At 43.4% G+C, this 266,021-nt stretch overlaps 1 protein-coding gene across 1 annotated transcript; it reads right to left on the bottom strand.

The window, feature by feature from the left end:
* Positions 1–28,882: 28,882 nt before the first annotated feature.
* Positions 28,883–205,718, bottom strand: STAT3 (signal transducer and activator of transcription 3). The gene is made up of 24 exons (XM_073608396.1): positions 205,586–205,718; positions 138,507–138,650; positions 121,725–121,869; positions 117,885–117,983; positions 116,368–116,463; positions 116,200–116,281; positions 103,758–103,852; positions 102,326–102,477; positions 91,643–91,801; positions 88,135–88,227; positions 83,204–83,263; positions 81,978–82,007; positions 80,247–80,340; positions 78,816–78,863; positions 74,625–74,708; positions 60,431–60,529; positions 59,060–59,195; positions 58,918–58,970; positions 51,975–52,069; positions 37,191–37,330; positions 36,890–37,105; positions 36,125–36,167; positions 33,226–33,332; positions 28,883–32,131 (listed from the first exon to the last, which is right to left on the bottom strand). The coding sequence occupies exons 2-24, from the start codon at positions 138,632–138,634 to the stop codon at positions 32,076–32,078; spliced, it is 2,310 nt and encodes a 769-aa protein (XP_073464497.1). The 5' UTR covers positions 138,635–138,650; positions 205,586–205,718; the 3' UTR covers positions 28,883–32,075.
* Positions 205,719–266,021: the final 60,303 nt, after the last annotated feature.

Genomic DNA, 266,021 nt, shown 5'->3' with positions numbered 1-266,021 from the left:
AGAGGAACACCGATCGGTCTCCTCTCTTTGTGAAGCCCCTCCCCCCACAGTTAGAATCACTCCCTAGCAACACATTAACCCCTACAGCGCCCCCTCCTGGTTAACCCCTTCATTGCCAGTCACATTTATACAGTAATCAATGCATTTTTATAGCACAGATCGCTGTATAAATGTGAATGGTCCCAAAAATGTGTCAAAATTGTCCGATGTGTCTGCCGCAATATCGCAGTCACGATAAAAATCGCAGATCGCCGCCATTACTAGTAAAAAAAAATAATAATAATAAAAATGCTATAAATCTATCCCCTTATTTTGTAGACGCTATAACTTTTGCGCAAACCAATAAATATATGCTTATTGCGATATTTTTTACCAAAAATATGTAGAAGAATACGTATCGGCCTAAAATGAGGAAAAGATTTGTTTAAAAAAAAAAATATTTGGATACTTATTATAGCAAAAAGTAAAAAATAATGTTTTTTCAAACTTGTCACTCTTGTTTTGTTTATAGCACAAGAAATAAAAAACGCAGGAGTGATCAAATACCACCAAAAGAAAGCTCTATTAGTGGGGAAAAAATTATAAAAATTTCATTTGGGTACAGTGTTGTATGACCGCGCAATTGTTATTCAAAATGTGACAGCGCTGAAAGCTGAAAATTGGCTTGGGCAGGAAGGGGGTGAAAATGCCCTGTATGGAAGTAGTTAAAAAACGTTGTAAATGAGTACGTTTTCTCTTTCACTGATGGGCACTGATAAGGCGGCACCGTTGAGGTGGCACCAATGAGCGGGCACTGAAGGGCACTGATGATGGCCACTGATATGCGGCACTAATGGGCACTGGTAGGCGGCACTGATGAGCACTCATGGGTGGCACTGATAGGCGACACTGATGGGCACTGAAAGGCTGCAAAGATGGCTTCTTATGGGTGGCACTGATGGGCATCCCTGGTGGCACTGGCAGTGGAAGGCATTGTGAGTGGGCACTGATTGGCAGCTGCCTGGGCATTGATTGGCAGCTGCTTGGGCACACATTAGTATTTCCCTGGGGGTCTAGGGGGCATACCTGGTGGTCAAGTGTGAATGGCTTGCCTGGTGGTCCTGGGCGGCTTCCCTGGTGGTCCTGGGTGGGATCCAGGGGGGGGGGGGGCTGTGCTGATAAACAATAAGCACAGACCCCCCTGTCAGGAAAGCAGCCGATCAGCTCTCCTCTACTCACGTCTGTCAGACTTGAGTGAGGAAAAGCCGATCACCGCCTCTTCCTATTTACATCGTGATCAGCTGTGATTGGACATGGCTGATCACGTGGTAAAGAGTCTCCGTCAGAGACTCTTTACCTAGATCGGTGTTGGGAGGTATCAGACTGACCCTGGGGACGCGCATCGGCTCAATACCCTGCGGACATCATATGACGCCCAGTCGGGATATTGAAACCACTTTGCCGCCGTCATTCTGCTATATGGCGGGTAGCAAGTGGTTAATGAACTTTAAAGCAGAACTCCGGACAAAATGTTTTCCCATGCCCTTGTTACTGATCTCATACCTTCACCAACTTTGCCGCCCATGTTCTTCTGAGCTCTGTAGTTTCTCTGTAATAGGATGCTGAACTTGCTGAAAAACCTTTATTGCCTGGTGCCTTCCTGCTTGTAAGACCGCTGGCTTCTATCCCTCTCCTCAGCTCAGCCAGCGGTCTGACACGTCCCCTTGTAGTCCTATGTAAGCCGAGCAGGGAGGAGGCAGACATATTGTGGGCTGAGGAGGTCTCCCAGCCCCCAGTCTGTGCCAACCATGGAGAAGGTGTCCTCCTCCTCTCTCCTCCTCCTTCTCCTCCGCTCCTTCTAGTCACCGCCACTCTACTCTGTCCCCCCGCCTGCTATCTCCGTGCAGAGCGGGGATTATCATCAATAATTACTTGTATGATGTCCTTCTGTGTCAGGTATTGTTATATGAGAACACCCACCAATGTTACAGGAACAGCGTGCTTTCAATCATAATAATGACGGGGGGAGGCGGGACATTAGCGATCAGTGTTCTCACATACAATACCTGACACAGAGGGATATCCCCACTGTGTCATACAAGTGATTACTGATAATAATCCCCGCTTTACACTGGTGGTCCATGACAAGCGGCACTGGGTGGTCACTGAAATGGTGGCCCTTGACATGCTGCACTGGTGGTCCCTGACATGATGGTCCCTGACAAGCAGCACTGGTGGTCCCTAACATGGTGGTCCCTGACAAGCAGCACTGGTGGTCCCTGACATGATGGTTCCTGACAAGCAGCATTTGTGGTTCCTTAAATGGTGGTCCCTGACAAGCGGCACTGGTGGTCCCTGACATGCTGCACTGGTGGCCCCTAACATGGTAGTCCCTGAAAAGCGGCACTGGTGGTCCCTAACATGATGGTCCCTGATAAGCGGCACTGGTGGTCCCTGACATGGTGGTCCCTGACTGGTAGTCCCTGAGATTATGGTTCCTGACAAGCAGCACTGGTGGTCCCTGACATGGTGGTCCCTGACAAGCGGCACTGGTGGTCCCTGACAAGCGGCACTGGTGGTCACTGAAATGGTGGTCCCTGACATGCTGCACTGGTGGTCCCTAACATGATGGTCCCTGACAAGCGGCACTGGTGGTCCCTGACATGGTGGTCTCTGACATGATGGTTCCTGACAAGCAGCACTGGTGGTCCCTGACATGGTGGCACTGGTGGTCCCCGACATGCTGCACTGGTGGTCCCTGACATGGTGGTCCCTGACAGTGTTGCCAACCGCCCGTAGATTTACGGGCAGCCCGTAAATTTGAACCCTTTTTCGGGGGACCCGTGAAAGTCCGTTACGGGCACCGATGCCCGTAAAAACGATGGCCGCGAGCCGACCACGCAACTGCGCATGCGCCGTTCCGAAGCCGGCCGGGCTCAGGAAAGCTTGTACGTGCTCGGCCGGACGGCGCATACGCAGTAACGTAATTACGCCGCCTGGCGCCATTTTCGCACAGTGCTGCCCTGACCTGTGGAGAGGTGAAAGGGGTACAGGAGGAGGACACAGCACACTGATGATGTGGAGAAGTAATATGATGGTGGGCAGGGGAGGAGGCTACTGTGAGGATGTATCATGTCCGCAGCCTCTGTCCACCTCCTGTGGTATGTCCACAGCCTCTGTCCACCTCCTGTAGTATGTCTGCAGCCTCTGTCCCCCTCCTGTAGTATGTCAGCAGCCTCTGTCCACCTCCTGTAGTATGCCCGCAGCCTCTGTCCACCTCCTGTAGTATGTCCGCAGCCTCTGTCCACCTCCTGTAGTATGTCCGCAGCCTCTGTCCACCTCCTGTAGTATGTCCACAGCCTCTGTCCACCTCCTGTAGTATGTCCGCAGCCTCTGTCCACCTCCTGTAGTATGTCTGCAGCCTCTGTCCACCTTCTGTAGTATGCCCGCAGCCTCTGTCCACCTCCTGTAGTATGTCTGCAGTCTCTGTCCACCTCCTGTAGTATGTCCGCAGCCTCTGTCCACCTCCTGTAGTATGCCCGCAGCCTCTGTCCACCTCATGTAGTATGTCCGCAGCCTCTGTCCACCTCATGTAGTATGTCTGCAGCCTCTGTCCACCTCATGTAGTATGTCCGCAGCCTCTGTCCACCTCATGTAGTATGTCTGCAGTCTCTATCTACCTCCTGTAGTATGTCTGCAGTCTCTATCTACCTCCTGTAGTATGTCTGCAGCCTCTGTCCACCTCATGTAGTATGTCCGCAGCCTCTGTCCACCTCCTGTAGTATGTCTGCAGTCTCTGTCCTCCTCCTGTAGTATGTCCGCAGCCTCTGTCCACCTCCTGTAGTATGTCCGCAGCCTCTGTCCACCTCCTGTAGTATGTCCGCAGTCTCTGTCCACCTCCTGTATCATGTCCACAGCCTCTGTCCACCTCCTGTAGTATGTCTGCAGTCTCTGTCCTCCTCCTGTAGTATGTCCGCAGCCTCTGTCCACCTCCTGTAGTATGTCCGCAGCCTCTGTCCACCTCCTGTAGTATGTCCGCAGTCTCTGTCCACCTCCTGTATCATGTCCACAGCCTCTGTCCACCTCCTGTAGTATGTCTGCAGCCTCTGTCCACCTCATGTAGTATGTCCGCAGCCTCTGTCCACCTCATGTAGTATGTCTGCAGTCTCTGTCTACCTCCTGTAGTATGTCTGCAGCCTCTGTTCACCTCATGTAGTATGTCCGCAGCCTCTGTCCACCTCATGTAGTATGTCTGCAGTCTCTGTCTACCTCCTGTAGTATGTCTGCAGTCTCTGTCTACCTCCTGTAGTATGTCTGCAGCCTCTGTCCACCTCATGTAGTATGTCCGCAGCCTCTGTCCACCTCCTGTAGTATGTCTGCAGTCTCTGTCCACCTCCTGTAGTATGTCCGCAGCCTCTGTCCACCTCCTGTAGTATGTCCGCAGCTTCTGTCCACCTCCTGTAGTATGTCTGCAGTCTCTGTCCACCTCCTGTAGTATGTCCGCAGCCTCTGTCCACCTCCTGTAGTATGTCCGCAGTCTCTGTCCACCTCCTGTATCATGTCCACAGCCTCTGTCCACCTCCTGTAGTATGTCCGCAGTCTCTGTCCACCTCCTGTATCATGTCCACAGCCTCTGTCCACCTCCTGTATTCTGTCCGCAGCCTCTGTCCTCCTGTATCATGTTCGCAGCCTCTGACCATCTCTTGTCTTTTATCATGTCTGCCATCTCTGAGGGGATCCTAGAAAGGAGTCAAGAGTGGGAGTGCCACCGGGATGGGGGTTACGGGAAGAGACAGACATGTGTGGACTGTGGAGAGGAGACTATAGAATAGCCGCCAAGCTGGAGCTTTCTGACTGAGCCCTGCAAGGTGCACCTGAGAGGAGGTCAGTGACAGTGCCGCCAGGCCAGTCTGAGGGGGGTCACTAATGTAAGGGTAGAGTGAATACAATAATGTAAGAGGGCACTAATATAAAGGTTCCCCCCTATATTAGTAACCCCTCTTACCTTAGTGTATTCACTCTGCGGAAGGTGGTCTCTGGTCACCATCCTGCACACTCTGATGTAAGGGAGAACTAAGGGAGGCCGGGTTATAGTAACCTGACCTTCATGTAAATTGAGAAATATGTTTTTTGATTTTTGTTTAACTTAAACACATTGCTAATAGCACTAGCTATGTGTTTATAGTTCAAATATTGATATTTTCACTGTTTAGCACTAAAAAAAGTAATTTTAGGTACTTTTTTGCAGTGCCAGAAAAGAATGTGGATCCGCCAGTAAATTTCATGAATTTTTGGCAGCAAAAAATTGGTGCCGTTTGTAAATTTTGGCATTCTGCCAGTAAATTTCACTTTGGGGGGTTGGCAACACTGGTCCCTGACATGATGGTTCCTGACAAGCAGCACTGGTGGTCCCTGACAAGCGGGACTGGTGGTCCCTGACAAGCAGGACTGGTGGTCCCTGACATTCGGGAATGGTGGTCCCTGACAAGTGGCACTGGTGGTCCCTGACATGATGGTTCCTGACAAGCAAAACTGGTGGTCCCTGACATGCTGCACTGGTGGTCCCTAACATGGTGGTCCTGACATGGTGGTTCCTGACAAGCAGCACTGGTGGTCCCTAACATGCTACACTGGTGGTCCCTGACAAGCGGCACTGGTGGTCACTGAAATGGTGGTCCCTGACATACTGCACTGGTGGTCCCTGACATGGTGGTCCCTGAAATGATGGTTCCTGACAAGCAGCACTGGTGGTCCCTGACATGGTGGTCCCTGGCAAGCGGCACTGGTGGTCCCTGACAAGTGGCACTGGTGGTCCCCAACATGCTACACTGGTGGTCCCTGACATGGTGGTCCCTGACATGATGGTTGCTGACAAGCAGCACTGGTGGTCCCTGATATGGTGGTCCCTGACAAGCGGGACTGGTGGTCCCTGACATGCTGCACTGGTGGACACTGATAAGCTGCAATGGTTTCCATTCATAATAAATGCATTAAATGTATTAATTTAATTGTATTTAATAAATGCAATAAATTAATATTATATTAATATGCATTTATGTTAAAATGCTTTGCATTTATTATGTATGGCTTGCTGGCTGCAGAATGAGGGATGTGATTTATGTTGAAGTGGGCGAGTTCACATTTACATGTACAAGCCTAGTGTACCTCCCACATTCACTCCCATCACAAGGTTCTGGGGAAATATAGTCTGATTACAGTTAGAGAGAGAAGAGGATATGATGCAATCACTGTTCTAAGAGATCCTCCCTGCCAGAAAAGATTATGCATGTTTTGAATCACAAAGCTGACTTCCTGAAAATTAAATCAGTCATATCTCTTAAAACAGTAAGAAATTTCACAAATGTGATAACTGTTTAGTGTTTTGTGTGAGGGAGTGTATGAATGGGGGATTTTTTGAAACATGGTATCTGCCTGCAGATTGGAGCTCCACTCTCCACAAGAATCATGTGACCTCCACAAATTTTTCTTTTAATCAACTTTAACCCTTTCGCTGCCAGAATCATTTTTGCATTTTCTGCACACATGTTTAAAAAATAATTTTAGGCCTGAAGATTACATAAAACCAGGGGCGGACTGACCATTAGGGCACTCGGTCACTGCCCGAGGGCCCAGGGCCAGCAGGGGTCCCCATGAGAGGCTCCTGGTACTGTGTTGATCCTGGAGCCCAGTGCCGTAACAAGTTCCAGCACTGAGCTCCGGTATCTGGTCCGACAGGGGCACACTAGCGTGGGTACTCAGGACACCTTCCCCACATCTGTTGCAGGGTGCCCCGGGTTCCCCACGCAGCGATCGTTCCTCTGTAGCACTAGTAGCCAACACTGGCATCTCTCCCCACTGGGCCTGCACACATCACACAGAAGGAGCTCATAGACATAGAGGATCCTCCTCCTTGGCTCCAATGTATACAGACAGGAGGTGGGAGGAGGCGAGGAGGAAAGACATCCACTGCTAGAGCTGTGCTGGTCATCTGCGGTGTGTATATAGTTTGTTGATAGGGGAGGGGGACACACCGTGACTGACACAGTAACCAGGAAGGGGGGGTCAGGATGCGCACATTGAGAAGGGATGGTGAGGGTTGCTTTTGGAGAGCAGTGGACTTTTGCTGCAAGTTGGGGTGGTGTGGGGAGATTTCAAATCCTCTCTGCTCTCATCCAGGACCCCCTCTCTGCTCTCGTCCCAGGACCCCCTCTCTGCTCTCATCCAGGACCCCCTCTCTGCTCTCGTCCCAGGACCCCCTCTCTGCTCTCATCCAGGACCCCCACTCTGCTCTCGTCCCAGGACCCCCTCTCTGCTCTCATCCAGGACCCCCTCTCTGCTGCTCTTGTCCCAGGACCCCCTCTCTGCTCTCGTCCAGGACCCCCTCTCTGCTCTCGTCCAGGACCCCCTCTCTGCTCTCGTCCAGGACCCCCTCTTTGCTCTCGTCCCAGGACCCCCTCTCTGCTCTCATCCAGGACCCCCTCTCTGCTCTCATCCAGGACCCCCTCTCTGCTGCTCTTGTCCCAGGACCCCCTCTCTGCTCTCGTCCAGGACCCCCTCTCTGCTGCTCTTGTCCCAGGACCCCCTCTCTGCTCTCATCCAGGACCCCCTCTCTGCTCTCGTCCAGGACCCCCTCTTTGCTCTCGTCCCAGGACCCCCTCTTTGCACTCATCAAGGACCCCCTCTCTGCTGCTCTTGTCCCAGGACCCCCTCTCTGCTCTCATCCAGGACCCCCTCTCTGCTCTCATCCAGGACCCCCTCTCTGCTGCTCTTGTCCCAGGACCCCCTCTCTGCTCTCGTCCAGGACCCCCTCTCTGCTCTGGTCCCAGGACCCCCTCTCTGCTCTGGTCCCAGGACCCCCTCTTTGCTCTGGTCCCAGGACCCCCTCTCTGCTCTCGTCCCAGGACCCCCTCTCTGCTCTCGTCCCAGGACCCCCTCTCTGCTACTCTTGTCCCAGGACCCCCTCTCTGCTCTCGTCCCAGGACCCCCTCTCTGCTCTCGTCCCAGGACCCCCTCTCTGCTCTCGTCCCAGGACCCCCTCTCTGCTCTCATCCAGGACCCCCTCTCTGCTCTCGTCCCAGGACCTCCGCTCTGCTCTCATCCAGGACCCCCTCTCTGCTCTCGTCCCAGGACCCCCTCTCTGCTCTCGTCCCAGGACCCCCTCTCTGCTCTCATCCAGGACCCCCTCTCTGCTCTCGTCCCAGGACCCCCTCTCTGCTACTCTTGTCCCAGGACCCCCTCTCTGCTCTCATCCAGGACCCCCTCTCTGCTCTCGTCCCAGGACCCCCTCTCTGCTCTCGTCCCAGGACCCCCTCTCTGCTCTCATCCAGGACCCCCTTTCTGCTACTCTTGTCCCAGGACCCCCTCTCTGCTCTCGTCCCAGGACCCCCTCTCTGCTCTCGTCCCAGGACCCCCTCTCTGCTCTCGTCCCAGGACCCCCTCTCTGCTCTCGTCCCAGGACCCCCTCTCTGCTCTCGTCCCAGGACCCCCTCTCTGCTCTCATCCAGGACCCCCTCTCTGCTCTCGTCCCAGGACCCCCTCTCTGCTCTCATCCAGGACCCCCTCTCTGCTCTCATCCAGGACCCCCTCTCTGCTCTCATCCAGGACCCCCTCTCTGCTCTCATCCAGGACCCCCTCTCTGCTCTCGTCCCAGGACCCCCTCTCTGCTCTCATCCAGGACCCCCTTCTCTGCTCTCATCCAGGACCCCCTCTCTGCTCTCGTCCCAGGACCCCCTCTCTGCTCTCATCCAGGACCCCCTCTCTGCTCTCGTCCCAGGACCCCCTCTCTGCTCTCATCCAGGACCCCCTTCTCTGCTCTCGTCCAGGACCCCCTCTCTGCTCTCGTCCAGGACCCCCTCTCTGCTCTCGTCCAGGACCCCCTCTCTGCTCTCGTCCCAGGACCCCCTCTTTGCTCTCGTCCCAGGACCCCCTCTCTGCTCTCATCCAGAACCCCCTCTCTGCTCTCATCCAGGACCCCCTCTCTGCTCTCGTCCCAGGACCCCCTCTCTGCTCTCATCCAGGACCCCCTCTCTGCTCTCGTCCCAGGACCCCCTCTCTGCTACTCTTGTCCCAGGACCCCCTCTCTGCTCTCGTCCCAGGACCCCCTCTCTGCTCTCGTCCCAGGACCCCCTCTCTGCTTTCATCCAGGACCCCCTCTCTGCTCTCGTCCCAGGACCCCCTCTCTGCTCTCGTCCCAGGACCCCCTCTCTGCTCTCGTCCCAGGACCCCCTCTCTGCTCTCATCCAGGACCCCCTCTCTGCTCTCATCCAGGACCCCCTCTCTGCTCTCATCCAGGACCCCCTCTCTGCTCTCGTCCCAGGACCCCCTCTCTGCTCTCATCCAGGACCCCCTCTCTGCTCTCGTCCCAGGACCCCCTCTCTGCTCTCGTCCCAGGACCCCCTCTCTGCTCTCGTCCCAGGACCCCCTCTCTGCTCTCATCCAGGACCCCCTCTCTGCTCTCGTCCCAGGACCCCTCTCTGCTCTCGTCCCAGGATCCCTTCTATGCCACACAAAATCCCTAAAAACGGAGTCAATAGTTCTAAATAATCGTAACGTCAACCATATGGGACAGTTATGCAATACATATAGCATCCACACCATCTTCACCAAGTTCGCTCTCCCCACCATGGACAATGGAAATCTATTCCGAGTTTTACTCTGGCTATAAGAAGGAGTATATTCCTATCTGTATATTTAGTAACATTAGGTGTAATTACCACTCCCCGATATTTAAATGATGTAACCAAGACCAACTGATGAGTCTGGCGTGGCTGCCCCTCAAACCCAGGGTCCACATACATCACTACAGATTTGTCCCAATTGATGTTGAATCCTGAAAAGAATCCATACAGGTCTATTAAGGACATAGCTGCAAGAAAAGGAAGGGCCCGTGTCCCCCAGAAACACTAAAGTATGGTCCCCATACAGTGCTATCTTATCTTCACCTGTAGATCTACAAAATTCCACTATATTTGCAGAGGAATGATAAGCCTCCACCAGTGGTTCAATGACCAGAGCGAAAAGGAGCAGGGATAAAGGACATCCCTGCCTCGTCCCTCTGGACAGCGAAAAAGGGGCCGATACACATCCATTCACCTGTACACTTGCACTTGGGGAGTTATACAAAAGTTGTATCCATTTAATAAAGCTAGGACCAAACCTATACCGTTTTAAGCAATTCCACAAAAAGGCCCATTCTATGCTATCGAATGCTTTAGCTGCATCAAGTGACATTATGGCTCTATTTCCCATATTATCTGTTGGAAGTTGTAAGTTCAGAAATAACAGTCGGATATTATTTGCTGTTAGGAAGAAAGCCTGATTGATCACAATCGATTTGTTTTGAAATATATCTGGATAGTCTAGTCGCCAATACCTTTGCCAACAACTTAACATCTGACGTTAACAAAGATATTGGTCGATATGAATCAGGGCTACTTGGGTCCTTATCTGGTTTCAACAAGACTGTAATTACTGTTACTGTAGCAAATTAAAGCATGCTTTGCTGGGGTTTTTCGCCTTCCTCTGGATCAACTGTGGGTGAAGGATTGTGTATATGGGATTGTATTTTTTTTTTGGTTGAAATAGATGGTCTTTTTTCAACCTAACTATGTATATATTGTCGCAAGCTACACCTCATTTGTTTGGATGAGGCCCTTGCTCGTTCTACATAATTGTAATTTGTTATATTTCTCTAGGGGCCTCACCTTTGTGTTGTTGTTTTGTTTATTGTCTATTTGGCAAATGTTTCAATAAACAGCTTTGTTTTTAAAAAAGTGTGCAACCAGATCATCCACATGAGACTGAGGGGTTTACTAAAGGCAAATCCACCCTGTACTGCAAGTGCACTTGGAAGTGCAGTTGCTGTAAATCTAAGGGGAAGATCTGAAATGAGGGGAAGCTCTGCTGGATTTTATCATCCAATCATGTACAAGCAAAAATTCTGTTTATTTTCCTTGCATGTTCCCCTCGGATCTACAGCGACTGCACTTCCAAGTGCACTTGTAGTGCAAAGTGGATTTGCCTTTAGTAAATAATGAGCTCTGAGGCCTGGTTCACACCTATGCAGGTTGCAGTTTGCATATTCCAGGTGCATTTTTCAATGTACATTTTTGATCCATTGAAGTCTATGGAACCAATCCAGAATCCAGAAAAAAGGCTCTGGTCCTTTCCATAAAATGCACAGATGTGAACTACATCCATAGGAAACCATGTTAAATGAATTGTAGTATGGCAGATGGCGAGGTGCGGCAGGTTCTTCCAAGACCAGGGATTAATCCCATTGGAGGAATTTAGAGCTCAATATGGTAGATGTTGGCAAATGTAGATTGTCTAGGGATATTTTTAGACCCTCGATAAGTCGAGGGTCTAATGTACCTTACAATCCCCACAGGCATGTGAGATTAGCCCATTGAGACAATGATAAAAACTGCAAAAGTCTCGCCGAGCAAATCTAATCTTTATTCTTTGGTGTGAATATTTAAAGGGGGCTTTCAGAAACTACCGCCCCTTGACCGCGTCATAAAAATTATCCAATAAAATATAGAAACAATTTATGACAAAAGTGAAACTAATTATTTTTAAGATATCACATGCTTTACAGGAAACGAAACACAAAAGATAACAGGGATGTGATAAACGAAACTAGATTACATTACACTCCTAGTAATATGTGAAATAGAGTAAAGGGAAAAACACAAAATGGAAACTAAGTTATAAAATGGATGTGGTTAAGCTAAATATCCCTTCAATCCCCTCTTAGAATGTAGAGATCATCTTATATGATCTATCTAGTGTTCTAGTACTTCTTTGGGATTGTGGCATAGATTGCCTGATGATTCTTCATGTATGTCATGTAGGATAGAACCTTATCATTAGGAGATTGAATGCGTGCAATTATGCAGGTACAACAGCAGAGGTAAAGAATCAGAGCAAGGATAAATACCATAACAATGACAAGGACAATGTCTTTTAACCATGAACCTATACCTCCAAGCCCAAATCCTGCATTGTCAAATAGACTCCATGTTTTAGCAATGTCCCTAGCTTCCTGCTGGAGCTGGCCTACTTCTTTTTGGTGTTGTGCAATAATATCATAGTAATCAGGCACCTTAGCACTTGTGTTAGAGATCCAAGTACAACATTCGTAGTCCTCAGTCATTTCACATAAACCCTGTGAGAGCTGCACTCATGCTTTCTATAGCTAACTCATGTAGTTCTAGCTATTTTCTAATTGCTCTAGTTTCTATGTTTAACATAGCAATGTCATCTGAATTCCTCTCCATTATCTCATCCAATATACTTGAATAATTGTTCAACCTTTTCATCATGTTTATACCCCTTCCTGTCCAAGAAGGAAATGCCCAGGCAATATCTTGTTTATAGAACAATTCCCTTTTGTTGTGGCATTTGAGGGGGTATCTGGGGTGTATACTGGCCTCTAGATTCGCACATGGAAATGTTAAATATTGACCTACTACAAATGGAGGAGTTAGTCTGTGTCTCATTCCCTAAATTAAAACACCAATCGGGGAAATGACTTTTACCTGCTCTTGGAAAGGTAACAGTGTTATTTATGTACAGAGTGGATATGTTAATTAAGAAGACAGGAGTCGTCTCGTTGAGGAAGGAGGGGATATTTAAAGGTACAACCAAAAGGGAATTCGGGCAGTACTAGGATGTAATTTGCTACATATCCAACATTCTTCATACCCTGATTTTTGAGCATAAGCATACTTAAATTTTAGCAAAAGCATCTTATCAGTAAAACTATCTCCAATCTCTCTCTTTGTTCTAACTTGTGTCACTGTAATGTTCTTGTGTGTGGGTGTGTGTGTTCCCACAGATACTTTTAATTGCACCCAAATCTTCAGGGTGGTAGATACAGTTAGTGATGATCCAGGTGGGCAGGAACACTATCAGAGAGATCAGGATCAGGAGGTAAAATGCCTTGCCAGAAGTCTGTGGTGAAATAAGCGAGGTCATCTTCTCTGGCCAGACCTGCTTTCCCAGGAACTCCTCCTTCATCTGCTTGGACTTCTGCTTGAGGGCCTCCTTTATCCAAGGTCTCCTTCCTGCTCCTGGGGCTTTGGGCAACCTTTTTTACTCTGCTGGCATGGATCCAGGACTGGCAGTTTTCCACTAGGATGGCTGTTCTGGTCACTGCAACCACTGTGGTGGGAGGTCCAAAGGGATACTCTTGCTTCTTTTTTCTGTTCAGCTGTTGGACCACCACGGTGTCTCCCACCTTGAAGGGGTGAGTAGCTTCCTGTGAAGAAAAAGGAGAGGTGCGAGCAACATTTCTTTCGACTGTATCCATCGTTTCAACCAGTTTTCTTACATATTCTTCCTGTATTAAGTCTAAATCTCCCTTTTCTACCATTAAAAGTGCTCTGGCCCATGGGGTGGGGAAAGGTATACCCATCAAAAATTCAAAAGGTGACACTGGAAATCCACCACTCCCCCATCTCTTCTAGAGTGGGTGAGTGAAATAAACAATACCATGCTCATGGAGGAAATGCAAGCCAGGGCCATAGACAAATACGCAAAATTCTCCTTCATTTGGAGTATCTGGAGGCATTATTCCACTTCAGATAAGCTAAAACGCAGACTCACAGATACGAAGCCACCTAGTCAAGTAACAGAACCTACCAACTCTATACAAACAACCTAGCAATATAGGTTCCGACTTGGGATGAGGCTCGCTGTCCCCCTTCCTCCCCCCCTCCTCCCCTCTCCCCCCCTCTTTTACCTACCCTGCCAGTCTTCCTCCCCCCCCCCTCTTTTCTTTCCTCTTCCTGTCATTCTAACACTTTTCTTTATTCTTATACTACCCCTTTGGGCTATCTATAGCCAAGACTTATAACCTACAGTATTCTGCTCTTTAGTATCAATTTTCTCACAACTTCCAACAGACTGGACAAAATACCAGGGTATATAAGCTGTTGGCTTTCAAATTATCTGTCTGTTTATTTTGAGTTCTTTGACATCTGGGCGCAGCATGATCCCATTGGGGTGTCCAGATCTCGGGAATTTTTGTTAATAAGACTAACAGCAAAAGTTCTGAAAGCTGTCGAGACACCACATTATTTTCATATTGAGGACAGAATGCATAATATTGTACTGATCTGCCTATGTATTTTCTTTCTTATTAAACCAGATTGCCCGATGTCGAGCATCTGGTCTTATTAATGTATTCATATTCCGTTTGGAAAATTATTTTATATGCAATAAAAACTTATTGAACCTAAAAAATTCAAAAGGTGAATACCCTGTTGTTTTGGAAGGGGTAATTCTTATTTCTGCCAGGACTGCTGGGAGTACCTTTTTCCAGTTGGCAAAGGTTCCTCCTGTGGCCTTTCTTATCTTGTCTTTTTATTGTTCTGTTCATTCTTTCTACTATCCTTGAGCTTTGAGGGTGGTAGGGAATGTGGAACTTCCATTCTATCTTGAGAGTTTTTACCAAGCCCTGGCAGACCCTGGCCATGAAAGCTGGGCCATTGAGTTTATTTGAAGTGGGCATCCCCATCGAGGAATGATTTCCTGAGTGAGGATCCTCACTACTGTTTGTGCATCTTCTTTTGTGGTCACAAAAAGTTTGACCCATCTTGAGAATATAAAAATCTCTACTCAGAAGATCAGCAGATCAGCCGTGACCTGTATACCTGCGTGGCCTATTCTGTGGTACTGTGAGATGAAGAGTGATGCACTTGCCGCTGGTATACAGGGTTTCCCCTCTTTTGCAGAGAAGTCCAGTTTTTGGATCTTTCTGCACACCCTTTTTATCCCAGTCCCCTAACTCATAATTTGATGCATAATCCTGGAGATCTGCAAGTGACTGTTCAAATGGGGATAGGTCAGATATCAGCATAGCCATTTGGATGCCCGCTGTCTGTGAGATAGCAGCTTGTTTAGCAGCAAGGTCAGCCAGAGCATTTCCCCTGGCTATCTCTGTCTGTTGGCCTGTTTGTGCTCTGCAATGTACTATAGCCAGTGTTTTAGGTAGCTGGATAGCTTTTAGCAGTGACATTACCAAGGAAGAATGTGAAATGTTCTTTCCATCTGCTGCCACAAAGCCACGCCTACTTCATATCACAGTTGTGTACCACGCCGTACCCATACTTCGAGTCAGTGTAAATGTTTACATCCTGACCTTCAAAGAGCTGGCATGCTCTAGTGAGTGCAATTCAGCAGCCTGTGCTGATTGACATGAGATAGGCTTGGCCTCAAGTATAACATCTGGAAACTGCACAACTGCATACCCTGCATGGTATGTGTGATCATTTGGCCTAGAGCAAGAACCATCCACAAAAACACTCTGTGTGTCTGGTAGTGCTGTGGAAGATAAATCAGACCTGGGTGATGTGTCTCGGTGAATGAGGTTAATGCAGTCATGTTGTGGCACAACCTCATCCTGCTCTCCTTTTAATCCTAAAAGGGCGTTTAAAATTGGCGCTGGGCCTGCAGTGGGAGAAGCATATTTTATGTGCAATTTTGGATTGGACAGCAAAATCACCTCATATCCGCTCAACCTCTGAGCAGACATGTGCTGTGTATGTACATTTTTCAACAGGATTGACACATTGTGGGTGGTGTGAAGTGTGGTGTCGTGTCCCAGAGTGAAAGAAGTGGCCATCTCAACCACCATCGTACAGGACGCTAGAGTTCTGAGACACGCGGGCATGCCCTGAACCTGCACCTGGACCATCTTTGAGAAAAAAAAACTACAGGGCGCAGTCTCCCACCATGTTCCTGGGCCAGTACTCCCGCCATGGTTCTGCAATTTTCCCTGGCAAACAAGTTATACATTTTGCCATATTTCAGGGAGGCCGAGGCTCGGGCTGGTAACCATTGCACATTTCAACATGGCAAAAACATTTAACATTTCATCAGACCATTTTACAGTAGCAGACATTTCAGAGAGGGTTGCTTGTCTCAATATATTGCCATAGAAAGAACAGTCAGGTATTCATTGGCGGCAGCAACCAATCATTCCAAGAAAGGTAAGCATGTCTTTCTTGGTAAGTGGGCGGGGCAGACCCACAAGAGTGGCAGCTCTTTTGTAACTGACTTTCCTAACTCCCGGAGACAGCACAAACCCTAGGTACTCAATCTCCTGTTTACACCATTGTAACTTTTTCTTAGACACTTTGTAACCACATACATGTAACCATTTCAATAAGGATAGGCTATCAGCTCGGCAGTCCTCCTCTGAAGAACTACAAATCAAAAGATCATTAACATACTGCAACAGTACAGAACCATGAGGGGAAGTCCAAGGCCCGAGGGTGGCTTGGAGTACTATAGAATAGGCCACAGGTCTATATAACTCTGCGGAATTCTACACCAGATAAACTGACGACTGTGTTAGTCAATCGACACAGTAAAAATAAAGAGTGGCCGTGTCTCCTCGTCTACAGGGACGGAGAAAAAGAAAATTCTTTAAATCAATCACAGTAAAATACTCTGCATCGTATGGTATGGCGGTAAGTATTGATGGCACATCAGGCACTATTAGGGCAATCGGTACCACTAGGCTATTGATGGCCCTTATGTCTTGTACAAACCTATAGTCACCATTTGCCTTCTTTACGAGGTTAATGGGAGTATTGTAGGGAGAGACAATTTCCCTTAAGATTCCTTTATTTAAGAAATCCTCTTTTTCTCTGTATGTAACTCCCTCTCTGTATAAAAGTTTCCCCTTTTGATTTCCTGAGAAATCATTTTGATAATGTGTCTGCACTGGTGTTTGTTTAGGAATGTCAAAACATCCTGCAGCATCCTTCTCTGTCAGCTTCTGATATTTGCTGTCTTACTATAAGTGCATGTTTAAGGCCAAGGTTGCTGAGGTATGTCTGTATTAAGAGACTGTGCATGTTATACTGAACAAATCCGGCCTCTTGTGTCCAAACGTCTATAAATCTTTTTTCCAGAATTCTAACATAGATTCTGCTAACTTTTGCTTGCAAGCTGTTAAAAAAAAAATTGTTGCTGTGTGTCTTTATGTGATGAGGTCTTTATATGGTTCTGGAATGTAAGGGGGAGGAGGCGGGGAACACAGTACAATCATAGAGAAGGTTGATTTAACCCTTAAATTTACCATCCTATGACTCTGCTAAACCCATTGTGAACAATGTTTGGGCTAGGATGCTATAGGGAGCCTCGATCCAGCTGGGGGATCTCCACAGCATGCATTTTTATTTTCATCTTTATTTTTCTTTCTAAACATTCTAAATTCTTGTACATACTAAGAGCCGGTTCACACAGGGGCGACCTGTCAGGCGACCTAGCCGCCTGACAAGTCGCCTCCCGTTCTGTACAATGGAACCGTTCTAATAGGAGCGACGCAAGTCGCTCCGACTTAGAAAAAGGTTCCTGTACTACTTCGGGGGCGACTTGGGGCGACTTGCATAGACTTCTATACAGAAGTCGTTTTGCAAGTCGCCGTGAAAGTCGTTTGCAGGTCGCCTCGCTGAGGCGACCTGTAAGTCGTGCCGCCCCTGTGTGAACCGGGGCTAAGTCTCTGTATGTTATTACATTTCCTATGTTTATAATATAAAAAAATTTTATTTACATTTCAAATTTTTGGCAGAGTGCCAACAGGTTCAAACAGTGCCTTCAATTGCGGTAGTGCCAATGCCGCAAACAATTCCCCACTATATATTATGGTTAGTGAGATATTAGCACTTGAACCCTGTTGGCAAAAAGCCAAATGTCCAAATTTTGCACCTGACTTCCCCTTCACAAAAAATGTCAGTAGCAAAAAGAATTATTCAAATAGCATGTTTTAATTAAAAGTTAGCCTCACCAATTTATGTATTACCTTAATAAAGTGTTATTAACGCTCTACCCATAGTTTAATTGGTAAAAACGGCCCTTAATGTCACAATACTTCAAAGACCTGGGACAGACTTGATAAGTCTCCCCTGCTCTTTGAATAAGTGACATTACTCCCTTCACTGTCAACTCTTCTTAAAACACAAATTTGTTATGTAAATTAAACCTTCATACAATCAGGACACTTTAGAGACATTTGTTAGTACATAAGAAGAAATTAACCTGGATACTCACCAATCCAGGGTTCCTTATAAACTCTAAAATTCTTATTCAACTCTATACAGATAAATCAGCAGAAACTAAACACCAATAAACCTTAAAACAATAATTCTGGTATAAGACTTAGTTCTGTCAGACCACCCAATATTTTAGTTCTCTTTTTAGTTCTTTCTCTAAAATGGCACTGAACGTCTGATTACTGCAAGGAAAAGAAAATATTTTTACTCACTGAAACAATGCCAGAATCATTCTGCCGATTACAATACGATACAAGTTATATCTTAAACTTTAGAGTCAAAGCATTCATATATAAATCATTAAAAAATAAACAGTGCAGTGGAAAAGGTGTCATCTTACCTTATAACACCCAACAAATTCCACACAGACAAACATTACACAGATTACAAATCATCTTAAAACAGCTAGCTACGCAACAGGAAGATAAAGCAAAAAGAACGGGTTTTGTCCGGCACACCTTATCAGACTTTTTCTTATAATTACAGTACTGTATAACTCATTAAGCTCTACCGGAGCTTATCTCACTGTTTACCCGAAACAATGGCTGCAGTCTTATTCTATGGACTTCTCCTTAAAGTCCTTAAAAACCCACCCAGGGTTTTTTATTGCTTCTCAGAGCAATTTTCTGCCCACCCAGGACTTATCTTACTGTTTCTCAGAACAGTTTCTTGAAGCCCACCCAGGGCTTATCTATCGAGGTCTAAAAAACTAATTACAGGTCCCTTAAAAGGAATCGATCTCTAAATAAATCACGGCAAGAGAAAAATAAATATAAATCAAGATCACCGGACGTATTATGATCAATTTCGAACGAGCCACCATCTGTTGGCAAATGTAGATTGTCTAGGGATATTTTTAGACCCTCGATAAGTCTGCATAAGATGTACCTTACAATCCCCACAGGCCTGTGAGATTAGCCCATTGAGACAATGATAAAAACTGCAAAAGTCTCACCGAGCAAATCTAATCTTTATTCTTTGGTGTGAATATTTAAAGGGGGCTTTCAGAAACTACCGCCTCTTGATCGCGTCGTACAAATTATCCAATAAAATACAGAAACAATTTATGACAAAAGTGAAACTAATTATTTTTAAGATATCACGTGCTTTACAGGAAACGAAACACAAAAGATAACAGGGATGTGAGAAACAAAACTAGATTACATTACGCCTAGTAATATGTGAAATAGAGTACAGGGAAAAACACAAAATGGAAACTAAGTTATAAAATGGATGTGGTTAAGCTAAATATCCCTTCTGTAGATTCCCCCTAGACGACTGGAGATATGGACAGTGTCAACATTTTACACGTGGTCTACCTCAAGCCATACGCTCCCCAACCTCCTCCGCGCCTTTTGAGAAGCTGTGCATGTCTGCCAATCCAATCCCGCACTCCATATCTGTCCTGTATGAGATGCTACAGGGGCAGGGACCCAAGGGGAAGCCAATATACATTTGAGAGAGCAAAAGAGACCTGCAACGTGAGTTTAATGAGCTGCAACTTGACCACTTATACCGCCTCACACACTAGTTCTGTTGACACGAAAATGCAGGAGAATGGGTTCAAGGTAATGACTAGATGGTATAGGGTCCCCACCAAACTTGCTAAAATATACCCAACCTCCTCAGATGCTTGCTGGTGGGACTGTGGGCATAGGGGTTTGTTTTTGCACATTTGGTGGGACTGCCCTAAGTTACAGCCTTACTGGCAGGATATTAGAAACCAAATAAACCTCATCTTGAACATGGACCTCCCTGACTCTCCAATGGGTTTCCTCCTTCATGTCCCCACCGTCCCTCTCAGCCTTTATCAGTACTGCTTCACCCTCCTGAATGCGAGGAGATTGATCCCCATCTACTGGAAAAGCCGTCAAGTCCCAAGCCACTCGGAATGGATGTCTTGTGAACGATATTAGAGCTGCAGAGGAGTGGATGGTGACATGGAAGGACAGACATGATAGATGGTATGGAATTTGGGCCACTTGGATTCATTATCTAGACAAGGCCCACACAAACACACAACCAATGGGTACCGTCCCTGTGGGAGAAGAAGTTTAACTGTCAGAAATTTTATAGACTTGACTTGATAGATTTGATATATGACTGCTAGTACATTTTAATAGTGTTTTTTTTTTTTTTTTCCTTTATTTTTGTTGTTTGGTTTTAATGTTTCATGTTTTCTTTATCTGTAGATGCCTCCACCTCTATGTTGGATGGCCAATCAGGCCTTATGTTATGTACTTTGATCAAATACTCACTTGGGTTGCATTGTCCTTTCCTTTTCATAGCTGTTACTTGATTGTTATTGACTTTTTGACTGTGTTGTCAGATTTGTGAACATAAATAAAGATTATATTAAAAAAAAATGCATTGTAGTATGTTTCTGCAAAACAGAAAAGGCACAAAAAATAAATGCATAGGTGTGAACCAGGCCTTAGTGATTGAATTTTAGCACCACGTTTAAAAAGTTTGCAAATATAGCCCCGTTTTACTCAGTAACAATTAGAAACACAGGATGACCCTGTCTTACCTGTCCACGATGCTGAATTATATATAAAGTCAGCATGACAGGCATACTGCCGAAGGGGTTCTCAGGGACTGGGTTCCACAGCAATGAACCACAGTCATGGACCTGTATAGTACCCTGCAGCTAACAACACATTCCACTAAGTGCCAAGGTGACTGCACCATACAGGATTCAGTGCCCAAAGCAACATAACAGGCTGTCCTTACAGCATGAGGTCCAGTATGGCAACCAAGGTTTTCACAAGATTGCACCTTATGGATGCACCCACTTCTGTGTGGTCCAGCACCTACCTCTCAGGGTGGGGTGGGGTAGGGTAGAATTAAAGTGAAAGGGCCCCAGGGAAGCATATCCTTAAAAGCTCGTGTCCAATGAGCGCAAGGTATGAGCCAGTAAACCACGGTGTATTTATAAGTTGCCTGTGTCGTATCTATACTGTGCGGTTTAGAAAAGAAATTTAAACTCCACATATGGAAAGACTTTACAGTAAGAACTGTGAAAATGTTGAATAAACTCCCTCAAGAACTAGTTCTGGCCAGCTTGGTAGATTGCTTTAAAAAAAGAGCTGGATGCACAGTAGCCGGCAGGTACGTGAAAGCTCCCAATGCATACTTGCAATAAGGAGCTTTCCAATCATGTGACTGCCAATCACAGTGGTCACATGACCCAAATGCCCCCCTCCTCTTCCCAGCTTTTAGAACTCTTAAAGGGCCAGGAGGCGGTCAGCACGAAGAGGTTAAAGAGGCAGTAAACTCTGTAGGTTTTTTTGTTCCCCCCTCTTCTCTTCCCTGCAAAGTAAAGGCATAATGTGCTAGTATGCAGCGCATACTAGCACATTATGTGACACTTACCTGCAAACGAAGCCCGCGTTGTCCCCATCCATCTTATTCACCTGTCTGCCTTCTGGGGCCGCGGACTCCAGCTGTGTGACTGGCCGGAGCTGCCTGACGTCACCCCCACGCATGCGTGCGGCAGCCAGCGGTCACAGCACACGCTTCTGAAGAAACGGCACAGGTGGCCATTCTTTCAGAGCACATGCACCTATGACATCAGCACAGTATACAGTAAATATCTCCTAAACCGCACACATTTAAGGGATATTTACAGTACCTATAGGTAAGCCTTATTCTAGGGTTACCTATAGGTAAAAATAATACAGGGAGGTTTACAACCTCTTTAAATGAGGATAGACTAATGACTCACTCTGGCATTTAAAAAACAAAAAACAAAAAACCACACACCTTGCAGTCGACCATGACACCTTCTCCTGAGAAACATCTCAAAAATAAGAAATACTTTTTTTTTGTTAATATGTTGAGCCATGCCATGTATATGGAAACACAAAAATATTGGGGTTTTCTTAAATTTGACTGCAAAAGTAGCACTTTTTAACGACCTGGAAGACGACATCCCCGATCCCTTATACATTTTATTGGCTGCGAAGAGGTTTATTGCAAAATCTTGGTAATTAATTTGGCCTTAACTAAACAGCTTTTTTTGGATAATGCTTTGTGATAATTTGCAAGAATTATATGTGACAAACATGCCAAATCTGAGAAAATCTGGATTAGATACTTACAATCACCTATTTGATCCAAGAGGCCAAAGTAGGGAATTGGATGGAGGTGCTGAACAGCACAACCTTCCTTCTGACCTTCCTTGGTCTCCTTTACCTTGCTCATGTTCTTGGACTTCTTCTCTTCTCATTTCATGATCTCCTTTTTCATCTCCTCTATCTGGTTCTGTTTCATTGTTGAATATATAAGGAATGCCGTTTGTTATTTACTACTGCTGACAACTTAATGGATGTGATACATTGCCTTACTGTGTTGGATATCTATTTCATTTATTGGTTGGTCCAAATGTCTGTTTATGCCTATTTCTGGGTCCAATTTCAATAAAAATGATTGAAACAAATTTAACTGCAAATGTAGAAATACACCATTAAGCCTCGTACACACGATCGGATTGTTGGCAGACAGAGCGTCAGACTTTTGTCCGATGGGCGTGTGCCTGGATTTTGTCTTGCATACTAACGGCACACAACTGTCGGCCAACAAACATGAACGTAGTGACGTACTACGTGGAATTTCAGCTCTCGATCGCCACCCTTTGGATATCAGGCTTTTTGTCTTGTCCGTACACAAGTCCGTCACACAAAAGTCCAAAGTAAAAACACGCATGCTCGGAATCAATGCTCACCAAACACGACATTAGCAGAAGGTGCCCAAGGGTGGCGCTCAAGAACAAAAATTCAACGTAGTACATCACTACGATTGTGTTTTTTGGCCAACAATTGTATGCAAGACAAAATCCAGGCACACGGCCTTCGGACAAAAGTCTGACGCTCTGTCTGCCAACAATCGGATCTTATGTACGAGGCTTTAGGCCGGCCATAGACCTGTAACCCGTGATTTGCACAATCCCCCCACTAACACAGACAGTGCTGACAAGGGAATCCCTCCTGCCGAGCAATTGTCTTCTCTTGGCGGGGAGACCAAAGATCCACTCTATAGTGTTTTACAAAGTGGCAAAGCTGGACCATGTTGCCGCTTTACATATCTGTTCCGGCGTTGTCCAGCTCTCTCTGCCTGCGACGCTGCCACTGATCTTGTGGAGTGTGCCCTGATGCCCTCTGGGATCTGCATGCCTCCTAACGTATAAGCCTGGCAAATAGCCTCTGTTAGCTACCTGGCTATGGTGCGTTTTGATGCCTTGTGCCCTTTCCTGGCCCCTGAAATAAATAAGGAATCTGTCTAAGGGCTTTTGTTTCATCTAAATAATGTAGGGCGCATCTCCTGACGTCTAACATATGGAACTCAATTTCTTGTTCTCTGGAAGGATTTGTACAAAACGAAGGTAAAACAAGATCTTGGCCTCTGTGAAATTTTGAGGCCAAAAGGCAAAAAGGCTGGATCCATCTTAAAAACTATGTGATCTGGGAAAATCTGAAAAAAGGGGGGTCTGATTGATAGGGCCTCTATCTCACAGACCCTTCTGGCTGTAGTAATTGCTACCAAGAAGACTGCTTTAAGTGTCAGCATCTTCAAACTGCAATTTTCCTGTGGCTCAAAAGGGTCCGCTGTCATGATTTGTAGCACTAATGACAGGTCCCATTTTGGGAAGGCCGGACCTTATATCGGTCTCTGCCTGCTCAAGGATTTAGAGTCTAATTATCAATGGATTGGATGCTAGTTTTCTTTCCCGATATACGGACAGTGCTGAAACCTGACTTTTCAATGGGCTGAGGCTTAGACCTTTATCTGCTCCAGTCTGTAGGAACTCTAAAACCGCCACTGAACTTTGTGTTTTAATGGAGTTCTTTGTACACCATTTGTTAAAATATTTCCATACCCTCTGGTAAATGGTGCGAGTCTTCATATTCCTGCTTTTCAGTAGTATCAATTAATCGGTTTGAGAATCCTTTCGCTTTCAGAAGCTGCACCTCAGAAACCAAGTGGCCAGGTTCCACCTTTCCACTTGGGAGCAACACACTGGGCCCTGGGAGAGGAGATCCTTCTTGATTGGTAGTAACCAAGGGGGTTCTACAGAAAGTTCTTTGAGCATAGAGAGCCACAGTCTCCTGGGCCAGTGTGGTGCAATGAGAATCAGTGACATGTTCTCTGTATAAATTTTTTTTAGTACTGCTGGTAGGAGCACTGGTGGGGGAAAGGCATAGCATTTGATGAATGCCCACTTCTATGCTAGTGCATCTACTCCGAGTGCACCATCTTCCCTTTTCAGGGAGAAGAAATCCTGAACCTTTCTGCTTTTTGAGGCAAATAAGTCCACCTGAGGTGTTCCCCATTTTTGCGTGATCCATTTGAACACTTCCCGATTGAATACCCAGTCGCCTTCTCTCAACTTCTTTCTGCTGAGGAAATCTGCCACTTTGTTTAATCCCCCTTTTAAATGTACTGCTGACAAGGAGAGTAAGTTTTTCTCTCCCCAGTTTAGGATTTCCTCTGCTAAGGTTCACAGGGTTCCGCTCCGTGTTCCTCCCTGCTTGTTGATGTAGGCGATTACTGATGAATTGTCAGACCTGACCTGTAAGTGATGACCGCTCAGTTCTTTCTAGAAGGATCGAAGTGCTAGAAGTACTGCCTTCAACTCCTTCCAGTTAGATGATCTCGTCATCTCTTTCTTTTTCCAAGTTCCCTGTGTTACCCGGGAGGCTAGATGTGCTCCCTACCCTACACCACTTGCGTCTGTAGTTATTATTCGGCGATAGGTAGGGCCCACATCCGTCCTTTGTTTAAATTTTTCTGATCTCCTCCATCCCCACAGGGATCTTTTTACCCGTGTTGGTTTTAGAACCTGTGTGTCTAAGGACTCGTTTGCGGTCCCATATTTTTAAGATGAACATCTGTAGGGACCAAAAATGTAAACCTGTCCATTGTACTGCCGGGACTGCAGAGGTTAGAAATCCTAATGTTGACATTATTCACCTTATTGAGCATGGTTGATTGGCCTGTAATGCTTTCATCGTCTCTTGGATTTTTTGTATCTTCTCCCTGGGCAGAAACACTTTTTCTTGAGCCGAGTCTAGTATGTACCCCAAGATTTTCTAGGAATGCCTGTGTGTACTTCAGGTTCTCTAATAATTTCACGGGAGAGTTTGCAAAGAGGAGAAGATCATCTAAATAGGCAACAATGGATATACCCTTGACTCAAAGTGTCGCCAGGGCCTCCGCCAGAATTTTTGTAAAAATTTGGGGCGAAGAGGAAAGGCCGAAGGGTAGAGCCCGAAATTGAAGGTGCATGGTTTCCTTCTTTGTTTTTATTGCTAATCTTAGAAATCTTTGTCAACCCTGAGTTATTGGGATGTGTAGGTACGCATCCTTTAGATCCGGGGAAGCCATATAGCAGTTTGGAGGTAATAGAGCCTTTACTGAATATATGGAGTACATCCTGAATCTTTTGTAGATTATAGACAGAGGTTTGAGGTTGAGTATCGGCCTGATCTTTCCAGAGGGTTTTTGTACCCCAAATATGTGGGAGTAGAAGCCCCGACCTCTTTCTTCTATTGGTACTTTGGTAATGACTGTTTTCTGAGTTCTTTTATGGCTTTCATTAAGCCTCTGGCCTTTTCTTTGTTTTTCGGAAGTTTGGTGATGTAAAACCTGTCTAGGGGTGATCCTGAGAACTCCGAGATACCCGTTTCCTATCGTTCTCAATATGAACTGATTGGAGGATATCTTATTTCCATTGTGAAAGGAAGGCCCCCAGTCTTCCCCCCACCGTGACTGGTTTGTCATTGTTTGTTGCGGGTTTGTTCAGAAGGACAAAAAATTGCCCTTCCTTTGCCCTTTCCTCTCTGTACCCAAGGTCTTTTTTGGTTTTCGGCCTTGGGTGCTCTGAAGCGGGATCTTTTGCCCCCACTTTGCCTCTTTATTCTGCTATGACTGTCCCCAGGCTGGTTTACGCTTCAGCGGAAATGCTTTTTTCTTGTCCGCCATGCAATCCAGCACTTTCTCCAACCCTGGTCCAAACAGCAAGGCCCCTGTGAATGGGATCTTGCAAAGTTTGGCTTTAGACGCGCAGTCCCCCTGCCATGTTTTTAACCACAGGGCTCTTCTTGCAGAATTGGATAAGGCGGAGGATCTGGTGCCATCTGTACCGATTCTGCTGATGCATCTGCGATATAAGCGGTGCCTCACAGGAGCATGGGGAAAGAGGATAGATTCTGCTCTTTTGCAGTTCCCTCCTCAATGTGAGTCTGTATCTGAGTCAGCCAAAACTCTATGTTTTGGGCTACTACAGTTACTGCCATAGCTGGTTTTAAGCTTGCTGCTGTGGAGTCCCATGACTTAGTTAAGAGGGAGTCCATCCTTTTGTCCATTGCTTCGTCAGGATCCCCCTGTCCTCGAAGGCAAAGTCTGTGTGCCTCGAGACTTGGGAGAAAGCTGCGTCTAGTTTTGGGGTCTTATTCCAAACTGACGACGGATCATCTGTAAATGGAAACCTTCTTTTTAATGCTTTACAAAAAAAAAAGTGGTTTCCTTTCTGGGTACTGCCATTTTTTTTTTTTTTTTTTTAATTGCCTCTACTAAAACCTCATTTACTGGAAAATTCTTCTTTTCCTGTTCCCCTAGGCCAGGGATATGCAATTAGCGGTCCTCCAGCTGTTGCAGAACTACAAATCCCATGAGGCTAAGCAAGACTCTGACAACCACAAGCATGACACCCAGAGGCAGAGGCATGATGGGACTTGTAGTTTCGCAACAGCTGGAGGTCTGCTAATTGCATATCCATGCCCTAGGCCCTCATACATTTGGTCATGTAGAAATGTTTTTTTTCTGTTTGCACACCTAACATCTTATAAATGGCCCCCAAGATATTGTCCACCTCTTCCAGCAACAGTTTGTACTGGGATGGCTTTCTGGAATCCCCTTCCAGAGCTTCTCCCTCTGATTCTTGGGAGCTGCACTGTCTGGCTCCTCCTCAGCCTCTTCCTTGGAGACTACTGGAGGGCCTGCACTAGTGGAAGGTAATACTTGCTTTTTTGGTAACGCTGTTTTGAAGGAGGAGGAGGCTGAAGCTGTGGGATCTGAAACCCTTAAAAAAAAAAAAAAAAAAAATTTAAAAGATTCAAATGTACTAGAAAGTTCCTTTATTGATGCCGCTAGTTCAGCGCCCTGCTCAGTGGTATGTTCCTGTACTAATTTGTTGATACATTCTCTACAAAGTGTTTTTCCCCAGGAGTCCCTAAGTGTAGACTGTCTGGGTTTGTCTGTTTTGTTCTGAAAGACATAAAAAAAAACCCCACAGGCATTAAAGCATTACTTTACATCCCCTCTCTGCAGTAAACTGCAGGTGCGCAGCCTTGCAGCCTTTTTCATGCGGGCTTGCCTCACCAGGGGCCCCATGAACTTCCCTCTGACACCAGAAGGACTCTTTCCCTACCCCTTCGCTCTAGTCCCATGGGGGGGGGGGGGAGAGGTTTGGAGTGGGTCCTGGCCCCCCGACCTCCATCTGCTCTCAGGGATGCGAGGGTGGCGATCTTCACCAGGTACATTTTACCTGGCCTGTCCAAAGAGCCTCTGCCCTCTTTCAGGACTTTCTGTCCGAGCCTCCCAGGCTTGGATCCAGGTGGTGTCTCCCCTCTGGAGGAAACAAATAACTAAGGAGCCAGCAGGGGAGGAGGAAATTTAAAGATGGCTGGTGCGGTGTTTCCTACAGAGGGGAGGGGCCAAGGTCTGTCAGGTGGCTGTCCTGAAAGACGATTAGGGGAAAATGCAGTTGGTTTTCCTTCAGTTGCTAAAATTGAATTTGTACAGTTACATGCATGCATGCATATATTACAATTCTTTTTACAATTAGCAAAAGGTTTAGGCTACTTTATCAGGGTCCTTCAAGTCGAAAAACTTAGGCCAGATTTTGATGGTGGATCTGACAAAGTTGCAGCACACAGATATCTAACTGTTGGAAGATGCGGCGTACCCTCACATCTGGTGCCTAAATCTGAGCGGTCACCATTTTACTGACTTTCTTCAATTGACTTTCAACATTCCCCCCACCTAACACAAGGACTTATTTTCATTTTTTGCTGCATTCCCCTGCTTATGTCTTGACTAGTATAAGTGACGTACCCTCAGCTTCCTGGGATATCAACATCACGTAACCCACATGGATGAGGGACAATAAGGACCCAGTCTCACATATGGCAGGCAGGCCTTGCTGCCCCTCTGAAAAGCAATCCACGATGTATCGCTTTTTATTTTCAATTTAATTTAAGTCTATGATTTCACAAAAAGAATAAAAGGATTTAAAACTGTACCCAAGCCTCAGACATTGTATCCAATCAGGCCACCTTTCCCAATGCAGAACCAAAATAAAACCTCAGTTGCAACCAGACCATTTTTGACAGTTTTCCTGACAGTAGGCTCAGAAAGGCGGCCCCTCTGGAATGACTGTATCAATCCTTTTATGCCATCAATCAGTGTCTGGAGTCAGTTCCACCCTGAGCATAGTACCAGGAAGTCGCAATTTGACAGGTGGTGATATGTAGCCTCAACACCGTCTGTTTAGACCTTAAAAGGGTAAACCCCTGCGCGCTACGTGGCCCCATACACTTACATTTTTGCCATGGCTGACAAACAGAGCATCATGGCCACCACATGTGTACAGCCCTGAGCCGCTACATGCCCTTATTTTGGTGGGCAGTAAAGCCAAAGCTAAGCCACCTGCTTTTACAGACTCCCTGGCTGCAAGTGTGAACAAGCCCTTAATAATGCTAAAGTGTTAAGTGTTTTCAATCCTACATAACCGATTTTGTGAACTTGCAATAACATAAATCACGATACATAAATAAAGACACAGAAACAAGACAGTTTTTATTTTACAGATCTTTAAAAATTCAAAAAATTGACGAGCATTTTCCAAGACATGCGTACAAAGTTTAACATGACCTTAAAAGATTAAAAAAAAAAAAAAAAAAAAAAAGATTGATTGCACCTTCAATAATACATAAATATTTGTGGTTGGAAAAGAATATAAAGAATATACAGTCATTGGGTGAAGATAGTGTGGATTATATTAATATGGACTAATGGAAATACATATAAAGAAACATCTTTTTCTATAAACAGAAATACGGTAGTTCCATTGTGAACAGAAGTTCAGGCATACCTGTATGCTTTCTTGAGCAATAGCCTGTGAACCACAGCAATATTATGATAGGGGAGAAGATGGCACAATACTATTCCCATACTGCATAGAGTTTGCTTCAGTGAATGCGATGCTGACCAGATAAAATCTGAATGTCTAGATTTTTGTGGATGAATGATTGGATCACTGAGCATTCATGTTTTTAACAGAAGGAGGAAGGTAGAAAGACACATTGCTAGCCTTAATGGAAACAATAGTGATCAGCCAATGTTTCCTTACTTGCCCACTTTTCCTTCAATTTGCTTCAGCCGGCAGTGTTTGCTTAGTCCCATAGACATTAGATTTTTGCTAGATCTACCTAGACCACACAACCTCATGCTTATGGGCACCATTTCATAGTAGGTTAAAAAAAGGTTTTAAAGTGAATCTGTGTTAAGTCCAAATCTTATAAACCAAAAGCTTTACTGGGGACCAAGCTGCATAAACCATTGTTATTTTATCATTTATTCATCCAGCACAGCCCAGGATCTCCTATTGCTTACGATTGCAGTATTTCATGTAATAATGCCCAGTGTTTCCAACAGGTTGCTCAGGCTCCAAGCATTGCACTGTAGAATAGGTAAACCCCCCCCCCCCCCCCCCCCCATGTTGGCATTTCATTCTCCACTATGAGAAAGCTGATGGTATTGCAGGGACACCTTATACTGAAATTGAGGAAGAGCGTAAAATAGTCCCACCCCCATCTACTGCCTTTTGCTCCTCTTCTCATAAAGATGTTCGCTTACATGTTCTAGTTTTAACATGAGTTCACATTAAAAGTAGAATTTAAATCGCAGCCAATGTTGGTAACCCAAACACACCAGTGCCACCTACAGAAAAAAAAAAAAATTAGTATTACAGTTTTTTTACTGCCAGCAAACAAGGCGAAGTCACAAACTGATGACCTCACTCTATAGGTGTTTGTTGCACTTGGCTGGATGATTGACAGCCACTGCCTATTGCCATGCCCCTCCAACGAATTTTACCCAATTAAGCTCATTGGGGTGAAACATGTAAGAGGGGTGTGGCCATAGGTGGGGATCATCATTTAGCCAGTGCAGTAAACATATATGGAGTGAGGTCATCAGTGTCTGGCTTCTCTGTTTGCTTGCTGTGTAGCCTAGACAGGAAAGGCTCCTGGAAGCTGGCACCTGACAGCCTGCAGACCAGAGAATTTATTGCAGCTTCAAGTGGAGCTTGAAGCATTGATTACAGTTTTATCATTTCAATGGGACAACAGTAATTTCAGGCGCCCATACAGAGTGGATGGTAGTTTGACGTTTGCAATAATTCCAACCACCAAATTATCCCCCCTTACCAAAAGATGCAATAAGACCCACTTCATGTCTCATATCTACTCACTAAAAATTCTTTACAACATATACAGTAGACATACTGCAAATGGACCCCTTTGATTTTCTGTACTGCTGGCTTTTGTCTAACAGGCAGGATTGGCCTGTCAGAAGTCAGCAAAGTACACATTGGGGCTTATTTATAAAAACCAAAGCAACACTGGACCTTACCCATAGTCACTCATTGACCTAAAAAAAAAAGGGGGACTCTGTCTCGGTGCTATATACAGCTTTACTACTTTTCTTTCAGTATCTGAAAACCAAGCTTACTTAGCAGGCTGCTAGAGTGGTAAGCTGGCTTTTAACACGAAGCGGAGATGGGCTTTAGATGCTGCCAGGCATACTATTTATGGACCATTGTAACATGGCATCACTCTAAAAAAGCAGTAAAAACGTAAGATATGGTAGGTCACTAAAGTATACGCAAACTAACAATTAACGTCTCTTGTTTGCTCTTATTTTGGTCTGCTAAAGGTTTTGTTATATCTGTTTAATAAGTGCAAAAAATAGCATTTGATTTGGCCAGAAACCTTGTGAGTTGTTAACTTTTTTGTATTCCATCACAAAATGGAGGCAGGGGGATAAAAACATGTGCCTAGGAATTCGAAGTGGTGTTATGACAGAAGAAGGTATGGGCACACTATTCTTCTGGCACATCAAAAGTTATTTTTATTTACTCAAGGAATGTCCCAAGAGATAAAACATGGGGACATGTGCATGTAATCCAGGAGATCCACTAAATATTTTATTGCCTTGACATATGCTTTAGATTTGTTATCAGCTCCAGCAAAAAAAGGCAAAGACTTGTGTTTTTAAAAAGATGATACTAAAGTTCTGCACCACACCCCAAGGGCAGCACCAGCACCTAGTGTAGATATATATACACTTTCAGTTTTGTAACAGGGCCATGAAACATGCAGGTTTCAATCCTGTACCTTTGAGATCAATAGACTATTGGCGGTAAAATGCAACCTAGTAGACTCTCTCCCCAAACCCAAATATTTATCTGTTAAAAGTGGCTGGAGAATAATTCATAGGAGTAAAGATCTTTGAATGGTTCTAATAAAAGTGACAGAATCAAGCAATGACGATCTAACTTCCATGAGTAAGAAGTACATAGGAAGGCTGGGAAGAATAGCTTGGGTTTAAAAAATTCTGAAGAGCCTTAGATAATCAGTCATATTGTGATCACACTCCAAAAACCATTTAGTGCCTCGAGGCAGCAGTCAATGCAATAATGTCTACACAGACTTTAGAAAAGAAAACTCATTTGGCCAAGTGACAAACAGTAACTAGAATCATGAAGTGACTATGACATGAACTATGAGTTCTTGAGTAATGATTTTTTAGCATCCATTAGTGATGCTTGTTAATACCTTGCAGACTCCCAAACTGATAAAACACTTTTAATGTGTCCAGCTGGAGACCAGTACAGATAGATACAGCTAAGATGGTGGCTGTGTGGTAATACACAGATTTGCTGGAAACTGAGATAAGGCCTAATCACATGGGGGAAGATGCGCAGTCAGAAGTCAGTTCCATCTCAAAATTGACAATGTCTGTGGAGAAAAAGGATGATGAATACAGTAAGAACAGATCAACAGTAAATAAATACTTTCATTACTAGCTCATTACTGCTCTGATCCTACGTCACTACCCAACCTACATTAATCGCTTCAATACTGGGCACTTTTACCCCCTTCCTGCCCAGGCCAATTTTCAGCTTTCAGAGCTGTCACACTTTGAATGACAATTGCGCGGTCATGCAACACTGTACCCAAATTACATTTTTATAATTTTTTTCCACACGAATAGAGCTTTCTTTTGGTGATATTTAATCACCGCTGGGATTTTAATTTGTTCTTACAAATAGAGCTTTCTTTTGGTGGTATTTGATCACCTCTTTGGTTTTTATTTTTTTGCGCTATAATCAAAAAAAAAGCGACAATTTTGAAAAAAAAACATGCAGTATTTTTTACTATAATAAATATCCCCCAAAAATATATAAAAAAACATTTTTTTTCCTCAGTTTAGGCCAATATGTATTACTCTACATTTTTTTTTTTTTTTAACCAAAATCGCAATAAGCGTATATTGATTGGTTTGCGCAAAATTTATAGCGTCTACAAAATAAGGGATATTTTTATGGCATTTCTATTTTTAATTTTTTTATTAGTAATGGCGGCGATCTGCGATTTTTTATCAGGACTGCAACATTATGGCGGACACATCGGACATTTGACACATTTTTGGGACCATTGTCATTTATACAGCGATCAGTGCGATTAAAAATGCATTCATTACTGTGTAAATGACACTGACAGTGAAGGGGGTTAAACACTAGGGGGCAGTGAAGGGGTTAAGTGTGTCCTAGGGAGTGATTCTAACAGTGAGGGGGCTGGGCTTGAACACAAAGGACAGTGATCACTGCTCTCGATCACAGAGGGTCCGCGGGACCCGCGGTCATGAAGACTGCAGCAGCGCGCTCGCGACACCGCTTCTTAAAAAGGAACGTAACTGTACGCCCTTTTGCCTGCCAGTGCCATTCTGCCAACGTACATTGGCGTGCGCTGGTCGGCAAGTGGTTAAAATATGGTCATCTATTTTAAAAATAGCTTTATAGAAGGTGCTTTTAGTTGAAATAAAGACTCACCAAAAGTGCCCCCAGAACAGGCCTCAGCGCCATCTGGAGGAAACTGCATCAAAGAATCCAAGGTGCGAGGAGACATGGGCAAGTCTATTGTGTTGCTACACGTTGTCCTATTAAAGAAAAAAAGACAAATCTAATTCAGGGCTTGGCAATTTTGCTTTGATCTAGGAGCCAGCTAAAAAAAAGTTGAGAGCCAGTTTTATTTTTTAAACAAAGCTTTATTTTCTGTTCAGAGTAAAAAATGTCAGAATAAAATAAAAGCTATACATTACTTATACTTACCCTGCCGGTCCTATGAGGCAGGCAATTCTAAACAATTTATGGCTTTTATTTTATTTACATCTATTTACAATTAGACAGCTGTCTCATTCAGTTAGGCCCCTTTCACACGTGCGGACCGTACATCCGTATTTCATCCACCCGTTTTCGGATGAAATATGGACATACATGCATCCCTATGGGATAGCAGGTGTCAGCGGATGTATCATCCGGCCCCGCTATTGTCCGATTCTGCAGACGGAAGAAAATACTATTTTTCTATCCGTCTGCAGAGCGGATCGGATGAACACGGACAGACGGTCCATGTTCCTCCGATCCCCCATAGGGGAGAGCGGAGATCTGACAGGGCGGTCCCTGCACAGTGTGCGGGTCCCGCCCTGTCATCCGCCGGCTCAGCTGGGGAAAAAACAGAGATCCCCGCTGAGCAGCGGGAGCCTCCCGCATTTGACATTGGGCTCCCGGACACCCGCGAGTGCAGCATAATCTCCCTGCTGAGCCTGCCTGCAATGTCACTCACTGCCACAGAAGGCTGCAAACTAAGCTCCCAGGCTCGGCTCTCATTGCTCCATGGGCGGTGCCTGCATCAGTGAAAGGAGGGAAGAGGCGGGCCGTGCAGTGAAATCATTCCCATGCGTGCGCCATGATTGGTTGCTAGGCTCGGCTAATTTGCCTAGCAACTGAGCTTATTGAGGCTGGTGTACAGAAGAGTATGACGGTGATTGGATGGCCAGAGAAGATGGGGGCGTGGCTGAGGCTTCTTTTGTCCTCTCTGACTTTACCACGTTCAGTGATGGCCCGGAGCGGAGGGCGGCTGGATGTGTGTAGCGTTGGGTGTATTCTATTGTCACAGGAGGGGAATAATAGCGCGGTGTGCCATGTGTGCAGCTTATGTCCTGTAATATAATATATAATGACAGTCAGTATAAGGAAACCTTGCCCTTATTTGCCCAGCACCCTGTGTAGTCACAGCTTTGTACTTCTTGGCAACAGCACACTTTTCTACATCTTTGCTATGGAAAACGTAGGCCTCATTCACACTGGTAACATGGAACTATCCGCCCCTCACCTACATGAACGTGCCTCGGCAACGTGAGACAATAGCTGATCTTAAACTCAGCTGTTCTGAGGCTTCATACTACACATGTGTAGAAACCTCACATGACCCGCCTCAGTTGCTAGGCAAATTAGCGGAGCCTAGCAACCACTTGCTGCACACGCACGGGAATGATTTCACCGCACGGGCCGCCTCCCTCTTCCCTCCTTTCGCTGACGCAGGCACTGCCCATGGACCAATGTGAGCCGAGCTCAGGAGCTTTGTTCGCAGCCGCTGTTCAAATGCCTCCTGTGGTAGTGAGTGACATTGCAGGCAGGCTTAGCCGGGAGATTGTGCTGCACTTGCGGGTGTCCGTGAGCCCGCTGTCAAATGCGGGAGACTCCTGCGAGTTGTAGGAGACTTAAGATGTCTGCACTGGTTTAGCTGCATTTAATTGGCACTGATCATGCTGTATTTAATTGGGGGGGGGGGGCGCAAAGCGTCACCTCCCTGAAATGAGCTTTTGCAGGTTGGAATATCTGCAAGGTGGAGAGGAGAGCGGACGTGTGATCACTATACTCCCTCCCCTCTACCCTGCGGTGCCCACTATGCCGGTCCCAGGCACTTTACCCACATGTGTGGAAGCAATGGGACAACAGCAGAGCTGCCCGAATGCTTCCATCTGACAAGTGAGCCTTGCTGCTTGCCCACACACAAATGTAGAAAAAAAACGACCCGCCCGACACCCGGAACCGCATGTTTCGGGAGTCGGGTGATACAAATTTTGCATCCCTGCAACAGTGAATGGGTTGACAAAAGCCCAGGTGCCAGGATGCAATTTTTAGTCGCTATGGTGACCTGGCGTCTGGGATTTGTCGAGGATTGAGCTAATGAACATATTTTTATAAACAGCACAGCAGCTATTAGAAACTGGAACACTTGCATTAAAAGTTCAATGCCTGGGCAGACAAGGCTATGAAAGGTTTCTGATGGATTGTGCCTCAACTGATAAAAGTTTTTAGGTTTTCAGCAAACTGGCACAAATATAGGAGCTGGTCAAAGGAATCTTTCATTCTTCCACAAATGGTGATTGTAATAATTGACAATTAGTTACTAAGTAATTGGAGATAACTTCAATCACTTCCTGTCCTTGCAACACCTCCTCAGCCCCCCAGTGCAGAAACAGACCGCTATAAAAAACGAATTGAAGGTTCTGATCTGTCGCCAAAATAATACAATATGTTTTGTTTGGAGATGGATTTTAGGTTTAGTTTTGAGTGCACTATGGTAAATCAGAAAATATCTAATGTGAGCGAAGATTTCACGCAAATATCTTAACACTGTACAAACCGAATGTTGTGATAGCAAGCCATGCAATTTTTATAGGATACATTAACACAGAATTCAAGAGTAGAAGCCAGTAGGCATTATTACCACCTACGTTAATATGCATCCAATGACAATAAAAAGAGGCTCAAAAGCAATTCTCTGCATTATAAATTTTTAGGCACTGATAGAGGTATATTTAGCACACATTTCTCCATAAAGGGAATGGGTAAATAATTATAAGAAACAAAAGCCAATACTTACGGTGTTACACAAATAAACTTTGTCTTCAGATATGGGGCAGTGCCTGCATGAAAAGAAAACATAGCTGTAATATTTTAAAGCATTTTACTAGAAAAGCTTTGTAGATGGGATAAACTAGTAAATGATCACATAGATCTTACATATTAGTCTGTCCAGACAATTGATATTAAAGTAGAACATTACCCATAACAAAGTGATAAAAAAATAATGTTCTTCAGCAAGGAACATACATTCCACATTAATATTTATGCTACCAGTGTGTGTGCTGTAAATTGCCTTCAGGATTACTCTTTTTTTTATTCTTGCTGGACTCTGCCATTTTTTTTTTGAAGCCCAAAGCCCCAGCAGTAAATAATTATTCAAAAAGGGTTACCAACGGTCACACTGTCTTGTGTTCTCAACCAAACTGAGAAACCATCATAACTGATCACATGTGGAGCACTATGGCAGTTGCAGATCAAACAGAAGCAGCTTCCTTAGCTTTAAAGGATAGAAGGGTTTAATTCTGGTTTAAGGCTGTCAGCAGATCTACCTCTACAAACTCGTTAGTGCCTAAAAATACAGAGCAACTGAGCATGTGCAGAGCGGGGTAAGACAGTATTATTTAATTTTAAAGAGAATAGGCACTTATTTTTAGTGTTTTACATAGCTATATCTGCAAAAGGGGCCAGCCTGAAGTGATCTAGGAGGATCTAATGTTTTAACTAAAGTTCCACTTTAACAGCTCTGGATAAGGTATACATTTCAAAATGGGGAGTCTACTACTACCTGGGTCCGTGGGCTCAGGATGTTCCTGGCTCTCTGGGCGGCAGTACTTGCTGAAGGCTTCTTCTTTGGGGATGTCAGGATACAGGTACACCAGAGGGGATACCAAAATGTTGGTGGCATCCATAATTTTGTAACCCATGATGATTTCAGCAAAGGACATGTTGTTCAGCTGCTGCTTTGTATATGGCTCTACCGACTGGATCTGTGTCTTACCTGGGTGTGAAAACGTCAATATAAAGAGGCAAGCAATTGTACACAAAAAACTGTAAAATGTAAAGTTATCTCGAAGTTTTCTTACCACTGATATCTTTCTCCACCCAAGTAAAGGTAATACCACCCTCCTTGCTGCTCTCACTGAACCGCAGCAGGAATGTTCCAGGAGGTTTGGTGCCGAGAATGGCTCGTTCGCGCTCTTTGCTGATGAAGCCCAATATATACCTGCAAAGGACACATATATCTTAAGGTACAGGATTTCAGAGTATATGATAATACTGTGAATCACACAGTCCAGTGATGAAGCCACTACTACTTTACAAGGTAATAACTGCACTTGCACAGGCATTTGGTACTCACATCATAGAGTTATTCTTAAAGTAGAAGTCCACCCTAAAACTAAAATCCCTGCATCTATAGACATCCATGATCTAATACTAACCTATCTAGCCCTGTAAAGAAAAAAAAAAAGAAAAAAAAAAAGAAATCAGTATACATACCTCATACGCCGGAAGCTCTGCAGAGGACACAGCCGACGACGGCTGTGAAATTAATAGGGAGTGACTTCACCCATAGAGCATTGTCGGATGTGTCCTCTGCACCCGCCTTACACAGCGAAGCCGCAGCTGACAGCTCAGTGTGGGTTCGGGTCGGATCGGCTTAAAAAGAAAAGGGTACGTATATCGATTTTTTTCTTTACAGGGCTAGATAGGTTAGTGTTAGATTGTGGATGTCTACAGATGCAGGGATTTTAGTTATAGGGTGGACTTCTACTTTAAATAAATTTTTGAGCGTGGCGTTTAGCTTTAAGGATCCCCTGGGATAGTTGGTCTTCATTTCCCAATGTCAGCTAAACACCTATGTCAAAACAGTCATCCAGAGTGAGTGAAGGCTTGTGGAGCAAACAAGCAGGTATGTTTTATACTAGAGATTTGCCTGTAAAAATTTGGAAGTTGCTCATGATCAAGAAGTAGAGGGAGCTGAATTTTGGAACTCCTTTTCTCTGAAACGGAGACTTGAGAATGAAGTTGAAAACCAAACCTTTTTGTACAAGCTTTTGGAGTCACCTAATTTTATTGTGGTGTGTTGGACAGACCCCCAGGTTTTGATTTTGTATATTGTCATGCTGATATGCTGACTCTCTTAAGGTCTTTTAATGTCAATGTCTTTTGTTTTGCGCATCAAGGCCTTCAGGTAAGACTGCGTAGGTTAAGCATTTTTATAAATAAATAAGTTCATGTGCTGCTATTTAGTATTTGTTTGATAGAAAGCATTGTGGTTACATTCTTTCCTCTAACCACAATTATAAAATCAAATAACCAAATTAACAACAATTCTTACAGAACTCCACAGTTCTGTTACTACAATGAATCTTAAAGCAGAACTTTACTCCCTCAACCAACATTAATTATTTTGAATCCTTATGGTGTTAGCCTAAGTAAATATATAGGAAGTTATATTATATTTACTTGTTAAAAGTTTTTTGTTTTTTTTTTACTTTTCTTCAGCTGGTTTAAGGCCTATATGTCATACCCCACATATCTTCATGAGCATTTTTTTTATCCTCCTGCTGCATGCCGGACCTTGTGCAGTGCATCAGCAGATCAAGTATAATTATATACTGCGCACACACAAGATTTTCAAGGATGCCATCACAGTAAGGCTCCATTACGTTCCGTTTTGCGGGCGGAATTGGCACAAATCGCGGAATGCCCTTGCGATCCCCTTTACTGTAAATGCCACCCAAATTGCAGCGTGATTTTTCCGCGATTGTCACCCAAACAGAAACACGTCTCGCAATTCTGTTGTGCGATTTTACAGCGATTCGCCAGCATCAATCACTGCAAAATTGTGCCAAGATTTGGGTGCCAAAGTAACGTGGATCACAAGGGCGTCCCATGATTTGCGGCGTTTCTGAATAGCGGTGATTCCGCCAGAAAAACTTAACACCATGGTGTGAACACAGTCTAAAGATGGATTCCAGGAAGTAAATGCTACATGAATCATCTGTAATATCAAAGAGCGCACACATGTCCCAAGGATCATGAAATCTTTTACACAATTAAAAAGTTACATCTTTAGTCTCAACGCTAACACGTTTCTGCCTTATTTGGGCCCTAATCATAGCTTGAATTTTCAGAGGCCAAAGCTAATCTAAACAAGCCCTTGAATTAGGGCAGAGGACTAATGAGGATCATTAAATATATTAAATTAAACCGCTCAGAGAAATGTGGCACACTGAGAAGGGAGAGCCAGTGTGGAGATAAATGTGTCGTAATATAGAACAGTTTGGATAAGTCCTTCCAATAATCCAAAGAGTTCAAATCTACAGTGCAGTGGCTGCTGGCTGAGGGAGTTAGAAGCAACTCTGCATGTAAAACAAACGTAAGAAAGCCAGCGCCATCTGAGTGTAGTATATCTTTAAAAGCAATTTATTGTCACATAATTGGCAACTCACAGAGACAGCTTGTATAGTGCTCGACAAGCATGTAATCACCGCTGTAATAGACAGGTCCAGTCCCGCTGTGTGTCTGCACCAAGAAAACATCAACCTTGGCCAATTATGTGACAAAAATTATTTTTCTTTTTTGATATACACTACACTCAGATGGCACTGCTTGTCTTCCCTTTGTCAGATATATTAAATTCACTGAGAAATCTAATAGTAAACACTGTACACTTGCGTATCCATGCAATTGTCTAATTAGCCAATCAGCAGTGCAAATCAAAATCATGCAAATACAAGTCAGGCGCTTTAGGTAATCTTCAAACCAAACACAAGAATAGGGACAAATGTGATTATGGCATGATAACTTAACTGCTGAACCCCTGAAATTTTCCCATTCAATAGTCTCCAGAGTATACTCAGATTGGTGTGAAAATCTACAACATCCATTGAGTGGCAGAACAGAAGCATGATGTTGATGAGAAAGTTCAGAAGAGAATGGTTAGGCTCCAGCCCACAGAAACGCTTCAGTAACTCAAATAACCACTCTTTACGCACAAAATATCAAACCTCGAGACAGATGGGCTAAAACAGAAGGTGACCATGTTGGGTTCCACTTCTGCTAACCAAAAATAGCAAACCTGAGGCTGCAGTGGGCAGAGGCTCACCAAAACTAGATTGTTGTACTCCTCATAAAAATCTTATTTTTTTCTATAGAAGGGCAGAGAAAGTCATTAATCTGGCAGATTATAAAGCCGTCTACAGAAGGACTGAACAGTGGCAAAAAAATAAATAAAATTGCAGCCCAATATAAAGCCTCAGTTTTGTAGCAAAGCAATACCAAGAGCATGACCATAAACATATGGAACAGGGCGAAGGGCTGTACCCTAGGTATGCAGAACCGTATAGATGAACTTCTATGCAGGGCACTCCCTAAAAGGGGGTAACCACAGGGTCTGTCCTAGAGGTACATAGTGTGTATACATGTTTAGAAACGTAAAGTACCAACATAAATAAAAGAAAAAATGTATAGCACGTGTGTCCTACCAATTGCAGTGATAAGCTATACAGGTGTACATGTAAATGTGTAGACTAATCTGTGAATAAATGTACATAAGTGTTACATCCAGCATACAAGGAATAGATAATAATATATATGTTACAAAGTGAAAGGTATCCAAAAAAAGGATTGAAAAAAAATATATGTTAAAGTCCCAAAAAAACAATATTCATAAAAATAAAAGTGTAGCAAAGTTCCAAACATCAAACGCACCACCAAAAAAGGCGTATAGCGTCTATATGTGCGAGTAAAGATAAATAACAGTCCACATATAGGTATATGTCAGAATTGTGCACATAGATCACAGGTGACTTGAGTGCTTGCAGTATCTCCAGGTGACTTATGTGCTCTCCCTCAAGGGTCCCTACTCACCGGATCCTATTACCCCTGCAGGGGTAATACGCCTGTGGTTGCACTCTGTTGCGCCGGTTTCACCGAGATAGAGATAGAGATAGAGATACACACACACACATACATATAGATATATATATATATATATATATATATATATATATAGTGATATAGATATATATATATATCCACCCATGCACAAATGTATTATTTTTAAAAAATCGGAGACTGCAAAGTATTGTGTCCACCATCAGCAGATTGTGGGTGAAGTGTCAGGCTCCTGCAGACACTGCCTACAGCTCTGTTCCTGTACTTTTGTATGGCTGTCATTGCAGAGCTGTAGGCAATGTGAATGAACTACAGGTATGCTGATCAGCGTGCTTGCAGTTCATTTAAACTACAAGTCTATCTGCTGCAGTGGTGGCTCGGACTTGCAGTTTATGCATTCACAGATTCCTATGAATTAATGATGAGGCTGTACGGGTGGGGGCGAAGAGGAGGGTGCAACTAGAACACGTTACACCCTGTATACGGTTGTAACATGTTCTAGAAGGTGAGCTCATCCTTTAAGTAGTGATGGGCTTGGGCGTGTTCGGATCAAGCCCGCCAGGAAGCCGTCACTGCACACCGCCAATCAAAGGGCAGTGAGGCATTTCACGACCAGCAGCTGCACCATACACATGCTGCCTATGATCGGCGGTGTGCACTGACAGCTTCCTGGTGGGCTCGATCCGAACACGCCCCAAGCTAATCCTTACCTTTAAGTTGGTACACGTGCACATGATTTTTGGTTTAGATAGCTGACAGGTTCTTGCATCTACAAGAGCGATGTGGATGCAGGAATCCCCCCCCCCCCCCTACTGGGACATTGTATTCTGACAGCGGGGACTCCCCACTGTTAGAAAACACGGATTAGTGCTGCAGCCGGTGGGCTGCAAGCCACTAATTGAACAATTTTTTCAGCAGTCCTGTTTAAGAGAAGCTGATCTAATGATCGGCTTCTGTCTAACAGGAGGGGCTACACACAAACTAAAATGTAGGCGATCCCTGCTCAACTGGACGAATCTCAATCTGTGTGTTCCCAGCTTTACCCTATGCCTTTCTCCAGCAGGCTTCCTCCACTACTGTGACTTGTTCTCTTCAGCTTCTAAGTTACTGGCTGTGGTCATACTCTAGCCCAGGGATATGCAATTAGCGGACCTCCAGCTGTTGCAAAACTACAAGTCCCATCATGCCTCTGCCTCTGTGTGTCATGCTTGTGGCTGTCTGAGTTTTGCTATGCCTCATGGGAGGTGTAGTTCTGCAACAGCTGGGAGGTCCGCTAATTGCATATCCCTGCTCTACCCTCTCCATCATACCATACAGGGCAATGTCCAATATGGTATGTGATCATGTTAAGACTGGGTGGAAGACATCTTGAAATCAGGTAAATAAAAAAAGAGGCTAGCCCCTCCTCCCACACTCTCACACTGCAAGGATAGACTTTTTTTACTTTCCTGAAGTTGGGCTGTATTAAGTGAAGGTTTTTTGACAGGTTAGGAATTACTGGGACTTCTGAGGTGCTACATAGATTTATTCCACATACACACTATATCTTATTAAAAAAATCATGATTTAAATAAGATATATTATGTATGTGGAATACATCTATGTAGCACCTCAGAAGTTCCAGTAATTTCTAACCTATACAAGAATGTTACTTTTACTTTCTCATTCAGTAAACATGCTTTGTTTACAGCACAGCATTGTATAATGTACAGTAGCAGGCAGAGAAGGTCAGTACACACAGGTAAAGGCGACCATTTGTCCTATGAGATCTTTCCTCTGCTCAGGGAGAACTGTGGAGTATGCTGGGCAGGAAGCAGTGATCAGGGATGCATTGTGATGATCTCTTCCTGCCCTGTCCACCTGGTACTGGAGCTGTGAAAGCCCCGACTCAGCCAGACTGCTGCCTTAATGAGGAGTACTGCAAACTGTCTTCTGGCAACACAGGCAATGGATGATAGGCACCTTCTGTGAGGACAGCAGCCACGGCTGTGGTGTAAGCAGTCTACAGCATCTGACAGCAAGCGGCGAAGTGATATTTAGCGGTCAGGAATGCTGTAGCCGGAACGTCAGAGGCAGTACCGGAAAATGCGGCAGATTGCCTGCTTACTCCACGGCTGGTGGGTGCGTGCTCACAGGAGTTACACATCCAAATGACAAACAGTTCCACTTGCAGCTGTCAATTGGCAGAGGTGCCGAAAAAAGAGTTCACACATTTTGACAGCAAGAAACCCCTGGGGTGTGTCGGGTGTGCCCAGGCACACCATATACGCACGCCTATGACCACTTTCTCATTTAGGACCAGGAAGTTTACTTTACAAGATAAGGCTGCTAGCTTAGTCAGTGGAAAGTGGAGAGAGGAAAATCTGATAGAGTCAAAGGGCGTTTTTTAAAGTTCTGGGAGAACCAAATTCAGATCCCATAGTGTCAAAGGGATGCAAACAGGAGGAGCCCTATGGCAGGACACCCCGAACAAAGGTTTGATTAGGGAACGGGAGCAAATTGTCTCTGAAACAATGCTGCAGGAGCAGAGACCCAACCCTTAAAGGCCAAGTTAACCTTTTGAAAAAAAATAAATGCACATTTCTTTGCATTTATTTATTTTCCTAAGGAGCCTGCAGAGCATTGCATCAGCAGATCGGGGGTGCAATGCCAGGATCCTGCAGACTCTCAGGATAGCAGTCTGCCCATACCTTTGGAAGGGCTTTTCAGCATTCGTCCAGAGGATCTTTAAACATCAGAAGGTCCACTACAGAAACAGTGAGAGTAAGACCAGCAACTATTGTATCCACTTCAATGACGGGCCACTTCTTAAAGAACCTTTCTTTAATAGGATATTGCTGTGCAAAAAGCCTGAGAGGAGTAAACACCTTGACAGGATTAGGACATTCCCTGTACAACAATGGCTGCAGAAATGAGTTTGCAGGAAAAGTTTTTGAAGTCTAGGCACTTTTAAGGGAAACCAAGAAGATAAGTTTTGATAAAGATGGTGCAGGTCTTAACAAGAGCATACTGCGTTAAGTACCAAAATGGTATCCTTGAGCATGGGAGTAATGTCCACAGACTGAAACACCTCATTTACAAAATCATTCATAAAGGATAGGGTACCCGCATCATCCTCAGATGACCATGCAAAAGCAGCTGCAGGTACGGGGAAACCAGAGATGGAATCTAGAGCATGTGGGAGCATGGTTGCGACTCTTGCACTTAGTAGTCTGGTTGCATGGCTTAAAACATTTTGCAACTTAGCCATAGTTTCAGAGAATTCCTCTGAACAAAACAGGAAGAAATCTACACCTGAAAGAGCTGAGAAAGATTCAGAGAGGAGTGGACTCAAACAGGGAATGGAGGTCTGGGCTGTCAAGTGTTTGACCCTTTAGGGGGTACACTGCAGGCTACTCTAGTAGTATACACATTTTTCAGGTTAAGTAGGATAGGTAGGAAGAGGGGCAGGGAACATTTTTTTTTTAAAAAGGTTGGAATTCGGCCTTTCTTCCACTTTAATGCCATCTATGACCAGGTCAATGAGACAGCTCTAAGGAGCAGATATCTCAGGCAGAGTAGGAGATACAGAGGGGAACGTGCACACAATGGAAAGTGCAGCGGCCCTTGTGGGTGCAGGGATGTTGCCCACGTGTGTTGCAGTCGGAACAAGGTGTGCAACAAATTTGAAAAGCTTATGGAGGTGCTGCAGCACATACAAGGTGCAGGTGATAGATTGCAGGAAGTGCCTTACCACCCCAACAGTGTCCATAACACATTTTCAAAGTGTCTCCACACTCGAGATAAACCTCAAAGGGAGAAAGGGTACATAGCAGGGGGTGCCAGCTCCAAATGAGTAGGGACAGGCCCTAAGTACTCGATAGTGGACTGGATGTTCGATAGTAGACCTGTGGGGCATCCAGCAGAAACTGGACACGTAATACAGGTCTAGACCTGTAAATTGCTATACAGCTAGATTCACACAGTAATGCATACGTGATATGGAGAGCACCTTCAGCAAAATACAGTGCCCGCAGGTCATAGTACAGACTGGCCCTGCATATTCTCTTCGGCAGGATTCAGGTACAGCCTTCCAAGGCTATGCTGAAAACCAGCCAATCCAGAAAAAAAATGCAGCCACTGTAGAAACAGTAGCAGACTAAAACATGATGGGAGTTTGAGGGGTGATGCTGGGCTGTCATAAAACTTTGCCAGTGGCAGATCTCCTGAAGGTAGCTACATAAACCTACATCTCTTAATATTCCACCTGTATCCCCTAATAAACAATTAAGAACTAATATTGTGCATCGGTGTACATATTATTTATGTGAAGAGCTTAGTGCTCTGATCTCCCATTTGTACGCATTTAATGCATATGTCTAGATATGTTTGGTCTATGGTTCAACTGTCATGTGTTACTGCTGCATTGATTCTGAATTATAGCTAGTTATTGTGATTAAGCCAATAAAAACCATATGACTGGGCTCCCACTTAATAGTGTCAAGCAACTAACAGCTACAATCAGAAGCCAGATTTCATTAGTCTGTACATTTTGAACCAATGAAAGCTACTTAGCATATTTAAAAAAAAGAAGTTAAAACTACTGACTATGGGGGGCAGGAGGCGGAGCCTAGCGGAGCAGACATGCATTGTTAGAGCTCCACACCGCTGAGGAGAGAAGAGAAGGACAAAGCGGAGCCTGCAGGCTCAAAAGGTATCCATTTGAACCTTTTTGCCCCTGGGAACAAACTGTGAAAGTTTGGGCAGGAAATATGGTACTGGGAGGAAACCGTGGCAGAAATAAAAATTACCTCACAAAGAGCTCACAGGCACTCACTGCAGCTGAAGCAGCTCCAGTCACCTCACAAGATACAGCATCAGGGCGCTCTCACAGACAGAAAATGTCACAGCAAGACTCTCCATTTGAGTCAGATACAGAACAAATCCTCTCACAAACTTCTCCACAAGCCTCCTCAGTATCCCCAGTAATATTATTACAATTTGAAAAGATGCTTCATAAGGCTTTAAAACAAACCTCAGACCAAATAACAAAAAGCCTAACCAAAGAAATAAGAGAGCTGGGAAACCGCACCGCAGCCTTAGAAATAAAAATGGATGAAATTGAAATTACAACCCAAGAAAATATAACAGAATTGGAACAATTAAAAAAAGAGAATTTAATACTTCAAACTAAGCTCGAAGATTACGAAAATAGAGCCAGACGTTCAAACTTGCGCATAAGGGGAATACCTGAAACTGTGACAGACCTGCAATCTACTATTACTGCTCTATTACAAGAACTAAAGCCAGATATCCCTATTGAACGTTTAGAACTGGACAGAGTACACAGAGCCCTCACAGCCAAAAAGAAAGATGGACCCCCACGTGATATAATCACAAAATTTCATTATTACAGAACGAAAGAACAAATACTAATTGCTGCAAGAGAAAAAAAGGAACTTAATTTTCATGGACACAATTATCAAATTTTTGCTGACCTATCCCAACTTACTATTACTAAAAGACGATCCATGAAACCCCAACTAATGGAACTGCAACGCCACAACATTATGTATCAATGGGGCTTCCCCTTTTCAGTCAGATTTAACTACCAAGGTACAATTTACAGAAGCAGATCAGCAGATGAACTACAACAAACCCTTTTAAAATTAAATCTGACAGAACCCACAAGCAGCAACACTTCCACACGCAGAAGAATGGCATCATCTTCACCTTCAGGCAGCACCCAGAAAATTTCAGAACAAAATGGGAATCATCATTCTCACAAAAGAGGCCGTTATGCCACATCATCCATGGACCAAGAAGATTCAATGGACTGACATCCTAATTCCTGATATCTCTTCATTTATTATACTAAGAGATGGTTCTCTATAAAAAAAACCTGTATTTATAACTGAATGTAACTGCATTCTGATAGTCACACACTGTGTGGGATCATGTTACATTCCAGTTATATTTCTTATTACTTCTGATTCATATAGCCTTAGAATATATAAGTGAAATAAGGAAATTCTTGTTCAGTTATATATTATCAGGTAATAATAATAGATTTATTACTTTTTAGGACAAATATGTTCAATAATCCAGAAGTAATAGAAGCTTTTTCTTTCTTTTCTTAAAACAAATATATTATTACCTAACTAGTTCCTAGAATTAGGTTTTTGTTTATTCTAATCTGAAGCAATACAACCTCAATTTTATGAGTTAACATATCTAAACAGTTACATATGAATAAAATATGTAATTGTTTACTCTAAAAGGGTTAAAATCCCAAAATAATTCAAACTATCTTCATCAATACCAAAGTTATTAACAGTACCTTTCTAACTGAATTATTTAGCCTAGGGCAAGACTAACCATATACAACCACCCTGGAATAAATAATTTCAACAAAAACTATATTCTGCACTCCAATTAATGAAACATCATTTTGATGTCTTTTGACATAGCACTTCTCTCCTGTAAGCGGAAGATCCGTGTACCCCCATTAGCCCTCCTCATTCTCCCAACCATATTATGTGGGAGTGTGACGAAGGCACTTATTCCCCTGAGAGAGATATTTATTCTCTTTCACGGGTAAATTGTGATTACTTGCAAAAAATAATTTATACAATGTATCATCTAATCTCATATGTTTTTTGTTCACTCTTTACTCCAGAATTCACTGGTTTCTTTTCTATCTATTCATCTCTTCAGTCCACACAGGTTGATCTGCGCAGTCAGCTCTGCATAACAAAAAGTAAGTCAAAACTATTTGATCTATTGCCATGGCACCACTGAATATACTTTCCCTGAATGTTCAGGGAATAAATGTCCCTCAAAAAAGGACCAAAGCCTTCCGTACTTTCCATAACAAGAAGGCTCACATAGTATGCCTCCAAGAAACACACTTCACCAAAGATTCTAGTCCAAAATATATTTCTCCTTTTTATCAACAAATTTACACGGCTTCTGCCTGTACCAAGCAAAGGGGAACTCTAATTGCATTTCACCGATCCACACCATTCACCTTATCATCAGAAATTAAAGACCCAGAAGGTAGATACCTGATACTCATGGGTTATATAATGGATACAGCAATCACGGTGATTTCCTACTACGCTCCTAACAAACAACCTACACCATTCCTCTCACATATATTACAAGTGATTAATACACACAAAATAGGAACAGTGATAATGTGTGGGGATTCAAACCAGGTCCTCCTCCCATTTCTAGATAAATCACCTTTTACACCATCCAAAATAACCTCTAGATTACCTTTTTCTCAACTTCTTTCCAAATACAATCTGGTAGATTCATGGAGAGACCTTCACCAGAATAGATCATATTTTTCTAACAATAGGAATGATACCAGAAATTATTGCATCAGATATAATTCCGATTCCGTGGTCTGACCATAATGTAGTATACACTACTATAGCCTCAGCCATACCAAAAGCGCATGACCCAACGTGGTACTTACCGGACATAATGCTCAAACACCCACTACATCAGATGGCCATTGAACAAGCTTTAAAGGAATACATATCAATTAATAATACAACAGACATCTCCCCAATAACACTGTGGGAAGCTCATAAGCCTGTCTTGCGTGGTACGATACAAAGACAAATGGCACTATTTAAACGGGAACGCAAAAATCTAGCAAAAAAACTAGAACTCAATTTTAATGCAGCCTACATATCATTTCAAGATAATCCATCTCAGAGTACAAAATCTCATCTGGAAAAATCTAGATTGGAATACGATCTATTTCTCACTGAGTCAGTTGATAAATCCCTCAAACGCTCCAAACACAATTTCTACATGAATACAAACAAACCAGGTACATATTTGGCTCGGGCATTAAATTCAACTAACAAATCTTTCAAACCAATACGTTTGAAATTATCAAAAAATGTTTACACTTGTAATCCAGTTAAAATAGTCCATAAATTTCACTCACATCTCGCAACTTTATACAAGACAAACAATGAATTTAATCCTACAGAGGCTGAATCCTTCTTCTCAAAAATAACCTTACCTGAGTTATCTCAGAATCAAAAAAGCAGTTTGGATGAGCCTATAACTATAGATGAAGTTGCTAATGCCATAAAAGACCTAAAACTTAACAAAAGACCAGGCCCAGACGGCTACTCGGCTTTATACTATAAAACATTCTCAGAAATACTCTCTCCCATTCTCACTAAAACTTTTAACAAACTTCTAGATGGACATTCTTTTCGGCAAGAAACACTAATGGCAATTGTTTGTATGATCCCAAAACCCTTTTCTGATGATACTTCCTGTGTGAATTATCGGCCTCTCTGTTAAACCTCGATATTAAATTATTAGCAAAAATAATAGCAAAACGCCTCAATAGCATTATAGGAAAATTAATACATAGAGATCAAGTAGGCTTCATGCCAAATAGACAGGCAGGCGATAATATACGCAGGGCAGTGTTATTGGCACATATTGCTAAAAAACGGAAAATCCCTTTATGTTTTCTATCTCTCGATATTAAGGAGGGCATTTGACACAGTATCCTGGCAATATATGCAATATTCATTACAAAAATGGGGTTTTGGACCCCACTTTTTAACATGGATCAAAAGCATTATATAATAAACCCAAAGCCTATATAAAATATGCTGGATACAAATCTGAAGCCTTTAATATCGAAAGAGGTACCCGACAGGGTTGCCCATTATCTCCCTTATTATTTGCCCTTATACTCGAACCCATGGCCCAATACATCAGAACAAACCAAACTATAACTGGCATTGAAGTAGGAGGTATTACACACAAATTATGTATATTTGCAGACAATATATTACTTTTTCTATCATCACCACAGGTCTCTGGTCCTAACTTAATACCAGCTCTTGATGGATTTGCAGCCCTATCCGGCCTTATGATTAATCCTAAGAAATGCCTAGTGCTTAATATTTCACTCACAAACATGGAATTGATCCCGGCTAGGGCTGCACTCCCATTCACATGGGCAGAAAAATCAATCCCATATCTTGGAATTCATTTAACAGCATCTCATTCTGACTTATTCTCAACCAATTATCCTCCTGTATTAAGACAGATCACAAATCTAATAAAACAATGGTCGCAACTTCCTTTATCCTGGATGGGGAAGATTAATGCAATCAAAATGACTATTCTACCCAAATTGCTTTATCTATTCAGAGTCCTTCCTATTCCAATTCCTTCCTATTTTTTGAGAATAGTACAAAAAAGAGCAACTTCGTTTATATGGGGCTCTTCTAAACCACGTATACCTATACACACACTACATCTTCCCAAAAATAAAGGAGGCCTGGGATACCCTAATTTTACTAACTACTACAGAGCAGCACATTTGGCCAGTCTGTCCAAATACCATGCAAAACAGGAAATCCCATTATGGGTATTTATAGAGGCTTCAGAAAATGACCCTCTATTAATATCAAATTTATTATGGCTTGATCCTAAAGACCGCTTTAAAATTCATAATCCCATAACTAAACACTTCTTATCTCTATGGGATAAACTAAAAACCAAATATCAGTTACAATCTCCACACAATCCTCTCCTTTCTTTTATCAGAAATCCGGCCTTTTATCCGGCATGGATCTACCCAAATTCTTTTAAAGCTTGGACAACATCAGGCATTCAGACACTAAATGACTTCATAGCATCTAAATCATTCCTTTCATTCCCATCGCTTAGAGAAAAATATGATCTACCAAACTCTGAGATATTTAGATATCTCCAAATCAAAAATTTCTATACACCATTCCTAAAGGGAGATACACCATTATCCCAATTATCCATTTTTGAATCAATCTGTACAAAAGATCCATTTGCTAAAGGTACAATTTCATCACTTTATAATCAATTATATGGAGTAGCAAATCTTAATAGACCCTCTTACGTTCAGAGGTGGGAGGAGGACCTGGGATGAACTTTAGAAGACACGGACTGGTCTAACATATGGCTCACATCTAAGTCATCTTCACCCAACATCTTAGCACTGGAGACAAATTATAAAGTCCTAACTCGCTGGTACCTTGTACCCGCTAGAGTGGCAAAATATTCACCTAATACCTCAGCTCTTTGTTTTCGAGGATGCCCAGAAATGGGCACATATTTACACATATGGTGGACGTGCCCAGTAATCCAAACCTTCTGGAAGGAAGTCTTCGTGATTGCATCTAAAATATTTAAAAAAATAATACAACCAGATCCATATTTAACTTTACTTAATCTAAAACCGGAATGGTTAACACTCTCTCAATTCAAACTAATGATCCAACTAATAACGGCTGCAAAACAAACAGTGGCCAAGGCATGGAAATCTCCTACATTGGTACTAGCAGAAACAATTCACAGAATGAATAATACAATGTCCCATGCTAAGATGGTAGCCATCGATCAAAATCAAATTCCAAAATTTGAAAAACTTTGGCATCCTTGGATAAAACAACAGTTTCTGTCAAACTTCAATGACTCTGTCCTGTTGCCATGGTAACAGATTAAATGACTTACAGAGACACCCATTCTAAGGCTTCAAAGAGAACTAAAAAGAATAATAAACTGACGAGCGGGACAACCTTGTGGACCATACCTCTACCTTTCAACCCTTTTTCTTCTTTCTCTTTCCTTTTCTCCACCTTACGATTAAAGCTCATTATCAGAATTTATTTGACCTATATACACTCTACTTGTAAACAATATGTATAGTAGGTATAAATCATTTAAATACCTACAAAAGTAACTAAGGAAATTATATATATCTTTAATTTAGGTTTACGTGAACCCAATGTTTAATATTTGAAATTTCATGATATTTACCTATATAAACCCTACTGTAAAACAATGAGCTTACTTTATAGATCCTTGTAAACTTACTTTATGTATCTTTATAACATTGTATACTCAATAAACTTCTTTTGACAAGGAAAACTACTGACTATATGTATACTTACCCTTCATTCCAAAGTGCGAGAATGTATTTCTTTACAAGGTCAATGATATTGTCCAGCCACACCCAGAACGAAAACCCTTTACCAGCCATGTTTTCCTGATAGGAAAAATAATTGTAATGGTATTAAAGCAGATATTTACTCACAAAAACACTGCATGCAAATGTCATTTAAACATGCAAGATAAACATGCCAATTTAGTTGTACACAAATTACACTAACAGCTGTGAAAACTGCTTTTTCTCATTTACTTTTTTCACTGCTATTCTAAAGTACAAACCTGTTTATAAAGAAAAATGCAAGGTTACAATGGCATCTAGAATGTGGTAAATAAGTTTGTGTCTTACACTTATCTCTGTGCAACCAAACAAGAAAACTTGGTATGTCTGGACAATTCCACACCTAGCTCAACATTTCAGAGCCACTCAGCACTAGTTGTGGTGCCTAGATGTCTATGGAGATGTTGCTAAGAAAGTCTTGGATTCAGAGTGATGCACTGGTGAAAGGTGTTGAAGTTTACACCAGATCATCACACAAAAAAAATGTAATGTACAAAATTACTCTAACTTCACCACACTCTAGATACCTAAGAAATCCAAGGTTGTTCTTTAAAAAAAGACCTGTACCAAAAAACGGTTTGGTTTTGGTGAATGAGTCTTACTTTACCATTGCCCATTTTTTAGCTACAATAAAGTAGTGTCCTTGATCATTAGCAAATCCCTATGGTGGAATTGAAGACTCCTGACCACAGTAAAACTAGTGTGTTCAGCCAGATATATCAAACAGATTATTACAACAATTATATTAGTCTAAATCCATGTTGGACACCCACAACCCCTTGCACTTATTTTTTTTATATAAAAGCACATTATACATACTTTAAAAATTCTACAGTTTTCTGGCCAGTCCAGGGACATGAGTTCTCCCACTTCTCCTTCCATGGTGACCAGTCCTTAATCCTAGACAGCATGGTGCTCATGTAATCACACGCGAACACCATTCTGTCCAGGAGTAATGTGAGCCGAAGTCAGCGTGATGAAGCCAGTAAAGCCTGGGCACACAAGAGTGGGTTGAATGATCCCATGGTCAATAATCCTGGCAGAGGTCTGGTGCAGATTGCAAAGAGGTGGGTCTGCAAAGGCCAGCACTTGTAGGGAGGGGAGTATTGCGGTGACAGCTACTTTATCTGTTTTCAGAAACTGGACAATGGATTTTTACTTTTGGTTTTGGTTTTCATAGCAAATCATTAATGAATGCATAACTATAAACACAGAGCGTTGGGACCTCTGTCCCTCAATAGACTCCAAGAAAAGCATTTTGCGGTACTATTTTCTCTCATCCATAGAGGGACACAGGAAGTCTTAACCTTAAGGATGTCTAACTGAGGAGTGGGCAACATAGTCAAACACACACAAGCTCAAGAAATAACAGAAAAATGGGGACTGCCTACAGCGCAAAGAGATGTCCGAAGGACCTTGTGCCCGAAGCTAGCATCAGATAAGGTCTGAACATCACCTGGTAGAACTTAGGGAAAAGAAGATCAAGTTGTAGCCTTGTAAATCTGGAAACCAGTAGCCTGATGCCCCCAGAGGCAATCACAGATTTAGTAGAGTGTGCCTTGATAGGAAAGGGGGTCCTTGTGACCCTAAGCTTGAACAATGGTCTGTCTGAGCCACATAGAGAGGATGGAACAAGCAGGTGAGCTCTGGCGAGGACCATCCACAATCAAAAAAGAGCAAGTTTATTTTTCTTAAGGAAGCACACAGAGTGGTGAGGATTACATAAAATATAGTCCCATGTACAGAGTACAATGATCGGGAGAATGTAATGTGCAGCACAGCGTACAAAGGGCAATGCCGAGAAATATATAACATACGCCAATGCGTACAGAGTGCAACATTCAATACAGAACAACGGCCATTAATATGGAACATATAACAGTAAAAGGTATGTAACCTATAACACAGTATAGAGTATGGTGGGCAGGAGTAAGTAATGTAAGAAGGCATGTTTCAAAATCATGACTTCTGCATCCTGTATGCCATGCATACATTACATAAAATACTGAAAATAACTTAACTAGCTCTTTCCTCCCTCCTTTTCACAGATCACCTCTGGGCCCTCTAGCCATAGCTCACATCTGTGCTCTCACTGCAGCTCATCACTGTGTGCCTGCTTCCTTGCCAACCACCCACACTTAATTTCTGCGACTCCCCTGTTCACAGCTCACTTGTGCATGCCCCAATCCCCCTTACATCGAGCTCTCTTCTGCATCTAGTACTCCCCTATATACAGCGCTCACCTCGGGCTCTGCACACCAAAAAAAACCTTCTTCTGTCTTCCTTACAGAAGTCGCTATTACTCCATTAGGGAGACACGGGCATTTTTCTTTAAAAAACACAGCATACTGATTGGCTGCTCTACCTCTCTCACTGGGCAGTGGTAGGGTGCACAGTGCAAACATAGCGGGTAGCCTGGGATGCACAGGGCATGTGTCCTGCACTAGCAACAACCCTGGTAGAAAGGAAGCTCTGGGCCTCAACACCACCTTGCCCTTGTGTAAAACTACCAGAGGTTCTTTACAGGATAAGGCCTCCAAACTCAGGTACTCTCCTCACAGAGGTGATGGCTACCAGATACACCACTTTATAAGTGAAAGTGGAAAGAGGAGAGTTTGATGGGTTCAAAGGGCAGTTTTTGTAGCTCTGAAAGAACCCAATTCACGAAGTCACAGGGAATTGAACAGGGGGAGCTACATTTAACAAGACTCCTAATCAATGAATGAGAAGCCAAAGGTCACAAATAAAAATCGCAAGAGTAGAGGCGTGACCATAATCAATGCCAAGCATGAAATGCTGGTCCAGACCCTGCTGTAGGATAGAGGGGATTCTTCCCAGGGAGAATCTCGCAGGATGGAAACACCATGGCTCGCACTAAGTCAAGTATGCTTTCGCGTACAATGATAGACTTTGCATGGAGTAAACCTCTAAACTTTGAGCATCAAGAGATTAACTGATTCAGAGAAACTAGTTTCTTAGAATCTAGTGACTGTGAAGCAGGATGACACACTGGTCCTTGAAACAGGAGATCCAAACAATCTGGTGTAGCAAGTTATGGGGTACTGGTAGAATTGAAAAGTAGGTTTGAAAATACATTGGTTACTTGTAAACAATATGTATAGTAGGTATAAATCATTTAAATACCTACAAAAGTAACTAAGGAAATGATATATATCTTTAATTTAGGTTTACGTGAACCCAATGTTTAATATTTGAAATTTCATGATATTTACCTATATAAACCCTACTGTAAAACAATGAGCTTACTTTATAGATCCTTGTAAACTTACTTTATGTATCTTTATAACACTGTATACTCAAACTTCTTTTGACAAGGAAAATACATTGGTATACATAGAAATGCATACTGTAATAAGTGGCAAGTATTTTTGTAGCGGATGTATAAAGACACCTCAGTCATATGCTAACTGGGTTTTTGTTGTGATCAACTTCCTGCCCAGTTCATCTGTGAGAAATTAGTTCTCGGGGTCATAAAGCATTGTCTGACTGTACACAATGGAAATCGCTGTAGAGAACTTTCTTGAAAGGAAATCTTTTTAGGTTTGGGCCAAGAGAGAGGAGATACACATTAGATTATTTTAATTCAAGCAACATTAAGGCTCCAGATTAGCCAATCAGAAACTCCTACAGTTATACACGTATTAAAATCCAGCCAGTTCTGGCATTCAATCAGTGCATGCAGCCAATTGCGAGCTCTTTGCATGATAGACACGTAGGTACATATGTAGATTGAAAGCTGGATGTGTGGCATGTCTATATCCTTGCTAAATTATTAACAGAATAACTGAGTATTCTGAAGAGGATTCATAGGTCTTGTATTATTTTGTATATACTTATATATACTTGAATGTTTCATCTGCTGCTAAGATCTAATAAATGCTACACTCTCTGGAAAAGATCTAGGTTGCCTGGAACATGCTTGAAGAGGTTGCATTCTACACCTGCACTTCCTGTTTCCACTAAAATGTTATCTATTACTTTACAACATCTGGTACAGACTAGCCCATGAAGCATCTGCCGGTCTTATTAGATCAGAGCGCCACATCTACCTGGGCCAGTCCAGGGATATGAGGATCACTAGCATGCCCACCATCTTGATCCTGTGGAAGAAGTGTCAGGAGAGGAAAAGCATAGATCATGCTTTTACTGATTCCACTAGAGGATCCCTGTATTTGGTGACAAACCTGTCCAGTTTTTTTTTTTTTTTGCACCTGGAGGCTATGAGGTCCAATGCAGTGGTCTCTAACTGTGGCACAGGACCTAAAACACCTACCTACAGGTGTTAAACCCAATTCCCTACGGATCCAGGTGCTACCAATCGTCAATATCTGGAATGTAAATGTTGGACCAACCACTGAAGTCTGCAAGCTTTGCTGTCCCCCAGTAAATTTTCCTCCTGGAATCAGCTGGAAAGTGAAGTACCTTCCAAGACAAAATTATTTCTATCTTTCTGGCTGAGGCAAGACATCTGGTTCCTCCCTGATGATGAATGTATGCCACTGCTGTGGTATTGTCTGACTGGATCCTGGTAAGATGACACGCCAGTTGGGATGTTTAGGATTGTGGGCACAACCAAATCGCCCAGTTTCAGAAGGCTGATCGGGAGATAGATTCCTCTGGTATCCAAGTCCCCTGCACTGACAAGGGGGACCTATATCGTTTTCTATAAATGGGCAGGAAGACCTGTCTTTCAACTGCTTCATGGCCTGTTCACAGCTTGCAATGCATTGTGGGATTGTCCTAAGCCAAGCTCTGTGAATGGCAGAGACAGTAGAAGGGGGAGGGAGGGTGCTTTTCTGTGCAGAGGCTACAGTTACCTTTTGCAAAGCTGGAACTAAAACCTGCTGAGGAAGGTATGTGATGGCTCTGAGGAGCCACAGAGGGGAAGATTTGTAGCAGCAGACCCCTACAGGTAATGGTATACACACCATTACTTATAATAATTGCGTAGTTTACTGTGCCCTCCCCCAAAATATACAAATCTTTGGCTTTAATCCATTCCCCTAATGCTTGAAGTCAGCAATCAAATTTGCAATATGGATGATAAAATCCTTAAATACCTGTAGTGAAAGCCTCCTGTGATAAGGCTAAGGGGCCACAAGTAAGACTCCAAAATGTAGGGTTTCAAGTAGGGACAATATTCCATGCTGTTGGTGTGAGGTCCAACTACAGGTTGCCCCGAAACGGTTAGTGGATTGTGACCTAGAGGGACCCAATACAGCAGGACTGCTCCTCTTGCATTTCTTGTCTCCTGCACTGCTTGGCAGGGATAACTTTGCATAGAATTCCAAGTAAAACCCTGGGTACTCAGGAACCACCTTCTAAAACCAGGAAAGGTTCAAAAGAATAAAGATAACCAGGTCACTGAAGGTGGCAGTAAAGACTAACAGAGATTAAAACCATGCATCTCTCGCACTTAAAAGCAGTGTTAGTAGGGTGCTACCTTGTGCCGAATGGCAGGACACAGAATGGAGTTTATGCGTGCACAACACTCCACTCACTGATGCAGCACTAAAGTCCTCACCATTTTTAACCCTTTCCCCTTTCAGTGGAAAGCACTGGAACAAATTGGGATAGTAATGCCCAACAATTAAAAAAAAAAAAAAAAAAGGAAGTAGCTCCTAACATGCAGACCACATGGCCTACTCATAAATGAGTCTTCACCAGAGGTTGTTCCATGACCGAACCTGGAAGGCACATTTGCTGCTATTGAACACAGTACACAAAGGTCTGCTACAATACAGAGCACACTCCCCACAATCGTTCAGCTCAATGGGGTCCAGGTATGGTCTCCAAAGCTATTGCTGGTAATATGCTGATCGGCATAGTTGTATAGAAAGACTAGCTCAAGCAGCATGTAGTGAAGTCTTTGAAGGAAAAAAAAAAATCTTAAGTAAAATTAGTAAAAATTATTAAACTTTTCCCAGCAGAGACAAAGCACAGGTCCTCCTAGGACGTCTGCAAAAAACTGAGGCATGTTATACGGATTCATTATGACACACAGTTAGGCAAGCTGTTAATTTATGTCGAACTCCCCAACTAAGAAAACCGAATGATTGTAATGGGCCTTGGCTACTTAGAAATCCTTTAGTCGAAAACAGTCTGACCCTTAGAGAGAAGGAGCTTAGCAAAGTATTTAAAGTGAACACAGGATGTGTATGTAATATCTTACTATGGCTAGGCACACACGCTTCGTTTTCGCTCATTCACCCGTGGCTATCAGAATACCCAGGCAGTTACTGAAACGGATAGGAAGCAGTCAATAGTGGGCTAAAGATTTTCCTCCCGGCTCAGTGGATTTTATTTAAATCAAATTTTGTTGAGCCAAGTAGTGCCAAAAGGGCCATCCATGGCTCGAATTTGAGGATTCAACAACAATCCGCTGAAAATCTAGTGCTGTATGACTAGTCCTAGTATTACTACTGTACTGTATAATGTTTGTCTGACTGCCCTGCACATTTAACAAGTGAATCTTTGTGTTGTCAGGTTCTATATATAATTAATGTGAGCTTTTGTTTTTTATTTTGCTTCTTTAATCTTACTACCCAGCAACCTGTTTGTCACCTTACTCAGCATAGTCAAAGCAGAGGAAATAAAAAATAAAATCAGTGGTAAATTAGGACATCTGTTAGTTTTTTCTTGCTGCGCCATCAATAGGGAGGACCACCCTGATGACAGTAACCACCCAAAACAGAAGAAGGGAAATGATTTACAGCTGTTAGATAAACAATAGGAACAAGTGTTCTTGGGAATCAATAGGTGGGTTTTACCGAAGACAGGACACTGACATTGTATAGAACCTTATCATAAACTGACTTTGACACTTCATGTATCATCAAAAAGGAAAAAAAAAAAAAAATAGTTACTTTGCAGAATTTGGCCCAGGTGATTTGACAGCCAGAATAGTTTACTCCAGGACCTGAAGATAAAGCAAATAATACTATTAGGGCTACAGAACACAAATTATGACACTGTATCAGTGTACATACTGAAGTACTAAGAGCTTACCCAGCAGTTTTTCGGCCAGTGTGGTTAACTGTTCAATGCTAAGGCCACGTTTTGTGGTGGAAGAGAACTGCCAGCTTAGGACCTCAGCCACCTGATCCCATGTGCCAATGGGAGGTTTGGTGAAAAAGTTGACATTCTGAAAATAAAAATATTAACTAGCACTGTAATACTGACAAATCATAGAAATGTACCGTATTTTAATCATATCCATACAATAGGCAGATCTGCATTTTGTTTGCCTTTTCTTTTATTACCTACATATAACAGCAAAAGAATGTGTATACAAATTAACTCTCCCCGCCCTCCCGAGTCCCAGTTTTGACAGTGGGCCAGGGATCTTCTCTCCGCACCCGCCGTCCCAATTTAAAAAAAAAAAAAAAAAAATGTGGCTGGGTGGGTGGAGTTCTTTGAATGGGATAACTATAGCCATTGTGGCAGCGTGTGGTTCTCAATGAACTACCAGGATGCTGATAAGCACTCTAGTTAGTGAATTGATGCTGTTATTCAGTAACTGCCTGCCCATATGATGTGCGGGCAGACACCTACACTGACAGTCTACAGAGATTGCACCCGTGATCTGCTGATTGGGTGCAATGCTTTTCAGGCTCCTAATAAATAAAATAAAAATGAACATTTCTTTTTTACTTGCAAAAAGATGTGCATTTATTTTTTATCAAGTTATCAGTCGGAGAAAAAAGTTGCAGAAAGGGTACAATTATGTGTAGGCTGGAGTGGTAACAAGAACTCACTTTAGCAGACTGTACCCTGTATCTGTGCTTTAAAAGGCTCACAAACATCCTATGCACATCAATCTTTACACTGGCCCTCATATAGTCAGCCTGCTGTAATCACTTTAAAACCAAACCTAAATTAGCATACACGTTGCAATTGAAGTACCTGCAATATTGTTATACATTCCTGTCTGAAACGTCATATTATTTAGAAATTTTTCACAAAATAGTAATGAAGGTGGGAATAGCTCATTTAAAGGTGTTGTGTTAGGCAGACGTTTAAAGCAATAGATTATGTCATTGTATGCCATTGGCTATTCTCTGGGTCAGTCAATTATATCTGATGACTGCTGTGTGCCTGTAACCCTCACGGTTTCTTCCCAAGATTATGCTACAGTCTATCAATACCAGACACATAACCTTCAAGAAAGTCACCCCATGATATTACACATCTGACCATAAAGAATCACTAAGTATTTTATAAGCAGTGTAGACCTCTCAGTATAAATCATAGTCTAGGAGCTTACAAGTAATAAACACACCGTGTTCTTAAATCGATTTCAAACATCCACTGAAGTACTTGTACTCATGACAATTTCAACCTGTGCCCTTTTGAGAATTAAGGGTTACATTGCATTACCTTTGGGTTGTTTGTCAGCATGTTGTACCACAGGATTGAGGCCCAAGCATTGGGCATCTGACAAATGTTGGATATCACTACAACTGGTAATGAATGAGTCTTCGGGGAAAAAAAAAAAAAAAAATAGATTACACCATTCAACATAAATATTAAAACACAAAAAAATACCCAATATCTGCTAGCCATAAGAAAGGAGTGTTAGCAATATAATAATTTCAGCATGCCAAGCATATAAAAAGAGAACCAGTCATGAGTGCGATTATGAAAGCGTTTAGAAATTTAGTCCACATCTGCAAAGCTTTAGCTGTTTGAAAAAAGACAAGCCATATATATATATATATATATATATATATATATATATATATATATATATATATATATATATATATATATATATATATATATATATATACACACACACACACACACACACACACATACATACACACAAAATCCTATATCCACAGTTGATCCAGAAGAAGGCGAAAAACCCCAGCAAATCATGATCCAATTTGCTACAGGAGGGAAAACATTTTTTTTCCTGATTCCCCCAAGAGGCAAAACAATTTTCCCTGGATTAACTTTACCTATAAATGTTAGTACCCAGTTATATTATTATGTACATTTAGGATCCAGGCTTTTTTTTTTTTTTTTTTTTTTTAAAGCAATCCACTGAGCTTGAGCTCTGGAGGGAGTCTATTCAACATTTTCACAGCTCTTACAGTGAGAAGAAACCTTTCCGTATTTGGAGATGAAATCTTTTTTCCTCTAGACGTAGAGTGCCCCCTTGTCCTCTGTGATGACCTTAAAGTGAATAACTCAACACCAAGTTCACTATATGGACCACTAATGTATTTGTACATGTTGATCATATCCCCCCTTAAACTCCTCTTCTCAAGAGAGAATAAATTCAGCTCCTCTAGTCTTTCCTCATAGCTGAGCTCCTCCATACCTCTTATCAGTTTGGTTGCCCTTCTCTGCACTGTCCCCAGTTGCCCGATATCCTTTTTGAGAACTGGTGCCCAAAACTGAACTGCATATTCCAGGTGCAGTCTTACTAACGATTAGTACAGGGGCAAAATGATATCTACCTCTCTGAAGTCCATACCTCTCTTAATACAAGAAAGGACTTTGCTCGCTTTGGAAACCGCAGCTTGTCATTGCATGCCATTACTAAGCTTATGATCTACTGAAACCCCCAGATCCTTCACCACTGATTCCCCCAATTGTACTCCCCCTAGTATGTATGATGCTTGCACATGCTTAGTCCCCAAGTGCATAACTTTACATTTATCAACATTAAACCTCATTTGCCACTTAGTTGCCCAATTAGACAGTGCATGGAGGTTGGCTTGTAAATTGGAGACATCCTGTAAGGACGTTATTCCACTGCATAGCTTAGTGTTATCTGCAAAGACAGAAATGGTACTTTTAATCCAAGACCCTATATCATTTATAAAGGTATTAAAAAGTAAGGGTCCCAACACTGAATCTTGGGGTACACCACTAATAACCTTAGACCATTCAGAGTAAGAGTCATTAACCACTACACTCTGAATCCTGTCTTTTAGCCAGTTTTCTATCCATTTACAAACTGATCTTTCCAAGCCTGTAGACTTTACCTTACACATTAGCCGAGTGTGGGGAACTGTGCCAAACTCTTTTGCAAAATCCATGTATACCGCGTCCACAGCCACCCCTCTGTCCAAGGTTTTACTTACCTCCTCATAAAAAGAAACCAGGTTTGTTTGACAACTTCTATCTTTCATGCATCCATGCTGTCTGTTGCTTAAAATATTTTTCCAGCAAGAACTCATCTATGTGGTCTTTTATTAAACTCTCCAGTATCTTCTAGACTATAGAAGTTAAACTAACAGGTCTATAGTTACTTGGCAAAGACTTTGATCCCTTTTTAAATATGGGTACCACATTGGCCCTATGCCAATCCAGTCATTAATGAGTCCCTAAATATTAGAAACAATGCCTTGAAATGACAGAGCTCAATTCTTTTAGGATCCGTGGGTGGATGCCATCTGGTCCAGGTGCTTTATGCACCCTTATTCTGTCTAAATATTTCTGGACCATATCCCTTTTGAGCCATTGTGGATAATTTGGGGCTGTCACTACAACCCCCATTATGGACAGGAGCTCCCACATGCTCCTTTGTATACACAGAGCTGAAGAAGGTATTTAATACATTTGCCTTCTCTTTGTCCCCAGTCACCCACTCTAGATTATTTTGCAAAGGGCCCATGCCCATGCTCAGACTTGACCTTTTTACTATTAATATATTTGAAGAATTTTTTGGGGTTTGTCCTACTATCTACGTCCTTCGTTTTGAATTTTGGCATCCTTGATTTCCTTTTTACATATCTGGATCTGGTGTATCTGGATTTTGCAAAAGCATTTGACACAGTTCCCCATAAACGTTTACTGTACAAAATAGGGGCAGTTGGCATGGACCATAGGGTGAGTACACAGATTGAAAACGGTCAACAAGGGCGAGTTCAGAGGGTGGTGATAAATGGGGAATACTCGGAATGGTCAGAGGTGGGTAGTGGGGTCCCCCAGGGTTCTGTGCTGGGACCAATCCTATTTATTTTGTTCATAAACGACCTGGAGAATGGGGTAAACAGTTCAATCTCTGTATTTGCGGACGATACTAAGCTAAGCAGGGCAATAACTTCTCCGCAGGATGTGGAAACCTTGCAAAAAAAATTTGAACAAATTAATGGGATGGGCAACTACATGGAAAATGAAAATTATCAGAGGAATCCGAGCTTAGGATATGTTTAACTGCTGCCTCCCTATAGAAAAGTCCCACGAAGGTGAAACCCAATCAAAGTATAAGAAACATCAAAAAGGGAAACGGCGCTGTTCTGTGTGAAAAAAAAGTATATATTATATATACATACACACACACACATACATTATATATATATATATATATAAATCCTTCCTATCATGTAACCATAAAAAGTGACATGTGCTTAAAAATTAATATGTGCAGAAAATAAGAAATAAATTAGAAGTATAAAAGTATAGATATGAAAATGCAATCAAATAAATAACATCAACTGATGCTATAATGCCCATCAGTCAACAAAAAACAAACTGTTGTGATAAACATCAAAATAAACATAATGACAAATTCTATACCAAATGCATAAATGCCAAGTTGATGTACTCCTCTTGCAGGAGACGCACTTTCAATCAGCCTCCACCCCTTGCTCGAACAGATATTTTAACAGGTGGATCCATAGTACTAATCCATCCCAGAAAACTAAGGGAGTATCTGTAGCTTTTCACAAAAGCCTCCCTGTTGAATTGCTTGATCATCTCTCCGACCCTCAGGGAAGGTACGTCTTTGTGAAATTTTTGCTGTGGGGAGTTAAATTTACGATAGCTAACATATATTTGCCAAATGTTAACCAAGTTCCATCAGCTTTGCAGTATCTGAAGATCCTATCTGAATTCATGGAGGGCAAGCTCATGCTCGGTGGAGATTTTAATACCCCCCTGGAGCCAACGTTAGATTCCTCCACTTCAAGGTCACGTATCTCATTCCCCAAATTGAGGGCCCTGAAACGTGTATTATACGACTTACGCCTTGTAGACGTTTGGAGGGTACTGTACCCCAAGACTCGTAACTACACACATTTTTCTCAGATACACCAGACCTATAGTCGCATAGACTATCTATTGAGTGACCACAGTTGCCTAGACTGGTCTCCTGAGTTTGAAATAGATTCTATGATCTGGTCAGACCACTCCCCCATATACTTGACATTCTCGCTCCCCTCCTCACCTATCAGGGAGTGGACATGGCGCTTGAATGATTCATTGCTAGCTAACTCGGACTGTATTACACGTATCTCGGAAACAATCTCTAACTTTTTTTGGGCCCACGCACAAGATACCACGTCGTTCCCCATCCAATGGGAGGCACTGAAAGCAGTATAACGTTGAACCTTTATTCAATTAGGATCTCGTCTGAAAAAGGAACGCTCAGCCGCTATAGTGGATGCAATCCAGAAGCTCCGAAACCTGGAAACTGACCATAAGCGTTCCCCAACAACCGAAACGCTCACTGAGGTTTCCAAAGCCCGATTACATCTCAGAGGTCTATGAGAGACATCTGCACGTACATTTGCGGACAAACTCGCTTTCCATCAATATAAATTCCAAGACAAGTGTGGCAGGTCACTGGCCCGCTCCCTGCACCCAAAAAAATCCTCTACTTTCATCTCCCATATCCAAGGACCGCATGGAGAATTAATCTCCTCACCTTCTAAGATTGCGCAGACATTCAGGGAATTTATCAATCCCTATACAACATACCTGCAGGCCAATAGTCAGGCTCCCCCTCTATTACAGAGGGGCACAAGTCCTCATATCAGGGAAACTGCGCTCCCCACTTTAGATGAGGACACCATTACCGAACTTGAAACACCTATAACAGCAGATGAAGTTGCGAAAGCCATTGCAAGTACACCAACTGGCAAGAGCCCAGGGCCGGACGGCTTTACCCCAAAGTTTTATAAATTATTTGCTCCCCTCCTTATTCCTTTCCTCACTAAAGTATTCAATTCTGTATCAGAGGGCTCAGTGTTTCCCCCACAAACACTTGAGGCTCATATTTCCCTTATTCCAAAACCAGAGAAGGACCCGACTTTATGTACAAATTATAGGCCAATATCCTTGATTGGGGTGGATTTGAAGATTTTCGCTAAAGTGTTAGCCAACAGGTTACAACCATTGTTGCCCAGTTTGATCCACTTGGATCAAGTAGGATTTGTGAGTGGCCGAGAAGCAAGGGATAACACCCTGAAAACCCTTCTTTTATCCAACTATGCCCGAACCCACGATATTCCTTTATGCCTCTTAACAGTCGATGCAGAGAAGGCATTAGACCGAGTAGATTGGCAATTCCTTCGGTTATCTCTACAACAAATAGGACTGGGAGCCCACATGATCTCAAGGATAATGTCCCTCTACTCCTCTCCATCCGCTAGGATAAGACTGAACGGTTCTTTGTCGTCGGCATTCTCTATCTCTAACGGGACACGACAGGTATGCCCCCTGTCTCCCCTTCTGTATGTTCTCACCATGAAACATTTAGCCATTGCTTTGCGAAACAATCCCTCTGTGCACGGAATAACAGTCGGACCCACTCAAACTAAACTTGCTCTGTTTGCAGATGACCTTCTTCTATTTGTGACACGTCCACACTTGTCTTTAACCTCGGTGATGCAGGAATTCCAAAGATTTGGGGAAGTCAGTAACTTTAAGGTAAACTATAATAAATTGGAAATTCTCAATATTTCTCTGCCAAAGTCGGACCTACACAGGCTTTCTACTGCCTTTTCCTTTAAAATGGGATCCACCTCCATCCGATACCTTGGTATTCAGATACCGGAGGATGCATCCCAACTCTTTTCCAAGAATTTTACCCCCTTACTTCTCAGAACTGAAGCCGATCTGTCGAACTACACATTTAAACGGCTCTCCTGGCTTGGTAGGGTGAACATCTTGAAAATGGATGTCCTTCCCCGGTTTTTGTACCTATTTCAGACAATCCCTATATATATATATCCTATTTTCGGAAATTGCGCCAGCTGTTCTCTAAATTTATTTGGAATTCAGCCCGTCCTAGAATTAGATACAAAACATTATCTCTTCCGAAAGCGAGAGGGGGAGCTGGAGCCCCGGACGCTTCATTGTACCATAAGGCAGCAATACTTACTCACATATTGGACTGGTTCCATAACCATACGACTAAGCTCTGGGTTCACTTGGAAAGCCGTATGAAATCCATTGATCTCTCAGCTCTTCCATGGACCACACCCGCAATTCGTAGGGGTTCACTCCCCCTCTGTGACCTCACCCGCCAAACGATCCAAATTTGGGATCGCTTAAACTCTGGAGGTAACATATCCAATCCTTCGGGGCCTAAGACCCCCCTATTTGGGACCCCAGCCTTCCCACCGGCTATGCACGTGACAAGCTTTGGACCTTGGCGGAAAGAAGACCATAGGAGGCTTTCTCAGGTTCTCCGTACAGACCCCACTCTAATGCCAGATACTCCCCCCGAATCGCTTTTTAGATACCCTATGCAATAGTTTCAGAAACAACAACTGACTTCCTATATCCAAACCTTCCAATCAATACCACATATTCTAGCTGAACCCACAGGATTCGAGGATATGCTCCTCCAAACCGATCCTCCAACGCACGTGGTATCACAGCTTTATTCCCTTTTGTTGAATGCTTTTCACCCTGATCTCCCACCCTACACAAAGGCTTGGGAAAAAGATCTCCAACACTCCATCTCCCCCATTGACTGGCAAAAATGCTTTATCCTAACACACAAGCTCTCCCTAGCCACTAAAACTCAAGAAAAGGGGTTTAAACTGGTGACGAGGTGGTATAGATGCCCTTCGACAATACATCACTTCAACTTGACAAACCCAGATACTTGTTGGCGATGTTTAAACTCCAGGGGCACCATGCTCCACATTTGGTGGGAATGCCCACCCATACAGAAATTCTGGCAACAGATCTTCCTACTATACTGCAAACTGATGGCGACTGCTCTCTCTCCTTCACCCGAGATAGCTCTTTTGTCCATGCTCTCGGGCACGCTCAAGTCCATTAAAAAAGATGTATTACGCCATTTCTTGGCTGCTGCTAGAATGGTGATCCCAAGATATTGGAAGTCAAGAACTGTACCTTCCCTGGGGGAGTGGGCTATTGAGGTGGACCGCATCAGAGACCTTGAACGTCTGCTGGCTGAGGAATCTAATAAAGACAACCAGTTCTCTCTTACGTGGACTTCGTGGTCCATGTTCCGATACTCATCGGACTTCATCCCCTGGGCAGAGGTCAACCTGGACGGTACCGCCTCATGACCATGCTGGAGCGACTTCTGTTCCTAACCTTTCTGTTTCTCTACTTTCCCCCTAATCCTTCTCCTCTTCATATCAATGTACTCCTTAAAATCCAGATGCAGAATACGACCCACACAAGCTAATTCTGTATAAAATAACAGGTTCCTGGAATAAGTTTATTTGTAAAAACACACGAAGTTTACATGTAATCCCCTCCCGTATATGGTGAGGGCTTTTTGGTTATCCCTGTTATATCTCAATATGTTGTTTAAAACAATGTTTTTTCCTTGTTATCTGCACACATAACGTACTACACTATGTATCCTGCGAATACACTGGATTTATTCTTATCAACACTACTACTATTAATGATGTATATGTGAAGTACATTTTCTTGTATGCTTCTTTCAATAAAATAAGATTGAACTAAAATAAACATAATGTAACTGCTGTAGGTGATGTCCAGTAATCAAAAAACAGATTATTAAAAATAAGTGTCCATATAAAGTGACATAGTGCTTCTTCCAATTAGTGAAAAGTTTTTATCCAAGGATAAGCAGAGAAAGTGCTGACAAAAGTGACTGTGCTCCCCCCTTGTGCTTTCACTTACCAGAGTGCTTCACCCCTGCAGGGGTACAAGCGTAAAAAGTACTAGTTACTAACCGGTAACTGTCTTTCTGGGAAATCTTCCAGGACGGCACACCTGAGAGATGAGAGGCTCCTCCCCACAGGAAACACAATCAATCAACAGCTGTTTTAAGTCCACACCCTTCCCCCTGATCCTCAGTTTGTAGAGAAGTAACTCCTGAACCTGGTTCACAAGGGAAATCATTCCTCATAGTCACCTTCTAGTGTTCTAAAATTTTCCCTCCTCCAACGGGTGGGAAGTAGGCCTGCCGTCCTGGAAGATTTCCCAGAAAGACAGTTACCGGTAAGTAACTAGTACTTTTCTCAAGTCATCTTCCAGGACGGCACACCTGAGAGGATAATGAAGTACCCCAGGCCTACCTTAGGGTGGGACCACTGCAAGACCCTCTTGGCGAACCTCGGTTCTGCAGTAAGCTTTACCTTTACTGCATATGCTTGATGAAGGTATCTTGGCTGTTCCTGCCTTCTCTGTTTCGGATGCAGGATCTAGGTGGAGTGGGCTCTTAAAGATGGAATCAGAAAACATGTTAAACTTGTAGGTTATCAATGTTGCCTGTCACACATCTACCAACAATGGCCTATTCTGCCTATAGGTGCTGTTTAGAACCACTAAAAAGATTAATCGGAGACCTGTGTTTTAAGACAAGGACACTACATTGATCCATAAGGGGGCCTGTCTTAACACAACCCTGTCCAGGGAAATAAAACTGCCAAAAAAGGGGGGCCCTTGACAGACAACCCCTTTTTGTTCATTTTTATCTTTACGTCAGCAAAGACTGAAGGGAAACCTACTTAAGGGAAATAGATTAACAAAAACTTAATCCCTGGGTTTAAGGCATGCCCTGGAGGAGTACAGCCAACAACCCCCTACTGTGTATACCTAAGAAACAGCAAGGAAGATCAATGAGAAACACCACTTACTGCTGTGCCTTTCTGATATACGGACAATAAGGCAGTAAATATAGGACATACAGGACACAAACAATGTTCAATCTTTGTGTATGTCTGATGTGTAGCATATACCAATACTGAGCAGAGATGTCATCACCCTCAATGTATCTCCCTGCCGAGCAGCAAAAACAAATCAGAAAAAGACAAACAACCTTCACTGTTGTGTCCTTTCTGATATGCAGCCAATAAGGCAGTAAATGAAAGACATAAAGGACAGACAACCTTCAATCTTGTATGTGTCTGATGTGCAACAACAATTTTGAATAGAGATAGCACATCCATATTCAAGTGATTTGGCATGTGACTCAACATGTCAAATCGCATGCCTAAAATTGGCAGCCATTGCCGTTAATAGCACTGTCTGAATCAGCACTGGCCACTTTGTGGTGCTGCACTGATTACCAATGGCAGTATGCGTACTACCCCTGGCACAGGTTCAATTTTGTATTTTCCAACAAAATCAGGACCATCCATCATCACTGCTGCCTTTCCGATAAGCAACCAATAAGGCAGTAATACAGGACCCACAGACAGACCTCAATCTTGTATATCTCTAATGTGCAACAATCTAACAATTCTGAATAGAGATAGCACATCCATATTGAAGCGATTTGGCATGCGACTCAACATGTCAAAATCGCATGCCTAAAATCGGCAGCCATTGCCGTTAATAGCGCTGTCTGAATCAGCACAACGTCACTTTGTGGTGCTGCACCGATTACCAATGGCAGTATGTGTACGACCCATGGCACAGGTTCAATATGTATTTTCCAACAAAATCAGGACCATCCATCTTCACTGCTAACTTTCTGATAAGCAACCAATAAGGCAGTAATACAGGACCCACAGACAAACCTCAATCGTGTATATCTCTAATGTGCAACAATCTAACAATTCTGAATAGAGATAGCACATCCATATTGAAGCGATTTGGCATGCGACTCACATGTCAAAATCGCATGCCTAAAATCGGCAGCTATTGCCGTTAATAGCACTGTCTGAATCAGCACGACGCCACCTTGTGGTGCTGTACCGATTACCAAAGGCAGTATATGTACTACCCCTGCCATCAATCTTTCCTGCTGCCTTTCTGATAAGCAACCAATAAGGCAGTAATACAGGACAAAAAAACCCCACAGACAGACCCCAATCTTGTGTAGGTCTGATGTGCAGCAATATAACAATTATGAGCAGAAATGTCATCACCAGACTCAATGATGTGCGTTTCTGGCGTGCGGCACAAAACCAGAAAGTACAGACCACCTTCCATGTTGTATTTTCTGATCTGTAGCCAAACAAAGCAGTACCTTTAGGATATAAAGGACACCCAACAAGCTTCAGCAGAGATGTCACAAATCTCAATATGTACTTTAGTTGTGCCACCAAACACCCCAGCAAGGACAAACCTTCACTACTGAGGTCTACTGGTGAGCAGCCAAGAAGGAGTCATGGTGTATCCCTTTATGAAATAACCAAACAGGGGCAATTTATTTCATAGGCATAGCCTGGGCTGTAGATACTAATCCTTCACCACCAGTGAAGGAACCAATCCTAAAATGGTTGGGCACCTTACTATAGTAGCTGTTGTCCTACCTTACCTCCGTAGATTGAGCAAACGCTAGCCAGCTCATCAGTAACTAAAATCTCAATGAGCCCAGCCCTAGAGACCAATATAAGACCTCTAAAAAGGTTACCAATTTAGCCTGGAGGTAAATAGCCACCTGCAGCCCTTAAAGAAGCAATCATATAGCTATCTAGCTCTTGCATATGTTTGCACAGAAAATCCTTAATCAAAGGATATAGGAAAAATGATTTATGGTAAATCGCTTTTAGATCTGTCACTGAGTGGACTGTAGCCCAAACCAACAAAAAGGTTTTTCTTACCCCCTGCATTAAAATATAACCACAATGTAAGAGTGGAGTGGGAGGTTGGAGCTTATGAAAAGTTACCCATAGCGAGCAACCCCCAAAAGGAGGATCTGTCACAAGGGAACCCCTACTGTGCCGCACAGAAGCTTGGTCCCTGCCACATTGTTGAAAGTTAGGTCAGCTTTTAAGCATCTTGGAGCAACTTTAAGCAGATTCCTAGCAGCTGGGCTAATAGGGCCAGATAACCTAGTGCACCTGCTGAGCAAGGGAGCTTACTCCTGAATCCTTCAACCATTGCACCATTAATAACTTGTTCAGTGGTATACCTGGCCAGTAAGGAACTCTTTGTTCTACCAGGTCACCCTCTTTGCTGTATTCACCCCTACTAATGTACCACAACCGGGTATGTAGGGAGAGGCTGGCAACCTACTGTTGTGATAACCACAGTGTCTCTGCTATAAGAGGAAGCTGTGGCTGGTGGTTTTTAGCAGTAGCTTCTGGGCTATTTTGTTATGGAGACCCCAGGTCCTGCACTGCACCACTCAGATACAGGTGGAAGGGGAAAAAATGCCTTACCTACCTCTTTCCCATCTGAGGTTGTTTAGGCACACTCGCTCCTCTGCACCACTTGTCCACCATACAGCATCTCTGATGTAGGAGGGAGCTGTGGCTGGTGTCTTTAGCAAAAGCTTCTGGGCTATTTGAATCCAGACCCCAGGGGAGATTATCTCAAATGCCCAGAAACTATCTGGCTGGGATTGGGGATTTTTGACTCACCGTTGTCGTCTTCCCCTTTTGCCACAGCCACCGGGCTTGCTTTTTCATCCTTATGGTCCACACGCAAGGAGGATAGCCGCAAAAGTGCCCCTCCCCCCCCCCCACAACTGCTGTCCCTTTAGGAAGCTGCAAGGTTAGGCTGTGTCCTGCACTGTCCAGTCAGTATATACACATGGGGGGGGGGGGGGGGGGGCAATGCCGTACGTTCCTCATTCCCATCTGAGGTGGTTTAGGCAGACATTCACCATAGTAAACTGGTGCCTCCTCAAAAAGGAGGATGTGGGCGCCTGCTCCTGCTGACTCTCAGCCTTCCCTTCTGGGTAAGAACGCGGGTCGTTCAGGCGGTGCCCTCCCCAGCAGCCCACGCGAGCTACCAGGGACCCAGGAGTCAGGAGTCAGGGGATACGATCCCCCTGGAAAGAACCGACGGCCAGCACCCCCGTCTGAACGGACGTCCGGACAGGTAAGGGGGGGGAGACAGGATAAAGGCCCCTGAAGTTCTGGGGACACCACTGTACCCAGGGGCCTTCAGCTCGCTCTCAGGGGGGCTTTTCCAGTTTCTGCTGCCCCCCCCGAGGAAAGGATAGGGGAACCCCCTGGGAAGGATAAATATATCCCGCCAGACCCAGAGGCTTCCCAGGCATTTGGTCCGGCTTCCAGGGGGAGACCACCAGCCCCAGGCTTCAGTCATTTGGAAAAAAACAAACAGTTTCGATGTGTAGGGAGAAACACAATCAAAAACTGAGGATCAGGGGGAAGGGTGTGGACTTAAAACAGCTGTTGATTGATTGTGTTTCCTGTGGGGAGGAGCCTCTCATCTCTCAGGTGTGCTGTCCTGGAAGATGACTTGAGAAATATAGATGTGATTCCAGTCTCAAAGCTGCGATATCCACCTCTTACTTAAGAAGTCACGGTGGTGTAGTAGCCCATTTGACGTAACGCGTGTAGGGGAAAGAAGTCGCAGTGGCAACGTCATCCCGCGAGCATCTTGTCGTTTCTATGCATCTGCTTAAGTGCTGCATTTGTGAGTAACGTTTTTATGTTTTAATGAGGAAATAAACCGTTTTGATATACAGGGAGCACCGGACCCCCATTGAGGGAATCTGTACTGGCTGGTATCCATCTAATCAGCAGGAGGCAGCACGGATGGAATAGGAGCTCCATGACCAGCTGATTCGTTTGTATCTCTGAGAGGGAAGCTGCTTTTTCTGACCTTCTGGTGAAACAGGGGTCAGAACGTGAGAGGGGAGACACTGGAGTCTCCTTCCCTTCCGCCCGTGGATGATCTTTTTGCCCTGAAGCTGGAAACTAGGTGGATATCGCAGCTTTGAGACTGGGATCACATCATCTATATTTTACGCTTGTACCCTTGCAGGGGTGAAGCGCTCTGGTGAGTGAAAGCACAAGAGGGGAGCAGTCACTTTTGTCAGCACTTTCTCTGCTTATCCTTGGATAAAAACTTTTCACTAATTGGAAGAAGCACTGTCACTTTATATGGACACTTATTTTTAATAATCTGTTGACTCATTACTGGACATCACCTACAGCAGTTACATTATGTTTATATTTTGATATTTATCACAATAGTTTGTTTTTTGTTGACTGATGGGAATTATAGCATCAGTTGCATTTTATATCTACACTTTTATACTTCTAATTTATTCCTTATTTTCTGCACATATCAATTTTTAAGCACATGTCACTTTTTATGGTTACATGATAGGAAGGATTTATCCTTGCTGGATATACATAGTTTGTACACCTTATATATATGCACACACATATATACGCCCACTTGGTGGTACACATACTATAAGATAGTTATACATACACACACTTTTTTTTTTTCCCCCACACAGAACAGCGCCATTTCCCTTTTTGATGTTTCTTATACATGGCAAATGAGATTTAATGAAGAGAAATGTAAAATAATGCACTTGGGTGGCAAAAGTATGAATGAAAACTATACGCTGGGGAGAGAGCCTCTCGGGGAATCTAGGATGGAAAAGGACCTGGGGGTTCTAGTAGACGATAGCAGCAGCTTGCATGCCATTGCTGAGCCTAACAAAGCAAACAGAATATTGGCATGCATTAAAAAAGGGGATCAACTCCAGAGATAAAACGATAATTCTCCACTCTACAAGACTCTAGTCTGGCCGCACCTAGAGTATGCTGTCCAGTTCTGGGTACCAGTCCTCAGGAAGGATGTACTGGAAATGGAGCGAGCACAAAGAAGGGCAACTAAGCTAATAAAGGGTCTGGAGGATGTTAGTTATGAGGAAAGGTTGCGAGCACCAAACTTATTCTCTCTGGAGGAGAGAGGCTTGAGAGGGGATATGATTTCAATTTATAAATACCGTACTGGTGACCCCACAATAAGGATAAAACTTTTTTGCGGAAGGGAGTTTAACAAGACACGTGGCCACTCATTAAAATTAAAATAAAAGAGGTTTAACCTTAAACTACGTAGAGGGTTCTTTACTGTAAGAGTGGCAAGGATGTGGAATTCCCTTCCACAGGCGGTGGTCTCAGCGGGGAGCATCAATAGTTTTAAAAAACTATTAGATAAGCACCTGAACGACCGCAACATACAGGGATATGCAATGCAATACTGGACATATAATCACACACACAGGTTGGACTTGTGTCTTTTCAACCTCACCTACTATGTAACATATTCGGTTATATTCTTTGTAACATTTCACTACTCAGTACACAGTTATGCCTGAACCCATATCAGCAACTATCAGACCTCAAGCAAGTTTCCGAGTGATTAACCGAATCTAGTAATAGGTAAATATACATCTCTCCCACAGTTCTGCTGTTATCTGTTAAATTTTCTTGAGCCAATGAACACTCAAGAAAACTGAAGATGCTATAAGAAAATGTAAATAAATAGCATAACTATAAAAAAAGATATGAAAATGTAAATATTCATTTAAACAGTTAACAGAAGTATTTTATAATTCTGTACACATTCAGAGTGTGGCTGACCCATGGTGTTTTGGGAGGATAAAGCCCCTCTGCCCACAATATACCTTTGTTGCTGAATTGCTTACCTCTAGATCAATTTTTAAGCCTTGATGGTATACTTCAGTCTCAAACGTAATTAAATGAAGCTCTTCAGTAACAATAAGTGATGCCTGAAAAATTAAAATTGGTCAAATAAACACGTGATACACAAAACAGGAATTTCCTTCAGGGCACTGGAGATGTGATGCTACAAGCTGGAGGAAAGATGTATGCTTCCCTCTGACATCTTACCTACTTGTGATGCTATGAGGATCATTTTAAAATTGTCAATTTCTGACTCACACTTTTAAATAGCTGCCATTTAAACATTTGGGTGGTGACTGTGGCACATCTGTGACCAGCTTGAATGGAAATGAAGATGAGTTTGTATTTGTTATTTAGATGCTTAGAATCCGCACCATAATACCTTATTGTGAGTACAGAGGGTGGGGGAAGCTTCCTTTAACTGAAAAAATATTTGCAGAGATTTCTGGATTTGTTAATGAATTAAAGAAAGTAGGGTTAAAACATGGCTAAAATAAAAACAAAGAACAAAAAACAACTCATCTCTGCAATACATGTATGATTCCCTGTGCTTTCTCCTCTCAGCCAGTCTCTGCCAACCTTTTTACCCCTGAGGAACACCTAAAATAGCTTTCAGGTCTCAGGTAACCCTTACTAAAACTGATTTATTCTGGATAATTGGAGAAAATGCCTCTTACATTGACTGTCAGTAGAAATAATGCAACTTTTACAATGGTGATCAGAATGCAACCTTTACAGTCAGCTAAAAAGCTGTCTGGGACATATTGCTGGTTTTGCCAAGTAGCATTGACCCAGGAACTATGCAGGTACCATCAGATGGGAGATTAATCAATAAAAGCTTAAAGTGGTTGTTAAGCCACTATGTGATCTTTATATCATCCCCATTGTTAGATGAAAACCTGCATCCTAGTGCCTGTGATAAAAAAAAAAAAAAAAAAAAAAGCAGATTTCTACCTGTTTTAACAGCGTCTCTTGGGGATCATGTGACTCTTAGCTCTCTCCTCTCCCCATCTGATAGCTCCAGCAAGCGGGGCTGAGATTCCCCTGCTGACATCAGCCGGGAGGAGAGCCGGGAGATGCTGTTAAAACAGGTTTGGCTTTTTCTTTTAATAAAAGCACAGGCACTAGGATACAGATTTTTATTTAACAGAGGGGATGATATAATGATCAGATACATTTGTAGCAGCGGGGAGAGGAGCAGAGTGGCGCTAGTGAGAGCTGACAGGCAGGGAGGGGAGGAGGACACAGACACAGGAGAGCAGGGCTGCAGATGACGGAGGCACGTAAACTGACCACGGTGTCAGGGCTCAGTTTACATAGATGAGGGCAGAAACAGGCAGAATCAGCCAGGTATTTCAGGTGTTACAGGGGGCCAAATTACACAGTACAAGCACTGTGCTGTATATCATGCTTTAAGGGAACAGGATCCATTTTCTGGGTCCCAGGTGAATAATGGCTGCTCGAAATACTTTGCAAGTACATAAAAATACAGAGTCCTCAATCTCCTCTTCTGCCTAGCACTCATGGAACCCATAAATGCTCTGTACCAGGCACTCCCATGTTTATTCAGGAACTGAAAATATGTAAAACACGTCATTCAAGTTTACCAACCTCTTCAGTTATGAATGAACACAGGAATGGTAAATACTAAAGGGATCGGTAAACATAGATGTGTTTACCAAACTGCCTGCTCCCCCATCCTGGAGAGATCTGATCCTCCTCACTGTGGGCCCACAATATGATCACCTCCACAACACACTGCCTCTGCCAGTAAAAGCAGCAGGGATTGGAGGGCACAGAAACAGCAGAGACACTGGGTTGTGGCTAGTACATGAAAGGTATAAAAGATAACTGGCACTTAGCAGGGCGGTGATGGTGGTGGGGTGCTCACATTTTTTTCAAATGGATTGTGATTGACAGCTTGTCAGCAGATGATCACAGCCCTTTTCTGAATATCAAGAGCCTAGGGTGCCCTTCTGCTATAAGTTCATTGTCAATATACAGTGGGGACAGAAAGTATTCAGACCCCCTTCAATTTTTCACTCTTTGTTATATTGCAGCCATTTGCTAAAATCATTTAAGTTCATTTTTTTTCCTCATTAATGTACACACAGCACCCCATATTGACAGAAAAACACAGAATTGTTGACATTTTTGCAGATTTATTAAAAAAGAAAAACTGAAATATCGCATGGTCCTAAGTATTCAGACCCTTTGCTCAGTATTAAATAGAAGCACCCTTTTGATCTAATACAGCCATGAGTCTTTTTGGGAAAGATGCAACAAGTTTTTCACACCTGGATTTGGGGATCCTCTGCCATTCCTCCTTGCAGATCCTCTCCAGTTCTGTCAGGTTGGGTGGTAAACGTTGGGGGACAGCCATTTTTAGGTCTCTCCAGAGATGCTCAATTGGGTTTAAGTCAGGGCTCTGGCTGGGCCATTCAAGAACAGTCACGGAGTTGTTGTGAAGCCACTACTTCGTTATTTTAGCTGTGTGCTTAGGGTCATTGTCTTGTTGGAAGGTAAACCTTCGGCCCAGTCTGAGGTCCTGAGCATTCTGGAGGTTTTCGTCCAGGATATCCCTGTACTTGGCCATATTCATCTTTCCCTCGATTGCAACCAGTCATCCTGTCCCTGCAGCTGAAAAACACCCCCACAGCATGATGCTGCCACCACTATGCTTCACTGTTGGGACTGTATTGGACAGGTGATGAGCAGTGCCTGGTTTTCTCCACACATACCGCTTAGAATTAAGGCCAAAAGTTCTATCTTGATCTCATCAGACCAGAGAATCTTATTTCTCACCATCTTGGAGTCCTTCGGGTGTTTTTTTAGCAAACTCCATGCGGGCTTTCATGTGTCTTGCACTGAAGAGAAGCTTCCGTCGGGCCACTCTGCCATAAAGCCCTGTTTGGCCGGACAACCAGCTCAAGGAAGGGTTCTGGTCGTCCAAAACGTCCTCCATTTAAGGATTATGGAGGCCACTGTGCTCTTAGGAACCTTAAGTGCAGCAGAATTTTTTTTGTAACCTTGGCCAGATCTGTGCCTTGCCACAGTTCTGTCTGAGCTCTTCAGGCAGTTCCTTTGACCTTATGATTCTCATTTGCTCTGACATGCACTGTGAGCTGTAAGGTCTTATATAGACAGGTGTGTGGCTTTCCTGATCAAGTCCAATCAGTATAATCAAACACAGCTGGACTCAAATGAAGGTGTAGAACAATCTCAAGGATGATCAGAAGAAATAGACAGCACCTGAGTTAAATATATGAGTGTCACAGCAAAGGGTCTGAATACTTAGGACCATGTGATATTTGAGGTTTTTTTAATAAATCTGCAAAAATGTCAACAATTCTGTGTTTTTCTGTCAATATGGGGTGATGTGTGTACATTACTGAGGAAAAAAAAATGAACTTAAATGATTTTAGCAAATGACTGCAAAATAAAGAGTGAAAAATTTAAGGGGGTCTGAATACTTTCCATCCACACTGTATATGCGGAACTGATTGGGATTTTTATTTGGAGATTCGATTCACATTATTAGGACTGAAAATGACTTGTATATTACGTTTCAACACGGATATACAATTTTGCACTTGTGGCATGTTACATATGTTGAAAATCATTTAGATTTTTAGCTTTGATTTTGGAGCACTGCACTATTTTGTTTTATTTTTATATTAGTTTTTAGGTGCGACTCACATTTATGCTGCCTAGTTCTAAGTGGGATAGGGAAAGTGTGTGTAGATTTTTTTTCTTCATTGCAGAACGGGAACAAGGGAGATAAAACACTATTATAGCCCAAGGGAATGTAACAGGCTGTGGGGTTAGTGGGCTGGCCAGCTGCAAGCAGTTCTGTCCCAATGTAACCCTCGTTTATGTGCTGTAAAAGCATGAAGGACACATTCAAACCAGGGTGGTGGTCTGTTGCAGTGCTTTCAAGGCACAGCATAACTTGCATTAATGAGCATTGCATTAAGGCAGTTGGTTCATTTCAATAGGCTGCCTAATGCACCACAAAAACACTCCTGCAGCATTTTTGCTAGTGAAGCACATGATGCGCTATAATGCATTGCGATGAGCTGCAATAGAGGTGTATTGGGGAGTTGTTCACAATAAAATGACACCATAGGGCACAAACGTGTGTTTTACCAGGTTACCACGGTCAGAGCTCTTCAATGAGTTTGTATACTTACATCACAGTTGGCTCTTCCTCCATTGCCACATCTCTGCTCTCTAAGAGTCTGCAAACAAAAGGATGACAGATGCAAATTAATAAAGATGACAAGGATCCCATGTAATAGAAAAATGAACTCTGGATATGTGTGAGAGGTAAGTACTGGAATACACCTTAATAAAACCCAGCTATAAATGATAAAAGGAGCAGTGTACAAGGCAGGCAGAGAAAACCTTACACTGTAGTAGAAAATACAGATATAGCTGTCAGGTTCCTGAATCAAGCCCATCATTTAAAAAAGGTGTAAGCTGACAATAAGGTAAAGGAGTAATAGTTCACAAGCAGCAGCAAGAGGTGGGAAGGATCCCAAGCAGAGAGATTTTCAGTTTAGAGAGTGTTACTCTTTCAAGCATCCTAACAGATACTGTTAGCGGAGCTTGACTTTAAAAATACAATATGTCAAGGCAAAAAAACGCAACAAAACATTTTGTACATCCCTGTCGTACATGTACATATCCCTATGCTTTATCCCTTTAAATATTATGCAGGTACAGAAAAATAAATGTTAATGTGCCAAAAGTATAGTGTGCTCCACCTTCCTCTGACATGACAACACAGTGTATTTTGCCTCTGAATTCCAAAGCATTAGGTGTGAGCCCTGCCTACTTCATTTATGATGCATTACAAACACAGACCTAGCTTCCATAACCCCTCCTTGTGCACAGAATAGCTACTTTGCTTTAAGCTCGTGTGTATATATATATATATATACATACATACATACATACATACATACACACACACACACACAGTTATAAGTTATGAAAGAGGAACTGCAGTCTGCTCACATAATTTGTAATAAAAACATCTTTGCCATTCTAAAGATTCCCTCCAACCACTTTGCATATTATTTTATATATTTTTACTTGCCAAATATACTGCAGGAATCTCCCTCCACCAAGTCTGGCTTCAGGATCTCTGCAGTCTCCTGTTCTCTGCCCTCATCCAGCTCTGTCCAGCTCTACAGCTCTCCTTGGCTCTCCTATGACTCATCCCTCCACAACTCTCCTGCCTTCCCCCCTCCCTTGCTGGCAAACTCTGAGGAGAGTGAGAGAGAGAGAGAGAGAGAGAGAGAGAGAGAGCTGTGCATGATGTCATTAGCCTAGGCTTTTTACCAGACAAGAAACAGGAAGTGGGCTGTATAAGGTATTTACTGGCAGAAAAAAAAAGTTTTACTAATGTTAAAACAAGGGCAGAAGATTTAGAAAGATGGAAAGATGAAAAAATTACTGAAGGTCTGCTTTAATAAGAGCAATTTCAATGCTTGCCCTCACTGCTTGGTATTGTTTTTTAAAGTTGTGATAAAATAAGGATTTTATGAGTATATGTGTGTTATATTGTTTGATGAAATGGTTCTTTATCGGTTGTATGTTACTGATCAAAATCTTACCAAATGTTTGAATTCAGCGGACAGGCTGCCATTATTTGATTCCTCCATATTCATCACCTTTGTGTTTGTACCAAGAATATTAAATTTACGTGACCTGAAAGATACAAACAAAAAAAAAAAAAAAAAAAAAAAAAAAAAACACATCAGCTTCCAAGGTAGACCTGTTTTATAAAGCATAAAGGCTTTTGGCCTTGAATTTTTTTGAAAATGTACAGACAGGACATTTGCTCCTTTGTCAGTCATAAGGGAACCTGGATGGCAGGCATATTTCCCCCTATCTTTTGGAAGTGAGCCCCTAAAGAGCCAAAGCAGGGTTCATGAAGTGGGACAAAGAACAGGAACTAGAGAGGATGGTGGGTGGGTGTATGTCTTGATTTTAACCACTTGAGTCCCAGGTGCCTTTTAAACCGACACTTGTAATGAGCTATAGTGATCTATTGCTTGCTGACTGCAGCCAGTATCAGACTGAGCACAGCAAGAAGGGTGGACCTACTGTATCTGTCCAAGCTCTTTTCCAGAAGTAAAAAGTAGCAGGCAACTTTGAGGACTGAAAGCTCAGTAGTTAACCAAGGAAACTTTGTGCACCAGATGAAAGACATATCATGCAGACTTTCCTTTGCAAACAGAAAATGTTCCGTGGCACCATTTGCTCATACCAGGCAATAACCAGTGGGACATTTACAGTACAGCCGAAATGACCATACAGCCCTACAGCTATCTGGATCACCTTTACTGGAAAGCTGTTGGGAAAAGAAAAAAAAAAAAAAAAAAAGGAGAGCTGCAGCCATGAGATTATTTTAACCACTTGAAGTCCCGGCCATTTATATACAGCCTGTGCCTGGGAAGAGGTTAAGGTAAAATTTGAGGCAACCTCAGCACTGTCCTGAGGCTTGATGGTGCAAAAAAATGTGCATCTCTAGAGATATATTTGCCAAGGATATTGCAAATCTACACAAATGCAGGTTTTTATGTTTTATAACATTTGTCTGCTCAAATGAATATGGAAGGCACACACACTTAGCCGTCTTTTTTTGCAGAAATTAGTGTGGTGATCTGCCTCATTACCTAAAGCACAGAAGCAGGCAACACTGCAATAACATTTGCTAAAATTTTGGTAATGAACATTAAAGTGATATTAAACCCCAGACATGAAATATGAACAAAGCATATCCCTCTAGTGTGTATGTGTCTCAATACAGAGCACTAAGTGTCATTTCTGTCTGCTACCTCATTTCTCTGCTATCTGTTTTAGTCACTTCTGACAAGTTTTCCTGACACCAAGAGAAATAAGGTGGCAGGAGAGGGAGCTTCAGCTATCAAAGCTTTCCTCACTGAGTGCCACAAACCCTCTCTGACAGCTCAGACAAGCTTTAAAAAAATTTTTTGACTTTGAACAGATGCAGAGAAGACTGCAGATAAACAGGTACAACTTCTGTAGGATTTGTTTGATCTCTGTGTATCACCTGAGGCCAGCCACTTCACTGGGTATATGTGAGGGTTTACAACCACTTTAACTGGGCCGGAAAGGAATTTTTCCCTCAAAGTCTTGCTTTAATCATATTAAATGCAAAAATAAAATCCATTAGACAATTTGACCGGTATGACAATTGACTGAAGTAATCGGACATTCTAAGAAAAATAAGCAAATAAGCTCCATGGATGGTAAAACATACAATCACAACAAAAGCAGAGAATATCTGCAATTATGTAACATAGTATTGTATTTCTTACCCTCTGAGTGCAGCAACATCCCCCGAATCTCTATAAAATAGAAGTGGAAAGGCATTAAAATGGGATTTAAAACCAAACCTCAATTCACAAGCTGTACAATGCAATAATAAACAATACACTTGTGTCAGACACTTTCTGAAACTTGCCAGCAAGGTAGCATTTTCTGCAGTAAATTGTTCAAGTCTAAATGGTCTTACCAGGCACTCTGGTAAGACCTGCCTGAAACAGACCCAGACTCACAGTATAAGTAATGAATATGAGAATGGGGCTTAGGATTTCTGGTATGTGCTTATGTATGAGCAACTTTACTATAGGTTTGCTGAGGTTTTATGGAAACCGTTCAACATATGCTGCACACAGACCAGTATATTTAGTAAAAATACATCTGATATGAAATTTGTAATTCGTAATCTTGGCTTCCTCCACCTGTTTCTGTTGCAGTGGGTTGTGCTAAAATAGATAACACACTGTTACATATATGACTATTATTGCCAGCCTTATATAATAAGATGACACTTAAAATTCCAGTCCCACTGATGCACTTACTGCATGGAGTGTGTATGGGTTTAATCCCTCAACTACCAAAATAATAGGTAGTATTTCTCATTAAGGATAACCAGTGGAACATTTTAACCCACTCAAATCCTGTTCTTCAGGCTTTAAATGTCTGCCCATCAGAGATCTTAGCCCAGCTGCATGAGACTACATCGTCTAGCTGCAGGCAGAGAGCACAAAATGCACCACCCAGCCCCGCTGCAGGCAGCTTGCCAAATTCTATGAGGGGCTGAACGCTGCTGCAACTAGACGGCGAACCTAGAGGTACTTGTGTTCAGGGCAGTATGCGCCAAGGGACAAATGCTCAGAATGCAAACTACTTGCGCTCCAAGCATTGGTCCCTGGGCTCATACTGCTTTAAAAATAGTAAGTACTACTAGGTGCACCATTCAGTTGCAGAGGCTGTCAGTTTGACAAGCTACCTGTGGTCACTGGCTCTGGCTTTCCTCCTTCATGCACCTCTATACTGATTGGCGAGTCTGCACAAAAGGTTAGAAGGGGTGGACCAGAGAGTTAGTGACAATGGTTTTAAAACATCATACATATTGCCTACATTAAAATGCACACATTTAATAATTTATGGTTCATTGCTCTTATTTTTGGTAAATGGACAACACAGAAACACATGTTGTAAAATAAAAAAAAAAAGTATCCAAGTCATAATGATTTACTTATCAATGCAGACTTTGATTTTCAGTTGGTAATTGAGCTCAGGAAACTTGACCAGAAGTCTGTTAAGAGAAAGACAGCAAAGCGTAACTATATACAATTATGATGCAGAGAAAGCAACTATATGGTGATAATTAAAGCGGAGGTCCAACGACAAGTCTTTTTTTTTTTTTTTTAATACCTTTCAGACACTTACAAATGCATAATGTTACACTCACTTGTTTTGTGCAATATCTCCCCCGATGTCCTGTTTCGTTTGAAAAACTTAGTTATAAAAACTGTTGATGGCAGGTTTCATCTTGCTTGTGGGCATGTGAAGCCCACAAGCATAAACTTCCTGGATGCAGTGAATGCTGAGTTACCAGCATTAACCACTCGTTCCCGCGCATGCTCAGTTTGTATGGCGCGGAGCGCCGTAAACTTCCACGGTGCCATCACAAAGGGCGGCGGGCATCCACACCGACTCCTGGGAATACTGACACTTTGCTCCCAGGAGGCAGTGGGCCGCCAAAGATGACGATGATACACGCCCATACCCGCGGGAATCAGAACTAGGAAGTAAGACAAAAAAGAAGGCTAGACAGGTACCCACTGAGAAATTTTTTTTTTTTATTTCATTTGACAATCTATGACATGCGAGGATGGGATTAAGGTGAACTTAAATATTTGTGTGGACCTCCGCTTTAAGAATTGGATGCAAAATTAAGCAGCAGAAAGTTTTCATTCACCCAAACTGGGTAAAGTAATTAAACCATTTTTTTAATTTGGCTGCATGGGTTACTTTGCTTGCTACTGCTCTACATCCATACCAAAGAGACGCTTCAGAAAAGAGTTAAAGCATATATATTTACCTTATATCTAGTGTTGTGCCCTGAAGACTTAAAACTCCAGAAGTCTATCGCTGGTCCATTTTTAGGATTGAAGGTTTTCATGGGCATACACCCTAGGGGCGAGTCACCAAGCTGACTTGGATTCACTGTAGAATACAGCAGAAAGATACTGACATATCCGCAGCACTCTCTGTTGTACGGAAGACTGTCCACCGTTGAAAGAAGACGATGGCAGTGAGGTAGATTTACTGAAACTGTTGCACTCAGAATCTGGTGAAACTGTCCAAGGTAGCTAATCAGCTTCTAACTTCAGCTTGTTTAATTAAGCTTTGGCAATAAAACCTGGAAGCCGATTGGTTTCTATGCAGAAGTGAGCCTAATTTTGCACTCTCCAGCTTTAGTAAATAAACCCCAGGGTAGAAACATAGAAAAGTGAAGGCAGAAAAAGACTGAGTAGTCCATCGAGTCTGCCCATTTTATTTTTATTTATTTACCCCCCCCATTAACCTTGATGCCTGACTATAGATCTAGGTTTATCCCAAGCATGTTTGAAGCCATTTACTGTTGACTGTCTCACTACCTCTGGTGGTAGTTTATTCCAATCATCAACTTCCCTTTCAGTAAAATAATACTTTCTAAGATTCGTTTTGAACTTTCCTCCAGTTTGAGGTCATGTCCCCGTGTTCTTGATTTTGGTTTCATATTAAAAAAAAAAAAAAAGACTGCCTTCCTGAACCTTATTCGCCCCTTGATGTATTTAAAGGTTTCAATCATGTCTCCCCTTTCCCTTCTTTTCTCCAGACTGTACATATTAAGTTCCTGAAGTTGCTCTCGATATGTTTTATCCCCCAAACATTTCACCATTTTTATCTGTCATCCTATTTTATCAATATCGTTCTGTAATTGAAGTCTCCAAAACTGGATACAGTATTCTAAAAAGGAGGTCTCACTTAAAGATCTATATAGGGGAATCAGGACCTCCTTCCTCCTGCTGATGACCCCTCTAGTATTCTATTTGCTTTTCCCATTTCCTGGTCACACTGTTTGCTCATTTTGCAATCACCTGAAATAAGCACTCCCAAATCTTTTTCTTCTGCAGTGCTGGCTACCACTTTACCTCCACTGTTGGGACTCTTTTTCCCTGGGTGCATTATTTTACATATAGAAATATGGAACTGCAGTTTCCACTGCTTTGACCAATCTTCCAGCAATGACAAATCCTGTTCCAGGTTACAGACACCTCCAGGGATAGCAACCCTATTACACACCTTTGTGTCATCAGCAAAAAGACATACCTTGCCCAACAAACCTTTAGTTATATCACTTACATATGGGTTAAATAGAACAGGACCCAGTACAGAGCCTTGTGTGCCCAAATATTGACTAATCTCTGTTCTGAGTGAAACCTATTTACAACCACACTCTGGTATCTGGGTATCACAAGACTGCCAAGAAGACTCCATTTTAGGTATGTATAATGTGTTTTTAAAGCAAGAACTCTACCTAAACATTCCACTTAATAACAAAGGAGCAGTTCTGTGATCGACACCTCTTGGCCTACGCATGTCCTCTGGAAAGCCATTATCTGAAAGTATTTGTTCTGACAGACTATTTGAGGAGGTAGTGCCATAGATATAAAATATGTGCAAGTGGTTGCACACAATTCTGAGTTTTTAGATAAGTGTTCAGCCCACAGATTTTCATTGGTCTAAAGGCAGCAAATCATTAGGTTCCCTTTCAGTATGTGAAATAAGTGTACATTGAATCTAATTGCCAACACAGAAGCTTTTTAGAAGTCCTTTACAGGTCTTGCATATGCCCCCTGCAGACATAGATACGGTGCGGCTTTGTCTCTCCTCGGTTGGGGTCCCCCCGACGGGCCTCCCCTGGGTGTTTGGCTTTCAGGTATGTTCTCGGTCCTAGGGATCCGTTTGCAGGCCTCCCTTTTGTGAATCAGTCCAGCCATGTACCCTTACATATATCAGTATTTGTACCAATGTATACCACATGGTTTATATATTTTGTTTGCTTATATCATGTTTTCTGTATTTCTATGCATAGATTTTTATATACTCAAACTAGCTCTTACCATTCCCTGAGGAAGCCAATGCTTTGGCGAAACATGTAGGAAACTGAGCTCTTGCTTTGAAGGCCGCCCATCTTCGGCCCACCTATACTGCACTTTGGTCATGTATTCTATATATGTAAATCTCAGCTAATGATTTTATCATTTCCTGTATGTATTGAAATCTGTATTTTGTGAAATAAAGTATTTTTGTATTTTTATACTCGCTATCTCATCTCTTTACCTTTGCTTTCTCTGGCACCGTGATAATCCCTTGTCCTTCTTTTTTGACTAATCACTAATACCCACTGGGATGAGGTGCTGTATCCACATTAACCTGTCTAGCCACATTTCCATTTTGTATGTATAATGTGTTTTTAAAGCAAGAGCTCTACCTAAACATTCCACTTAATAACAAAGGAGCAGTTCTGTGATCGACACCCCTTGGCGTAGCTACGCATGTCCTCTGGAAAGCCATTATCTGAAAGTATTTGTTCTGACAGACTATTTGAGGAGGTAGTGCCATAGATATAAAATATGTGCAAGTGGTTGCACACAATTCTGAGTTTTTACCAAGTGTTCAGCCCACAGATTTTCATTGGTCTAAAGGCAGTAAATCATTAGGTTCCCTTTCAGTATGTGAAATAAGTGTACATTGAATCTAATTGCCAACACAGAAGCTTTTTAGAAGTCCTTTACAGTTTTTAGAATTTCAGGTGAATCAAAATGCCCTCCACTAAAAGAACAGTAGAGTTTTTTTAATTAAGAAGGTACCAACATGTCTAATGTCTATCAAAAATCCCATGTATTCCTTTTTTCAGGATTGTAGGCAGAAGCTTGGAAATCATTTAGACCCTGAACAAACTATGTAAAGGCTGTTGGGGTCCTTTTGGGCCAAATACCCATAAACTTGCCTAGTTTTATTTTTACATCGATCCCTAAAATCTATGCAATAGACACCATGGTTCAATGTGCTGTATCGACGATGGCCAATAAGCTCGAAAAGCAGTGGTTTATATTGCACAGTTTAAAAAGGAATGGTTTGAAAGTGTTTTTAAAGTGGTTCTAAAAAAGGTAAAAAACTTTTTTTTACCTTAATGCATTCTCAATTTCCCTGCATTAGGGTAAAAAATATTTTACAATTTGCTTTGCTATCCCACCTCCCTAAATACCTAGCCAAGTCCTTAATCGATACAGTGGTGTGCACAGATGGCTCTCTTCTCTCCTCTCTTGCTCTTCACACCTGCTCCTGCTGCTGTCAATCAAATGTTAAGGAGGAAGCGAGGGCGGGGCCAAGATGCACGAGCATGGCTCCACAGACACACGTAGCTTGGGAGTGAGCATGCACGTTTGCCCCCATAGCAAGCAGCTTGCTATAGGGGCATATGGAGAAGAGAAGCAGCCAAGATCGCCAGTGGGGGACCCCAGTACAGGAGAATTGGGGCCACTCTGTGCAATAGCATTGCACAGAGCAGGTGAGCGTAACATGTTTATTATTTTAATTTAAAAAAGCCTCTACAGTCACTTTAAAACATGAAAACAGTTTGATTAAAATTATTAGTATTTTTCACACGCATCTCTAAAAACAAAAATCCAAAAACTAAAAAAAAAAAAAGGCTATAGTTCTCATTTTAGAATATATTGGGCAGAATCAGAAGAAAGAAAAAAAATAAAAAAACCTTGATCATTTCCTATTTTTCGATAGAAGTGACTATTACAAACACAGAGCAGTGATCTGAAAAGATCTATTCTGTAAACTGATACATAAATCTTTACACAATCTTTAATTGGTTTATTGCATCGTTGCACTTCACCCACATCTTGGCTGCATCGCAATGTACCCGTGGTTTTCTTGTGGGTTAGCAGAGCCTTGCCATAAACTATGGATTATGCCCCATGGTTTTGGTGCACTTTCTGAAAGCGCACCAAAACCGTGGGACATAATAAAAGTCCGCTAACCCGCACAAAAACACTACTTCGGTGGTGTGGGAGAAGTGCACCGGATAAGTGTAAAAGAAGCCTTATTCCATTAACCAACCTGACTTTGGTAGTGAATTGAACTCCTGTCTTGATCACTAGAGGGCGATCTGGGTGCATTGGCATACATGGCTGTCTCTCCACCACAAATGCACTGTTCAAAAGAAAGAAAAAAAAAAAAAAAAAAAAAAACAACAATTGTTAGACCTCCTTAAAATGACTCTTGCCCTGCATTACATTTGCAATAATAAACTCCATATTTCGTATTTTGCTTTGCTTTTTGTGATTCTACTGCCTACACACAAACATTGATATGAATATGCTGGCAGGTCTCGGTGATGCAATCTCAGAAATAATGGAGCTGGGGGGAATGGGCTAGTTCTGTCCATTAGGGTGGGGCAAAAAGGGCGAGAAAACATTGGTTTGGAAGTTTCCCTAATCTTTAAAATAAACCTGTCAAAAAGAGAAATCTGTAGGCTGCTACTTATTGCACAAATTAACTGCATAGATGTGATAATGAATCACTGCTATCAGTGCTCTGCAGATCAGAAAAGCTGAGCAACCCTAAGCTGAACCCAAGGAACAAAAGCTTCTCTTTAAATGCTGTATATTTATTAATGGACACAGGATACAAATCTACATTGTGTGTATCAAACACTTTACAAACCAAGATATTACCTTGCAAAGCAGCGGTGACATCATTACTTGACTGCACATAGCCTGTGCAGAGAGTGGAGCTGTGGGCGGGACCCAGCAGGCCCTCCCATTACAGGCAATCTGCAGAAAGCTACAGGAGGGGGCAAATACAAGGCCAATCACCCTGTACAAGAACGGTGAGCAGCGGTGACTGGTCTTTATTACAGGAAACTCTTAGATGGAAGCAAAGTGTAGGAGTTGTTTCATGATGGACTACTGTGAAAATCTAGATAAATTAAAGGACACCAAGTTTCAAGTAAAAATGTAGAAGACTCCTATGTATTACTACTATGTGCTTTGCCTGGAGTTCAGCTTTAAAGCATTGAAGAAAGCTGGTCACCTTGGCAGACAGACAAATGGAAATTGCAGTAATGACAGTCTATTTTTCCTTAAAGACAGGTTCAAATATTTATATGAAAAAAAAACCTAACAACATTTAATGCTTAACAATAGTGATCGGTTCCTTAAAGTGATAATAAAAAGTTATTTTTTATCGTAATGCATTCTGACCATGCATAGTGACCCCAGCCTCCCTCCCTAACACTTACCTATCTCCTGTATCAATCCAGGGCTGTGACCAGTGTCAGTTCTTCTGAGATCTCACAAACTTGGCTGAGAGCAGTAGGAGCCATTGACTCCTGCTGCTGTCAGTCAAATCCAGTCAGGAGGGAGTGGTGGCAGGGCCAAGCCTCACTGTGTGTGTCTATAGACGCGCATAGCCTGGCTTGGGGTTGAGCCTGCATGAATGCCCCCATAGCAAGCAGCTTGCTAAGGGGGCACTTGTAGAAAAGGAGGCACCAAGAGCGCCAGAAGGGGACCCTAGAAGAGGAGGTTCGGGGCCGCTCTGTGCAAAACCAGCTGCATAGAGCAGGTAAGTATAATGTTATTTTTTTTTTTTTTAAAGCCATTACAGACACTTTAAAAACTTACTAGAAAGATTACAATGTGAAACAAGATGAGCACTCTATATGGCATTACGTTTACACAGCTGTATGCTACATAAAAGAGGCTGTTTTCAGGCCCCTGCAGATAATACAGTTCCCATATGAGCAGAGTCAGTACACTGCATAAGGAAGAAGGATATAAAGCTGCTGGGTGCACATAGGAATTGTTGAAATTAGAGACAGGGACAGAGGAAGGACACTAGTAGAGGAATTTATGGCCCCATAAATCTTGCTGACCAATAATTATTGCTGCTTTCTGGCATCAGCTTTACAAACACAACAGCCATTTGGACATACAAAATAGGCTGCTTTATATTCATTAAATCTCTCAGACTAAAACGCATCATTTACAGATTTATTTTTTAGATGGAATCTTTTTTTTTCTTTCCAGATGTATTTGGTGCAAGACGTATGATGAGAGGTCTACAACTGCCTTGGACATCCATTATGTTGCTGTGCCTTTAAAGAGAATGGGGCTACCTCCAATGTATATATACAGACATATTCACATCAAACATAACTGTAGATGGCAGGTCGCAGTTTGTTTTTTGTTTTGGCTAGAATGCTGAGAAACATTTTGTGATTTTCAAAAGGCAAAAATTACAGGGAATGAGAGATTTACAATCCCATAAATCTTTGTTTTGACCCCATAAATCAAGCTGAACAATAAATTGGTGCCGTTTTTAGCCATCTACAGGTCATTTGACATTACCATGTTCATTAAACTTTGTGAATATAAAAAAATAAAACTCTTTCCAGTGGTAAAATGACATTTTTGTGCAGCTCATTTCAGAATATAGGTAAAACTATGCACTACCTCGTAAATCAACCCCAAAGTTTACAGCCACCATTTTATGGGAAACACTTTTGTATTTTCTCTCCATTTTTTTTTAATAGAATACCTGCAAATAGGTTACCAGTATTATTAGAAAAGGGTCATCAATTGCCTTCACATTTCTCTCAGTGCAGTTTCTTATGAGCATGAGCAAGCTTGGGCATCTAAAAAAAGGATAAATGCTTTGCGCCAGTATAAATGTCCACAAGGGATACTGTGCATAGTATTTAAATGCTTTACGTGTGCCTGGGCATTTTCTGCAGGGGCTCTACTTTACCAGACTAAACAAAATAATGGCCAATTGGCTTTCATTCAAATTTTCCCTAGATTGTGTTATAGAATGGGCAACAAATTTTAAGACTTTGAAAACAGGGCCAGTCTGAACAATCTAGATACTCTGCACTGTAGAATATGTTCAAAGTATTTTAGAATGTGTTCACAGTAGTTTAGACCTCATGCACGTGGTCATATAGGACTGTGCAAAGAGCCTGCGTACCGACATTCCCTGGACCCACTGCCGCCTCAACTACTCATTGAGATACACTAGAAGAGGCAGCTGAAGGTGGTTGTGCACCAGGGGTTGTGTAAAGCACCAGCATGCATGACGTATGCTCCGAAGAAATCCTATCTGTGTTCAGAGCATACGTCAATGCGGATGTGGGTGCTTTATGCAACCTCCCGGGCACAGCTGCCTATTCTATTGCTACTCAATAGGAGGCTGTATGCAGCGTGACCCGGCAATGTCTGCTCGATGTATGGCCCCTATATGGCTGCGTGCATGAAGTCTTACCCATTAAAGATGATTCATTGGTCTACAGTTTTTCTGTTTACCAGTGTCCAAACCTACTGTGGGAAGCAATATAACTGAGGTTTTAAAACTTCTCGTGTCCCTAAATGGAAAAGAAAGAAAACCTTATTTTATAATCCTAACAAAAAAAATACAGAACGTGAGGAAGGCAAATAGGAGTCCAGTGTAGGTCTTTTGCATTGCTTGGTTACAGAACTCTTAAGCTATTGCAAATTCTGGAATGTGCAGTGGAGATGAAATACCATTTATTACACACCAGTGTCCAGTAAGAATAAATGCCAAATACCTCTTCATGAGATTCCTGAATAACTCCACAATTCTCTCTTCCAGCATAGGCCGATGCTGAATGATGGGGTCCCCCTTGTAAGAGACTTTTTGCTGCAATTCCTCCAGTTTCTTGATTTGCTGACGGGTCTGCAGTTGAGATTCAGCCAGAGATGTTATCCTGCAGATATAGGAGCATGGTAATTCAGTTATTCTTATCATGTTGATGCTTAGAGGAAATCGGCACTTAGGACCACAATAGCACAATAGGGACATTACGAATAGATTACATTCCACTACTGAAAATCAAACTTTGATAACCGCTAGATACTTTAATGTGTCTAGTTTTAAGAGAAAGATTAATAGCCATATATTTTAAAGTGTTAGTAAATCCACAACAGTAAAATCAGTCTGTATATGCAGTAAAGCATGCTTGTTATACTCACTATGTAACCTAAGGGGTTAAGCCTCTGCATTGTGTAAAAAGGCGGTTTGATCTTGTATGCACAGATCCTCCCCTCCTTGCACTGTCCCCCTGGACAAGTCCACATAAGACAGATCCTTTGAAGTCACTCTAGCATTATGCACCAAACTGAGCATGTGCAGAGAGGTTTTCTTTTCTTGGGAGGGTGCATGTGATCAGCACAGGGCCAATCAGCACTTTCCAGACAGACATCCAGGCGCCCTGCAGCCTCATAGGACAGTTCATTGCAGTAAAAAAAAAAAAAAAAAAAAAAAAAAATTCCTCCTACAAGCTTCACCAGGAACTGATAGAAAATCACAAGGCTGCTATATATTGCTGATGAGAAAAGGTATTTCGCTATTCATATTTACCAAAATAACTGCATTTCCATGTTCTGTGTACTGTGGGAGACCAGATATAGTGAATGCAGTGTCGTGGGTATAGTAACACATTAAGAACATAAAGCTTTGCAACCCCACGCAAGTGATAGCAGTGGTTTCCAGTAAACAAAGGTATGTACTATAATCAACAGCTCACCAGCCTGTCCATTAGAAAGCCTGGCCTGCCTATGGTCCACCCACCTCCGTACCACAACACTGAAAGCGTAGACCTGATAGTAGCTGAAGGTGCAAAAAGCCGGCGAGCACACCTCCATACTTTTTCCTCTTGTTAACCACTTCAATACAGGGCACTTATACCCCCTTCCCGCTCTCACACTTTGAATGCCAATTACTCATTCAACACTGTACCCAAACTTTTTATAATTTTTTTCACACAAGTAGAGCTTTCTTTTGGTGGTATTTATTCACCACTGGGTTTATTTTTTGTGACATAAGTGAAAATATGGCGAAAATTTTGAAGGAAAAAAAAAAAAAAAAAAATTTTCGTTCCCATGATAAAATTTTGCAAATAAGTCATTTTTGTTAATAAATTTGGGCCAAAATTTATACTGCTACATATCTTATTTGGGTTATTTTTACCAACGTGTATATTATTTGGTCTGTGTGAAAGTTAGAGAGTCTACAAGCTATGGTGCCAATCATGGAAAATTGATCACACCTGTGCTGACGGCCTCTTTTCTTGAGGCTCTGAAATGTCAGAAAGGTACAAATACCCCCCAAATGACCCCTTTTTGAAAAGCAGACAGTCCAAGGTATTTAGTAAGAGGCATGGCAAGTTTTTTGAAGTTGTAATTTTCCACAATTCTTGGGAAAATTAAGAATTTTTTTTATTTTTTAATGTTTTTTTTTTCTTTTACACACAATTGTCATATCAACAAGTTATTTCTCACACACAGCATATGCATACTTATAATTACACCCCAAATAACATTCTGTTACTCCTCCCGAGTATGACGATGTGTGAGACTTTCACAGCCAGGCCTCATAGAGAGGTCCAACATGCAGGGAGCACCGTCAGGCATTCTAGGAGCATAAATTACACATCTAATTTCCTAACGACCGATTACATTTTTGAAGGCCCTGGAGCACCAACACAATGGAAATACCCACAAAATGACCCCATTTTGGAAAGCAAACACCCCAACGTATATTCTATGAGGTATTAGGAGTCTTGAATGGTTCATTTTTTTCCACAAGTCTTCAAAAAACGTGGAAAGAAAATGAAAACGTATTAAATTTTTACACAAAGTGGTACATTTATAAGATATTTCTATAGCATGTACATTGCAAAAATTACACCCCAAAATACATTTTGCTACCCCCCGAGTATGGCGGTACCACACGTGTGTGACTTTTTCATAGCTTGGCCGGATACAGAGGCCCAACATTGAAGCAGTACCTTCAGGTGTTCTAGGAGCATAAATTACATATCTAAATTTCATTCCCATCTATCACACTTTTGAATGACCCCATTTTGGAAAGCAAACACCAAGGTATATTCTTTGAGGCATGGGCTGACAACAGGTACTCTATTACTGGGGGGGGGCAATCAGTGTGATTCGTGCAGGCGGTAACGAGCTATTACCCCAATCTCCTCCTCACATGATCAGTGTGTGAGGAGGAGAACCTGGTAACAGCTCATTACTGCGGTTAGTTCACATTCTGTGACCGGTTGTGATTGGACACAGCTGGCCACATGGTAAAGAGCCAACTTCATTGGCTCTTTACCGCGATCGTGGATGGGCTGCGTCAGGGTGACAAGCCCCATCCCCGATCTGCGCGCCCCTGGGGCCGTGCACAAGGACAGAGAATGTGACCGGCTGTGTCCAATTATCCATTTTTATTGACTCTTTACACTGATCACCTCATCTCTGATCGCCGCGCTGTGGGCGCCGGGGGGCACGCAGGAGCAGTCAAGAACAGGAGGATGTCATATGACGTCCACCCGGGATGGGAGGGTGTTCCTGCCTGCATCATTTTACAATGGTCCGGTATGGAACTAGTTAAACCACTGAAGTAGGAATGAAAAACATTTCCAAAGGTGCAGCGTTTGGGGCGTTCAGGAATAAGGGCTGATCTGAGGTTTGTAAGGTACAGGAATTGGAGTTGATATGAGGTCTGAAGGTACATGCAATTGGGGTCCATCCACACCAGGTGCAGTGGCTGCAGTACTCTTTTCCAGCACAGCAAGGGTCACCACAGACCGGCTGTTTGAACCCTATAAAATGTCACTTTGACATTTTTTTTTTTTTTTTTTTTTTTTTTTTTATTGAAGAGGAAAAAAAGAAAAACCCATGAGATGCGCTGGTATTGGTGCATTAACACTGCGTTGGTCTGGCCCGACCACACTGCACCCCAAGCCGCTGTGGTCCAATGCAGAGGCTGGTGTGAACGAGCCCTAAGGCTCATCTTGATGTCTGTAAGGTAGAGGAATTTGGGCTGATCTGAGACCTGAAGGTAAGCCTTGGGGCTGATCTCAAATCTGGAGGTGCATTCATTGGGGCTGACCTGAGGTCTGTAAGGTACAGAAATTGGGGCCAAGCGGGGAGTGTAGATAAAAATTAAAAACATTTAGCCGTGTTTCTTAGCGAACGTAATGTACTTGGATATGGGAATGGTAGTGACAAACACACATACACATTCAGGTTGACCTGGATGGACTTAAGATAGACCAGCTATGTAATACAACGGTCGAGACTGGTCTACTAGGACCCCCAGATCCTTTTCAATCCTGGATTCCCCCAGAGGTTCTTCCCCTGGCAAGTATCTTGCATGCATTTTTTCTTTAGCTCCCAAGTGTATTACTTTACATTTTTCAATAATAAACCTCTGCAATACAGCTGCCAAATTAAGGCCTTACTGTAAAGTTGTTATATCCTGATTCAAAGTTATTGCCCTGCCTAGCTCTATATTGTTTATGGATAAGTTACACAGAATTGGTCCCCCACTCAATTCTAAACCATTCAGAAAAAGAGCCTTTTACCACTAGTCTCTCAACGCTCATGCAGTACACTAAGTGTGTCATGGTGATGTAGTCTAATTATAGAGTAACAGCAGTGAATATACAGTGCATCCAGAAGGTATTCACAGCGAATCACTTTTTCCACAATTTATGTTACAGCTTTTTTTATTATTATTAATATACAGGATTTATATAGCACCAACAGTTTGCACAGCGCTTTACAACATGGGGCAGACAGTACAACTACAATACAATACAGGAGGGATCAGAGGGCCCTGCTCGTTAGAGCTTACATTCAAAATGGAGTAAATTCATTATTTTCCTCAAAATTCTAAAACTATTCCATGACATCAAAGAAGTTTGTTTGAAATGTATGAAAATGTACTAAAAATAAAACACGAAAAGTCACATGTACAGAAGCATTGACAGCCTTTGCCATAACACTCAAAATTGAGCTCGGGTGCATTCGGTTTCCACTGACCATCCTTGAGATGTTTCTACAAACTTCATTGGTGTCCACCAGTTGATTGGACATGATTTGGAAAGGCACACACCGGTCTATATAAAAGGTTCCACAGTTAACAGTGCATGTCCAAACACAAAACCAAGCCATGAAGTCCAAGGAATTGTCTGTAGACCTCCGAGACAGGATTGTATCAAGGCACAGATCTGGGGAAGGGTACAGAAACATTCCTGCAGCATTGAAGGTCCCAATGAGCACAGTGGCCTCCATCATCTGTAAACGGAAGAAGTTCCTAGAGCGGGCCGCCTGGCCAAACCAAGTGATCGGGGGAGAAGGACCTTAATCAGGGAGGTAACCAAGAACCCGAGGGTTTCTCTGTGGAGAGAGGAGAAACTTCCAGAAGAACAACCATCTCTGCAGCACTCCACCAATCAGGTTGTATGGTAGAGTGGCCATACGGAAGTCACTCCTCAGTAAAAAAGGCACATGACAGCCAGCCTGCATTTTGCCAAAAAGACTCTGACCATGATAAATAAAATTCTCCGGTCTGATGAAATAAAAATTAAACTTTTTGGCCTGAATGGCAAGCTTAATGTGAGGGGTGAAACCAGGCACCACTCATCACCTGTCCAATACCATCCCTACAGTGAAGCTTGGTGGTGGCATCATGCTGTGGGGATATTTTTTAGTGGCAGGAACTGGGAGACTAGTCAGGATCGAGGGAAAGATCAATGCAGAAATGTACAGAGACATCCTTGATGAAAACCTGCTCCAGAGCGCTCTGGACCTCAGACTGGGCAAAGGTTCATATTTCAACAGGACAATGACCCCAAGCACACAGCCAATATAACAAAGGAGTGGCTATGGGACAACTCTGTGAATGTCCCTGATTGGCCCAGCCAGAGCCCGAATTTGAACCAGATTGAAGATCTCTGGAGAGATCCAAAAATGGCTGTACACCAACACTCCCCATCTAACCTGATGGTGCTTAAGAGGTCTTGCAAAAGAAGAATGGGAGAAACTTCCCAAAAATAGGTGATCCAAGCTTGTAGCTCATACTAAAAAAAAAAAAAAAAAAGACTTGAGGCTGTAATTGGTGCCAAAGGTGGTTCAACAAAGTATTGAGCAAAGGCTGTGAATACTTATGTACGTGGGATTTTTTTGTTTTGCACTTTTAATACATTTGCAAAGATTTCAAAACAAACTTCTTTCACGTTATCATGGGGTATATGGTTTGTAGAGTTTTGAAGAATATAATGAATTTAATCCATTTTGGAATAAGGCTGTAACATAACAAAATGTGGAAAAAGTGAAGCGCTGTAAATACTTTCTGGATGCACTGTATAAGTTATGAAAACAATATGTAAGGACATTACTGAACTCCACTTAGTGCCTCTGCACTGGAAAAAACAAAAACAAAAAAAAAAAACTGACTCCTGGAATGAATGGGAGTTTGAATGCCCAAACCAAACTGCTAGCAGAGCCAAATAAAACTGTGGTTGTAAATTATGGTCTGGCCTTAAAGGGAACAAAGTCCTATAGTAATGAGCATATGTGTTGTTATTTTGCAGTACTTGCCTTAGGCCCCTTTCACACTGGGGCGGCGGGGGCGTTGGCGGTAAAACAGCGCTATTTGTAGCGCTGCTTTACTGTCGTTTTTGCGGCGGTATTCGGCTGCTAGCGGTGCGGTTTTAACCCCCGCTGGCGGCTGAAAAAAGGGTTAAAACCGCTCGCATAGCGCGGCTGTAGCCGCGGTATTGGCGCGCTGCCCCATTGATTTCAATGGGCAGGAGCGGTTTAGGAGCGGTGAATACACCGCTCCTTCACCGATCCAAAGATGCGGCTTGCAGGAGTTTTTTTTTCTTCTGTTGCCAGCGCACCGCTTCAGTGTGAAAGCCCTCGGGCTTTCACACTGAACAAACAGTACAGGCTGTTTTGGGTTGGTTTGAAGGCGGTATTTTTAGCGCAATAACGCCTGCAAACCGCCCCAGTGTGAAAGGGCTCTTACTTTTTAATGTGACATTTATTTTACATGTTTGTCCTTGCTTTTCTCTAATCTTTTATCTAATCCTTAAAATTTAACTGACAGATTTTGGATGCGTGTACAGTGCCTTGCAAAAGTATTCACCCCCACGGCCTTTTACCTACTTTGTTACATTACAGCCTTTAGTTCTATGTCTTTTTTAATCTGAATTATATGTGATGGATCGGAACAATAGTCTAAGTTAATGAAGTAAAATTTATACATAAAACTATTTTTCAGAAAAAAACTGATAATTGGCATGTGCGTATGTATTCACTCCCTTTGTTATGAAGCCCATAAAAAGCTCTGGTGCAACCAATTACCTTCAGAAGTCACATAATTAGTGAAATGTCCACCTGTGTGCCATATAAGTGTCACATGATCTGTCATTACAAATACACACCTTTTTGAAAAGCCCCAGAGGCTGCAACACCTAAGCAAGACGCACCATTAACCAAACACTGCCATGAAGACCAAGGAACTCTCCAAACAAGTAAGGGACAATGTTGTTGAGAACAAGTCAGGGTTAGGTTATAAAAAAAATATCCAAAATCTTTGATGATCCCTAGGAGCACCATCAAATCATAACAAAATGGAAATAACATGGTACAACAGCAAATCTGCCAAAAGATGACCACACACCAAAACTCACGGACCGGGCAAGGAGGGCATTAATCAGAGAGGCAGCACAAAGACCTAAGGTAACCCTGGAGGAGCTGCAGAGTTCCACAGCAGAGACTGGAGTATCTGTACATAGGACGACAATAAGCTGTACGCTCCATAGAGTTGGGCTTTATGGCAGATTGGCCAGAAGAAAGCCATTACTTTCAGCAAAAAACAAAATGGCATGCTTCGAGTTTGCAAAAAGGCATGTGGGAGGCTCCCAAAATGTATGGAGGAAGGTGCTCTGGTCTGATGAGACTAAAAGTTAACTTTTTGGCCATCAAAGAAAACGCTATGTCTGGCGCAAACCCAACGCATCACATCGCCCAAAGAACACCATCCCAACAATCGGGACTGGGAAACTGGTCAGGGTTGAGGGAAAGATGGATGGTGCTAAATACAGGGATATTCTTGAGCAAAACCTGTACCACTCTGTGTGTGATTTGAGGCTAGGATGGAGGTTCACCTTCCAGCAGGACAATGACCCCAAACACACGGCTAAAGCAACACTTGAGTGGTTTAAGGAGAAACATGTAAACGTGTTGGAATGGCCTAGTCAAAGCCCAGACCTCAATCCAATAGAAAATCATTGGTCAGACTTAAAGATTGCTGTTCACAAGCGCAAACCTTCCAACTTGAAGGAGATGGAGCAGTTTTGCAAGGAGGAATGGGCAAAAATCCCAGTGTTAAGATGTGGCAAGCTCATAGAGACTTATCCAAAGCGACTTGGAGCTGTGATAGCCGCAAAAGGTGGCTCTACAAAGTATTGACTTTAGGGGGGTGAATAGTTATTCACATTGACTTTTTCTGTTATTTTGTCCTATTTGTTGTTTGCTTCACAATTAAAAAAAACAGAAAAAAAAAAAAAAAAAAAAAAAAACACAACACGACAAACATCAAAAGTTGTGGGCATGTTCTGTAAATTAAATGATGCAAACCCTCAAACAATCCATGTTAATTCCAGGTTGTGAGGCAACAAAGCATGAAAAATGCCAAGGGGGTGAATACTTTTCCAAGGCACTGTAGCTCTTTGCTGCTTTGGCCTGTCCAGGGTAGGGCATGTGTATGGATTTAGAGCACAGGCTACAGGAGTAAAATGCAACATCTATGCAATGCTTTTCCGCTTTGGTGAAAATCTACATGCATCCAAGGTCTGTCAATTTAGAAAGTAGGTCAGGAGAGTGGGTTAGGCGTGGAGGGTAATGGTGAATTGTCTAACTGAGCACAAGTATTTTTGTGCCTGTAGAACGAAATGCAACACAATCTTGCATCTTCTACCACTTTTACGAACTGTAGCCACAGTGCACAATGCAAGGTTTATCACAATAAAGCCTGTCCAGTTCTCAAAAATTCTATAATTAGAAAGTTGTCTTTTTGGTCAAAAGAGTGATTCAATCACTCATTAACTCTGTAAAGACAGGGGGCAATCATGTATTCTACATACAGCTGTATGCCGACATAGTGCCATTTGCAGAGAAACCAAAGTTCTCTTAACCACTTTAATACTAGCCTGTATATACCCCTTCTTTAGCAGGTAATTTCTCAGTGCTATGATAGTTGATTACTCTGTCATGCAACACTGTACCCAAATAATTTTAATTACATTTTTGAGACAGATAGTTTTTTTGGTAGTTATTTAATAACCTCTACTTTTATTTTTTACAATATCAAAAGGAAAAAAACAGACCTAAATGTGGGTTTCCTTACATTTACCCTTCATTGGTTGGACCAATGTTACTTTGTCTGTAACATACCAGGCAGATGCCCCCGGTTTCTGGAAATCACTGAAACAGACCCTGCCAACTCCAGGTGATTTCCAATTGCTTCAGATTCCCGTGTTGAATGGCTGCCCTGCTGTATTCTGAACACAGAAAAGGTCCACCGCTCGGCACAGGTGCCATTCAGAGAATGCTTTGTACTTAGTGAATAAATGCAAAATGTTCCCTGACTGGACAAAATGGAGAAGTAGGGCAGCGCTCGGAAGAAAGTGGAAATCACTGGAGTGATTTCCAGCATCCACGGACATCAACCAGAGTATATACAGTGCATCCGGAAAGTATTCACAGCGCTTTACTTTTTCCACATTTTGTCATGTTACAGCCTTATTCCAAAATAGATTAAATTCATTTTTTTCCTCAAAATTCTACAAACAATACCCCATAAGGACACAGCGAAAGAAGTTTGTTTGAAATCTTTGCAAATTTATTAAAAAAAAATAAAATAAATAAAATCACATGTACATAAGTATTAACAGCGTTTGCTCAATACATTGTTGAAGAACCTTTGGCACCAATTACAGCCTCAAGTCTTTTTGAGTGTGATGCTACAAGCTTGGCACACCTCTTTTGGGCAGGTTCTCTCTTCTTTGCAGGGCCTCTCAAGCTCCATCAGGTTAGATGGGGAGTGTCGGTGCACAGCCATTTTCAGATCTCTCCAGAGATATTCAATCGGGTTCTGGGCTCTGGCTTGGCCACTCAAGGACATTCACAGAGTTGCCCCCGTAGCCACTTCTTTGTCATCTGGGCTGTGTGGGTCGTTTTCCTATTGGAAGATGAGCCTTCACCCCAGATCCTGACTAGTCTCAGTTCCTGCCGCTGAAAAACATCCCCACAGCATGATTCTGCCACCACCATGCTTCACTGTAGGGATGGTATTGGCCAGGTGATGAGCGGTGCCTGGTTTCCTCCAGAAATGATGTTTAACATTCAGGCCAAAGAGATCAATCTTTGTTTCATCAGACCAGAGAATTTGGTTTCTCATGGTCTGAGAGTCCTTCATGTGCATTTTGGCAAACTCCAGGTGGGCTGTCATGTGCCTTTTACAGAGAAGTGGCTTCCATCTGCCCACTCTACCATAGAAGCCTGATTGGTGGAGTGCTGCAGAGATGGTTGTTGTTCTGGAGGGTTTTCCTCTCTTCACAAAGAAACGTTGGAGCTCTTGTCAGAGTCACCATCATGTTCTTGGTCACCTCACTGACTAAGGCCCTTCTCCCCCGATCGTTCAGTTTGGCTGGGCAGCCCACTCTAGGAAGAGTCCTTGTGGTACCAAACCTCTTCCATTTACGGCTGATGAAGGCCACTGTTCTCATTGGGACCTTCAATTCTGCATAAATTTTTCTGTACCCTTCCCCAGATCTGTGCCTCAACACAAACCTGTCTGAGGTCTACAGACAATTTCTTGGACTTCATAGCTTGGTTTGTGCTCTGACATGCACTGTTAACTGTGGGACCTTATATAGACAGGTGTGTGCCTTTCCAAATCATGTCCAAGCAACTGAATTTTCCAATCAAGTTGTAGAAACATCAAGGATGATTAGTGGTAACAGGACACACCTAAGCTCAATTTTGTGTCATGGCAAAGGCTGTAAATACTTATGTACATTTTTTCATCTTTTATTTAATACATTTGCAAAGATTTCAAACAAACGTCTTTCACATTGTCATTATGGGGTATTGTTTGTAGAATTTTGAGGAAAATAATGAATTTAATCCAGTTTGGAATAAGGCTGTAACAAAATAAAATGTGGAAAAAGTGAAGTGATGTGAATATTTTCCAGATGCACTGTACATAGTTGCATTGGTCCAAGCTTGACCAATGTAACCATGTATAAAATATCCATACCTAGAATTCATCACTATTGTAGCTCAGTGTAAATTTGGAAAAAGGGAGCAATCTTCGTTACAAACCACCCATGTCATTTGTCAAAGTAAAACAAAATTTGTGATCTTACCAGTTCTCAAGGCGGTCAAGACAAATATTTGGAGGCCCTCCAATGCACGCAATCTGTTGTCTCCTCTTCCAGTCTGCAAGCTCTTCATCTGTTAAAGTCTTCTGGACGTATTCCATAGCAGACAGGAGTCCAGCTAAGTCACTAATTATTGTCTGCAAGATAAAGGGGATTACTGAATTTATTCAAGTGAGATATTTATAATCCTAAAAAGTGAATCAAAATAAAAAACTTAGTGTGTAAAAACTTGCTAGCCAGGTATTCACACTGCTTTGTGGGTAGCGTCAAAAAAGAACAAACCCAGCGCCTTTTAAAGCAGGTCTAAAACGCAATATTGAAATACATTTCATTTCTCTTTTCAGTCTAATATGCCTTAAGTAGCCCTTGGTCAGTTTCTCTGGTTTCAGTCAGGCTCTGGTGTCACTGTTACTTCCTGCCCTCTGCCATGATTTAGAGAGATTTGTACATAGGAAGGGCTACAGATTGGCAACCTTCAGCTCAGCAGCAAATCAGTAATACTTCCTGTGCAGACTTTTCACCCTCCACTGCAGTACAGCAGCCAGGACCAGAGCCGGAATGGGTACAGATACTGTGTCAGGTAAGTATTGAATGGCTGACATGGACAGATGGTTGAAAACAGGCAAAGTTGTTTAGCAAGTATAGTTTCTCTTTAAGCTGGATCATTTAAAGTAGAACTATAGGCAAAACTTTTTTTTCACTCCCATTTTGGATAGAGCAAGGGAGGGTTATAACCCCGCCATTTTTTTTTTCGCCATCTGTGTCCCATTGCGGGGATTTCACTTTCTGTCTCATAGCATACCAAAAACCGAGATGAAATCCTTGAAAATTAAAGGAATTCCTTGGGGCCCCCCAGTTGATCAGAACTAGTGTCCCCATTGGAAGATTTTCCCTCTCTTACTTATCTGGGGACAACCCAAAATTTGGGATTTTGTTTTACTTTCAATGATAATGGTAAACAGGACAAATAGAGAGGGTGAATCTCCCTAACAGGGGTACAGACAGCAATAAAAACTGACAGGTGTTCTAATCCATCTCCACTCTATCCAAAACATAAATTAAAAAAATAAAAATAAAAAAGGAGATTTTAAATTTTAAGCTTTAAACTAAAATTTCCACTTGATGATTTAGCACCTGTTCACACTGGTGCGACTTGACAGTTCCAAAAATCGCATGATGAGTTGCATCCTATTGCTGGTAATGGAACTGTTAAAATCGGTGCGACTCTGACTTTGCGGTTCCGCACCGATTTGAAAAAAGGGTTCCTGCACTTTTTGCAATTTCAGGTGTGACTTGCATTGATATTTGTGTATGAAGTCGCACAGAGGTCAGGCAAGTCGCACCTGAAATCGCACTGACCTCGGCTTTTAGTGTGAATGGGGGCTTAAACATGATCAAGAAAGATATACATTTTTACCCTTCTTAGCTGGTCTAGAGCAGTCAACATCTGTTCCAACTGCTGCATCTTCTGCCGAGTCACTGCTTGGTTGTTACCATTCAGATCAGAAAGATCTGCAATACATAAAGAAAAAAATTCATAATTTCTGAACACACAACAGCAAAATTTTCCTTTTTCGTTCCTCCTCCGACCTCTGTGTGTCCCAGAAGACGATGGGACAATTCAGAAAGCACCGCACAACTCCCGCATGCGCAGTAGGAAATAGGCAGTGAAGTCGCAAGGCTTCACTTCCTGCTTTCCTTAGTAAGGATGCTGCCGCCTACACCTAAAGCCGATAGAACGGTCAGCTTTGGGTGCCGACATCGTGGGCTCCCTGCACAGGTAAGTGTCCTTATATTAAAAGTCAGCAGCTACAGCTATTTGTAGCTGCTGACTTTTTTTTTTCCACCAGGCTGGAACTCTGCTTTAATGCACTAGGAAATCACACAAAAGCAAGCATTTACTACAGGAAAGAAGTTTTTTTGTATAGGTTTATTTTCCGTGTAATGGAATGTCTGCTCTGCATTTCTTAAAGAGCATCTGTAACAAAGAATACCAAAAGAAAAATGGGAGCGCACGGCATGCGTCAGTACACTCCACTGGTTAACAAATATGAAAAGTTAAAAATATCCTGGGTGGCTAAATAAGGTAAAAAAAAAAAAAAAAAAAGGTATATTATAGAGGAAAGGTGCTTTTAAAAAAAAAAAAATGGAAGGCTGAAGGGTCACCACCAGCATTGCAAAACTACAAAAGATTGCAATAAGAAATGCAAGAGCACAATCAGGGTAGCGAAAATAGATTAAGAGACACATTGCTGAGGAGAGTAAAAAAAAAAAAAAAAAAAAAAAGAAGGAAGGAGACTATGGTTTTCCATACCCCTGTAAGAAACGCATCTAAAAGTTTAATGAATTTATCTACACTCTTCACTGACACCACCAACTGTGGAATGGAGCCCCACATCTTTACCACCCTAACCGTAAAGAACCACTTATCAAGTTTAAGATTGAACTACTTCTTCATTGTCGGGTCATGTGTCTTTTTTAGAGACCAAAGATTTAGTGGGTTCCTCCCAATGCTAGAGTCACCATTCAAAGATTTACCTCCTCTCCAGGGAGAATACGTTTTTGGTTTGTAGTTTCTCATAACTGTGGTCCTCCAGCACACTTATCAAATATATTATTAGTAAAAAGAATAGGTCAGAACATATTGGCCCAATGAAGGGTGATCAGGAAAAATGGTCACAAGCGACAAGACGAAAGCAACGGCTTTAAATGCATTTTCTAAGTTCTCAGTTTATATTAATGAAAAGGAGTGGTATACCAAGCAAGGCAGTAAGGTTAACATTATTGAATAATGAATGTACTCTTGTGGCTGACAGAAACCCATGAAACCACGTCCCCACTGATGTACAGGTGCATCTCAAAAAATTTGAATATCATCTAAAAGTTAATTTCAGTAATTCAATTCAAAAAGTGAAACTCCTATTATATAGATTTATTACACACAGAGTGATACATTTCAAGCAAGTCTTTCTTTTAATTTTGATGTTTATGGCTTACAGCTAGTGAAAACCCAACATTCAGTATCTCAGAAAATTTTAAAATTGTAAAAAAATAACCTGTTACACTTACCGGTAACGGTATTTCTGGGAAGTCTTCCAGGACGGCACCCTGAGAGAGGACTGGTCCCACCTGACAGGAAACACAATCAGCAAAGAGGTTAAAACCCCCGCCCCTACCTGTGCTCCTCAGTTGTGAAAAAGTATTGACCCACACCAGTGCACAAGAGTGAGGAAACCTAAATTCATATATAATATTCAACCACACCAATAGAACGGGTGTGGAAAATAGGCCTGCCGTCCTGGAAGACTTCCCAGAAATACCGTTACCGGTAAGTGTAACAGGTCTTTTACTCAAGTCGTCTTCCAGGACGGCACCCTGAGAGAAGAGCAAGTAGCTCACAGGCCTACCTTAGGGCGGGACAACAGCCTGTAGAACTTTTCTACTAAAGGTCAGATCCTGAGGCGACAAATCCTCCACCCTGTAGTGCCTCAGGAAGGTGCTCTGGCTTGACCACGTAGCTGCTCTGCATATCTGTTCCATCGATGCTCCGGCTCTTTCTGCCCAAGAGGTCGCCAGAGACCAAGTAGAATGTGCCTTGAAGTTGAGGGGAGCCATTCTACCCGATTTCTCAAAGGCTATAGTAATGGTCTGCCTGATCCATCTCGCTATAACTGCCTTGGAAGCTTGCGGATCCTTTTTCTGTCCGAAAAAACTTACTAAAAAAGGTGACTGGATTTCCTGAACTCCTTCACCCTATCCAAATAAATCAACAGACAACATCTGACGTCTAAACAGTGAAAATAACTTTCTCATTCTGAGGATTAGAACAAAAAGACGGAAGGGACAATTTCTTGCATCCTGTGAAATTTTGAGGCTACTTTCGGAAGGTACAAGGGATCTTTGCCTAAGTTTCCACCCTGTCCTCAAATAAAAGAAAAAAGGGCTCTTTTATTGACAGAGCCTGGATGTCCCTTATCCTCTTGGCTGACGTGATGGCCTAAGTAGTAAAGCTGTCTTGAGGGTGAGTAATTTAAGAGGGGAGAATGCATCAACGGTTCAAAAGGTGCCCTAGTTAGGGCCTCTAAAATTAAAGTTAGGTCCCAGGGCAGAAATTTACTCATTAACACCGGGGACATTCTTTCTCTTTCTCTTCTCAAAAACCTTTTAATCAGAGGATCAAGAGAAAGTTTTTTATCCAAAAAAAACTGGACAGGGCTGCCACTTGAACCCTGAGGGTCTTGGCTGCTAGCCCCTGATCCGCGCCATCCTGGAGGAAATCCAGGATCGCGGGGATCTCTTGCTGGGAAGATCCTTTCTCCCGATACCAGCAGGAGAAGACTCCCCAGACTTTAGCATAAATACGCCGGGTAACCGGCTTTCTACTTGAAAAGGAGTGCGTCAATTACCTTCTCAGAACACTCTCTCTTGCGCAGGCTCACCCTCTCAAGAGCTAAGCTGTCAGTTTGAAGAAACCGGGGCTCGGGTGACAGACCGGGCCCTGAGAGAGAAGATCCCGCCTCTCCGGGAGGCACTGAGGAGGAGACACTGACCAGTTTCCTAGTGTTGGAAACCAGGTCTTCTTGGGCCACCAAGGAGCGATCAAAATCAGCTTCCCTGCTGAAAGACTCAACTTTTGTAAGATCCTGGGAATGAGGACCAAGGGGGGAAAAGCGTATGCCAGATGAAAGTCCCAAACCTGGGCCAACACATCCACCCCCTCCGACCCGTGCTCCCTTGAAAGTGAGAACCTCCTCCTCACCTTTGTTTCCTCTGCGGCGAAGAGATCGATCTCTGGTCTGCTGAAAAGGTGACACACCAGGGAGAACACTTCTGGGTTCAATTCCCACTCCCCCTGGAGAATAGTCTGCCGGCTGAGATAGTCTGCCTCGATACTGTAAGCTCCCATTATGTGCACCACTGAGACAGAAAGAACTCTCTCTCTGCCCACTCCAGCAGTTCCTGGGACAAGGATAGCAGGGAGTGTGATCTGGTGTCTCCCTGATGATTCAGGAAGGCTACCATGGTCGCGTTGTCGGAAAGAACCTGGATCTCCCTGCCACAGATTCTTTCATCGAAGGACCCTAGGGCCACTGACCGCCAAAAGCTCCCGGAAGATAAAGGAGGCCTCCCTGAGTCCGATCCCAGACACCCTGGGCTCGAAGCTCTTCCAAGTGGGGCCCCCCAACCCCAGACGATTGCATCCGTAGTCAGTCTGAGGGGTTGAAGCTGAGCCCAAAGGAGGCCCCATCTGCAGCTCTGAGGACTGAGCCACCACTGCAAGGACTCCCTCACCTCTTCTGGAATGGAGACCCTGTCGTCCAGTGACCCTCTCCTCCCATCCCAGGAGGATACAAATCGCTGGAGAATCCTGGAGTGTAGCTGAGCCCAAGGGACCGCAGGAATACAAGATGTCATCAATCCGAGGACTTATTATCTTCCTGTAGGATGTCTGTTCGGTTCCCAGAAGGGATACAACTGCTGACATGAGGCCTTCTGCTTTTCCCTGAGGTAAGATCAGCTTTTGTGCTTTCTGAACAAATGGGGACATGAAAGTAGGCGTGCTTCAAGTCTATAGTGACCATAAACACATCCTTCAGGATGTGTCTGAGGGTATAAACAGTTTCCATACGGAATTTCTTGTACCGTAGAAAACAATTTAGCCTTCTCAAGTTTGTAACGAGGCGGTACTTCCGAGGGCTTTGGAACTACAAAAATGTGGGAATAAAATCCCTGTTGCAGCGCTGCCTGACGCTTTGTAAGAGAGCCACCCCCTTAGACAGTCTTTGGGAAGGTGGGTTAGGAGGAAGCTCGGGGGAGGAGGGGAAAGGAGCTCCAACCTGTAACCCTCTTATTATTTGTAGGATGTGGGGGCTCTGCGCTACACCCTCCCACTGGGGAAGAAAGTGGGAAAGCCTTTCCCTCCACCGAGACATCAATTGTAGTCTATCGGTGGATTTCTGGCTGGGGAAGAGGAGACACCTTTTTGTTTGCCCTTACCAGCGCCCCAATGCCTGGTAGGCCCGCTTTCCTTTTTCTCCTGAAAACGTTTTTAGCCTGGGGGCCTCGGAAAAAACCTTCCCTTATCCTTCCTGTTTTGTGGGAAACTTTTTGCTCTGTTCGGTGGACCTAGAAAGGGCCTGTTCCAAACCTGTGCCAAAAAGTAGGGAACCTGCAAAGGGGAGTCCACACAACCGTGTCTTTGATGTGTTATCTCCCTCCCAAGTTTTCACCCACAAGGATCTTCTTGCAGAAATTAAGCAGAGCCCCCGACTTTGCAGTAGTTCGAACTGTTTCGACAGCTGCATCTGCCAGATAAGCTACCGCACTACCAATGACCTCTAGGCAATCCAGGACCTCCTTAGATTTAGAGGTTCTGGCCACATGGTCCCTTAATTTGGAGACCTACATATTCGCATTCCTAGCCACACAGGCTGAAGCCAAGGCTGGACTCATAGCCGCTGCATTGGTATCCCAGGCACTGCGCAGGAGGGTTTCGGCCCGACGGTCCATTTGGTCCCTAATGTTACCTGCATCCTCAAAGGATAGGTCTGAGTGTTTAGAGACCTGGGCCAGGGATGCGTCTAACTTAAGCTTTTTAAAGAATTTTTCCTCTTCCTCATCTTTAAAAGGGGCATCTTTGCTTCCAAGTCTTAAACTTTAACAGTTTCCTCTCTGGTTCCTTCCATTCCCTTAAAATGACATACTTAAGGGTCTGATGAATTGGACTGGGGCTTAACAAAGCCTCTGTACATTCTGTCCTGGGCCGATACTTGTGTAGCAGGCTCCTGAATGTCCTCAGATGCATAAACTGCCCTAAGGAGCCCCTCCATATCATCGGCAGAAAAAATAAATCTGCCGGATCTGTAGTCCTCATCTTCCTCCCCTTGACTGTCCTCTAAGCCCTCATCGGAGGAACTATGATCAGGGGCATCGGCCTCCTCTTCCTCCTCCGAGTCCTGAGAGGGAAGGGATCTTAGGGACTCAGGGCACTTAAGGCTACCCCCTGCCCTGAAAGTGGAAGGACCCTCCTGGGAGGAAGAACCTTCTCTACTAATGTGAGGCTTTGGCTCCCGGGGTTTGAGGGATGCTTGGAAGGTTTTCAAGGTCGACAACATCTGTCTGTACAGAAAGTCCTTCATGACCTAGGATGTTTCTTTCCCTGCCATCTTATGAATACATTTGTAGCAGAAGGGCTTAGAATGGTCCTGAGGCAATTTGTCATTACAATACCCGCATCTCTTAGAGCAGGAAGGGGTTTTAGTGGGACAGCTGGCAACCACTTGGGCAGTCCCCACCTAGAAGAAACACATAACTAGTCACACCAACAAACACATCTTGCTGTGACCTGCAGGGGTAAGAGTTGGGGTCCCATCCCCCATCATCACCCCTCCCAGCCAGGTCAACTTACCCCCTATGGCCTCCTCCATGGCTGCAGCCACTGCAGGCCTCTCCTCCCTGTCCATTGTTTCCCACTGCCAGAAGCTCCTTCTGTCCAGAAGGGGGGGGCGAACGAGAGCAGGATGCGGGCACTTGCTCTACTGCAGTCTAAATCCCCCTCTCAGCGGCGCTGTATGAGGCTCCGGCCACCATTTTTTAATGGAGACCTGAACCAGAAGTGACGTGGGAGTCGGGGCAGCGTCATTTACGGTGCCGGAGAGGAAGTGATGTCATTCCCTCTCCAGGCGCTGGGAAGATGGCGAACACAGGACACTGGTCTCCAGGAAACAGGCGCCATCCCAGCAGCCGCTCGAACGGCAAATCCCAGCCACCAGGAGACCGCTCTGCCTCTCCACCATCTCAGCCGCATTAGGACTCTGGGAACCGCTGGTACCCCCCATAGGGAGACCTGACCGCCTGCTCCCCCCACCGGACACCGCAGGTAAGGGGAGGGGGGAGCAAGAACATGGCCCCTGAAGTTCTGGGTACACCACTGTACCCAGGGCCCTTCAGTTCTCAGGGGGGCTCTTCTAGGAACTGCTGCCCCCCCCCCCCGAGAAAAATAGGGGAGACCCAACCTGGGAGGGTAGCAACAGCCTCCGGACTTAGAAAAAGGCTTCAAAAGCCTGCAGTCCGGCTCCCAGAGGGGAGACCACCAGCCCTAGGCTTCGGGTCTTTAGGAAAAAAAAAACAAACGGTTTCGCTGTAGGGAAACACAATCAAGAACTGAGGAGCACAAGGAAGGGCGGAGGTTTTAACTTCTTTGCTGATTGTGTTTCCTGTCAGGTGGGACCAGTTATCTCTCACGGTGCCGTACTGGAAGACGACTTGAGAAAGTTCAATATTGTAGACTCATGATGTCGCACTCTAAATCAGCTAATTAACTCAAAACACATGTAACTGTTTCCTGAGCCTTTAAATGATGTCTCAGCCTAGTTCAATAGGTTACACAATCATGGGGAAGACTGCTGACTTGACAGTTGTCCAGACGACAGTCATTGACACCCTCCACAAGGAGGGCAAGTCACAAAAGGTCATGGATAAAGAAGCTGGCTGTTCACAGAGTGCTGTATCCAAGCATATTAATGGAAGGTTGAGTGGGAGGAAAAAGTGTGATAGAAAAAAGGTACACAAGCAACAGGGATAACCGCAGCCTTGAGAGGATTGTGAAGCAAAGGCCATTCAAGAATTCAGGGGAGATTCACAAGGAGTGGACTACGGCTGGTGTCAGGGCTTCAAGAGCCACCACACACAGATGTATCCAGGGCATGGACTACAACTGTTGCATTCCTTGTGTCAAGCCACTCCTAAAAAAAGAGACAACGTCAGAAGCGTCTTACCTGGGCTAAGGAGAAAAAGGACTAGACTGTTGCTCAGAGGTCCAAAGTCCTCTTTTAGGATGAAAGTAAATTTTGCAATTCATTTGGAAATCAAGGTTCCAGAGTCTGGAGGAAGAGTGAAGAGGCACAGAATCCAACTTGCATGAGGTCCAGCGTGAAGTTTCCACACTCAGTGATTATTTGGGTAGACATATCATCTGCTGGTGTAGGTCCACTGTTTTATCAAGTCCAAAGTCAGTGCAGCCCTGTAGGAGGAAATTCTAGAGCACTTCATGCTTCCCTCTGCTGACCAGCTTTATGGAGATGCGGATTTAATGTTGCACAAAAAAGGAGGGGAGAGGGAGGCGCATTTAAGTGTAGTATTAGTAACAGTTTATTGCACATAATACATTGCGCTTACAAGATATAAGCAGAACATGCATTGTGTTAAGAAATCACCATCCTCAAAGGCCAGTGTGTCTCCCGGGGGCCAGATGGCTGTGGAGGAGAGAGCTGGGACACAGGAAGCGTCAGGAAGTCCGGGCTGCTCCACATGGACCACACAGGAGGAAGTTATGCCATCCAGATCATGGCGAGGACAGGATGGCGGCTGGCTAGCTGTCCTCTCCATGATCTGGCTGACATTGGACTGTAGCAGCCTTTGAGGATGATGATTTTTTAACACAATGTGTGTGTTCTGCCTATATCTTGTAAGTGCAATGTATTCTGTGCAATAAACTATTACCAATACTACACTCCTTTTCCCCTCCTTTTTTGTCATTTTCTACAGTCTTGGACACACTCTGGGGTGGCTGCCACCTAAAATCATTTTTAATCCATCATTCATGATGGAATTTAACCACCTATTACAAGGACCATACACACACACACACACACACACACACACTTTCTGCCACTGCGGTGCAATTTTCCAAATGTTATGTGCCTGGTTGTTTCTACTTTTAGGATTTAATTTTCCAGCAGTACCTGCCCACACTGCCAAAAGTACCAATACCTGGTTTAATGATCATGGTATTACTGTGCTTGATTGGCCAGCAAACTCCCCTGACCTAAACCCTATAGAGAATCTGTGGGGTATTGTCAAGAGGAAGGTGAGAGACACCAGATCCAACAATGCAGACGAGCTGAAGGCCACTATAAAAGCAACCTGGGCTTCCATAAAAACCTCAGTAGTGCCACAGGCTGATCGCCTCCAGGCCACGCCACACTGATTCAATAATTCATGCAAAAGGAGCCCCCGACCAAGTATTAAGTGCATACTATACTGTACATGCTTTTCAGTAAGCCAACATTTCTGTATTAAAAATACTTTTTTTTTTCTTTTATTGGTCTTGATACTGAATTTGGAGTTTTCACTAGATGAAAGCCTTAATTATCAAAATTAAAAGGAAAAAATGCTTGAAATATATCACTCTGTGTAATGAATCTATATCAAATATATGAGTTTCCCTTTTTGAATTGAATTACTGAAATAATTAGTGATATTCTAATTTTTTGAGATGCACCTGTACATATACACACGTCCTCAGGAAGTGATGCCGATACCTCGGTCATGACTGCAGCTATGATCCAGATATAATTTTTTTTAGAGGTGGCGATTCCCTACACAGCAAGTATGAGCCAAGCGGCTAAACAGCTGGTCCCCCCCCCCCACCACCACCACCGGGCTCTCCCGTACCAATGCCACTGGTAGCATCGGATGCACTGCACAGAGAGAGGAACTACCATTGTTCATCCCCCTCTGTGATGTCAGAGACATGAAGGAATAAGGATTTAGTCACTTCCGAGTCCAGTTTGTTTGTTTACAAGCCATTACTGGCTTGTAAAGCATCTGATCAAACCAATCTTTTGATCAGATGCTTTGGAGGGCAGAGGAATAACTCATAGACCTCAGATCTCTCCATAAAGAGGACCTGTCATGGCCCATGCTATCACACAAAGAATGTTGTTCATCAGCAATACATTTCAACAAAAAAAAAAGAAAAAAAGGTACAGTGTAAAAAAAATAAATAATAATTAAAAAAAAAAAAAAAAAAATGTAAAGCGCCCTGTGCTTAAAATGGTTGTAAACTCTGTTACACCACTTGTACCTACAGGTAAGCCTATAATAAGGCTTACCTGTAGGTACTGTGTAGATCTCCTAAAGTTGCAGAGTTTAGGAGATATTGGGAGTGCATGCAGCCCATTACATCACCGGTGCATGCCCTCTGCAGGTCTGGCTTACAGTGCTGGACCTTCAGAGCCTGTGCCAGAAACAGCAGCTCCCACGCGCATGTGCGCGAGTAATGTCATCGCGCCCCAGGCCGCTCATGTTCCCCACTCCGGGGGAAGATCTCAGCCCACTCAGAGGTGACATTGCAGCGCTGGAGGGCTTCATTTTAAGGCAAGTCTCTCATAATGTGCTAGTTTGTGATGCATACTAGCACATTATGACATTGCGTTGCAGGGATTTTTAATCATTTTTCTAACCACATGCGGTTTACTACCACTTTATATGCAAATGCATATATAAACTGTGATCACACCACACGTGAGGTATATCCGCGAACATCAGTGAAAGAGCAGACCTCCTGAGTAACGCTTAACTAGAAACCTGTGCAACGTTGCCTATAGAGATTTTTTAGGTATTGTAGTTTGCCATTCCACAAATGTACACAATTTAACAGCATGACATGTTCGGCATCTATTTACTTGGCGTAACATTTATATTTTACCAAAAATTGGGTATCATTTGTGTGTGTACTCTAGAATTCATTAAAGTGTATTTTTTCCTGAAAATTCGCGCAACAAAAATTGCAACAACAACCATTTTATTCTTTAGGGCATTTCCTTAAAAAAATATATATTGTGTGGGGGTTTCAAGTAAAAATGCTGATTTTTTGATGTACAGTGGAACCTCGGTTTGCGAGTAACGCGGTTAACGAGCGTTTCGCAAACCGAGCACTGTATTTCTAAAATTCCTAACTCGGTTTGCGAGTGTTGTCTCGCAAAACGAGCAGGATTCAGGCCAAAAGCGGTGTGCAGTACCGCTTTTGGCCTGGGGTGGGGGGCGCCGGAGCTGAGCAGAGCCGAAAGTCGCCGATCGGAAATGCAGGGAAAGGCCCGAGGACAGTTTGGCTGACTCCATTCACGAGCCTTTCCGAGGTTTGCCGAGGTCCGCCGAAGTGTCCCTCTGGCCTTTTTGCCCGTTTCCGAGGCTCTCCGGCGCCCCCCACCTCTGGCCGCATGCGGTATTGCATCCCATTGAAGTCAATGCGGAACAAATTATTTTAGTTTCCATTGACTTCAAATGGGAAAACTCGCTTTGATATGCGAGTACATTGGATTACGAGCATACTCCTGGAACGGCGTATGCTCATAATCCGAGGTTCCACTGTACGTGAAAAATGTCAGAATTGCCCTGATATTGAAGTGGTTAAAGATACTGTAGACTAGAAAAAACCTTATGTAAATAAATCCTCAAATGGTACCAACTGATTGCCAAAAAGCAAATGTGGTACCAATAGTCAAAAAAGAAATTGGTCATAATGATGTCCTGAGATATTGAATGACAGCTGGGTTTACCACACTTAGCTACTCTACAACATGTAATTGCTGCCTTACTATAATAACTAGCAGGCACCAAGGACCTGAGAAAGCCTTTAACATGACACTCAAGCTAGCCATACACTGGTCAAAATTTGAAAGTCCCTGCTGGCCTGACCAACTATCGATCTGTGTGTGGGTTCCCCCGCTCAAGAGAAGTCAATTGTGTAATTGACTTCCGTTGAAGGGACATGTTGGAATTTATTTATTGAGCAGTAGCTCCAACCAATACAATTCCTGGCAGGGGCTGGCCAGAAAGATTTTTCCATCCACCTGGTTTGCGTGAATAGAGGAATTGGTTATTCACCCCCCCCCATTTAGCCTGTTAGCTGACCAAAAAAAAAAAAAGAACAGCTAATAGCCAGTCTTACAAAGGAACCAAGTGCATCATTGTTGTACTGTACAAACAATACACTTTAAAAGCATTTCAGTTTTTGGTGGAATTATTTCTTGTGACTGGACAAGAGTGCATTGTTCTTTTAAAGAACACCGTCTACCAATCAAGGAGCGGACAACTTTTGAAAATGTTAGACCCTAAAAAGGAAAAGACTCATACTATATTTTCACTATAAATCTTTATTCAACTGTGCCTGCTTTTTGTCTGCAAGCACCACTCCAAACATTTTTGGCATGTAACCATGTAAGATAATAGCGCACACACCCCTTTAAAAAAAAAAAAAAAAAAAAAAGTCTAAAAGTAAAAAGTTTGTAGTACTTGCTGCAAAAAAAAAAAAAAAAAAAAAAAAACACCACAACAGATCTGTATTAAAAACTCTCAGCGCTTATGTTCCTGGGTCTGCACATCTGCCATGGCCCATTTTTTTTGTTGAGTTTTTCATTTTTACTTTGTTCTAGAGAATGACACAGGAGTAGTAGGCAAGCCCAGTACTTCATTAACTTTAGGCCCCTTTCACACGGGGTAGGACTCTGTTAGAGTTTGCCTGCTCAGCGGGGAATTTGTCCACTAATCCCCACTGAGCAGGTGGATGGCTGGTCTGTGTTTGCTCTGCTTATGCAGAGCAGACACAGCCTGCTCTCCTCTAAGGGCGGTCGAGTGTAAAAGGACCACCTGTCCTTTTACACCCAACTGCCATCCGATTTGCCAGGCAAATGGGGAATGGTTTTTAACGGATAGAATCGGATCTCGGCGGATTTCAATGGACATGTCCTTTGACACCCACCACTCCACAGAGGAGACTGAAGTGTCCGATCGGGGCCGCCTGTAAAACTGACAGGTGGACCTGATCAGTCCGCTAGTGTGAAAGGGGCCTTATTCTAGTATAGGTTCTAATCAAATTCAAAAAGTATTACTCGGTAGCAATTGGAAGAAAAGAAATGGACTATTGTTAGCTATGCAGGCACTTTGATTACAGTAAACCATTACTTCCACAAATTAGACTATAAAATGAATCTAAGAAGCGGCTACTGCAAAAATAAAAAGACTGTCCGCATACAGGATGCCTCTATGTTATGATGAGTACATCACAATAAACTCACCACTTTGGCTTTTTAAAGTTTTGTAGTTGAAATCAAAATCATCTTGAAGATTTTCTACCACTTTCATTTTCTGTTCGAGGTCCTGTCAGGCAAGGATGCATGAATTAAAATAACAAACAATGCAAAGAACACAAGACACAACAAAACGTAACTCCTTGCTGCCAGTACCTGGACTTTTTTCCTGACATCCTGCAGGTGCTGCTCCAACATCTGTTGCTTTTCAGTCACTACAGTTGCCGTGGGATGGGATGCCGGGCCCCCTTGCTAGATTGGAAGAAAACCAGTCAGACAGACACTTATAAAATGAAACTACAGAACAGATGAAAAGGTGCAGATTTAACACATTTCTTACAAAAATGATTTACATGAAACCCTAATACTTCATTCTCTTGTGAAAAACCACCAGTAAAGAAATAAATACAGAAAATGTGAACTCAACCCCCGTTCACAGTGAATCGGACTTTGAAATTGTGCAACTTCACTTGAAGTCGCACGATTTCAAAGCCGCAGGTCAGTGCAACTTCAGGTGCAACTTGGCTGACATCTGTGTGACATTAATGAACAGATGTCTATGTAAGTCACACCTGAAATTGCAAAAAATAGCTCAGAAACTTTTTTTCCCAAATCAGGGAGGCATTGCAAAGTCGGAGTTGCAATGATTTGAACAAGTCCATTGCCGACAATAGAGTGCAACTTGTCATGCAATTTGGACCTGTCAAATCGCACTGGTGTGAATGAGGCTTAAAGAGGACTTCTAAACAGTATGTTTTAAACTGTAAGCAAGGAATTGCATTCATATGAGCAAAAGCAGGCAATACACCTTTACTTCAAATAAAAGAAAGGCAAATTCCTAATTTATATCGAAAGGCAAAAAAAATATATGTGAGGGAGGGACAGTTCACTACAGGGGCCCAAAATAAAAGTAGAACTGTAGGCAAAACTTTTTTTCCCCCATTTTGGATAGAGTAAGTGAGGGTTATAACCCCAATCAGATTTTTCTTTACCATCTGAATCCAATTACGGAGGTTCACCTTAACTTCCTGTCCTATAGCTGAACAGGAAGTGAGAGGAAATACCTGCAAATTAAGGGAATTCCTTGGGGACCACCAGATCACCAGAACTAGTGTTCCCATTGGAAGAATTCCCCTCTATTACTTTTCTGGGGACAACCCAAAATTTGAGGATTTTCTTTTACTTTCAGCGATACTAGTAAACAGGATAAATAGAGAGAGTGAACCTTCCCAATGGGGGCACAGACAGCAATAAAAAACTCACAGATGTTCTAATCCCTCTACTCCATCCAAAAAAAAATAAAAATGTTGCCTTTAGTTATACTTTAACTCTGCAGGGAGCATTTTGCTTATTAGCAAAAGCAAAAAAAAAAAAAAAAACACCTGTTTCTAGAACAGAAGTAGAGCTCTCAATTACATGCATTCTGTTTGGCAGCATTTAAAATAAAACGTTTTCAGAGACCACTTCGTAATCCCAAGTGGAATCAGAGGGAAGGAATGTGAGCAGGTGACGATACAGCATGCTTCAGTTTTCCAGAACCATACACTAGTAAGAAATTTGAGGAACTAGACCATTATGTAATTCTTATATTAAATACAACTAGCTACAGTTAGCTAGTACAGTTTGGAGGATGTAGTTGCACTACATTCCATCCACCATCAATACCACCACACCTGGGCAGCAGCTGCTGCAGTCTGAAGAAGTCTCCCCTCTTCCCACAGGCATCGGGCTACTATACGTGCAATTTCCATTGGTTTTTCCAGGTACCTACTCTGTAATGACAAATAGCAAAACAGTGAAACCTTCAAATGTAGGTTCATTCTTGATGGTAAACTTTAATTCACCCTGTCAACAATAAACTAAACAACAATATAAAGCCAATACATAAAAAAAATAAATAAATTTTTACATTTTTTTAGAAAGCCTTTTTAATAAACAGCAATAGTTGTAAAGGTAGGGGGTACAGTTGGAAAAGAGGCTAGAAAAAAGCTGCACAGATCCAATAAGCCAGGAAGGAAGTGCACTTAAAAAAATTACAGCTGGAAGGAAACCTTCTTAAAGCCTGACAGCTCCGACCAGAAGCCGCTGAACTAGCCATGCGAGGTTAGTCCAGCGATCTTCCCCGCTGAGCGGTTGTGTTCTAACTAGGGAACGGTCCCCCTGTCAGAACACTCCGATCAGTGCTCTCTGCCATTGGCAGAGAGTGCTGATCAGGACTCAGTCGGCTGCTGGTTTTCCGGCATGAACGTTTGACAGAAGTCGGACGAACTGTCGGACAGACCAACATACACACGGGCAGAATGTTGTCCGGTATTTTTTTTTTTTACAGGCAAATGTCTCCCGACATTCTGGCCATGTGTACGGGGCTCTAGGGTCCATGCACATTAGGCAGCTAAAAATAAAAAAAAATGCCTAACTCCTATGGAACATATCGTACACATGTTTAGGCCTGTTTGTAAGCAGTTTTCCCCATCACATTAGAAAAACCTACATTTAAAAATGCGTGACGCGACTTAATGCCGCATTCAGGCACGTCAAGTTTTTTCTGCCCAAACGCTCCACTCAAACGTAGTTGTGATGGGTTTTTTTGCCAGCCTGTAAACTGTCCTCTACAAATATGCCTGTAAAACACCCAAATGTGCATCGACACATAGGCTAAAATAGTGTTGCATTTACAGGCTGAAAGAAAAAAAAAAAATGCCAGATGCCAGTCTAAACTTTATGCCCAGTGTGCATGAGGCCTTCACATTTCTGTTGTCTTTAAAAACAAACCGATTCATCACAGCTATTTAAAGATAACCTGAGGAATACAAAAGTCTCCCATTGATGACTCCCCCCTGAAAATACTAGCTACCTGGCTGTCTCTAGTTTTAATACCTTCTGAGTTATTGACCCAGAACAGGCAAGCAAGTCACAAAAGTCAGGAGTTCCGATTCTTTACATTTCATCAGTGACTAAAGGTACTGAAGCCACTGAATCTGTATGGGGAGCAAGCATTGGAAAAGTAAGTAGGTGGTGTGGAATCCCCAGAAAAAAAGTCCACTGTCACAGATAGTGTGGAGTTAGTCATTTGAAGTAAGTGTTTTGGCACTGGGCAGACAGTCCTCATATATACTTGGGTGTATATGGGTTAATCTGGGTGCAATGGGCAACACCGGTATAATCCTCAAAAAGCGCCAATGTGTACATATTTTTTTTCTGCCAAGTTGACTGTTGTGTCTGCAGATGCAAGAAAATGTGTCTTAGGAACTTGGGAAGAACTGGTCAGGGTGGATAAAAAAAAAAAAGGAAAGAAGGATTGACGATTTAAAAATCTGATTTTTTTTTTTTATCAATATCTAAAGATAGTTTAAGATACAATAATAATATAGTTTATTCAGCATGAAATGGAGCTTAGTTATGTAGCACGAAGCTGTATATTCTGCAATAGTTACATTTTTGGTAAACTCATTCAATGAATCCAAGCTCTGCAAGGTGAGATGACATGCACTGCATTGATGCATTCACATAATTTCACTGTAACCATGAGATAAAACAAAGTTCAGGAATATTCCTTTATCCCATTGTTTTGCAAATCTATGTACACCACAAACTGCATGATTGAATCGGTTATGATAGCTCTGTTTCACTAACCTGACAGCTTTTTTCATTCTAAATAGGAAACCTTCATCTTGTTTGCAAATAGTAAAGATTCTAACCACCAGCAAGAATAAGTCCTTCCATTTAAAGAGCACCCGTCATTTCAGATCCATCATGGCAGCGCCTGTTAGTGGGCATCCACTAACCTACTGCTGCCACGTCCCTCACCTTGTTGTGTCACTGCCGCATTACCAGCCGTCCCATAAAAGTAAATAGGACTGTTGGTGAGTCAACAGCAGGTCAGAGGAGGAGCCGCTGTGGGACAGATGACAGTTGCTCTTTAAAAATTATGATTTTAACTGCTTGCCGACCGCCGGCCGTCAATTGACGGCCAGGCGGCGCAGCTCTCGTTGCGGGCGGACGTCATATGACGTCCTCGCTTTCCTAGGCCACCAGGGGGCGCGCGCGCCCGCCGTGTCACTAGGCACCCGGTGCGCGTGCCCGGCGGCCGCGATGTCCGCCGGGCACCCGCGATTACTGGTAACACAGCAGGACCATGGATCTGTGTGTGTAAACACACAGATCCACGGTCCTGTCAGAGGAGAGGAGACCGATGATGTGTTCCCAGTACAGCGGAACACCGATCGGTCTCCTCCCCTAGCGAGTCCCCGCCCCCTACAGTTAGAATCACTCCCTAGCAACACAGTTAACCCCTCGATCACCACCTAGTGTTAACCCCTTCACTGCCTGTCACATTTATACAGTAATCAATACATTTTTATAGCACGGATCGCTGTATAAATGTGAATGGTCCCAAATATGTGTCAAAAGTGTCCGATGTGTCCGCCGCAATATCGCAGTCACGATAAAAATCGCAGATCGCCGCCATTACCAGTAAAAAAATTAAAATGTTATAAAACTATCCCCTATTTTGTAGACGCTATAACTTTTGCGCAAACCAATCTATATACGCTTATTGCGATTTTTTTTTACCAAAAATATGTACAAGAATACATATCGGCCTAAACTGAGAAAAAATTTGTTTTAAAGAAAAAAAATTGGATATTTATTATCGCAAAAGGTAAAAATTATTGTGTTTTTTTTAAAACTTGTCACTCTTCTTTTGTTTATAGCGCAAAAAATAAAAACCGCAGAGGTGATCAAATACCACTAAAAGAAAGCTCTATTTGTGGGGAAAAGATGATAACAATTTCATTTGGGTACAGTGTTGTATGACCGCGCAATTGTCATTCAAAGTGCGACAGCGCTAAAAGCTGAAAAATGGCTTGGGCAGGAAGGGGGCGAAAATGCCCAGTATTGAGGTGGTTAATCAAGCCTTTTTAAAAATAGACTTGATTTAAATCAAATCCACCCTGGAACTGGTGGACCATTTCTGCCAAACTAAATAAGTTTTGTTAACGTAGCAAGAGCATGTGTTTTGCCTAAAAATGTTGGCACCTAAAGCGATTTCCTCTAATCTGGGAAAGCTGGGAAGTATGAACTTTTCAGTTAAAGTAGTTAAGTAGTAGAGTGCTGTAGGAAAGACTCCAGTTAGCTAATAGGTGCAGCAGTCTTATGCCATCAATAAAACCAGATGGTATGGAGTTTACATTTATTCACTGGCCAACTAAACATTTTAAACATGCAAGCAGCCTATCCACAGTTCTTTCACTGTCCCCATGTTGTGCACCTGAGTATCCTCTGACACCATTTTGTTGCTCCTACTATTATTTGTATACCTGGAACATAATTAGACTTGGCTAATGACCTCTTGCCTGCGCAAATAAATACCAGAGCTACGGCATATAAATATTACCTACAGATAGCAGTTTGTGCCATTTATGCCCCTATGCCTCTCTGTATCATTAGGGTAGTTCTAAGTTACTCCACTGTAAACCACAGCTGAATCATAACACAAAAAAATATACTGTTACCTGTAGGAACTGCTTTATTCTCCTGAGGTTGTGCTGGTAAAGGACATTGGATTCCTGTAGGAATCTGCTGTACTGCTGGTCTATTTCACCGAGAAGATTGTGGAAAACTAGAGTTGCATGCGACTCCTTGCTGGCAGCAAAACCCCTGCAGAGAAATGTGGTGTTATTTTCCTATAGAAAACACATACCTGCAAAATCTTAAAAACTGAAATTTCCGCTTTCATACTGACCAAGTACTGTTTTTTCCATGACTTTATCTGCCAACATATTGTATTCATCAACCAACCCAAATCAGGCTTGCTCTCACATATTATCCACTACCAGATTATGTGCTAAAGCTGAATATGTAAAGAAGCAAAATTGTATCTACACTTGCAATGCTTTATTAAGGTAGTGGTGCATTTGCTGAATTTGGCCCACATGAAGAATGCCAATTGCAAATACAATTCAATACATTTCTGCAGCATTTCCAGGGACGTCAGATGCCAGCATTTCTCCGTGTTTTGTGGTTTCATCCACTCACTCTGACATCACACAGTAGTGATAATGTAGAGGCCAGGGGAAGGAACCACTATGCGACCAGGCATTCAACACTTGGAAAGGTGCAGGATGTTGAGGATTCTTCTGCAAGCTCATCTTGGAAAGACCGTTGAGTTGTGTGCTGCAAATAGTACAAGTATGCCTTACTTGGCAGGCATGCCATATTCTAATTTTTAGCAACAGAGTAACTATAACAATCATTGCTGAATTCATTTAAAATACCAAAAACATTTTAACCCATTTCTATGAACCAAAAATTGATCGCGAGCAGATGTGACATTTGCAGCGAACCAAAGACCTTCAAAAACCAAGTCATAGGAGCAGCAGTGTATACCCATTAAGGCTCCATGCACACTAGTGTTTTTTTTTTTTTAGAAGCTCAAAAAACCGCTGGGAAAAAAAAAAAGCTGATAATAGCGTTTGTGTGCCAGCTTCTAGTAGCGTTTAGGAGCATTCACATTTTATTAGCATTTTTACAAGACATGAAGAATAATGCTCGAAAAAAATCGGTTAAGAGCATTTAGTATTTTTCTGCCAGGAAAACTCTCCCAAAAACTTTTTTTTTCCCTCCTTATACGCTGAAGCTCAAAAAACGCTAATAGCCTAAAGTAGTGTGCATGGACACATAGGATAACACTATTAGCTTCCAGGAGGAGAAAAAAAATGCTAAGAACAGCTTCTAGGAGCGTAAAAAAAACATTAGTGTGCATGGAGCCTTAGCCAGAATCAATGACAGGCTTGCTTTAACCAAAACTGGCAATTCATTTATGAGTGGACTCCAGGGCCATAAACAAAGCTTCCCAGAAATATATAGATATTGGCTTGCATATCAATGGTGGTGGGTAATATACGCAGACACCACATTCTGAATTGAAGTATGTAGTATTGATTTGGGAATGGACTTTATGGGTGCCAAAGATTTTACAAAAACAAATTTGTTGAAGTTCATTGAATACAAAAATATAAAAACATACGTCAGATACCAATATCCCATCATCAATTGTTTTGTACAGGGGTATGTGACTGCCTCATTGTCACACCCTCTTCAATAGTAACAGGGTTTGAAAATCTGAGGAAGTCATAAACCCCTGTACAAAACAACTGATCACAGGAAGTTTTTGAACTTCTAGATTAATATCTGCAATATGCTTTTATACTTTTGTATTCAAACGGTGTAAAGTTTTATAAGAAATCTATTTTGTAATCCTTGGCACTTATAAAGTCTATTTCCAAATCATTACAATATATAGATATGAACTGCTCCTCTAACAATCATAAGGCAGCAAAAAGAATAGTTGGTAGAAGACATTTTAGCAGGTTATGCATATCATAGCAGACAAACCTGTACTTATTCAGTATCAAATGTTAATCAAACAAACCTTAACAAACCAGTAATTGTTTAAAAGACTAGTTGGTGATGGATAACGCATGGCACAGTACATACAATTAAATTATCATAGCAATAGCAGTAATAGCATTGAAGTAGGGTCCAACCAGCTACCCATAATGTAAAGAACTTTTGGGGCAAGCCTGTCATTGGTAAATTCATTTCTCCCTGGTGGGGGGTTGTGGAGATGGCAAACATTGAGCAATCAGTTTTCTAGCAATGAAAATAAGTCTTGTGGCTGGTAACATGACTTCAGGTGGATATTAAATATACCCACTATACAGATCTTAGGATCCAGAGCAATAGGGATTTGTTGCACCACAAATATAGCTTGGGTCACCACTGTCCACTAGTGAACCGATTTGGGGGCAACACCAGAACATATGGATAAGCATCCCTGGGTCAAGGTCAGTCCTGGGGCACTAAGGGTTATCTCTCCTATCCCATCTATCAAGTTTGTCTATAAAGTTTGTCTAGAGCAGCCATTCTCAACTAGGGTTCCTCCAGAGGTTGCTTCGGTGTCCCTTGAGCGATGACTGATTGAACTTCCATCGGATGGTGTCTGCCTAGTCCTGGGAGCAATGGCACTTGGCAGAGCCAGCAGCATGTTACTAATGATCATTTTAGCCGTCTGAAAAGGAGGCATTCTAATCAACACTGTAAGGGGGATATTCTTCCCCCTAACCACCAATGTAAGGGGCATTTTCCCACTGACATCTGATGAATTAGTTCCCCTAAGCCCTTATTCCTCTGGATAAGAATGTTGAGAACAGCTGTTCTAGAGCATCTAAGCTACAAGTATTGGTAAAAATGATTGATTGGGGAGTTTAAAATTCTTCTTTGACAGAGCTGAAGGGCCTCAATACGTCAGTATCCTACAATTGGTGCATATACTGTACGTGATACACAGAGTGAGCCATGATTCAAAACCGTCTAGTTTGGCTAGTGCAGTATAGCGTATAGGAGTGTTTTGGGGATTTTATATTCAGATGCACCCATTTTTTTGGTAAACATGTTTAACCACTTAAAGTGGATGTAAACCCGAAATTTTTTTTTATATCATACTGTAGAGTATAAGATTTGCTATCATTTGAGCCCAGTCTTGCCACACAGAGTTAATCCATCTCTGAGCAATCCTCTTATTGTTCAGTGAGACAATTCTTGACAAACTGAGAAAAACTTTGTCAAAATCCTCCCCCTCGCTGTGAGTGACAGGTGATTTACATCTCGTGCACTAGCCTAAGAGACATGCAGTATTTTTAAATTCTCTCCCCCACTCCTTTCTTCAGCAGCTCTGCAAGGATTGGCTGTTCCAGACCTCAGCATGATTTGGCATGCTGAAGTCATGTGGTTACTTTCCTGTCTTTTCACTGGATGTTAGAGATCATAGCAGAAGTTCAGTGTTAGAAATACACAGAAAAATGCATATTGACAAGGGGAGTATAGAGGTGGGCGGGGAGTCTACTGACATCACGACTCCACCCACCAAGCTCCAGACAACAGACCCACCCACAGAATCTGCAGTTTTTCGGGTCCAATAACAGAGGGGAAAAATTTGACAGGTAAAGATACATGCAGGAGGCATGTATATCCTTATAGATAACCCCTATGGCAGTAGTTTAGAAAGGATGACATTGGGTTTACATCCACTTTAAGGACCGGGTCTATTTTTTACACTTGATGTTAACAAGTTAAAATATTTTTTTTTGCTAGAAAATTACTTAGAACCCCCATCGCCATCACTGCCCTAGAGAATAAAATGGCAGTCGTTGCAATACTTTGTCACACTGTATTCGCGCAGCAGTCTTACAAACGCATTTTTTTTTGGGAAAGGATTTTTATAACAGCTTACCTGTAAGATCCTTTTCTTAAGGTATATCACGGGACACAGAGCCATAGTGATAACTATATGGGTATATAGCCACCTTTAGGTAAAGGACACTGGCACACCCAATACAGGAAGTTGCTTCCCTATATAACCCCTCCCACACTGGGAGCACCTCAGTTTTGTAGCCAAGCAATATACGTATATACCAAAGAGGGGAGGGATCTCTGTGTCCCGTGATGTACTTCAAGAAAAGAATTTTACAGGTAAGCGGTTATAAAAATCCTATTTTCTTTATCATACATCACGGGACACAGAGCTATACTAATAACTATATGGGATGTCCCTAAGCAATGCCCACTGAGGGGAGGGAGACACATAAGTAGGACGCCATCAGACTTGAGGACCTATACTGCAGCCTACTGCGCCCAAAGGCGGTATCCTCATATCTTTTCACATCCACCTGATAAAATCTAGTTAACGTATGGACTGAAGACCAGGTTGCGTCCTTACAGATCTGAGCCATAGAGGCCTGGTGATGCACTGCCCAAGAAGCACTAACTGCCCTAGTCGAGTGTGTTTTGATTTTAAAGGGTGGAATCTTCACTTCAAACCATAAGCCTGAATGATAATTTGCCTAATCCATTTTGAAATAGTAGTTTTTGATGCTGCCTGTTCCTTCGTAGGACCGTCTGGCAAGACAAACAAAACATCTGTTTTCCGAATCTGAGCAGTTGCCTTTAAATAGACTTTAACCACTTGGCGACCGTCTCACGACGATATACGTCGGCAGAATGGCACGGGCAGGCAAAGTAACGTACAGGTATTCGTGGCCACCCCCTCGCGATTGCTCCTGGCCAATGAAATCATTCCTCTGCCTCTGTAATGTAAACAGAGGCAGAGGAAGTGATGTCATCTCTCCTCGAGGCGGTCTTTTCGTTCCGGCGCCAAGGAGAGAAGACATCAATGTGAGTTGCACCAACACTACACTTTCAGTAGAACACACTAGGAACACTTTTCATCCCCCCATCACCCCCTGATCACCCCGCTGTACCCCCTGTCACAGTGACACCAATAGCAGTTTTTTTTTTTTTGCATTGGTGTCAGTTTGTGACACTTATAAGTGGTAGGGCAGTTAGTATTAGCCCCCTTTAGGTCTAGGATATCCCCCTAATAAAGGTTAACCCCTTGATCACCCTGTCGCCAGTGTCACTAAGCGATCGTTTTTCTGATCGTTGTATTAGTGACGCAGGTGACGCTAGTTAGGTAGGCAAGTACATAGGTTCGCCGTCAGCGTTTTACAGCGACAGGGACCCCCATATACTACCTAATAAAGGTTTTAACCCCCTGATTGCCCCCTAGTTAACCCTTTCACCAGTGATCACCGTATAACTGTTACGGGTGACGCTGGCTAGTTAATTATAGTTTTAGGGCACCCGCCGTTTATTACCTAATAAAGGGTTACCCCCCCAATTGCCCGGCGGTGATATAAGTTACGTTTTTAGGGTCAGATAAGGTCTGCGTCACCCCAGGCAGCATCAGGTTAGCGCCAGTACCGCTAACACCCACGCACGCAGCATACACCTCCCTTAGTGCTATAGTATCTGAACAGATCAATATCTGATCCGGTCAGATCTATACTAGCATCCCCAGCAGTTTAGGGTTCCCATAAAAGCAGTGTTAGCAGGATCAGCCCAGATACCCGCTAGCACCTGCGTTTTGCCCCTCGGCCCAGCCCTGCCCAGCCCAGCCAAGTGCAGTATCGATCGATCACTGACACTTACAAAACACTAAGCACACATAACTGCAGCGTTCGCAGAGTAAGGCCTGATCCCTGCGATCGCTAGTTTTTTGGTAGCGTTTTGAATCAGTCGCTAACAGTCAGGAGCTTTTTGCCTGTGAGTCTCACTAGTGTACCCCTAAATTTAGAGCCCAAAATGGCAAATCGAAGGTACACTAGTGAAGAGGCCTACACGTTTCTGAGCATGACAGATAGTGAAGAGGAAGTCACTCATCTGTCAGATTCAGGCTCAGATTACGATCCTGTAGAGGACAGCGGCTCCATGACAGATAGCTCTGACGACGGAGTTGTGGTCCCTGCCAAGGTCAGGCGTACCAGACCCCAAACTACTTCTTCTGTCCTTGATGTGCAAGAACCGCAGGTCTCTCATATGGAGCAGAGCAGTATTAGCGCCGCTATTCCTTCTGGTGAACTGGCAAGCACCAGCGGCCTAGTACACCCTGGTCGTACATCCAGCACTGCAGTATCACATGGTGAGTCCCATAAGTGCAGTTCAAGCTGGCGAGGTGGCAAGCACTAGTAGTGTCCCGCTGCCACCAAGAAGACGAACACAGGACCGTCGTGCCCATAGTGCCCTTCCTGCTGCATTCGCCAATCCGAATTGGGAACCCACCACTTCTGCAGCACCCATACTTCCCCCATTCACTGGCCAACCCGGCATTCAGGTGGAAACAGTCGATTTTACGCCACTGGATTTTTATTCGTTGTTTTTCACAGAAGATCTCTATAGATCTATTGTGGACCAAAGCAATTTATACGCTGGTCAAAACATCGCCACTATTCCCCAGTCCTCCCTTGCCAGAGATTGGAGACCAATTACGGTCTCCGAATTTAAGCTCTTTCTGGACCTTTCCCTCAACATGGGCATAACTAAAAAGAGTGAGTTGCGGTCATATTGGTCCACTGACCCAATTCACCATATGCCCTTGTTCTCTGCCTCCATGACCAGGGCATGATACGAGCAGATTTTGCGGTTCATGCACTTCAACAATGAAATCTGTCATCCTCGTGGAGACCCTAAATACGATCGGCTCTACAAAATTGGGCCCCTCGTAAACCACTTCAACCAGCGTTTTGCAGACTTGTTTACTCCCCATCAAGTTGTCAGCGTTGGAGTCCCTGATTAAATTTTCTGTCCGCTTGTCATTCAAACAGTACCTTCCCAGCAAGCGTGCCAGATACGGGGTCAAGATGTATAAGCTCTGTGACAGGGCCACAGGCTATACATGTAGTTTTATGGTTTACGAGGGCAAAGATAGCCACGTAGAGCCGACAAACTGCCCTGACTACATAGGAAGCGCTGGCAAGATTGTGTGGGACTTGGTGTCACCCTTATTCGGAAAGGGGTACCACTTGTACGTGGACAATTATTACACGAGCGTGCCACTTTTTAGTCACCTTTTTGATCAACAGATTGGAGCATGTGGCACCGTGCGACCTAATCGCCGGGGCTTTCCCCAGCGGCTTGTAGATTCCCGTTTTAGGCTGGGGGAGAGAGCCTGCTTCAAGTGTAATAACTTGCTCGCTGTGAAGTGGAGGGATAATAAGAATGTTTTCGTTCTTACCTCCCTTCATGCAGACACGACGGTCCAAATTACTACGGCGGTGTTGTGGAGAAACCCCTCTGTGTCCACGAATATAACCAAAATATGGGAGGGGTGGACCTCAACGACCAGTTGTTGGTGCCGTACCTAGTTGCCCGTAAGGCCAGACGCTGGTACAAGAAAGTGTCTGTTTATTTCAATTGGCTTTGCTGAAGGCTCATGTGCTATACAGAGCTTCAGGACGGACTGGATTTATCCTTAAATTCCAGGAAGAGATCATCAGAGCCCTTCTGTTTCCAGACGGTGCTCCACCTCACCTTCCCCAACCAAATGCAGTAAGCCGGCTGCATGAGAGGCATTTTCCTTATGTCCTCCCGAGTACCCCTACCCAACGAGCCCCCCAAAGAAGATGTCGTGTCAGCAGCAAGCGCGGATATAGGCGTGACACCCGGTATTATTGTCCCTCCTGGTCTATGCATTGGTGAATGTTTTGAACGCTACCATTCACTAGTTGAGTATTAGCGTAGGGTACAACAACTGCACAGACTAGGACACACTTTCACAGGGTCTCCCAAGATGCCATCACATTTCGAGAGACCCAAACCTGGTACCAGTTACAAAAAGTTAAAGTTACTAAAAAAAAAAGTTTAAAAAAAAAAAAAAAAATAAAACTAAAATAAAAAAAATAAAAAACAAAAAAAATATAAAATAAAAAAAACAAAAATAGTTGTCGTTTTATTGTTCTCTCTCTCTATTCTCTCTATTGTTTTGCGCTTTTTTACTGTATTCTATTCTGCAATGTTTTATTGTTATTATGTTTTACCATGTTTGCTTTTACCATTTTTGCTTTACTGTTTACTGTGTTTTATTGGTAACCATTTTTTTGTTTTCAGGTACGCCATTCAGCTGCAGAGCGGATTTATTTATCTTGACAGCAACAGCATTTGCTCCCACGATACATAAAGCCATGACTCCAGCGCTGTCGGAGGTGATTTCACCACCACAGTTACATACTTCAGCATATATGCCGAAGCGTGGGGGCAGCAGTGGGTGGAGGAGCGATTTGCTCCTGCCTTTTGCGGAAGGATGCCCCCATGCTTTGGCATATATATATTTTAGGCACAGGTTGCGTTAAATGTTTTATTTTTTACTATTTTTTTTTGTATTTGCTTTGCAGGTATGGCAAGTCTTACTGGTATACTGTAATGTTACTTTGTTTTATTGTTAACCATCATTTGCTTAACAGGTACGCCATTCAGTTGCAGCGTGGATTTATTTATTTATCTTGACAGCAACAGCGTTTGCTCCCACGATACATAAAGCTGTGACTCCAGCACTGTCAGAGGTGATTTCACCACCACAGTTACATACTTCAGCATATATGCCGAAGCGTGGGGGCAGCAGAGGGCGGAGGAGCGATTTGCTCCTAACTTTTGCGGGAGGATGCCCCCATGCTTCGGCATATATATATATACAGTGTATGTATGCCCATTATTGGAAGTGGGTGGATGAAGGGAGGTATTCTAATGGTGGGCATACCCACTGATCAATCTCTTTTTTTAGTTCAGCCCACAGGCTGGATGAAAAAAAAGTTTACAATATATGCCCAACAAGGACCAGCAACGTACTGGTATGTTGCTGGACTTTGAGTGGTTATACCAGAATGATGCCTGCAAGTTTACGTATCATCTTGGTATCATTCTTTTCAGCCAGCGGTCAGCTTTGATGTAAAAGCAATCCTAGCAGCTAATTAGCAAGCAGTGGGAGGGAATCCCCCCCCCCCCACCGTCTTCCATGTTTTTCTCTGGCTCTCCTGTCCCAACAGGGAACCTCAGAATGTAGCCGGTGATTCAGCCAGCTGACCATAGAGCTGATCAGAGACCAGAGTGGCTCCAAACATCTCTATGGCCTAAGAAATTGGAAGCTACGAGCATTTCATGACTTAAATTTCGCTAGATGTAAACAGCGCCATTGGGAAATTTTATTTCATCAAACATTTGGGCAATATAGTGTTTTAGTGCATTCAAATTTTTGTAAAAAGTGTTTTTTTCCCCAAAAAAATGCGTTTGAAAAATCGCTGCACAAAATAATAATAATATATGTTTGGGGGTTCAAAGTAATTTTCTTGCAAAAAAAAATTTTTTCTTCATGTAAACAAAAAAAAGTGTCAGAAAGGGCTTTGTCTTCAAGTGGTTAGAAGAGTGGGTGATGTGTGACATAAGCTTCTAAATGTTGTGCATAAAATGCCAGGACATTTCAAAACCCCCCCAAATGACCCCATTTTGGAAAGTAGACACCCCAAGCTATTTGCTGAGAGGCATGTCGAGTCCATGGAATATTTTATATTGTGACACAAGTTGCGGGAAAAAGATAATTTTTTTTTTTTTTTTAACAAAGTTGTCACTAAATGATATATTGCTCAAACATGCCATGGGAATATGTGAAATTACACCCCAAAATACATTCTGTTGCTTCTCCCGAGTACGGGGATACCACATGTGAGACTTTTTGGGAGCCTAGCCGTGTACGGGACCCTGAAAACCAAGCACCGCCTTCAGGCTTTCTAAGGGCGTACATTTTTGATTTCACTCTTCACTGCCTATCACAGTTTCGGAGGCCATGGAATGCCCAGGTGGCACAAAACCCCCCCAAATGACCCTATTTTGGAAAGTAGACACCCCAAGCTATTCGCTGAGAGGTATAGTGAGTATTTTGCAGACCTCACTTTTTGTCACAAAGTTTTTAAAATTGAAAAAGAAATTTTTTTTTTCTTAACTTTCTTCCTTTTCAAAAACAAATGAGAGCTGCAAAATACTCACCATGCCTCTCAGCAAATAGCTTGGGGTGTCTACTTTCCAAAATGGGGTCATTTGGGGGGGGGGGGGGGGGTTGTGCCATCTTGGCATTTTATGGCCTTCAAAACTGATAGGTTGTGAGGAGTGAAATAAAAAATGTACGCCCTTAGAAATCCTGAAGGCGGTGCTTGGTTTTCGGGGTCCCGCACACGGCTAGGCTCCCAAAAAGTCCCGCACATGTGGTATCCCCATACTCAGGAGAAGCAGCTAAATGTATTTTGGGGTGCAATTCCACATATGCCCATGGCCTGTGTGAGCAATATATCATTTAGTAACAACTTTTTGTAATTTTTTTTGTCATTCAATCACTTGGGACAAAAAAAATTAATATTCAATGGGCTCAACATGCCTCTCAGAAATTTCCTTGGGGTGTCTACTTTCCAAAATGGGGTCATTTGGGGGGGTTTGTACTGCCCTGCCATTTTAGCACCTCAAGAAATGACACAGGCAGTCAAACTAAAAGCTATGTAAATTCCAGAAAATGCACCCCAAGTTTGTAGACACTAACTTTTGCGCAAACCAATATACGCTTATTGACATTTTTTTTACCAAAGGCATGTGGCCGAATACATTTTGGCCTAAATGTATGACTAAAATTGAGTTTATTGGATTTTAATAACAAAAAGTAGAAAATATAATTTTTTTTCAAAATTTTCGGTTTATAGCGCAAAAAATAAAAACCCCAGAGGTGATCAAATACCATCAAAAGGAAGCTCTATTTGTGGGAAGAAAAGGACGCAAATTTCGTTTGGGTACAGCATTGCATGACCGCGCAATTAGCAGTTAAAGTGACGCAGTGCCAAATTGTAAAAAGTGCTCTGGTCAGGAAGGGGGTAAATCCTTCCGGGGCTCAAGTGGTTAATTGCTCTCACTTCATCAAGGGAATGTAGTGACTTTTGTAGCCCAGAACGAGGTTCTGGAAAAAAGGAAGGATAATAACCTGGTTCAGATGAAAACGACACACTTTAAGCAAAAAAACTGGATGAGGCCGCAACACTTTTTGTGTATAATTAAATATGGCTCTTTACATGAAAGAGCAGCTAATTCTAAAACCCTTCTAGCAGAGGATATCGCAATCAGAAACACTACTTTCCTTGTCAAAAGGACCAAGGGAATAGATGGAATTGACTCAAATAGCTGTTTTTGTAGTACCGACAAAACCAAGTTCAAATCCCAAGGACATAATGGTCATCTGATTGGCGGATTAAGCCAGGTCACCCCCTGTATAAAAGTCCTGACCAAGGAATGAGAAGCGAGTGGTCTCTGAAACACTACCGATAAGGCCGAAAGCTGACCCTTGATAGTACTTAAGGCCAGCTTCATTTCTACTTCTAATTGCAGGAACGCCAGAATTCTGCTTATGACATACTTCTGAGGATGCCACCCCTTGGATTCACACCAGGCAACATATGCTCTCCAGACTCTAATATATGAGTCTGGAAGATGGTTTCCTAGCATTAATCAGGGTAGACAGAACTGACCCTGAAAGACCCAGATTCTTCAGAATATGGGTCTCAATAGCCAAACCGTCAAATTTAACATTTGTAAGGTAATGTGGAATGTACGGGAGGGTGGAATACTGGACCCTACGAGAGCAGATCTGGACGTGACGGAAGGATCCATGAGTCCCCCCACCACCATCTTTATGATCTCTGCATACCAAGATCTTCTGGGCCATGCCGGGGCTACAAGAATCACCGGTTTCCCTTCTTGCCTGATTCTGAAAAGACGAGGTAGCAGCTGAACAGGAGGGAATGCATAAATCAGTGAAAACTGATCCCACAGAGTCACCAATGCATCTGACCCGCAAGCGAGTGGATCTCTTGTCCTTGACACAAAGTTGTCCAGCTTCTTTTGTTGAACCTGGACGCCAATAGATCTACGTTCGGGGTTCCCCATCTTTGGCATATAGCCTGGAAAATGTCGGGATGAAGAGACCATTCCCCCGGAAACAACTGCTGGTGACTTAAGAAGTCCGCCTGCCAATTCTCTATTCCTAGGATGAAGATTGTCGATAGGCAAGGTACAGGTTTCTCTGCCCAGGTTAGGATATGATTTACCGCCCTCTGGGCTGCATGACTCCTGGTGCCCCCCTGATGATTGATATAAGCCATTGCTGTGGCATTGTCGGATTGGATCCTGACAGGACAATTCTGTAACCTGAACGTCCAGGCCTCCAGAGCCAAACGTGCCACCCGAATCTCTAGAATGTTGATGGGCAAGGTTTTCTCGGTTGTGGACCATCTTCCCTGGACAGACGCTTCTTCCAGGACTGCTCCCCAACCCGAAAGGCTGGCATCTGTTACCACCTTCCAGGTAACTGGTATGAAGGATTTCCCCTTCTGTAGATTCTTGGTTATTAACCACCAACTGAGACCCTGACATACCCTTGGAGTCAGATGTTTTGGAAAACCTAGAGCTTGGACCTTTTTGTTCCAAGCAGTTAGTATACGGTTTTGCAATGGTTTTGAATGAAACTGGGCATAGGGAACAGCCTCCACCTTCCCTAATAACCTCATGTAAAGACAAATGGAGGGATTCTTCTTTGTCCTGACCACCTGAACCAGGTCCCTTATAGCACTGATTTTTGCCTGGGGCAAAAACACTCTTCTCTAGGCTGTGTGTATGGTCAGGCCTAAGTACTCTAGCCTTTTTAGTGGCTTTAAGGATGATTTCTCTAGGTTGAGAATCCACCCTAGGTATTCCAGATAGTTGACTCTGCAGACCACACTTTGGTCCAATCGGGCCACCGACCGGTCTATTAGTAACACGTCATCCAGGTATGCTATAACCGTTATGCCCTGAACTCTTAGTCTGGCCAGAACCTTTGTAAAAACTCGGGGTGCAAGGGCAAGGCAACAAGCTGAAAACGGTGCCCCTCTACCTCGAATCGCAGAAATTTCTGGTGAGCGGGAAAAATAGGCACATGCAGATATGCATCCTTTATGTCGATTGATGCAAGAAGTTCCCCTCCTTGATGGAAAGAACCTACCGATCGGATTGACTCCATGCGAAATGAGTGGATATTCAGGAACTGATTTAGCCCTTTGAGGTCTAAGGGCCTGACACCTCCATTTGGTTTTGGCACCGTAAAAAGGTTTGAATAAAACCCCAGACCCTGCTCTTCCCAGAGTGGGGGGAGGGAGATCTATCATGCTTCCTCCCACTCTGGGAAGAGGATGCTATTAAAGATGCTAACCTCTATTCTAACCCAGAGCTGAGCATAAGGTGTCCTCAGTAACAAACAGGGGCTGGAGGATTGGAAACAGCTGCTGCACTAGAGAAAACCAACGGCTCATCCTGGCTAGCCACCTATAGTTTGTCCAGGGTGGAGGGTACTGTGGAGGCATGACTGGGGTCCTCAGAGCCTGATGGGGATGCCTTAATCTTTTTTGCAGGGGTAGAGACCACCCTCTTAGGAGGCATAGTGCAAGCAAAAAAACAGAGGTACTATAAATATAAATGCATCCACTGCTGATCCTTTAAGTCCAGCAATAAAAGCTGCTATTAACGTTCAGCCTAATGCTTGAGCAAACATGCTGTGTACCTCCATCAGTGAGATGTCTTTCTGACTGAAGCCTCTTTAAAGGACTGAGCCGCGGTGCGCTGTCAAGTGGCGTACCGGCCTCACGCCAAGCCGCGGCCCTCATCCCGCCCCTGACACGCCCCCAAAAAGTCAAAACTAGATTTGCGCGCATGCATAGCACCGCTCGGGAACTCGGCAATGGCGCGGAAGGAATGAGAGCTGCTTCTGAGCCCTGGGACAGTTATGAAAGCACTCCGGGGGGGGGGGTTTAGGGACACACCCGGCGGGATAAGGAAGCCAGACCGCCCATTGGCCGGGCATAGTCTCTGCAGTAAAGGTGTTGCTAGCAATCCCCCTGCAATCTTCCATAGTGGCTGCGGCAGTCCAAGAAAGAACACCTCCAAGGTATGCACAAAACAAAGACTTTTTTTTTTTTTTTTACTTAGAAAAACAGGGAGGTACTATATTCCTTTTTTCGGACACAGCAGCTATACAGGGAGACATGGCTAAAGGGGAGAAAAAATATGCTCCCTATGCCATCTAGTGGTGAATTTTAGGCAAGAAAAAAATTACATTTGCTCAAAGAAGAATCCTAGGCAAACCAAGTTTCCTTAGGACTTCAACTTACCTTATCCCCGCCTCAGGATTCTGTTGGAACCAACAGATCCAATTTTCACTCATCACGGTGGGCCAAGTCAAAAGACCTTCAGGCTTTGGCATTTAACAAATAACCAAAGAACTGGGTCCCAGGGTCCAGCCCTCCAAGAGAGGCATTACAGGCAAAACCTTGTATCTTCGGTGACGAGGCCCGGGTATCATTCACTCTGGCCTTTAAATGGCACTTCGAATGGATCCGGTTTGTTAGCTTGCTCGTCTAGCAAGGATTGCTCCAGTGGAGCTCTTCAAAGAAAAAACATCTTTAACCATGACCAACACCTAGACACTGGCGAAAAAACTGAGGTGCTCCCAGTGTGGGAGGGGTTAAATAGGGAGGCAGCTTCCTGTCTTGGACATGCCAGTGTCCATCACCTAAAGGTGGCTATATGGCTATGGGTCTGTGTCCCGTGATGTACGATAAAGAAATATACTTTTTTGAATAAAAAATAAATAAAATAAAAAAAGGAAAAACAGTAAAGTTAGCTCAATTTTTTTTTTATATTGTGAAAGATAATTTTACGCCGAATAAATTGATACCGGTCATGCTTCGAAATTGCATCCGCTCGTGGAATGGCGGCAAACTGACACTTAAAAATCTCCATAGGTGAAGTTTAAAAATGTCTACAGGTTACCAGTTTTGAGTTACATAGGAGGTCTTTTCCTAGAATCATTGTGCTTGCTCTAAAGATCGCAGCGATACCTCACATGTGCGGTTTGAACACCGTTCACATATGCGGGTGCGACTTACGTATGCGTTCGCTTCTGCGGGCGAGCACAGCGGGACCGGGGCAGCCACCCGTCAGTGCTGCATATCAGTGCCCATGAGTGCCACTTATTCCCATCAGTGCTGCTTAATCAGTGCCACCTAATCTGTATTGTGCTTTGAAAACGGTCACATAGAATATACGTATATCACGTACCTATATACGATTATACGAATCGAATACCACATACCTATACACGATTCTGTGCACAGGAACCGCTGCCTCGCAGTAAATACATGTGGGGCAGTCGGCAAGACGTTAAACAGCAATCCAAGCAAGTAATGGATAGGATCTAGGGGTAAAGACACGTCTAATAGTTGGATCAAAAGTTGTTGGACCGAGGTCCAGTAGGGTATGAGCCAAGAACCTGTCCAAATACATTCAAAGCAAGATGGGCATTCTAGAGTTAAAGTGGGTGAAAGAGAAATAATGTTTAAATTGCAAGTAGGAGTAGAAAAAAAAAAAAAAAAGACCTAGGAATATTGTGTTTAAGTGATGGAAGTTCTTGAAAAGAATGCATTTTATTAGTCACCGCACTTACCAAATATATATGTGTGCACACTGCGCTAATGAAAAACACTTGTTTGTGCTGCCACTTTAAGTAGGGTTCCCATTTAAAAAAAATAAATAATTAAAAAAGTCAGCAGCTACAAATACTGCAGCTGCTGACTTAATTGGACACTTACCTGTCCCAGGGTCCAGCGATGCGGGGGATCGAAGCCCCGCTCGTCCCCCCCTCCGCTCTGCGGCGCCGGCATTCTAACTGTGGGCGCCCGGCTGTGAAGCACCCACTGCGCATGCACGAGCCACGCGCTGTCACTGGCCCCGCAATCATCTGGGACTGGTCACGTGTTCCAGATGATTGACAAGAGGGAGGGGAGAGAGGCGATCTCCCTTCCTGCGCTGAGGGAAGTGACGTCAGGAGCCCAGGCACCGAAGGAGGCAGACTACGAGGGACCCCCTAGCAACAGGCATTTAGAGGTAAGTAAAAAAAAAATTTTTCTGCAAATGTTTTTTTTTTTTTAAACACATTACTATTTTTTTTTTTTTTTTTGGGGTTGGAACTCCACTTTAAAATTCAATAAACATTCAAATGAGGTGAAACTACTGTCAATGTGAAAAAGACAAATAATTCCACAGTAGAACACTAATCTACAAATCTAAATATTATTGTGATAAAATCAACATAAAAAGGCCCATACATAATAAAAAGTGTCCATACAGCATATCCAAAAATATATGCCAACATATGGAAATTAATACATTCCAAATTAAAGTGATGAAAAAATAGTGTGAAACAATAGTGAAACAAAATCTCGTTGATCCACCAAAATCCTTCACCAAAGTGATGTGTGCCACTTCCACTCCTTAAGAAAAAAGCTCACCAAATGCTGTTGCCGTTCACTCTCGTGTCTGTCAAATATCACCTTATTAAATGTTATTGAAGAGCCGCTTAAACATGCCAATCACCATCCAGATCAATAAAGACTCTCCACATGTGGGGATAGAATTTAAAACAGAGCCTCCAATAGTGTAAAAACACCATAAAAGGTAAAACGGTTTATTAAAAGTAATGCATTTACATCATAAGAGATTCAAATCGCCTTGTTAAAATTCCAAAGTGCATCCAAGTTTTATGTTGAGCCTTGATAAAGGGGAGTGGTGTTACCCTTGAAATGTGTTGGCTGTTTTTATCTTACCCTTATTACCAACAATTAAAGTTATCCTGGACTTATTTATCCCGCTTTGGTCTGGCACTCACATATATGTTGTATAAGGGTAATTCTATTTCCTTAAAAAAGCAATGCCATTTTATTATAAACAGACTTTCCCTTCATTACTCTACTGCAGGTCCTTGTAAATAGTAAAGAAAACCCTTTTACCAGTCTTGGCTTTCTATCCACGGTGCAAGGAATTGGCGCAGCTCCATGGGAAAGCTGTCACTGTACAGCTGGTGCAGTTGTTCCAGGTATCTGGTGTCCAGCTGCTGCAACTGGTTCCATTGTGTCATCTTGTGTCACGGAGGTCTGGAAGGATAAGGCAGACAGTTAAAACCTAAGAACACAATTTTTTATTATAGAATATTTTCTGTTGGAAGCGCACCTTCCTTCAAGAGTGAATAATAAAAAGGAACTCTAAGCAACCATTAAAGAGGACCAGGAAACTACTGCTAGGCAAGACTCATGTCATCTTAGTCTAAGCATTAGTGCATTTAAGGGGTTCTTAAAGAGACTCTATCCCCAACTTAAACTACAGGTAAAGGCACAGAACAATAAAGCATTTTAAATGTTTACTTGCAGTGTTTCCCTCTTTATATTCACTTGCAATGTCCCCCTGAACTTTAGAAAGCATTCGCTAGCACAGCCCTCCCCTCTATGGGAGTGTCTAATTGCTGTCTTTTGCTGGCAAAGCGACTCCACCCCTTACCTCAACTCCCTACATAAACATTCATGTAGCTGCCAGTTGAAGAGTGAAGTGGAATGCTATAGAGCAGACATCACAAAATGGCAGACCGCCGTGGTCCCACCATTTAAGAGTCGTTCTGCCTTACAGCAAATTGCCACCACCGCCATTCTCACAGAGCCGACAGCAGGAGGAAGAACAGTTCTGAATGGAGAGCAGAGGCTGCCTCAGTGAAGAAGCAAATGATTGGTTGCTAGGATACCAGCAGTCCTAACAGCCAATCACCAAGTTGCAGCTTTCACCCTTAGTCCAGACCTGCTGTGCCTTCCATGCTCTGCCTTGTCTGTAAGCTAGGACAGAAAGTGGAGGGGGCATATGAAGGGGGCCAAGAACAGTAATGGGTGGGCTGCCCGACCAAAAGAAAACACAGGGAAAGTCATCTCAACCCCTTTTTTAAAATCTTGCTGCACCAAGCCACGTGATGCTGCAACATCATGTGGTTTAGTGCGTGTGAAAATGTGCTATAGGTGCCAATGTGTAGGGTACCATTAAGAGTTAATGGCACCTCTGTGCATCTGCTTAAGTGCAATACATTTCTCTGTGGGTCAGGAACACATGGGATTTTTTTTTTGCATGTTCCCCAGCCACAGAATTGTGAACCTAACCCAATAGGAAAGGGAGGCTGTGATGTGAAGGATCCGAGTCGTCGCACAAACATGCGATTATGACCTCTGCTAGAAGAATATTTTACTGACTGGACCTCCGTAAAGGTTTATTCAATACCCCTGCTATCACTTTTTTAATGTCTACACAAGGCGGCTTGTACAGGTAGATAACATACATACAATATGTTAAATACCCATATAATCTCATGGAAAGATTTTTGTTGAGCTTAATGGTCTAGTGACAGGGTCTCTTTAAAAAGTTACTCAGTCACTTCATTTATTATTTCCTTTTTTTTTTTCCCCTTCATGTTATTGTACTTTTTTTATTTAGAATTAAAAAAAAAAAAAAATGTAAATAACAGAGCTAGCAGGTATAGTGTATAAACTGCACCCTGTGCACCCTTATGCCAGGAAAAAAAAAAAAAAAATGTAAGCTACCTCATTAAAGCGGAGTTCCAGCCTGGGAGGGGGGGGGGTTTAAAATGTCAGCATATTACAAAAATACTGTAGCTGCTGACTAGCTCGTCCTGCCTCGTTGGGCCTTTAGGGTATGTTTGAGTGATTATTGCATGGATCATTTCCACCATATGGTGCCTTTGTCTGGGGGATGGGTTGAATGGGAGGGGACCAGACATGTTTTACCCTGACGCATAATTATCCAGTGATGCTCACAGCATTGTCTATAATTTTTTTCGCTATTTTGGTTATCTACGATTTTCCTTTTTTCTTTTCAGAGCAACAGCTGCATGGTCATGTTCTACTCCCCCGATGAAGCCAATGTTTTGGCGAAACTAGTAGGGACTCACTGATTTGCTGCTGTAATGTACCACCACCTCACATTTTGATATACATTATTGTATCACACTCCCCTATATGTATGTTTTTTATTAATTCCTTTTTAATGAATTGTAATAAAAGTTTAAATTTTTTTTATCTATATTGTCCTAATCTACTTTGTGGCACCGCAATAATCCCTCTCTCCTTGCTCTTTATTGTATACACCTATAGATGTTGTCCCATTCTATTTATATCCCCCCTTTATTCCCACCCCCTTCCCTCTTTTCGTCTCCATTTTTGAGGGATAGGTAGCTATATAGTTCTATGCATATCGATGTATGTTGATTAGGCTTATATTTGTTTATACACAGCATAGGTGGGAAGCTAGACTATGGAATGAAACCCTGAAGAAGCGGCCATTGCGCTGAGAAACATGTTGGCAAGCTCCATATAAAAACACCCATTCGACATTATGCTGTATGGGCTCTTTTGGTAGCCCTTTTTGTTTATTTATACATGTGTTTTTGTATACATTTCTTATAAACTTTTGTTTTAATGAATATTTGTACGCTAGATCATCAAGGAATTACCAGTTAATGCCCATTCCTTCATACATATCTTTTCTGTTTCTTTGCAAATAAAGGGAAATATCCTCTGAGTTACAGACAAAAATAAACTGATAAAAGGTTTCCTATCCTATCAAACAATAGGGGGTCATTTACACAATCTCCATTGAGCTGCGCTGATCTCTATAGATCAACGCAGGCTCTATGCAAGGGCAAATAGAAAACAATTGTGTTCTATGCACCCTTTTGTACCACAACAGTGAAGGTGGGTTTTGATGCATTGTTAAGACGTGTAGTTCACCACACCATGTTGCAACGTATAAACTTGAAACGTCAACGTTAAGAAAAGTTAAAGCTCCATGAGGCCCCTACACAAGACTCCAGCCTGTACGTTTTGTAGCATGCGGGCTGGTGTAAATGAACCTTTAAAAGTTTTAACTTTAAATATACTTTGTTACCTCTTTGCGCTACAACTAATGCCAGCACACCTGCTCAAGACTATAAACTTGCTATGAGGCTGAAGGAGTCCTTCAGGCATGCAACCCAAACTGGTGTCCTGATAAGCATCCCATCTCACACATTTCTTGTCTATACGCAAGCTTATACTAGTCCTGCAACCTGAATTTCCTGTTTGACAATACGGTCATGATTTTTACTTCAATAAACGACTTTCCTTTGCAATTCTCTTTATCAAACTTGCCTTGCCACCTTTTTTCTCACATTTCCCAAGAAAGCAGCCTTAAAGCAGTATTAAACCCAACAGCAAATATGTTTGCAGCTTACCAAGTCTTCGATGTGATAGATGCATTAGTTTACTTTTTTTAGGCTTGTGTAGTCTAGGGGTGAAGGGATAAGGCGTGTTACCTACTCTGTCCCTCACTCCAGCACGGTTCTCTCTTGCATAAAGCTCCAGTCAGTTGTATAGATGGTGGAAGCCTGGTACAGCAAGAAATTAAAGCCGACTTCTATACAAAAGTGGAACTTTCAATGTAAGGACTCCTGACCCCGACATGCTACATTTGGCATGTCATTTTTGAGGGGGGGGGGGCTAGTTTTGACAGGTACCCAGCTCCCACTTCTGCTCGTGCTGCCTAGGGGACTCGAAGGGAAGTTCTCCTCTCCCCCTCCCTATAATCTTCTGGGACACGTCATAGGTCCAGAAGATTGCTCGGGCATTCAGGACGTGCGGCATGACTCGTGCATGTGCAGTGCGTTCCCAGCTATGACGATGCAAGCTGTCACAGCCGGGTGCCCACACTAGTGGTGCCGGGGAGAGGTGGGGGAGAGAACAGAGGGTTCGGGCAGCCACATCGCTGGATCGTGGGACAGATGAGTGTGTGTTTATTAAAAGCCAATAGCTTTTTGTAGCTGCTGACTTTTAATAAACACAGAAGCGGCTGGAACTCCGCTTTAAGTAATATACCTTATTCAAGAACTCATAGCCTAAAACGAGCATTAACCCTTGCAATGCAGTCCAAGAGGACTGCAAGGGTAGAGTTCGTCTAATTCCTGGAGTTCAGCTTAAAGTATAAGTGAACCTTTACCTTGTAAAGCAACCCATTCAGTTAAAAATGAAGCACAAAACGTTGAGGGTGTCCCCTGTAATCCGCTGCAGCTAATGGAGCACAAATCATGTACCAATAGGACCTGTTGAAATAAATACACTCATAAAGAAAAGCGGGCAGTCAGCCTAACACTCCTGACAGTGGCAGACATCAGGAATGTGTATAAAAGAGCTCACATGGACGTAAGCCTAAGGTCGATGGCAGCAATCGGGTTGAAAGAAGACCTGTACTAGGTTCACTAAAAGTAAGGCAACACTAACAAATGCTGAAATCTTAAAAGTGCTGCCCTACACCCTAGGAAAAAAAGACAGTAGATCCAGTTATAGGTAATTCAATCACATACCCCTTGGCCTCCCACAATTCAGGATTTAGGGCCAGTCCACACCTATTGCAGCGTGGAAACAGAAAACATTGCCATCTGCAGTCATAGGTGTCATTGATTAATGGCACGCACCGTGCAAATGGAGATGTGTTCGCTCTCACCAAAACGCATGGTACTGCAGTACTATGCAATTTGGTGTGACAAGATTTTAAAAGTCAGGCTTGTACTTTTAGCATGTTCCTATATTTTTGCCAGCCCATTGAAATTAATGAGCTGTCAAAAACGTGCCACGCAGAGACGCACCTTTGTGGTGTGAACTGGCCCTTAGTACCCTAAAGTAGTATTCAAGTGATAAAGAAAAACTATCAGAGGGGGAAAAAAAAGGGAAGGTCAGCTTGTGTTGTAAATTACTGCAGCTGGAGAAAGGCTTTCATTAACAAAATCACAAGCTAACAGCACACACTGGCTACTACACTTGTCCGATTACAGTATTTGGCTTGTGCGGTTGTCAGCTAATGTTTTTGTGAATGAAAGCCCCTTTTCCCAATAATTTACAACACAAGCTTGCGGTTTCCTCTGTCTCTGTTCCCCTGAATAGCAGGCTGCAGGTCTAGACTCTGTGTGTAATAAACATAAGAGGCAATAGCAAAAGTTCTACTTGGTAACTTAGGGGGGGGGGGGATTTATGTGGTTTGCCTATCACAACCCCTCTCCTCCTGCACTGTTAGAAACCATTCTCCATTGACTGATGTTGTCAGATAGCTAGGCAGGTGGGCAGAGCTAGCTATCTGACAATATAGCTCAGCAACCCTTGCACAGATTTTGATGGGGATAAGTGCCACGTTCTCAGGATCCACCCTGGGGGAATTTAAGAAGATTTATTTTATTTTGATCTGGTAAAATTTTTCTTCTTTAAAAACTAAGTTTTTTTTAAACACTTAGCAGCTGATTTGATCACTTACTGAGTATGCAGTTTCTTTATCCTTTAATCTTTGCCTTTGTTCCTGTTTAAACTGATGCCATGACCTCTTCCCCAGGTTTCCTGTTTTAGGGTGGGTCCTTTCTAACAATTAAAATGCTGTCGCATGCAATACATGTTATTACCAATGATGAAGGCCAGCATGGTTATGAGGACTGCTGCTAATCAATTGCTTTGAAGAATGTCTCGTATTCCTGGGCTTCAGAGCTGCATGTTCATATTAGTACAGAAAGTCAACCTAAATGCAAAATTTACAGATGGTATGACATTTCTAAGGCACATTGCACAGAAGTCACAGGCTGCTTGTACACTGCAGCCTCTGGAAAAGTGTTTGCATTGCAAGCTCAATGTCAGCTTTCTCCTGGAAGTTGCAGCCTAATCACTTTTACACTGGAATGGACTGCCCACCCCTATGGCATGTATCCCAGTATCTGCTGTCCTGCCTGGGACCACCACAGCAAATGTTGCTGTGTAGAGCAGAGGGGGCTTAGTGAACATGCATAAAGTGTATTATGTCACTTTCTTGTTCAGAGCTGCAATTCTCTGGTAGGGCTGGCTGAGTATGCAGAAAACCACGGTTACACTTACCAGTAACAGTCTTTCCAGGAGTGTTTCAGGACAGCTAACATGAGAGATACCGGCTACACAGAAACAGTTTAAACAACCCCCCGTGAAAAGATCGTTAGCGGTAAGTGTAACTGTGGTTTTCCCAAAGTGTCTTCCAGGATGGATAACAAAAGAGGATAAACAAGGGAGGGACCACTGCCCGCAGAACTTTCCTTCCAAATGCCAAGTCTTAGCTAGAAAGAAGCTCCACATGGTAGTGTTTTACAAATGCATGGTTATCGGATCAAACAGCTGCCCTGGAGATGTATTGCCATAAGACACCTGCCCTTTCTGCCCAGAAAACTACCAATGGTGGGAGGGTGGCTGTTGGCTGAGTATCAATTACTTTCTCCGAACAAACCCTTAGATTTGAGGATCCTCCTCTCAGCCTCCAGGCCATCAGGCAGAAGAGACAAGGAGGTTTGGGCTGAAGAACCTGCTCCTCCGAAACATCCATGGAGGGGAAAAAGATAGCAACATCAGGATTAAAAATAAACTCATTTTGGGCCAGTACAAAGCTATAAGGATGACATGACAGCATTCTGACATAATGTTCCGGACTACCTGTGGAAGAATCTCCAGCAGGGGCAAGGCGAAAGCTAGGTTGAAGTTCCAACTCAGTCAATGCATCTGACTCCAGAGCCAGCGGCAAAAAACAAAAAAAAAAAAAACTGAACTTTTATGATCCTGATGGAAGTGAACAGGTGCACTTCAGGAAGACCCCATTGGGCTGCGATCTGCTCAAACACCTCCGCATTCAATTTCCACACTCTTTCCTCACAGGATTCAGACTGAGGTAATCTGCCAGTACTTTGTCTGAAAATCTGAGATGAACTGCTTTCAGAGATTTCAGTCAATTCTCTGCCCAATCTAAAATTTCCTGAGCCACAGTCAATAACCTCGGAGACCTTGTGCCTCCCTGTTTGTTAATATATAAGCCACTGAAGTGGCGTTGTCCGAGAAGATCCCGGATGATACTTGAAAAGGACTTCAGGGAAAAACCTACTGCTAACAATTCTGAGGTTGGAGAAAACCTCTACCAGATCTGGACTCCTTGAGCTTGATGGAAACCAATATGAGCCCCCCAACCCCAGGAACTGGCATCTATAGTAATCTTTATTGTGTCTTTCTGAGACCAAGAATGCCTTATCGCTAAGTTTCAGTCTAGGCCCAGTGAATTGTCTTGTGGAAAACTCGCTACCTTGTCCAGAGAAGCGTGCTTGCAGTCCCATGAAGCCAGCGAGAAGGACTGCAGCCTTCTTAAGTGCAAATGAGCTCTGCAGGTTCCTGACTGAGGAAATCAGCCTCTGTTTCTCAGAAACAAAAAGTTCAGTCTGAGACAGGATCCACCCTGTGACCCAGGAATTCCACTGTCTGGGCTGGCACCAGGCTGGATTTGTCTAGACTGATCAGCCAGACTAGGGATCTCAGTTCTAACATCACCAGATCCAAGTGAAACATTAGCCCTTCTTCTGCTTGGGGAAAAAAAAAAAAAAATCTAAAGGTTTTCCAAGTTGGGGACAATAGCTACCCCTTGAAGTCGGAAAACCGCCATAACATCTGCCAAAATTTTCATGAATATTCTTGGAGCTGCTGAGAGACCGAACGGGAGTGCTTGAAACTGTCAAATGCTGCAATGGCCGATTTTAGTGAGTTGTGAATCTCAGGAATTTCTGATTAGACTGGTGAATGGGCACACGAAGATAAGCGTCCTGCAAATCTAAGGAGGCAATGAACATTCTCTGGTAAAGCAGATTTCTTATGGTATAGATGTACTCCAACCGAAACTAACTGAGATAACGGTTTAAATTCTTTTAATTGATGCCGATACCTTTCTGACCAGAAATACGCGAGTAAAACCCACTGTCCCTTGGCAGATTTGAAGCAAAGAAATATCAGGAAGAAGGGGAGACAAACTCCAACTTGTACCCTTCTCTTATAATCAAAAGGACTTACAACCCCTCTGTTCCCAAATCCCACAAAAAGGATAATCTTCCCCCTACCCCAGGTCTTGAATCACTTATCAGCTTTCGGCGTGGGGTCTCGTGAAGTGAACAAGGCATCTCCTTTGCTATTGTTCCTGTCAAAAGACCAACACTTTTAGCTAGATTGACTTGAGTACACCGAAAGGGCCCTATGCCACAAAAATTCTTATGACAGGGAACCTTCTCCCGTTTTTTGTGGAATGGAACAATGCAGTCTGAAGCCCTGATTCAGATTTCCTTTAAAAGACAAAACTTAAAAAAAAAAAAAAAAAAAAGCTTAGTCTTGAAGGACAATTCTGCTCCCAAGACTTGAGCCAAATAACCTTCTGGGATGAACTTAGGAGAGCCGTGCCTTTTGCTGTAGCCCTAACACTTTCTGCTGCTGCATCATCCAAAAAGGCCGCCAACTTAGAACTTTGCGGAAAGGGCCTCATGAACCTCAGCTATAGGGGTGTCTGAAGAGAATATCTCATCTAGCTTATCTACCCAGACATCTAAATTCCTAGCTAGACAAGTAGAAGCCAGTTCTTGCCCCACTGAAAAAGGCAGAAGCCTCCAAAGCCCTTTCCAACAGGAACTCTACTTGCCTCTCCACCTGGTCTTTAATGACCCCCCAAGTCATCAAAAGGAGAAGGGTTTAATCTGGGACATTTAAAGAAAATCTCTTCTTCCTTGCACGTTTATGGCCCTGGAGAGCAACAAACTTTTTTTTCCTGGGTCCTTCCACTCTAATGCCACGTACACACGAGCGGACTTTACGGCAGACTTTGCTCGGCGGACTTTGACAGACTTTACAACAGACTTTCTGAATGAACGGACTTACCTACACACAATCCACCAAAGTCCGTCGAATTTGTACGTGATGACGTACGACCGGACTAAAACAAGGAAGTTCATAGCCAGTAGCCAATAGCTGCCCTAGCGTGGCTTTTTGTCCGTCAAACTAGCATACAGACGAGCGGACTTTTCGACCGGACTCGATTTTGACGGATTGATTTAAAACATGTTTCAAATCTAAGTCCGTCCAACTTTTGAGAAAACAAAGTCCGCTGGAGCCCACACACGATCGAATTGTCTGACGAAATCCAGTCCGCCGGGCAAAGTCTGCCGTAAAGTCCGCTTGTGTGTACGCGGCATAAGGATAAGATCATTAATTGACTTATGTACAGGAAAGGTCCTGCTTTTTTTTTTTCCCTGCAGACCCCTGTACATAACATCCTGGACAGATTGGAGGCGTATCATCTACAATCTGTACAGGATGATCTACAATCTGTTATACACGTATAAATGGCCTTGAATAGCTGATCTGTCTCCTCAACTAGAAAAAGAAATCTGAAAACCTCACCTTCCCGAACAACTTTTTGATGAACACGGAAGACCTTCCCCTTCATCAGATTCAGAATCCGCCCTGACCATCTAAAGATGGCAAAAACTACAGGAGTGTTAACTAAAAAGAGGAACAGCCTGTGAAGTTGAAGGCCCATCTGAAAACGCAGATCTAACTGAGTGAAATGTAGGAATCATGTCCTCACGCATGGAGTGCATAAAGCTCTGAATGAAGACTTGAATCAGAACCTGCTACGAACATATAATTCGCTAATTTTTCTAGTGTATGAGTCCGAGAGCTTGGAGCTCCCACATCTCCTCCTAGGCTTGAGAGACTGCCCTGCAGACACCAAAGCAGAAAATCTGAGGAAACCACAAAGCATGAAATACAATCAAATGCCATATTTCCCCTACCCACACACACTTTTCTCCTGGTACCAGCACTCCCTTACCTCGGCTGTAGGAGGCTTGGACCCCTCAGCGGCACTGCCTTGCTAGGCTTAGGGGTACTCCAACTGATAAAAAGCCTGATTTTGCTCAACCATCCATTATCAAAAAGAATTACTACAACTCACTGTATCCATAAGAAAGATACATTTATTAGTGTCAAAAAGAAGAAAAACCAAGATTAAAAATCGGTACCAATCATACAGTAACATTCACACTGTTAGGGCTCCTTCACACGGACGTGTCTGTGTACGGAGCCCACTCTGCTCAGTGGGGGATCGCTCCGTCGATCCCCACTGAGCAGGCAGATGACAGGTCCGTCGCTGCACACTGTACAGCGACGGACCTGTCAGAGCGCCGCTCTCCCCTATGGGGGATCGGATGACGACGGACCATAGAGTCCGTCGTCACCCGATCACGGATGGAAAAGTAGGTTTTTCCTCCGTTACACTTTTTCGGATTGGAGCGGGTCGGATGTCAGTGGACATATCACCGCTGACATCCAACGCTCCATAGAGATCTATGGAGGGTCCGTTCAGGTCCGCCTAAAAATCTGACAGGCGGACCTGAACGAATCGTTCGTGTGTAAGGGGCCTTAAAAAGCCATGTCCACCTTATATATGCATATATCTAGGACTACAAATAACAAATGTATTGTCCCCGCCCCCTGGCTAGTGTTGCCACTGTAGGGGATTATGTACATGCAGGGTCCAGTGATATTGGGCTAGTCCAGAGGAGGGCCAATATTCAGGGATCTTGGTGTTAGGTGACATATAGATGTAACCAGAAGGTCTAATAGCACAAAATTCTATAGTTAGGGGTGTGTCCCCCCCAACTTCAATGAGCGCCGGAAGTGACGCCACCGCTGCCATTTGGAGGAACCCCGGGAATAAACCCGATGCGGATCACCCTCTCTCCGGGAAGACGGCGGAGGACCCGGGCGGGACATTCTGCTGATACCCACCAAACAGAGCAGCAGAAGACCACTGCAATAAGCCCAGGTCCAGTCATCCCCCAGCGAGCCACTCAGAGCAGACAGTTTCTTCCAGGAACACAGACATGAGACAGAGGAGTTTCCAGAGTCGATCCACCACATCCCGAAGGAGTGAGGTGCAGGTAAAAAAAAAAAAAAAAAAAAAAGGATCAGAAGGGAAATCTTTCTTAGGTTACCGCAAAGCCTCAAGCCCATACCCACTAGTAGGCCAGGAGGATTGTATAAAAAAAAAAAAAAAAAAAAACAGCAGGTAACCACAATCACCCACACAGTAAAAACAACAAACAGGATAGTCCTCGTAAATCAACAGTGCCTTAAAAAGGTAGTTTGTTGCTAACTCGAACAACTAAATTGACGGTTGCAAGCAGGCAATAGCAGTAGTGAGTTCTTATTCTTGTTCTATCAAGTCTCCCTCACTTCTGTAGATGTGTGTGCTAGATTGAGAGCTACATATAATCCTAAGGACGTGACTGTGTTTGGCCTTGGCTAGCACTGAGTGAAGCGAAAATAAAACAAGCTCCCGTTAACTGTGCAGAGGATGCTACTCTGTCCATACACAGGAGCAAGGGAGTTGCTTGTTCCTAGTCCCAGATTTTCCCAAGTTCAAAGCCTTCCAGTAAAAGGGAAGGAGGAGTCTACCAGTAATCCCTGCACAAACAATTACAGTACTAACGGGTTAGCAGAAGAATACACATTTCTGCCACCCATCTCTAATAAATCAAAGGGCTAAATTCCTTTTTACAGACCTGTCAAGAGCTGCAGAGGACAGTATGTAATAAAGAGCCAATAAAAGGAAGGCTGTCAACTTTAAATTTCTAACACATCAAAAACCTTACCTTTCAAATAAATCTGCTATTTTAAAATGAAGCAACAGAAAAAAAAAAAAAACAACTTTGTGAATATATATATATATATATATATATATATATATATATATATATATATATATATATATATATATATATATATATATATATATATATATATACATATACATATATATATACATATACATATATATACACACACACACACACACAGCAAAAACTTAATTGTAGCCAATGTAAATATATCATGTTGGCAGGCCAGGGTGCCTGTTCACAGCTAATTTATATATGTACAATCCCAGTGTACTTCCTCCACTCAGACAGCCCAGGTGCAGCGTACAACCATGACATAAATGGCTGTGCGCTGCTGTGCTCGTGCTTCTATTTTTTCCATACATCTATAGAATTTCTCTTACATTCACAAAAAATTTCCATCCTTCTCTGAATTTTCTGGTCAATATTTGAAAAAGAAAAAAAAAAAAAATCACCGATTTGACTCCACTAACGATTAGGAAATTGAATGAACGCTTTGAAATCTTTACATGCACTAGTAGCTTTAAGTAGATTTAGATGAAGTTTACACGAGTGACTAGCAAATTTTAAAAGACTAAAACGCCAACTAAACGCTGTCAGAGGTAAATGGTTTGTCTCAATCACCTAACTGCCACTTTTGTATTCTGCTACATATTTTTGTTAAAAAATCCCAATAAATGTATATTGATTGTAGATGCTATAACAGTTGCACAAACCAAACTATGGGATATATTTATGGAATTTTTATTTTTTACTTGTAATGGCCGGTGTCCCCCATCTTTGGAAAACGGCCCGAAACACTTCGGGGTGAAGAGACTATTCCCCTGGGAATAACTGCTGGCGACTTAGTCCGCCTGCCAATTTTCTACTCCCAGAATGAAAACTGCCAATAGGGATGGGACATTCCTTTCTGCCCAAGTTCGGATATGGCTCACATCTCTCTGAGCTGGAAGACTCTTGGTTCCCCCTTGGTGATTGATATAGGCCACAGCCGTGGCATTGTCGGATTGAATCTGGACAATTCTTTAACCTGGGAGGTCCAGGTTTTCAGAGCCAGATACACTGCCCAAATCTCTAGGATGTTGATGAGCAGGGCTCTTTCGAGTTGTGACCAATGTCCCTGGATAGTCGTCTCCTCTAGTACCGCTCCCCAGCCTGAGAGGCTGGCATCTGTCGCTACTACTTTCCAGATTATTGGTCTGAAGGATTTCCCCTTCAGCAAATTCTGGCTTCATAACCACCAACTGAGGCTTTGAGACACTCTTGGGGACAGCCGCATTGGCAAGTCAAAGCTTGGATTGTCTTGTTCCAAGCAGAGAGGATTCTGTTTTGCAACACTTTTGAATGGAACTGCTTCGAATGAAGCTAGCATCTTTCCTAACAACCTCATGCAAAGGCGAATTGAAGAATTTGCTTTTGACCTGACCATCCGTACCAGCTCTTGTATGGAGCTGATCTTTGCTGGAAGCAAGAACACCCTTTTCTGGGCTGTATCTATGATCAGGCCTAAGTAATCCAGTCTTCTTATTGGTTTTAAGGAAGACTTCTCTAGGTTGAAGATCCAACCGAGACTTTCCAGGTAACTGGTTGTAATGCGTACGCTTTGCCTTAAGCTTGTCACTGACTGGTCTATTAACAATAGATCGTCTAGGTACGCCAACACCGTTATGCCCTGTGCCCTCAACCTGGCTAGAGGTAAGGCCAGTATTTTTGTGAATACCCGTGGTGCTGTGGCTAGCCCGAAGGGTAAGGCCGCGAACTGAAAATGCCATTGTTCCACTTCGAATCGCAGAAACCTTTGGTAAGCGGGAAATATAGGAACATGCAGATATGCGTCCCTGATGTCGATGGACGCCAGAAGTTCTCCGCCTTGTAGGATGGAGACCACTGACCAGATCGACTCCATTCGAAATTAGCAAATTTTTAGGAAACTATTTAGATTTTTTAGATCCAGAATGGGCTTGACATCTCCAGTCGGTTTTGGTACCATAAACAGGTTTGATTAGAAACCTAAACCTTGTTCTTCTGTGGGGATCAGTATGATTACCCCTTGAGTCAATAATCGGTCTAATGCTTGAAACAGGGATTGTTCCCTGGATCCTTGGGAACATTTGATCTCAGAAAGTGAGATGGTGGAAACTCCCGAAACTCTAGTTTGTATCCTAGAGTCACTGTGGAGAGAGCCCATCTGTCCCGAGTTTCCCTCTGCCAGACTTCTGCGAAATGCAGAAGTCTTCGCCCCACCCTGGTGAGTGGAGACGCCACTTCATGAAGAGGTCTTAGTATTCTGCTTTGTAGTCTTGCGGCTCCAGGTCTTCCTTTGAGCCTGGGCCTGACCCTGCAATTTTCCTCTGGAATCTGATGGTGGAAGCCGTCGCCACTGCTTAGAGGCGGATGCGATTGGCGCAGGAGAGAGAGCCCATTTAAATGAAGGACGTTTATACTTTCTTTTGACTGGCAAAAGAGTACTTTTTCCACTGGAAATTGTCTGGATATATTTATCCAAATCACCGCCAAATAGTCGCTCCCCATGAAATGGGAAACTAGACCGTAGGTTTTTGCAGGGTGCTTCGGCAGTCCAACTCTTTAGCCAAAGGGTCCTATGCATGTGTACTAGCACATGTGCAAGGCGAGACGCTTGGTGAGAAGAATCCTTTATAGCATCTATGGCAAAACATAATGCTTTTGGTAAATCGGTCAACTCACTGGCCTGTTGTGCAGGGAGCTCGTTAAGGGCCTCTGTGAACTGGTCTTTTAAAGACTGACAGATGCCTATAGTTGCAATTGCAGGCTGAGCAACAGTACCTGCTAAAGAAAAAGAGAATTTTAACAGGAATTACAACTTTTTATCTGTTGGATACTTTAGCATTTGTGCATTGTCCACTGGACAAGTTAAACTTTTAGTCACATTGCAAATCGCAGCATCTACTGCTGGAACTTGCCATTTCTGGGGGAATTTTTCCTCCATAGGATAGAGAACTGAGAATATCTTTGGAGGGAGAAAATGCTTATCCTGATGATCCCATTCAGTATAAATAAGCTTTTCTAGTAATGTGTGGACTTGAAACGCATGCACTGGTTGTGAAGGTTTCAAGGAACCCAAAGAAGAAACCAGACTTTCAGCTGACTCTGTTAGGGGTAGCATGAAAGTGGAGCGAACCATGTCCGTAAGGATTTGTACCTCAGATTGTGAAGATGAAACTTCAACTGTTGTTTCCTCCGCAGAGGAGTAATCGGTTTGTTCTTCCTGATCGTAGGGAAAAAAGGTACGTAGAGTAATACCTCATCCTGTCCCCACTGTTCCCTTGGTAAGGGGTTTGGAGTGGGAGAGAGGGATCTAGCACGCTTCTTATCCCCTTTAATGGAGGATGCGATTAAAGCCGCTAATCTTCCTTCTAAGCCCTGCAGGGCAGATGAAAATGCACCTTCAGTCACGTATACAGGGGCTAAAGCGTGAGAAGCAGTTGCACCACCAATGGCTTCCAATGACTCACCCTGGCTTTCCATGTCAGGTATCTCCGGAGAGGATGACAATGCGGAGGCATGTCTGGAGTTCCCAGCGCCTGGGGGTGGTTTTGGTGCCTTAGTAGTAAGCCTTGAAGCCATAGTGCAAAGCAGAAAAAGCAAAAGGTACTCTAAGAACTATTCTATTTACTTGAACAATAGTAGGAAAACCAGCGGTAGCATAGAATGATCTAATGCTAAACAATACATTTTTTCCTGTACTGCAAATGCATGTGTAAACCCCTCACGTGCACCAGCGCTTGTGTCCTGTGGCAGCCTTGCTTCAGCTGCTCTGATGGACACTGTTTCCCAGAGTATCAGCTTTAAGCTTTTTCAGGTGTAAGCCAGATTGTCTATGCGCCACACCCTTTCCTGTGCTTTACCAAGAGTCACCTCAGAGGGGTGGTGGGGGAAGGGGATTTACACAGCCTTTTTATCAGCTTTATGCTTGTTTAAACAAAACATGTATCCCTATCCACTCATTTTCCCCATTTAGGGGGAGAGGAGACTTTCCCCCACCCCCTCCAGCTGCTGAGACACACGCTGTATTAGCACAGATTTAAACAGGGTCTATACACTATTACTCCCTCTAGAGGAGTTTTTAAGGCATTTTACAATATAATTGAAAGAAAAGTCATAGGTGGACTTTGCAGTTCCTATGCCTTCTGTCACGGAACGCCCCACACTCCACTTGAGTGCTTCCGTCATATACCGCTTCCTAAGTTTTGGAACACGAGTCCAATGGATCTGGCTATAGGAACCCCAAGAACTAGACAACACCAGTCTTGGAGTACATCAGAACTAACTTTTATTTTGAGATCTCACAGACCTTTATACAGCAGGGATGACTCAAAGCTAACCTAATTAACATGAGCTAATTTACTACAAAATGTACCCAGACCAGATGACAGTCTTGTGGGCACCGAGCTTCACACATTAATACAATTAACAATACAAACAACAATCTCCCCCCTCCTCAGCCTAGACCATTCGTCTATTAGCCAGGGCTGGTGGCTAATGTGATCAGCTCTCTCAATTAACATAAACACATGTTGATAACACCAGCATCTCCTCACAGGATGTGTCCCAGCAGAATGAATCAGTCTTATCAGCAGGGGGCTGCTGGAGGAATCCCCCCTCCCTCTTCAGGGACACAAATATACAGTAAGGAGTCCCCATACAATATATACATGACTGAGTCCGATTAATACAGTTCAGACTGGATTTCTCATTCACCTCAAATGCTAGGGCCCATAATCGGTGGGCAACAGGCTTGAACACAGTCCTCTCCAACAGCCTCCGCTCTGGCCATGCCCGTGACATTACTGTTTCCCAGAGTATCAGCTTTAAGCTTTTTCAGGTGTAAGCCAGATTGTCTATGCACCACACCCTTTCCTGTGCTTTACCAAGAGTCACCTCAGAGGGGTGGTGGGGGAAGGGGATTTACACAGCCTTTTTATCAGCTTTATGCTTGTTTAAACAAAACATGTATCCCTATCCACTCATTTTCCCCATTTAGGGGGAGAGGAGACTTTCCCCCACCCCCTCCAGCTGCTGAGACACACGCTGTATTAGCACAGATTTAAACAGGGTCTATACACTATTACTCCCTCTAGAGGAGTTTTTAAGGCATTTTACAATATAATTGAAAGAAAAGTCATAGGTGGACTTTGCAGTTCCTATGCCTTCCTCTTACCTTTTCCTCGTTGCAGGTTACTGCTGTAAACAGACAGATCCAAACTCCACCCATCACGGCGGGCAGCGTGTTTAAACTTTCAAAGACTGGGGCCCTTTAAATAGGGGTTCCACTCCTTTGGACCATGTATAGCACCCCTCAGGACAGCTTTAGGTAATGTAGCAAGACCAAAAAGAGTCCTGGTTCCTAGGGTCCAGCCCTCAAAGAGGATCGTTACAGGCAAAACCTCATTCTTTTATGCGAGGCCCGGGTATCATCCTGGGGCCGCAGTGGCGGGATGGATCTGGTTGTGGAGGCTTTTTAAATACAGCATGGATCCCTCCTGAAGCTCCGCAAAGCACATCTTCACTCGTGCCAACACCTTTAGACACTGGCGAAAAAAACTGAGGTACTCCTGGAAGGAGGAGGGGTTATATAGGGGAGTCAACTTCCTGTATTGGGTGTGCCAGTGTCAACACCTGAAGGTAGCTATAACACACTAAGTAAATACTTAAGGCTCTGTGTCCTATGATGTACGATAAAGAAAAGTGTGGCGTGCATTTGTATTCAGGCCCCCTGAGTCAATACTTTGTAGAACCACCTTTCCCTGCAATTACAGCTGCAAGCCTTTTTAGGCATGTCTCTACCAGCTTTGTACATCTAGAGAGTGACATTTTTGGCCATTCTTTGCAAAATAGCTAAAGGTCTGTCAGATTGGATGGAGAGCATCTGAGAACAGCAATAGTCAAGTCTTGCCACAGATTCTTAATTGGATTTAGGTCTGGACTTTGACTGGGCCATTCTAACACATGAATCTGCTTTGATCTAAACCATTCCATTGTAGCTCTGGCTGTATGTTTAGGGTCACTGTACTGCTGGAAGGTGAACCTCCTCCCCAGTCTTAAGTCTTTTGCAGACTCCAACAGGTTTTCTAAGATTGCCCTGTATTTGGCTCCATCCATCTTCCCATTAACTCTGACCAGCTTCCCCGAAAAGCATCCCCAAACCATGATGCTGCCACCATGTTTCACAGTGGGTATGGTGTGTTCAGGGTGATGTAAAGTATTAGTTTTCAACCACACATTGCATTTTGCTTTTAGGCCAAAAAGGTTCAATTTTGGTCTCATCTGACCAGAGCACCTTCTTCCACATGTTTGCTGTGTCCCCCACATGGCTTCTCGCAAACAGCAAATGTGACTTCTTATGGCTTTCTTCTTGCCACTCTTCCATAAAGGCCAGATTTGTGGAGTGCATGACTAATAATGGTCCTGTGGACAGATTTTCCCACCTGAGCTGTGGATCTCTGCCACTCCTCCAGTTACCATGGGCCTCTTGGCTGCTTCTCTGATGTCAGTTTAGGTGGACAGCCATGTGTTGGTAGGTTTGCAGTTGTGCCATACTCTTTCCATTTTCGGATGATGGATTGAACAGTGCTCCGTGAGATGTTCAAAGATTGGGAACTTTATCCCTAACCTGTCTGGTGTGTTCCTTGGCCTTCATGATGCTGTTTGCTCACTAAGGTTCTCCTACAAACCTCTGAGGGCTTCACAGAACAACTGTAGATTAAAATACACACAAGTGGACTCTATTTACTAATAATTTGACTTCTGAAAGCAATTGGTTTCACTAGATTTTAGTTAGGGGTATCAGAGTAAAGGGGGCTGAATACAAATGCACGTCACACCTTTCACTTTTTTTGTTTTTTTTTTAATAAATAAGGCAAAACCATTTATCATTTTTCTTCAAAGTATGTGCCATTTTGTGTTGGTCCATCACATAAAATACATTTACGTTTTCGGTAGTAACATGACAAAATGTGGAAAATGCACTGTAAAAGGTTCTAGAAATGACTGAAAAAAGTGCTATAAAAAAAAAAAAAAAAATTATCTAAAAAACAGCCCAAACAGTAATCTAGCATAGGATGGCATACACAGTTGTGCTAATAAATTTACATACCCTGGCAGAATTTATGATTTCTTGGCCATTTTTCAGAGTATATAAATAACACAAAAACTTTTTTCACTCATGGTTAGTGTTTTGCTGAAGCCATTATCAATCGTGTTTACTCTTTTAAAATCATAATCACAACAGAAACTACCCAAGTGACCCTGATCACAAAGTTTACATACCCCAGTTCTTAATACTGTGTATTGCCCCCTTTAACATCAATTACAGCTTGAAGTCTTTTATGGTATTTGTGGGTGAGGCTCTTTATCTTCTCAGATGGTAAAGCTGCCCATTCCTCTTGGCAAAAAGCCTCCAGTTCCTGTAAATTTTTGGGCTGTCTTGCATGAACTGCAAGTTTGAGATCTCCGCAGAGTGACTCAATGATACTGAGGTCAGGAGACTGAGGTGGCCACTACAAAACCTTCACTTTATTCTGCTGTAGCCAATGACAGGTCGACTTTGCCTTGTGTTTTGGATCATTGTCATATTGGAATGTCCAAGTCCAAGGCTGATGAATGCAAATGTTCCTCCAGTATTTTTTGATAACATACTGCATTCATCTTATCATCAATTTTGACCAAATTTCCTGTGCCTTTGTAGCTCACACATCCCCAAAACATCAGCGATCCACCTCCGTGCTTCACAGTAGGAATGGTGTACCTTTCATCATAGGCCTTGTTGAGTCCTCTCCAAATTAAGTGTTTATGGTTGCGGCCAAAAAGCTCAATTTTGGTCTCATCACTCCAAAGAACTTTGTGCCAGAAGGTTTGAGGCTTGTCTCTGTGCTGTTTGGCATATTATAAGCGGGATACTTTGTGGCATTTGCGTAGTAATGGCTTTCTTCTAGCGACTTGACCATTCAGCCCATTTTTCTTCAAGTGCCTCCTTATTGTGCATCTTGAAACAGCCACACCACATGTTTTTAGAGTCCTGTATTCACCTGAAGTTATTTGTGGGTTTTTCCTTTGCATTCCAAACAATTTTCCTGGCAGTTGTGGCTGAAATTTTAGTTGGTCTATCTGAACGTGGTTTGGTTTCAACAGAACCCCTCATTTTCCACTTCTTGATTAGAGTTTGTACAATGCTGATTGACATTCTCAATTCCTTGGACATCTCTTTATATCCCTTTCCTGTGTTATACAGTTCAACTACCTTTTCCTGCAGGTCCTTTGACAATTCTTTTGCTTTCCCCATGACTCAGAATCCAAAATGTCAGTGCAGCACTGGATGAAAGATGCAAGGGTCGGTCAGGAGTTCAGAAATGCATTGACCTTTTATACACACACACACACACACACACACACCCCAATTACAAGCAAACAGATCACAGGTGAGGATGGTTACCTTTAATAGCTATTCAAACCCCTTTGTGTCAACTTGTGTGCATGTTATCAGGCCAAAATCACCAGGGTATGTAAACTTTTGATCAGGGTCATTTGGGTAGGTTCTGTTGTGATTACGATTTAAAAAGAGTAAACAGTTAATTGATAATAAATGGCTTCAGCTAAACACTAACCATGAGTGAAAGAAATGTTTTTGTGTTATTCATATTCTCTGAAAAATAACCAAGAAATCAAAATTCTGCCAGGGTATGTAAACTATGGAGCACAACTGTATGTACCCTGCACTGTTACAACAAGTGAAGGAAAGTAGACTGACGATTCAGGATATATTCTGTGAAATACCACACATACCTTTCACTTACAACAGAATAATGCATAAATACAGACACCAACCATTTGCACTAGCATCTCAGCTATCTGTGCGGTCTGCCAGTACAGCATGACAAAAACTTATACAGTATGTATCCATCTCTCGAAGTATAAAATGGCTGACCTATAATCTCTACACAATAACAATGAGCAAGCAATAGAGATTAGATTCAGTTTTCTAATCAAAGTGTAAATAAATTCACCTCTAGAAAAAGTTTCACAAAAAACCTCCTATGCAATTCCAGATCTCATTAATAGCAGATACCAGCAGTCCTCATTTTAAAATGCTGCTTCTGCTTTCCTTTACATAGGATTACATGTGCCGTGGCCAGCATGCGTGCAGGAGTGACGTCACGTGGCTCTGGCCAGTCATAGAGCCGGAGTCCGCGGCCTGGAAGGAAAAGGGATGAAGATGGATGCAGCCTGCAGCGGGGACGGCGCAGGCTTTGTTTGCAGGTAAGTGTCACATAATGTGCTGGTATGCGATGCATAGCAGCATAATGTGCTGGTATGCATCGCATACCAGCACATTATGCTTTTACTTTGCAGAGTAAAAAGGAAGTAAAACCCACCAGGATTTACTTCCTCTTTAAAATTTGGCTTAAGAAATAGAAAACCCAAATGATTCACAATTACAAATTTAAATCAGTTTATAGCCAGTACAAAGTAACTAATGCTGGATAGTTATTCAAATACTACTGCAGCTTGGTGTAAGGCACCATAAAATACCTGCTCTGACATCGCTAGCACTCTGTTTGGCAACAGCTCCAGCACCAAGAAAAGCCCAGTAGTATGGGACACACTTTGCCTTCCAAGGTGCACTGCCAGCCAATCAGTGGGTCGGGGAACAGACATGCAGAAAGCATGCCGAGCCTTAAGCATACAATTAGAAAATCTGTATCTGAATAAGCGGTTTGTGATGCTGAAGCAATGGAAAGGAATTATTTTTTTAAATAAATTTTTAAATGGCGTTCATTTCCTTTTTTTTTTTATACCATTCATGAATCAATTTGTGTTTGAAAACAAATGATTCACAGTACTGCTCCCTAAAGTGAGTAGATGGGGGGGGGGGGGGTCTTTCTTCCGGGTTTGTGTGCTCCGGCTATGCAATTGGCCGGAGCCGTGATGATGTCACTCCCATGCGCACAAAGCTCTGAATTTCCGGCAAAGGTATGCCTCACCTTCAGCGCGAATGCGCCAGTGATGTCACGGGCTGCATGCAGGGTGAATATCTCCTAAATGGTGCACGTATAGGAGATATTCATTTTACCTACAGGTAAGCCTTATTATAGACTTACCTGTAGGTTAAAAAAAAAAAAAAAAAAAAAAAAAAAAAGAAGGAGAGAGAAGCACTATGGCCACGGGAGACACAGCGGGGGGGGGGGGCGTTCTGGCCACGGGAGACACAGCCGGGGGGGAGGAGCGTTCTGGCCACGGGAGACACAGCCGGGGGGGAGGAGCGTTCTGGCCACGGGAGACACAGCCGGGGGGGGAGCGTTCTGGCCACGGGAGACACAGCCGGGGGGAGGAGCGTTCTGGCCACGGGAGACACAGCCGGGGGGAGGAGCGTTCTGGCCACGGGAGACACAGCCGGGGGGAGGAGCGTTCTGGCCACGGGAGACACAGCCGGGGGGGAGGAGCGTTCTGGCCACGGGAGACACAGCCGGGGGGGAGGAGCGTTCTGGCCACGGGAGACACAGCCGGGGGGGAGGAGCGTTCTGGCCACGGGAGACACAGCCGGGGGGGAGGAGCGTTCTGGCCACGGGAGACACAGCCGGGGGGAGGAGCGTTCTGGCCACGGGAGACACAGCCGGGGGGGAGGAGCGTTCTGGCCACGGGAGACACAGCCGGTGGGGAGGAGCGTTCTGGCCACGGGAGACACAGCCGGGGGGGAGGAGCGTTCTGGCCACGGGAGACACAGCCGGGGGGAGGAGCATTCTGGCCACGGGAGACACAGCCGGGGGGAGGAGCGTTCTGGCCACGGGAGACACAGCCGGGGGGGAGGAGCGTTCTGGCCACGGGAGACACAGCCGGGGGGAGGAGCGTTCTGGCCACGGGAGACACAGCCGGGGGGGAGGAGCGTTCTGGCCACGGGAGACACAGCCGGGGGGGAGGAGCGTTCTGGCCACGGGAGACACAGCCGGGGGGAGGAGCGTTCTGGCCACGGGAGACACAGCCGGGGGGAGGAGCGTTCTGGCCACGGGAGACACAGCCGGGGGGGGAGGAGCGTTCTGGCCACGGGAGACACAGCCGGGGGGGAGGAGCGTTCTGGCCACGGGAGACACAGCCGGGGGGGAGGAGCGTTCTGGCCACGGGAGACACAGCCGGGGGGGAGGAGCGTTCTGGCCATGGGAGACACAGCCGGGGGGGAGGAGCGTTCTGGCCACGGGAGACACAGCCGGGGGGGAGGAGCGTTCTGGCCATGGGAGACACAGCCGGGGGGGAGGAGCGTTCTGGCCACGGGAGCCACAGCCGGGGGGGAGGAGCGTTCTGGCCACGGGAGCCACAGCCGGGGGGGAGGAGCGTTCTGGCCACGGGAGCCACAGCCGGGGGAGGAGCGTTCTGGCCACGGGAGCCACAGCCGGGGGAGGAGCATTTCCTTTGATTAAACAGGACCAAGTTCCAATCGGTCAGCGCTATTGAACTAACAAGCCAGTGGCACAGGAGTGAAGACATTGGCTCCTGTATAATTATAAAACAGGCCTGTACTTCAGACCTGCATTGGAGGTATGGAGCATAGTGGGCCACATGTGGTACAGCAGGCTACAACCAAGCAGGAAAGCACCAATTCAAAACTCTGGCTGCCCAATAAAAATCAGTTGTTTAATCAAAAACGTGTTACTTTTGCCACCTTCAATGTAGATGTCCACACGTTTTCCACACTGTTCTATACATGGACACTGTAGTAGTTTTAATAAAGTATCATTAAAACCAAAAGGTTTCTTCTGCCATCTGTCTCCTATCAGGGAAATTTCCTTTCAATTCCTGTTCTATAGCCACCACAGGATGCAAGAAGAAATCTCTCCAGAATAAAAGAAGGCCTCTCTTAGTTATTACCAGAACTTGTTTTCTCCTTGGATTTTCTTTCGCTTTGACAATGGTTACCAGGACAAATAGAGAGGGAGGCAACATTTTTCAAAGGATTGCAATTGCTTAAAATTCCTTTGGATGGGAACACCGCTTTAAAAAAATAAAAAATTGATACAGTAAGACAGCCTTTTTAAACCTTTTTACCATTGAGGAATCCTTGCATTTTCAGGACCCTATAGTTAATACAGTAGCCTGATCAGTAGGTTGTATAGCGTATGACATGGAGGGCCCAAGATCACCAGCCAGCTGCTTGTAAAAGGAAATGGTCAGTATTGGTCTCTCAAAACAAGCAAAAACAAATTGCTTTTTTTTTTATTTCTGCTGATGAAAGCTAAGGGTCCATATTCCTGGTATAATTGAGACCAGAAAATGGTTCACCAGTATCTTGGTCCCACACTTGGGAAAGCAAAACCGTTTCAGTCGCCAGACAGCCCACACTTTTTTTTATTAATGTTTTTTTCAGTAATGGCGATCAGCGATTTTTAGCGGGACTGCGACATTGCAGGGGACAAATCTGACACCAAGTGACACTTTTCGGGGACTAGAAACACCAATACAGTGATCAGTGCTAAAAAAAAAAAAAGCACGGTCACTGTATAAATGACACTGGCAGGGAAGATCAAAGGGTTAAGACCAGGGTGATCAAAGGTTTTTATAAACACGAACATATCAATTGATTTTTAGCACCACATCCCAGAATTAGATAATGGTTGATCAAAGGGTTAAGTGTGCTTCTAGTGAATGCTTGCCAATTGTGGGGGGGGGGGGGGGGGTTCCTGACACTGGAGGAAAACAGATCTGCGTTTCTGCTTAGCAGAAACTAAGGATCTCCATTTTCCTCTCTGGCAGAACGGCGATCTGCCTTGTTTATATAGGCAGACCGTCGTTCTGCCTCTCCTCAGACTGATCGGCGGGTCCCAGCGGCCATCGCGGCCGCTGGACCCTCTAAACGGCTCCCAAGGCGCGAGGGCAGGAAGAGAAAAAAATAACGTGCAGGTACGTGAATTTGCACTAAAAGGCTGCCCTGCCGCAGTACATGTACGTGGGGCGGTCCTTAAGCGGTTAAGACATACGTATATGATGTTTGATGTATAGAAGCTGTACTAAGAAGCAGTATTTTATGGTATCATTACCTACTTACAGTATACACATAAGAAACAGTTTTTAATTTTAATTTTTCTTTATGTTTTTGCTTTAGTTTCAAGTAACCCTAATATAAAAGTAAGGAGAACTATAGGCAATTTTTTTTTTTTTTTGTGGTGTCCTATTTCGGAGACTTTTCTTCACTTCCTGTCCCACAGCCCAAACCGTAAGTGAGATGAAATCCCTGCAAATTAAGGGAATTCCTTGGGGACCCCAGGTCACCAGAACTAGTGTCCCCTTTGGAAGATTTCCCCTCTATTGCTTTTATGGGGACAACCAAAAATGTAGGGGTTTTCTTTAACTTTCAAAGATAATGGTAAAACAGGAAAAATAGTGAGAGGGAGAACCTCCTTAACAGGGGAGCAGACAGCAATAAAAACAGACAGGCGCTCTAATCCCCTTACACTCTATCCAAAGCCAAAAAAAGAAAAGTGGTCTTGCCTTTAGGTATACTTTAAAAAGTGGTTGTAATCCTGGTTACACCACTTTTACCTATAATAAGGTACTAAAATATCTCCTAAACCTGCACGTTTTAGGAAATATTTACCATTAACAATTGCGCCGTCTTTGGTGCATGCACACTGAAGAAAGGGCATGATCGTGCCGTTTTTAAAGGCACGTGCCGTGACCTGCAACTTGCAAGCATGCGCAGGGATAACGTCACGTGAGTCACAGAGCCGGAGTCCATGGGCCCCGGAAGGAATAGGGGTGAAGATGGATGTGGCCAGCAGCGGGGGACATCGCGGGCTTCGTTTGCAGGTAAATGCAACATAATGGGCTAGTATACGATGGATACTAGTAGGGCTGGGAGATTTTCCCCCCCAAAAAAATCTGCGATTTTTTTATAAAAAACTCGATTCACGATTCGAATCCGATTTTTTTTTTTTTTTTTTTATTATCTTAAAGTGCATCAACAAACAAAATTTAAAAAAAAATTTAAGTGCATTTTAAACATTCTTTGCAAGGAAAATGTACCTATCAACAACAGCAGGTTGAGGCAAGCTCGGTGGTGACAGGTGACACTACATCACCGTATACTGACACGCCGCTACATCACCGTATACTGACACGCCGCTACATCACCGTATACTGACACGCCGCTACATCACAATATACTGACACGCCGCTACATCACAATATACTGACACGCCGCTACATCACAATATACTGACACGCCGCTACATCACCGTATACTGACACGCCGCTACATCACCGTATACTGACACGCCGCTACATCACCGTATACTGACACGCCGCTACATCACCGTATACTGACACGCCGCTACATCACCGTATACTGACACGCCGCTACATCACCGTATACTGACACGCCGCTACATCACCGTATACTGACACGCCGCTACATCACCGTATACTGACACGCCGCTACATCACCGTATACTGACACGCCGCTACATCACCGTATACTGACACGCCGCTACATCACCGTATACTGACACGTCGCTACATCACCGTATACTGACACGTCGCTACATCACCGTATACTGACACGCCGCTACATCACCGTATACTGACACGCCGCTACATCACCGTATACTGACACGCTACATCACCGTATACTGACACACTACATCACTCAGTGATGTAGTGTGTCAGTATTCAGTGATGTAGCATGTCAGTATACAGTGATGAGCACATTGCTGTGTGATGTCATATGGGGGTATTGTCATATATTGAGCACAGTGCTGTGTAATGAAATTTAATAAGGGTGAATATATGGAATGGGATGTGATGTGACTTCTCTCCTCTGAGGTATTATTCTTTCTGGCAGTGATCACATGGCTATCAGTATCTCATGAAATACACCATACAGGCAGCTCTGACTCACCCTCCCTTCTCTCTCTCTCTCTCTCTGCAGCCCGGGAATGTCCCTGTGATCCCCCCCACCCCCTCCTCCTTCTGATATCACAGCCCTCCAATACACAGCAGTGTTCCACCAACAGCCTCGCCCATTACCCCGCCTACACACCCACCCACCCATGCACAGCGTCGGGCCTCGCGGACTAGGCCGAAGCCGCGGCCTCGCCTGAAAAATCGTGCCCGCAGCTCCTCAGGCCCGGCGCGGTGCTGTTAAAAAAAAAAAAAAAAAAAAAAAAAAAAAAATCTAAAAAAATCGATTTGAAGAAGATTTGAATCGATTTGACCTCTCAACTCGATTCAAATCGATTTTTTTCCCAGCCCTAGATACTAGCCCATTCTACTTTTACTTTGCAGGAGAAAAAAAAGAGGAAGTAAAACCCATCAGGTTTTACTTCCTCTCTAACTACAAATTGTTCAAAACATTCACAATCTAACACTTCTGTTCAAAGCGGTGCAATTTTTGAGGTCTTTCAATATATTTTTAAAGATAGGCCCTATGTTGTCATGTCATAGTGTGAGGAAAAATATCGAACACATACACACGCAGTATTTCCCCCATATTAAACAAAAAAACAAAAAACACAAAAAACTGTAAAATCTGATTCCAAACAAATTAAAATTTCAGAAAAAAAACGAACCTCATCTTTTTCATTTGATATGTGATCAAAGTCATTTTTTTTCCCCATAATTTTCAACTTTTTTTTTTATCATTTAGTACATCATTTAAAGTATGGTATAAAATGACTGCAAAACAAAACCGCAATTGCAAGGCAATCACATGTCAAAAAAAAAAAAAAACCCTGGGATTCAAGGGGATCTACATGTGTTAACCACCTGCTGTCCGGCCACTACATAAAAACAGCTGGGCAGTGGCTTCCTGGAGTCGGGACTCTAAGACCCCTTTCACACTGGGGCGGTTTGCAGGCATTATTGCGCTAAAAATAGCGCCTGCAAACCGCCCCTAAACAGCCTCCGCTGTTTGTTCAGTGTGAAAGCCCGAGGGCTTTCACACTGAAGCTGTGCGCTGGCAGGAGAAGAAAAAATCTCCTGCGAGCCGCATCTTTGGAGCGGTGAAGGAGCGGTGTATTCACCGCTCCTGCCCATTGAAATCAATGGGACAGCGCGGCTATAGCCGCGCTTTACGAGGGGTTTTAACCCTTTTTCGGCCGCCAGCGGGGGGTTAAAACCGCACCGCTAGCAGCCGAATACCGCGGTAAAACATCGCTAAAAATAGCGCTGTTTTACCGCCGACACCCCCCTACCGCCCCAGTGTGAAAGGGGCCTAAGCAGATCACAGACAGACATACAGGGCCAATAAAATAGGCCCTGAATCATGTGATCGCTGTGACCAATTACAGCGATCACAGTTTTGAACAACAGCTGCATCAATACTATATTTATATAATATATATTTTACAGTCACCAGAGCAGTGCAGTGTTACTAGGGCTGCAACTAACGATTATTTTCACAATCGATTAGTTGGCCGATTATTGTTTCGATTAATCGATTAATAACCTTAAAAAAAAAAAAAGAAGAAAAGAAAAAAACTCCAAAGACATGCTGGTAGGTTAATTGGATCCTGTCTAAATTGTCCCTAGTATGTATGAATGTGAGTTAGGGACCTTAGATTGTAAGCTCCTTGAGAGTAGGGACTGATGTGAATGTACAATGTATATGTAAAGCGCTGCGTAAATTGACGGCGCTATACAAGTACCTGAAATAAATAAATAAAATAAATAAGTGTGGCGTATAATTTAGTTAATATGTAAAGTTTTAAAAAAAGGCAATTTATTCCTAAATATCTCTATGCAGGGGTAAATAACCAACTATATGGTTAGGGAGCAAAATATCTAATCCACTCTGAGAATAACAGACAGAAGAGATATACTGAATATACTATTAGAGGAGATATACTGTATAAACTGTTAGAGAAGAGATATACTGTACATGCTATTAAAGGGTGAATCTGATAAATATTATCAGACTCAGAGATCAAATGTCTTCCTTCAAAAAAAAAAAAATTTTATTTTAAGAACGTTCGTTCAATTTTCTAATCGTTAGTGGGGTCAAGTCGACGTTCATTTTCAACCACAGTGACGGGAAAATTTTGAAATAGAAAACTTCTTGGTCAAAGGAATTTTCAGACAGTGTATGTGGTTTTCGTTCAGAAATTACATTCATTTTAAAAACAGAATGTTAAAAACAAGTGAAAATTTCAAACAATATTCTTTCATTCAGCGAATATACAAAGATTTTTCGTCTGAATATTCTCATCTGAAAATTGATCCGTGTGGCCAGAATAAGGCTCGCTACACACCTATGCAGTTTGCTTTTGATCTGTTTCTCCAGTGCTGTTTGCTGTGCGTTTTGATTTTTTGTGCACGTGATTTTGCGGCGATTTGCATTTTTTGCATTTTTTTTGGCCAATTTGTTGTTGGGCAGATAAAAAAAACACAAATTGCTGCAAAAACGCATTAAATGCTTTTCTGCAGATTCTCCATTGAAGTATATTGAACCAAAAGCACAGTTTTTGTGTTAAAAAAAAGATCCCTGACCCTTTCCAAATACGCAGCGGCTGAAAAAAGCATAGAGTGAACGTGTCCAATGGGAAACCATGTTAATGAACTGCAGTGCACTTCTGCAAAAAAACACCAAAAAAACACATAGATGTGAACCAGGTCTAAGACGTTTAGTAACATAATGGGGTTAAAAAAAACTAAAATTAGCCCTTTATAGTAAAAAAAGCAGATAATCACTACTGTAAGGGGTTAATTTTTTTTACTGTAGAACTGTGAAAGTAACATCTACAGTTGCGATTATTTGCTCTTTTTGTACTATAAAGGGCTTGTTTTAGTTTTTTTTAACCCCATTATGTTACTGCCCGATTAATCGATTATGAAAATAATAATCGATTAATTTCATAATCGATTAGTTGTCGATTAATCGATTAGTTGTTTCAGCCCTAAGTGTTACAATCTATATCAGAAGCTATGGATGACTGATCTGATGACAATGTATGCCAGTCAGCATCTCTGATCACTAGCCATAGCAGTACAGTACAATGCAAGCACACCAGTGCAGCCAGTGTGTTCCTGATTGCCACCATACCAGTGCAGCTAATCACAGTGTCCCTGATCACCGTCACACCAGTCAGTGTCACCAGACCAGTGTATTATATTGTATAGTTCTACAGACATAGTGTTCTAAATAACCAACACACCAGTACAGTGTCACAAGAACGTGTGACCCTGATCACCACAGGAACCCTTTGGTTTCGCTTTGTCCAATCTCCTGTACCTCCTGACAAGTAAGCATGGCATTTCAGGGGGCAGCAACATACCAGTAGACCAGGCTTGCTTGGCTTATAGGAAAGGGGGCCACTTTAGACGATACTACACTAAACTGTATCCCCTAACCATACAGAGGCTAGCATTACTATAAACGGTTTTTGATACAATGTTGGTTGATTTTTGTGATACACAAGACAGAATGTCCAGTACATAATCAGTCCAAACAATGAAAGTCTCAAACATGGGGTATGCCCATACTCAGGAGGAGTAGCAGAATGTGTGTTGTGGTAAAATTATAAAGTATGCCCAAGTTGTGGGTGAGAAATAGCCTATTAAAATTAACTTTTCCATAATAAAAAAAAAAAAAAAAAAAAAACCCCCAACAACAACACCCACATTTTCGTTTTTTTCTTTCTGCATTTTCCACAAACTTGGTTTTTCCCCCCACCAAAATCTGGTCATTTTGTGGGTGTTGCCATTGTCCTGGTGCTCCAGAGCCTCCAAAAAACAGCAATGGGTAGTCAGGAAATTAGACATGTAATTTACGCCCCCAGAAAGCCTGAAGTTGCTCCTTGGATTTTGGACCTCTATGCGGCTAGGCTGTGAAAAAGACTCCCAATTGTGGTATCCCCATACTGTACTCAGGAGCAGTGCCTCTTAGAATATACCTTGTGGTGTTCGTTTTTCAACCTAGGGCAATGTCCTGGGATAGAGTACAAGAATGTTTTGGGATGTAAATCTAAGCAGACATATGTATATAAAAACTTGTGGCAAAAATGTGATCTTCAAAAGACTCACCATGCCAACTTTGTCGAAAAAAAAAAAAAATACAAAATTTTATTTACTTTCTTCATTTTCCAAAAAAACTGTGGCAAAAAATGGCAACTTCAAAAAACGAAAATTGTATACACCCATTTCTTTAGCAACGAAATATAGCAGAATATTTTTTGGCCTTAAATTTTTGAAGAAAGATTAATAATTTGCAAAAATGTAGAGAAACTAATAAAAACATTTTTTCCCAAAGTGTGTGTCCTCTTCCTTTATATAGCAATACAAAAAAAAAAAAAAAAAAAAAAAAAAAAAAACACCAAAAGAAAAACAACTGTCTAAAAAAAAAAATACAATATTAATTTGGGTACAGTGTTGCATGAACGAATAATTGACATTCAAAGTGCTGAAAACTGAAAAATAGCTTGAACGGGGGTCAACATGCTGATCAAGCGATGAAGTGGTTTAAGGTGCTGGGACTCAACCATTCCTGTTGACAAAACACCTTCTCAGTGTGCACTGGAAGGTGGAGAAAAACAGACAGACGCAGGGATCCTCAAACTACAGCTCTCTAGCTGTTGTGGAACTACACATCCCATGAAGCATTGCAAAACTGATATTCACAGACATGACTAGGCATGATGGGAATTGTAGTTCCTCAACTGGAGGGCCATATAGTTTGGAGACCTCTGGAGGTAGAGCATGCCCCATTTCCATGGTGCAGGACATCCAGCTCTTTCCGCTCCAGTCTTACTGTTCCTGGCCCACTTCTTTCATTTATTGGATTTCAGTATCTTCGCGTATGGAGGCTGAGCATCACATGTAGGCATTACCTAGTGCAGTCTGCATGCACATGCATCCCACTTAGAACATCTACTCCCCCAAAGAGATATGCCCCCTTTAAGGCATTTTGATATTAACATAACTCTTACTAAGGCCCCTTTCACACTTATACGACTTCAAAATCGAGCGATTTTGCCACGATTTGGGAGCAGTACGACTTTGCCACATTTTTGGCATTAACAAATGAAAACATACAGTAGTTGGTATGAATCATAAGGGGGAACTCCACGCCAAGTTTTAAATAAAAAAAAACTGGCGTGGGTCCCCCCCCCCAGGGGCATACCAGGCCCTTAGGTCTGGTATGGATTGTAAGGGTAACCCCCTTCGCCGAAAAATCGGCGTGGGGGTCCCCCCAAAATCCATGCCAGACCCTTATCCGAGCATGCAGCCCAGCCGGTCAGGAATGGGGTGGGAACAAACGAGCGCCCCCCCCCCCTCCTGGACCATACCAGGCCGCATGCCCTCAACATGGAGGGTGGATGCTTTGGGGCATGGGGGGGCGCCCAAAGCACCTTGTCCCCATGTTGATGAGGACAAGGGCCTCTTCCCGACAACCCTGGCCGTTGGTTGTCGGGGTCTGCGGGCAGGGGGCTTATCGTAATCCAGGAGCCCCCTTTAATAAGTGGGCCCCCAGATCCCGGCCCCCCACCCTATGTGAATGAGTATGGGGTACATGGTACCCCTACCCATTCACCTAGGGAAAAAAGAAGTCCTCTTCTGACTTCGGGGGTCCTCTTCCGACTTCTTCTCCCGGTGTCCGCATCTTCTGCCGGCTCCACCGCTATCTTCTACCGCTCTTTTGCCAGCGGTGGCCCGGACTTCTGGATCGTCTTCTTCCCTCTTCTCTTCCAGAGATGTTGACATGACGCTCTCTCCAGCTGCAATGGTCTCTGAACGCTCAGCAACGGACTTATATAGGCGGTGACCCCGCCCCCTTATGCTGGGACTGTGACGTTTTAGGAGGAGTGGTCACCGGGTGATGACCACGCCCCCTTATGACGGCACAGTCCCAGCATGCCCCAGGACAGTGACCTCATAAGGGGGCGGGGTCACCGCCTATATAAGTCCATTGCGGAGCGTTCAGAGAACATTCCAACTGGAGAGAGCGTTGTGTCAACATCTCTGGAAGAAAAGAAGAAGGCAGAAGGCTGAAGTCCGGGCCACCGCTAGCAATTGAGCTGCAGAAGATAGCGGGGGAGATGGCAGAAGATCAGGACACCGGGAGGAGACGCCGGAGAGACCCCCAAAGTCAGAAGAAGACCCCCAAAGTCAGAAGAGGACCCCGGAGCTGCTTAATAAAATTACTTTAAAAACCTGTGTACTGTGTTTTTTATTGACACTTTTTTCCCTAGGTGAATGGGTAGGGGTACCATGTACCCCATACTCATTCACATAGGGTGGGGGCCAGGATCTGGGGTCCCCCTTATTAAAGGGGGCTCCCGGATTCTGATAAGCCCCCCGCCCGCAGACCCCGACAACCAACGGCCAGGGTTGTCGGGAAGAGACCCTTGTCCTCATCAACATGGGGACAAGGTGCTTTGGGGTGGGGGGGCCCCGCATGCCCCAAAGCACCCACCCCCCCATGTTGAGGGCATGCGGCCCGGTACGGTCCAGGAGGGGGGGGGGGCGGGGCGCTCACTCGTCCCCACCCCCATTCCTGACCGGCCAGGCTGCGTGCTCGGATAAGGGTCTGGTATGGATTTTGGGGGGGACCCCACGAAGATTTTTCGGCGTAGGGGGTTCCCCTTAGATCCATACCAGACCTAAGGGCCTGGTATGTCCCTGGGGGGGAACCCGCGTCGGTTTTTTCATTTAAAACTTGGCACGACATTCCCCCTCAGGATTCATACCAGACAGCTGTCAGCACTGCCTGACACTCATCGCGAAAGGAAAAAAAAAAAAAAAAAAAAAGTTTTCCTTTCCCGATCAGCGAGCCAGGCTTGTGCTTACAAAGTCGTACTGAAATCGTGTCTATATTATTCAGGCACAATTTGCATGCTACTTGAGGGTTTAACATTGAGGTCTATGGAGTACAACTCGCATAGAAGTTGGACCAAAGTAGTGCAGGGACTACTTGCAAGTCAGCACGACTTTTAGTCGTGCCAATATGAATGGTAGTCATTGAAAATCATGGAGAATGACTTGTCATACGATTTTGCAGTACAAAATCGTGGGACAAGTCGTATAAGTGTGAAAGGGGCCTAAAGGCCAGCCCACTCCTTGCATTACAGCTGAGTGCTCTGAGCTGAGGAATTCTAAAAGGTAAGGTGATGTGATGTTTTTCAAGAAGGTGTGTACAGCACCCTGATGCCCCATCCCACCAGCCACAATCTGCCTGCATGGCATAGAGGAGAACAGAGACACATCAGTGGTGTCACTGCATCTAAAATGAGGCCTGTAGCTAGGAAAAGCTTTATTTAAAAATGTCATTAGCTTTACCTGTTAAAAAAACGTCAGCAGCACACTGCTGAAAGGGCTCGGGAGGTTGAGTCAGGGAAGTAAAAAAATAAGAATAGAAACTTCACCTTTAACTACCCAAGGCTCAACAGTTACTTCCAATAGTATAACAAATATTTCCTACTATGTTCAAACTGTTTTATGTAATCACAATAAGTTCTTCAAGGGGTTTGGCCTTCTGCTCGCATCATCCATTTTTACCAAGTGGTGAAGTAAGAAATTAAAGAGTTAAATTGCTGGAGGAGTTTGTCTAACATTTATTAAAACTGCAACAGATCTATTAACACTGCAGCAAGTGCAGAGAAACTATTCTGTCCAGCTTGAGTGTCTGTATCCTGACAGAATTGTCATGAGTGTTACATACAGTCATGGTCTAAATTGTTGGCACCCCAGAAATTTTTCCAGAAAATCAAGTATTTCTCACAGATAAGTATTGCAGTAACACATGTTTTGCTATACACATGTTTATTCCCTTTGTGTGTATTGGAACAAAACAAAAAAGGAGGAAAAAAAAGCTAAATTGGACATAATGTTACAAAATTCCAAAAATGGGGTGGTCAAAATTCTTGGCACCCTTTCAAAATTGTGGATAAATAAGATTGTTTCAAGCATGTGATGTTCCTTTAAAGTCACCTGGGGCAAGTAACAGGTGTGGGTAATATAAAAATTACACCTGAAAGCAGATAAAAAGGAGAGAAGTTCACTTACTGCCGGTTCACACAGGGGCAACACGACTTGCAGGCCGGTACACCGAGGCGACCTGCACACGACTTCAGCGGCGACTTGCAAAATGACTTCTGTATAGAAGTCAATGCAAGTCGCCTGAAGTCGCCCAAAAATACTCCAGGAACCTTTTTCTAAGTCGGAGCGACTTGCGTCGCTCCTATTAGAACGGTTCCGTAGTACAGAATGGGACACGACTTGTCAGGCGGCTAAGTCACCTGACAAGTCGCCCCTGTGTGAACCGGGGCTTAGTCTTTGCATTGTGTGTCTGTGTATGCCACACTAAGCATGGACAACAGAAAGAGGAGAAGAGAACTGTGAGGACTTGAGAACCAAAATTGTGGAAAAATTTCAACAATCTCAAGGTTACAAGTCCATCTCCAGAGATCTAGATTTGCCTTTGTCCACAGTGCGCAACATTATCAAGAAGTTTGCAACCCATGGCACTGTAGCCAATCTCTCTGGGCGTGAACGGAAGAGAAAAATTGATGAAAGGTTGCAATGCAGGATAGTCCGGATGGTGGATAAGCAGCCCCAAACAAGTTCCAAAGAAATTCAATCTGTCCTGCAGGCTCAGGGAGCATCAGTGTCAGCGTCGAACTATCCGTCGACATTTAAATGAAACGCTATGGCAGGAGACCCAGGAGGACCACCCACTGCTCACACAGACATAAAAAAGCAAGCCTACAGTTTGCCAAAATGTACTTGAGTAAGCCAAAATCCTTCTGGGAAAACGTCTTGTGGACAGATGAGACCAAGATAGAGCTTTTTGGTAAAGCACATCATTCTACTGTTTACTGAAAATGGAATGAGGCCTACAAAAAGAAAAGAACACAGTACCAACAGTGAAATATGGTGGAGGTTCAATGATGTTTTGGGGTTGTTTTGCTGCCTCTGGCACTGGGTGCCTTGAATGTGTGCAAGGCATCATGAAATCTGAGGATTACCAAAGGATTTTGGGTCGCACTGTAGCGCCCAGTGTCAGAAAGCTGTGTTTGCGACCGAGATCTTGGATCTTCCAGCAGGACAATGACCCCAAACATACGTCAAAAAGCACCCAAAAATGGATGGCAACAAAGCGCTGGAGAGTGCTAAAGTGGCCAGATCTAAATCCCATTGAAAACCCGTGGAGAGATCTTAAAATTGCTGTTGGGAAAAGGCGCCCTTCCAATAAGAGAGACCTGGAGCAGTTTGCAAAAGAAGAGTGGTCCAAAATTCCGGGTGAGAGGTGTAAGAAGCTTATTGATGGTTATAGGAATTGACGGATTTCAGTTATTTTTTCCAAAGGGTGTGCAACCCAAATATTAAGTTAAGGGTGCCAAGAATTTTGACCAGCCCATTTTTGGAGTTCTGTGTGACATTATGTCCAATTTGCTTTTTTCCCCCTCCCTTTTTTTGTTTTGTTCCAATACACACAAAGGGAATAAACATGTGTATAGCAAAACGTGTGACTGCAATACTTTTCTGTGAGAAATACTTGATTTTCTGTAAAAATTTCTGGGGTGCCAACAATTTCGGCCATGACAGTAGTTACATAGTAGATGAGGTTGAAAAAAGACCAACCTATGTGTGTGTGATTATATGTCAGTATTACATTGTATAACCCTGTATGTTGCGGTCATTCAGGTGCTTATCTAATCGTTTTTTTGAAACCATTGATACTCCCCGCTGAAACCACCGCCTGTGGAAGGGAATTCCACTTCCTTGCCACTCGTACAGTAAAGAACCCTCTATGCAATTTAAGGTTAAGCCTCTTTTCTTCTAATTTTTATGAGTGGATACGTGTCTTATTAAACTCCCTTCCACAGAAAAGTTTTATCCCTATTGTGGGGTCACCAGTACGGTATTTGTAAATTGAAACCATATCCCCTCTCAAGCGTCTCTTCTCCAGAGAGAATAATAAGTTCAGTGCTCACAACCTTTCTTCATAACTAATATCCTCCAGACCCTTTATTAGCTTTGTTGCCTTTCTTTGTACTCGCTCCATTTCCAGTACATCCTTCCTGAGGACTGGTGCCCAGAACCGGACAGTATACTCCAGGTGCGGCCGAACTAGAGTCTTGTAGAGCGGGAGAATTATCGTTTTATCTCTGGAGGTAATCCCCTTTTTAAATATATATATATATATATATATATATATATATATATATATATATATATATATATATATATATATATATATATATATATATATATATATATATATATATATATATATATATATATATATATATATATATATATACTTTGCTAGCAGCAGCTTGGCATTGCATGCCATCTACTAGAACCCCCAGATCCTTTTACATCCTAGATTCTCCCCCCCCCCCCCCGGAGGTTCTCCCCTAGTGTATAGATTGCATTTATAATTTTTGCCACCCAAATGCATTATTTTACATTTTTCTACATTAAACCTGATTTGCCATGTAGTTGCCTACCCAATTAATTTGTTCAGATCTTCTTGCAAGGTTTCCACATCCTGGAGAAGTTATTGCCCTGCTTAGCTTAGCATCTTCTGCAAATACAGAGATTGAACTTTTTACCCCATCCTCCAGGTCGTTTATGAATAAAATTACATATGGTTGTGAAACTCCCTTTCTACCACCAGTCCCTTTGTCCTTAGGACAGGCTGACTTTTGCTGAAGAGTACAAAAGTGATAAACCGGGAGAGGAAAAACGCCATGGAAATTTTGGCAACTGTGCATCCAGCTATTAAACATACAGACTTTGCCACTGTAGCTGTTCGTTTTTGAAGATAAATCAGGGGAAATTTCAGCCTACGCCCATCTTCACAGACGTGCAACTGACTTGTAGGGTATTTTTCTCTGACATTTCTCTTCTCACAACAACCTAACTGAGTTGATCTGGCTACTAGACCAGTTCTCCAGCTCCTTGCTTCTTCAACAAAAAGGTTCCACATTACTTATAAGTACACATTCAAGCATTGTCCTGCTACCTGATGAAATCTGCACAACTTTGGTGCCAATGACAGAGAATGGCACAACCCTGTCATTTGTTCTATGTCTCACATACATTGCTCACAAAGGGGCATTAAACCCAAAAACAAAAAATTGAAGCTTGTCAATTCTTAGAGACAGCTTTTTCACCCCCTAAATTTTAACCTGGTGATTCTGCCATTAAAATGGATTGTAAAGGTTTGTGTTTTTTCACCTTAATGCATAGGTCGGCTTTAAATTTGTTAGATAAAGGGTTACTAACCCTCGTGTTTTTTTTAAAATAACAAACATGTCACACTTACCTCCACTGTGCAATTCATTTTGCACAGAGTGGCCCCGATCCTCCTCTCCTGGGGTCCCTCAGCGACGCTCGTGGCTCCTCCCCGCATCGGGAAACCCCCTAATGGAGTGCTCTGCCTGGGGGTAACTGTGCGGGTGCTCTCCAGAGTCCAGCTTTTGCATCCATAGACACAGAAAGCCAGACTCACCCCGCCCCCCCGCGTCATTTGATTTGATTGACAGCAGCGGGAGCCAATGACTGCGCCGCTATCAATCTATCCAATCAAGAGCCGAGACATAGGATGCATGAAGGTGAAAAAACACAAAAAGGCTTACAACCCCTTTAAGTCCCTCTAAATCTGCTAGTGCATCTAACACTACCCCCTCCCCAGATTGAATGCTGCTTGTCTCAGAGTGCTTTCACACTGGGGCGTTGGCAGTAAAAGCGCCTCTATTTTTAGCAGCGCTATTCGGTTACTATCGGGGCGCTTTTAACCCCTGCTAGCGGCCAAAAAAGGGTTAAAACTGCCTCCAAAGCGCTGCTGCAGCACTGCTTTGCCGGCACTGCCCATTGATTTCAATGGGCAGGAGGGCTTTAGGAGCGATGTATACACGGCTCCCACAGCACTGCAAAGATGCTGCTTGCAGGACTTTTACCTTCCTGCAAGCGCACCGCTCCAGTGTGAAAGGAGAGGCTCTTTACAGGCACTATTTTTAGCGCTATAGCGTCTGTAAAGCGTCTCAGTGTGAAAGCAGCCTAAATGTGTGTGTCTGTTATGGTCTCCATAGTGGAGACACAGTAAGAGCTAGTTTACACTTCTGGTTGGGGCGGGAGGGGACTTTACAAATCTGCATCTAAGCTGCCTTTAACACCCCAACCATTCTTGGAGATGTCTTGAGGGGTCCACAATTTGACAAAGTTGTGTGTCTGGCTTAGACTATGATGAACACTACATTATAACCCTAACCAGTGGATATGGGAGGTTCATCCTGACTGCCTTTGGTAAAGTTTGGTGGAGAGTGTGCAGCATCAACTGTTGCAAAACTGACTACAGCTCCAATATTAGCTTCCACACCAAACATTTCTACGGTGAGAAGAAGCAGAGTCACAGCAGAAATCTATCCTTAGGCTGGGTTCACATATGTCCGGCTGTGTTATGCAGTCCGGAGCATTTCTGTTCACTGGTTCGGGTGCAAATTTTCACCTGAATTCACACCTGAACCAGACCCAAAAACGCATAGGACCCTTTTCAAAACCACACCACGGCCGCCCCGCACACTTGTGAACCGGCTCCATTGAAAACCAAGTCAGATTTACATGCTATGCAAATTGGATGCGGTTTTTCGCATTTATATGTGAAGCCAGCCTTAAAGTGGATGTAAACCTGAAATTTTTTTTTTTTTTATGTCATAATGTAGAGTATAAGATTTCCTATCATTTGAGCCCAGTCTTGCCACAAAGTTAATCCAGCTCTGAGCAATCCTCTTTTATTGTTCAGTGAGATAAATCTTGACAAACTGAGAAAAACTTTGTCAAATCCTCCCCCTTGCTGTGAGTGACAGGTGATTTATAAATCTCGTGCACTAGCCTAAGACATGCATTTTTTTATTCCAACCCCCACTCCTTTCATCAGCAGCTCTGCAAGGATTTGCTGTTCCACACCTTGGCATGCTGAAGTCACGTGGTTACTTTCCTGTCTTTTCACTGGATGTTAGAGATCATAGCAGAAGTTCAGTGTTAGAAATACACAGAAGAAAAATGCATATTGACAAGGGGAGTGTAGAGGTGGGCGGGGAGTTACTGACATCACGACTCCACCCACCGAGCTTCAGACAACAGACCCACCCACAGAATCTGCAGTTTTTTGGATCTCATAACAGACAGAGGGGAGACATTTGACAGGTAAAGATACATGCGGGAGGCGTGTATATCCTTATAGATAACCCCTATGGCAGTAGTTTAGAAAGGATGACATTGGGTTTACATCCACTTTAATGACAAGAAACCTTGCTGTTTCTGTGGAAGGGAACGCTCTCCTGAAGACACGCTCTAATGCTAAAAGCATTGGGAGGTCCTTGAACTTGTGACGTAATACGCCCGCTGAGGCTGGTCGGTGAGGCATCCGTTTCTGCGCATACGATTTGCTTTTCATACTATACGCGGCCACTGCTTTCTTCCCCTAATGTGGTTGATACAAATGGCCTCCCTGGGTTTGTCAACTTGGAGCTGCTCAGCTTGATTGTTGGATGAGGACCTCCAAGGAGTATCTAGAGGCACCTGTTATGGCCCATGCTTTATTGATCTCCATTACTGGAGAGATCCATAGCATCTAGTAAGAGGCTCATTTGTGGTGAAGAACACAAGATTGGAGTGTTTCCTACATGATCATTCACGCTGCTGTGGGTGAACCCTGGAACCTACACATTTCATTAATATTTGGTGGATGGACTTCAATTTATTTTATTTATTTATTGCTCCCACAATTTTTTTATATTGGACTTTTGAATTGGTCACGTACAGTTGTATGCAAAAGTTTAGGAACCCCTGACAATTTCCATGATTGTCATTTATAGATATTTGGGTGTTTGGATCAGCAAGTTCATTTTGATCTATCAAATAACTAAAGGACACAGTAATATTTCAGTAGTGAAATTAGGTTTATTTGATTAACAGAAAATTCGCAATATGCGTCAAAACGAAACTAGACAGGTGCATAAATTTGGGCACCCTTGTCATTTTGTTGATTTGAATACCTGTAACTACTTAGCACTGATTAATTGGAACACACAAGTGGTTTAGTGAGCTCATTAAGACTTGAACTTCAAACACAGGTGCATCCAATCATGAGAAAAGGAGAAAAAGGTATTTAACCACTTGCTACCCGCTACGCTTATTGCAATATTTTTTACCAAAAATATGTAGAAGAATACGTATCGGCCTAAACTAAGGAAAAAATTTGTTTTTTTTTTGTTTTTTTTTTTTTTTTTAAATTTGGATATTTATTATAAAAAAGTAAAAAATAGTGTTTTTTTTTCAAACTTGTCACTCTTGTTTTGCCTACAGCGCAAGAAATAAAAAAACGCAGGAAAGCTCTATTAGTGGGGAAAAAATGATAAAAATTTCATTTGGGTACAGTGTTGCGTGACCGTGCAATTGTTATTCAAAGTGCGACAGCGCTGAAAGCTGAAAATTGGCTTGGGCAGGAAGGGGGTGAAAATGCCCTGTATGGAAGTGGTTAAGGTGGCCAATTGCAAATTGTTGTTCTCTTTGACTCTCCTCTGAAGAGTGGCAACATGGGGGCCTCAAAACAACTCTCAAATGACCTGAAAACAAAGATTCTACATTACGGTTTAGGGGAAGGCTACAAAAAGTTATCACATAGATATAAGCTGTCAGTGTCCACTGTGATGAACATAGTGAGGAAATGGAAGACCACAGGCACAGCTCTTGTTAAGGTCAGAAGTGGCAGGCCACATAAAATATTGGAGAGGCGAAGGATGGTGAGAACAGTCAAAAACAGTCCACGGACCACCTCCAGAGACCTACATCATCAACTTGCTGCAGATGGTGTCACTGTGCATCCTTCAACAATTCAGCGCACTTTGCACAGGGAGAAGCTGTATGAGAGAGTGATGCGAAAGAAGCCTTTTCTGCACACACATCACAAACGGAGTCACTTGAGGTATGCAAACGCACATTTGGACAAGCCAGCTTCATTTTGGAATAAGGTGCTGTGGACTGATGAAACAAAGATTGAGTTATTTGGTCATAACAAGGGGCGTTATGCATGGCGGCAAAAGAATACAGCATTCCAAGAAAAACACTTGCTACCCACAGTAAAATTTTGTGGAGGTTCCATCATGCTGTGGGGCATGTGCTGGTAGTGGGAATATGGTTAAAGTTGAGGGTCGCATGGATTCCACTCAATATTATTATTATTATAATACAGGATTTATATAGCGCCAACAGTTTACGCAGCGCTTTACAACATTAGGGAGGACAGTACAAGGCTTGGCTTCGCGGCATCCAATAATTCTTTCTGGTGAGAAAATAAATTTTACCACTAGGACAGGGGTGTCACTATGGGGGCTAAATATGCCCCCAGTTTGGCCAATCTTTTTATGGCCAAATGGGAGGAGGATGTCTATGCCCATCAGAGACCTGAATTGGTCCTATGGGCAAGATATATAGACATCCTCCTCCTTTGGGATGGAGACGAGGATGGCCTTAAGGATTTCATGGAATCCCTTAAAAATGATAGCGGGCTTGTATTGAACTTTGAAGTCAGCAGAGAGGAGGTGCATTTTTTGGACCTGAGGAAAAGAATGTAGTTGGATGGGTTGATCACCTCAACCTTTTTAAAACCTGATAGAAATGCCTACATGCCCCTGGACAGCTGCCATCATAAAAAACAGGGCTGAAGGCTGTTCCTAATGGACAGTATACAAGGTTAAGACGAAATTGCACTAAGATAGCAGAATTTAATAAACAGGCAATGGTACTCACTAAAAGATTTGTCGAGAAAGCATATGAGGTCAACTCTCTTAACAAATTAGTTGACCAGATCCAACAGACTGATTAGGAGCTTGTTATTAAAAACTTGAGTGACTGGGGAGGGTGTAGAGGGCTCGAAAGCCTGTTTTTTACCTTTCATCACCAGTTATTCAACACAACATTGGAGGATAAAAAAAAGCTTATCCAGAAACACTGGCACATTTTGTGTAATGATAAAGTTCTGGGATCCTCATTACCCTCAAAACCACAGGTAGTCTTTAGAGGAGTTCTTTCGCTTAAGGATAAAATTGCCCCTAGTATTTTGAACCCACCATCTAAACCATTTCCCTTTTTTCAGAACCTTTTTGGATTTTATCAATGTAGGAAATGTCAAGTGTGTGTTATTAACCACTTCAGGTCCCGCCCATAGTCAAATGACGTCCGCAGGAGGGATCTCCCATCCTGGGCTTCCCGGCTGTCTGGGGGGGCTTGTGCCTGCCGCGTTGCTCGGGAGCCAATGCGTGTGACCGGCGGCCGCGATTGCCTGATAACAGAGTAGGACCGTGGATCTGTGTGTAAACACACAGATTCACGTCCTGTCAGGTGAGAGGAGACCGATCATGTGTTCCCAGTACAGAGGAACACCGATTGGTCTCCTCCCCTTGTGAGTCCCCCCCCCCCCCTAGTCAGAATCACTCCCTAGGCAACACATTTAATCCCTTGATCGCCCCCTAGTGTTAACCCCTTTCCTGCCAGTGACATTTACACAGTAATCAGTGCATTTTTATAGCACTGATCGCTGTATAAATGTGAATGGTGTCAAAAGTGTCCGATATGTCCGCCGCAATGTCACAGTCATGATAAAAAAAAAATAAATTATAAAAATGGCATCAATTTGTTGGGATATTTATTATAGCAAAAAGTAAAAATTGGTGTTTTCAAACTTGTCACTCTTCTTTTGTTTATAGCGCAATAAAAAACAGCAGAGGTGATCAAATACCACCAAAAGAAAGCTCTATTTGTGGGGGGGAGGAGAATGGTAAAAATTTCATTTGGGTACAATGTTACATGACCGCATAATTGTCAAAGTGCGACAGCCCTGAAAACTGAAATTGGCCTGGGCAGGAAGGGGGTGAAAATGCCCTGTATTGAAGTCGTTAAGGACCGAGCCTCTTTTTGAGATTTGTTGTTTACAAGTTAAAAACAATTTTTTTGCTAGAAAATTACTTAGAACCCCCAAACATTATACATTTTTTTTCTAACACCCTAGAGAATAAAATGACGGCCGTTGCAGTACTTGGTCACCTTGTATTTGCGCAGCGGTCTTTTTTTGGAAAAAATACCATTTTTTTTTTTTTTTTTTTTTTTTTTTTTTTTTTTTAAGTAAGACAAAGTTAGCCCAATTTTTTTTTTTCTATATTGTGAAAGATAATGTTACGCCGAGTAAAATTGATACCCAACATGTCACACTTCAAAATTGCGCCCGCTCGTGGAACGGCGACAAACTTTTACCCTTAAAAATCTCCATAGGCGATGTTTAAAAAAAAAAAAAAAAAAAAAAAAAAAAAAAATTCTACAGGTTGCATGTTTTGAGTTAGAGGAGGTCTACCGATTGCGGCGATACCTCACGTGTGGTTTGAACAGTTTTCATATGCGGGCGCTACTCACGAATGCGTTCGCTTCTGCAAGCGAGCTCAATGGAACGGGGGGGTGGGGGCGCGTTTAAAATAAATAAATTCCTATTTATTTTACCTTTTATTTTTTATATTTTTACACTTCTCTTTTAGAAAAAAAAATATGGTCACTTTTATTGCTATTACAAGGAATGTAAACATCCCTTGTAATAGAAGATAAATGAATGAAGGTGTGGCGCTGTTCCGTACCATACTGTATTTATCTGCGTATAACACACACCCCAAGTTTAGAAGGGAATTGTAAGGGGGAAAAAAAAAAAAAAACATACATTTAAATGCCCATCAATGCAGCCTTGTCAGATCAAGAGCCGACATACATAGCCGAGTGTACTCGGCTAGGTTCGGCTAGCTCCGCTCACAGTCACGCCCAGTCCCTGTGTTATGTCCATCATAGGGCGGGACTGGGCGTGACTGAGCGGAGCTAGCCGAGTACACTCGGCTATCTATGTATATCGGCAGCCGGCTCGCTCCGCTCAAACAGCAGGGGGGGGGAATAGGCGTATAACACGCACCCGCAATTTCCCCCTGATTTTAAGGGAAAAAAAGTGCGTGTTATACGCCGATAAATACAGTATTTGGTTTACATGATCCTGCTGTGCTATACCCTCTGCAATACACAAGAATATATAAACCAACTAAGGAGAAAAAAAAGATACCCTAAAAGGGATATGCAGAAGAATATTAATGGCAGTATATGCCAATTAGAGTAAGTACTGTTCAACTTGGTCTATACCTGCTTAAGTACTGCACCCCCTGCAATAGCAGATGCAAAAAGGGGCACCAAATCTTCTGCTGGGTAAGACCAGTTGGAAAGGAATGTGTGGTAAAATTCCTAGGTGGGTCAGAAGTGGGAATCAAAAGATAGGGGATATGGACTCCCAATAACCTTTTTGTAATTGGCGTGCTTATTGTGCTACAACCTCTGCGTAAAATGTGGCTGTCTTATACACATGTGCTTCTATGACCCTTCTGGGCAAAAAATAAAAACTTAAAAATGCAATATAAACGAGTGATCAATTTGACATGTGTTACACCCTCTGCCAGGTGCTATCCAGAGAGTGAAAAATTATATAAAAAAGATGAAATTGATGATGGTGACAGTAAAAAAAAAAAAAAAAAAAAAATGACCTGAATAAATCAGACCTAGTGATATAAAAGTGGGATGTGTTACACCCCCTGAAAGGTTCTAAACGAAATTAATTTGTTTTCCTAAATGCATTTCACCAATGGATACATACAGTGTGTTAAACCCGACGGGTTCAAACTATTAATCTGGTGATGATCATAAAACATTAGGATATGATTGCAAATTTCATGTGACAATAATACTATAAATGCAATATAACACAAATAAAGTGACTTGTGCTCAAAAAAGTGTCCAGTGCCTATTGTTGAATAATCTCTGAAATCTTCTTATTTGGGTGACAACCAGTGTTAGTGATCCTTCTTCGCACTCCTAATGTGAATGCACTCACCCCGCCAGGGGTACTGCGCGTTCACAGTATCTGCCACTGTGTAGCAATTAATGGAACCCCTGGTCTGTGATTTGATTATATATATATATATATATATATATATATATATATATATATATATATATATATATATATATATATATATAAAAAGCATGTGAACACGCCCCCACCGCCCCAGTGTGAAAGAGGCCTTATAGGAAAGTTGACCGCCGGCCGAAGAAGAGGATACCGGGGTTATGGCAGCTAGGTGCCGCCATAACAACGATATCCCTCTTCAAAAGTTGGGGCATATATCGGCGTGCAGCGGTCCATAAGTGGTTAATGGCTGTCGACATAGAAATGTCAGGGAATTTACAGCCACTAGCTCCTCACGTACATTTGAATCAAAACCCTTTTATTATTTGTTCTACTCTAGGGGTGGTCTACTTGTTACATTGCCCTTGTGGACTGCAATACATGGGCAGGACTAAAAGGGCATTATAAGTAAGACTAAAACAAGCATATTAATAACATCAGGAAGGGCTTTTTGAAGCATTCTGTTTCAAAACATTATGGTTTGGTCCACAATAAAAGACCCAAAGAATACGTTATTCTTTGGGATAGACAGATATATTCCACCGTGGAGAGGTGGTTCATTAATAAGGGGGATCTCACAATTAGAGATGAAATGGATTTTTAAGGTTGGATGTTTCTACCCTTTGGGGCTTAACGTGGATGTAGACGTAAATGCCTTTGTAGATAACTCATAATTATTAAAAGGTAGAAGGTTATTACTATTCATTTGGAGTGGTATAAATTTTAGAACGATATGGTTTTAAAATGTAATTTAAAAAGGAGTCCATTTCAAATGTATAACGTATATTGTATATACTTTTGAGATGATATCTGGACCCCAGGAGGATATTTATCCAAGTTTAAATAATGGGATTTATACTGAATGAAAATACTGATGTGGATTGGTTTGAACCTAATTAATTTGTTTCAGATATATATTTTCTTTTCTCCAACTTTATATGGGTTTTTTTTTTTTAATAGTATTTTTACAACTATTAGGTCTTTTTTTAAGTGTAATTTAGGTGTAATGTGTGGGGCCTCCTATAGAGGGCAGCAATAGGTGTGTTCCCTGAGGGGTTATCTGTTAGCTTCCAGTGCTGCCTGTAGAGGGTAACTGTAGAATTCCCCTGGATGGGCTTAAGGCTTTGTCCGGTTTTTAATGTACATAATTATTTTAAGAGATCAAATTAGGGAGCGACTTCGCTAATCGTACAACTTTTTCCTCCTATAAAAAGGTTAATATTCTAGAGATGACAAATTTATTTAATGTTAGAATATCAGTGGTGTCCAGCTGGATCTCAAAAGGAGGCTTGACAATTAACTAGACCTCGGGTAATGAAACCGAGGTTTAACTGCGCTTTCAGATATCAGAACGAGGCTTGGTTTGTTTCTATGTATATCAGAACGAGGCTTGGTTTGTCACAATGTATAAAAAGGCGATGACGCAGTACGTCGCCCGTGCCCCAAGACGATGTTAATCTCTAACGAAACTAGTAGGGCGGACAGCGTGCTGACGTCATCGTGACTTACGAGTCCCAGAAGTCCGGGTGCTCGTTTCTTTGTATACCAGCCGGTGTGGAGAGTGAGAGAGTGAGTGAGTGAGAGAGTGAGTGAGTGAGTGAGTGAGTGAGTGAGTGAGTGAGTGAGTGAGTGAGTGAGTGAGTGAGTGAGTGAGTGAGTGAGTGAGAGAGAGAGAGAGAGAGAGAGACTGTCTGCAGGACCGCTGACCAGATCACAATCTAAAGGCCCTGGCAGGGTAATCAGCCACAAGTGTCACTGACCTCCTACAGGTCTAGTGCATCTGGTAAGCAGGCACTTCTTACTTACGGTGGTGGTCACATGTGGTGTCAACAACTTAAGACTCAAAAGGATTAGAGTGTGCCTATGGACTAACAGTTTGGAATTGTGACTTGTTTTCATCCTGTTTCTGCACCCTTCTTTTTCTCCTATATAGGATTGGGCTTTACTGGACATTTATGCCATACAATTTTGTGCAAACACCCCTTTTTCTTTTTTTAATAAGGAGGGTTATCAACACTGGACATATTGATGCACACGTTGAGAGGTCTATGTTTAACTAATTTTTGCTAACGATATGCGTGACTGTTTTAATTTTAATATTATAACACTGTACTGGACAATAAACAAAAAACTGCAATTGTGGTAACAGGTCTTTCCCCACCCCCATATTGCCAAAACTAAATCAGTAAAGGTTTGCAGAATTGTCACGTATTTATTAGACTGTAGTCTTGTTTAAAAAAAGGAGGCAGAATGCATTGCATCACATTTAGCGTCACATTTTATTAAATATAAAACGGAAAGCCCCTGCAAAACATACTTCAACTACTAAAACAAATAACATTTGAAGTGTAGTGAGAAGCCTACATAATGCAGTCTGGTGAATCCCCAGTGATGTAATCAAACATTACCATACAGACGTGCAGAATCTCTTCAGTCCCTTGATGTAAAGAGCAAGCTGTGGCTCTGAGGGCAACATATTTATTCCCATACATACTGACTAATAGCTAAACACAATGTTTGCAGTGTTCATCTTAAAGAGACCAGTTACTTCAGGGCTTGACAAATTTACAAATTTGCTTTGAATGTAGGAGCCAGTAAAGAAAAAAAAAAAAAAAAAAAAGTTAGGAGCCATTTTTTTTTTTTTTAAAGCTTTATATTCAACAAAACCCCTTCTCTTAGGTAGCCCCGATGTGTAACTTTACAGATGAATGACACAGGTTTACATACGGAGGTGCCAGTATGTGAAGGAAAAAAAAAAAAAAAACAAACACACACACACACACACACACACACACCTTTAGCTCTGCTGCGGGTTAGCAGAAGAGTTAAAGTTTTTTTATTTTATTTTCGTTGTTAACCTTCAATATCGGGCACTTTCACCCCCAATTTTCAGCTTTCAGTGCTGTCGCATTGAATGACAATCGCGCCACAGTGTACCCAAATTAAAATTATTATATTTTTTTTGAGACAGATAGAGCTTTTTTTTTGGGTGGCATTTCCTTTTGTTATAAAATTTAGCAAATAAGTAGTTTTTCTTCATGGATGGGCACGGATAGGCTTCTCTGATGGGCGGCACCGATTATTAGACCCCTTTCACGCTCACAGTGCGACCACGTTAGTGGTAAAGACCCGTTAGCTTTAGCGGCACTTAACCGTCGTTTGAGCAGCGCTTTTCGGACGCTTGGGGGTGCGCTTTTAACCCCCGCTAGCGGCGGAAGAGTTAAATGCTCCCGAAAAGCACTGCTGCTGAAACACTTTGCAGGCTCTTCGGGCAACAGTGCCCATTCATTTCAATGGGCAGGGGCGGTTGAGGGGTGGTGTATACACTGCTCCAAAGATGCTGCTTGCAGGACTTTTTCTAACGTCCTGCAAGTGCACCGCTCCAGTGTGAAAGCACTCGGGCTTTCACACTGGGGCTGTAGGGGAGGCATTTTTCAAGTGCTTTACAGGTGGTATTTTTAGCCCTTTAGTGCCTGAAAAATGCCTCCAGTGTGAAAGGGGTCTTAGTGTAAATGTCAGAATTGAAGGTTACCAGCTCTCCTTTCCTCACACTGTGATAGCGCATAAGCATAGTCTGTTTAGAATGTGATTGGACCAGGGACGCCCCCCCAGAACTAGCCGACCCACATGGTCGACAACCAGCTGCCCAGCACTTGGAACTGCAAATCTGGGGCATCGAGCAATAAGATTTGCTCACGCCTGGGAATGGGCTGACAAAAGTCCTGGCGCCAGGACACAATTTCTAATCATCATGGTGACCTGGCACCTGGAGATTTGTCAAGCCCCGAGTTAATTCCTACAAAAAGATAACCCCATGTGTGTTAAGTCAGGCATAAGATTAGCAAAAATATTAAAATTACTTATTTATTCTTCAAGAAAATCCCTTTATAAACAGTCTCAAATCATGCTTTAAAACACGCAGATGTTTTATAAATGTTCTCTTTGCAGCACAACAATGAGTTGTTTCTCAGTATGAACTGTGACAAGTTTATATTATGAAGCCAACTGATTTTTGTGACATGTAAAGTGGAATTAAAGGAGAAGTAGGGTCAAAGCTTTTTGGCTCCACTTCTTCTATGGATCACAGAACCCATTTCCAGCTGACAGCTCGGCTGGCATCACTTGCCGGTCCAGGCTCTGGACTGGCAGCTGACTCAGCCTTCCAGAGAGCCGCTTGGAGACTGAGCCAGCCACTCGTGCCCCTCCACTGGCCAGCACTCCAGCGAGCGCTGGAGGGGCAGAGCACAGATCAGCGGTTTTTGATCAGAAGTAGTTGTAACAGGTGCGGCATTGGACTGACACTGCATCCACGTGTGTGTGTAATTATATATATATATATATATATATATATATATATATATATATATATATATATATACACACACACACACACACACACACACACACACACACACATACAAAGAAACCAATACTTCTCTTTTAAACCTTTTAATACTCACCTCCACTCCAGTGGCATGGTGTCTACAAGCTCACTCACCAAAGCAGACATCTCTCCTCCCCCCACCCCCCCTCCCCCCGTCCATGGACGCCCTCCCAGAATAAGCCGACTGTGCTGTGGCCGTCTTTCGGCTATGGCCCGGTCGGCAAGTGGTTAAAGTAGCACAGTGCTAAATAGCAAAAAATGGCCTGCTAATGAAAGGGTAAAACCTTTCGGAGCTCAAGTGGTTAATTTACATGATTGCCTTCCTCTGGATTAATTGTGGGTATAGGTAGGGTTGCACCGATACCAAGCATTTGCACGAGTACTTGTAGATATGCTCTGATGCCTAATCCGATACCTGGGCAGTCTGGGGATGATCGTTGTGGCGGTGGGGGGCCTTTCAAGCACTGATCTCCCTCGCTTCTCCTCTTCCTCCCGTGGCTTTCAGCTGCTTTATGGAAATCTATACAAGGAGATCGGTGCTTGCAACAGCCCCCACCGCTGCACCGATCGTTCTTGACTGTCCCCCGTGTCATCCTCCTAAGGTCCCCCGCCATGTCCTCCTCCGCTCCACCCCCCCTGCTCTCCCCCTGTGCAGGATGGAGAGCGGAGGAAGGAGCCGGTAAATCTGTCATTTACTGGCTCCTTCCTTTTCCGAATGCACAGAGTCAGTGATCACTGACTTTGTCCATTCATAACTGAGCAGGGTAAACTATGTGTACAATGCTTCAGTTTATGAATGGACAGGAACCTCTGTCTCCTATCCATTCCTCCTTAGTGCAGCTGAGGCTGCAGAGAAAGGGACTGTGAAATCTGTGTCTTTAGTCCCTTTCTCTGTCTCAAAGAGATGTCGGGGTCTATTTTTACCCCTTCTATTGGTTGAAATGGATAGACTTGTGCCCTTTTTTAACCAGAAAAACTATGTACAGTGCCTTGCAAAAGTATTCACCCCCTCCTTGGCTTTTTACATTACAGCCTTTAGTTCAATGTTTTTTTAATCTGAATTATATGCGATGGATCAGAACACAATAGTCTAAAATGGTGAAGTAAAATTAGAAAAAAATATACATAAAAAACTTTTTCAGAAAAACTGATAATTGGCATGTGCGTATGTATTCACCCTCTTTGTTATGAAGCCCATAAAAAGCTCTGGTGCAACCAATTGCCTTCAGAAGTCACCATATTAGTGAAATTATGTCCACCTGTGTGCAATCTAAGTGTCACATGATCTGTCAACACACACACACACACACACACACACACACACACCTTTTTGAAAGGCCCCAGAGGCTGCAACACCTAAGCAAGAGGCACCACTAACCAAAACACTGCCACTGAAGACCAAGGAACTCTCCAAAACAAGGGACAATGTTGTTGAGAAGTAAAAGTCAGGGTTAGGTTCTAAAAAAAGATATCCAAATCTTTGATGATCCCTAGGTGCACCATCAAATCTATCATAACCAAATAGAAAGAACATGGCACAACAGCAAACCTGCCAAGGGACGGCCGCACACCAAAACTCAGTGACCGGGCAAGGCGAGCATTAATCAGAGAGGCAGCACAGAGACCTAAGGTAACCCTGGAGGAGCTGCAGAGTTCCACAGCAGAGACTGGAATATCTGTACATAGGACGACAATAAGCCGTACACTCCATTGAGTTGGACTTTAATGGCTTTCTTCTGGCCTCTCTGCCATACTTTCAGCAAAAAACAAAATGACACGTTTTGAGTTTACGAAAAGGCATGTGGGAGACTCCGAAAATGTATGGAGGAAGGTGCTCTGGTCTGATGAGACTAAAATTGAACTTTTTGGCCAGCAAAGAAAACACTACGTCTGTCGCAAACCTAACACATCACCCAAAGAACACCATCCCCACAGTGAAACATGGTGGTGGAAGCATCACGCTGTGGGGATGTTTTTCAGCAGTCGGGACTGGGAAACTGGTCAGAGTTGAGGGAAAGATGGATGGTGCTAAATACGGGGATATTCTTGAGCAAAACCTGTACCACTCTGTGTGTGATTTGAGGCTAGGACGGAGGTTCACCTTCCAGCAGGACAGTGACCCCAAACACACGGCTAAAGCAACACTTGAGTTGTTTAAGGGGAAGCATGTAAATGTGTTGGAATGGCCTAGTCAAAGCCCAGACCTCAATCCAATAGAAAATCTGTGGTCAGACTTAAAGATTGCTGTTCACAAGCGCAAACCATCCAACTTGAAGGAGATGGAGCAGTTTTGCAAGGAGGAATGGGCAAATATCCCAGTGGTAAAATGTGGTAAGTTAATAGAGACATTTTTGCAAAGCGACTTGGAGCTGTGATAGCCGCAAAAGGTGACTCTACAAACTTTTGACTTTAGGGGGGTGTATAGTTATGCACATTGACTTTCTGTTATTTTGTCCTATTTGTTGTTTGCTTCACAATAAATAAAAAAAACCATCTTCAAAAGTTGTGGGCATGTTCTGTAAATTAAATTATGCAAATCCTCAAACAATCCATGTTAATTCCAGGTGAGGCAACATAACACGAAAAATGCCAAGGGGGGGGGGGGGTCAATACTTTTGCAAGGCACTGTAGATGGTTGTTAGCTGTCAGCCTGGGAGAGGAGAGAGGCGAGGAATCATGTGAGCGCCAGGAGACGCTCTGATAAGGTAGAAATCAGCATCTTTTTTATATAGCACAGACACTGGGACACATCGTTATTTAACAGGAGGGGATGGCATGAATATACTATAGTGTCTTTACAACCACTTTTCAGGTTTCCCCACTGACAGCGGAATGTAAAAATAGAATGCCAACAATGAAAGAAAAAAAAAAAAAAAAAAAAGAAGGGAGCACAGGTGGCTGCGCTGCAGCCCCGAACCAGATAGGTGGCACTGCAGCGCAGCCACCTGTTATTACTGCCCCCGGGCACCCATCTGAACTGTAACAATAGGGCAAGACAAGGCTGTACACATGGCGTGGCTGCAATGCTTTACAGCAATTTTAACTTGGGGTGCAGAGTTTGACAGGTGGCACTGCCTGTGAAACTTGCGCGTGGACTTCAATAGAGGCCGCACTGAAACTATGAGCTGATCGCTCAGCTTGCAGTGAAGTCTCACAATGGAAAATTATCGTTCAGCAATTTAAAAATAAAAAAGTAATTCAAAAGGCAGTAGTGGCACCTCCTGATGGCCTGTAAGCCGCTGCTATACCGCCTACTGAAAACCAATCCACCGAAGATCACTTTTCAAAGGGTAGTAAGCAGTAATGCAAGTTTGAAAGAAATTCCATATACACACACAATATATATTTTTATTATACACACACATACATTATATATATATATATATATATATATATATATATATATATATATATATATATATATATATATATATATATATATATATATATACACACACACACACACACACACACACACAGTCAGGTCCATAAATATTGGGATATCGACACAATTCTAATCTTTTTGGCTCTATACACCACCACAATGGATTTGAAATGAAACAAACAAGATGTGCTTTAACTGCAGACCTTCAGCTTTAATTTGAGGGTATTTACATCCAAACGGTGTAGGAATTACAACAGTTTGTATATGTGCCTCCCACTTTTTAAAGTACCTAAAGTAATGGGACTGATTAATAATCATCCATCAAACTTTCACTTTTTAAATACTTGGTTGCAAATCCTTTGCAGTTAATTACAGCCTGAAGTCTGGAACGCATAGACATCACCAGACACTGGGTTTCATCCCTGGTGATGCTCTGCCAGGCCTCTACTGCAACTGTCTTCAGTTTCTGCTTGTTCTTGGGGCATTTTCCCTTCAGTTTTGTCTTCAGCAAGTGAAATGCATGCTCAATCGGATTCAGGTCAGGTGATTGACTTGGCCATTGCATAACATTCCAATTCTTTCCCTTAAAAAAACGCTCTGGTTGCTTTCGTAGTATGCTTCAGGTCATTGTCCATCCGAACTCCGAAGCGACGTCCAATGAGTTCTGAAGCATTTTGCTGAATATGAGCAGATAATATTGCCCGAAACAGTTCAGAATTCATCCTGCTGCTTTTGTCAGCAGTCACATCATCAATAAATACAAGAAAACCAGTCCCATTGGCAGCCATACATGCCCACGCCATGACACTACCAACACCATGCTTCACTGATGAGGTGGTATGCTTTGGATCATGAGCAGTTCCTTTCCTTCTCCATACTCTTCTCTTCTCATCACTCTGGTACAAGTTGATCTTGGTCTCATATGTCTGTCCATAGGATGTTGTTCCAGAACTGAGAAGGCTTTTTTAGATGTTGTTTGGCAAACTTTAATCTGGCCTTCCTGTTTGAGGGTCACCAATGGTTTACATCTTGTGGTGAACCCTCTGTATTCACTCTGGTGAAGTCTTCTCTTGATTGTTGACTTTGACACACATACACCTACCTCCTAGAGAGTGTTCTTGATCTGGCCAATTGTTGTGAAGGGTGTTTTCTTCACCAGGGAAAGAATTCTTCCGTCATCCACCAGTTGTTTTCCCATGGTCTTCTGGGTCTTTTGGTGTTAATGAGCTCCCCGGTGCGTTCTTTTTAAGGATGTTCCAAACAACTGATTTGGCCACACCTAATGTTTTTGCTATTTCTGATGGGTTTGTTTTGTTTTTTCAGCCTAATGATGGCTTGCTTCACTGATAGTGACAGCTCTTTGGATCTTATATTGAGAGTTGACAGCAACAGATTCCAAATGCAAATAGCACACTTGAAATGAACTCTGGACCTTTTATCTGTTCCTTGTAAATGGGATAATGAGGGAATAACACACATCTGGCCATGGAACAGCTGAGCAGCCAATTGTCCCATTACTTTTGGTCCCTTAAAAAGTGGGAGGCACATATACAAACTTGTAATTCCTACACCGTTCACCTGATTTGGATGTAAATATCGTCAAATAAAAGCTGAAAGTCTGCAGTTAAAGCACATCTTGTTTGTTTCATTTCAAATCCATTGTGGTGGTGTATGGAGCCAAAAAGATTAGAATTGTGCCAATATTTATGGACCTGACTAATTATACACACACAGGCCCCACTGTCTGTTCACTTTCAGGCAGTTCACATTAAAAGCACAGTCCAGAGACTACCCTAGGCCACTCCTATGTGTGAGTGCAAAGCACTGTGTTGGAGAGATTGCTCAGGCTAGTCTAGAAAGCACAGATGCCCACAGGGAATAGGACTATCAATACAGCATGTGTATAATAGGCTTGCTTATTGCCAAAGACAAGTCAGACTCCTTCATGTGTCTAAATTTACAAAGCTCTTTAAATTATGTTTTACAGGGCGTCACCCTTTTAGTGAACAGCATTAAGGCTGCTAGGTTTATAGACTGCTCTCTACTGTAGGAACAGCTGATCTGAAGAGACATACAAGTAAAAACAACAACTTTGTCGCCCTAAGGCACTCCCAGGTGTAAGCAGGGATTACTGATATAAGCAAGTCAACCTTTTAACCATACACAATAATTAAATATATGGTATGGATAGGAAGTGGGGGAAATGCTGAGGGGATGATGTTGCTAGTTTAGAACATTAAAATTATTTAAAAAAAAATGACATAAGGATTAATTGATGTAAAAAGTCCAAAAAAAAGAGTCCATGGGGGTTATTTACTAAAGGCAAATCCACTTTTCCGGTGTCCCAGGTTTGTCCAGAGCCCTCGTTTTCAGCAAAAAAAAGAAAAAAAAAAGTGTCAGATGGGTACGAATCTTCTCTTTCGACTTCCGCTGTTGTAATATAAAAAGTGTTAAGTCTCCAGACTGGACTCAATCTAGAGGAAGTAGAATCTGTTATAGATAGAACTATTGACGCATGGTCAGACCATGTTATAGAGTTTATAGCAACTGCTTCAGTTTGCATCAAAACTTGTTGATCCACCAAGAAGAGATCAATTCTAGTATACACCCGATGAGGTGAGGAGAAGAATGTAAAGTCTTTCTTGCCAGCGTGAAGACAACACCAGACATCAGATAGATTTTGCATATGGAGGGACGGTAAAAGGAGTTGGATGATGGCGGGTGGTTTTGGATGTAGAATCCATTGTGGGATCAGGGGTGGCATTAAAATCCCCGCACAGCACAAGTAGGCCTTTTTTGTGCAATTCAACCTTTTTCATCAGCTTGTTGAAGAATTGTACTTGGTGCTTGTTAGGGGAATAAACATTCACTAAAGTGTAGGTAATTGGCGGTAAACACATGGGGGAAGTTTCCATGAGAGCACTTCGGTGGTGCTTGTTTGTTGAAATGAGTTTGAGCACATAAAATGTCACTGTGATGCGAGTGCGCCTTCTTCCACAGGGACTTTCATTTCACAGGGTGATTAAGCCCTCTAGCGCTGATAGATATTATGTTAATTGGCATGAGCAAAAAGTGGGGTATCTGCTCGTAGAATAATAAAAGGTTACTTGTAGGGTGTTTGAGGCCCTTTTGGATGGTTTAGTCATGGTATTGTGTAATGGTCAAATTACCTTTACAAGAGGTTTGTTGCTGTACTTACAAATGAGGGTTGGATCAGGTCAATCTGTGTGCGAGTATCCCAAGTAAGTTCATCATGCAGCAGTTCAGCTCGTAGCCTGTCTGGAGCATGTGGAGTCTCTTGGTGTCGTCGACATCCAAAAAGTGAAACGAGAGAAGCATAGAAGTAACATAGAAGAGAACAAAAAAGATAGGAGCAAAAAAAGGGCAGCACTGTGCTGCAATATACAATTGGGGGATAAGTTCGATTGTGTAGATTTAGGTGTCATTTTCTAGGGACAAAAAGGTAGAAAGAGCCCATCCGGCCTCTATTTAAATATGAGATTTGGCATTCCTGGCGGTAACTTGTTTCCACTCCTGTTCCAGTCGGTGTGGGGTGCTGGTTGATATCTTTTCACCTTCAGCTTCTGGTAAAATGCCCCATTCTTTGAGGAGGGCAATGCCCTTCTCCGGTGATGTCACTATATAGGTATGATTGTCTCTTGTGATGGAAATTTTGGTCGGGTAGCCCCCAACGGTAAGCAATTTTATGGTTGCGCAGAATTTGTCACCGTATTCAAGCTTTTCCGTTTTTGTAATGTGTATTGCTATAGGTCAGTGAAATACTGTAATTGCTGGTATTGTGGGGGGATTTGCTCCTGTTTTCTCATTGTTGTCATAAAGTGCTCTTTAACATGAAAAAAAGTGCAGCCTAAGCAGCACACGTCTCTAGGCACTTGCTCGGATAGATGGGACGGCTTAGGTAAATGATGGATTCTGTCAATCGTGATATCCAAGTCCATAAGACTTGGTATGAGCGCTTTAAACATGGCAGTGGCATAGAGGCACAGGTCAGACTGTTGCAGCGATTCAGGGATCCCCCTGATTTTCAGGTTATTCCTTCTGGACCTGTCCTCCGCCAGTTTTGCTTTAAGCCAGTCAGTGTCAGCTTCCCTTTCGCCATGGGCATCGACTAAGTCATTTATGGTGGTAGCATATTCCTCCATCTTTGTCTCAATATGGTCCACTCTGCTCCCTATCTCTTGTATATCTCTGTTAAAACGGTGCATAAATGTGGCCATATCAGTTTACAGTGTGCTCCGTAGTAAAAGAAGCATATCTTTGAGTACTGTGTCTAATACAGGCTGGTTCTGCGTGGGGAAAGATTCAATGGATTCTGGCAAGTCTCTCGTGTCCTCCCCAGAGTCTGAGGTCAGGCTCAATCCACTGTCATCCAGCTTAGGTTTCGTTTTGGCCAGGCTGCGGGAGGATGGGTTAGGAGGACAGTATGATTTGTCACTAGTGGATTCATCATTAGGGGAGCGATTACCTTTCTTAGATGCTTTTTTCTTAGATGAGGGTTTCTGAGGTGGATAGGCCAAGGCGCCATCTTGCCCGTCTCCCTTGCCGTTCAGTGGATAAAAGTCCGTTAGGCGCTGGGGTCTACGGTTCATCTGCCGCTTCTCGGACATGGTCACGGGGTATCCAGGCTCTATCCGCCGTTGGATCGGGGTGAAAAGCCGTACGGATGGGTCGCTTAGTGCCGCTAATGTCCCTGTTGTTCCGGAGCTTCGGGCTCACACGTCCATTCGGCTCCCGCGCTAGGCCACACCCCCCACAGAATGTAATTTTAAGTGTCTTTTGTTGAAGTATATAAACTGTATCCATAAGAGTTAATTAAATAAAGATCTAAATGCTAGCCTGTTCAAACGTCAAAAAAGCCAGCAATTTTCATATGACTATATACACAGGTTAAGTACCCTGTTAACCAGAGCTAAAGAAGCCATTTACAAATGAGGAAAGAATGTACAGTATATTTGCAATCATGTTTAAAGACTTAAAACCTACAATAAGCATGTAAATAAACTGACAACCAACCTAACATACAAAACTGCCTGAACCAATATCTATGTTCAAGAGAAAGCACCATAAAGTGCTACCCCCCCATTTCCATTCGGCATCTCCAGAGCCCCAGTATGCAAATACAGGCTTCCTAAAATTGTAGCTTATGTGTTCCGTGACAGTGCTCTTTAGGTCACCTAGGAGTGCACACGTGGCAGAGATATCTTGTGTTGAGGACAAGGTCAAAGTCAATGGGGCTGACAATTATCAGATAACTAATTTGGCAGTTTCTCCTGCTTTATCCTAAAATCTGTATTCCCCAGAGAGAGGCTGACAGCTACACTGGGAGAAGAGATTTACTAAAGCTGGTGCGCACAGAATCTGGTGCACCTGTGCATAGTAACCAGTTTCTAACTTCAGCTTGTTCAATTAAGCCAGGGTTAGGCAACCTTGGCCCTCCAGCTGTGGTGAAACTACAAATCCCATCATGCCTCTGCCTCTATCTCTATGAGTCATGCCTGTGATTGTCAGGGTCTTGTAGTTGCAAAACAGCTAGACAGGGTCTCAAACTGGTGGCCCTCCAGCTGCTGTAAAACTACAAGTCCCATCATGCCTCTGCCTGAGGGAGTCATGCTTGTAACTGTCAGCCTTGCAATGCCTCATGGGACTTGTAGTTTCGCAACAGCTGGAGGGCCGCCAGTTTGAGATCCCTGAGCTAAAGGGCCAAGGTTGCCTACCCCCGAATTAGGCTTTAACAATAAAAGGCCACTTATACTAAAAACAGTGAGCAATAATACAAAACATAGCATATAACAGAGCTTGTCATTAGAAGTACATGTTCTTCCTCCTCACAAATGCATGTTGAGCTGCTGAATCCATCCTAATGCCCGTACACATGATCCAAAAATCATACGACAGATCGTCTGACTTTTTTCACTTGCTAGTTGCAAGTAGAAACTGAATAGGTTACGAAAATTCTTTTATGACAGAATAAAAATTTGGAAGTGATGTAATGTGTTGTAGTGTATTTGTATTGTATTTTCAGACGACAACTCTACTGATTAAACGAAAATCATACGATCTGGTACCATATGAGAAAAACGTTTGTGCTTGTCCAATCTGTATTTTTCATATGATTTTCGGATCGTGTGTATGGGCCATTACACACAAGTATCAACAGAACAGCTATTTGAATTTGTGATTTGAAAGTAATCAGTGTAATAAACACTAAATAATTAAAATTCAAGACAATATCATCAATTTTAACTGCAACACATTTTGTGAATGAACAACAAACTTGCACAGTAGCTGCAAGTGCCAATAGAACACACATAAAACAAAGCATCAAAGTCATAACACTGAATCAGATAGCCACATAAAAGTAAGCAAATTCTTGAAGAGCAAAACACACACCAAAGATTCCACTGTATGCATTTTCTTTCAGGCTAAACTGCACGAATAGCAAGTATAGGTGTAAAAACAACTTAGGCAATAACATTTGCATCTATGGCCTTTATACAGCTATTTTCATGAGCTAACAAACTGCCTGAACCATAAAAAGGTTTTCCTTAGCACCTTGTACTGAAACTAAGAAAAGCACTTTGGGCCATTTGTGACCACCAATGATATCAGAAATTACCGTTGCAGCAATTCTGGAGGACACAAGCTGTTTTCCACTAGGTATTCAAAACCATACTAAATACAAAATCTGAGCGAAAAAAAAAAAAAAAAAAAAAACCCATTTGCCCTTTTAGATTGTAAGCTCTAATGAGCAGATTTCTAGCTAAAAAAAAAAAAAACGTATTAGCTAAATAACTTTATTAGCCTGCACCCACTTGATTGGCAAGGTATATAGTACCTTCCTGGGCCAAATCAGGTTAATAGATGGGCCCAGGAGGTGAGAGAAGAAGATGGACTTTTTCTCCATTTTTGGGTGGAGGCATACAATCCCTGCTCTGCATCAGTGTACCTTGAGCTCACTGTATGCTTTCCTCGGCGGATGGATTCAGTTGTAATGCGGCGGAGGGAGGGACTGAAAGAAAGAATAATCCCGACGCTGGTCCACAGGCAAGCAATCCCCCTGCACACACACACAGTGACACATCACACAGGCTGAGGCTCAGTCCCCAGACTCCCCATTGTGTGCTCATGGTCATTATGATGATCAGAGCACAGTAGGTTTTCTATGGCTCTGTCAGTGTAACATGGTTGTTGGGTGCTGACTTTCCTGAATATGGCTGTATTGTGTGTTACAGACTATAACACAGCATAGCCATAAGAAAGTCAGCTCCACACAGCATGTTACACTGACAGAGCCATAGAGAACCTGCTGTGATGGGGGGGGGGAAAGACAGTAAAAACACAGCCAAGCTGCATTTTTACCACCCCCCAAATCACTCCCCTTTAAGAATTATTCACCCAAGCTTTGCAATCAGGTCCGCCTGTTAGTTTTTCCTGTGGACCAGTGGGTACAGTAGCTGCATATGATGGGCACAGTGGCAGCAATTGAATTTTTCAGTTTGTTTGCGCCCCCCCCTCCCCCCCTCCATAAATTTTGAGCACCAGCTGCCACTGAAGTGGACCCGATTGAAAGCTCCATGTAGGTCTACAGGAGTCCAGATATGAATTGACTTGTGTCCCTTCAGGTCAAAAAAAAAAAAAAAAGGAAAAGAACATCCTTATCTAATTTTCCAGACCTAAATGTGACAGATCAGCTGTAGCCTGATGTAAATGGACACAAGTCTGTGGCTCTCATTCAAATCCAGTTATGATTGGTGGGGTACTGTAAAGCTTCCTGGTGGTAAAGCTAAGGTGGGTTCAGACTACGGTCCGAACATGCCTAAGCTCATCCCCGCTAGTTGGCAAAAAAGTTCTAAAATAAGACATCTCTGCTGCTTTATAACAGTGTAAAAAGTTTAAAATAATAATGGTTATTAAAGCGGCGTTCCACCCAAAAGTGGAACTTCTGCTCATCTTATTCCCCCCCCCCTCCGGTGCCACAATTGGCACCTTTTGTGGGGGAGGGAGGGACAAGGTATCCTTTTCCACTTCCAGGAGTCCCTGCCGTGGAGCGGCTCTCTCCTCCTCCCCCGACCCAATAGAAGAGAGGAGCGGGGCCTCACGCATGCGCAGTAGGGTTCCCGGCGTGAAGCCGAAAGGCTACACTGTCGGGTTCCCGTACCCGCAATGGTGGAGTAGCACCCGACAGCTGGTGGAAACATCAGCTGCCGACATCGCTGGACTCCATGACAGGTAAGTGTCCATTTATTAAAAGCCAGCAGCTGCAGTATGTGTAGCTGCTGGCTTTTAATTCTTATTTTTTGGGGGGGAAACACCGCTTTAAGGCTCGGTTCACACATGGGCGGCACGACTTGCAGGTCGCCTCAGCGAGGCGACCTGCAAACGACTGCCGGGGCGACTTGCGAGACGACTTCTGCATAGAAGTCTATGCAAGTCGCCCCAAGTCGCCCCCAAAGTAATACAGGAACCTTTTTCTAAGTCGGAGCGACTTGCGTCGCTCCGATTAGAACGGTTCCATAGCACAGAACGGGAGGCGACTTGTCAGGCGACTAGGTCGCCTGACAAGTCGCCCCAGTGTGAACCGAGCCTAAAGGTTCACCTTTTGGAACATGTTACATGTTTTAGCTCCTGCCACCATTCCCTCAAATTTCATGACAGCATGGAGTCAGTGGTGGAGCCAGGGGTGGGGTTGTGGGTGGGGCCAAGGGGCCCTGTCAGGTACACTGTACGGGGGCCCATGATTTCTAACAGCAGCCCTGCACCCACAAGAAGAATGGCAGGCTGCATTTTCATGCTTCTGTTTAAAAACACATGCATTTTTAATGCTTTGTTTTCCACATGATGCAATCTATTTAAGCCACTTTTTCATGGGCTACTGTGCATTTTCTAATAGTTAAAGCAGAGTTCCACTGGCAGAAAAAAAAAAAAAAAAAGTCAGCAGCTACAAAACCTGTAGCTACTAACTTTTAATATTAGGACACTTACCTGTCCAGGAACCCATGATGTCGGCACCCCAGCCGATCTTCGGAACGACTCCTGGGTGCTGCCGCCACCATTCCTGCTAAGGGAACCTAGCAGTGAAGATTTTTGGCTTCATTCCTGGTTCTCTACTGCGCATGCGCAAGTCGCGCTGCGCGTGTTGATTGGTCCCTGCCGTCTTCTGTTATGATACAGGATTTATATAGCGCCAACAGTTCATGCAGCGCTTTGCAACATGAGGGCAGACAGTACTATTACAATACAAATCAATATAGGAGGGATCAGTCCGGACAGCGGAAGTTCACTTTCTGGGTGGAACTCTACTTTAGATGTCAGGATGTTTATAAACTGCGCAAACTATTGGCGCTATATAAATCCTGAACAACAACACAAAAACAAAGAAAAAAAAAAAAAAGGGAGCATCAGTTTTTCAATTCAGAACTAAGAATATGGCCCAAGGATAGGTTCAGACTGCTGCAATATGATTTTGACCTGACTTTGTTACATTATGTAGTGCTACTTGGATGCAACTGTGATAAGGTTTGTACATTCTTAGAGCCCAAAATCGCACTGGAATTGCACCAAAGTAGTACAGGAACCTTTTCCAAAATCGTTCCATGCCGATTGCCGAGTCACATTGATGTGAATGGACACCATTGAAAACAATGCGATTTCCCTTGTCATGTGATTCTGAGAGACTCAAGTTGCAGCTGCAATCGTACTAGTGTGAACCAGGCCTACACTTACCAGGCAGAAAAGGCCTGATCTCATCTGACAAATGGGAAGTAGATGAGAAAATCAAGAAAGAATACATTTATGTAGGCATTAGAATCTTTAGAACATGCCACTTAACTAAAATAAATAAAAAAAAAACTTTTCAAAATACATCTTCGCTATTGGCTACCTGGATCCAGGAGTTTGTCAGGCACTGTATCAGATGCGGTTATATTATCAAGGTCTATCATAGCACATGGCCATGGCTGACTGTATCAAATCAAAACAAGGAGCTGAATATTTGTAGAGATTGAGTCATAATGGTAATCTTTACAGCGGCCATACAAGTAACAGACCAAAAACCCATAATTAGTTCATTAACAAAAAGCCTTACAACTACTACAATGAAAAGCACTTTTCACTGTAGTAGTACAAAAGCAAGTAGCCTCCAGCCCTCAAAGACAATTTCTTCAAGATTTGATGATCATCTTTGAACAGCCTACTTGAATTATTTACTATCACTACATGAAAAGATTAAAAAAGGTAAAACAATGCTAGTTTGTCTAGTCAAGTAATAAAGCAAGACAACAATAAGGCATACGTACCAAAAGAAAACACTGCACAACATTTGTTTACATAACAATTCTGTTAATGTTTTATAGTTCACAAGGTTTAGTTATCAGATCCAATGTCTTTTTAAACTACCCCCTTTTTCCCTGTATAAAGAACACAACCCTATGCTACTACACAAAGATGCATTAAAGAAATTGGATCTCATACCCATTATCATCACCATCTCCCAGCTGACAAGAAGATCAATAGATGAATATTCCATATGCGACATTAAAAGGAGCCTAGCATGCATTACTGTTGTCCTGCTTTTATCATACATGTCCATGTAATCCGGTCCCTTTACCATCTCCTGCATTACACTAAACAATTGTTACAAACACAGCAACATGAACGACAACGTAAAGATGGAAATAGTTTGCATGCAATGCTTCATATGGATTGAAATCATAACGGCATGAATTGTAGGTTTCTACAACCCTGAATATGATAAACAATTACTTTATTTAAATAAAATATTGTTCTCACCTTCTTCCCCCATCTCAGTGCTGCTGATCTCCCCCTGCCCTTTTCAAACACTTTGTCTTCACGCACACTTCAGAACTGCTTGTACATTGTTATTTTAGACCAGCATGACAACAGTCAATCAACCATGCCTGTGCATACATGCCACCATAGCTGCTTGTCTACTTCATTAGGGGGGCATGTGACAGGGTGACAACTTCATCAGGGGGGGCATATGACAACACAGAATTACAACTGAGAGACAGTTGTCACCCCATAACAGAAAGGGCCTAAACAAGACCTTTCAAGGATCACCAGATTATTACCGAAAGTGGTTGTAAACCCTCCTGCGTCACTTTTACCTATAGGTAAGGCTTATTCCAGGCTTACCCATAGGTAGTGGAAATATCTCCTAAACGTGCGCCGTTATTTACCTTGTAGTGCACCGATGATGTCATCGGCGCATGAGCTGTGAAGAAGCTATCCTCCGTGCCGTTTATTCACTCGTATGTGCCGTGACTGGCGGCTCCTGCGCCAATGCGTGGGAGTGACGTCACGCGGCTCCGGCCAGTCACAGAACCGGAGTCCCCGGCCCGGGAAGGAAGAGGGCAAAAGATGGATGCTTCCACCAGTGGGGACAGAGCGGGCTTCGATTGCAGCATGTGCCACATAATGGGCTATTATGCAATGCATACTAGCTCATTATGCTTTTACTTTTCAGGGAACGACAGAGGAAAAAAAACCCATCAGGGTTTACTATCTCTTTAAGTGGTTGTATACCCACTTGGTAAAAATTTTCAGGCAACCCCCCATCTTCCATAATGCTATGTGCCCAGTGTATGTGCTTTATTTTTAAAAAAATGCTGTTCTAATACTAATTTCCTAGTGCCACTTGACGTTCACGTGACCAACTGCCATTCCCTCTCCCGATCTAACAGCTACAGCGGGAAGAGCTGAGAATCCCCCACTGGCGTCAGTCAGGAGGAGGAGAGCGCTGCTCTGAAATAGTACAGAACGGTATTTTTTTTAATAAAAGCACATACAGAGGGCACATAGCATTATGGAAGACGGGATTGCCTGAAATTTACACTTATTTCTGCAGGAGGAGGGGTGGGCACTGACACGAGCTGACAGGCAGGGAGGGGGAAGAGGACAGAGGAGAGCTGCGGGTGATATAAGCACGTAAACTGACCACAATGTCAGGGCTCAGCAGGCATGGTAAATCGTGGTCAGTTTACAGAAGGGATGGCAGAACCAGGCAGGTATTTTATATGATACAGGGGTCCAAATGACACAGCACAAGCACTGTGCTGGTATTCATACTTTAAAAAGGAACAGGATTTTTATTTTTATTTTTTTTTTAAGGGTAACAAACACTTTAAAGGAATGCTGCAATATTTATAAAGATTGAACCCCTCTTGAAATCACAGTAACATAATAACCTCATATGTAGGATTTTAGTCATTGGGTTTAGATTAACTTTAACTGTGTCCACATTAATCAGAACAGGGGTAGGCAATCTTCACAATCTAGCATTGGTGGAACTACCAATCACATCATGCCTTCACCTCTGGAAGCCATGCCTGTGGCTTTAAGCAATCCTGCAATGCTTTGTGGGACTTGTAGTTCCACAACAGCTGGAGTGCCGAAGCTGCCTAGAATACATGCAAGACCTGGGCTACACTTTGAGGGGAATTTACCAAAATTCCGCAGCATCAACTTCTACCTTTCATTTTCAAAAGACACCTGAACAAACTGAAGCTAAAGGCTGATTGGTTGCCATTGTATAGCTGTTCTAGTTTTAATAAGATTCCCCCTATAGTTTCTGCCGAACAATTTCAGCACATTCCACGTTGCCAATTTAAAGCGGTATTACACCCAAAACATCATGTATTGCAGCTCCCTAATTATTAGATGAGGTGGCTGCATTTGTTTTTTTATTTGCCCTCCATTTGTTACCTGATCTGGCCAGTATCAGACACACCTCCTTTGTTTATTAGTGTGTCCCAACTCTGGATGAAGGAGCACATCTAGACAGCAGCATTGTCAGTCAAGGGGGAGGGGAGCGTTAGACAGACTAGCAGATTTAAATACACTAAAAAAAACAAAGCCAAACTCCAGCTCACACATAAGCAGTTACAGCACTCCCCCCCCCCCCTTTAGGATAAAAGTTTCACATAAATAAAAGCCGATCATTGTAAGCACCCCTGCCAGTGGTAAATGGTTTGTCTCATCTCTGTAACTGACACATCTGGAAGATAGCTTGTTCTTTTAATAAACAACAGACTGACAGATCACCAAGTGAAAATAAAGGAAAGAAAACCTAAAAATGAAATGTGGCCATCACATCTAAGAATTGGTAAGAAATGTATGCTTTTAGGTTTAACACAGCTATAAATGATCCAATAGTCAGCCTTCATCATCATACACATGAGTTATAAACATAGTGTCAGCACACATCACACTGCACCATTGTAGCCATCTTCTCATATCCCATCCAATCACTGAGCCACAGACACCTGAAATCATCTAACACCCCCACCAAGAAATATGATCCCACAACACATATCCCCTCCAGGTTACTACAGACTCTATCATGTGTCCTCACAAGGCATGCTGGGAGTTGTAGTTCTCCTCCTTACTGGGCCATAGTTACCCAAACTGGCCTGAACAATCCAGACTCCCCCTGCTAAGTTCTCGCCCTGCTCCCCCAATGGATTTCCGCACTTCCCATTTCAGACAGTAGGACCTTGCTGGCCCTGACTGGCACTTTTAGTTCCTCAACAGCTGGATTGGGTGGTGCCCACATGTCTGCCCCATAGAAAAGCACGTGTTAGTGGAGGTCGGCCTCCCCCCCACCACCACTCCCTCCTCGGGGACCCATTAGAAGAAGGGAAGAAGTCTCACCGCTCTCCTCCTCTGAGAACTTCTCTCTCAGCTCCTCACTCTGACGCAGCTTCTACAGTCTATGGCAGCAACGCCGGAAACCGCTCGACCCACCTCACTCCACTCCCCGCCCACAAGTTGCCAATCTCTGTCTGGCCTGCCCCACCCACTCCTGACAAGAAACGTCCAGCTCTGTACTCTCCTCAGTGGGCGTTACCCTATCGCCTGTCCCACTCCAACTCGTCACGCCTAAACCAATCAAATCTCTTCTTGAACCTGATTTCGTTGAGTATTATTCATGAGTAGGGCGTGCTCTCCGCCTCCTTTACGCTTTTGAGGACCAAGATCCCGCCCGCTAGTTTTGTATTCATGGGATAGTTGGGGGCGCCGCCCACTTGTTGGTCTCAGGGACGTTCCTTGGGCTCAGGCTGTTCCGCTCAGTGAGTACCCCTCCCCCCCGTCTGACGTTACAAGTACACCGGGGGGCGGAGGGGGAGGCGCTTCTCGATGGAACAGCCTGCTGGAAGTCAGGAGGATTCCTGGCAGTGTGACGTCAGTGTGAACGGCAATGACGCCAGAAAGGAGAACGCGATGGCTTCCTAGTTTGTTTTGTACGGATTAGAGGAAACAGAAACATGAGGGCTGCTGTTGCTGGCTTCTTCTTGCCTAACTGTAACAACCTTTATGGTTTCAATACCCAGAACAGTTATACAGAGAAGGATGGGAGAGTTTTCCTTACTAAAGGCAAAACTTTATTTTTAATTTGGATAAAGTAAGAGAGGTTTATAACCCCGTCACATTTTTTTTGCCCTCTGTGTTCCATTGAGGAGATTTCCCGTCACTTCCTGTCCCTGTGAGAGGAAATTCCTCCAAAGTGAGGGAAACCTGGGGTGTCACCAGAACTAGTGTCCCCATTAGAAGGTTTCCCTTCTATTCCTGTTTTGAGGTCACCCCAAGATTTGCAATTTTTTTTCACAGAGAATGGTAAACAGATGAACGTGAATCTCCCTAAGTGCCAGTTCACACAGGGGCGACTCGTCAGGCATCCCGTTCTGTACTACGGAACCGTTCTAATAGGAGCGACGCATGTCGCTCCGAATTAGAAAAAGGTTCCTGTAGTATTTTTGGGGCGACTTCAGGCGACTTGCATTGACTTCTATACAGAAGTCGTTTTGCAAGTCGCCACTGAAGTCGTGTGCAGGTCACCTCGGTGAGGCGACCTGCAAGTCATGCCACCCCTGTGTGAACCGGCACTAACGAGGGAGGGCACGGGCCGCAATAAAAACGCAACAGCTGTTCTAATTCATCTACTCTATCCAAAACTTAAAAAGTTTTGCCTTTAGTGACACTTTAACCGCTTCAGCCCCGGAAGATTTTACCCCCTTTCTGACCAGAGCACTTTTTGTGATTCAGCACTGCGTCAATTTAACTGACAATTGCGCGGTCGTGCGACGTTGTACCCAAACAAAATTGATGTCCTTTTTTTCCCACAAATAGAGCTTTCTTTTGGTGGTATTTGATCACCTCTGCGGTTTTTATTTTTTGCGCTGTAAACAAAAAAAGAGCGACTATTTTTTTAAAAAAAACAATATTTTTTACTTTTTGCTATAATAAATATCCCCCAAAAATATATAAAAAAACAATTTTTTCCTCAGTGTAGGCCGATATACATTCTTCTACAAATTTTTGGTAAAAAAAATCACAATAAGCGTATATTGATTGGTTTGCGCAAAAGCTAGGCAGAACGGGGAAATGCCTTGTTTACATAGGCACTTCCCAGTTCTGCCGCTCCGTGACACGCGGGCACGGTCACGCTGTAGGTGGCATGTGCGCGCCTGCTAGCCCCAGCTCTTAAAGGGGACGTACAGGTACGCCTATTTGCCCACCGCTGCCATTGTGCCAACGTACATCAGCGTGCGGCGGTCAGCAAGTGGTTAACCACTTGCTTACTGGGCACTTAAACCCCCTTCCTGCCCAGACCAATTTTCAGCTTTCAGCTCTCACACTGTAAATGACAGTTGCGCGGTCATGCTACACTGTACCCAAATTACATTTTTATGTTTTTTTCACACAAATAGAGCTTTCTTTTGGTGGTATTTGATCACCTCTGGGGTTTTTATTTTTTGCTAAACAAGCAAAAAAAGACCAAAAAAATTCATAGTTTGTTATAAAATTTTTCAAACAGGTAATTTTTCTCCTTCATTGATGTGCGCCGATGAGGCTGCACTGATAATAGGCGGCACCGATGGACACTAATCAGAAGGCACTGATAGGTAGCACTGATGATGAGGCACTGATTGGCAGCACTGGTGGGCACTGATAAGTGGCACTGGTGGGCACTACTTAGCAGTATTAATGGGCACTGCTAGGTGGCACTGATGGACACTGATGAGGTGGCAGTGGCTCTCCGCATGCAGGACCATTGTGCAGTTTACACAAGCCGGCAATCGGCAATTTTGTTGCAATTTTTTTTTGTCACATGGTATTTATGCAGCAGTTTTTCAAACATGATTTTTTTGGAAAAAATACACTTTAATTAATTTTATTGCACATGAACACAATATAATATTCAATGTTTTCGTAAGATATAAAAGAGGATGTTATGCCAAGTAAATAGATACCTAACATATCACGCTTTAAAATTGCATACACATTTGTGGAATGGCGCCAAGTGGGGTATTTAAAATTCTCCATAGGCGACGCTTTAAATGCCTTTACAGGTTATCAGTTTAGCATTACACAGGAGGTCTGGCACTTGAAATATTGCTCTCGCTCTGGCGTTCATGGCGATACCTCTGAAGTGTGGTGCGATCCCTGTTTACATTTGTGTGTAGGACTTACATATGCATTCGCATTTGCACGTAAGCACGTAAGGGGACATTTTTTGAGTTATTATTTATTTTATCTAAATCTTTTTTTTTTTTTTTTTTTTTTTTTTTAACCTGTCTCTTAAATTTTTTTTGTATTAACTTTATTACTATCACAAGGGATTAATAACATCCCTTGTGACAGCATGGGCCGTGACTGGTCCTCTTTATGGAGAGATACAGGTTCTATTAGACCCCAAATCTCTCCTCTGGCCTCCAATGCAGTCGATCAGACACAGGTCAGTCTGATCGGCTGCTTTCCTGGCCTCTAACGGCCAGGTAAACAAAGAGTCGGAACAGGAAGGGACTACATTCCTGTCACTTTTGGTTTCCGGAGTCACAGAGGGGGGCGGGACAAGGTCACTTCCTATCTCTGTGTAGTGCAGCCATCGCCGATGGTCACATTGCTTCCGGGTCCAATCAGGAAAGGCAGTGGGAAAGAGGGGTGACCCCCTCCCGGCGCCCGCAGAAGTGACAACCGCTCAAATCACTTTTGCTTTACAGGGAATCCTTTGCGGCAAATTTTGACACCGGGATGATGCCTGTAGCTGCACGCATCATCCTGGTATAACCACTTCAACCCAAGGACGTCTACGGATGTCATACGGTCAGGAAGTGGTTAAACTTTTCTTGAGCTGCGTACTTGTAGTATAGCTGAGGGAATTTTTTTTATTAGGTTTTGACAGAATGGAGAGGGATTAGAACCTCTCTTATGTTTTTAATGTTGTGTCCCTGTGAGGGAGATTCACCCTCTCTATTTGCGCTATTTATTGTTCTTATCAAGCATGAATAAAAATGCCAAATTATGGGTTGTCACCAGAACAGGAATAAACTAGGACACTAGTTCTGGTGACAACCAGATATTCCCTCACTGTAGAGGAATTTCCTCTCACTTCCTGTTTTGGCTATGGGACAGGAAGTGGAGAAAAACCTCCCCAACAGAACACAGACGGCAAAAAAAAACCTCACAAGGGTTTAACCCTCCATTACGCTAAACAAAATAAAAAAAAAAAATAGCCCTAAAAACTTTGTTTTTGCATATTTATTTTTTATCTCCACATGTGTGTAACTCTACACTTATATATGTGTTCCCTTTCACTCAGGATGGAGGGCTTGGGACCTCAAGACTACCCTGAAGTCTGGGGGGGGTGGCCATGAAGTTCCTTCCTCCCCTGCCTTGAGGGGTCTCTCTTCGGGAGAGCTTCTCACCTAATACTGTAGTACAAACTGTTCTGTAGGCATGGACACTAGGGTTTGTACATAAATAGAAAACTGGTTACAGGGGTGCGTCCAAAGGGTGGTGATAAATAGTAAGTACTCAGACTGGTCTGGAGTGGAAAGTGGGGTACCCCAAGGCTCTGTCCTGGGAGCAATTCTGTTTAATTGTTTCATAAATGATATAGAGATTGGTATAAATAGTTCGGGTTCAATAATGTTTATTGCAGAAATAGTATTAAAACATGCAACAATGTCAGGCACCTAGACTGCCCAAGCAGGGGCTAGAACTGGCACAAGAAAAACAGAAGATACACAACATAAACTATAGGAGGATAGCCTCCTGTCTAAATGATCACAAAAATCCTGAGTGTAACAGACGTATTTTTGGGATAACCCCATTGAGTGCAAAAAAAAAACAGGACAAACATGTAATAACTCTGCTTTGAAATCGTCCTGGGCATCTGTTGGCAATTGAAAAGGGCTAAGAGCCTCTGTAAGAGAAGGGGAGAACAGAGAGAAAAGTAATGAAAAAGGGGGGGGGAGAAGAAATGGGGTAGGGGGGAGAGAGAAGGAGTAGGGGACCCAGGATCACCTATGAAATAAGTCAGAGCCAACCCACACTAGCCAGAGGGAGTTCAGGGAAGGCAAATGTCAGCCATGGCTCCCAAACGTTAAGGAATGGCCATAGCAATCCATAAACAGTATCCATTTGTCCTGACGGACCACTTGGCTGACCCTAATGGCAGGTATGTGCTCCTTAAAAGCACCATTTATTGAATGCAAATTCACCTTTGAGTTGTGTACGCCCCGAATACTCAGCAGCTTTCCTTTTTGGATTTGGTTCTAGACTCCCTCTCCTCCTTTCAAGAAGGTCAGCTGATACTGAGGGGTGACTTTAATTAGAGTCCCGATCCGCAACTAGATACGTCCCCGGCCTGCTCTACTTATTCATTTGCCTTTCTAAAGCATTTTTGGAAATCCCTACATGCCCACCATCTAGTCGACTGCTGGAGAGGGCTCCATCCCATTGGAAAGGACTATAGTTACTATTCGGCTGCCCATGATGTTTATACCCTAATAGATCTGATTAGGGTTGTCCCGATACCACTTTTTTAGGACCGAGTACAAGTACCGATACTTTTTTTCAAGTACTCGCCGATACCGATTACCGATACTTTTTTTTTTAATGTCACATGACAGGTTTTTTTTGCTATTTTTTTGGGGGGGGGGGGTGAACGTTGTATGTGTGTGTGTTTTTTTTGTTTTTTTTTTACAATTTTTATTTTTTACAATAATATTTTTTTATTCTTTATTGTTTTTTTTTTTGTTTTTTTTTTGTTTTTTTTTATATCAGCCCTTTTGGGGGGCTTTGGTGAGATATCAGGGGTCTTAACAGACCTCTGATATCTCCCCCTTGAGACAGAGAAAGAGACAGAGGATAGAGATTCCCCAGTCCCTTTCTCTGCAGCCTCAGCTGCACTGAGAATGAATGGAGAGAAGACAGCGGCTTCTCTCCATTCATAAACTGACACATCGTAATCACAGGAGATTACAATGTTTCAGTTATGTGAATGGACAGAGTCAGCTGACTCTATCCATACACAAAGGAAGGAGGGGGAGGACGGAGGAACTGAGGGGGAGAACAGAGGGGACAGATAAGGAGAGAGGAATGCAGGGGACAGATAAGGAGAGAGGAACGGAGGGGGAGAACGGAGGGGGACAGATAAGGAGAGAGGAACGAAGGGGGAGTACGGAGGGGGACAGATAAGGAGAGAGGAATGCAGGGGACAACGGAGAGGCACAGAGGAAAGGAGGGGGCATGGAGGAGGATGCAGTGACAGTCAGCTGTGAGCGATCACCGCTGTATGTCACTAAAGCTGGTGAAAGCCGCTGGGGGAGAATCTTGTAACTCCCCCACGCGCCGATCACAGCTGTCCTCTAGGTATCGGGGGAAGCATCGGGAGCATTTGCCCGAGTACAAGTACTTGGGCAAATGCTCGGTATCGGTGCCGATACCGATACTAGTATCAGTATCGGGACAACCCTAGATCTGATGATGGATCAATTTTCCCTCGAGTCTCTCTCCAGTGTGTCGATTGACTCACTCACAATCTCGGATCATGTCCCAGTCTCCATTTCCCTGCATCCACTGTCCTCCGATGCATGGTCATGGACCTGGCATCTGAACGAGAATATTTTGGATGATGCGGTGGCTTTACAGCGAGTCTTGGACATTATCTCTCTGTACTTTACAGAGAACTCGATGGGTGAGGTGGGGATAGCTTCCATTTGGAAAGGACACAAAGCAGTGGTTTGAGGGGAGCTTTTTTCCCAGGGTTCTAGATTGAAAAGGGCACGTGAGGGGGAATTGCAAACCCTTCTGATGAAAATTAGTTGGGCAGAACTTAAGCAAAAACTTTGCACTACCCTGAGATGATGGTGGAACTCCAATCACTCCGTCAGGAGCTGGCTGGCCTACTCGATACTCGGATTCGGGCTCCAATGCGATTCTATGAATTTGGGAATAAGCATGGGAAACTGCTTGCCAGGGCTCTCAGACGATAACGAGCTTCGGGTCATGTTCATAAGCTTTATACAGCGGCAGGTTCCCCAGTAGTACACTTATCAAAAATAGTGAATGCCTTTAGAGACTATTATGTGCAACTCTGCCACCTTTCCAATATTCTACCTGTCTCTACGGAGACCCAGAGAGTAGAGCGCATTTTCCAATATTTGGAGGAGGCCCAATCCCCGCAGCTCACCATCCAAATTAATAGCCAATTAGACACCCCCATTTCTCCGGCGGAGGTTGCGGCGGTTATTAAAGACCTCCCAAAGGAGAAGAGTCCGGGACACGATGGCTTTACAAATGCCTACTACGATAAGTTCCACTCGTTCCTTTCCAGCCCCATCTGTGCCTACTTCAATGCTTTGGCCTCTGGTACTGTTGTGCCCAAGGAAGCGTTGCTGGCCCACATCACGGTCATCCCTAAAGAAGGGAAGGACCATACTATTCCTGGTAACTATAGTTCGATCTCACTCCTAAACACCAATATCAAAATACTAGCACAGATTTTGGTTACCCGTCTTAAGCCTATCCTACCAAGGATCGTCCACCCTGTCCAAACAGGGTTTATCGCTGGGAGGGAAGTCAGAAACAGTTCAAATCAGGTAATCCAACTAATCCATTGGGTCGAGTCGCAGACTGACCATCCACCCTGTCTCTTGCTTTCTATGGATGCTGAAAAGGCGTTTGACAGGGTGGATTGGGTCTACCTCTGGATGGTCTTGGCCAGGTTGGGACTGGGTCCCAAAATGCTTTCTTGGATAACCTTGCATTATGGCTCCTCGGAAGCTAGGGTTAAGGTAAAAGGTGTCTTCTCTGACTCATTTCCCATCCGCAATGGAACGAGGCAGGGGTGTCCCCTATCCCTCCTCATCTTTGCCCTTACCCTCGAGCCACTGCTTAACAAAATACTTTTAAATTGTCAGAAATCATGAACCAGACCGAGACAGAAGTACAGTAAAATCACACTTGTTTAGTAATAAAAAGGTAAATAGAGTAAGAGTAGTCAAAGCATAGCCAGAGTCCCGTAACCGGATCGGGTAGTCAGCCAAGCCAGAGTTCAGTAATCAGATCGGGTAATCAGCCAAGCCAAAATTTAGTAACCAGATCGGGTAATCAGCCAGGCCAGAAGTCAGAGATCCCAGTAGAGGAACAGCAAGCAGGATAAGAAACCAGAAGGGATGTCAGCAAAGCCAGTCTTTAAACAGGAACGCAGGAGATGGTTTCTTGTGATGTGACCAAGGCGAAGGCAGGAATGAAGTGAGCTGAAGATCTTTAAGTAGGCGGGACTGACGAGCAGATCCACAACAACTGGTTAACTGTGGAGAGAGATGAGAGCTGGCAATTATACGACAGCTGAGCGGCCAGCTCAGAGAAGGAAAGGCTGAGCCAGCCCTGACAGTACCCCCCTCCTCAACGACCCCTCCCCCCTCGGAGGACCACCGGGTTTGAGGGGAAAACGTCTATGGAAATCACAAAGGACGGCAGGAGCATGTACGTCTGAGGATGAGACCCAGGAGCGTTCCTCTGGACCATGCCCCTTCCAATGCACCAGGTAAGTATGCCCCCACAGAACCTACGGGAGTCAACAATAGATTGTACCGCATACTCCTCATGGTTCTCAACCTGTATAGGGTGAGGACGTGGCACCGAGGTGGTAAAGCGGTTGCAGACCAATGGTTTCAATAAGGAGACATGAAACACATTTGAGATGCGCATACTAGGAGGAAGGGACAACGCATAAGCCACTGGGTTAATCCTGCAAGGGATACGGAAAGACCCAATAAACCGAGGTGCGAACTTCAGCGAGGGAACACGAAGTCGGAGGTTGCGAGATGACAGCCACACCCCGTCCCCAACCTGGTAGGAAGGCGCAGGCAGGTGTCTATGGTCAGCATGGAGTCTGTACCTATCATTAGCATGACGCAAAGCCTCCTGGACTTGTGCCCAAGTGGAACAAAGACCACGGAGATGCTCCTCTAGCGCAGGAATACTCTGCGGAACAAACGAGTCAGGCAACATGGAAGGTTGGAAACCATAATTCGCCATAAACTGAGACAATCGGGAAGCAGAATTCAAGGCACTGTTGTGAGCAAACTCTGCCCATGGTAATAGGCCTGACCAGTTATTGTGATGGTCAGAAATATAGCAACATAGGAATTGCTCCAAGGACTGATTGGCTCGTTCTGCGGCCCCATTAGACTGTGGGTGATACACAGAGGAGAAAGCAAGCTGAATTCCCAGCTGTGCACAAAAGGCTTGCCAGAACCGGGACACAAACTGACTACCCCTGTCCGAGACAATCACCTGTTCCTTAGAAGTGAGCAACTTCTTAAGTGGAATACAATGACACATCTTTGAGAACTGGTCAACCACCATAACGATAACTGTGTTGCCTTGGGAGTTGGGCAACTCCACAATGAAATCCATAGACAGGTGGGTCCAGGGCCTCTCTCCATTGGGTATGAGTTGTAGGAGGCCCACTGGAAGGTGTCCAGGAGTCTTACTCCTAGCACACACAGAACAGTCAGCTATGAAGGCAGTTACATCAGCACGTAGACTAGGCCACCAGAATTATTGGGAAATGGCCCAAACGAGTTTATTCTTACCAGGGTGGCCAGCTGCCTTGGGAGAATGGTAAGTCTGGAGCACGGCAGTATGGAGACACTCTGGGACAAAGCAGCGGTCACAAGATTTCTCAGGAGGAGCATTGACCTGAGCAGCAAGAATTTTGTCACCCAAAGAAGTAAGATTGGTGCGAACCGTAGCCAGAATATGATCAGGGGGAATCATTGGAACCGGAACTGACTCCAACTTGGATGTGGAGGAAAATTGTTGTAACAAGGCGTCAGCCCTTTCATTCTTAGTACCAGGTAAGAATGAGACAAAGTAATTGAAACTTGACAAGAAAAGAGCCCATCGCGCCCTTCTGGGAGAGAGGCGGTTAGCCTCAGACAAGAATGTGAGATTCTTATGGTCAGTAAGAAAGAACCGGCACAGTGGTACCTTTGAGGAGATGCCTCCATTCTTTCGGGGCTAAAATGATTGGCAACAGCTTTCTGTCACCAATCTCGTAATTGCACTCGACAGGTGACAATTTCTTGGAAAAGTAGCCACAAGGATGCATAGCACTCTCAGAGGTAGGACGTTGAGACAGAAGGGCGCCAACACCAGTCCCAGAGGCATCAACCTCAAGGATATAAGGTAACGTAGGATCAGGATGTGCCAACACAGGAGCAGAAACAAAGGCAGCCTTGAGACTTTCAAAGGCCTTAATGGACTCCGGAGACCAACTCTGTGGGTTACCGTTTTTCTGGTCATATCGGTCAGGGGCTTGACCAGAGACAAGAAGTTACAAAAAAACTTCCGATAATAGTTGGCAAAACCCAGGAAACCCTGCAGAGGACGTAACTCCACGGGTCGAGGCCACTGTAGGACTGCCGAAAGTTTCTCTGGGTTCATCGAAAAACAAGCAGTGGAAATGACATAGCCCAGGAATTTAACCTGTTCCCGATGGAACTCACACTTCTCCAGTTTACAATAGAGATTGTTCTCTCTTAATTTCTGAAGCACACGACAGACACCTGTGTGGTGGCTCTCCAGGGACTTGGAAAATATAAGGATATCATCAAGATAAACCACCACACATAACTGCAGCAAATCTCGGAGGACATTGTTAATAAATTCCTGGAAAACTGCCGGGGCGTTACAAAGGCCAAAAGGAATTACGAGCTACTCATAATGGCCTGTTCTGGTATTAAACACAGTTTTCCACTCGTCGCCCTCGTTAATCCTCACGGGATTGTAAGCCCCTCTCAGATTAAGCTTAGTGAAAACCGTTGCTCCCTTAAGGCGGTCAAATAACTCTGTAATCAACAGGATCGGGTAGGCATTCTTAATTGTGAAACGATTGAGACCCCTATAATCAATACAAGGTCTCAGTTCACCGCTCCTCTTCTTCACAAAGAAGAAACCAGCACCAGCAGGAGACGAGGATTTGTGGATGAAACCCCAAGAAAGTGCGTCTGCAACATACTCCTCCATGGCTTTATCCTCCAAGACCAACAAAGGGTAAACCCGGCCACGAGGGGGAGTGGTACCAGGTTGAAGGTCAATTGCGCAATCATACAGTCGGTGTGGAGGCAAACTACGCCTTTGTCAAAGACATCGCTAAAGTCACGGTACTCCTCTGAGAGGGAGGAGAGTGAAGAGGTACACAGGACCTTGGCTACCTTCCGGAAGCATGTTTTACTGCATTGTGGTGACCAGGAGAGAACCTCAGCACAGAGCCAATCAAAAGAAGGGTTGTGCCTCTGTAACCAAGGCTAACCAATAACCAGCGGAAACTTAGGAGAGGAAATTACTTGGAATTGGATTATCTCATGGTAAAGAGCCCCTACGGCCATGGACAATGGAACCGTCTCATGAGTCACATGGGCAGGCTGTAGAGGTCTCCCGTCAAGAGCCTCAATGGCAAGTGGAGTTTCACGCAGCTGCAGTGGAATCGAGTGCTTTGATACAAAGGCAGCATCAATGGACAGGCCTGCAGCCCCAGAGTCGATTAGATCCTGTATCTCGATAGACGACTAAGCCAAAGAAAGGTTGACCGAAACCAGGGGCTTATCCTTCTGGATAACTGAGGACGACACAACGCCACCTAAGGTCTGTCCATGACAGGACCTCAAGGTTCAGGTGTTCCCAGGATGGGTAGGACAAGACATCAAAAAGTGACCTACCTGGCCACAATAAAGGCACAATCTCTCCCTCCTCCTAAAGGCTCTCTCATCCGCAGAGAGACGCGTGAAGCCCAAGTACATGGGTTCATCTTCACTGACCGACTCGGTACCAGGAGGCATGGGAGGTGAGGGAGGCACGGGTGGAACTGCAAAGCTCGGAGGCAAACGTACAGGAGGTTTCCGCAAGCGCTCCTTAAAAGAAAGTCTTTCTCTGAGTCTGGAGTCAATGAGGATGGCAAATGAGATCAAGCTCTTCAGCTCAGTGGGTATATCCACCACTCCAGATGATGTCCCATTGATGAAACGCATAGGGCGGGACTATACAGCGTCATTGCATCAATTCCAGTTTTGAGCCATGGAGCGCACATCACTCCGGTTTCCTGTTTTTAAATACTGTTTTCGCTTTTAATGATTTTTAATAAATGTGAGTACCCATCAGTATTATTAATAAATGTTTGGATATTTGTACGGTATCACACTATGGAGTCTCTTTCCTTTCTACATGTGGGCAACATCTAAGAGGTTAACAGTGAGGAGACATCGCAGACAAGGAGGCACTTGGAGAACACAGGACAGGAAGTTTCCTCCCACTCCACAGGCTGCACAGTGGCTCATACTGTGAAGGTGAAATACCTCCTTGTGGGGTGAATAATAGCAGTGAGTGCGTTTCTTATGGGGCACTGTTTTCCAAGAAGCACAGAACAATTTGAAGGAGCACATTGTCACTTTATTGGACTTTTTTATACACCAGGGTTTAAGGACGGTACATGCATATTTCTGAACCCAGTTTCACAGCAACAATATACACCAGTCATATATGTTTGATTTTTTTGCACAGAAATGTCACTTTGAATTGCAGGTTTTGCACAGGATTGTGTTTATTTTATTTTCGTTTGAACATAACAATATGTATTATGCATAAGCGGTTAGGAAGTTTACACAGTAGGATTTTTTTGTGGATTTTTGTGAACATACAAATATTTTATTTTTCTGCACTTTTATTGTCACTTTTTGCACTAAATGCACCCGTGACACACACCCCTCAAGTATTTAGAGGTTGTAGGTCACCTCTTAAAGTGGAGTTCCACCCAAAAGTGGAACTTCCACTCATCAGATTCCTCCCCCCCTCCGGTGACACAGTTGGCACCTTTCAGGGGGGAGGGGGGTACAGATACCTGTATACTACAGGTATCTGTACCCACTTCCGGCGTAGATAGCCGCAGAATCTGCGGTTATTTACGCCACTTCCTGCTCCCTCCCCGCTGCCTGCTGGGAAACACACGGGTTCCAGAGGCAGCAGGGAGCATTCGTATTGCGCGGCGCGACTCGCGCATGCGCAGTAGGGAACCGGGAAGTGAAGCCGCACGGCTTCACTTCCTGATTCCCTTACCGAAGATGGAGGCGGCAGCACCCGAGGACGGAGAGACGCTTCGGCCTCGGGTGCCGACATCGCGGGCGCCCTGGACAGGTAAGTGTCCATGTTTTAAAAGTCAGCAGCTGCAGTATTTGTAGCTGCTGACTTTTAAAAAAAAATTTTTCACATTTCTTCTAAATTCACCTTAGGGTGAATATATTGATAGAGGCTGCAGCTCCTCATTTTTCATTTTCACCATAAGCGCGGGGTCTAATAATTTTTTCACTATTGAAAAAAATAAAGCTGTTTATACTTACAGTGGAATGTTTTTACTTATGGTTTTTTTGCGCAATTGCGTATAGTTTATATACTGTTTTTGTGCGTGTTTGCAAAATTAAAGTGGGCTGGTCTGGATGAAGTCCAGGGCCAAATTTTTGTCCCAGTTCAGCCCTGCTAGTAAAAGATATTATGGCTATGGAGGAATAGATGGTGACATGTAAGGACCGCCATGATAAGTTTTATGGTATATGGTCCGGGTGGATACATTACACCAGTAAAACCACTTCAGGCTCTTAGGTGGCTCTGCCTAACCCAACTCCTGTACCAGACACAGTCGGGGTTGTCTGAAGCCTAGGATCTCTCAATGTCATTGTCATTAATTGTCTTAGATGGACCAGCCTTGGGCCTTTGTACTTGTTCATCCAGCCGGCCTTGTTATATAGCAGAGTGCTACTTTGATCCCTTTTGTTTTTCCTATGTGTAACCTTTCCTGGTCTTCCCCTCCCCGTATCTTCATCTATTGTTCTTTGATCTTGTGTCCACGTTACAGGTTCTGAGTAACAATTGGCTTTGGAATAGTGTTGGGCTATTTGGGGCAATATATTGTTGTCGCTAGTTATCAGATGAAGCATGATTATAATGTTCTCTTTGCCTAGATACCCCTCATTTACTTGCTATTATGTGTACAATGACTGTTACCTAACGGACCTGTTTGATTTCTATGTGTTCTTCATATGTTTGTTATGTTTTGTGATCTTTGTATACTAAATGGTGAAAATATAAATAAAGATTACATAAAAAAAAAAGGCAAAAACAAGTGGCATACCTGGCTAAGGCCCCTGGAGGTCCACCATGCGAACGCCTGAGGCTGGTCGTGACCAGGGGGAGACAATGGGTTATTAGTGATAGGCAGCAGGGGCAGGAAAGGAAAGATATAAGGGAGCTTGAGTACCTTACTGATTCCCACAACTTTAAGCTATGTTGCATGAGAGGGCTCAATGGGTATAAATAGTTCAATCTCAGTGTTTTCTGATGATACAAAGCTAAGTAGGGCAATAATTTCACAGTAGGATATACTGTAGAAACTTTACAAGAAGACCTCAATAAAATAAAGGGATGGGCAACTACGTACATGCAATGCCAAGCCACAGCAAGCAAAGCTAGCAGAATATTAGCATGCATAAAAAGGGATAAAACTATAATCCTGCCATTTAAAAAAAAAAACTCTGGTTCGGCCAAATGTGGTGTATGCCATCCAGTTCTGGTCACCAATCCTCAGGAGGAAGGTGCGGGAACGCAAGAGATTTCAGAGAAGGGCAACAAAATTAATAAGGGGACTGGAGGACCTCAGTTACGAGGAACAAGTATAAACATTAAACGTATTCTCCCTGGAGAAGAGTCGCTTGAGAGGAGATATGATAGTGATATTCAAATAACTCAATGGTGATTCTAGCATAGGGAATAAATTATTTAGTCTCAGGGAGTATAAGAAGGAACAGGGCAACTCGATTAAATTGGAGGAAAAGCAGTTTAACCGTAAACTGCGTAGGGGGTATTTTACTGTCAGGGCGGTAAGGATATGGAATTCACTTACACAATTGATGTCAGTGGGAAGTATTGATAGTTTTTAAAAACTCTTGGATGGTTATCTTAGAGAACACAGTATACGGGGATATGGGAAATAATCTTTGGACATGAACACACACACACACCCCCACACAGGTTGACCTGGATGGACTGGTGTCTTTATTTAACCATTTAATAAGGAGTTCTACCCAAAAGTAAAAACTTATCTTCCTCCTCCCACCCTCCGGTGCCACTTTGGCACCTTTCCGGGGGGGGGGGGGGGGAGCAGGCACCTGTTTCTGTTTTTGACAGGTACCCATCCCCACTTCCATCGGACCTCGCCGCAGCGAGGTCCGTCAGAAGTTTGGCCCCCCTCCTCATCCCTCCTCCTTCCCCCGCAGCCGGGCCATTTAGAGAGCACAGCGTGCTTGGTGCATGCGCAGTAGGGAATCAGCTGTGAAGCTGCATGGCTTCACTACCTGTTTCCCTTACAAGCCATGGTCGCGGTAGCACCCGAGAACCAATGGAAACATCGGTTGGAGTACCACATCACTGGATTCCAGGACAGGTCCTATTATTAAAAGTCAGCAGCTACAGTATGTGTAGCTGCTGACTTTTAAATTTTATCATGGGGGGGTTGGAGCTCCACTTTAAGGTCCGCCCTATAACATTTTTACTGCTACGGGGTGGCACCTCTGCGCTGGATCACTTATATATACAAGATCTGGCTCTTCCGGGTAGCTGGCCCGATGTCTGCTGACATCCGCCGATCATTCAGTACAAAGGCAGAATGGCAGTCTGCCTATGTAAACAAGGCAGATTGTCGTTCTGTCAGTATGGAAGGCAAGGATCCATGTCTTCCCCTAGTAAACGCACCTCCCACACTATACAAAAACGCTAGGCAGACAGTTAACCCTTTGATCACCCCTGATGTTAACCCCTTCCCAGCCAGTGTCATTAGTACAGTGACAGTGCATATTTTAGCACTGATCACTGCATTAGTGTCACTGGTTCCCAATAAAGTGTCAAACGTGTCAGTTAGTGTCCCATTTGTCCGCCGCAATATCGTAGTCCCTCTATAAGTCGCTGATCGCCGCCATTACTAGTAAAAAAATAAATAAATAAAAATTCCATAATTATATCCCATAGTTTGTAGACACTATAACTTTTGCGCAAACCAATCGATATACGCTTATTTTGATTTTTTTAAGCAAAAATATGTAACAGAATACATATTGGCTAAAATTGATGAAGAAATTTGATTTTTTACATTTTTTTATTGGATATGTTTTATAGCAGAAAATAAAAAATTTAGTTTTTTTTTCAAAATCTGTGTTTTTGCTTATAGAGCAAAAACAAAAAAATGCAGAGGTGATCAAATACCACCAAAAGAAAGCTCTATTTTTGGGAAAAAAGGACATAAATTATATTTAGGTACAGTGTTGCACGGCCTCGCAATTGTTAGTTAACCACTTCAGCCCTGAAAGAGTTTACCCCCTTCCTGACCAGAGCACTTTTTACCCCCTTCCTGACCAGAGCACTTTTTTAAAAACAGCCTAAAAATAAAAAGGTAAAATAAATAAGGAAAAAAAAATTTTTTAACCGCGCCCCGTATGCGAACGCATACGAGAGTAGTGCCCGCATATGAAAGTGGTGTTCAAACCACACATGGGAAGTATCGACGTGATCGGTAGAGTGAGAGCAATAATTCTAGCCCTAGACCTCCTCTGTAACTCAAAATATGCAACCTGTAGACTTTTTTAAACGTCGCCTATGGAGATTTTTATGGGTAAAAGTATGTCGCCATTCCACGAGCGGGCGCAATTTTGAAGCGTGACATGTTGGGTATCAATTTACTCGGCGTAAGATTATCTTGTTACAATATAATAAAAAATTGGGCTAACTTTACTGTTGTCTTATTTTTAATTCAAAAAGTGTATTTTTTCCAAAAAATGTGTGCTTGTCAGAACACTGCGCGAATATGGTGTGACAGAAAGTATTGGAACGACCTCTATTTTATTCTCTAAGGTGTTGGAAAAAAATGTATAATGTTTGGGGGTTGGTTCTAAGTAATTTGTAGCAAAAAAACCTGTTTTTAACTTGTAAACAACAAATCTCAGAAAGAGGCTCGGTCCTTAAGTGAACCTCCTGTACGTTTGTCTCCGAGCTTTACAGCCCCACCCGTGCCTCCCTCACCTCCCATGCCTCCTGGTACCGAGTCGGTCAGTAAAGGTGAACCCATACACTTGGGTTTTACGCGTCTCTCTGCGGATGAGAGAACCTTTAGGAGGAGGGAGAGATTGTGCCTTTATTGTGGAACGCCCAAACCTTGAGGTCCTGTCATGGACAGACCTTAGGTGGCGTTGTTTCATCCCCAGTTATCCAGAAGGATAAGCCCCTGGTTTCGGTCACCCTTTTTTGGGCTGAATCGTCTGTCGAGATACAGGCTCTAATCGAGTCTGGGGCAGCATCCTGTTCATTAATGCTGCCTTTGTATCGAAGCACTCGATTCCGCTGCAGCTGCGTGACACTCCACATGCCATTGAGGCTCTTGACGGGAGACCTCTACAGCCTGCCCATGTGACTCATGAGACGGTTCCGTTGTCCATGGCCGTAGGGGCTCTTCACCATGAGATAATCCAATTCCAAGTTATTTCCTCACCTAAGTTTCCGCTAGTTATTGGTTATCCTTGGTTACAGAGGCACAACCCCTCTTTTGATTAGCTCCATGCTGAGGTTCTCTCCTGGTCACCACAATGCAGTGAGACATGCTTCCAGAAGGTAGCCAAGGTCCTGTGCACCTCTTCACTCTCCTCCCTGCCGGAGGAGTACTGCGATTTTAGCAATGTCTTTTACAAAGGTCAAGATGGTTGTTTGCCTCCACACCGGCCGTATGATTGTGCAATTGACCTTCAACCTGGTGCCATACCCCCTCGTGGCCGGGTTTACCCTTTGTTGGTCTTGAAAGATAAGGCCATGGAGGAGTATGTTGCACACGCACTTTCTAACAAGGTTTCATCCGCAAATCCTCATCTCCTGCTGGTGCTGGTCCCTTCTTTGTGGCGAACTGAGACCTTGTATTGATTATAGGGGTCTCAATCATTTCGCGATTAAGAATGCCTATCCGATTCCATTGATTATGGAGTTATTTGACCGCCTCAGGGGAGCAACGGTTTTCACGAAGCTTGATTTGAGAGGGGCATACAATCTTGTGAGGATTAAGGAGGGCGACGAGTGGAAAACTGCTTTTAATACCAGAACAGGCCATTATGAGTACCTGGTAATGCCTTTTGGCCTTTGTAACGCCCCGGCAGTTTTCCAGGATTTTATTAACGATGTCCTCCGAGATTTGTTGCAGTTATGTGTGGTGGTTTATCTCGATGATATTCTCATATTTTCCAAGTCCCTGGAGAGTCACCACATAGATGTCTGTCGTGTGCTTCAGAAACTGAGAGAGAACAATCTCTATTGTAAACTGGAGAAGTGCGAGTTCCATCGTGAACAGGTTAAATTCCTGGGTTATGTAATTTCCACTGCTGGTTTTTCAAGGGACCCAGAGAAACTTTTGGCAGTTCTACTGTGGCCCCGACCCGTGGGTTTGCGTCCTCCAGCATTTCCTGGGCTTTGCCAACTATTATGGGAAGTTTATTCATAACTTCTCGTCTCTGGTCAAGCCCCTGACTGATATGACCAGGAAGGACAGTAACCCACAGAGTTGGTCTCCGGAGTCCATTAAGGCCTTTGAGAGTCTCAAGGCTGCCTTTGTTTCTGCTCCTGTGTTGGCACATACTGATCCTACGTTACCTTTTATCCTTGAGGTTGATGCTTCTGAGACTGGTGTTAGCGCCCTTCTGTCTCAATGTCCTACCTCTGAGAGCGCTATGCATCCTTGTGGCTACTTTTCCAAGAAATTGTCACCTGCGGAGTGCAATTACGAGATTGGTGACAGAGAGCTGTTGGCGATCATTTTAGCCTTGAAAGAGAGACTTCTCCTCGAAGGTACCACTGTGCCGGTTCTCACTCTTACTGACCATAAGACTCTCACATTCTAGTCTGAGGCTAAACGCCTCTTTCCCAGAAGGGCGCGATGGGCTCTTTTATTGTCAAGTATCAATTACATTGTCTCATTCTTACCCGGTACTAAGAATGTAAGGGCTGACGCCTTGTCATGACAATTTTCCTCCACTTCCAAGTTGAAGTCGGTTCCGGTTCCTGTGATTCCTCCTGATCATATCCTGGCTACGGTTCGCACCAGTCTCACTTCTCCTTTGGGTGACAAAATTCTTGCTGCTCAGGTCCATGCACCTCCTGAGAAACCCTGCTTTGTCCCAGGGAGTCTCCATACTGTGTGCTCCATACTTACCATTCTCCCAAGGCTGCTGGCCACCCTGAGAAGAATCAACTCTTTTGGGCCATTTCCCAACAATTCTGGTGGCCTAGTCTACGTGCTGATGTAACTGCCTTCATAGCTGCCTGTTCCGTGTGTGCTCGGAGTAAGACTCCACGACACCTTCCAGTGGGCCTCCTACAACCCATACCCAATGGAGAGAGGCCCTGGACCCACCTTTCTATGGATTTCATTGTGGAGTTACCCAACTCCCAGGGCAACACAGTTATGTTCTCAAAGATGTGTCATTGTGTTCCACTTAAGAAGTTCCCCACTTCTAAGGAACTGGCTTCCATTTTTGCTAGGGAGGTCTTTCGCTTACATGGGCTACCCAAGGTGATTGTCTCGGACGGGGGTAGTCAGTTTGTGCCCCGGTTCTGGCGAGTTTTTTGTGCACAGTTGGGAATTCAGCTTGCTTTCTCCTCTGCGTATCACCCGCAGTCTAATCAGGCCGCGGAACGGGCCAACCAGTCCTTGGAGCAATTCCTACGTTGCTATATTTCTGACCATAACAAGAACTGGTCAGACCTATTACCATGGGCAGAGTTTGCTTACAACAGTGCCTTAAATTCTGCTTCCCGATTGTCCCCGTTTATGGTGAATTATGGTTTCCAATCTTCCATGTTGCTGACTTGTTTGTTCCGCAGAGTATTCCTGCATTAGAGGAGCATCTCTGTGGTCTTCGTTCCACTTTGGCACAAGTCCAGGAGGCTTTGCGACATGCTAATGATAGGTACAGACTCCATGTTGACAGCAGACGCCTGCCTGCGCCTTCCCACTAGGTTGGGAACAGGGTCTGGCTGTCATCTTGCAACCTCCAACTTCGTGTTCCCTCACTGAAGTTCGCACCTCGGTTTATTGGGCCTTTCCATGTTCTTCGCAGGATTAACCCAGGGGCTTACGCATTAGACCTTCCTTCTAATATGCATAATTTGAATGTATTTCATGTCTCCCTATTAAAACCTTTGGTCTGCAACCGCTTTACCACCTCAGCGCCATGTTCTCCCCCTGTACAGATTGAGAACCATGAGGAGTATGAAGTACAGTCCATTGTTGACTCCCGTAGGTTCCGTGGGCGCATACAGTAACTGGTGCATTGGAAAGCGCGCGGTCCGGAGGAATGCTCTTGGGTCTCATCCTTGGACACACATGCTCCTGTCCTCCGTGATTACCATAGACGTTTTCCCCTCAAGCCTGGTGGTCCTCCAAGGGGGAGTGGTCATTAACGAGGGGGTACTGTCAGGGCTGGGCTCAGCCCTTCCTTCTCTGAGCTGGCCGCTCAGGTGTCAGCTAATTGCCAGCTCCAATTTCTCCACAGTTACTCAGCTGTTGATGATATCCTGTTCGTCAGTCCTGCCTACTTAAGCCGTCTATGTTATATTCTTAATATCTAAATTAATGTAATAATGAGATTGATATAACAGAAAGCTGATTGTGAGACGAATTTCCTTAATTATGTCTGAGTCAGCTTAAATCAAACTGTGTTTTATTGTATACACACAAAAAACTTGGAAAATACTTATAAAAATAGTACAGAATAAAAGTGTTGCTTCATATATGATTAAAAAATTCAAGTATAGTTCGTTTGTTTCAAAGATAGGAAAACAAAGTTCATTGAATAAGCTTCAGGCCATGTGGTTTTTCCTCTGTCTTCTTAAGATGGCAGATTAACCCCATATGTGCTGAAGAAAAGTCTGTGTACTGAAGAAGGAGCTGTGTGTAGCTTGCAGGCAGGAAGTAGAAAGAGGCTGAACCTCTATCAGCTCTCCCTTACATAACAAACTGGATCCTATGAATTTGTGCTCAAAAACCAAACCCTCCCATAATCACTCCCAATATTACCTCCCCTTTTACTCCCTACAAGGGTGGGCAAAAAAGTAATATGAACAGCATCTCTAATTAGATACAGACACATGAAGAGTGGAATTCCTTCTACACAGGATGTAAGTGAAATTCCATTTACACAGGAAATGGATGAGGGGCAGCCAGTCTACAGAAAACACACAATTTCTATGTCAAAATATCAGTTACATAGGAATACCTTAGAAAAACATATATATAATATTTACAGTATCCGTCAAAATCCTGACAGTTTCTAGATATTTGCGGTCCCAGTTCATAAGTCACCATCTGGATGTTATTAACTCAAAGTCTGCCATTTATTTATTTATTTTATTTATTTCAGGTACTTATATAGCGCCATCAATTTACGCAGCGCTTTACATATACATTGTACATTCACATCAGTCCCTACCCTCAAGGAGCTTACAATCTAAGGTCCCTAACTCACATTCATACATACTAGGGACAATTTAGACAGGATCCAATTAACCTACCAGCATGTCTTTGGAATTCATACAATTATAGGGAATTCATACTCTGAATAAAGCCAATTAAAATTTAGATATTAAGAATATAACAGTCCAGTCCAGAGGTTCTCTGCCTTCGCCTTGGTCAAACATCACAGAAACTTTCTCCTGCGATCCTGTTCAAGACTTGCTTTGCTGACATCTCTTCTGGCTCCAGATCCTGCTTGCTGTTCCACTACATTGATCCCTGACTTTTGGCTTGGCTGACTATCCGTTCTGGTTACTGAACTTTGGCTATGTTTTGACTACCTTTGTTCTTTTTACTTTTATTATTAAACAAGTGTAGCGCTGACAATATTTGTTTTTAAATATTTGTAATGCTGTAAGGTTAATAAGTTGGTATATGGCGCCATCTAGCGGCCAGAATATATAATTACAGTACCTTTGTATTTCTTTTATTGTTCAGAAGTTTGACATGGAAGTATTTTTGTTTGTTTACATCTGGACATTAACTTGACCTACCCACAATGCTCAGTGACTCCCACAAATCTCAGGGAACAGAACTGCATTGTGGGGAGACTATAAAAAGGCTGGGAGCAGCCATCTTAGGTCTCTTGTTCCTGGGACGCGTGGCCGGCAGCAGGGCTTTGTGGGTGTGTGCGTGTCCCAAGTGTTACTGTAATGTTTCTCAGAAGACCTTCGGAGAGACCAACAGGAAGATCCACTCTGTAAATTGGTATTGGAGGCCTTGGAAAGTCAGCGCACTGACCTACTTCTCAAGAGCGCTCGAAGGGAAGCTCACTTGCGGTACAAGGAGTGGAGTCGGAAATGGCAGCTGTTCCTGCCAGAAAAACATAGGGAGAAAGTGCTAAGTGCTCTGCATGATCATCATGGCAATCTGGGGTCAGAAAGAACTCTTCAACTAATAAGAGATAGATTCTATTGGCCTTACATGAGGACAGAAGTGGAGAGTTACTGTCACTCCTGCCATAGGTGTATACAGAGAAAGACTTTGCCTCAGCAAGCTGCTCCAATGGGTCATCTATCAAGCCAGGGTCCAATGGATTTAGTCTGCATAGATTTCCTGTGTTTAGAACCCGACTTGAGTGGACAAGGAAATATCTTGGTAGTCACTGACCATTTTACCAGGTATGCTCAGGCCTTCTCCACTAAGGATCAAAAGGCAGTCACAGTGGCGAAGACGCTAGTGGAAAAGTTTTTTATCCATTATGGCTTACCACAGAGGATCCACTCAGATCAGGGCAGAGACTTTGAGAGTACGCTCATCAGGAGTATGTTGGATCTATTGGGAATTCAGAAGTCTAGAACTACCCCTTATCACCCACAAGGAGATCTTCAGCCGGAGAGGTTTAACAGAACCCTTCTCAATATGTTGGTGACTTTAACCTCGGAACAAAAACCCAATTGGAGCAAGCACATTACTGCCCTGGTATATGCGTATAATAGCACTAAGAGTGATGTCACAGGATATTCACCCTCATTCATCGGTTGATGTGTGGACGAGAGGCCAGACTACCAGTTGACTTGGATTTCGGAACTTCTCTGGACCACACTTCAGAGACCTCTCATCGAGGGTATGCCAATAGGCTGTGCAGGAGTCTGAAGATTGTTTATGAGAAGGCTCGGGCTATGTCCAAAAGCAGACGGAGTGGAAATAAGAGGAACTTTGACCTCAAAGTAAGGATTCAAGATCTACAACCTGGCGACCGAGTCTTATTAAGAAATCTAGGTATTCCAGGGAAACACAAGCTGGCTAATCGCCAGAGGTCGCAGCCATACGTTGTATGTAGACACCTTCCAGGGCTTCCAGTGTTTCAAATTAAACCGGAAGGAAGTGCTGGACCAGTTAAGACTTGGCATCGGAATCACCTTTTACCCCTCACCGAAGCAGTCAGGATAATCCCAGAGAAGGAGTTATCATCTACATCCACGACTGCATGACGGCCTGTAACTAGGTCTCAGCCTGAATCCTTGATAACTGAGGATAATGTGGAAGAAGACATGGATATCAGCTGGTTGTGGTCGCCTGATACATCAGATGTTGAAAGGAGTGTTTCATTCCAGACAAACAGAGAGGATAGTGAGGCCTTTAGGCCAGAAGCTCCAGAGTTTGTACCATCGTCTGAACATTCTGAAGAATGTTTGTCTCCCACTGACTTCGAGGAACAGAGGACTGTAATAGAAGAAAATAGTGTTTGCCCAGAAGTAGTGGACCCACCGAAAAAACAAAGAGGAAAGAGGGACATTCGCCCACTGAAAAGACTAACATATGATACACTGGGCGAGTGTTCTGAAGTAGCTAAAGTCACCAGTAAAGGAATGTCGAAAAGCCTAGTTCTCCCTCTGTCAATTTAGAAGGAGAGAGCCCCATTTCACCCCTTGACACATCTGTGTCTGATATTGAGGTGACAGTTGTGGGCACACAGAATAGCTTCCCAACACCTGAAAATTGGTGGGAAGCTCCTCTGTCCGTTTTGTGCGCTCGCCTAGAGGCCAAAATGTGTAACAGAAGCAGGGTCTTGCATATCTTTGGGGACCAAAGACTCAAAGCAGGGGGAGTATGTATGTATTTAAATATTTGTAATGCTGTAAGGTTAATAAGTTGGTATATGGCACCATCTAGCGGCCAGAATATATAATTACAGTACCTTTGTATTTCTTTTATTATTCAGAAGTTTGACATGCAAGTATTTTTGTTTGACTAGATCTGGACATTAACTTGACCTACCCACAATGCTCAGTGACTCCCACTATAAAAAGGCTGGGAGCGGCCATCTTAGGTCTCTTGTTCCTGGGACGCGTGGCCGGCAGCAGGGCTCTGTGGGTGTGTGTGTCCCACAGGGTTGCTGCCTATCCTGTGAAGAAGCGGAACAGCAGCCAGCGATCCTGCCATCATATCACAGTGTGCTGGAGCAGCAGAAGTGATCGTTCCGGGGACCCGTGAGGGAGGTAACCGAGGACTCCCGGTCATCTATAAGCGGAACAGTGCAACAGCGCAACAGCGTGATTGCAACTCCATACAGACTGAGGACTTGCGGAGCGGAGACACCCATCGGTCTGGATCCAGTGCGGTGAGAGGGCTAATGCCCAGAAGTTTGTTCCACACTACACACATTCAGAGTTATTACAGAGTGTTGCTGGGACTGATAGTCCCACGGAACAATTCAATTGGGAAAATCACATTTGCACAGACTTACAATCAGATTTCAACATCCAGGAATTGATACTGGATGTTTGTTCCTTTCAAGTAAGAGTATTCAATCAATTTGCCTGCTTCTAATTACTTTTGTGCACCACCTTGCACCGAGCAGTTGGCCAAAGGGAAACCTTGTGGATTACAAATATTGATTTTCTTAGCTAGCAGAAGACTGAAGACGACGGGACTATTTCTTCCATCCCGGGGCTCCGCATTTAGTCATAAAAGAGAGTGACTGTACTGTCAAAAGCAGGGGGAGCTCCCTAGTGTTTATATTGTGAGGTATTTATATTTCTGTGTCTTTGCGCTTGCTACAGTATGCTGGAGGTGGGAAGGTGTCCGGAGTTAAGACAATTTTAATTTGAACACTAGTCCCACCTGGAGACACACCAAGAGGGGTTCTATTCAAGAAAACTATATATATATATATATATATATATATATATATATATATATATATATATATATATATATATATATTTATGTACTAAGATTGTTGTAAATATTCACTGTGCTTTCACGCTACGTTTGTGTGACAGCATAGTTGTGGTAGTTACTTTTAATATCAGTTCAGTAAAAGAAGTAATTCTGGTTAACCACAAATTCTTGTGTGCAGTGTTGTTTTCCTCCTGCAGGTGGAGCAACAAACACCCAGGTAGAGGTATGTGTGTATAATTATAGTAAAGGTATTGTGAATTAAAATTTGTATTAATATCGCTACAACACTGCACTACAGCTGTGTCAAGGGGATAGAACAGGTTTAAGGGGTGTAAGATATCAGAGAACAGGCCCGATCAAAATCAGCAGCTCCTTCGGGGGTAATTGCTACACAAGTTTGATTTAACTGTACTTCTGTCTCAGCCTGATTTCATGGTTTCTGACAATGTTATATTCTTTTCTATTCTATTCTATTTTTTTCTATTATATTCTTTTATTTTCTATGCTATTTTATTCTCTGTCGAATTCTGTCCAAAAAATGTTTCCGTTATTTCGGATTCGTTTAAATTCGGTACTATTGTAATTCGGAAATTCGGATACATCCGAATTTTCTGAAAAACGTAAATTCGTCCGAATTTCAATTCGTAATGAAATGAACTGCACATGTCTAGTTCAAAAAGTTTTGCAATTTCTCCAATAAGACCTAGATTTAGGATTAGGCCTTAATACCCTGAAGGCGCATTTTTCAGCCCTCTCAGCTCTCACGGAAACCGGATAGGCCCTAAATCCTCTGGTGGAATGCTTTCTAAGAGCAGTACTAAGGTTAAAACCGCCAAGAAAGAGTCTGCACCCCAAATGGGACTTGCTGTTAGTGCTAAACTTTTTTGTGGCACCCCCCTTTGCACCTACGGAAAGCTGCTCTGTGGAAGACATCACATTAAAAGCAGCCTTCCTAGTGGCTGTTACATCAGGGCGCAGAGTCTCAGAAATTCAAGCCCTAGGCCAGGGGTATTGAATTAAAATTCAAGGAGGTCCGGTCACTAAAATTTTCTTCCGGCCGAGGTCTAAATCCATAAAAGATTGTACGTGTCTACTTTCCTTTTTTTGGTGCAAGCCACGCTCTCTGGCGCTTTTGTTACAGTTTCCTCAGCACACAATAATCTGTAATTGTAAATGTCCCCAATAGTGTTCCTCCTTATATCAAATGCCCCTCCCAGAGTAATTCAATACATTGGGTGCCCCCATCAGACTACCTCTAGCTTCAGAAGGTTTTACCCCTTCATGACCAGGGCATTTTTTGCTATTTAGCACTGCGCTACTTTAACTGGCAATTGTGCGGTCATGCAACACTATATGCAAATTTAATTTTTTATAATTTTTTTCACACATATAGAGCTTTATTTTGGTGGTATTCCATCACCACTGGGTTTTTTATTTTTTGTAATATAAACTAAAAAAGACTGAAAATCTTGAAAAAGAAAAAAAAAAAGAAGATATTTTCTACTTTCTGTAATAAAAATATATATATATATATATATAAAAAAAAATCGAATTTCTTAATACATTTAGGCCAAAATGTATTCTGCTACATGTCTTTGGTAAAAATAACCCCCAATCCGGGTATATTAATTGGTTTGTGTGAAAGTTATAGCGTCTACAAACTATGGTATATATATTTGATAACTGATCAATTGTGATGTACTGACAGCCTATCTCATTTCTTGAGGCTCCCTAAAATGCCAGGACAGTAAAACAACCCCCCAAAATGACCCCTTTTTGGAAAGTAGACAAGCTGAGGAATTTAATAAGAGGCATGGCGAGTTTTAATTTTTTTTTCACAATTCTTTGATAATAAAATTTTTGTTATAAAATGTGTTATTTTTTTCATACTATTACCAGTGTACAACAGCATATTCATATGACTGGTGTAGCGGTGATCAGGTACACTGACTGGTGACAGTAAGTTAAAAGTAAAAATTAAATAATTTCTTCAATTTTTAATTTTTTTTTTTTTTTTACGTACTTTCATCAGGGTAGTTCAGTGTCACCATAGTAAAACTGTACTACTACTGGTACAATGATTATGATTGTAATAGCAATGTTTTGTACTGTCATGATTGGGTTAAATTTATAACAGCTTGGATTATTAGTGATCTGTGATTGGCTACAGCTAATCACATGGAACATGATGCTATAATTGGCTCAGATACCATATGATAACTGTGGGCCAATCACAGCATAGGAAACACAGCTGTTAGGAATGAATTAATTCATTCCTAACAGCTTTTTTTACATTGTGATCACTGGGCTGCCAGTACCGGGATCCACAATCCATTGGTGGACATAGCAGTTGTTGGAGCTGCGCTCCCCTAAGCCGGAACAGACTGGATCACGTACATGTACTATTTTTGTTTTACTTTCTTAGTACTTTTACTGTGGGCGGCCGTCACTAGCAGGCTGGATCACGTACATGTACGTGATCCAGCCTGCTAGTGACGGCCGCCCACAGTAAAAGTACTAAGTAAGTAAAACAAAAATAGTAGCAAAAAAAATAAAAATAAAACAGCGTTTGCTGTAATATTCACCTTTATTGTGGAGCTGTCCTCTGCATTACTTCTTTTCTGCTATGAGATACCCGCTATGAGAAGTCTTTCAGAGTATATCACAAGTAATCCGCGCTGACCCCAAAATTGCCATCTTATTTAAGAAGTGATGTGAATTCAAAAAGTGAACAGCAGAATATTTCCACACAATTCTGCACATATAATATAAATTATTTTCTTTAGATTACGAAAAATAAACAATAAACTATCCAGTGGGTGAAATAAAACAACTGACCAAAAGTGCTGCAACCTTAAAAAAACGGAATTCTCAGTTTTGTCAAAGTGGTAACTATATTCAGGTGCGCTACTATTGTCACAAAGACCGCCAGACAGAGGGAACTCCCTCAGCCTGAATGTGTGTGTGAATTATACTTTAGAGCAGTAACAATAAATAACAAAAAAGTAACAACATAAATACTGGATCTTGTGCCTTCCAGTGAGATAATCTATGTACAATTACAATATAGCAAAAACGTCCACTGAAGGAATAGTTAATTGAAGGAAGGCAAACTAAGAAAGTCCTGCAACATAAATATATGTATATTCTTCCTAGATGAAATAATCCTTTCTCTGTGAACCAGAATCCTGTGATAGAATGAGAAAAGGTGGCCGCTTACCAGATCCTTGGGACCCCTATCACGGGGGTCTTTTGGGCTCAAAACTATCCAGGAACAGCTGGTGAGATGCTCTCTTTCAGTCATCCATCCACTCGGGATCCTCCACTGGCATCAGGGTGGCGATGTGAAGAAATCCCATATGCTGAAGCAGCTGATCGGATGGAACAGCTGATCTGATTACACAGGCTCACACCTTCGTATGCGCTGTTAGTTCTATGTAGCCAGACTGACTCCGATAGTAACTCTCGCCATATGTGGATTATAAAAGCAGGAGAAGCTTCATAGTGTAATAAGTAAAAACTTCTTTATTAAAACAAAAACACGGCCGGCATCAAATTTTGTTTGGCAGAAGATCAAAAATACGGAAAATTTAGCGGCACTGCTGCATTCAAGCTAGTCAGCTGCTATGTGGTGACGTCAGGTTTCTTGGCTCCCCCTACGCTGCGTTTCTCCGTAAGAGGCATCGACTGGGAAAGGAGTCTTTAACCTCCCTGGCGGTATGATTATTTCGGATTTTAGGTGCTGAAAGCGGTACCATTATTTTGCATGGAAATTTGGCATTTTATATTGTAGGTCTGTAAATCTTAACAATAACACACTTAAATCTGTCCAAACAAGAGTCTAGTAGATATCCCGGGTATGATAAAGTTTGAAACACAAAAACATAAATTATAATATAATAAATAAAAATAAATAATTAAAAAAAATAGTAATAAAATAAATTTCCCCACAATTCACTATCGCACAATTCTGCAAGTGTTCTAATTTACTATCGCTGTTTTCTAGCTGGTCTAAAGCCACTTTTGACGTAAAGGGACACTTTTTGGTTGCTATGGACAATCTCCAGTTTCCAGGCAGAAAGAACAGTGTATATCATGTAAAACTGCATGCAGGGCATGGGCCAAAGCACTGGGGACAAAAGGGATGTGAAATCATTTCATACAGTACTGTAATCTGTAAGATTACAGTACTGTATGTGTTATGATTTTTACTTTTTTTTGAATTTGCCGCCAGGCTCCGCCCCTGTGCGTCGCGCCGCTCGCAGGGAACGGAGCCTGGCACGGAGAGGCTTCGGAGGAGGACAGAGCCCATGGACACTGCGGGGGACATCGCAGGATCCCGGGGACAAGGTAAGTAACGCTGCCGCAGGATCCTGCAATGCGATCCCGAGTGTGGCTCGGGGTTACCGCTAATGGTACTGAATTTTAACCCCGAGCCACACTCGGGAAAACCGCCAGGGAGGCTACGAGTGAATGATAACCAGTAGAGAGGGTACCAATGTTCACTGAACACACGAACAATAGGGGCGTTCGTTGGGCTGTTAGCCTGTCACAGAGTTCCCCATAATGCACTGCGCTTTCACAGTGCATTGGTTGCTGATTGGCCAAAGCATGCACCTGACCTGTATGCTTTGGCCAATCACAGCACAATGTTCCTCTTGGACAGGTGTGAAATGTTGAATAAGATTGGAAAAATTAATCCACCAACAGTTAATAATCAGGAACAAAACGAATATAGATGGTCTATGACTACCCGATATTCAAACCAGCATTTTTCCATCAAAGAAATCCTCAATAAACATTGGGGAATATTGAAAAACAATAAAGTACTTGGCCCTATTATTCCCGACCGCCCTCTGGTAATCTATAGAGGGGCCCCGTCTTTAAGACACAAGTTAGCCCCTAATGTAGTTGACCCTCCTAAAACTATTTCATTTTTTCAGACCACGAAGGGCTTTTTTCCATGCCGGAAATGCAGTATTTGTCAAATAAATTCCTTCATAGGGCGGAAATGTGAGACTTTCCCATCCTCCGAGACTAATAAGATATACAATATTGAGTCTTTCATTACTTGTTCTTCTCAATATGTTGTCTATCTTATCCAATGCCCATGTTCTAAACAATATATCGGACGCACAAAAAGGAAATTAGATGTGCGGCTGTCAGAACATGTTGGGAACATCAAGCAGGGTTTTAAAAAACATAACCTATCCAGGCATTATGATGAATGTCATGATAGGAAACTTGACGGAACCCTATTTCTGGCCATAGATAATATTCGTCCTCACTGGAGGGGGACCAATATGGTCAGATCCATTTTCGGACTTGAAACCATATTTTTAATTTTATATATTAGCACAATTGTTGTATATTTTAAATATTTTTCTGGGTGGATGAGTGGATCTCGCATTCTCTTGTCGGCCTCTCTATACTTCCTTTTCGGACTCAAATATCTGAATACATCTTGGCCTTCCACTTCTATTTCTCGTTTTCTAATTATACATTACCACCACTAGATGGCGGATTTGTTTTATTCATTGCTGCTTCCTGTTCTTCTCCGATTTTGCTTTTGCTCTTAATGCGGCCAGCAGTTAAAATGGCGATGCCGTTTCTTTTTTTCCCACACATATTATACTGCCGCCAATAGTCAAAATAGGGTCGGCGGAGTACATAACCACCTAACGTAATGACAATGGCACCTGGCCAATCCCCAAACGACGTCCTATTGATGACGAAACGGGTAGGGTGGAGCCTATGACGGTGACTGCGTTACATTTTGTCTTTCCGAGATGGTGGATGAGTGTTTCTGTGATACAGGAAGTAGAGTGAAGCTCGTGGAGACGCTGCGATTTCTATATATCCACATTGAACGATTTGCTGGTTAATGAACTATTCTATTGTAATTGCAATACTTATCTTTTGTTGAATTTACCTGCATTTGACATATTACACTATGGGAGCCTTTCTTTTATATTTTTGAGCTATATGATCCACTAGATGGCGACACTAGGAATCATTCCTTGGAAACTCCGATTACCACCTAAGTTTTGGGGAAATCGCTAAATCCCTGTGCTGGGCGAGACTGCCGTGGCAGTCATCGCCATCTGGTAAGCAGAATATTATATCACCTTGGGTGTGCGGAGCTGGATGTACTACATATATTGTGTGTGAAAATTGTATTATCACTTCATCTCCTATTTCCATGGATGTACTTTAAACAGACACTTATGGATTCCTTTATGTGATCGGTTTCTGCTTTAGTTTTTTCTTTTGTCACTTTTCTTTTTCACACCGATTTCTTTATTTTTTGGATCATTAATATTTTAGCGCTGCATTTACTTTTTATATGTTCCTTTCTCTGTGCCAGCAGTGGTTTCTTTTTTTAATTTAATTTCAATTATTATTATATATATATATATATATATATATATATATATATATATATATATATATATTTTTTTTTTTTTTTTTTGCAGCAGCAGCAGCAGCAGCAGCACTAAAAATATTTAGGGCATAATTGCTGTTCCTCCATTCTGCATTATAGCCATTCTTCCTCTGTGTCAGCAGTGGTTCCCTTTTTCTTTTTTCTTTTTGACTTTAATTTTTTTTTTACCAGCAGCAGCAAAAAAACATTTCTCCATAATTGCTGTTCCTTCTGAGTCGCAGGTGGTCTTCCTTTTGCATCACCGCTGTTTTCATTTTTTTGTTTTATGTTTGTTTTTGTCTCTTAATTTTCTTTACATTTATTTTATTTTTGCAGCAGCAGTAAAAAAAAACAATTCTCCACAATTGCTGCACCCTTATTTTCTTTATTAAAAAAAACCCCAAAAAATAGTAAAACGGTTTATAGTGCAACAAGCACAAAAGTATTGCACCCAAGCACCATATTCCTATCCCACACTCTATAATAAAAAGTTATAAAAATCCCCCCAAAAATTCCCCATCATGTCCGAAAGGCCAACAAGGAGAAGCTGATGCTCACAGACCTCTAAAAGAGGGTAAGCAGCCTCTGTGTCCACAGTAAAAAGTGGTGGTCGCAGACATGGTGCATCCTCTGCAGGCGGGGGAAAATTGGCCTTTTTTTCCTGTGCTGGCCGTGTTATTGAGCCACAACATGCAAAAGAGTTTATGGAGTGGATAACTAAGAAGTCCTCATCCTCCTCATCCTCTGTCACCCAGGCTCATAGTAGTTTGTCTTCCATCGCAGCTGCCAAAGCGGCCTATTCCACAGGCTCCTTGTCCACAGCTACTCCTTCTGTAGCTCTACCATCATGCACGGAGGAGTAACCTGAATCATTTGATCATAGTGTCAGTTACATGCTGCTGGAGGATGAGCAGCAATTTGAATGCCCTGATGTTGGTTCCCAGGTTGAGGAAGGGAGTGATGTGAGCCTAGAGAGAGGGGATGACAATGACGGGCAAGAAACTAACAGTCATGTTCCCCCAGCTGCAGCATACTGCCAAGTTTGCTCCAGTGACGAGGAGAGAGAGGATGATGAGGTCACTGACTGTACTTGGGTGCTTGAGAGAATAGAGGAGAAAAGTGAGGAGGAGGAGGCACAACTCCAATGAGGCAGGATGTCCTCCAGGGGCCGGCTTAAGGGCAGCCACCCTATTGCATCACACCACAGAGCTCCGCAGGTGCAGGGCGCTGCTGACTCCCCGCTGACTTCCAAAACTTCATTGGTGGGGGCTTTTTTCAACACATGCAGCAGACCGCAGCGTTGCTGTTTGCAATCTCTGTCTGAAGCGGGCAAGCATGGCCAGAACACCAGCCGCTTGAGCACCACATGCTTGACAAGACATATGACAACCTGCCATGCAGTCCGTTGGCAACAGCACCTGAAAGACCCACATCATAAAAAAATTCAGACTTCTCCTTGCTCCTCATCTGGGGTCTCTACCACTACTTTACCTCAAGTCTTCTCAAAAATATCCACTGAGAGGAATGATGGGTTCCACAGGTACTTGCACCCAATCTGCTAGCAGTACACCAGGCATATTTTGCTACACCAGTTGCTAAACTGTAAAAAAAAAATACTGTCCCAGACATCCACATGCTCAGCATCTAAATGCTAACTTGGCCAAATTGCTAGCACTACAACTGCTGTCTTTTCATCTGGTAGACTCTGCCCCCTTTTGTGAATTTGTGAAATGTGCTGTACCACAGTGGAAGGTTCCAAAAATACATTTCTTTTCACGTAAGGCCATTCCAGCTCTGTACCATCATGTGGAAGGCAATGTTTTGGCCTCGTTGGACAGGATGGTCAACAGCAAGGTTCACATTACTGCTGACACGTGGTCCAGCAGGCATAGTCAGGGACTTTACATTTCCTGCATGGCACACTGTGTAAGTCTGCTGGCAGCTGGGAAGGATGCAGGACAGGGTTCAGTGCTGGAGCTTGTTCTGCCACCATGCCTCCAAAAAGCTGCTGGTGATTCGGCCACATCTGTCTACTCCACCCCCTCCCCTTCTTCCTCTATGCTGAATTATCCTCTGAGCTATGAAACTAAGCGTTCAAGGGGCTACACAAGCAGTCAGGCTAAAAGATGCCATGCAGACAGGAGCCACACTGAGGCAAAGATTCTGTCAGCTCTGCAGGAGCAGGCTCAGAGGTGGTTGACGCCAAGGCATCTTGAGCCAAGAATAGTTGCATACGACAATTGTGCCAACCTTCTCTCCCCCCTCTGACAGGGACATTTGACACATGTTCCATGCTTGGCACATGTCCTGAATTTGGTGGTGCAGCATTTCTTGAACAGGTACCCAGGCTTACAAGATCTTCTGAGGAAGGCCAGAAAAGTCTGTGGTCATTTCCATTTCTGGCGGTCATTCAAAGCCAGTGTTTGGCTGGCTGACATTCAACGGGAATTTAACCTGCCCACCAACTGCCTCATTTGTGACCAGGTGGAACTCAACATTAGACATGTGCACACTGAAATATTTTGTTTCGGAATTTCGTTTTCTTCTGAAAAATACATTTATTTAGTTACTCCCGAAATTCGTTTTTATTTATTTAGTTTCTAGTAAAATTTTTTTTTTTCGTCCGAAAATCCAAATTAATTAAGGTCGAATCTGTCATTGAAGGCTTATGGTGTCTGTCGAATATTCAAAGAAGATTTGACGGAGCAGCTAAACTGTACTAGTACATTTCCGGTCTAATTTTCCGTCTACAAGCTAGCTTTAGTAGAATTCTAATGTTGTATGAGTAGTAATAATTATATTTATTAATTATTTTACTAGTCAACCAACATTAGAATTTTTCTATAGCCAATGGGCAGGTGCATTTGACCGGAAATGTACGATTGCAGCGTCGTACAGTTTAGCTGCTCCATCGAATCTTCTTAGAACTTTCGACAGACACCATAAGCCAAAGATTTGACGTTTGTATGTTTTTCGTTGCTTTGTCGAATCTTCATCGTTCATGTTGAATGGTCTACTCTACCCCAACAGTCAGCCAACTTTCACATTAGTTTCTCAATCTCCAAGTGCAATGGCGGGCGCGGCATCTGACGTTGTGTCAGATATTGATATGGCATTATAATATAGAATCTATAATAATAAACCCCCCCCCACAACACGGGCAGCCTCTGAGGCTATCAGAACACTAGCAACAGTAGTATCACTATTAAGTTCACAACACTAACACAATAGCAGCAGATTATTATGAAAAAGTTAAGTTGAACTGTAGCTTGCTTCACTATTGTTCTGCTGCTGTGCTTTGCTTAATTGCTAAATAATTCAGGTTCTCTGACAAACGGACCAGCTAAGATTGACTGTCTTCTGAAATGATTCAGTGTATGTGTCTCTCTCTGCTAGCAAATCGTAAGTGAAAGTAAGTTGGCTGTACGTGTGTACTTAGTTCTAGCTATTTTACTGCCCCTCCTCTTTGGTTACAATCGGCCAATAGCATTAATCATCATCATTATTTTTATTTTACTTCCCACACCCAATTCCAGCAGCAATCTTTTCTCTCTATGTCGAATCTTTTCTCTCTATGTCGAATCTTTTCTCTCTATGTAGAATAATCTTGGACTAATAGAGTTAAGGTTAGGCACATTTGACCACAGGTTCGATAGACACAGATTGTTATTGTCAGCGTCATGTCGAATATCCTATCTATATCAAACTGTTGTTGCAACGAAAACGAAAATAAAGCATTTGTTTATGTCGGATCTTTTGGTTTTCGAATTCTGCACTTTCGTTATCGTTTGTTAAAACGATAATGAAAATACCTGAAATTCGGACGAAAATGCATTCGGACGAAAACGAATGCACATGTCTACTCAACATTGGCAATGCTGCAGTAGACTGGCTGAGGGGAGCTTGGCTTCTTTTTACCACGCCAGTGGCTGCTGATGCACGCACTGTCCTGTCACCATTTAAGGAGGCCACAAGGATGGTGAGCTGCGACAATGCATGCATCAGTGACACTATCCCTCTAGTCTTCCTGCTGGAGCACATGCTTCCTGCAATTATGAACAGGGCACATGAGGCAGAAACACCAGGAAGAAGAAGAGGATTTACTTTCCTCTTAAGGCCCCCTTTATGCAGATACCATTCCTGCGGGCCGCAAAACACACAGGAGGAAGAGGAGGATTCTGGCAGCATGGATGTAGAAGATAACATACAGCAGTCTTCAAGGGATGGTTTTCAGTCCCCAGAAACCCCAGGAGTTGTACGTGGCTGGGAGGAGGTAGTTCCTGACAATGTCATCCTTAGTGACCCAGAGGACTCAGAATCTCATGCCTCTTCAACCTTACGCTGCATGGGCTCCCTGATTCTGCAAAGCCTGCGACAGGACCAGTGGCGGCTGGTGCTCACAATTTTTTTTTTTTGGGGGGGGGGGCGCAAACAAACTGAAAAATTCTGAAATAACCCAATAATTGCAGTCTCACTGTGCCATCATTTGCAGGCACTGTGCCCATTAATTGCAGCCACTGTGCCCATCAATTGCAACAACTGTGCCCATTAATTGCAACCTCACTGTGTCTACCTATTGCAACCACTGTGCCCATCAATTGCAACCACTGTGCCCATCAATTGCAACCTCACTGTATCCATCAATTGCAACCACTGTGTCCATCATTTACAACCTCACTGTGTCCATCAATTGCAACCTCACTGTGTCCATCAATTGCTACCACTGTGCCCATCAATAGCAGCCTCTGTGCCCATCAATAGCAGCCTCTGTGCCCATCAAGAGCAGCCACTGTGCCCATCCATTGCAGCCACTATGCCCATCCATTGCAGCCACTGTGCTCATCAATAGCAGCCACTCTGCTCATCAGTAGTAACCACTGTGCCCATCCATTGCAGCCACTGTGCCCATCAATAGCAGCCACTGTGCCCAGAACCATTTTTAAGGCAGGGCAAAAGGGGAAGCTGCTCTGGGCCCCATCATTGTTGTGGGGCCCAAAGCAGCTGCCTCATACTTGCCAACTATCCCAGCTTAAATTCCCTTATCCCTTGAAGTTTTAGTCCCGTGCTGTGTCCCAATATCTCAGTGTAAAGTGCTGTTGCTGTTGCCCACCTCTGCCCTTTTGCCATGTACAGATGACTCATCTGCAGACCCTGTGTTTACATGTAAATAACCTGCATTGATATGTAAATAGCGACGGCATTAATATGTAAATAGTCGCAGACCATGGCATTGATATGTAAATAGGGCGGCACTCATATGTACTGTATATCATGTCCCCCTGAGGTCATATCTACCATCACTTCTGCTGAATGCTGCCCACTGGGGAGGTAGAAAAGCATGCTTGAAAGTCCTGCCTACAACTATAGTCATTAAACCTAACATCAGCCTGTTCTGCAAAGGTAAGCAAATTGGAGGTGATACCCTTCCTCAAAATAACATGGTGCCACAGTAACCTGAATTTTGGTGCAATACGTACATATAAGCCAATGCATGAGGGTGTCATTAACAATTAATGGCACTGCTGTGTATCTGATAAAAGGGCAGCATGTTTGTGGTGTCAGGAAAGCGATTTTGCATGTATTCCCGACACACACAAATGTGAACGCAGGCAAAATGTCTCAGTTACATTGGTGGTCAGTGTAAATCTTCTCATTACATTGGGGCTTGGTGTACAATCCTTGCATTCACACTAGTGACCAGTGTGAAGGTCCTCTTACATTGGTGGTCATTGTAAATCTCTCTTTACATTGGTTGCTACTAGGGATGAGTTGAACACCCCCCGGTTTGGTTCGCAGCAGAACATGCGAACGTGCAAAAAGTTAGTTCGAACACGCGAACACCGTTAAAGTCTATGGGATACGAAGGTGAAAAAACAAAAGTGCTAATTTTAAAGGCTTATATGCAAATTATTGCCATAAAAAGTGTTTGGGGACCCGGGTCCTGCCCCAGGAGACATGTATCAATGCAAAAAAAAGTTTTAAAAACTGAAGTTTTTTCGGGAGCATTGATTTTAATAATGCTTAAAGTGAAACAATAAAAATGAAATATTCCTTTAAATATCATGCCTGGGGGGTGTCTATAGTATGCCTATGAAGTGGCGCAGTTTTCCCTTGTTTAGAACAATACCACAGCAAAATGACATTTCTAAAGGAAAAAAAGTAATTTAAAACTGCTTGCGGCTGTAATGTATTGTCGGGTCCTGGCAATATACATGAAAATCATTGAGAAAAACGGCATGCCCCCCCCCCCCAGCCCATTACCAGGCCCCTTGGGTCTGTTATGAATATTAAAGGGGAACCCCGCACCCAAATTTAAAAAATAATGGCATGGGGACCTCCAGGCACTATATACTCTGAACAGAAGTATATATACTATACGGCCTGCCCTATATACTTGGCAGAAAATTAGGCCTTAGGTGTTATTGGTACCAGAACACCGTAAGCCCTCACAATTACTTTTGGTGAGCGCAGGAATGGGCCCTGCTGTGAAATACTATATCAAAAATTGTAATTACATGTCCCTGTCAAACAGGTGCAGAAAAATTGGGCCATTGGTGGTGGTGGTGGTGCCACAACACTGTAAGCCCTCACAGTTACTCTTGGTGGGCGCAGGAACGGGCCCTGCTGTGAAATATTAGATCAAGAATTGTAATTGCATGCCCCTTTTAAACAGGGGCAGAAAAATTGGGCCTTTGGTGGTGGTGGTGGTTCCACAACACTGTAACCCCTCACAGATACTCTTGTTTGTCGCAGGAACGAGCCCTGCTGTGAAATATTAGATCAAAAATTTTAATTACATGCCCCTGTTAAACAGAGGCAGAAAAATCGGGCCTTTGGTGGTGGTGGTGCCACAACACTGTAACCCCTCACAGATATCAACGGAGTCTGTGGACAGGCGCACTCTATGATCAGTTACAAACCCTCCAGCAGCACTGAATGTGCGTTCAGAAACAACGCTGGGAGCAGGACAGGCCAAAAGCGCAATTGCATATTGAGCAAGTTCTGGCCAGTGGTCTATCCTCAAGACCCAGTATCCCAGTGGATGGTCTGTTGGAAAGGTCTCCAAGTCTGCTCTTGCTCCTAGATCTTCCTGCACCATGTAATGCAGACGCTGGCGATGGTTGCTTGAACCAATCAGACCTTGGCGCTGAGGACTAAAAAATTGTCTAAAGGCATCGGTCAGCCGGCCACCTTCTCCACTGCTCTTCCTCTTAGTGAATGAAGCCTCAGCAACACGTTGTCCAGCACCAGGAAATTGTAACCTCCCAGGGTCTGGAAACACATTGCACAAACATTTCTTCAAGGCCTCCTGAAGATGTTTCATCCTCTGCTCCCTCTGCGAAGGCAGGATGAGTTCTGCAACCTTACCCTTAACCTTAACCTTAACGTGGATCAAGAAGGGTTGCCAGCCAGTAATGATCCCTCTCCTTGATACCACGAATTCTAGGGTCCTTTTGCAGGCTTTGCAGAATCAGAGAGGCCATGCAGCGTAAGTTTGCAGAAGCATTCGATTCTGAGTCCTCTGGGTCACTAAGGATCACATGATCCGTAACAACCTCCTCCCAGCCACGTACAACTCCTTGGGTTTCTGGGGACTGAAAACCATCCCTTGAAGACTGCTGCTGAGTGTTATCCTTCACGTCCATACTGACACAATCCTCCTCCTCCTCTTCTTCCTGTGTATTTGGCGGGCCCACAGGAATACTATCTGGATAAAGGGGGCCTTAAGAGGTAAGGAAGTCCTCCTCTTCCTCCCGTTGTTCTGCCTCAAGTGCCCTGTCCATTATTCCATGAAGCGTGTGATCCAACAGGAAGACAAGAGGGACAGTATCACTGATGCATGCATTGTCGCTACTCACTATCCTCGTGGCCTCCTCAAATGGTGACAGGACAGTGCATGCATCCTTGATCAGTAGCCACTGGCGTGGCGAAAAAAAGCCAAGCTCCCCTGACCCTGTCCTGGTGCCATACTCACAGAGGTACTCACTGATGGCCCTCTGCTGCGTGTGCAGCCACTGCAGCATTGCAAACGTTGAGTTCCACCTGGTGGGCAAGTCACAAATGAGGCGGTTGGTGGGCAAGTTGCATTCCCTTTGAATGTCAGCCAGCCAAGCACTGGCATTATATGACCGATGGAAATGACCACAGACTTTTCTGGCCTGCCTCAGGAGATCCTGTAAGCCTGAGTACCTTCTCAATAACTGCTACACCACCAAATTCAGGACGTGTGCCAAACATGGGACATGGGTCAAGTGTCCCTGTCGGAGGGCGGAGAGAAGGTTGGTGCCATTGTCGCATACAACCATTCCTGGCTGAAGCTGGTGTGGCGTCAACCACCTCTGAGCCTGCCCCTGCAGAGCTGACAGAATCTCTGCCCCAGTGTGGCTCCTGTCCCCTAAGCAGACCAACTCAAGCACCGCATGGCATCTTTTTGCCTGAGTACTTGCGTAGGCCCTTGAACGCTTACAGAGCACCGCTGGTTCAGAGGGCAAATCTGCAGAAGAGGCCATAGAGGAAGAAGAAGAGGAGGGCGTGGAGGAGAGAGCTGTGGCAGAATCACCACTAGCATTTTGGAGGCGTGGTGGCGGGACAAGCTGCAACAATACTAAACCCTGTCCTGCATCCTTCCCAGCTGCCAGCAGAGTTACTCAGTGCACCGTGAAGGAAAGGTAACGTCCCTGTCCATCCGTGAAAAGAAATGGTGTTTTGGAACCTGCCACTGAGGTACAGCACATTCCACAAATTCACGAAAGGGGGTAGAGTCTACCAGCTGAAAAGGCAGCAGTTGCAGTGCTAGCAATTCAGATGCTGAGCATGTGGATGGCTGGGGCTGAATTTCTTTTTTACGGTTTAGCAACTGGGGTAGGGAAACTTGCCTGCTAAAATCAAATGTAGGTATACTGATAGCAGATTGGCTGCAAGTACTTGGGACACCTATTGCTATACCTTCATTCCTCTCAGTGCAGGTTTTTGAGAGGACTGGAGGTATAGTGGGGTTGGAGATCCCAGATGAGGAGCAAGGAGAAGTCCGCCTTTTTCTTTGATGTGGGTCTTTTAAGTGCTGTTGCCAACGGACTGCATGGGAGGTCATCATATATCTGGTCAAGCATGTGGTGCCCAAGCGGCTGCTGTTCTGGCCACGCTTGATCCGCTTCAGACATAGTAAACAGCAACTGTGTGATCTGCTGCACACGTGTCAAAAAAGGCCCACACCAAGGAACTTTTCAAAATCGGCAGGAAATCAGCAGCGCCCTGCACCTGCGGAGCTCTGCGATGTGATGCAGTAGGGTGGCTGCCCTTAAGCTGCCCCCTAGAAGACATCCTGCCTCGTTGGAGTCATGCCTCCTCCTCCTCCTCTCCTCTATCAGGCACCCAAGTAGAGTCAGTGACTTCATCATCCCCTCCCTCCTCGTCACTGGAGCAAACTTGGCAGTATGCTGCGGCTGGGGGAACATGACTGCCAGTTTCTTGTCCTTCTTGGGCACCCCCTCTCTCTAGGCTCACGTTACTCCCTTTCTCAACCTGGGAACCACCATCGGAGCCTTCTAATCGCTGCGCATCCTCCAGCAGCATGTACCCGACACTGTGGTCGAATAGTTCACAGGACTCCTCTGTGCATGATGGTGGGGCTATGGAAGGAGTGACTGTGGACAGGGAGCCGGTGGAATAGGCCGCTTTGGCAGCCGCATTGGATCGCAAACTACTCTGAGCCTGGGTGACAGAGGATGAGGAGGATGAGGATGGCTTTCTTATCCACTCCACCAACTCTTCTGCATGTTCTGGCTCAATAACACAGCCAGTAGCAGAAACAATGGACAAGAGTGCCCCACGGCCACCTGCAGAGGATGCACCATGTCCGTGACCAGCACTGTTGACTGTAGAGCCTGCTTGTCCTCTTTTAGTGGCCTGTGAGCATCTGCCTCTCCTTGGTGGCCTTCCGGACATTATGTATATTTTGTTTTGCAACACTACACTGCACTGTATTGTGTACTGTGTACACCACAAGAAAAGTAGTAGCAACTGCACTATGGCTGCACTGTATTGTGTACTGTGTACACCACCAGAAGTGTAGTAGCAACTGCACTATGACTGCACTGTATTGTGTAATGAGTACACCACCAGAAAAGTAGTAGCAACTGCACTTCAGCTGCACTGTATTGTCTACTGTGTACACCACCAGAAAAGTAGTAGCAACTGCACTATGGTTACACTGTATTGTGTACTGTGTACACCACCAGAAAAGTAGTAGCAACTGCACTACGGCTGCACTGTATTGTGTACTGTGTACACCACCAGAAGTGTAGTAGCAACTGCACTATGCCTGCACTGTATTGTGTAATGAGTACACCACCAGAAAAGTAGTAGCAACTGCACTACGGCTGCACTGTATTAAGTAATGTGTACACCACCAGAAAAGTAGTAGCAACTGCACTAGGGCTGCACTGTATTGTGTAATGTGCATACCACCAGAAAAGTAGTAGCAACTGCACTACGGCTGCACTGTATTGTGTACTGTGTACACCACCAGAAGTGTAGTAGCAACTACACTACGGCCCCTCTGTATTTTGTAATGTGTACACCACCAGAAAAGTAATAGCAACTGCACTACGGCTGCACCGTATTGTGTAATGTGTACACCACCAGAAAAGTAGTAGCAACTGTACTACGGTTACACTGTATTGTGTACTGTGTACACCACCAGAAAAGTAGTAGCAACTGCACTATGGCTGCACTGTATTGTGTAATGTGCACACCACCAGAAAAGTAGTAGCAACTGCACTATGGTTGCACTGTATTGTGTACACCACCAGAAAAGTAGTAGCAAATGCACTATGGTTGCACTGTATTGTGTACTGTGTACACCACCAGAAAAGTAGTAGCAACTGCACTACGGCTGCACTGCATTGTGTACTGTGTACATCACCAGAAGTGTAGTAGCAACTGCACTATGGCTGCACTGTATTGTGTAATGTGTACACCACCAGAAAAATAGTAGCAACTGCATAACGGTTGCACTGTATTGTGTACTGTGTACACCACCAGAAAAGTAGTAGCAACTGCACTATGACTGCACTGTATTGTGTACTGTGTACACCGCCAGAAGTGTAGTAGCAACTGCACTACGGCTGCACTGTATTGTGTACTGTGTACACTACCAGAAGTATAGTAGCAACTGCACTATGACTGCACTGTATTGTATAATGTGTACACCACCACAAAAGCAGTAGAAACAGTACACCACTGTAGATATAGGCTACACTGGATGCTGCAGAGTAAATATATATATATACACTAGACTGTCTTTATATATATATATATATCAAATACACCGCCTGAAGTAGATTAGAAATAGTACACCATGGATTGCACTGTAGAATGTAGATATAGGCTACACTGGATGCTGCAGAATATAGATATTCTAGACTGTCTGTATATATATATATATATATATATATATATATATATATATATATATATATATATATCAAATACACTGCCTGAAGTATATTAGAAATAGTACACCATGGAATGCACTGTAGATATAGGCTACACTGGATGCTGCAGAGTATATATATATATATATATATATATACTAGACTCACTGTATATATATATCAAATACACTACCACTAACTGAATAACCTACCTGCTTAATCTAAATCACACTATCTCTCCATCCATGCCAACAACACTACACAGGGCCACCGTGTAGGCAGCCTTATATAGTGCAGGGTGTGGACTTAGTCCCCCAGAGCCATGATTGGCCAAAGGCACCCTACCTTTGGCCAATTATGTCTCTCTTAGCAGAGGGCGCTGGGATTGGCCAAAGCATGCAGGTCAGGTGCATGCTTTGGCCAATCATTATACAGCAATGCACTGCGATCTCGCAGTGCATTATGGGGCATTCCGCAGGCGCTGGAATTTCCCGCGAACACCCCATAATGTTCTTTCTTCGGCGAACGGGCAAACACCCGATGTTCAAGTTGTACTTATGTTCGACCCGAACATCAAGCTCATCCCTAGTAGCTACTGAGAATGCTCCTATTAAATTAGTGGTCAGTGTAAATCCCCATTACATTGGTGGCCAGTGTAGAAACTCCACTTTATATTGGTAATCATTAAAAAATCTAAATTTGCATTTGTGGTCAGTTTCAGATCCTCCCTTACATTGGTGGTCCATGTAGAAGCCCCCTTTAAATTGGTGGTGAGTGTAAATCTCCCTTACATTGGTGGCAAGTGTAGAAATCCCTCTTTATTGGCTGTTGATGTAAAATCCCCCATTACATTGGTTGTCCATGTAAATTCTTCATAACATTGGTGATCAGTGTACATTTCCCTTTACATTGGTGATAAGTGAAGAATTGCCCTTATGCCCCGTACACACGGTCGGATTTTCCGATGGAAAATGTCCGATCGGAGCGTGTTGTCGGAAATTCTGACCGTGTGTGGACTCCATCGGACATTTTCCATCGGATTTTCCGACACACAAAGTTGGAGAGCAGGAGATAAAATTTTCCGATAACAAAATCCGATCGCGTCAATTCCGACCGTGTGTGGCCTGTTCCGACGCACAAAGTGCCACGCATGCTCAGAAGAAATTCCAAGACGGAACAGCTCGTTCTGGTAAACTTAGCGTTCGCAATGGATACAGCACTTTCGTCACGCTGCAATGTTAAAAATGGTTTAATACAGCGCAATCTCTTCTTCTTTATAATGTGACAAGAATTAAGTAGTTTTGCTGCTCATATTCACACACACTTCTCACAAACTTATTTCGTTACTATTTCTCGTGATTCCCTCAATATACTTTGATTTCTCACATCTGACAACATATTTTTGTATATTTTTTATATATTTTTTGGCTTTAATGTAGATTCTTTTTTTGTGTTTGTATTTTTTTTTTTTTTTTTAGGTGATTTTGATTTGTACTCCCGAAAATGTTTGTGTGTGTTTTTTGTGACAAGTTCCCACAACACCATTGATATATTGTTCTATTTAATCTGTAGGAGATTGTTTGGTGTTGTTGTCCCTTGTTATTTTCACATTGTACTTTAGAAATGTACCTGAATCGTCACCAACAAACTGTCCTTTTTGGATGAAAACACACACAGGAGAGTAGAATTTACCTAAAAAATTTTATTAAGGGGTCACAACTAAACAAAGAGGGAGGCAAAGCTGGAGAAACTGCAGAAGTGGGTGAGGCCTTGGACCCCCAGGGCAGACATCAATTATTTGAAAGCAAAATTGGTGGCCTGAGGAGTCCATATGTAAGGGAGTGCAGTCTGGTCCAGAAGTCCCAGAGATCCGGAAAGCAGCAGATGACATCTGTGTCCCCAGGCTGTGGTCATACGAGAGACTGCATCTTCTGTCAGACCAGACTGAACCCAGGGTCATCACTCTCAGGTCTTCCTTCCACGCTTCCTTACACGCGGTGGCTGTGGTGGTGGAGTTGAGGAGGAGGAGGAGGATGGTCCAACTCAATGACATCCGTCTTGGGTGTTAGTTCCCCACTCACCCCCTTACGTAGGACTTTGTACAGAAGGTCCTCACAGAGCCTGCGTTGACCCTCCTGCATGCCCTGCAATTTGGTGGCAGCCATGCAGGCAAAGGCCTCTTCAGGAGTTGGTAAGGCTCTGAGGGACGCAGAAGCCTCCTGGATCAGCCTGAATGCTGAATCCTGCACGGGACTCGGAGTGGCCTTCCTGGCTCCTTTATGTGGCAGGCGGAGGGGAGGGACCTGAGACTCAGTCAGGCTGCGACTGGTCCCAGGCTTCTCCTGGCTGACACTTAGCCCCGCCTCCTCCTGGCTGCCACTAATCCCCGCCTCTTCCTGACTGCCACATTCCACAGCCTCCTCCTGGGTGAGGTCTTCCTGTGTATGAAAAAGGGACTTAGTTTTAGTTTTTTCTTCATCAATCACACACAATTTTCACCTCCTGACTGCTGCAAATTGAATGTTAACAAATATAACAGACTATCCTTCTGAGACCAGCATTTTTCATTCTTGTCCCAATTTTGGGTGCCCACTACTGTCTATTGATATGTAAAACACTTTTTTCAATCAGCAATTAGTGATCAATAATAACATCTAGTAAACATCATTTATTTATTGACCAGAAATCTGTAGAAGAATGCTATACCTGACTCCAGCTGGGCTCCTCTACTTCTTCCTGGCTGGAAGGCCCAGGTTGGACATCGGAAGCCTCAGCTGGGGTGGAAGGAAGCGTGGAAGGAAGGGTGGAGAGGGATTCCCTGACTTCAGTGTGGTCTGACAGAAATCGCAGTCTCTCATAGTACCACAGTCTGGGGACATAAACGTCATCTGCTGCAGCTCCGGATCTCTGGGAATCTGTGACCTTCTTGCGCTCCCTAAGATAAGTGCTCCTCAGGCCACCAATTTTGGCTTTTAAATAGGGGATGGTTGCTGTGGGGACCACCGACTTCACCAACTCCAGCAGTTTCTCCAGCGCTGCCTGCCTCTTCTGTTTGTGATTATAGTGGGGGTGTCTGACCTGCCACAGACAGGGCAGCTCCCTGTATTTGTCAATGAACAGGGGCAGGAAATTGTGGTCGTTGAACCCATCCATTTTCTCTGCAAGACACAACACAAGACAAACCCTAATGTCAGGCCAAACTCCCCTAATCTTGTTACAATATAGACTTCCATTTCGAGGCAGTATAGGCGCAAGTTTAGATCTTACCTTCGTTATCACGATCGGCGTCTCCGATGCTCCTTCCTCCGCTCACAGATCGTACGTAATACGCACATGTGTTACGCTTTATACACATGCGTATAACTCCGCCCGCCCCTGACGTTCTTTCTAGTCTATTCCCCGCCCCTTTTTGTTCGGCGCAGTGGGGGAAGAGCACATGGCGGATAGACAGCAGGTGCGTGCTAATTGTAGCAACGAGGAGGAGCGGGAGGAAAGGCCGGAGCCTGAAACGTCCCGATCCAGAAGGAGATTTAAGGACTCAAATATGTCCTTTGGGGAGATGTTGGAAATGGTGGACATCCTGAAGAAGTCCGACTATGATGTAAAGTATGGACCTTACCCCAACCCCAATGTCCGAAAGGCCAAGATCATGGCAAAAGTGGTCAGGAGTCTGCACCGGAATTTCGGGGTACGACGATCGAAAGATCACCTCAGGAAGCGGTGGTCGGACCTCAAATTCAGAGAACATGAGCAGTACAGAAAAATCCGGAGAGTGCTGCAAAAAAGTACGTAGTTGTGCTGTGTTCCTATTCTTTATGTTTATGACGTTCGTGCTGTTCCATGTGCTTTTAGGAACTGTTGTACAGTTTAAAATGGCAACTTTCATGTTCATGGGCACATTATTCGTTCGGATCAAACATTTTTCGTTCCAACTATAAAATACCATTATTTAGGCCATATGCATTTGGCCACCATTTTGACGCCCTATACTTGTCTTCAAAGAATTGGGTTGTGTAGATGGCTCTGTTTTCACATCTGGACACTGGAGCACTAGTGTGGGACAAAAGAACACCATTTTTATTAGGGGGCCACACAGGTGCTCCAGTGTATACTATAGGGGGGTCTCCATCTGTGAAGCTTGTACAAGACAGGTAAAGTATTGCAGCTTGACAAAGGACACTAAAAAAGCTACATCTTGGAACTCTGCTAAAATAGACAATTGTACCCCACTTCCAAGCAATGTTTCATCTTTATAGTTCTGCCATCACATATCTGTGTGCTAATTATACCATTTTTGCTTTACATAGGGGAGAAAAGACTCGGTAGACACCCCTCATCTGAGGAGACCAGAGCCCCCCCCCCCCCCTCTGGAAGAAGGGGAATTCCCCCCAACACAAGCTGAGCAGGAGGAGGAAGACGTGGTGGAACTAGTCACCACAACAGGTGAGTGTCTGCGACCACAGGCTCAGATAAGAGATGGATGGTGGCATTTTTTTTAGACCTAATTTATTTTGGGGTTCCTCTCTTTTTAGGTGATCGTGAGGGTGTGGATCCAGATGCTTTCACATCCGAAAGTGCCCAGATCCTGATCAGGGAGATCATGGGGTATAATTTACAATTGGAAATCATCAAGCAAAACATCAATGATGTTATTCCAAAAAATAAAAACATCATTGATGTTTTGGGGCGAGTTTAAGCCCCTCCAAATCACTTTCTTCTTTTGTGTGCTACAATGTGCTAAATGTTTTTGTGATTTTTCCCAAAGCCAAATTTGGAGTATGCACACAGTGTGTCAACATGTGCTATCTGCCATCACGGGAGATCAATGGACGCGTTTTGGGGGTGCAACCCCTTCCTCAATAATAAAGTAGCTGAGAGGAAGGGCTTGCTCCCCCAAAACACATCCTTTGATCCCCCGTGATGGCAGCTAGCACATGTTGACATTGGCAAAATTGTGTACATCTTCCAAATTTGGCTTTTCCAGAGGTGATTTCCCCCCATCTGAACGCAATATCAAACACAGTTCCTAAATAACAAAAGGAGGTAGGGAGTAGGGGAAGCCGCAGTTCGCTGCTTCTGTCGGCTAGTATCCCAACCCCCCACACATAGGGGAAACCACAGGGGACTATTTCGGTACTGGAGGTAGTAAGGTATTGGTACAAAAAGGTGAAAGAAAAATAGTAGAATAAAAACTAGGTTTTTAATAGAAAGCCATTTTAAAAAAGGATAAATTAATCTCGAAAGTACAATAACATATACAGTTGTAATACAGAACAAAGCAATATATACAACCACATGAATTGCATTCAATAATAACAGAGATTGCAACAGTGACTTGGATTCTCGACCGGTTTTGCGGTATTCACCGCTTCCTCAGGAGAGTAAAGTCTATAATGTAGCATAAGGACAGATAATAAGTATACAGAGATTCACAATTGCATAACATTTTTGTAATGGTGGCAGCGAGGTCATTAAATAATACATTGAACAATAGTATACAAATTGAGTATAAGAAAGGACAGGCTCACCCGTTCAGGTTTTCTCTGTGGATATGTGGGGCCCCATACAGTTCTCCCTGCGACGAACACAGGGGAAAAACAGAACAGCCTCTGGTGGGTAAATTATTTAAATGGTTGATTTGTGTGTGGGTCACTGAGGGGAGAATGGGGGGGGGGGGGGGAAGGAAACAAGGGGGGGGGAGAAGGGAAAAAAAGGGGGGGGAAAGTAAAAGGGGAGAAAAGGGGGGGGGGGGAGGGGGGAAAAAGAGGGAGCGCGGAAGGACAGGGAGGGGAGGGGGGAGGGGGGGGAGGGGGGAGGAGGGGGGGAGGAAAGGGGACAAGGGGAAAGGGAGTAAACAAGAGCTCATAAAAATGCCCTATAAGACACTGACTCGTTTAGGCCAGGGGGGGTGGTGGCTTTTTCCCCCCACCCCAAACCCCCCCTGTCTTCCTCTTTCCTCCCCCCTTTCCCCCCCTTCCCCCTCCCCCCCCCTTTTCCCCCCGTTTTCGTCCCTCCCCCCCCCCTTTTTCCTAACCTTCTTCCTTCTTTCTTCCTTTTTTCTTCCCTAACTACTCTTTTTCTAGTCTCTTTTCTCTGCACACTGGGTTCCAAACTTAGAGCTACCTTATGGGTACCCCTACACCCTACCACGTTCTACCTTGTTTTGTGGTTCAGTGACCCACACACAAATCAACCATTTAAATATTTTACCCACCAGAGGCTGTTCTGTTTTTCCCCTGTGTTCGTCGCAGGGAGAACTGTATGGGGCCCCACATATCCACAGAGAAAACCTGAACGGGTGAGCCTGTCCTTTCTTATACTCAATTTGTATACTATTGTTCAATGTATTATTTAATGACCTCGCTGCCACCATTACAAAAATGTTATGCAATTGTGAATCTCTGTATACTTATTATCTGTCCTTATGCTACATTATAGACTTTACTCTCCTGAGGAAGCGGTGAATACCGCAAAACCGGTCGAGAATCCAAGTCACTGTTGCAATCTCTGTTATTATTGAATGCAATTCATGTGGTTGTATATATTGCTTTGTTCTGTATTACAACTGTATATGTTATTGTACTTTCGAGATTAATTTATCCTTTTTTAAAATGGCTTTCTATTAAAAACCTAGTTTTTATTCTACTATTTTTCTTTCACCTTTTTGTACCAATACCTTACTACCTCCAGTACCGAAATAGTCCCCTGTGGTTTCCCCTATGTGTGGGGGGTTGGGATACTAGCCGACAGAAGCAGCGAACTGCGGCTTCCCCTACTCCCTACCTCCTTTTGTTGTAGATTATTGGGATGATGGTACCTTACACTTGGTAATTTAACTATTTAATGGTAAGCGCTCTGCCTTACAGTTCCTAAATACTCATGTCTGATATTGCCTTCAAGTTCTACCAAATGTGAACTTTGTAAGTTCAAGATTTGTGTCTTTCTTGTTGGTTTTACACATACCTGTTTTATGTAAAATGGACATTTTGAGTTTTGATAATGCCACCACAAAAATTGGTATACCACAAACATGTTGGTTTGTTTAAAAAACCTTTGGTAAATGCACATGTGATTGTGCAGGTATTAAAAAGATTGTTAATCAAGAATGTGTGGATTATTGTCTCAATGCTACAACACTTTTGGGGTGATGTAATTGTTGTTTTCTGAGAAAATGGGGGTTATTTCCTAAGGGCAAATCCACTTTGCACTACAAGTGCAGTTTCGGTGCAGTTGCAAGTGCACTTGTAGTGAAATGTGTTTTTGTATTTAGTAAATAACAGCCAACAGTGCTTTGTATAAGGTTACACAATCACGACATTTTCTGCACTCAAAACATTTCTGTCAGGGTCAGCTAAAACAAACACAAGCAGTAAATGTCCACAAAGAATTTCTTTTTTGGTTTTATTATAAAAAGGCTTCACAGATTGTCTGGCATATTGATAGCCCCCCTACTCGCAAAGAACTCCAGGTAGCGTAACCGGACATCACGGGCACTCAGGGAGGGCAAGCCAGGACGGCCACTTTCAAGCGCCGTCAGTGTGGTTTGATGTATCATTCCGGCCTCAGGCCCAACTGAGCCAGCATAGTTGGCCGAATGTTTCCTTAAAAAGTTATGGAGAACACAGCACGCAAGTATAATATGGTTCAGTTTATACTCCGCCATATGGATGGGTGTCATAAATAGGCGGAACCGGCTGGCCAGGATTCCAAATGTGTTCTCCACCACTCTTCGGGCTCTGGCCAGCCGGTAATTAAAAACCCTCTGTTCCGGGGTGAGGGTCCTCATTGGGAATGGCCGCATCAGGTGGTCCCCCAGCGCAAACGCTTCATCAGCAACGAACACAAATGGGAGTCCTTCAACATTGTCCTCTGGAGCTGGCAAGTCCAAGCTGCCATTCTGGAGACGCCTGTAAAACTCCGTCTGGGTGATGACTCCATCATCGGACATCCGGCCATTCTTCCCCACGTCCACATACAAGAAGTCGTAATTAGCCGACACCACCGCCAACATCACTATACTATTAATCCCCTTGTAATTATAATAGTACGACCCCGAGTTGGGTGGTGGGACGATGTGGACGTGTTTCCCATCAATTGCCCCTCCGCAGTTAGGAAAGTCCCACCGCTCGGCAAAGTGGGAGGCCACAGTCTGCCATTCCTGTGGCGTGGAAGGAAACTGTTGAGGAAAAAACAATAAACATTACTATTTTTACTCTGAAACATGGCAAGCAGATTAGACACAAACATTATGGGGCAACCTCCAGATAGCATTTATTAAGGGGAAGTTAACAAGGCCAAAGTATAAGGTACACCTATCATATTCCCCCTCCCCCCTCTCATGGGCCATTTCTAACATTATAGGGGGTGTGTGGAAATCTTGGACAGGTAACCCTCTTCACTTCATTGAGAGATGAATGCCTAAATAATGGGTATTACTTGGAACAGCACCTCCTTAGTTACACTATTGGCAGTCCACTGGACAGGTAAGAAGTGTCATAATACAAAGATATAAATACACATTGTACACATTTGAGGACATTTGGACATTCTGCTATTACCTATCAAGATAATAATAGGATACAAAAACTTTAAACAGTACCATTGGAAAGTATACAGGCAGGCCCTTGCACTACATGCTTTGGGGAATTCATCCATAAATCTGAGCACTAAAGAGATGGGTATAGTGTGTATGGGTTTGGCAAAGTCAGCAGATAGATGATTGAGGATAGAGAATTGGGATCAGCTGACTTAGCAGTTGGGGGAGGGAGGGTTACTAAAAATTATTTGGGGACACCACAAAAAAAAAACCTCTGGCACTCTGCCTGAATTTAAATCAAAAATAACATTGCCAAACATTTTAGGGGTGTTTGGGGTAAAGCACTACTATGGAGCAGATAAATTACATTGTTAAGTGACTACATGAGGTGAATATAGGCCAGGAGACACCATGCTGGGGAGGTAAGTGAAGGGCAAATATGTATGAAGGACATAAAATAATAATTACATAAAAATCCAGCATGCATGAGAACAAAGGGGACATTCACAGCATATTACAATCATGGTAATTAGGGAATGAGGAAAGAAATACAATATATTAGCAAACATTCAATACAATAAAATGTGATATTAAAGGATAAAAATCTTACCTTCATATACTCCTTTTGCAGGACCTGTATGATGGCAGAACAGGTCTCTGGGATAATGATCCCCAGAGCCTGGGGGGAGATGCCTGTCGAGAACTTCAAGTCCTGCAGGCTTCTCCCTGTTGCCAAATACCGCAGGGTAGCGACCAACCTCTGCTCCGGAGTGATGGCTTGCCTCTTGCAGGTATCCTGCCTGCTGATATAGGGGGTCAGCGAAGCCAACAAACGGTGAAACACGGGGTCCGTCATCCTGAGAATGTTCCTGAAATCATCAGGATTATTCTCACGGATCTCACGGAGCAAAGGCATATGAGAGAACTGGTCACGCTGAAGCAACCAATTCTTGGTCCATGAACTCCTCCCCACCCTGTGCATGGACTGGACTTGTGTCAAGGTCAGGACCCCAACACCAAGCCCCCGCACAGCACGAACTCTACGAGGAGTATGCATACGAAACATGGCTAGAAAACGGTCGGCTGCTCAGAACGAAGTAACAGAACGCACTGAAGAACAGCAAAGCCTGTGAAGAGCGACCTGAAAAACAGTAACGAACGAACAAGAATACAATGACTAAGTCACGCGGAACTTGCTTGCACGCACTGAAGAGCAGATACAAACCCACAAGCACAAACTGAATGGCAGAAAACGATCTGAAAGCCACGAGTCTGAAAAAGTGCGAATCGTCTCTCACCAAACTTTTACTAACACGAGATTAGCAAAAGTTGCCCAAAGGGTGCCGCGCTTGGTTCTGAACCGGCCTTTTCTAGTCTCGTCGTACGTGGTGTACGTGACTGCGTGGTTGGCGATCGGAAATTCCGACAACTTTGTGCGACCGTGTGTAGACAAAATAAGTTTGAGCCAACATCCGTCTGAAAAAATCCTAGGATTTTGTTGTCGGAATGTCCGAACAAAGTCCGACCGTGTGTATGCCCTATTACACTGGTGGTCAGTGTAAATCCCCCTTTACATTGGTGGTCGGTGTAAATCCCCCTGAACATTGGTGGTCGGTGTAGAAGTGTCACCTTACATTGGTGGTCAGTACAAATCTCCTCGACAATGGTTGTCAGTGCAAATTCCCCCTTACATGGAGGTCATTGTATATTCCCCCTTACACTGGTGGTTGGTGTAAATGCTCTAATTACATTGGTGTTAGTGTAGAAATCCCTCTTTTCTATTGGATTGGTGGTGTAAAATCACCCGATACATGGTGGTCAGTTCAAATTCCCCCTTACATTGATGGTCAGTGTAAATCCCCCCTCACATTGGTGATCATTGTAAATTCCCCATGACATTGCTAGAATCCCCCACTATATACTTGGCAAAGATCTCCAGCTTTGCGCTAAATAGTTACATATAGTTACATAATGGGTGAGGTTGAAAAAAACACAAGTCCATCAAGTCCAACCTATGTGATTATATGTCAGTATTACATTGTATATCCCTGTATGTTGCGGTCGTTGCTTATCTAATGGGGCGTACACGCGGTCGGACTTTTTGGCTACAACGGACCAAATCCGGCGAACAATCCGATCGTGTGTGGGCTTCCCCGGACTTTCAGCGGACTTTTCCAGTCACAAATCTGACGGACTTTAGATTTGGAACATGCTTCAAATCTTTATGTCGTAACTCCGAAATCCGCTCGTCTGTTAGTCTGATGGACAAAAACCCACGCTAGGGCAGCTATTGGCTACTGGCTATCAACTTCCTTATTTTAGTCTGGTGTACGTCATCACGTACGAATCTGTCTGACTTTTGTGTGATCGTATGTAGGCAAGTCCGTTCGTTAGAAAGTCCGCCGCAAGTCTGCCAAAAGTCCGTCGAAAGTTTGTCGGACAGGCTGTCGGACTTTTGTAGCCGAAAAGTCCGACCGTGTGTACGCGGCATTATAGTTTTTTGAAACTCTCATTCTCCCCCACTTAAACCACCGCCTGTGGCAGGGAATTCCACATCCTTGCCGCTCTTACAGTAAAGAACCCTCTACACAGTTTTAGGTTAAACCTCTTTTCTTCTAATTTTAATAAGTGGCCACGTGTCTTATTAAACTCCCTTCCACAAAAAAGTTTTATCCCTATTGTGGGGTCACCAGTAGGGTATTTGTGAATTGAAATCATATTCCCTCTCAAGCGTCTCTTCTCCGAGAGAATAAGTTCAGTGCTCACAACCTTTCTTCATAACTAATATCCTACAGACCCTTTATTAGCTTTGTTGCCCTTCTTTGTACTCGCTCCATTTCCAGTACTTCCTTCTTGAGGACTGCTGCTCAGAAATGGACAGCATACTCCAGGACCAAAGTCTTGTACAGTGGGAGAATTATCGCTTTATCCCTGGAGTTAATCCTCTTTTTAATGCATGTCAAAATTCTGTTTGCTTTGCCAGCAGCAGCTTGGCATTGCATGCCATTGCTGAGCCTATCATCTACTAGGACGCCCAGGTCCTTTTCCATCCTTGAGTCCCTCAGAGCCCCCCCCCCCCAGTGAGTAGATTGCATTCATATTTTTGCCACCCAAATGCATTATTTTAAATTTTTCTACATTAAACGTCATTCGCCATGTAGTTGCCCACCCCATTAATTTGTTCAGATCTTCTTGCAAGGTTTCCACATCCTGCAGAGAAGTTATTGCCCTGCTTAGCTTAGTGTCATCTGCAAATACAGAGATGGAACTGTTTACCCCATCCTCCAGGTCATTTTTGAACAAATTGGGGATTGGTCCCAACACAGAACCCTGGGGGACCCCACTTCCCACCCCTGACCATTCCAAGTATTCCCCATTTATCACCACCCTCTGAACTCGCCCTTGTAGCCAGTTTTTAATCCATGTACTCACCCTATGGTCCTTGCCAACGGACCTTACTTTGTACAGTAAACGTTTATGGGGAACTGTGTCAAATGCTTTTGCAAAATCCAGATACACCACATCTACGGGCCTTCCGTTATCTAGATGGCAGCTCACCTCCTCATAGAAGGTTAATAGATTGGTTTGGCAATAATGATTCTTCAAGAATCCATGCTGATTACTGCTAATGATACCGTTTTCATTACTAAAATCTTGTATATAATCCCTTATCATCCCCTTCAAGAGCTTGCATACTATTGATGTTAGGCTAACTGGTCTGTAATTCCCAGGGATGTATTTTGGCCCTTTTTTAAATATTGGTGCTACATTGGCTTTTCTACAATAAGCTGGTACCATTCCAGTCAGTAGACTGTCAGTAAAAATTAGGAACAATGCTCTGGCAATTACTTGACTAAGTTCCCTAAGTACCCTCAGGTGCAAGCCATCTGGTCCCGGGGAATTATTAATGTTAAGTTTCCCAAGTCTATTTCTAATTTTGTCCTCTGTTAGCCATGAGGGTGCTTCCTGTGATGTGTCATGAGGACAAACACTGCAGTTTTGGTTACTGAAGCCCCTTGATTCCCTTGTGAAGACTGAGGAGAAGAATATATTCAATACCTTCGCCATCTCCCCATCCTTTGTAACCAGATGTCCTTCCTCATTCTTTATGGGGCCAATATGGTCTGTCCTCCCTTTTGTACTGTTTACATACTTAAAGAACTACTTGGGGTTTTTTTTGCTCTCCTCTGCTATGTGTCTTTTATGTTCTATCTTAGCTGCCGTAATTGCACCCTTACATATCTTGTTGCATTCTTTGTAAAGTCTGAATGCTGATGATGATCCCTTAGCCTTGTTGTCATGGTTATGCAACAGAGTTTGTCGGTCAGCTTACCTGTCTCCATGTGTTCATCTCTAGAGACCAGCTGACCCTCACCTGACTGCTTTTGTAACCTCTCCTCTAAGCATGGCCCCACCCCAGGCCCTATCAGGGAACCCTATATTAACCTGTGCACTGCAAGCCAGCAGTGCTGATAAACCATTGTGTGTTAGCTTTCGTGTGTACTTGCTGTGTTTCCTACGTCTGATTCCAGTTACCGACTTTGGCCTGTTCTTAACTATTCCTGTCTGCTCGTGACCCTGACCTTTGGCGTGTCCCCGACCATCCCTGTTTGCCTGTGACCCTGAACCTTGGCGTGAACGCTGTTGTCCTTGTCTGCTTGTGGCCCCGACCTTGGCTTGTCCCTTACTTTCCTTGTTGTTCCAGCCTGCTGCCTCCTTCCTCTTCTCCCATAGTCTACCATGAGCGTGAGCTGTGAGACCCTGGGGGCCGCGACCTGGAGCCAGACTGCAGCGCAGTCCATCCTCACCACTAGAGGCTCTGGTGAACACCTGCTGGCTCTTATATTCCGCGCCCTGGGGAATCTGTGCTCTAGCTCCCAGTGGGATCTGTGTCAGTGATCCAGTAGACCTGCTTCCTGAACCTCCCAGGTTTCAATCCGCAGCATTCAGTCCTAGGGTCCACTACCTAGCGGTGCACTTCTGACTCCTACAGAGTGCATCTGTCACCTAGCCTCAAGGTGACCTGACACTTGTATTTTTTGAAATCCTTCTCCTTTGCTTTTATATGCATTTTTACATTGGAGTTAAGTCATCCGGGAATTTTGTTCGCTCTTTTAAATTTATTTCCCAATGGGTTGCACTGGCTAATGCCCTTATTTAATAAGCTCTTTAAGCAAACCCATCTTTCCTCCGTGTTCTTTGTTTCTAAGCTTTTATCCCAATTTATATCTACTAGCAAGGTTCGTTGCTTACGGAAGTTGGCTCTTTTGAAATTCAGTGTCTTTGTGTTCCCCTTATGTTTCCTATTTGTGTGATTTATACTGAAGCCAATTGACCTGTGATCGCTGTTTCCTAAATTGCCCCCATATTTCCACATCCGTGATCAAGTCTGTATTGTTGGTAATCAGTAGATCTAGTAACGCCTTGTTTCTAGTTGGTGCGTCTAATATCTCCCCCATGAAATTGTCCTGCAAGACATTTAGGAACTGGCGATCCTTAGACGAATGGGTGGTTCCCTCCACCCATTCTATGTCTGGATAATTAACATCACCCATTATGATAACACTTCCCAACCTTGCTGCTAATCCAAATTGTGATAGGAGGTCCGTCTCCCCCTCCTCCCTCAGGTTAGGGGCCTATAGCATACTCTCAGTATTATTTTCCCCTTAGCTTCATCCCTTTGGAGCTCTACCCATAAGGATTCCACCTCCTCCCTAGTTCCCTTATTGATGTCATCTCTCAAATTCACTTGTACATTATTCTTGATATATAGGCATACCCCTCCTCCTTTTTTACTCTGCTTATGCCTGCGATAAAGGGAATACCCTTGAATGGTTGCCAGCCAATCATGAGAGCTTTTGAACCAGGTCTCTGAAATTCCCACAAAATCTAAATCTCCTTGTTCAACAGTATCTCTAATTCACCCATCTTCTCCACCAGTGCCAGGCTCCAGGCTCATTTGTGGCACTTAGTGTGGTATATTTATTTTTATTATCAGTATCATTTTGCACTTGCAGTCTTATTCACTGCAGCTGTTAATTTATATGGTATCACTTATTCATACCAATAGTTAGATTCTTTTGGCGCTTTGGATTTTTTATTTTTACACCCTATTTTGAAGCCTATTAGAGCCTCTGGCTCTAATCAGGTGCTTAAAAAAAATGTAATTCAGGCGCCTGGCATCCTGAAGGGGCGCCTGAATAGGGTGTGGCCCTTAAAAAGGACACCTAAATAGGGGGTGGCCACGGCAGCCATGTATAGATTCATGCTATGCATGAATCTATCTATGATACATATAGGGGGTGGCGTGATAGAGGGGGTGGCGCCCATGCACCTCTTAATGGACGGGCCGCCACTGGAAAGGACCCAAGAATTGGTATCAAGGAGAGGGATCATTATTGGTTGGCAACCAGGAGGAGGAGGAGGATTGTGTCAGTATGGACGTGAAGGATAACACTCAGCAGCAGTCTTCAAGGGATGGTTTTCAGTCCCCAGAAACCCAAGGAGTTGTACGTGGCTGGGAGGAGGTTGTTACGGATCATGTGATCCTTAGTGACCCAGAGGACTTACGCTGCATGGCCTCCCTGATTCTGCAAAGCCTGCGAAAGGACCCTAGGATTCGTGGTATTAAGGAGAAGGATCATTACTGGCTTGCAACCCTTCTTGCTCCACGATACAAGGGTAAAGTTGCAGAGTTCATGCTGCCTTCGTTGTGTGAGCAGAGGATGAAACATCTTAAAGACACCTTGAAGAAAAATTTGTGTAACACCTTTTCAGACACTGGGAGGTTACCATTTCCTGGACAACATGTTTCTGAGGCTTCGTTCGGTCAAAGGAAGAACGGTGGAGAAGGTGGCCGGCTGACCAATACCTTTAAACAATTCTTTAGTCCTCAGTGCCCATGGCAGTTAGGTTTAAGCAACCAGCGGCAACATCTGCATCATATGGTGCAGGATTATTTAGGGGTAAGAGCAGACTTGGAGACCAACTGAGCATCCACTGAGTTACTGGGCCTTGAAGATGGACCACTGGCCAGAACTTGCTCAATATGCAATCAAGCTACTGGCCTGTCCTGAATCCAGCGTGCTTTCCGAATGGACATTCAGTGGACATTCAGTGCTGCTGGAGGTTTTGTGATGGATAAAAGAGTGCGTCTGTCCACAGACTCTGTTGACCGCCTGACATTTATCAAAATGAATTAGTCCTGGATCAATTGCAGCTATAAAGCCCCTGATGCTGATGTAACTGATTTAATTTGCTAGGGATCTGAGATCCCTTGAAGTCTGTCTATGCTGCCTATCCTATTCCTGAATCTTGACTATGCTATCTTCCAACAATGCTTTGGGTTAGGGCACCACCAACACCCAAGGCCCAATTTTTCTGCACCTGTTTGACAGGTGCATGCAATTTAAATATTTTTTCTAATTTTTAACAGCAGGGCTCGTTCTTGTGCCCAGCAAGAATAACTGTGAGGGTTTACAGTGTTCAGGCACCACTATGGATGGGTCGAACAGTTTGGGCCGAGCATACGTTTGGCCTGAACATCGCCCATTCAGGTACTCGTCTAACACCTGAACTTTCTGGGCACTTAGCGGGATGTTCGCCCACCAAGCGCACAGTAAACAGGTTGTTAAGGCTTCCCCACTGAGAAAATTAAAAAAATAATTATAAATTTAGGTATGGTATGCATTTTAAGGTGAACCCCATGACAGAATTAAGAAAAAAAAAGGTGTGGGTTCCCCCCCAAAGTCCAAACAAGGCCCTTTGGGTCTGGTATAGATTTTAAGGGGAACTGCACGCCAAAATTTACATAAAAAATGGCTTGGGGTCCCCCCAAAAATACATACCAGGCCCTTTGGGTCTGGTAGGATTTTAAGGGAAACACCATGCCAAATCGTAAAAAAAAAGGCCTGGGGGTCCCCCCCCAAAATCCATACCAGATCCTTATCCGAGCATGCAGCCTGGCTGGTCAGGAAAGGGGAGGGGAAGAGCGAGCACCCCAGCCCCCTCCTGAACCATTACCAGACCACATGCCCTCTACATGTTGATGGTGACAAGGGCCTCTTCCCGACAACCCTGGGTTGTGGTTGTCGGGGTCTTCGAGCAGGAGGCTTATCGGAATCTGGAAGCCCCCTTTAACAAGGGGGCCCCCAGATCCCCGCCCCCTTGTTAAAGTTAAAAAAAAAGTAATAAAGACAAGAAACAGTTTGACAAATTCTTTATTAAACAATAAAAAAATAGTGTCCCTCGCCGAACACAGAAAATAGGAAAAAAAAACTGCTCCGCCTCCTGTGAGGCCTCCTGCCAACTACATCACCTGGTGGCACTGCCCCCTTCTGATGCAAGTTTAAATTACATTTTTTCCTTTAGAAATATCAGTTCTGCTGCAGCAGATTTTATACATCATACAGATGCGCCACTTAACCACCAGGCGAATTCCAGCACTCCTACATGTAAAAAAATCTTTTTTTTTTGCTAGAAAATTACTCAGAACCCCCAAACATATATATTTTTTTAGCAGAGACCCTGGGGAAAAAAATGGTGGTCATTGCAACTTTTTTGTCACACAGTATTTCCGCAGCAATTTTTCAAACGTAATTTTTTTGGAGAAAAAAACACTTTCATCAATAAAAAAAAAAAAAAACAGTAAAGTCAGCCCAATTTTTTTGTATAATGTGGCTGATGATGATAGGCTGAGTAAATAGATACCTCACATGTCATGCTTTAAAATTGTGCACACTTGTGGTATGGTGTCAAACTTCAGTACTTAAAAATCTCCATAGGTGGTGTAAATTTTTTACAGGTTACTTGTTTGGAATTACAGAGGAGGTCTTGAGCTACAATTATTGCTGTCGCTCTAATGTTTGTGCTACCTCACATGTGTGGTTGTAACGCTGCGCACCTACGTGTGCGCTTGCTTCTGCGTGCGAGCACGCGGGGACGGGGCGTTTTATTTATTTTTTTATTGTTTATTTTATTTTAATTTTTTTATTTTTACACTTTCCCTTTAAAATTTTTTTTTGATGACTTTTGTTCCTATTACAAGGGATGTAAACATCCCTTGCAATAGGAATAGTGCATAACAGGTCCTCTTTATGTAGAGATGTGGGGTCCAGACCCCACAT

The sequence above is a fragment of the Aquarana catesbeiana genome, linkage group LG12 (genome assembly GCF_042186555.1).
Source record: "Aquarana catesbeiana isolate 2022-GZ linkage group LG12, ASM4218655v1, whole genome shotgun sequence".
NCBI lineage: Eukaryota > Metazoa > Chordata > Amphibia > Anura > Ranidae > Aquarana > Aquarana catesbeiana.
This window is presented reverse-complemented; position numbering and strand designations above follow the sequence as displayed.

What these genes read in the sequence shown, in the direction of transcription:
- STAT3 (XM_073608396.1), bottom strand. Translation starts at nt 138,634, where the DNA reads ATGACACAATGGAACCAGTTGCAGCAGCTGGACACCAGATACCTGGAA. An exon ending in GCTTAAAAATTGATCTAGAG is followed by an intron (nt 60,530 to 74,624) that starts GTAAGCAATTCA and finishes TTTTCCCCGAAG; the next exon opens with ACTCATTCATTACCAGTTGT. An exon ending in TGAGCCCACGGACCCAGGTA is followed by an intron (nt 36,168 to 36,889) that starts GTAGTAGACTCC and finishes CTTTTCATGCAG; the next exon opens with GCACTGCCCCATATCTGAAG.